This window comes from Macaca mulatta, chromosome 2, assembly GCF_049350105.2.
Source record: "Macaca mulatta isolate MMU2019108-1 chromosome 2, T2T-MMU8v2.0, whole genome shotgun sequence".
Lineage (NCBI taxonomy): Eukaryota > Metazoa > Chordata > Mammalia > Primates > Cercopithecidae > Macaca > Macaca mulatta.
The window spans coordinates 190961023-191249380 of record NC_133407.1 but is presented as its reverse complement, the minus strand read 5'-3'; the positions used below and the strand labels follow the sequence as shown (position 1 = coordinate 191249380).

The following is a 288358-nucleotide window of genomic DNA, read 5'->3' as shown; positions in this document are numbered from 1 at the left end:
AGGGAGCTGAGTGTCTTAAGGGTCAGTGTGTGGGTTGCAGCTGCCCAGCTGCCCAGTGGACCAGCAGACCTTGTCTTATGAGCAGTGGAGCAAAGTAAGAAGTGGTAGAGTTAAGGGGACACTTGGGATGTTCCTGAACTAAAGACAGTGTGTGTTAAGTGCTGCACATGCAGTTCTTAACCTCTGCACTGTAGGATGTCCTAGCAGGGATCCATAGCTAAGGCTGGATTTGCTAAGAAAGACTTGATGAAATAGTTTTGATTTGAAATCGACCTTGAAGAATGAGTAAGAACTCAGAGACATGTGCTTAGGTATGCTTATGTTTTATCCGTACATGTTAGTTTCAACACTCAATTCACTAAACACAGCCCATTCCAGGAGCAGCCTTGTCAAGTCACGTTCTCACATTCTGTGTTCTCAGGGTTGGCTGTGTGTGAATGAGGAAGGAGGAAAAGTTTCTTTCAAAGTTACCACAGCAAAGTAAGTTGATAGTGAATTAAATGAAGATATATGGAATATTCTACAGAAACTAATTTTTAGGAAATCTGAAAACCTGGATGAATCATGGTTTTAATATCTCCTTAGATGAGTTATGAGATTGAAGATAAATATTAGCAGGCAGCAAATTACTGTGCTTCAGCCTATGGTGAAGAGAACTCTGACCTTGTCCTTCATAGCTTTATGAGCAGTGCGGCAAAGTAAGAAGATCATCTGATTAGTTTCTTATGCATATGTATGTATCTGCAGGATTTTAACTGGGAGATTGATCATTGAACCATAGATCTGATAGCTTTTAGATGCTTTGTTTGACGAGAGAGAGGCTTTCACTTTAGAAAGACTGGTTACTACGTCTTTTTATGTTACTAATTAGCACTGTGACCTTGGGGAAAATACTTAATCTTAGTATTTCCTTATTTTGAGAGTTAGATTATGCCAGGGGTCCCTGATATTTCTCTGGGTAGAAGCTGTCCCTTCCCCTTTCCTCTTCTGAAACTCACAGTCAGATAAAAAATTCTAAATGTTATTTTGGTTCTGAAGAAGGATAATAAAAAACTGTTATTAATTTCATAACTTTATGTAACTTGTAGTATAAGATTGTAACCCTTCCAGCTATGTCAAAGTCTCTGGGGTTAGAAGAATTTGTGAATAATAAAACTGAGAAATTTGAGAGGGTGTTAAAGTGATTGTTATTAATAAAATTTCTGAGCTGTGTTAAGGAGGAAGCACCACTGACTCCTTCACAGGGAATCCTAGAAAATTACAAGAAATGGGCATTTGCTGTCAACAAAAACCTCATGGGCTCCTCACATTCACATTCCAATCAATGCTTACTTTTCAGGCCTAGAGACTGTTTATCCTGAAACAGGGACTTCAGCTGACTTTTTCTTAGAAAATTCTAGGATTGGCTTAAATCTGGAGATGAAATAGTTATAGTACCCAGTATCGTCACATCCTGCTTTTCTGAAAGTGAAACCTTTTTCATTTTAGGCTTTTTAAACAATCACTTGGGGAAAATTCCAGGTTAAAAATCTCAAGTCACCATAGACATGGCTTGTGCCGCCGATTTGTTCTGTTTCCTTGGCTAAATGCTCTGCAGATCCTTATTTACACAGTTCCGGGTTATAGGCTTGGAATAGTCAGGCTGTTGTCAGAATATTTTTCCTGCTCTCCCCTTTCCTGATGTAAGCTTCACCTATGGGCTTCTGCTGGTCTGTTAGTCAATGCTCAAGGTCTCTTCCAGAATTAAAGTATTAAGATTTTATATGAAGGTTTAGAAATATTTATACCTTTTTGTCTTTGTAAGTAATATCTAAATTTCTGAGCTAGAATGGGAACATAATAAGGGGAGATGTAATAAGGGGAGATATAATAAGGAGATACAATGAGAGATATAATAAGGGGGACAAAATGCAATTTCTCTCATAAGGAGAGTTGAAGCTTTCTTTGCTTAATGTGAAGCATCAATGTTTATACATGGGTTTTCCTATTGGCATAGATCTTTTTCTGAGTCCCAGCATTTGTGAATAGGAGCAGAGATTCTTATCCTGTCTCTAACTCATCCATTTTCTTCAGAGATATTGCAGGTGCCCTGATATAAAGTCCTGATTCATCTCTGGGAGTGATACTTGCTAACATAGTCAGTGTTTGCATTATGTGTAAAAAATTCGCCCAGCAAATTTTAAATGGTCTTGAGCAGCAAGGAAGTTCCGGGGTTTGACAAGAGGCAAGATTTTGGGATTTTTTGCTCTAGTTTCCATTCCAGAAACACTTCTCTGTCCACTAGTTAAAACATTTTGGTGTAGATAGAAATACAATCTAAAGTTTTTAATGAAAGTGACACTTGGTCACATTCTTATATTTTTCTACTCTAATTTAAAAAGTGTGCAGGATAGCTCTCAGAGAAGGGTGCAGAGAAATTACTACCTTTGACCCATCTGACCTCAAGCCTCTAAAATTATTGATTCCTCAGTATAGTGAGAATTCATAACCCTGATTATATTTGCAACAATTAAAGTCACATGGTCATTCCAGAATTATTACATATGTATAGAGTACAGATTACATGATATTTCTAGCCCTAATTTAATAGCAAACACACAGTTTCCATGCTACAAATGGCTATGAAAATCACGAGAACCATGGAAATTAGATTTATTTGGGCTTCTGTGGCTGCCTGAATTCCACAAGAGAAATGCCAGATTATTTTTTATTGCCAGACCCCGTACTTAGGAAAACCATGAAAAATTTGGAATTTTCTAGATAACTGTCACAAAGATACAGTTCAATTTAGACTAAAAATTCATTATTAGGCAATCCTTCCATCACACCCCAAACAATTCTCTGTCTTGTCTCTCCAACCCCTAGTACTTTTGCCATGCTACTGATATTTTATTGGTTTCATGTTTGACATAAAATTCTAAAAATATTATGACCATGGATTACTAGTTCAAAAGTCATAGCTAAATGTTATCATTTTGATGTCTTGTATTGGCTGGTCTAGATTCTTAGAGAGGAATCTTAAGCTAAGTCTGTAGGTAAGTATTTAGAAATCACCTGTTACGAGTTCAAAGCTGTCATTAGATTGGTGAGGGTACAACCAACTTTCAGGCGTTATTCTTATTTTCAAAGAACTTATAATAGCAGGTGTGACAAATAGTTTAGAGGAAAGAGTGAGATTAAAAAACAGCACTTAGGAAATTATTGTGGATATGTAAACTTTGGGTAATAATGCTTTCTATTAGTTTAGTATATTTAAAAGGGGAATATAGACCTGAGAATCAGAGATACATTGATGGCTACAGGTGAGTTGTGTTATGCATGAAAGTCAAAAGTGACATGAATGACTTTGGGATTGAGTTCACAGTATGTGCATAAGTTAATCTGAATAATGACCTCATGAGTAGATTTTACTATCCCTTTGAGCCCTGAGAAGTTTACATCACATCTAATAGAAATTATCTTTAAAAATATAAGATATATGTATGTGTATGTGCATGGATATGTAAAAATGTATATATTCATATCTATTTATCGATCACCTATCTCCTTATCACCTACTTGCATTTCTTTCTGTCTACAGATGTATGTACATATCTATTACTTATGTATCTACACTCACACATAGACAAACAGACATTATACAGACAGCCTATTAAATACCTCCAGTGACCTTAATCCCAAGCTTAAAAATACCCAGGGATATTTATAAAGAAATATATCCATTAATATTCCTTCATTTTTTAGGTCACTGCCCATGTGGGTGCAAGTGACTCCTTCTCCCTGAAGATTTCCATTCTTTATCCATGTTATTTATTTCTATGGAATGCACTATGCAAGTCAGCCTCATTTAGGTATTCCATACTTCATTAGTAAGAAATCATAGTCCATATTCACCATTTTTTCTGTAAGCTCTAAATTTCTGATTTATGTTTGGCACCATGGTATTTTTCAGGGTATTTTTTTTTTTTGGAAACTCTTAGATTTTAATCCATAAATGTGTGGTAGAATCAAGTCTCTGCCTTTCTCCTCATCGGTATAATATTTCCAAACAATGGAGCTTTAGGATACATAAACATTAATTTCTGGTTGACCACTTTCCCAAGGTCATATTATTTCACTTCAATTAATATTACATTTAAATATTTGCATATCCCATAGTGTCTTTGGATTAAATAGAGAACATATGATTAATTTCTTTGGTAGCCACATCACTGCTCTCGATACCTTATTAACATATAAATGATTCAGTTGAAAATGGAATGTATTCCCACTACATTTAGTCAGAATGTGGTCAAAGCCACCTCGTTAGGAACATTTCCCGTGTATCTCTCTCTCTTCATCTAACACCCCACCTCTCTTTTTTCTACTCTCGCAAGATCTTTACGGATACATGACAGCTTTCCCCCTTGCTCAAAATTATACCTTTTACCTTTTTCATTAAGTTTTATGATAAAATTGATAAAAAGTTTATATAAATATTAGCCTAGATTTTTCTTTAAGAAAATGGCCTAATCTTAAGTAAATTGTCATTAATGTGTCTTTTAGGACAGGTCTCAATTTTGACTGGTTGTGCTAGCTATGAAATGAAAAAACTGCATAGAAAGTCAAGGTAGTGATGTAGCTGTAATGCTGGTTATGCTACATGTGTTCTGGTCTTAACAGGGTGGGGAGGTGGGGGGTGTATCTGGATGATTTTTTAGAGAAATAACTTCTAGACTGAGATCTGAAGGACTAAAGTTAGTCGAAGAAGGTGGGAGGTAGGAGAGTTATAATAAAGGGGATAGAATGTAGAAAGAAATCAAGAAGAAAGGTTAAACCATGAGTACAAATATACAGTTAGATAGAAACAATAAGACTTATGATTCCATAGATCAGTTGTGTGATGATAGATAACATCAATCTACTGTACATTTCAAAATGGCTTGAAGAGAATAATTTAAATGTTCTCAGCATAAAGAAAAGATAAATACATAACATGATAGATATTCCAATTACCCCGAATTGGTTGTATGAATGTATTAAATTATTACATGTACCCCTGAAAATATGTACATTTATTATGGATATTATGGATGCACAATAAAAAAGAAATCAAGAGAATAAATATGACAGGTTGGTGTGGCTGAAAGTGATTCAATAAGGCTGGAACATACAGCTGGAAGTGAAGATGAAAGAGAAGCCCAGACAGGTAAGCAGAGATGAGCTTCAAAGGGCAATCTATCTATTGATTGATTGATTGATTGATTGATTTTTGGAGAAAGGATATCACTCACCCAGGCAGGAGTACAGTGGTGAGATCTCAACTCACTGCAACCTCTGCCTCCATGATTCAAGTGCCTCAGACTGCCAAGCAGCTGAGACTACAGGCGTGTACCACCACACCCAGCTAATTTTTGTATTTTTAGTGGAGACAAGATTTCGCCATGTTGCCCGGGCTGGTCTCAAACTCCTGGCCTCAGGTGATCCACTCACCTCAGCCTCCCAAAGTGCTGGGATTACAGGCATGAGCCACTGCACTCGGGTCAAAGGGCCTTTTAAATGAGCTAATGCAGTTGGATTTTATGACAAGAGTCACTGAAGTGAAATAAGACATCAAAATCTCTATGTGTCTAAATAAGAATGAGATTTTATGAGTGTAATGCTGTATTTTCTTTTTATAATGAACGATTCTGTATCTAACAACATTCAGAAAACTCAGTTAATAAATTAATCGATCAATATCAATCAATGAAATAGAACCTATTTCAAGCAAAAACTATCTTTCAGGAAATGATCTTATATTGGCATTTCTTAAAATCTTGAGCATGACTCTGGATTATTTTCCTGCTTTTAAATGACATCTAGTTTATTTCTGACAATGTGAATGGTGTATAGTGAATTCTTATTAATTGAAATGATATATCTGCCTAGTATCCACTAGTTAGTTTTCCTAGGCTTAATACCTGGGTGATGAAATAATCTGTACAACAAACCCCCATGTCACAAGTTTGCCTACGTAACAAATCTGCACAGCCTGCCTATGTACCCCTGAACTTAAAATAAAAGTTAAAAAAATAAAGAAATGATAATTCTGACTTATTCATGCCTTTTAAAATGTCTTTTAGGGACACTCTCTTCTAAAACAGGCAATATAATTAAGAAAGATTAAACTTTTAAGTATTTTTATGTTTTGATATGAAATGTCAGTATGCAGGACAGTGTCATGGAAACATGTATAAAAAATGAAAGAGGAAATTTAATTATCTAGGAAAAGAGTTGGGAAATACTTAAAAACCCGTGGAGGAAAGTACATTTATATTATCATAAAAGGTAAGAAATTAGTCACTGTAGACAGAGCCCCTCAGGTGTTTGGCATTCTCTACTGCCTTAATAAAAAAATAATAATAATTTGAAAATAAGGCCACCAAGTAAGAACATCAACAAAATTTGCCAAAAATGTTTCTAATGCAAAAATTACAGGAGAAAAAAATAACCAGCGTTTACGTTTATGATATTAGCTTTCAAAATCAGTTTTTGTCAGATAAAAGTAAAGACATACAAGAATGTTTTAAAAAATACAAAGGAAAATAAAGAAAGAAGCAATGTGGGTGGAAGAGGAAAAAAACTTAGAAAGGGAAATGGCAGCTGAAATTGAAAGCAATGAGAGCTACTGTAAACAATATAAATGAATGAAAAAGCTGCCCATATGTGAAAGAAGAAACACTCACCAGAACAATATTGAGCTCTTGGGATGTTTAGGAAAAAAGCAAAATCCTACTTACTTCAATAATTCTGAGCATGTAACCTTGCCACATTTGAATGCTATAGCAATATTTGATCAGTCTAGGGACAAATTTAAAACTTCTCTTAGTACATGAAAATGTCTAACATCTATAAATAATTCTAACTCATTAAGGAAAGATAAGTATGCTCTGTTTCTTTAAATAAAAGACTAATAAAGAGTGTAATATATTTTAGAAATGTTTTCATAAAAATGATTAAAATGAAAGTTCCAGAAGTTGAAGTATCAAGTCCCCACTTGTCTGAAACTTAATTTATCCAGCTAACCCTTTTCTAGGCTCTATTCACTCCACCACTATGTTTACCTTAATACCAGCTAATCAAAATTTGTTTGAATCTTCCAACCATTCTGTTGTTTCATTTCACCCATCTCCTCATCTTATAGGTATTGAAACAGGCTGATTTTGGTTCTTGTTACTAAATTACTCTTTTTTGTCTAACTGATTTAATAGAAGGTCGCTTAAAAAATTGTTTCAGGGACGGGTATAATCACTTGCTTTCTCAACCATTAAAAATTAGAAATCTGGGTTTCAATAATACATTATGTGTTCAACTGGAATCTAGAGCATTCAATGTTAATGAAAATTATAATAGTAATCCCCTGTGCGTTAAGATACTGCCTGAAGAATAAAATGAAACAAAATGCAAATGTTGAGACTTTTCTACAGTCAAAGGGTTTGGACATTTTCCATTGTTATCTGCTCAAACCACACTGCCAAGGGCTGCCTGAATTTCCTTATCTTTAGTTTCATACCTGAGTTGGAGGCAGCTAGTTGATTTTTTCCGTTTTAAATGTGTGATTCAATTTTGAGAACTTCTTAAAAATAGTCTAGGGATTGTAAAAATCGTTGGAGTGGGGCCAAGTTTTTCTGAATTAATATACACTCTTCTCTGCCCTCAGTTGCACATGACAGCCATTGACATTTCTCATGTACATTTTCATACCCGTTACTAATGTGCCACATGATGCCATTGTACTTTTACAAATACTTCTCAAAATTAGCTTTAAGCAAGTAGAATTCTCTTTCATTTAACATGTGATTATCTTAATAGGGAATGTGTGGTCAGAATCCAGCACAATAAACAGAAACTGTGCAGAATGAAATTTTAGAAGGTCAGCAGCTTCTTACTGCTACGTATATTTTTGTATTGTTATTGATTAAAATTTGCATGTGTGTTAGCAGGAATTTTGTCTTAGTTTTAATTCATCTGTTTATTAGCAATCAAGAAGAAAAATATGCTTTGGGGACTTAGTTGTATCTCCAGTGTTCTCTGACATCTCATACTGTTAATTTTAGAAAATATTTGGAATAGTTGTTTACTATAATGCACTATTTATGAAAAGATACTAAAATATGGTTGAAAGATAATCTCCATTTGTTTTGTTTGTCTATCTGTATGTGGGCAGGCTGTATAAATATTGCATGAATATTAATAAATGCCTATTCAAAATAATGTTTCATGGCCTGCATATGCAAACTTTTAAAATGCTTCTATTCTAAGATAAATGCCTAGAATATGAAAGATACCATTTATTCGGTTCCAAGTATCCAGGAAATATTACAAAGACTCACACAGATATAACAGCTGTATTAGGCCTTTTGTGGTTTTGCTGAGCAACCTTTATTTATTCTCATATATGGTGAGGTTAAAGAGACCAAATCTCAGACATAACAGATAGGATTCCCTACCCCAATAAAAAAGGAATTTATGATATGTTTTAAAAGTACATATTTTGAAGAAATATTCTTAGTATTTTCTAGGGATTTGGTGCCTCTTTCTAAGTATTAATTTGTATTTAACACTAGATACTAAAACACAGATTTCTAAGGATTCTTCTCTTTTTTGAGCTGCTTAGCAGTTCCCATGGAAGAACCACTGCACTCCTACAACAATGTAACTGCATGACACATCATTAAAGTCTTTGGCGTGGTTTTGCACAATTAATAGCATATAGAGAGGCTATACTTCCCACCATCAACACCCTCCAACCTTTGGCAGCCAATGACTGACACAGAGGTCTCAAAGCCTGACTCTCTTGGCTCAAAGAGACCCACCTCTGGTATCACTTACTGTTCCAGAACTCCCAATAGGGTTAGGCTGAGGCTAGACAGCAACGAATACTACACCTTTGCTTAATTTCTTCCTCTACCTGTCCTTTGCTTGCCATCCTGCAGGTTTCTCCTGAGAGCACTCCCTGAATGAATCCTTTGCCCAGAAATCCAGTTCTCAGGCTGTGCTTCTAGGCAATTGCACCTAAGACAGCAGTGGCTTCACACCCTCAATCTTAGAACCCTTATTTAACATATGTCTATTACAGACATTGTGCATTCACATTAAAAACTGAGTAAGAAGTAATTCCTCTTCAGGCACTCAAAGCCTGGTGAGAATACATGCCGATCATGACATGATGTGAGGTGTTATGATAGAAGAATGTGATGTGTTATGATAGAAGAAAGAACAAGAAGAAGTCTGGCAAGAGGTAGGGGCTGGAGGCTTCGAAAGGAGGTGACGATTGAGCTGCATATTGGTTACTAGAAACTTGTTAGTCAATAAGAATGGAAAGACAAAAGAAATTATTTTTTTTCCAAGACACAAAAGCATAATGATTTTGAGAAACTGTGGTGAGTGAGTGCAGTGTGTTTAGAAAGTGCATATGGAAGAGCTATGAAAGATGAGATTGATGTTCAACACTACAGTGACATGAGCTTATTTGAAATTTGAAAATATATTAAAAGCATTACTCCAGAGAAAGAGGAGGGGCAGTGAAATAAAGGATAAGAGGCGGTGAATAATCTGATGACACCAGGACTGGCAGAGATAATTCTTTGAGGATGTGGGAAATGAGAGATAGATTCAAGAGATTTATTTATTTTTCTTTATTCATCTAAAAAAAGGGATACATGTGCAGAGCATGCAGGTTTGTTACATAGGTATACGTGTGCCATGGTGATTTGTTGCACCTATTGACCTGTCCTCTAAGTTCTCGCCCCTCACCCCGCAACCCCCAACAGGCCCTGGTTTGTGTTGTTTCTCTCTCTGTGTCCATGAGTTCTCAATGTTCAACTCCCACTTATGAGTAAGAAGATGTGGTGTTTGGTTTTCTGTTCCTATGTTTGCTGAGGATCATGGCTTCCAGCTTCATCCATTTCCCTGCAAAGGACATGATCTCAATCCTTTTTATGGTTGCATAGTATTCCATGGTGTATATGTACCACATTTTCTTTATCCAGTCTATCATTGATGGGTCTTTGCGTTGGTTCCGTATCTTTGTTATTGTAAATACTGCTGCAATAAACATATGTGTGCTTGTGTCTTTATAGTAGAATGATTTATATTCTTTTGGATATATACCTAGTGATGGGATTTGCTAGGTCAAATGGTATTTCTGGTTCTAGATCCTTGAGGAATCACCACACTGTCTTCCACAAGGTTGAACTAATTTACACTCCCACCAACAGTATAAAAGCGTTCCTATTTCTCCACAGCCTCGCCAGCAACTTTGTTTCCTGACTTTTTCATTATCACCATTCTGACTGGTGTGAGATGGTATCTCATTGTGGTTTTGATTTGCATTTCTCTGATGGTCAGTGACGTTGAGCATTTTTTCATGTTTGTTGGCCACATCAATGTCTTCTTTTGAGAAGTGTCTGTTCACAGCCTTTGCCCACTTTTTGATGGGGTTGCTTGTTTTTTTTCCTGTAAATATGTTTAAGTTCCTTGTAAACTCTGGATATTAGACCTTTGTTGGATGGGTAGATTGCAAAAATTTTCTCCCATTCTGTAGGTTGCCTGTTCACTCTGATGATAGTTTCTTTTGCTGTGCAGAAGCTCTTTAGTTTAATTAGATCCCATTTGTCAATTTTGGCTTTTGTTGAAATTGCTTTTGGTGTTTTTGTCGTGAAGTCTTTGCCCATGTCTATGTCCTGAATGGTATTGCCTAGGTTTTCTTCTAGGGGTTTAATGGTTTTGGATTTTACATTTAAGTCACTAATCCATCTTGAGTTACCTTTTGTATAAGGTGTAAGGAAGTGGTGCAGTTTCATTTTTCTGCATATAAGGAGTGCAGTTTCATTTTTCTGCATATGACTAGCCAATTTTCCCAGCACCAATTACTGAATAAGAGATCCTTTCCCCATTTACTGAATAGAAGACCCTTTCCCCATTGCTTTTGTCAGATTTGTTGAAGATCAGATGGTTGTAGACGTGTGGTGTTATTTCTGAGGTCTCTGTTCTGCCCCATTGGTCTATAGGTCTGTTTTGGTACCAGTACCATGCTGTTTTGGTTACTCTAGCCTTGTAGTATAGTTTGAAATGAGGTAGCATGATACCTCCAGGTTTGTTCTTCTTGCTTAGGATTATCTTGGTTATATGGGGTTTTCTTTGATTCTATGTGAAATTTAAAATAGTTTTTTCTAATTCTGTGAAGAATGTCAATGATAGTTTGATGGGAATAGGATTGAATCTATAAATTACTTTGAGCAGTGTGACCATTTTCACAATATTGATTCTTCCTATCCATAAGGATGGAATGTTTTTCCATTTGTTTGTGTATCTTTTATTTCATTGAGCAGTGGTTTGTAGTTCTCCTTGAAGAGGTCCTTCACTTCCCTTGTTAGCTGTATTCCTAGGTATTTTACTGTCTTTATAGCGATTGTGAATGGGAGTTCATTCATGATTTGCTTGCCTATTGTTGGTATATGCGATTGTGAACGGCAGTTCATTCTCTCTGCTTGCCTGTTGTTGGTGTAAAGGAATGCTTGTGATTTTTGCACATTGATTTTGTATCCTGAGACTTTGCTGAACTTGCTTATCAGTGCAAGGAGTTTTTGGGCTGAGATGATAGGGTTTTGTAAACATAAAATCATGTCATCTGCAAACAGAGATAACTTGACTTTCTCCCTTCCTATACTCTTTATTTCTTTCTCTTGCCTGATTACCCTGGCCAGAACTTCCAATACTAAGTTGAATAGGAGTGTTGAGAGGAGGCATCCTTGTCTTGTACTGGTTTTCAAAAGGAATGCTTCCAGGTTTTGCCCATTTAGTATGATATTGGCTATGAGTCTGTCATAAATTGCTCTTATTATTTTGATACATGTTTTATCAATAGCTAGTTTATTGAGAGTTTTCAACATGAAAGAATGTTGAAATTTATCAAAGGCCTTTTCTGCATTTATTGAGACAATTACGTGGTTTTTGTCTTTGGTTCTGTTTATGGGATGGATTACATTTATTGATTTGAGTATGTTGAACCAGACTTGCATCCCAGGGATGAAGCCAACTTGATCGTGGTGGATACGTTTTTTGATGTGCTGCTGGATTTGGTTTGCCAGTATTTTACTGAGTATTTTCGCATCAGTGTTCATCAGGGATATTGGCCTGAAGTTTTGTTGTTGTTGTTGTTGTGTCTCTCCCGGTTTTGGTATCAGGATGATGCTGGCTTCATAAAATGAGTTGAGGAGTCCCCCCTTTTCATTTGTTTGGAATATTTTTGGAAGGAATGGTACCAACTCCTCTTTTTATTTTTTCACATCTGAATCCTACCTGAGATTCAAGGAATTTAAAATTTGATAATTTACTAAATAGACAGAATGAGAGACAGAAAGAGTCCAGGATGAATTCTAAGGATCTAAGTTGTTGAAGATGGCTTCAGCAACTGGGTATCTGATGGTTCTAGGAATAATACAGGGGGATGTCTCTTGATTCTATCACCAAATACTTTTTATTCATATTGTCTTACAAACTTGCAATGCTTCTTTAGTAGGCACATTCACTGGTAGTTTGCAGATCCAGGAGGAAAGATCTGTTGATTTTTACCTTTGGAAAATCTTTACTAATATTTTCTTTCAAGTTGGCAAATTTGATCCCTCCTCCCTTAGTCCCGTTATTCAACTCAACCTCTCTCTCTGTCAGTCGAAAATTTTATAAACCCAATTCTCTGGAAAACCTTGTCCCTCTGTTTATTTTTAAATGGATTAGGCAGTTCTTAAACACTACAAATTGTGTTTTTGTTTCCTTTGCCAATATTGCTCTGTTTGGAAGCCTATTTGTAAAAAAAAAAAAAATTCTTTCATAGCTTTCAACTTACTGTTTGTTCAAATGGTTTTAATTGAAGATGCTAAAGCAGTGGTTTCAACTAGAATTTTCCCAGGGTCTCTTCAAGTACATGTAATAGAAGATTGATGTGCAACAATCTTCCATTCTCTGTGAATAGAAGAATCTTCTAAATTCTATGAAGTTTATATGGTACTTATACTCTTGAGAGCAATTGAATCGAAGCTCCCACAAAAATCCCAACTGACTGCCCATAGTAGAAGCCTGTGTTGAGATATCATAGACACAGAAAGCAAGCAGAACTTCATGTGAGAAACCTTAGAACAGATGCCTTAAATTGAAGGTATTTCTTTGAAAGTGAACTGCTTCTTAAATGGGCAACTTCATGTAGCCAAGATGATTTAACACAAACACCTGAGATTCTCTTTTTTTATTTTGAGACAAGGTCTTGCTCTGTTCACCCAAGCTGGAGTGCAGTGGCATAATCATAGCTTACTGCAGCCTCCCTCCTGGGCTCAAGGGAACCTTTCACCTCAGTCTCCTAATTCACTGAGACTATAGGCACTCACTGCCACATCTGGCTATTTAAAAATTTTTTTTGTAGAGACAGGGTCTCGCATTGTTGCCACAGCTGGTCTTGAACTCCTGGGCTCTAATGATCCTCCCGCCTTGGCCTCCCAAAGCACTGGGATTACAGGTGAGAGCCCGGCCTCCTGCGATTCTTTATTTAATGGTGGCTAATCATTCTCCCAAGGAACACTAGAGAGAGTTTTTAGTGTTTAAACAAAATGTGAAGCTAAACTGAAAGCGAAATAAGAATATGATCACTTTTGTCAGAATATATGATGGAGACTTTTGACCATTTCCAGATTATTTTTGAGGAGGGCAGTTTATTTTTAGAACACATCTTTTATTGTTAACTATGAATTTCAATTAAGCCCAGAAAAAGTCCCAAATGGTCAAATGATTATGGGCCAAAATAATTTACTTAACTTATAATATTTTTATTTCCAATATGTTCTGAATTTATAACATAGCCATTTAACATAGATGATAAGATGCATTTTCTGTTCATATTCCTGAACTAAATAGAAATATTAGAAATATTTCTGAAAATAAATATGAACCTGAGTTTTATTCCTTACTTTATTTTCTCTTAGCATGTTATAAACAATAAGTCTATGAATAAATAGTTATTAAGTATGTCCCAGGTTTAAGATACTGTGTAATAATTACATCCTTGGAGGTAAAGTGCAATTTCCTGAGATGTAATATAAAACTTTTAAAAAACATGACATTCTGGTACTTGAATTATTAAGCTTTCTATGTGTACAAGTTAGTGTGTACTCATACAAACCTAATAGATTTTAATATTTTATAATTAGTAGAACGAAATAATTCTCTCTGGAAATAATTCCATCTCAGTATTGCTTGGTGACAAAACTCAACCTCAGGTCTACAAAGATATTTAGAATATGTGATTCAGAAACTACAATAAGTCAATGATTATTGACTTGGAAATGAACTACAATGCAGACAACAATAAAAGCGTTCAAATATTGTTTGACTTGGTGAATTTAGTTACTATGTGAAATTGGTATTTAGTGAGGAACTGGTTTACCATAGGAAATTATTTTTAAGCCAAAACACAAAGTAAATCTATATTTTTGCTTCTATGGTATTTTACAAAGGGCATTTCTACTTCACCACAATCAATTTTGCCAACCTTCTAATGCCTTTGACCCCAATCCAAGAATCTTTTACTTGAACTTGGTGTCCCAAATAAGATAAATATGGTCATAAATGTGGTTTGTGGAGGGTAGAAGGACAGCCAGCCTGGGCTTAACCAACCAGTGCTAAGTGTAATATTATGGTGTAGAAGAGGAAAGAGGAAACATGCCAACTCAGAGATGAAAGAATTTCCTGTGCTTCACTCCTCAAAGCATTAGAAATTATTGAGTTGGCTCCTGATATACAGGAAAATATTCTAAACTGGAAAGTAATTTGTTTGAAAGTATTTCCCCCCATGGTGAAAACCCATGAAAATAACCCCTATGTATTATAATATATAAGGTGAAAGTTGATATCCTATATCTCTAGTAATATTTTCCTTACATGAGGAAAATCTCTGGAGTCTTGATAATTAAAACTACTCCATAATACTGACAAAGTGGATGTAGGTTGAGATTTTCCACCACATAAGTACTGGCTAAGTTTTATTGCCTTAAAAAAAAAAAGTACTTTTTTTTTTTCATAAGTGAGTTTTTCTACATTTACTCTGTGCCAGTTCCAACATTTATTTTTATTTTTTACAAGTTTTGATTTTTTCTCATATAATTAAATTCAGATTTTTTATTAGTTGGAGTTGATTGCTTGGAAATTTTTCTCTTCAAAATGATTCCTGCAAATAACCTCTGACTGCTCTTGTTTCTGCATTGAAGAGAAGGTAGGGTTTAGATGGAGATGAAAGATAAGAAGGAAGTGTTGCTGACAAACAAAATCACTTCCATCATGGTGTTCCCACACTTAAAAACTAAGTATATCCTAAAACTTATCTCAAAAAGTACTAACTCAATTATTTGCCATGGCAATTTTTTCATCAACGAACAACTTCATTTCTTTATTTATCTCTTGCCTTTTGTAATCTATTTCCCTACCAGTACTTATCTATGCTTATTTTTTTTTTCCCCTCTGAAACTTTTCACATGATTTTCCTCCTGCCTAAAAAGCCTTTTCTTCTGCTTTCTTCCTGTTCAAATCTTACATGTTCTTCCAGGCCTTGCTGAAGCCTAGATAAAGCTTTCACAGACAAATCCTGGCCAAGAAAGCTCTTTGTTTGTCTTCATTATTTTAAATGCCTTTATTTATGTATATGTGATCATATATCTTCTATCTATCTATATCATCTTTTTTCTTTTCTTTTTTTTTTTCGGGATCTTTATTTTTTTTATTTTATTTTATTTTATTTAAATTTATTTATTATTATTATACTTTAAGTTGTAGGGTACATGTGCATAATGTGCAGGTTTGTTACATATGTATACTTGTGCCATGTTGGTGTGCTGCACCCATCAACTCGTCATTTACATCAGGTATAACTCCCAATGCAATCCCTCCCCCCTCCCCCCTCCCCATGATAGGCCCCAGTGTGTGATGTTCCCCTTCCTGAGTCCAAGTGATCTCATTGTTCAGTTCCCACCTATGAGTGAGAACATGCGGTGTTTGGTTTTCTGTTCTTGTGATAGTTTGCTAAGAATGATGGTTTCCAGCTGCATCCATGTCCCTACAAAGGACACAAACTCATACTTTTTTATGGCTGCATAGTATTCCATGGTGTATATGTGCCACATTTTCTTAATCCAATCTGTCACTGATGGACATTTGGGTTGATTCCAAGTCTTTGCTATTGTGAATAGTGCTGCAATAAACATACGTGTGCATGTGTCTTTATAGCAGCATAATTTATAATCCTTTGGGTATATACCCAGTAATGGGATGGCTGGGTCATATGGTACATCTAGTTCTAGATCCTTGAGGAATCGCCATACTGTTTTCCATAATGGTTGAACTAGGTTACAATCCCACCAACAGTGTAAAAGTGTTCCTATTTCTCCACTTCCTCTCCAGCACCTGTTGTTTCCTGACTTTTTAATGATCGCCATTCTAACTGGTGTGAGATGGTATCTCATTGTGGTTTTGATTTGCATTTCTCTGATGGCCAGTGATGATGAGCATTTTTTCATGTGTCTGTTGGCTGTATGAATGTCTTCTTTTGAGAAATGTCTGTTCATACCGTTTGCCCACTTTTTGATGGGGTTGTTTGTTTTTTTCTTGTAAATTTGTTTGAGTTCTTTGTAGGTTCTGGATATTAGCCCTTTGTCAGATGAGTAGATTGCAAAAATTTTCTCCCATTCTGTAGGTTGCCTGTTCACTCTGATGGTAGTTTCTTTTGCTGTGCAGAAGCTCTTTAGTTTAATGAGATCCCATTTGTCAATTTTGGCTTTTGCTGCCATTGCTTTTGGTGTTTTAGACATGAAGTCTTTGCCCATGCCTATGTCCTGAATGGTACTACCTAGGTTTTCCTCTAGGATTTTTATGGTATTAGGTCTAACATTTAAGTCTCTAATCCATCTTGAATTAATTTTCGTATAAGGAGTAAGGAAAGGATCCAGTTTCAGCTTTCTACTTATGGCTAGCCAATTTTCCCAGCACCATTTATTAAATAGGGAATCCTTTCCCCATTTCTTGTTTCTCTCAGGTTTGTCAAAGATCAGATGGCTGTAGATGTGTGGTATTATTTCTGAGGACTCTGTTCTGTTCCATTGGTCTATATCTCTGTTTTGGTACCAGTACCATGCTGTTTTGGTTACTGTAGCCTTGTAGTATAGTTTGAAGTCAGGTAGCGTGATGCCTCCAGCTTTGTTCTTTTGACTTAGGATTGTCTTGGAGATGCGGGCTCTTTTTTGGTTCCATATGAACTTTAAAGCAGTTTTTTCCAATTCTGTGAAGAAACTCATTGGTAGCTTGATGGGGATGGCATTGAATCTATAAATTACCTTGGGCAGTATGGCCATTTTCCCGATATTGATTCTTCCTATCCATGAGCATGGTATGTTCTTCCATTTGTTTGTGTCCTCTTTGATTTCACTGAGCAGTGGTTTGTAGTTCTCCTTGAAGAGGTCCTTTACATCCCTTGTAAGTTGGATTCCTAGGTATTTTATTCTCTTTGAAGCAATTGTGAATGGAAGTTCATTCCTGATTTGGCTCTCTGTTTGTCTGTTACTGGTGTATAAGGCCGGGCACGGTGGCTCAAGCCTGTAATCCCAGCACTTTGGGAGGCCGAGACGGGCGGATCACGAGGTCAGGAGTTCGAGACCATCCTGCCTAACACGGTGAAACCCCGTCTCTACTAAAAAATACAAAAAAACTACCCGGGCGCGGTGGCGGGCGCCTGTAGTCCCAGCTACTCGGGAGGCTGAGGCAGGAGAATGGTGTAAACCCGGGAGGCGGAGCTTGCAGTGAGCTGAGATCCGGCCACTGCACTCCAGCCTGGGCGACAGAACGAGACTCCGTCTCAAAAAAAAAAAAAAAAAAAAAAGAATGCTTGTGATTTTTGCACATTAATTTTGTATCCTGAGACTTTGCTGAAGTTGCTTATCAGCTTAAGGAGATTTTGGGCTGAGACAATGGGGTTTTCTAAATATACAATCATGTCATCTGCAAACAGGGACAGTTTGACTTCTTCTTTTCCTAACTGAATACCCTTGATTTCTTTCTCTTGCCTAATTGCCCTAGCCAGAACTTCCAACACTATGTTGAATAGGAGTGGTGAGAGAGGGCATCCCTGTCTTGTGCTAGTTTTCAAAGGGAATTTTTCCAGTTTTTGCCCATTCAGTATGATATTGGCTGTGGGTTTGTCATAAATAGCTCTTATTATTTTGAGGTACGTTCCATCAATACCGAATTTATTGAGCATTTTTAGCATGAAGGGCTGTTGAATTTTGTCAAAAGCCTTTTCTGCATCTATTGAGATAATCATGTGGTTCTTGTCTTTGGTTCTGTTTATATGCTGGATTATGTTTATTGATTTGCGAATGTTGAACCAGCCTTGCATCCCAGGGATGAAACCCACTTGATCATGGTGGATAAGCTTTTTGATGTGTTGCTGAATCCGGTTTGCCAGTATTTTATTGAGGATTTTTGCATCGATGTTCATCAGGGATATTGGTCTAAAATTCTCTTTTTTTGTTGTGTCTCTGCCAGGCTTTTGTATCAGGATGATGTTGGCCTCATAAAATGAGTTAGGGAGGATTCCCTCTTTTTCTATTGATTGGAATAGTTTCAGAAGGAATGGTACCAACTCCTCCTTGTACCTCTGGTAGAATTCAGCTGTGAATCCATCTGGTCCTGGACTTTTTTTGGTTGGTAGGCTATTAATTATTGCCTCAATTTCAGAGCCTGCTATTGGTCTATTCAGGGATTCAACTTCTTCCTGGTTTAGTCTTGGAAGAGTGTAAGTGTCCAGGAAATTATCCATTTCTTCTAGATTTTCCAGTTTATTTGCGTAGAGGTGTTTATAGTATTCTCTGATGGAAGTTTGTATTTCTGTGGGGTCGGTGGTGATATCCCCTTTATCATTTTTAATTGCGTCGATTTGATTCTTCTCTCTTTTCTTCTTTATTAGTCTTGCTAGTGGTCTGTCAATTTTGTTGATCTTTTCAAAAAACCAACTCCTGGATTCATTGATTTTTTGGAGAGTTTTTTGTGTCTCTATCTCCTTCAGTTCTGCTCTGATCTTAGTTATTTCTTGCCTTCTGCTAGCTTTCGAATGTGTTTGCTCTTGCTTCTCTAGTTCTTTTAATTGCGATGTTAGAGTGTCAATTTTAGATCTTTCCTGCTTTCTCTTGTGGGCATTTAGTGCTATAAATTTCCCTCTACACACTGCTTTAAATGTGTCCCAGAGATTCTGGTATGTTGTATCTTTGTTCTCATTGGTTTCAAAGAACATCTTTATTTCTGCCTTCATTTCGTTATGTACCCAGTAGTCATTCAGGAGCAGGTTGTTCAGTTTCCATGTAGTTGAGCGGTTTTGATTGAGTTTCTTAGTCCTGAGTTCTAGTTTGATTGCACTGTGGTCTGAGAGACAGTTTGTTATAATTTCTGTTCTTGTACATTTGCTGAGGAGTGCTTTACTTCCAATTACGTGGTCGATTTCGGAGTAAGTACGATGTGGTGCTGAGAAGAATGTATATTCTGTTGATTTGGGGTGGAGAGTTCTATAGATGTCTATTAGGTCTGCTTGCTGCAGAGATGAGTTCAATTCCTGGATATCCTTGTTAACTTTCTGTCTCGTTGATCTGTCTAATGTTGACAGTGGAGTGTTGAAGTCTCCCATTATTATTGTATGGGAGTCTAAGTCTCTTTGTAAGTCTCTAAGGACTTGCTTTATGAATCTGGGTGCTCCTGTATTGGGTGCATATATATTTAGGATAGTTAGCTCTTCCTGTTGAATTGATCCCTTTACCATTATGTAATGGCCTTCTTTGTCTCTTTTGATCTTTGATTGTTTAAAGTCTGTTTTATCAGAGACTAGTATTGCAACCCCTGCTTTTTTTTGTTCTCCATTTGCTTGGTAAATCTTCCTCCATCCCTTTATTTTGAGCCTATGTATGTCTCTGCATGTGAGATGGGTCTCCTGAATACAGCAGACTGATGGGTCTTGACTCTTTATCCAGTTTGCCAGTCTGTGTCTTTTAATTGGAGCATTTAGTCCATTTACATTTAAGGTTAAGATTGTTATGTGTGAACTTGATCCTGCCATTATGATATTAACTGGTTATTTTGCTCGTTAGTTGATGCAGTTTCTTCCTAGCCTCGATGGTCTTTACATTTTGGCATGTTTTTGCAATGGCTGGTACCGGTTGTTCCTTTCCATGTTTAGTGCTTCCTTCAGGGTCTCTTGTAAGGCAGGCCTAGTGGTGACAAAATCTCTAAGCATTTGCTTATCTGTAAAGGATTTTATTTCTCCTTCACTTATGAAACTTAGTTTGGCTGGATATGAAATTCTGGGTTTAAAATTCTTTTCTTTAAGAACGTTGAATATTGGCCCCCACTCTCTTCTGGCTTGGAGAGTTTCTGCCGAGAGATCTGCTGTTAGTCTGATGGGCTTCCCTTTGTGGGTAACCTGACCTTTCTCTCTGGCTGCCCTTAAGATCTTTTCCTTCATTTCAACTTTGGTGAATCTGGCAATTATGTGTCTTGGAGTTGCTCTTCTCGAGGAGTATCTTTGTGGTGTTCTCTGTATTTCCTGGATTTGAATGTGGGCCTGCCCTACTAGGTTGGGGAAGTTCTCCTGGATGATATCCTGAAGAGTGTTTTCCAACTTGGTTCCATTTTCCCCCTCACTTTCAGGCACCCCAATCAGACGTAGATTTGGTCTTTTTACATAATCCCATACTTCTTGCAGGCTTTGTTCATTTCTTTTTCTTCTTTTTTCTTTTGGTTTCTCTTCTCGCTTCATTTCATTCATTTGATCCTCAATTGCAGATACTCTTTCTTCCAGTTGATCGAGTCAGTTACTGAAGCTTGTGCATTTGTCATGTATTTCTCGTGTCATGGTTTTCATCTCTTTCATTTCGTTTATGACCTTCTCTGCATTAATTACTCTAGCCATCAATTCTTCCACTTTTTTTTCAAGATTTTTAGTTTCTTTGCACTGGGTACGTAATTCCTCCTTTAGCTCTGAGAAATTTGATGGACTGAAGCCTTCTTCTCTCATCTCGTCAAAGTCATTCTCCGTCCAGCTTTGATCCGTTGCTGGCGATGAGCTGCGCTCCTTTGCCGGGGGAGATGCGCTCTTATTTTTTGAATTTCCAGCTTTTCTGCCCTGCTTTTTCCCCATCTTTGTGGTTTTATCTGCCTCTGGTCTTTGATGATGGTGATGTACTGATGGGGTTTTGGTGTAGGTGTCCTTCCTGTTTGATAGTTTTCCTTCTAACAGTCAGGATCCTCAGCTGTAGGTCTGTTGGAGATTGCTTGAGGTCCACTGCAGACCCTGTTCGCCTGGGTATCAGCAGCAGAGGCTGCAGAAGATAGAATATTTCTGAACAGCGAGTGTACCTGTCTGATTCTTGCTTTGGAAGCTTCCTCTCAGGGGTGTACTCCACCCTGTGAGGTGTGGGGTGTCAGACTGCCCCTAGTGGGGGATGTCTCCCAGTTAGGCTACTCAGGGGTCAGGGACCCACTTCAGCAGGGAGTCTGCCCCTTCTCAGATCTCAACCTCTGTGTTGGGAGATCCACTGCTCTCTTCAAAGCTATCAGACAGAGTCGTTTGCGTCTGCAGAGGTTTCGGCTGTGTTTGTTATTGCCCTGTCCCCAGAGGTGGAGTCTACAGAGACAGGCAGGTTTCCTTGAGCTGCTGTGAGCTCCACCCAGTTCGAGCTTCCCAGCAGCTTTGTTTACCTACTTAAGCCTCAGCAATGGCGGGCGCCCCACCCCCAGCCTCGCTGCTGCCTTGCAGGTAGATCACAGACTGCTGTGCTAGCAATGAGGGAGGCTCCGTGGGTTGTGACCCTCCCGGCCAGGTGTGGGATATGATCTCCTGGTGTGCCTGTTTGCTTAAAGCGCAGTATTGGGGTGGGAGTTACCCGATTTTCCAGGTGTTGTGTGTCTCAGTTCCCTGGCTAGGAAAAGGGATTCCCTTCCCCCTTGCGCTTCCCAGGTGAGGCAATGCCTCGCCCTGCTTCAGCTCTAGCTGGTCAGGCTGCAGCAGCTGACCAGCACCGATCGTCCGGCACTCCCCAGTGAGATGAACCCAGTACCTCAGTTGAAAATGCAGAAATCACCGGTCTTCTGTGTCGCTCGCGCTGGGAGTTGGAGACTGGAGCTGTTCCTATTCGGCCATCTTCAGGTTTTCCATCTTTTTTCTTGTCTTTCTTTTTTTTTAGACAAGTTTCGCTCTTGTCATCCTGGCTGGAGTGCGAAGGCTAGATCTCGGCTCACTGCAACCTCCACCTCCCGCGTTCAAGCAATTCTCCTGCCCCAGCTGGGATTACAGGCATCCACCACCATGCCCAGATAATTTTATATTTTTAATAGAGATGGGGTTTCACCATGTTAGCCAGGCTAGTCTCGAACTCCTGACCTCAGGTGATCCTCCGACCTCTGCCTTCCAAAGTGCTGGGATTACAGGCATGAGCCACGGTGCTCAGCGTATCATCCGTCTATCTATATATATTTCGCTTAGGGATAAATACCTAGACTTTGGAGTCTCACTGCCGGGATCACAGTCTCACAATTTTGTCTCTTCAGATGTGTAAGTCTAGGCTGCAATAGCAATTAGTAGTAGAAGGAAAAGTTATACATATGTTCATGTTGGTGGAGATGGATTATTTTATTTCTTAGATTACTCCCACACTTTTAATTCAATATTTTTCTTGGGAAAGTTTTCATAGAAATAATGTTTGAGCTAGCTGAGCTTTGAAGTTCAGTTGGATACCTGAAGAAAAGAAACAGTGTTTTAAGTCGGAGAATAGCATGAGAAATGTTACAGAAGCAAGAAAGAACGAGGTGTGTTTGCACAAACAGTAGCAGATTAATTGAACATAATCTACAAAATAGAGATCCATTTAGGCTGCTGGTACCTAATAGCTCTGCTATTTAAAGTGTGCTCTTTTTCTTAAATGGTTTGGTTATATGAAATAATAAAAGATAGCTGAGAAAATATGCATAGCACAATACGTTTTACCATAACTATTTAGAGAAATGTGAACAAATGTATCATTTTGGCTCAAAGAACCTAGGTTCATGAGTCTTCTTGTTCAGTATATTAAATTCCTTCTCTATTTAACAACTATTTGCTGTGTATCGAGTTTTGTGTTTAATTGATTATTTATATGTATTTTAAGCCTACCATAAGAATCATTATGTGTTCAACAGAAGCAAAAATAATCTTGTTTTTCTAACATTTGTCATAAATGCTGGACAGAGATCATAAATTAACCTACCATCAATGTTCTAAAAAGTTTTACTCTATATAGATGATGAGGCAACTATCAAAACATGTGATTGACAGGAGGAATTCTACCATGCAACTTAACACTCTTTTGTTTCAGGTGAATATCTTGCATCTAACTTGAGTCCGGAACTGATATGAGATTATTGATATAGTATTGATCAAAGATAGTCCTCATTATTTATCATTCTTTCACTTAACAAATCCTTATTGAGTACCCACTATGTATGACAGGCATTGATATAAACACCTGTGATCCGCTGGTGTACGAAACAGATAAGTAAACTTAACATTCTTGTGGTTATGTATATAACCATGCATATAACAAAGAATATATTTTAATGATTGTAAGCTTGAACTCAAAAATGGAATAGAATTGGGGTCAAAGTTCAGCTCTAGCTTTAATTAGCTTGGTTTTTCTCCCTATGCTTCAGTTTCCCTATCTGTAAGTTAGGAATAATGATAGTATCAGCATCTTAGGTCTGTTGTGGGAATTAAGTGATTGTGGGGATTAAGTGAGCTAATGCTTTTGAAGAGAATAATATGAATAATACTCTAGAACTTATTAAATGCAGTTTATGTCACTTAAAGTATTAGATAATTATTTATGTTATCTCCTTAAAAGTAGCATTTTATTAAAATAAGAATACACTGGAAGCTTCATTGGTTGTGTCAACCATACAGGTACATTTGGCACTATTAACATTTTACAAAGGATAATCCTTTTTTTCTAGTGAATCTGCAAAACTGGAAATGTAGCTTGTTGCTGACTGTAGTTCTGAAAGCTATTGTTACTTCCCAGAGCCTTAGCTGCTCTCTGATTATAAAAGAGTAAACGTTACATGACTTTTTACATATACAGGGTATTACTCAGTAAATGACTAGTTCAATGTACCAAATGGTATTGTACTGGTCTGAAAGACCTTTTCAAAGTATCTAATATGTACTTAGAGAAGTTAGTTGTCGGACTAATCTTGAAAAAAATGGAACTCTGTCACTCACTCTTCTTATGTTCTTACGTTTTATTTCTATTTTCAATTAGGTAGCTTGTAAATCAAAGGGTAACACTTATGTAAACAGCTCTTCATCTGAATTTATGGCAGTTAATGGCCTTGGTTCATTTATTTATTCACTTATGCTTTCTTCTTCTTCTTCTTCTTCTTTTTTTTTTTTTTTTGAGTTAGTGTTTGCTCTGTTGCCCAGGCTGGAGTGTGTGACACAATCATGGCTCACTGCAGCCTTGAACCCCCTGGCTCAAGCAATCCTGCTGCCTCAGCCTCCTGAATAGCTGGGACTACAGGCTAGTGCCACCACACGCTGCTAAGTTTCCTTTTTTAAAAATTTTATAGAGAATCGGTCTTTCTACATTGCCCAGGCTGGTCTTGAATTCCTTGCCTTAAGCAATCCTCCTGCTTGGGCCTCCCAAACTGCTGGGATTATGGGCATGAGCCATCTCATCCAGCCTCATGTATTCTTTTACTCATTAATTTGCCCATTTATTCATTATATTTTAAAAATAATACTGTATTAAAATAAATAAAAGTAGTAGAAGATTGGCTGAGGAATTGATTTGGGGAGAGATGTCATGAACAGAGCACCTGGAAAATAAAGCTGCAATATCGGCACAATGCAACAAAAGCAAATGATTTATGGCGGTCAGGGAAGTCTTCTTGGAGTCAAGTTGAAAGAAATAAAAGCTATGCATTGGCTAGGAACCAGTCAGGTATTAAAGGTAAGATGCATATTTAATCTTTTATGCTGGGATCTTTTATAGGAAGGCTATTTTCTATTCTTTTTGAACAACACTCTCATCTTTTAGGTAAGGAGAATTGAAGTGCAAATAGCCAAAATAAAGCTTGCTCTTAAAGCACTCTCTCTTATGTTTTGAAGACAATGGCAAATTTTATTTGTGCATTTAAATTTGCTTGACTTTTTCCCCCCTTACCAATGGGAAAATATGTCAAGACTAAAACACATTCACTATAGACGAAAAACCACTTTAGCAGGGATGCACAATTTTCCCCCAACCCATGTGGCCTTGAAAATGAGCCTGTAAGGGAAGAAACTGGGCTGTATAAAAGTGTCTCTGATTCTTGGGTGGCTTGTGGTTAGTGTTATTGTTTTTAAGAACTGATTTTGGCTTCTGTGGTACATTGACCTGTGCATGGAATCTCCAAGCAAACGTTTCCACTCAGTGGGACACTGGGTCAAAGACAAAGGCTTCGCTCCTTTTCCAGTAAAATTTTTTTTTCTTTGTACTCACATGATGATTGAAAGCCCTCCTCTTTTTTTAGGGCAAACCGTCTTTCTTCAAACAAGCATTCCGTAATTTGGGAGGCTTACTTTTAAGGCTAAAGTTTGTCCCAAAGCAGGGTGAGACAACCTTCTATGTGGTTAATTTTAAGGATGTAAAAGGCTTGCTTTCCACTTACAGTTCAATTTCCTACAAGGAGCTGCTATTTCCAGAATTAGCCCTTAACATGTTGGTTAAGCCATGTTTCTCCAGAGGGCCACTTCTAACATCCTCTGATTTAAACCATTAGCAGTTTGAACATAGATTAGTTTGTTGGATTATCTAGAACGGCTGTAGAGGGATGAACACTGATGCATGTATTTTTATAGGGGACAGGGAAAAGAGAAATGAGTGTGGTGCATCATCCAGTTGGATGTCAGAAAATAGCAGGGCACTATTTATTGGAGGCAGCTGAATGGACACCTTACAAAGGGGTAGATGACTGCAAATGAGAAAAAGAGGATGGTGAGAGATGAGAACCCCCACAACAAACTGTTCGTATAACAAACATGTCTGAGGCTTTCTGTGATTAGAGTAAGACCCTCACTGGGGTTTCTGTGCTTAGAGTGAGTCTCCAATCTGACTCTAATGTCTGATTCATCCAGACACTCGGCCTATGACAGGGCTACATCAGGGATTCTGAGAATTAAGATGTGGCATTAGGATACATTGTGCAAAGCTGGAGTAATGGAAATTGTTCAAGACCTTAATATTCTCACAAGCAAAAATATGGAACACCTTTGAGAATTTCAGAAAGGTTGGCTGTTCTTTAAAGCATGAGTGCTTCAGGTGCAGCCCGGGCCTATGGAGCACTAAGACACATGTCAGGGCTCCATCACAGTGCTCTTCTGAATGGAATATGCTAGACCCATGTGACAGTCCAGAACTTGTGGTCTCATATGCCCTTTGCCTTGTATGTCCAGTTTTCCCCTGTTCAGTCACATCCCATGTATGCCTCCACTGATGTCCCCCACCTCTCCTCAACCCTGTCCCCATTTCTCACTCCCCCTGAGTGTAATTTCTGGGCAAAGAGAATTGTAGCCACTTCAGTTTCTTGTCTTGCCTTTGGGGTTTCAAATTAAGCCTTATTCTTGGGCTGGCATGACTACCTTAATTCATCACTCTGAAGGCTCCTTTGTCTCCCTGACTAGATGCAGATTTTTCTTTCTTACCAGGTTTCACTATGATGTACCCAGTTGCTCAAGCGACGTATGTATGATGCTTTCTCTATCAGTGATTTCATTCTCTATCAGTGATTTCTGCTAATTTTGTGATATGGTTTGGCTGTGACCCACCCAAATCTCATCTTGAATTGTAATCCCATAATCCCAGGCGTCATGGGGGGACCCAGTGGGAAGTGATTGGATCATGGGGGTGGGTTCCCTCATCCTATTCTCATGACAGTCAGTGAGTTTGCACGGTATCTCATGGTTTTACAAGCATCTGGCATTTCCCCTGCTCATGCTCACTCTCTCCTGCTTCCTTGTGAAGGAGGTGCCTGCTTCTGCTTCGCCTTCCACCATGATTGTAAGTTTCCTGAGGCCTCCCCAGCCATGCAGAACTGTGAGTCAATCAACCCTCTTCTTTAGAATTTACCCTGTCTCTGGTGTGTGTGTGTGTGTGTGTGTGTGTGTGTGCTTTATAGCAGAATGGACTAATACACTTTGCATCTAGAGTCATTCTTTCTTCTCTGTCTTTACTGTTACCACCAAAGACAAGACCACTGCCATGTTTTACCAAGACTATAGAATACAGTCTTCATAGGTCTACCCACTTATGCTCTTGTTGTTCCACAATCTCTTTCTCACTTCGTCCCATGACTGACCTTCCCAAATGTAGATTGGACTCATATCGTTCCCCAAATTAAAGACTTTCAATGTCTTCCTGTTGAACTTAAAATAAAATCAGCCTTTTAGTAAAGTTGACAAGGCCTGATGTGACCTTGCTCTGCTCCTGTTTCTACACCTTCATTTTATATTGTTCTTTCTCTTGTTCACTATTCACTATACTTCAGCATAATGAACTTCTTTCGGCCCCTTGGTCACATGAAGCTCTTCTGTATTTTAGAACATCTGACTGAAATCACATTTGTTCTGTTTCTTCCATGACTAGATCTTTCAGTTTGTCAGTCTTTTAACTTTGGTGTTATTTCAACCTTCTGGTTTTTGTTTGTTGCAGGTACTCCAACATTTAATTAACTTAATTATTTTTCTGTTTAGACATTTGGTTTGTCTGTTGTATCTCTGTGTGCTTTTTGAGGTCATAGTCTCATCACTATGAGTGAGAGTGACAGTCTTTCATACTCTCAGGTATTAAGATTGTAACATACTCTGACACATAGTAACTGCTTAATTAACATTCAATATGCAAATAGTCATGGGTAAGGCTTGTTTCCGATACTTCCGATGAAGACCACGTCCCTGCTTGTTAGGACTGCTCCTCCACACATGCCCTGATTCTACGTGACTATCCAATCACAGGTTAAATTGGCACACAAATGAATTAGGTTCACATCTCTGAGGAACTTTGAATTTCTAGCCATTTCCCTCTAATTCACTGCTAAACAGTTTTTTTTTCCCCCTGAATCTAAAGAATTATTGTTCCAACATCTTAGGTATTGAAATATATTAGTTAGCAAACACAAAATTATGAACACAACTGGCTTTAGAGTTTCCTAAGCAAGTCATGCATGCCTTGAGAACTTTTGAGGTTTTACTAAAAGATGGCTTTTCCTAGCCATGTGCATCATTCTGATTTCCCACCTCACATCTCCATCTAGAAGAGCTAATTGCAAAAAGTTCACAGGTGTAATTGCATGGAAACATCAGAATAAGCTACTTATTTGAAGAAAAACTAAATATCTGACTACAGTTATTAGCTCCAAAGTATATCTGACTCAATGGCATTCAATAACCTGTATCTCACCACTGTCTTGTATAAAGGCTTGACTCCAATTCAGGAGTTTCAACTTTGCTCGCTGTACATTTGCTTTTCAGTAATGTTAATTAGCTAATTTGTGAGACAGGAGCTATAATTAGCATGGTGCTTTGATATTTTATTTCTAACAACAGGAAGATGATTACCTTCAAAAATAATAAAAGATTTAAATCTAAGTAAGGATCTAAATTACAGTCGTTGAGTTGTGGAGAAAAGTGAATTCAGTTAATCCCCATTTGCATGTGCCAATTAGTTAAGTATTAATCAATTTCCTATATAAATGGAAATGAGAATAACAGCATTTTTTGGTAAGATAATGTTTCTCATTAACACAAACACAACCTCCTGGCATTTTATTTAAAAAACTTCCACTTTTCATTTTTCTTCTTCAGAATATCTATTGATTTATTTTCCATTGTGATAGAATCTGTGCATCTTAACACATTTGTAGAGGTCTTTTCAGAATTTCTCTTAGAATTTAAGAATAAAAAATAGCAAAATTGAGCAGAACTTAGAGTATGCATTAATTATTTTTCTTTATTTAAAAAAGTTTTAAATGTCAAAACTCAATTGTTATATAGAAAACTAAAGTAAGGAGCAACTGAAAAATTTCAGATGAGTATGCTTCAGTGTATCTATGCGTCTGTGATAGAGACAGGAGACAGCCAAGAGTCCCCGGTGAAACCCCGCCTTAAAGCCTAAAATAGCCTGAAGGCTGAAAAACCGGACTGCAGGTCCGGGTTTGACGCTGGCTCTTTTCGGACTGATTCTCTCTGAATAATGCCCACCTGCGCACTGGGAGGACGGGGTGGAGCCTCGAGAAGTTCGGGGCGTTTGCAGTGGGGAGCAGCCTGGCCTCTTCAGTTCCTGGGTGGTGACCTGGGAATCAATCTGTGAGGCGGGAGTCCTGCAGCGGGGCGCTGTCTCCCTTTGCTGATAGTCCCTCTTTCCTTGTTTCCTTTCACCCAGTAAGCCCTGCGCTACCCACCCTACAATGTGTCCACGTGCCTACATTTTCCTGGTCGTGTGACAAGAATCTGGTTTTTTCTACATCTGTCTATTTATCTAGCATGTTTCCTCTCTATGTCCAACCAAATGTGTAGTATGCACGTGTATATATGTTTAAAATACAGTACATGTATTTAAAACAAATATTGCCATTGATTGATACATCAGTTAAGTGGGCCATATTTTTGGCATTTGAAAAATCAAAGGCACAGAACTTTCAATGTCATTAGGAAATAAATGAACAATTTTTAAAAAGTACTTTTAACGAACTTTTAGCTTTGTTGCTTAATTTTGTGCAATTTAGGGCTGACATAGACATGGAATTCACAGAAGCATGAACATGTCAACGTTCTCTGTCTTTTCGAGTTGGTCTTCTGGGGTATATTTGCTCCACGGCAACCTGGCACTTCATCATCATATTGACATACCCCCAAAATTCAATGACAAATTATTACTGCAAGAAGTGAGAAACTAAAATAAAACCAGGTTGGATCTTTGAAATGTAGTTAATGTGGGAAATATGGTAATATGATGAATAGACTAGGGCTTTGTTTCTCTATTACCTTATTAAAAAGTTTTATTTTAGGTGTTGGCTAACTATCAGTTGGCCAGTAGAATCCCAAATTACACCTTCTTGATTATTAGATTTTTTTCTCTGCCACTTATACAAGGCAATATCAATTAGTGTGTTTATTTCCAAAGTTTTAATCGAGTCACAAACTTATGAAGATAATGTAAATTATATTAGTCTTAAAAAGTTTTCCCTGTTTTTATTTGTTTAATAAAATAAACAAACCAAAACCACCTACAACTTAAGACTTAAAAATAATTAAAGTAATAAAAGTGAAAAGCTTCTCTGCCCACTCCTATTCTTAAAATCTCAATCCCCAGAGGTAACTATAATTAATATTTTGTGCCTATATTTGAAATTTTTTAAAATTTTAATCAAAAGTATCCACATATATACAAATATAACACACTTTTCAAAACTGGAATTGTGTTGATAATATGGTTATACCGTAATTTATTCAACCATTTCCTTATTTGTATATAATTAGTTTTTGTTTTCTTTTCCATTACAAAGGATACTTTAGTAACATCCTAAGACAAACATTTGTCTCCTAGTGGGCTTCTTTCTGTTTGTTTGCTTTTTTGTTGATATCACCAAACAGAATGATTCCATTAATTTCAGTTCAAGAATGTCTGTGAGAGGACCTATTTCCTTGCACCTTTATCACCCCTAAGTTTTGGCATTCTCTTACGTTTTGTCAATCTTACAGTAACGTTATTTTACGTGTATTTAAATACCAATAAGGCAGAATATCTTTCAAATGTTTGCATATTGTCCATTTGCATTTCCTTTTCCTTCAGTCTCCTGTTTATTTCAGTGTTACGAACCTACACAGGACTGCAATATCAGTAACTCTGTGGTCAATATAAAGCCCCGAAATTCAGAATAAGGTTTGAATTCAGATGGATTTCCTAATCTTGTTATAAAATAATCAAGTTCTCTTAATACTTCTTTTATTTTCCTCTGGTTTCAAGATCTGAACTCTTCCTTTATTTGGCTAGAATGTGGAACCAATGGAAACTAAAAAAGAAAATAGTTGAAATAACTTTGCATCTGAATTGATAAGAGGGTATACTTTGTGATGGTGCTAATGACCTAAATGCCTCTCTTCAGGTTTATTCAGATGATGCTTAAGGGCTCACTCAAAGCTCAAAAGCTAGGACTATTTAATGTTTGACCAAGAAGGTAATCACACAAATTGTAATTTACTCCTGAAAATGTTCTGATTGTGGCTGTCTAGTTGGAGGCCAGTCTACACACACACACACACAGACTACACACACACACACATACATATGTGTCTGTATACGTATGTGTTGTGCATGTGTCTGTATTTATATCTATATCTACTTAAATTTTTTTCTAAAATATATATCTGTGATTTCAGAAGACCAGTTTAGATTGGCATTATTTTAAGAATCTATAAACTTTTTGATAGTATTTTAGAAAGTTGTCAGTAAAAAATTCTGCCTTGGAAATAACTTAGACTTCTTAGTTACCAATGTTCTTTTTAAAATGATTTTAAAAAACTATTTCTAGTAGTTGATACTTTTTTCTAAAACATGATTAATAATGAAAAATTACAAATTCATAAACAAATTGTTTTAATTCACAGGGCATTTTATTTATGAAGCTGTTATAATTTTAAAATATTGGCAGAATTAATTCTATAATAGCTCTTTGAGAATAACAAAGGTTAGTAGGGATATATGGGTAGTCAGCAATGGCTATATACTCTATGTGCCACAGTTGAAAGGTGGCTTTGATTGTATTGCAATATTGTATCAACTTGCACTGCTTTCTTTATATCATATACAGTCAAGTCACTGCTCTCGTCATTTAGGTATTTACTGAGGTTTCAATATTTAGACTTTTAAAATCTTTCATTGCCATAAGCCACTTTAATTAATTCCTTCATCTCAGGAATGGTGGTTCTACCACCTTCCTGACATCACAGTGGCATGATTAATTCGTTAATGTTTGTAAAGTGCTTTGAGAATGTAAAGCGCTAAATAAGTGTTAAGCACTTTTGAGTATCACAATCAATCAACGTAATGTTTTATAGTTCAAAATCTCTTGCTACTTCAAATATAGTAATTTAGTTAATGTGAGAGTTCTTAAGAAATTGAAACTTTCTCACAAAATTAACAGAAATTTTATAAATTACAAATATGTAGCAGGGATCAGAGTTATACTGATTTATCTATTTAGTGTTTTAGTTTGTATCCAGTATTAATTTTCATCTTTAACCAAAAACAAGAAACATTTCTTATTTTAACTTTCTACTTTAATTTTATGTATTGTGAATGCTCATACAATAATCTATCATGGAGTCTCCATAGTTGTCCTGAATTGTGAATACGGCATCTAATTTCCAAAAGTATTGCTGCTGGCTTTCAAAGGACGTCTGAGGGCTGGAGTTACAATTAATTTATCCTTGTATCTTTACAAAATCTAGTAAATGGCTTTGCATTAATAGAAATAAGTGGCAAGAATTTTGTAGTATAGATTTTAGGTACTATGAGATGATTTTTGTATCTAGTCGATGTAATCTAAGAACAACTGAAAGAGACTTGATATGATCCAGGTATATTGACTCTAAGCCCAGTTGTACTGATAATGAAGGTAAGAAACACAAATTCTTTTTCATTTCTTTAAATTCCAGAGGACGTTCATATCTTTGTGCAGAAGTGACACATTAAATCAAGTTTATTCATCTATATTTAATGTAGAAATGAGGGAATGATAACTAGAAAATAATTACTTGTTATTAAAATAGCAAATAAAGTATTCTTTAAAAATACCACAAACAGATAATGCAAACACATAAAAATACATTGCAGTCTTTGTGATAGCATATAAGTTCACTTTCTTGGGGGAATGTTTAAAGCATATAATGGACAGAATGAAAGAGTAAACAGTTTGTGTAGCCTAGACAGCTTTCTCTTGCTTTTGTAGATCTAAAGACATTTTTTCTCTGTGTTGACGTCAATTTTTTCATGAGAATAATCTGAGAATGGCAAAGGATTTAATTAGGTAACTGACTTTGCAAAAACAAACCACATTTTTTAAAAAGCACAGATTCCAGAATTCCCACCCATTCTGGGAATTTACTTTTCAGGGTTCCTGAAGATTGTGTAGAGTAATCTTATAGATGAGAACAGTGAGTTTCAACACTTTCCTGTAATTTTGCTGGGGCACAAGACTAAGCTGGTGGGCTGCTCATTCAAGTGGACTGGTCATCTCACCACTCTCTTTGTGGGTGAGGAATTGAGCATAAGTTTGGGAATTAGGCAGACTTGGCCTGGGGCCAACTTCTGTCTTTGCCACATTCTATTTGTGTGACTTTGTGCACATCAGTTATCTGCATTTCGGTTTTAGTTTCTTGTAAAATGGAGAAGTAAAGCCCGCTTTTCTGGGTTGCTGTAAAGATTACAGATCATGTACCATAAATACACAGTGCAGAGGCTGATATGCAGTCTGGAGGTCAATAATTGAGGGCTAAATAATATAATTAGCTGGCAGTCCTTTTACATATATGTATCTCAATTAGAAAATGGTGATTATTACCGTACTGTATTATATTAATTATATTAGTATAGTAGCTTACACTAAACAACTCTCTACATTTATTCATTTAATTTCACTACAATGCTAGGCTGGCGTTTTATTTCTATTTTACAATTGGGAAAACTGATACAGAGAGAGATTGATGGACGTGTGTAACACAATCAAGACTCATGAAAATTAAGTATCCAACCCAAGGCCACAAAGCTTGTGCCTAGAGACCTGGACCTCTGTCAAGTTGGCTTGTCTTCCCTTTTGCATGTTATGCTACAGCTGTCTGCCGAGATGACTTATTAATTTTACCCTTTAGCAGTGATCCTAAGTATAAGCAAGATAAATCCCTCCAAAAGGGAAAGGTATTAAAAAAAAAAAAAAAAAAAAAAGAGGGCAGACCAAGAAGAAAGAAATGTATAAGAATAGAAAAGTTCAAAATGTGGTATATAGGGGTCCTAAATAACCAACACCATTGACACATTCTTTTACATTAATTTCAGGATTTAAAAAAAACACACACACTCTTTCATTACTGTGGAGTAAAATTAATTCCAAAAGAAGGATTTTTTTTTTCTTAGTGTGCTATCAGTTAGCCAAGATCAGTTTACACCATATCTTCTCTTTGCCACCAACTTTCCTGACTAAAATAAACTCAATACAGTATCTATAACTGACATAGCACTCATTTGTCACTGGTGAATGCACATAATGTCATCCACTGTGGCAGAGACTTTATCCATGGTTCCTTGGGGAACCAGAGTATACCACTTTCAGTGCTTGGTGAGCTCATAAAGCTGTTTATAATGTGTAACACAACCATTAATAGGTTAAATATTTATAACCATATTTAATAGCTGTGTATCATTGGTATAACAAAAAATATATAGAAAAAAATGGTTTCTCTTTCAAAGGCAAAACTGATTTCTTGGTCTTTAAATGTACCTTAGAGGAAAATTAGAATAACATTTACACAAAATTCAGGAGAGGTGTCCTACCATTGTTGTAGCATATTCTTAATAGCATTATTACTTAGGTGAACACTACATATTTTTTTGGAGTTCTATTTTTCTTACCATCTTGTGCCTCTCTGTGGTTAGTTCATGTGGCATTAGTTTATCTGATACATGTCTCAAAGTTAACCTATATAAAACTGAACACCTGACCCCGCCCTTCCACAATGGCTCCACCTGAAATCATCCCTTCCTAGCTGATGGCACATTCCATTCTTTTTGTTGCTCAGGCTACTAACCTTGGAGTCATTCATCCTTCACTTCTGTCTTTCCCTTCTCTCTCTCTTTGGATGTTATTAGAAACATGTTCATTAACATAAGATATCTTACAGTTTCAGGAAGTTCACAGATACCTTGAAGCCTAGAAATTTTATGTAATTTAGCCTAAGAACCTCTATCAAATGCCTCTTCCAAGTTTATAATCGCAATGTGTTTCAAGTTTTTACTGTAAAATGATATAAAATAAAATATAATTATTTTCTAATAAATAAATGATACATTAATAGTTGGTTCTTTTAATCAATAGAAATATTACCTTAATTGACACTTCTCATTTTCTTTCCAAGTATTGGTAATAAGAAAGCCTTGTGTGGAGAATTAGTCATGACGGTACTTAAGAGTCAGTCAAGGGACTACGGATCTACCTTAACCAATTCTAGAAAACTTGGGTATTCATGATATGACCAAAGGATAGGGCTTCTGTAGCTCACCAGGTTTTAAAGCTAGTTTACAACTGCAATATGAAGAGTGTCACTACCATGTATGCAAGAAAAAGATGTGAGAAATTAAAAAAAAAAATCGCACTGGGAATCGTACTTTAGGAGGTAAATCAACAGCAACCAAGAACATTTTTATTATACAATTTGAAATTGCACTATTATCGTATAAACTTTGTTGAGTCTGTAAAACACTTGCTTGTGATTCTTAGTTCTTGACTTTAGAACTATGACAGTCTATTTGTTGCTTAATAATTATGCTTATCCTTTTAAGTTTTAAGCAATAATAAGGGATATGGATTTTCTTGGTTATGTCTCCTTTCCATTTCTTTTGTAATATTATTTCTTAAGGAATTATGTTTTTATTTTAAGACTTTAATATTTACCATTTATAAGTGAGTGATTCAGCTTTTAAATCAATGCCCCCAAATTTAAAACAATTAACAATTATAGCATTTCAATTGAAATATTGACTATCAACACTCTGAGAAAGCAGAGGTAAAACTTACTTGCTATGACTAGAACAAATTGAATCTGGACTCTTCTAGATGTATCTATGTGTTCTTATAGCAAAGTTGGGAAGTTCTAAAGAAATTTTAGTAATAATTAGCATACTTTTGGATTATAACTTTCATACTTGTAATTCTAAATTTTGGAATGGTTTATGATTTAAGAGATCAAATATTTTATTTACTTATTTATTTTTGAGACAAAGTCTTGCTCTGTTGCCCAGGCTGAAATGCATTGCACAATCATGGCTCACTGCAGCCTCAACTTCCTGAGTTCAAGCCCTCCCAAGACCCCAGCCTCTCAAGTAACTGGGACCATAGGCACGTACTAATAGATTTTTAAAAGTTTTATTGAGTTAGGAATATCAAAGAAACTAAAAAACATATGTGTTTGTGGAATTATTTTAAAAGTAAGTAGCAAAGTCAGAATTTAAGAAGTTATTAAGCAAATACAATAATATCATTTTATTGCTAAAATGAAAGAAATGTTTTTCTTTACCGAAACTAACATTGGTACATGTTTCTATTATACTATAGTAAACTTTTAGAGTTAGAGGTGATTTTAGAGTTTGCTTCATTATAAATTAAGTTCAATAAATATTTAGGAGTACTCAATATTGGGATAAAAAAATCCAAAAATATTTTTCGTCATTAACTGTGTTAGGAACTATGAAGTATAAGATAAGTATATGATGCTATTTTATTGTGGTCATTATCATACAACATACAGCAAGAAGAATAAACCTTTTGCTACTGCTCTCTTTTTCCACACCGCTGGCCTGGCAGTCATTACTAACTGAAAACTACATACATATGCTAAAATCTGGGAGTGGTTTCATAATGCTTTGAATACATTCCTTAAAATTGTCACTTTCACTTGATCTGAGTTGGCTAATAGGTGAAACTTACCATTCTGTATCCATAGTACAACACATCTATCATAGCTTATGATCTTGTCTGGCTAAGAATTATATCCTTTTTTGTTGGAAAGATTTGAACAGTGTATCGTACAACTTTTTCTCTGGGACTGTCCAATGCGCTGCTGCTAAACATTTCAACTTTCTCCTTAAACTGGCCCATGTCTCTTGAATAAATACATTAATACATCTTTCATATTTATAGAGAGTACATGGTATAACATACCTAACAACTTTCAGGAAGCCTAATAAATTATCACCAATTATAAAATTCTGAGTATAAGAAGTAATTAATTTAGAAAAGAACACCAAATAATGTTATTTTAAAAAATTAAGGTGCTAAGGGCATATTTAGATATACTTTTGGTACCCAATATAGCAGCCTATGTTAATAAATATATATTTTTTTCCTTACTATTACTGATGTAATGTAAAAGTCTCCTCTAAAGATCAATATGACATTTGAAAAAAAGAATGCAAGCATAAAAGCATGCATATATTTAGTGTAATATTTGCTTTCCTTAACATGGAGCATAAAAGCCTTTTAGTAACTGATGTAAAATTCTTAAAATAGACTGCATTATCTTCAACCATATTATCTGTTCCCATATGTCATACAATGACAAAATTTCCACCAGAATACCAGGAAATATACAAAAGGAGTCAGTACGTGGTATTGTTTTCTTCATGTCTTTTGGGAGAGATGCTAAATTTGATTCTGATTTTTAATGTAACATAATAAAAAAGATAAACATATATTTCAGTTTTTAAAAACATTGTAAGTTAGGGTACACTATGTTTTCTCTGATTTCAAACACCATTTAAAAATGTGAAGGCTCAGATGTTACATTCCTACTAATATTCATTCATTATTAAACCGTTATTTTCTAGATCCTAATTGTTCTAGATTACAGCAATGTAAGTAAAAGCAAAACACATTTCTTGCTGTGGTAGGCAGCCTCTAAAATGGTCCCCAGTGATCTCTGCCTTTTGGTACTCACATCCTTGTATAATACCCTCCCCTAAGTGTTTGCTGAACCTAATGATCCATTTCGAATGAATATAATACAGGAAAAGTAATGTGATGCGATTCCAAGATTAGATTATGAAAAGACTGCCTTTTCAAGCTTTCTCCTGCTCTCTTTCTCTCCAGGAGTCCTCACTCTGAAGAAAACTCTGCCATGTTGTGAGCGGCCTATGGAGAGGCCATGTGTCAAGCAACTGACATCTCCGATCAGCACCCAGTGGGAACCTGGTGCGTGCATGCCAATGGCCATCTAAGGGAACTTGGAAGCGTATCTTCTGAGACTTCCCAACTAGATGTATGAGTGAGTTTGGAAGTAGATTCTTCCCCAGTTGAGCCTTGGGTTGACTACGGCCTCTGCTAATACCTCGATTGCAAGATACTTTGAGTCAATGGCACCCAGCTAAGCTGAAACCAGACCTGACCCAGAGAAACTGAGATAATAAATGTTTATTGTTTTAAGCTGCCACATTTTGAGGGTAATTTGATACACAGCCATAAATAATGAATACAGTTGCCCTCATTGTTTCTATTCAGATGTTTACACCAGACCTAAGGAGACATTTTGGCGTACAGGGGATACAAGAAGAAATGTGAACAGTATGGCAGTTCCTCACAAAATTAAACATAGAATTAACATATGATATAAGAATTTCACTTCTGGGTATCTATATCTAAAATAATAAAAAAAAATCAGGGACTCAGAGGCCAAGCGGCGAGGCCCAGCTCCTTGTAAGAACAGTAACCTACCCCTGTGGGTCATCCTCATGCCCTCCAACCTGGCCAAGAAGAAGGCAGCCGAAAAGAAGGAGGCTGCCAAAGCTCGACAGCGGCCCAGAAAAGGACATGAAGAAAATGGAGATGCTGTCACAGAACCACAGGTGGCAGAAATAAGGCCAATGGCAGAGACACCACAGAAGTGGATTTGCTGACCAAGGAGCTAGAGGACTTTGAAATGAAGAAAGCTGCTGCTCCAGCTGTCACTGGCATCCTGGCCTCTCATCCCAGCAGTACTGACGTTCACATTATCAACCTCTCACTCACCTTTCACAGTCAAAAGCTGCCCAGTGACACCAAGCTGGAATTGAATTCAGGCCGTTGTTATGGCCTCATTGGCTTAAATGGAATTGGAAAGTTCATGCTGTTCTCTGCTATTGGGAGACGTGAAGTGCCCATCCCTGAGCACATCGACATCTACCATCTGACTTGAGAGATGCTCCCTAATGACAAGACACCCTTGCAGTGTGTGATGGAAGTTGACACAGAGCGGGCCATGCTGGAGAGAGAGGCAGAGCATCTGGTTCTTGAAGATGCGGAGTGTGAGAAGCTCATGGAACTCTACGGGTACCTGGAGAAGCTGGATGCTGATAAGGCAGAGATGAGGGCCTCGCAAATCTTGCACAGACTGGATTTCGCACCTGCCATGCAGCGCAGAAAGCTGAAAGACTTCAGTGGGGGCTGGAGGATGAAGGCTGCCCTTGCCAGAACCCTCTTTATTTGGCCCTTCATGCTGCTCCTGGATGAACCCATCAGCCAGCTGGACCTAGATGCTTAAATGTGGTTAGAAGAAGAACTAAAAACTTCTAAGAATATCTTGGTCCTTGTCTCCCATTCCCAGGATTTTCTGAATGGTGTCTGTACCAACATCATTCACACGCACAAGAAACTGAAGTATTATATGGGTAATTATGATCATTATGTGAAGATGCAGCTAGAACTGGAGAAGAACCAGATGAAGAGGTTTCACTGGGAGCAAGATCAGATTGCGCACACGAAGAACTACATTGTGAGGTTTCACCATGGCAGTGGCAAGCTGGCCTGGCAGGCCCAGAGCAAGAAGAAGATGCTAGAGAAAATGATGGCATCAGGACTGACAGAGAGGATCATGAGCGACAAGACACTGTCATTTTATTTCCCACCATATGGCAAGATCCCTCCACCCGTCATTATGGTGCAAAATGTGAGCTTCAAGTATAAAAAAGATGGGCCTTGCATCTACAATAATCTAGAATTTGGAATTGACCTTGACACATGAGTGGCTCTGGTAGGGCCCAACAGAGCACGGAGATCAACTCTTCTGAAGCTGCTAACTGGAGAGCTACTACCCACAGATGGCATGATCTGAAAACACTCTTGTGTCAAGACAGGGCATTACCATCAGCATTTACAAGAGCAGCTGGACTTAGATATCTTGCCTTTGGAGTACATGAAGTGCTACCCAGAAATCAGGAAGAAATGACGAAGATCATTGGGTCATATGGTCTCACTGGGAACCAACAGGTGAGCCTAATCTGGAACTGGTCAGATGAGCAGAAGTGCCAAGTGTGTCTGGTCTGGCTGGCCTGGCCGAACCACCACATGCTCTTCCTGGACAAGTCCACCAATCACCTGGATATTGAGACCATTGACACCCTGGCAGATGCCATCAATGAGTTTGAGGGTGGTATGCTGCTGGTCAGCCATGGCTTCAGACCCATTCAGCAGTTTGCACGGGAAATTTGGGTATGTGAGAGGCAGACAATCACCAAGTGGCCTGGAGACATCCTGGCTTACCAGGAGCACCTCAATCCAAGCAGGTGGATGAGGAGCCCCAGCTCACCAAGAGGACCCACAGCATGTGAGGCCTCTACCTGGGCTTGGGTCAGGATCTCCATCTGGGAACTAACATCTGCTACCCTGACCAGCTGCTCAGGACAGGACCCTGGGGCTACACTCCTGCATTGCTGCAATTTCGCTTCCCCAGCCTCTCCCCTGCCCCTCAACCTCCCTTAACTGCACTCTCTTATCTACAGCTGTACAGTACTTGTCCACTTTTTGTCCTCCTTTCAGTTACATCTGTCCATGTCTGGAATTGGTTAGCCATTCGCTCCAGCCTCTTGCTGGTTACCTTACTCTGAACGTGATGCAGTCAGATGTACCCGTGGATTAGCCCAAGGGCCCAAGCCCCGGATTTGACTTGTGAAGTAGCTTAGGATCCTCATTTTCTGGGTTTTGGTGATGTTGGAGGAGTACCCCCCAATCCACTACCCCCATTCCTTTTTGCTTCTGGTTTGGAGCTCTGGACTAGGACCTTCGTCCTGGTCAGTTTTTCAATAGTTATTTAACAGCGTAACTTTTAGACCTGCATGACATCTACAAAGTGCCCAATAAAGAAAGAGAAAACCACGGTCCCCCCACCCCCCAAAAATAAATAAATAAATCTGGGACTCAAACAGATATATGTATCTGTATATGTTTATCACAGTAAAAAAACAAAATATGTATATACAGGAAAAGAAAGAACTAATGTAAAGGAACACCCTCACTATACTCCCACACTTTCCCTAAGCTCAGACAATTGAGGGTAGCTGAGTAAATGTCAAAGTTTGGTGAATCAGAATCACAAGAGTAGTCAAGGTGAGGGGTCGATGCTCTTGGTGAAGGGAGTTACTGGTGATGCTTCTCCACCCCACAGAGAATCAAGAAGGGTCAGAGTTGCTTAAATGCACAAAGTAATAAAATCACATTCAGCAGAAAGAGACATAGAAAGCAAAGGTAACAGAGCTTCCAAGCCAGTGTGGACGTTATAGATAGTCAGGCGAGACAAGGTAATAGAGAACTACAGAGTGTTGTCTGGGAAATGTGGCATAGCCTTGATTGGTCACTGATGTGGTGGCAATGTGTAAGCCCAGAGGTTATTTAGAAATTGCCCTGGTCCACATAATTGGCGGAGCTTATGTGAGTGGGGTGTTTAGGGTTAGGCTGTTCATGGCACTTCACACAAAGCTGAATCTATTCTATCATCCAGCTAGTCAAGAGACAGAATGAGAGGTGAGGATTTGGGGCTGGACTGAGAAAATACATTCAGGCAGAGAACACGTGGATACATTCTTCTGAGTAAATGTATAAGACCTTTGTTTTTACACCTACAGGTAAGATTTAGAGGACAAAGGTAACCAAAAGTGTATCAGGCTGTCAGATGAAACCTCCCTGCTGAGTCCTCCTGCATGGGGAAGTAGAATATGAATCTGCCTCGTTGGATCACACAGGAGGCTCGGGGATACCATATCACTCTCTAAGTCTAGGGATGAAAGTCTGTAAGTCCTAGTGTCACTTTTTCAGACTCTAGGTTTTTTGATTTCTTCAACATCTGAATAAAGTGTGAAGAGGACTTAATACAATTGAAAGGTTATATTATGACTTATTTCTCAGGGTTTTTGGTTCCGAAAGTTGCCTTACTCAGTGGTGGTGAATGCAGAGTGAGGTGATGACAGAGTCTAGGAAGAGGCTTCTAACACCGTGCTCACCAGTGGCTCAGTGAAGGCTCAGGGTCACATCAAAACACAGGATTACACTGTTCTGAAGGGTAACAAAGAAGAAAAAAATCTAAGTGGGAGATCACAGTGGCTATGGGACCAAAGGCAGGAGAAGCGTTGTGCCCTCTCTATCAATGACCTGCTTCCTTTTATCATTTACACTTCACAGTTGAATGTTATTTATATCTTTGACTACTGACATTTCAATTATTAATAAATATTTGGTTTAGATCATATCAGCTTAATTGTGAAGTGAGGTGGTTCATAAACTTGCTATCTTCATTCTTTTAATATTATTGGGTTATAGAGGACACTGCAGTTGATCACAAGGATACACAGATGATTAATTGTAAACTCTTTTTGTTCCCTTCAGCGGTCTGAAATTAAGTGGCAGGAAATAAACATTTGTCTTGCAACATGATCTCTAGGATAACAGAGTTCTGGCAAGGGTGCAGAGGAGAGGGAGTGCTTGCGAGGGCTAGAAGCCTTCCTAGGAAAGGTAGATGTCTTGAATAGTTCTACTCTGTGGAGATGCAGGAAAATGTGGGAGGGTCTGAAGCAGTCAGGCAGATGTTTTAAAACTGCTACAGCCCTGCATATGGATAGGAGAGGGAGGTACAGCTTGACCCTGCTGGGTTCTGGAATTTGGGCCGTGATTCCCTATAGACGACGGGGCACTAGTGATAGAAATGAGATGATCAAATTTATGTATTTTTTGGAGTTGAAAATCGTAAAAAGGAATTGTTTAAGGAAAGTCATAAATGATATTAATTTCATGAATTATGTGAACCTGCTTCCTTCACTTTCTCTCTCTCCCCCAACATTTTGTGAGGTCAACAGTTCTCTCCCAGATGGAGAGAATTCTCTCCCACCTCACTCCCTATTCACCCCAACCCTAACCTGGAGAGATAATAGAAGATCATAGTGGAATTAGAATTAAAGAGTTTAAACAAAACAATCAGTTTATTTGCAAAAATTTATTTACTGTCACTGTAACATTATTTTAAAATTATTTTTGGTGATCTTTTTATCTGAGAGACAAAATTGATCATTGTGGTTCTTATATTTCCAAATCAGAAGAAAGTAAAAAAAATGCATCCTTCTTTCTTCAGAATTTGAAATTCCCTCTCTTTTTTTGTAGTATCTTCTTCCTTCCTCCTAAATATTATATATGCTATTACTTTTACTTTTAATTACTTTTGAAATGTTATCAAATTAATGGTGATATGCTCAAAGTTTTATTTATGAAAAGGATAACCAGAAAATAATTATAAAAATAATATTTCATTCATTATTTCAAATAATTTTTCATAATGAAAAACAAAGTTTTGCCTGCTTGGATTCCTTTCTTGAGTATATGCATATATATGTATCTATGCATATGCACCAGTTTGGTTCCATTAAATGTGTACTATCCATTGAATTATTTTAAAAAATACTTGTATTATGAAATGGAACATGAGACAAGAATTGCCATACTATGAGAATTCTGCACTGTAAAAGCAAAAGTAATATAATCACCAAGGTAAAAATAGCTTGAAATTTTATAATGTAAGGATTGTTTCATGATGAGCGTGACAAACATTAGTTACACCTACATATTTTGAATGATTTGATAGGGTGTTCTGTTCTTCTTACTTTGGAATTAGAGCCTGAGAATATTGGGTATGGAAGTTTGAGGAGAATATTTGAAAAGTCCTCCCTAAGGTCCAGTGAAGAAATATTTTGCAGTATCAACAGGGAGCCGTAGCAATAGCAAAGCAACAAAAGAAAATAAAACCAAAAATAAGAACAAACTAAAATACTAGGCATATCAGAATTACTTTAAGGCTGAGGTCTAAATTATTATTTTTTTCTGTAAGGTAATGTATTTTTCTTGCTGGAAATTATGAGTTATGTAGGACTACTGCTTTCTGTTCCTTTCCATTATGCATTCATTAGACAATGGGTTTTGGAGTGAGTACCATGTACATGTCACTATACGTAGGCGCCCTTGTAGAGCCGATAGTTGAATAGAGGACACAGACCAGGAAACAGTCAATTAGAAATGAGATAAGAACTGAAGAGCTTACACTGGATATAGCAATGAGGAAGCTGCTGTGGTAGGAGCTGCTTCTTTAAAGTATTAGTTATTGTGATGACCTGAAGAAAGAGAGGTGGATTTTGGAGACAGCCTACAGACATTTTCATTCAGTTCTGCTGTGAAGGTTGAAGGTGAATGGAATGTGATCTGGTTTGCTTCTGTATCTCTGTCCAAATCTCATCTTGAATTGTAATCCCCACATGTCGAGAGGGAACCTGGTGGGAGGTGATCGGAACATGGGGACCGTTTCACCCATGCTGTTCTCAGGATAGCAAGTGAGTTCTCACGGGAGCTGATGGCTTTAGAAGTGTTTGGCAGTTCCCCCTTCACTCTCTCTCTCTCTCGCCGCCTTGTGAAGAAGGTGCCTGCTTCTGCTTCGCCTCTACTATGATTGTAAGTTTTCTGAGGCCTCTCCAGTCATGTGGAACTTTGAGTCCAATAAACCTCTTTTGTTCATAAATTTCACAGTGTCAGGTGGTATCATTAGAGCAGTGTCAAAATGGACTAATACAGGGCTCACGGGTGAAGGGAAGACTTGTACTTCGAGTTCACATGCTAAACAGGAAATCAGGGTAAAGAGAGGGGTTGAAGATACAGGAGGAATAGTCACAATATACAGTAATATACTTAGGTGTGGAAATGGGTGAAACCCATGGACTTGTAAAGATAGGAATTATATACAATTTGAACTTCAAGTAAAGAATGGATTGAGCATCCTTTGAAGTTCCATTTGAGGTAAGACTAGTTGAGGCAGAAGGCAGGCTTTTCTCACCATGTTATTTGCTTCTCTACCCAGTTTTCTGTAATGTGGAATTTGGGAAAGCAAAAATAGCTAAGTCAGGGGCCATTTTGATCACAGACTTTAATAAAAGGTATCACAGCTGGTTCTAGAATAATTACTTAAAAAGCAGAAACAATATATTGGGATAAGAACAGTAAAGAGTTCTTAAGAGGCTTCATATACTTCCAATGATTTCGGTGAAATTTAAAAAAGGTGCAATGATACCTTTGTGGATTAATAAACTTTTACAATGTTAATCTGAATATGTTTTTCTATGTTGTGTTTTCCTTTTTCTTTTGTCTGTTTAGGAGGCATTTTTCCACTGTAGACACCAAACCAGGTATGGACAGAATGCAAAGGAGACTCCAAGTCTGTCTGGATTTTGTTTTCTGAAAGCTGAAGGCTAGAAGAATTTGAAGAAATGATGGAAGAATTAAAAAAAAAAAAAAAGGAAAAAAAAAAGGGTGATTCAAGCCCATACACAAAATGTCTTGAACACATTGTAGGGAGAAGAGTGTTTCCCTTCCACACTGGAAACATTTCCCCACGCTTTAGAAGTTTGGGGAAGGAGCTGAGGAAGAAATTTCAAGGTACTGAGATTTGCAACAATTTACTCTCTGTGTCAATTAGCATTGCTGGAGAGTTTGCAAGATCCAAGGGTAGAATGACTTGTAGGCTGCCTTGGCAGGAAGGATCAAGAACAGTGTCGGCCGGCTCGGTGGCTCACGCCTGTAATCCCAGCACTTTGGGAGGCCGAGGGGTGCGGAGCACGAGGTCAGGAGATCGAGACCATCCTGGCTAACATGGTGAAACCGCATCTCTACTAAAAATACAAAAATTAACCGGGCATGGTGGCGGGCGCCTGTAGTCCCAGCTACTCGGGAGGCTGAGGCAGGAGAATGGCGGGAACCCGGGAGGCGGAGCTTGCAGTGAGCGGAGATCCGGCCACTGCACTCCAGCCTGGGCGACAGAGCGAGACTCCGTCTCAAAAAAAAAAAAAAAAAAAAAAAAAGCAGCATTAACAAAGTTAATGGCCCCTAAACATGGCTTAGAAGCAGCAGAACTATCAGATCTGGCTGGGCCATGCAGCAGAAACGAGGGCTAGCTCAACAGAAATCTGTGACCAGATGCCCATACCTCCTTAAATGACTTGGTACCAATTTGTTTCAAAGTCACTAGCTGAGTTTTGCTCAGTGCGATCTTATAGTTTCAGAATGGAGATTTATTTTCACTTCGGTGAGTTTTGAAGGAAGAGGAGGGCAAGCGCCACGGAGAGACATACACATAAAGAAGTGGAGAATCAAAACCGTATGGAGGTCGCTCTCCCAAAAACTTTGTAAATCTTTAACCAGTACATTTATACTGACAGTTTTTACTTTGGACTCACTTTAGTATTGATTTATGATTCACTAGCACAGAAAGTAACCCATACTTAAGATACATGACCAACTTTCTAGGTACTGGCTGCTAAACAGATAGTCCATGCAGCTTCCTTATAAAGAATTTAAAAACTGAAAGAAAAAAAAAAAAAAAACCCAAAAAACCCTGAGAATGTCTGTATATAGTAAGCTGCAATAAAAAAGGGATCAGTATTAAGTTATTGTTTATTTCAGTGTTAAGGTAAAAGAACCCAGTTATAATAAATGTTTTCATATGTTTCTTCATCATTCTCACAACAAATATATGAGAAGAATGATGCTTAAAAGGTATGGAACTTTCTGAGGTAAGGCAACTAGTAATCGTAGAGTTGGTTTTTGAATGCAGATTTCTGTCTTTCTTTCTCCATTCTTTCTCCCCCTTGTTTCCACTAGTGATTCTACCTTCTTTCTACAGCAGCAATATTTATTTTAACAAATGTACATAATTTATAGACCATGCTAATTTTTTTGTCTTTGAAGTAGTAACTTTTGTGAATATTCCAATAATATTACTTTTTACAAAACAAATTTAGAGCACCGTTCAGTATTTGCCTTCAAAGGCAGGTTATGAGGCCTGGAAGAAGAGTTTTATTTCATGTTTTCTCACATCGTACGTGTCTAAAATCGACAATGAATTGGTTACTGACAATAAGCATGAAGTTTAGTATTGGATAACTAATAGATAATTTAAAAACATTCTCAATGGATAAAAGATATCACATCTCCATTGACTTTAGGGAAAAAAGTATGTTAAGAGCTCTTAAGACTATTTAAGAAAAAGACTCGAAGTGTGATATCATAGCATTCCAGAACTGAAACAGATCTTTGTCCGTCTTCCTTTTTCAGCCCAAAGATACTTTCAAGTGGTTTAAAGATAACATACAGATTATCACATTAGAAACACAAAGTTATTCAAGAAAATGTTCACCAAAAATATTTTTTTCTGTCTTTAAACATTCATTAGACATTTAATTCCAAGAAGGAGATTTAATATCTACCACTAGAGCGAATGAAACAGTGAAGACGGATTTCTGCTTAATCCCCCTGAAATAAAGAAAGCTAATTTTTAAGGCTTAATATAACAATGAAGATTAAGAGTTTCACAAAATCCAGGTGGATAAACAATATCGATATTATATCCTTAAAAGTATTCACTTTCCCTAAATGTGTTTTAATTTTATTTAAAAATATAGATAAGGATTTAAATACTCTGGATTTTAATCATTGTTCTTTACTATTATTTTTATGATGGAGAAATATTGCCTGTGTTATACTGTCCTATAACTGAGTTAAGCGCCTGTTCGTAATGTCTGTCCAACAACTTTATAATAAATAGTTTAAAAATTTTGACATTTGTTCATAGTAAAACTTCAATTTTCTTTTAACTAAAGACATTTTACTGGATCAGTAAAACTAAAGATTATTTTTTGCCACATGTAAAAATCTATGTTGTGGGAATAGTATTATTGATTTGCTGGGTAAAATATATTATAACCAAAAATTGCTTTGAACAATAAATGTAAATCTTTTTCTCTTTTAAAAATGTATATTAAACAAATGTTTGAGTCATGAAAACCTGTTATTATTTTATCCCAAGAGATAAACTGTTTTCAAATATGTTCACAACATTTATTATGTATTGCCTAGAATTAAATATATATTTAAAAAGTTAATTATAAAAAATATATTGCTAAATGATTTATTTAATTAGCCTAATGAAGAAAATATTCTTCAGTAAAAGACTCTTCCTTTAAATAGCCCTTTAAGATCGAGACCATGCTGGCTAACACGGTGGAACCCCGTCTCTACTAAAAATACAAAAAATTAGCTGGGCGTGGTGGCGGGCGCCTGTAGTCCCAGCTACTCGGGAGATTGAGGCAGGAGAATGACGTGAACCCCGGAGATGGAGCTTGCAGTGAGCCAAAATCGCGCCACTGCACTCCAGCCTGGGCGACTGAGTGAGACTCCGTATCAAAAAAAAAAAAAAAAAAAGTATAAATGGCCCTTTAAATGACACATGGGTTTTTAGTTTTTAATACCCTTTTCCCCAAATGTGCAAATTTTCTGAAGCAACACTATTTTATAAGTATGTTGATTATTATATTATTTGAATAGATTGTAGCTTTCTGGGGCCAGAAGGTACATCTCATTCATCCTAGTATTTCTAGCTCTTAGCAGAATTCTTAGAACTTGGCTTATTTAACCAATCTGTTGAATAAATTGATGAATGATATGTTTTTCCATGTAAAGCATCTTTAGAACAGCTACAGCTTTTAAAATTATTGTGTTTTTATTGCTCAAATAGAAACAGCTTTGAGTTTCCTAATGCAAGTCCAATCATTTTAAAATATATTAGCTGTTAAAAATAAATCAAGAAGTTATTTATTGGCTACTCATATAAAAGTCAAATACAAGTTACAATAGCTAAAAATTTTGTCTACTTGAGGAGATATTGAATAATGACAATGATTAGTAAAGATAAACTCGTTTAAATTTCTTAAACCCTTGAAACAAGGCATGAAATTTAGGTTTCATGAGGTAAGCAATAAAATCTATTTTAAATTATTATTATTATTATTATTATTATTTTTTGCTACTGGGTCTTGTTCTATTACCGAGACTGGAGGTCAGTGGCATAATCATAGTTCACAGCAGTCTTTAGCTCCTGTGCTCAAGTGATTCCCCGTTCACCCTCCTGAGTAGCTGGGACTAACAGTGTTTTTGTTTTTGTTTTACAGGGTCTCACTATGTTGCCCAGGATGTTCTCAAACTCTTGGCCTCAAGCCATCCTCTGCCTCAGTCTCCTAAAGTGTTGAGACTCCAAGCATGAGTCATCATACTTGGCAATTTTAAGTCTTAATCAAGAGTTTAAGTATGATAAACTCGGGATTTAGAATAAATGGATCTCACTCCATTATAAGAAACCACTGAACGATAAAGTTAAAGACAGGGGGGGATCAGCTGAGAGGCTGTTGCTGTAATTCAGTGTGAGCTGGAGAGCTGTATGGTTGAAATGTGAATATAGAGAGATGTAAATAGAAGATATTTAGCAGAAAGTATTGATGAGACTAAGTATAGGCAAAGGAGACGTTGAATTCAAAATTTTAACCTGATCTGACTGACAAAATGGTGGCATAATCTTGAACAATTAAAGCATGAGGGAGAGGAACTTGGAAAATTTGATGACTTGTTTTAATCTCATTAAATTTGAAATGACAGTAAAGAATCAAAACATGCAATGAAAATATTTTTCAAAAATCAGCAGGCCATTTAGAAGTGTGAATGATAATGCAGAGCTAAATATATATTTTTGAACATAACAATGTAGCAGTAATTGAATTTATGCCAGGGTAGCTTGCTGGCGGATTATGTTAAGGTGGAAGAACAGTCACACTGAACTCTACAAATTGAAAATGAGAGTAGGAAAATAAGCTGCCTGAGAATAAATAAAGGAAATTCAAAGAAGGAAGAAGAAACCAGGTTAAAGTAGGAGATGCAGAGAGTAGAGAGAGTTTCAAGAAAGAGATACAACTATGGCTATGATGTGCAAGAACCCATACTTATTATCAGCTCAGGAAAGCAGATTCTTAAGTTTTCAGGAATTTTATGCATCAATTTTTTAAGCACAGCAATTAAATAAATTAAATTATATAAGTTTCCAAGTAAATAAAATATTTTAATAACTAAGTTAATAAATACTCAAAAGCTCATCAATTTCTCATTATTTTACTACCTTTTCTGATTATCCATACTCCTTAGGTTATTTCTACATGTTATTTATGATGTGGAAATACTAGATAATGGTGTTTTATTTCCCGTCTCTTTCTAATTTCACATACGACGATGTTACATTGCTAACTTAAACTTAGTAATGGTGAGAATATTTGCACCATGAAAATGGCACGTGCTAAAAATCAGCCCCGATTTGTGGTTGTGTTAATTATCTAAGTAAAGAGGTGACAAATTGTAGCCCTTGGGCAAAATCCAGCTCATTTCTTGCTTTTGTACATAAAGTTTTGTTGGAAGACAGATACACCCATTTGTTTACATTGTACGTAGATACTTTTAGATTACAAAGGCAGAAAGAAGTAGTTGTAACAGAGACTACCTATCCCATAAAGCCTCAATATTTACTATCTGACTGTAGAAAAATTTCTCTACTCTTGACCTCACAAAAGAAAGTGGTGGAAAACATATTAATAATGCAGATTAAATTTTCAAGTGTGCTCTGTGTTCAGGTGTTACATTATGAAGACCATAACATTTGAGGAATTTTTTTTTTTAGTATTTGAAAGCTATTACCTGATTCAGCAAATGTTGCTCACACCATTGACAGATATGTATAAAGTTCTGACTTCTGACATATCTCTGTTTTGTTATTTTTGTTGTATTCAGTAACATAAGTAAAAATGTCAACTGATACCTACCTTAGAAATGAACTCATTTGTCAGTTTCAAATATAGATTGACTATGGATGCAAGAGTTTAGAAAGAATCCACAAAAATATTCTGTGAGAACTAACTGGCTACATGAAATTTTCAGTAAAGAATATGATATATTTTATTACTAATTGTAAATTGTATAACACATATCATTCATGTCAGTAAATTCATAATAAATTTAGTTACATATATACATACATTTCTTTGTATTTAGAGAGCAGGTTGTTAACCAGCACATTATTACACAACAGTTTCACAACTAATGAAGTTTTGAAAAGAGATAAAAATGGAAAAGGTTGTTACATTTAATAAGTACTAGAATGCTTGTCATTTGGAAAACTGTCAATCAGTTAAAAAATTCTCAGAGCAATTAACTCACATTTTTAACCTATTTTTTCTTTCATTCATTTAATAGATGTTTAATCAATTACTTGCTATATTAGTCTATTCTCACATTGCTATAAAGAAATACCCAGACTGAGTAATTTATAAAGAAAAGTGGTTGGGCTTATGGTTCTGTAGGCTGTAAAGGAAATACAATGGCTCCTGCCTCTGGGGATACCTCAGGAGGCTTCCAATCATGGTGGAAGGCAAATGGGGAGTGACATCTCTTACATGGAGCGATAAGAAACAAGAGTGAGGGTGGAGGTGACACATATTTTAAACTGCCAGTTCTTGTGAGAACTCACTCACTATCATGAGGATAGCACCAAGTGGATGGTGCTCCACCATTCATGAGAAACGCCTTCACGATCCAATCACCTCCAACTAGGCTCCACCTCCAACACTGGGGAGGACAATTTGAGATGAGAATTTGGGCAGGGGACACAGATCCAAACCATGTTACTTACTATCTACTAAGCATGATGCTAAGTGATGGATACACTTTGAAGAATTCAGTAGAGACACAGCTTGTATTTTAGAGTTTATAATTTGACACAGAATGCCAATGATACAGGAGTAAATACATAAACAAACATACAGTTACAAAATTATATGAACAGACTATAGAATCAGTGGATAATAGAGCTGAGGTGGAATTGACCTTTTTGGTCAGTGTATCTGGGAAGGCCTGAATAAGCACTGTTTCAGCTGCGGCAGAGACTCGGGCTGGGGGTATTGTGCCTGGCCAAAGGAAAAGTCTGTACAAATATCCTGAGGATCTAATTTTTTAAAAATTATTATTTTGCAATAAAAAGGTAACCACTTTCAACTGCTTCATTAATTGCAAAAGAAACTACATTTTATGTATTATTTGGGATATAGGCAGTTACTTTCCTCTAAAAACCTCAAAGTTCATCATGTGTGGAAGTTAATTTCCCAAGTTTCCTTGTAAAACTAGTGTGGCATTCTCTGTATGTTTACATATGACCTTCATTAGGGTTAAGAATTTCTTCATTTAGATTTTGGCTTTATAGAACACTAATATTGGGTTTCCCAGTACTTTATGTCAAAGGAGGATAATTCTTTTTCTTTCTGCACTTATGTGTGCCTGAATCTCTAAGTGATACTTAGGCTCAGCAGGCATTTACACTCTTATCCTATCTGAATTTCTTTCCCTTAATTCATCAGACCTTAAGAGCCAGTATATGGCTTGTTCTTTAGTGTCTTAAAAGCACCAGATAAATTTAGTATTATTGTGGAAATCCACCTTGTGAGAAAAGATTAACTGAGTTTTTTTCATCTTCATTTATTCTTGTTACTTTTTTTTAACAGAAAGCTAACTGAGGCATAAGAAGTTGTTCAAGTGATAAAGATTAGATGTAAAAATTGTGAATATTTTGAAGTGTCAACTGAAATCTCACTGTCACTTCCCCCTTTTCTTGCCTGCTTTTATTCCCCTACATTTAAACTTCTTTCATCTTCTTTTCCTGGGCCTTGAAACCCTTCTTTCCAATGCAGGCATCTAGAAATTAGTCATGGGATGTGTGAAAGGAAAATATCTTGGGCCCCCAAATCACTAAGCTAAAGGGAAAGTCAAGCTGGGAACTGCTTAGGGCAAACCTGCCTCTCATTCTATTCAAAGTCACCCCTCTGTTCCCAGAGATGAATGCATATCTGGCTGCCTCCTTTGGAGAGGCTCATCAGAAACTCTAAAGAATGTAACCATTTGTCCCTTCTCTGCTTAGGACCTGGAAGCCCCCTTCCTACTTGGAGTCTTCCCAACCTTTGCTTCCAGTTGTCCTGCCTTTCTAGTCCAAATCAGTGTTCATCTTGCATATGTTGATTGATGTCTCATGTCTCCCTAGAATGTATAAAATTAAACTGTGCCCTGACCACCTTGGGCACATGTTGTCATGACCTTCTGAGTCTTGTGTCACAGGTGTGCGTCCTCGACTTTGGCAAAATAAACTTTCTAAATTAACTGAGACTTGTCTCAGATTTTCAAGGTTCACAGATGTATACAAAAAATTGGGGGAAAAAAAAGACCAAGGAAAGAAGTGTCAAATCCTTGGCTTTTAAACTCAAAATCTTCAATTCTTATGCAAGACAGAAATATTTACAAAGAATATTTGTTATCCAGTTCTGAACTCTCCACTCCACCAAGAGCGCCTCTGAACTGCAGAGGGGAATAGAAGAAGAGAGAAGGCAAAATGGTTAAACCATTAGGGGTTTTCCTCTGTTCTGTACCCAGGGTTATTTCAAAGCAGATAAAGGGGGTATTGATAAAAAAAAAAATCCCAAGAGAAGCTGGGATATCCAAAAGCAAAGGAAACCAGTTTCTGGAATTTCTCAGACTCTACTCTTGTAGGTATTTCCTATGTTGACAAGAGTGTGAGTCCTGATGGCATTTTGTGATGTCCAAGATAATAAAGTCCTGATAAAGATTTCAGGTTTGGCTGGGCGTGGTGGCTTAAGTCTGTACTTTTAGTGCTTTGGAAGGCCAAGGGAAGAGGATCACTTGAGGTCAGGAGTTGGAAATCAGCCTGCACGACATAACAAGACCCTCATTTCTAAAAAAATCTGAAAGAATTTTGCTGGATGTGGTGATGTACAATAATAGTCCTAGCTACTCAGAGGGCTGAGGTGGGAGGATAGCTTGAGCCCAAGAGTCTGTGATTATACTCAGGATTGTACCACTGTAATCCAGCATGGGTGACAGAGTGAGGTCCTGTCTTTAAGAACAACAAAAAAAAAAGAGTTAGGGGGTTTTGGACTCCAGAGAAACATAGAAACATGGCTAAAACTTTCCACTGCTTTCAAAGAGGGGACACAATTGGAAAGAACCAGTAGACTAAACTGATTTCTCAGTTTTGGTTGTTTGATGCTATTGCAGATCATGGAGTAATAATACACATGTCAGAGACTGGCGGTAGGAATAGATGCAAGGACAGAGGCCAGGAAAGGAAGAGGCCATCTCAACAAATGACCATGTATTTCAGAGGGAAGTCACAGACAGACATCCTCTCCTGGCCTCCTTCCTCTGCATATAAGCCCCTGAAAAAATTAGGTACCAGGTTGAGAGAAAGAAAAAGGGACATTTTGAAGGAAAAAACATTTAAACTTGAAATGAACAAGAATAGCATGGAATGACAAAAATTCTTTTTTTCTGTGATCAGATAGGATGGGGCTTACCATTCCTTTGTTCAATGTACTTACTGACCAATTGCTATGAGCCAGCCACTGTTCTAGATACCTGAGACATACTGAGGACAGAAGGCTATGAGCTCATGAATCTTGTATTCTGGCAGGGCGACACAGGAAAGGGAGTGGGAAAGTTGCAGTATTACATTTGAGGGTCAAAATAGCCACATTTTGGAGGTAAGATTAAGCAGACTTTTGAGAAAGGTGAGATGGTTAGCTAACCTGGGATTTGGAGAAACAGCATTCCAGGTGAGAGGGAACAGGTGGAGTCAAAGTCCTAGGGCAAGAGCACACTAGGCACATTTAAGGGAAAGCAGACTAGGGGATTAGTAGTAGTACAAGAGGGCACAGAGGTAATGGGGACACATCTTTGGGGTTTAGAGCTCATTTGACAGAATTTGGCTTTTATTTTGGGTAGAAGATAACTCCATTTGAGTGTTAATAAAAGGAGAATGATCTGATTTGCCTTTGTAAAGGATCATTCTGCCTGCTGCCATGAATATAATAGACCAAGGGGACAAAATGGTTACAATGTGATCAGTTAGGAGGTTATTGTGATATTCCTTGCAAGGGATGATACTAGCCACAAGTGTAAGTGAGCACAGTGGTCAGATTTTGGGTTTATTTTAAAAGTGGAGACAACACATTTTCCTACTGGACCGGATGAAGGGTATGAGGGAAAGGAGGAGTCAAGAGAACTTTAAAGTTTTCTGTCTGAAGTTACTGAAAGAATGTAGCTGAGGCCTCCTGAGATGAGGAAGGTTGGCTGTGGGGCAGGTTGGGGTTGGAGAAGAGATCAGGGGATTAATCTTGAGCATGTTAACTTTGGAACATTCAATTTGAAATTAAGAAGTTTTCAGCATAGAGATTTTAAAGTCATGGGGCTGAACTGAGGGCTGGTTTTCCATTAATATCTTTGAGTAATCTAACCCACCATCTTACAAATAACAACCATAAGTTCTAAATAAAATACCAAAAGAATGACTCAAAGGCTATGGGAGTTTACAAGCCAGGCCGATTATGGAGGAAAATTAAAATGTGTAAAAAGCACTGGGCGAGATTCTCAGTTTGTAGAATTTATCCTGAATGTCATCTTCAATAGTTTCTGCAAAGAGTGTCTAAACTCTAGTGAAAAACCTCAAAGTTTTTTGGCCTGAAGAATTAGAAGACAGAATCTGGGGCAACCACAGATAGTAGAAAGTGAATGGGAAACAGAGAGCCAGAAGAGGGAGGCCTAATCTCTGTGAATGAACTCTTTCAAGTCTCTGGCTGACACTTGAACCATTCATATGTGGGAAAGACTTCGGCTAAGAACAACAAAAGTGAATGACATTTGAGCTACCTCTAGAGAGGAAGATTTTGCAGTTTGAGTCCAATTAAATTAGCTAGTAAAACAAAAATTCCATTCTTTGGAGGAATAAAATAGAATATAGAGTCTCTACAACATAACATTTGCAATGTTCTGAATATAATCTTAACATATAAAAAAATCAGGAAAATGTGACCATTCTCAAGAGAAATAAGAAGCAGTGGAGGCCAATCCTGAGATGACTCATTGTTGGAATTAGTGGGCAAGGAGTTTAAAGTTGCTGTTTTAACTGTGCTTGTATTAGTCTGTTCTCATGCTGCTAATAAAGACATACCTGGGACTGGGTAACTTATAAAGGAAAGAGGTTTAATTCACACACAGTTCCAGATGGCTGAGGAGGCCTCACAATCATGGTAGAAGGCAAATGAGGAGCAAAGTCTTGTCTTACATGGGGCAGGCAAGAAAGGTGTGCAGGAGAACTCCCCTTATTAAAACCATTCAATCTTGTGAGATTTATTCACTATTACTAGAACAATATGGGAAAAACTTGCCCCCATGATTCAATTACCTCCCACTGGGTCCCTCCCATGACACACGGGAATTATTACAACTCAAGGTGAGATTTGGGTGGGGACACAGAACCAAATCAGATCATACCACTCTTGGCCCCTCCCAATCGCCTGTCCTCACATTTGAAAACCAATCATGCCTTCCAGTAGTTCCCCAAAATTTTAACTCATTCCAGCATTAACCCAAAAGTCCATGTCCAAAGTCTCATCTGAGACAAGGCAAGTTTCTTCTGCCTGTGAACCTGTAAAATCAAAAGCAAGTTAGTTACTTCCTGGATACAATGGGGGTATAGGCATTGAGTAAATACAGCTGTTCCAAATGGGAGAAATTAGCAAAAATGAAGGGGCTACTGGTCCCATGCAAGTCTTAAATCCAGCAGGACAGTCAAATCTTAAAGTTCCAAAATGATCTCCTTTGATTCCATGTCTCATATCTAGGTCATGCTGATGTGACAGGTGGGCTTCCATGGCTGGGTCAGCTCTGCCACTGTGGCTTTGCAGGGTACAGCCTCCGTCCTTCTTGCTTTCTTGGACTGGCATTGAGTGTCTGTGGCTTTTCCAGGCCCATGGTGCAAGCTGTTGGTGGATCTACCATTCTGGGGTCTGGAGGATGGTGGCACTCTTCTCATACCACCACTGGGCTGTGCCCCAGTGGGGACTTCATGTGGGTGTTCCAACATCATATTTCCCTTCTGCACTACACTAGCAGAGGTTCTCCATGAGGGCTCTGTCCTTGCAGCACACCTCTGCCTGGACATCCAGGCATTTCCATACATCCTCTGAAATCTAGGTGGAGGTTCCCAAACCTCAATTCTTGACTTCTGTGCACCTGCAGGCTCAACACCATGTGGAAACTGTCAAGATTTGGGGTTTGCACCCTCTGAAGCCATGATCTGAGCTGTACCATGGCCATTTTTAGCCATTACTTGAGCAGCTGGGACACAGGGCACCAAGTCCCTAGGCTGCATACAGTGGGGCAGTCAGTAGGTGGGGCCTTGGACCTGGCCTCAGGAAATTATTTTTCCCTCCTAGGCCTTCAGGCCTGTGATGGGAAGGGCTGCTGTGAAGATCTCTGAAATGCCCTGGTGACATTTCCCCCATTGTCTTGGTGATTAACATTGGACTCCTCATTACTTACACGAATTTCTGCAGCCAGCTTGAATTTCTCCCCAGAAAAAGCTTTTTTTTTTTTTTTTCTATCATATCATCAGGCTGCAATTTTTCCAAACTTCTATGCTCTGCTTCCTCTTGAACGTTTGCTGATTAGAAATTTCTTCTGCCAGATACCCCAAATCATCTCTCTCAAGTTCAAAGTTCCATATGTCTCTAGGGCAGGGGCAAAATGCCACCAGTCTCTTTGCTAAAGCACAGCAAGAGTCACCTTTGTTCCAGTTCCCAACAAGTCCATATCACTATCAACATTTTTGTCAAAGTCATTCAACAAATCTCCAGGAAGTTTCAAACTTTCCCACATTTTTCTGTCTTCTTCTGAGCCCTCCAAACTGTTCCGGCTTCTGCCTGTTACCCAATTCTAAAGTTGCTTCCACAAAGCAAAGTCATGTCTTGCGTGGCAGTAGGCAAGAAAGCATGTGCAGGGAAACTCTCCTTCATAAAACTGTCCGATCTCATGAGACTTATTTACTATTACAAGAACAGCATGGGAAAAACATGCCTTCATGATTCAGTTACCTCCCTTGGGTCCTTCCCACAACATGTGGGGATTATTACAATTCAAGGTAAGATTTGGAGCTAAACCATATTAGTGCTCAATGAGGAAAACTAAAGATGCTTATAACGGATGAATATACAGAAATTCTCAACAGAAAAACAGAAAACATAAAAAAGAACCAAATGAAAATTCTACAACTAAGAAACACAGCATCTGAATTAAAGAATTCACTGGGCAGGCTTAACAGTAGCATGGAGATAAATAGGAAAGAGTCAGTGTCCGTTAAGTAAGATCAAGACATTATCCAATCTGGGAAAGCCAGAAAATAAAGATTCAGAAATTTGAACAGAAATTTAAGAATCTAATATCAAAAGGTCTAACACAACTGTAATTGGAGTCCAGAAGAGAGGAAAGAGAATAAGCCAGAAAAATTAGTTGAAATAAAAATGGCTGAACATTTCTCTGATTTGGTGAAAGACTCAATATTACAGATTCAAAGACCTAAGCAAACGCAGATCAAGGTAAGCATAACCCAAACTCTGCCTGATCTCATTATTGTCAAAGTTTTGAAAGCCAAAGGTCAAGAGAAAATCTTGAAAGCAGGAAGAGAAAAGTGACTCATTACCTACAGGGAAACAATGATACACAAAGCCACTGACTTCTAATCGGAAACCATAGGCACCCGAAGATGTTTGAATAATGTCTTTAAAGTGCTAACATAAGTCATGGAATGAGGTAAGATCACTAAGGGAGGAGATAGAGAAGAACCGAGCAATTAGACGTGATCAGACATACAAGAGAGACCAAGAATGGGAGGTGTCCTGAAAAATGTATCTAGAAGGAGACAACGATCAGATGTGTCAAATACTGCTACTGGATCAAGGGCAGAAAACTGACCATGGAATTGAGCAATGCAGAAGTAAATAATAATCGTGGCAGGAACAGTTTTGGTGGAATGGCTTAAAGCTTGGTTGCAGTGAGTTTAGGAGTAAATGAGAAGAAAATTTTTGGAAATATTAAGTAAAGGCAACTCAAAGAGTTTTACTTTGCATAGGGAGAAATGAAATGGAGTGCTAGTCAATGTAGAGAGTAGGATCAAGAGAAGATTTTGTTTTGTTAGCATGCTAATTAGCATAATCCCCAAGACAAAAGTGAAAATACAGGATAAAAAGGGAGAACTACCCAGTTTATCAGGTCTGTAGAAGAAAAGATAAAACAGCCAGTTGAACTAGAATAAAAAAAATTGTACACAAAAATACGTAATTTGAATGCATATTTCCCCTCTATACTGTGCAAAGCCCTTTACTTCCTAGCCTTTACTATTTACAATTTGGTCATTTTTCTTTTATTTATTTATTTATTTATTTTTTGAGACGGAGTCTCGCTCTGTCACCCAGACTGGAGTGCAGTGGAGCGATCTCGGCTCACTGCAAGCTCTGCCTCTCGGGTTCATGCCATTCTCCTGCCTCAGCCTCCCGAGTAGCTGGGACTACAGGCGCCTGCCACCACGCCCACCCAGCTAATCTTTTTTTTTTTTTGCATTTTTAGCAGAGACGGGCTTTCACCATTTTAGTCAGAATGGTCTCGATCTCCTGACCTCGTGATCCGTCCATCTCGGCCTCCCAAACTGCTGGGATTACAGGCGTGAGCCCCCGTGCCCGGCCTACAATTTGTTCATTTTTAAATGTAATATTTGAAAAGTGTGCCTATTAAAAATCATGTAAAATTTTATGATTTTAGAGAGTAGTAACCGATTTGTTCCTTTGTGATTTTATTTTGTGAACATTCTTTAAACAGTGAACAGGACGTATTTCAAAAAGTGTTTTTTAAGTTTTTAAAAACTTAGAATGCATTTTTCTAATAATATGTATATTATATGAAGCAGTTTATTCTGGTTAGTTCATAAAATTGTATAAAGTAGCTGAATTGTATTACTGATTATCTGGGAAGTTTCAGGTCTTCAGACTTTTATTTCTATGGTGAAACTTATTCTAATTTCCAGCCCAAGATTCTGGAACACATCTCCCATTATGAAGTGGGCCTCAGGGTGGGAGTGGAAACAGAACCTCTTGTTCACACTCCACACCCTCATTTTCCAGCAGTGAAGGTAGACTATTAAGGCTCTCATGTCATCAAGGATGGAGGCAATGGGATAATGGAGATTCTAGACATTTGTTTCGTCACCAGTGAAAATTAAATGAAGACTCAGGAATCACTACAGCTACAGGGATGAGAAGGACATTTCAGCAGCTACAGTGTGGTGGTGAGTTCCTGGCTACATGGCTGCTTCTGTACAAGAGAGTACTAAAGTCCTTTTGTATTGTATACGCTTATGTGTGCATATGTATGAGTGTGCAAATTGGTGGGCTATTTTTTTCAGTATACGCAGAAGGAAGTCTTGTTAACCTGTAAACCCAACATCTAAAAAATGTCAGTGAATACACTTTTGTTCAGGTCTCTGCTATTATGAGTAAGAGATAGGTGGCCATTAAATAAACTAAACGCAGATTTATTCCCACTTATGTTTTTTTAAATTTTTTAATTTAATTTTTAAAATTTATTATTATGGGTACATAATAGTTGTATGTGTGTATGCGGTACATGGGATGTTTAGATACAGGCTTACAATGTGTGATGTTCAAACCAGGGTAATTGGGGTGTCCATCATCTCAAACCATTATTATTATTTTAGAACATTCTAATTCCACTCTTTCAATTATTTTAAAATATACATTAAATTAGTGGTAACTATAGTCATTCTATTGTGCTATAGAACACTAGATCTTATTTCTTCTATTGACTGTAGTTTTGTACCCATTAAGCATCCTCACTTAATCCCCCAGTTCCCATTACCCTTCTCAGTCTCTGGTAACCATCATTCCACTCTGTCTTCATGAGTTCAATTTTTTTTTGTTAGCTCTCATATATGTGTGATAATATCTTTCTGTGCCTGACTAATTTCACTTAACATAATGTCCTCCAGTTCTATCCATGTCGCAAATGACATGATTTCATTCATTTTTATGGCTGAATAACATTCCATTGTGTATATGTGTCACATTTTCTGGATCCATTTGTCCACTGATGAACACTTAGGATGTTTCCATCCCTTGGCTATTGTGAGTAGTGCTGCAATAAACATGGGAGTGCAGATACCTCTTTGATATGTTGATTTCTTTTCTTTAAGCTTTATACCCAGCACTCACATATATTTTAAGGTATGTACAGGAAAAGCCCATTTCTGATGCATTCTCTACCTATAAGATTGTTCGGTGATAACTGGTGTATGTATGATGGTAATGATGATACTTGGGACAGGAAAAAATTCTGAAGAAAATTCCGAATCATTCAAAGTTAAATTACTTTCAGCATAGATTTAATAAGTGCTCTTTGGCGAACTGTATAATTTTTCTGTGAAAGAATGTTAACCAGAGCAGCAATCATGGCGGCGAGAACTTATGGTGTGTGTTTAAGTGGAGAGACACTGTTTTAAGACCTATTGAAGCAGTTTTTGTTTTCTTTTCTTTGTTGTTCTTCTGGGCCATTATTATAACTGTCTCCATTCACAATTTTCTACCTATCTAAAATTATAAAGCTAATGTTTTTAGATATGCATTGGACTTTAAGAATTGGATGTATAGTTGCCCATTTGCAAGGACACGGAATGACTTTAAACTTCCTGGATAAAGTAATTTCTATATGTACCAAGAAAGAGTTTGGGTTTAAAAGGTTCAGAGTCATTGTGATTATGACTCATTGAGAGTATGATTATAGCTAAGTAATTTTCTTTCCTTTTTTCAAAACAAATGGGTACATAGATGTATATTCTGAGTCTTACAGAGTCTTCATTGCCTGCCATGAGATAGTGTTTAGGAGCATGGTTAAATTGGTGAAGACACATCTAGAGAAAGGAAACCTCCAAGAGGGAATGTACTTGTTAACATTGCTTCTGTGATTGAATTTAGGATTTATAGCACTTGAAATTTTTTTAAAGTTGCATGTAGTTTATGTATCCAGTGTTAGAGATGAACTGAATTCTTCATGATGATATATTTTATGCTAATTCACTGGCAAGTTTCTCAAATAATAGTTATTTCAAATTCCTCACTTTTCAGAAACTGCATATTCTTCAGTACCAAGATCTCTCCCCTGTCATTGTGTTCTTCTAAGATATCACTTGTGCTGTGAGGGGGAGCTATTTGTTCAATCATGACCTGTGGGGCTTTCTTAACCTCTTATAAACTTAAGTGCCAATCACTAGGCTGGATATAATTACACTTTGGTGATTTCTTTGAGCTTTAAGGGCTAATGAATAGCCTCAAGTATTTAAATAACTGCTTGAACTTTCTTAATTGATACAAACTGTCTGTAATAATTCTACTTAGTCTGGTATGCCACCTGAACAGCTTTATCTTGGGTTTACATACTTAATTGATAGTGTTCTATGGTATATGATATTTATAAGAGCCTTTGTCTTACTGAACTGCATGGGAGATAACCATTCCAAGTCATATTTTAAAGCTGTATTCCAACTTCATAAATAAATACGTTAGAATCAATGTTTGTGTTCCAGACTTGAACAAATATTATTTTATGTCAAATTTTGTTAGTCTTTTGTAAACATACTAAAACATATGCATCCAAATTATGGTTCATATTTTTTCTACATTTCAAATTTAGGCAAGTGCATATTTACTTTTCAATTCAAATTCAAGTTTTTATGTGAAATAATATGAAAATGTTACAAAAATTTAATTAATAAGTATTTGAAGGCTTTTATTTTCATTTTAGGATTTTATTGATATTCTATATAAAAAAAATCAAGGTATGTCTGGAGGAATAATTGTGGTCAGAGGTTGTTTTCTTTCAAACACCAAAATCATAAAATGTACAATATTGACCTGAATCATTATTAATATATGCATTTTTATAATATAAATTATAAAAGTAAAAATAATTATAAACAAGAAATGAATTTTAAAATGTCTCATTGAGAATTAACCTTAGCATCCTAGATTTAGACTAGCTAGATATTTCTGTGTATGGATTCTTGTTCTAAAACGTGCCTGACATGTAACTTTAGGTAAGTTATAAGACTTCTGTGAGCAGCTGTTTCCTGTGTTCCTTACAGGAAAATAGCGATGAGGACAAGAATAATTATGTTAAACAGTAAACATTTCTTGGTATTTCAAGGATAGTCAATAAATGCTACCTCATTATTATTCCCACAGGAAAAAACAAAGTCTTACTGCTTTTAGTTTCACTTTGATCGTATCCAGAATTATGACCCAGATTTGGCTTTAGATGACCTTGGACTATTTTCAGACACAAAATTATGCTCCTGAAGTATTAATATCTGATAACATTAATGCTATTTAAAATAAACTTTTGGAGAATCTGAAGGGAATTCATTTTTCTGAAAAGCAACTAGTTGAGAAAGTCAAAATATATTTGAATATATACATTTTGGTATGTTTGAAAACAATGGTGAAGTTCTATAATCACTCATATATTGATGTGTTTTTACTTAGTGTATTGTCTCTTGATAAGCAGAGGATTATAGAAAATTAAATGTCAATAGGTATTATTAAATCTAAGTCATGAAACGGATCATTCCCAGATTGCTGACATACGTACTAGCATAAATATTTTTTAAGTGTTTTTGGTTGATAGTTTTTATTTGTATGTGCGTATGCCTTTTTTTAGTGTTAGCAAGCAGTCTGGTACAGTAAATAATATTCAAAACATATCTTCGCTACAATATTATATAGGTATATGCCTTCAGAGTTCTGTACGACTATTAAGAAATGCTTTAGAATTCAGGGGCTTACATATACTGTTAAATCACAGTTAGCCTAAAGCTGCTTTCTTCTATAGTAAGTCAGGCCTAAAAGCTTTTCTGTACATCATGAATTATCACAAGTCGAGGTGTAAACCTATCATAGCCCACACCTGTGCCAATCACTGAGTTTTGGCCAATCACATGTAGCCAGCTGTTTGAACCGTGTTCAAATAAGGCAATTGCCGAACTGTAAACAATCCAGCTGTTTCTGTGCCTCACTTCCATTTTCTGTAGGTCACTTTCCTTTTGCTGTCCATAAATTGTCTTCCACCATGTGACTGTGCTGGAGTCTCTCTTGAATCTGCTGTGATTCTGAGGTCTGCCTGATTCACTAATCATTCATTGGTCAATTAAACTCCTTTACATGTAATTCAGCTGAAGTTTTCTTTTAGCAATACTCAGAACTTTTTTGTCAAAAAGGAAGCAAGAGATTTGCACATGTCTATATTGTCAGAAAAAAAGAAAAGGATCTGAGCATGGTTAAAAAAACCCAAAATGCAAAACTGTACATACATGACTCTACCACCTCCATTAGTTCTTGGAAACAAATTAATGCTTTTGTAGGTTGATAATTTTTCTGATATTTTCTGTTTCCAGAAAATAATACACATAGCATAGTTACTTATGTAGAATTTTCTCTTTTCTTGGTAGCCAATAGCCACATGGAGCTATAAGCACTTGCAATTCGGCTTTATTACTGAGAAACTGAATTTTAAATATTTACTATTAATTTCTTTATTTTTACACTTAAATAGCCACATAAGGGTAGGAGACATAATCCAGGACAGCATACTTCTAGATTCATGAGCAATTTCCATATATGGTTACATTTATGCCATGGGTTGCTTCTGACGATGCCCAGAACACAGGTGCCTGGGAGTGCATATCCCTTAACCAACCCCCTCATTGTACAGAAATTGCCCAAGCAGAGGAGTGCAAATCAATGTAATGGCAGGGATGATGTTCAGATCTTCAGATATTGTGTCCCTGTCTCAGAGTCCCCAACAGAACTTAATTTTTCATTTCCTTTTGACAAGTTATGAGCTTGGTAAGGTGGTGATGATGGCATTCAACAACCATAATAATTAAACACTACGTCCCTTTTTGTGGTACAGTGATAAGAACTGAGAAAAAGGAGATAGAACCAAGGGAGGATTCTTATGACTAGTCTCTCCTCTTTATCCCTCCAGTAAGCCTGTTGATAGAAATGGCCATATTCTTATTCAGCATTATTATTGGGCTTGGTTATGAGTCATTAGTTTAGCTTGTTATGTGAAAGTCAGTAATTTGAGTAATACAATGCCATTTGATAAAGAATGACATTGGTATAGGAACCAAATAGGGATACTTTCAGAATTATTTTCTGATGATAAAATATAAATTATTTAATAGTAGTAAACTTATTATAAATGAAGTACATAAGGTTAGTGATTTGGGGATCAAAGGGCCATTGCACATAAATAATTAAACAAAAGTCACTGGGAGACTGACGCAAGAATCTGTATGTCTTTCATTCATTTAAATTTAGATTGTTTTCTCTTATTAGAAGAAAATATCAAACAGTTAATATATAAGCAAATTAGTGCAATGTGCTCTTCAAAGTTAACTTAATTATGGTATAACACAACAAAATGCCACATAGCTGCTTTTATTTTTCAGTCTAGATTTCACAATCTTCTCGGTTATTCAAATAGTTTATCCTACTATTAAGATTTATTTATAGGATGGCACATAATGAGAAATTCTGACACCTATCATTTAAGTAATATTTCCACAATGTTTTTGCAAGAACAAACTTTCAAATATTTTAGTGCTAGAAACTTTGTGGTAGAATTTTAGTAGCTGCTGATAATATTTCTGCCAGAAATTGCAACCAGGCTCCCATTCTACTTCAAGATATTCTTGAAATTAACAAAGTAGCAAGCTGTTAACTATCCTATCTGTAGAGGCTCACCTTCCTTTTACAAACTGTTAACACTACTCTGGTGAGACATATGTGGCCATTTCCATTACCAACAAAATTTTCTTTGTAGAAAAAATGAATGCTTTGAGCGTTAAATGTTTATATTTTTTGAAACTTGCAATGAAGGCATGAGTTTTTTATTTCCTTCATATATTGTTTTAAAATTTTCTATTTATATTGTCTCTGAACTTTAGTAATAACTACAGACTCATATTGAGCAGCTCATCAAATATTTTGGGAGAAAACAACAGAAATAATAGCAAGAGTTACTGACTTGAGAAGAACTGCGCCCCAAATTAGTTCAAAGTTAATTGCTCTTATTTTGAGTTTTCTTGATAGAAATTGGATAACTATATGGATTTGATGTACCAATTTCTTCTTGATATGCAACTTTAAAAAGTCTATGTAGTTAACCTATTAACATGAAGCTAACACTCATTTAAATTTGCTGTCTCCCTTTCCTTTGGAAAGATCTCTGTTTAGAACTACAGGAAATAAGGGCAAATGTAAATATTTCTTGTAATAAATTAATAACAAAGGGACAGATATCACCACCACATTGTAAATTATGCAGTAAGTCTTAGGTAATTTATTTCATACCTTAAACACCTAGGAAATTTCACTAGTTGACAGCAACTGAAAATGCAAATGAATTGCATACTCCATCCCACATCTGAAATAAAAGAAAAATGCCAGAAATAGACTAATTCTGGTTTCCTTTTGAATATCATATTTTAATTTCTTTTATGTTTCTTTAATCTTTTCAGCAGTGCTTAAGGATTTGGAAGATGTTGATTAAAGCATTTCCTCTGATTAATTATATTTTAGCTTTCAACTGTTTTATTTTATTTTAAAATCAAGTGCACACACATTGTCTGGATTATATGAGCATCTGCTCTTCCCAGTCTCTGCAAATATTTATATAAATCTAACTGTCACCCCTGATCCCTCCAAGTTCTCACTGCTTAGCTAATCCTGATTGCATCCCCTCATTAAGCCATCTTCAGGATATGGAAACATAAATAAAGCAGATGAACAACCTACATTTCAGGGATATTTGTGTACATGGCTTGCCACTTAACTCATGTTATTAAATTCTCAGAATTCATTCTAAAATCACAGAGTTTCCTTTACCTCTGCTTTCTTTAATTACACATTTGATTATTATTAACCTTAAAACTACGGGCATACCTCATTTATCGCGCTTTGCTTTACTGAGCTTTACAGATATTACATTTTTATAAATGGAAGGTTTGTGGCAGCCCAGCACTGAGCAAGTCTATCAATGCCATGTTTTCATCAGCACATGCTCACTTCATACCTCTGTGTAGCATTTTGGTAATTCTCACAATATTTCAAACTTTTCCATTATTATTATATGTCCTGGTGATCTGTGATTAGTCATCTTTGATGTTACTATATTAATTGTTTTGAGATGCCACGAACTGCACTCACATAAGACCGTGAACTAGGTAACTGTCGTATGTGTTCTTGACTTCTCCATCAACTGGCCATCCCCCCTATCTCTCTCCTTTTCTTTAGGTCTCCCTATTCCATAAGACACAATATTGCTGAAATAAGGTCATTTAGTAACCCTACAATGACCTCTACAGTGTTCAAATGAAAAGAAGAGCTGCACATCTCTCCCTTTAAATAAAAAGCTAGAAATAATTAAGTTTAGAAAGAAAGGTGTACTGAAAGCTGAGGCAGGTTGAAAGCTAGGCCTCTTGCAGCAAACAGCCAACTGGAGAATGCAAACAACAGGTTCTTGAAGGAAATTAAAAGTGATACTCCAGCGAATACACAAATAATAAAGTGAAACAGCCTTATTGGTGATATGGAGAAAAATTTGGAGGTCTGCATAGAAGATCAAATCAGTCACAACATTTCCCTTAAGCCAAAGCCAAATCCAGAGCAAGGCCTAACTCTCTTCAATTCTACGAAGATGGAAGGGATGAGGAAGCTGCAGAAGAAAAGTTTAAAGCTAGAAGAGATTGGTTATAAGGTTAAAGGAAAGAAGCCATCTCCATGACATGAAAGTGCAAGGCTAAGCAGCAAGTGTCAATGGAGAAGCTGCTGCAAGTTTTCTAGATCGGGCTAAGATCATTGATGAATGTGGTTACACTAAACAATAGATTTTCAGTGTAAATGAAACAGCTTCACAGTGGGAAAAGAATCCATCTAAGGCTTTCATATTTACAAAAGAGAAGTCAATGCCTGGCTTCAAAGCTTCAAAGGACAGGCTGACTCTTGTTAGAGGTGAATGTAGCTGGTGACCTTCGGTTGAAGCCAGGGCTCCTTCACCATTTCAAAAATTGTAGAGCCCCTAATAATTATGCTAAATTTACTCTTCCTGTGCACTAGAAATGGAATAACAAAGACCTGGATGACAGCAATCTGTTTACAGTGTGATTTACTGAATATTTTAATCCCAATGTTGAGAACTACAGCTCAGAAAGAAAATTTCAATATTTTTCACAATATTTTCAAAATGTTTGAAAATATTACCATTTGCTAACAATGCATCTGGTCACTCAGGAGCTCCGATGGAATTGTAAAGGAGATTAATGTTGTTATGCCTGCTTACATAACATCCATTCTGCAGCACATTGATTAAAGAGTAATTTAGACTTCTAAGTTTTATTTTTTAAGGAATACATTTTGTGAGGCTATCGCTGCCGTAGATAGTGATTCCTCTGATGGGTCTAGGAAAATTAAATTAAAAACCTTTTTGAAAGGATTCATCATTCTAGATGTCATTGAGAACATTCATGATTTATGGAAGGAGGTCAGATATCACTATTAACAGGAATTTGGAAGGAGTTGATTCCAACCCTCATGGATGACATTGAGAAATTCAAGACTCTAGTGGAGGAAATAACTGCAGATGCAGTGGAAATAGCAAGAAACTAGAATAGAAGTGGAGCCTGAAGATATGACTGAATTGCTGCAATTTCATTATAAAATTTGAATGGATGAGGAGTTGCTTCTTATGGATGAACAAAGAAAGTGATTTCTTGTCTAGTCCTGGTGAAGATGCTAAGAATATTGCTGAAAGGACAATGAAGGATTTAGAATATTACATTAACTTAGTTGATAAAGCAGTAGCAGAGTTTGAGAGGATTCATTTTAATTTTGGAAGACGTTCTAATGTGGGTAAAATGCCATCAAACAACATTTCACGCTACAGAGAAATCTTTTGTGAAATCAATGCAACAAACTTCACTGTATGCCTTATTTAAGGAATTGCCAGTCATCCCAACCTTCAGCAACCATTACCCTGATCAGTTAGCAGCCATTCACATTGAGGCAAAAGCCTCCATCAGCAAAAAGATTCTCATTCATGGAAGGCTCAGGTGATTGTTAGCATTTTTTAGCAATAAAGTGTTTTAGATGAAAGTGTGTACACTTTTCCAGACATAATGCTATTGCGCAATTAATAGACTACAGTGTAGTGTAAACATAATTTTTGTATGTACTGAGAAACCAAAACATTATTTTGACTCACTTTATTGTAATATTTGCTTGCAGTGGCCAGGAACAAAACAGGCAGTGTCTCCAAGGTATACCTGTGTTTTGGATATAAACACCTAATCAAGATGATTTACTGTTTTGTATATCCTCTACACGTTTAACATGACTGAAAATTTAGAATTTATTAGGCAGTTGAAAGGTAACACATACATGCTGAGTATCTCCTGCGTTTGTTTTCCCTTTATTCTTGGTATTTGTTCCTCTTTTATCTCTCTATGGGCTAAGAGAATATAAAGAAATAGTACCTCTCCACAAAGACGGAATGCTAATACTTTCCATAAAGACTGTCTTTTACCTGGGTTTCCTTAACTGATTACAGGTTTTATATGGGGACACTACTTTAATCTGGGGCCTTTGCTTTATTTTGTTACAGACTGAGAGACATCTATTTGACTTCATTTTACAAATTGTCCTTTGACCATGTAGTTTCTGTAGACAGAATGATTTTTTTTTTTTGATTGGAAATATCTAAGACTGAGAATTTCTGTTCTTGCAGCTTTATGTAATTATGTTCAAAGGGGTTTGAATTAAAATGGAACAGATGTGTCCATCTTTAATTATGGTGTAACAAATTGTGTTACTCTAAGGCTTTATTAAGTGAAACGCTCATCTTTATGTAATAATGGGTCAGACAGTTTCAAAACGATATCAGTGAACACAGTGTATTGCCTATTCTACTTAGACTTCAAAAGGGCTGTTAAAACTCAGAGGAAGTACCTGTAAATCCAGAAGACACTATAGAAAATATACATATTTGTTTTTATTCCAAGTTAAGTGAAACATGATAAATCTAAATATCACCTAAGTAAGACAGAAAAGCTAACATTTGACTTAGCAGATATATCTAAAGAGTAGTGAGAACATTCAGCTCTGTGTATTGGAAAATATCATTTTAGGGTTTCCTGAAAATCCTTTTGTAATACTTTGTGTAAACCCTCCCTTAATAACTGAGTGATCAGAAAAGCCCTTTTTTGGCCACCACATTCAAGTCAGTACAACAAAGTCCTTTTTACTAGCTGTCAGCTACCTAGAGAACCCAAAAATAGTAAGAAGAATATGGACAAGTACAAATCCTGTGAAATGAGCCCCATCTCAATGTTTCTATTTCTGTCACTTGTACCACAGTCCTTTTATGCTTCTGGATATATCCAACTCTTTTATGTTTTTTTCTTTCTGCCCTTTCCAAATATGTCACCATTTATTATTTTTATTCCTGAATTTGTTTTATTGAGATCCTCTTTTTGCTCCATTATCATTACCACCCTAATCCAGGCTCTGTTTCCTCACACCCCGATTACTACATCGATTTTCCAAGTTTCCTTGATGTTTCTCTCCCCCTTTCCATTCTTTTTACAGTTCATTGCCAATCTAATACAAATAATAATTTTATTTTTTACTTTTTTATTTCAATAACTTTGGGGGTGTAGGTGGTTTTTGGTTACGTGGATCAGTTCTTTAGTGGTATGTTCTGAGATTTTAGTGCACCCTTCACCCGAGAAGTGTACACTGTACTCAATATGTTGTCTTTTATCCTTCACCTCACTTCCAACTTCCCCTCCTGAGTCTCCACAGTCCATTATATTGCTCTTTATGTCTTTGCGTCTTCAAAGCTTAGCTCCCACTTATAAGTGAGAACATAGGGTATTTGGTTTTCCATTCCTAATTTACTTCGCTTAGAATAATGGCTTCCAGTTTCAGCAAAAGACATTATTCCATTCTTTTTTATGGCTGAGTAATATTCCATGGTATATATATAAACTGGATTTTCTTTATCCATTCATTGGTTGATGGGCATTTAGGTTGGTTTCATATTCTTGCGATTGCAAATTGAGCTGCTCTATACAGGAGTGTGCATGTATCTTTTTCATATAATGACTTCTTTTTTGGGAGGTAGATGCCCGGCATTGGGATTGCTGAATTGAACAGTAAATTTACTCTTCGTCTTTAAGGAGTCTTCATACTGTTTTCCATACTGGTTTACTAATCTACACTCCTACCAGCAGTGTCAAAATGTTCCCTTTCACCACATCCATGCCAACATCTATTTTTGTGTGTGTGTGTTTTAAATTGTAGCCATTCTTGCAGGAGTAAAGTGGTGTCTCATTGTGGTTTTAATTTGCATTTCCCTGATGATTAGTGATGTTGAGCAGAAAATGGTAATTTGATGCATCACTTCTTATAATACTTTGGTAGTTCAAGTTTATTATACAAGGCCACATTTTTATTTCTGGTCTTCAGGATCATCCGTAATCCCTATGTACCTTCTTGTCACCACTGCTCAATAAAATGAATAATATGATTTTCCTTTCATCAAGTGCCTTCATTTTCAGTATCTAAACACAGTCTTTTCTAGTCAGAATTGTTCACTCCAACCCAATACTTGCACCTTTACCCTCTCCCCATGCTCTTTCTCCAGCTGAGGACATTCTGGTAACTATCCCTTTCTCATGAAACTCTTTTCCTTTCTTGAAAGGCCAGATTCTCCATGGTGCTTTCTTCTTTTTCATTTTTCCCTTTCTCTGAGTTACCAATTCAGTTTTAGTTTATACCTTAATTGTTTCCTGAACTGGTTTTAATGCCTCATGAAGACTTAATCTCCTTGTGAAGGAAAGTTTTCTTGTAGAGTGGCTCAACTCTAAGTATAATCTGGTTGATTAATTGGCATGCCTTCATTGAGGAATTCATTGCCAGGACTGTCTTCTTGTGTATGGGGATGGGAAGGGGGTGAAAGGATGAGAGGAGCAAAAGAGAAAACTTGGAAAATGAGTAGTTTCTTTTATTGCAATGTCTGTGCAATTTTTGGTCTTAAGAGAACAAATACACTAAATTCAAAGATGATGGGAAAAAAAATCAGCTTCACAGAGCTATAGTAAACACCAGATGTTGAAAGAGAAGTTTATCAGACTATCTTTCAGCTTTCTTCTTTAGGGACAAATTACAACAAATAACCAAAACAAACATAAAGAAACCATAGAGGACACTGAGTAAAAAGGTAAAGCTACAGATTTCAACACAGAAGACATATCTAGACAGCCCTTGTCAGTATAGTTCTTTACTATCAGTGGCTGCTGCTGCTAGAGGTCTCTAGGCTCCCATATGATCTGTTGGTTACCGTACTTCACTTTCCCAACTCTTACCCCCCAGTAGACATGCACACTCACAGTTTTAGGATCCAAAGAAGAGAGCTAAGCTTGATTTTCTGTCAGGCAGAACAGCAAGATAGACAATGTAATTTGATACTTCTTCCTGCTAATCCTCAACACAGAATTCTGGAATCTCACCCGAGGACTAAGGACACCCTTAATTCTGATAAATTAGAAACAAGGCAAAGACTAAAACTGAGTTAATTATCTAATATTAGAAAATGAAGAAATACTCATCACTGGATTCACTTTCCTCACTAAATGTATTTTATTACTTGAACATACAATAAATACAGAATTTTTCTTATCCTTTAATAACAAATTCAAAGAGAGAAAACTTCACTCATATTAAAAAGTTTAGACTAGAGATGGAAATTAAAAATAGCATACCAGAGAGGACTGCTACAAATGAATGACATCTTGTTAGATAAATACATCTGTTTTTGTAGATCAAATAATGAGGTACGAAGTAGACATCGCTTCAAAGACGATTTTCTTTTTTTTCTAAATTCAAAATTATTATAATATATATTATAGAAAATTTAGACAGAGGCAAAAGCCCAAAACAAAAATGTTATCCTTGATCCCATCCCACTATTTAGCGATAACCATAGTCAATATATTGGTGAACATCTTATCAAGATGTAACTTTGTGTAGCTAATTGTATACTGTCTATTAAAAAATTTCACTTAACTATATGTAGTAATTTCCCATGTCAAATATTATGATCTATTAAACCTTTTAGGTCCAATACAAAGTAACACTAAATGTAAGATAATTCCTCATTTTCCTATGAGAAAGCCAATTTATTTAGCTACAAAGATGCAGTTAATACCACATATTTTCATATCTATTAAATTTATGTTGAAACTTTAATATTAAAAAATTCCATATTCCATGAAACATTGGTTTTTCATCAAAGGAAAGATTCTTTTAAGTCATCAGGTTTTCGGAGTTCATCATTTATAATTTTGTATCTACTTCTGATGCTGTTACAGGAAATTTTGTCCCAAGCCGTAAGTACCCATTTACATAGCATTAAAACTTTTATTATTTTTGTTAATCTCCACAATACAATCATTTATCATACTGCTTTTAAAGGAATCTTGTTTACCACAGTACCCAGCAGTTGAATATGGTGTGGTCAGACTCCAGGAATCACTATTAAATATATGCTAATTTTTGTAATTCAATTTTTTACTGTTTTAGTCATGCAAACTAAAATGATAAAAACGTTTTAGTTTTTACTAAATGTTTCAGTGTTAGTGAGTTCATGTTAACTCTCTCTCTCTCATCTATCTATCTATCTGAATACATGCAGACATAAAACTCACATTGGTGAAGGCAATTTTGGGCTAATGTGTTCATTCAATCCCTGAAATGCTATCCAAGACAAAGGAATTGAGAATGCACCCTTTGAAAAAATTGATTTTAAACTAACTCATTTTTTTGAGGTGTCATTTTGGGGAAAAGAAATTTATCTTATATTTGGTCATATAAATTATAGTAAGGCAAATGGCAAGATCATGTGAAAAATGTATTTGAGGTTTTTGTATAATGCTCAATACAAGCATTTTATACTTCACAATTAGACACTGAGAAGATTAAAAAAGAGAGATTGAATCCGAAAATAGTTTTATAGATTTCTTACTTACTTACTTGATTTATTATTGAGATAGGATCTTGCTCCATCACCCAGGATGGAGTGCAGTGGCATGATCACAGCTCACTGCAGCCTCAAACTCCCAGGCTCAAATGATCCTCTTGCCTCAGCTTCCTGAGCAGCTGGGACCACAGGCTTGTGATGTCACACCCAGCTTAATTATTGCATTTAAAAAATGAAGAAATAGTGAGACTAACAGGGCAAACAACCCTCTCAAGTTTCACAGGCATTTACAGGGTGAGTTCAAATTAGGCAGGTTTCTTGACAGTTTATTAGTCTATTCAATATGATATTGAGGTATAAAAAAATTCATCCTAAACTTCCTTCAGAAATTGAGAGACACCTGCAAAGGACCAATTCTAATAAATTCTACCAGCTTAGCAAACCCAAACTCAGGATAAATTCCCCTCAAGCTTCTCTTAAGAAATCTTACAATATTTGTCATTTTAAAAAATAAGGGCAAAGTCTCTTGAGAAATACTTCCCTTTGTTATCTGGATAGATACTGCTTTCTGTATCATACTTCTTTATTTAGGGAAAGTTACTCAGATGATTTAGGCTTCAACTCCCCCCACTTCCTCTAGTCTTTCAGCCCCACATCTCTCTGAATTCTGGAAAGGCATTCACTCATTTATTCATTCAACAAACTTGTACTTATTGAGTCAACTGCTACTTTGCACTAAAACTGCAAGGCACAGAGGAAACAAATATAAAAAAACAAAATTTGTGATACTCATTAGAGCTATTCACAATATTCTCATTTTCTGTTTATAAGTGGATGGTATTATTAAATTGGATTTGTCCACCTCCTTACCATTAGATATGAATTTGTTACTTGCTTGTTAAAATTTAATTGCTTGTGCCTGGCTCTGCAGGCCTTTCGCATCCCTGCCATGGAAGCATATGTCAAGAGAGAGCCTGAGTCTCTGAGCAACTGCAATAAACACAGCTATTCTCCTGGCCAATGCTGGAAAAAGTAGGATGAGAGTATTAAACTACTGAGATTTTAGGGGTATTATTGGAGCTTAACTTAGCTTATCTCGACAGAAAATCCTTGCTTTCAAGATCCCCTTAATTAAGTGAAGCAGAGATAATAGTGAAGTATTTCAATTACACTCTAATCATATCTATTATAAAAATATGTTTTATGTGATGGAAGGACTAAGGAAAGAATTTTGAGAAATTGATGAGATCAGGCTTAGGAGTCAGATAGTCTTGAGTTGAAATCTTGACTTTTGTATTTTTAGCTGTATGTAAGTCATTAAACTTTGTAAGCCTGTGATACAGTTTGGATATTCATCCCCTCCAAATCTCATGTTAAAATTTGATCCCCAGTGTGGGAGATGTTTGGGTCATGGGGGTGGGTACCTCATCACAGGTTGTTGCAGTCCTTGCAGAAATGAGTGAGCCCTTGCTCTATCAGTTACCATGAAATCTGATTGTTAAAGAGGCCTGGCACCTCCCTCTCTCTCTCGCTCCATCTCTCATCATGTGACATGCCTGCTCTCGTTCTTTCATGATGACTGGAAACTTCCTCAGGCCCTCACCAGAAGCAGTTGCTGGTGCTACCCTTCTTGCATATCTGGCAGAACTGTGAACTAAATAAACTTCTTTTCTTTATAAATTACTCAGCCTTAGGTATTCCTTTAAAGCAATACAAAATAGACTAATACAATCCACTTTCAATAGTGTAGAATATGGGTAAGAGTGCTATTATCTATCTCATAGGGTGGTTGTAGTAATTAGGTGAGCTGCATGATAAGCACTCAGTAAATGGTAGTTGCCATTACTATTAATATTTTTAAAATCTGTATGTGGTATAGAATGGGTAATACTCATACAACAAAATTTAAGGCATGCTGAACAGAAATGTAAAGGTTGAGGAACTGTGCGGTTAGTAAACTGTGAAACAGGCATTGTAGACAGAAGGATGGGTGAATATTTTAGGTGAGAGACGTTATGATAGTACACAGATGAGTGAAGACAAATGAAGCTGGAAAAGTAGGCAAGAACTGAAGGAAAATGCAACTGTCCAGCATGGCTAGGATGTAGTAATTACCCTGATGGTAGTGGAGAAGTATTAAATGTTTTGATACCAATTGAACATTTTAGAAAGATCATGAAAGCTGCAGCATGGAAAAGAGATTAGAAAAAAACAAAAAACAAAAAACAAAAAAAACCCGTGAGATTGGAAACAGAAATAGCTCTAAAGATATGACTAAAGTCTTCCAAGTAAGAAATGCGTGCATATACTATACTAATCATAATCAAAACTGTGGATGTGTGTAACTTTACAAAGACAGATCTCTTGATGTCAAGGCTAGGAGTGGAAGCCTAGGTACTGATAACATTCAAAGGGCTACTACATAAAGCAAAGTGTTCTTGGGGAGAATAAAAAGGGCAGAGAAGAAAAGAAAGATAGGAACCAAGAACCTTGGGTATCATGGACACCAAGGTAGGGGAGAATGTGAGCAGGGGATGATCAACCTTGTGAAACATGCCAACAATGAAAAGTAAGATACTCTCTTAAGAGTGTTTATGTCATTAGAGAATCAGGAAGCTATTGCTGATTTGCATGGAATAACTTAAGATTGGTGGAGGTTAAATGCAAGAAATAAATAAGAAAGGGCGATGGTGGTGAAGAAGCAGAGTAGACTGAGTTTAGACTATAATTTCAGAAAATTTGAACAAGCTGGGCGCGGTGGCTCATGCCTGTAATCCCAGCACTTTGGGAGGCCGAGACGGGCGGATCAGAAGGTCAGGGGATCGAGACCATCTTGGCTAACACGGTGAAACCCCGTCTCTACTGAAAAATACAAAAAATTAGCCGGGCGTGGTGGCGGGCGCCTGTAGTCCCAGCTACTCGGGAGGCTGAGGCAGGAGAATGGCGTAAACCCGGGAGGCGGAGCTTGCAGTGAGCCGAGATCGCGCCACTGCGCTCCAGCCTGGGCGACAGAGCGAGACTCCGTCTCAAAAAAAAAAAAAAAAAAAAAAAAAAAAAAAGAAAATTTGTACAAATAATAGAGGATAATTGGGTACACAGAGGGAAGAAAGTTGTTTTTTTTTTTTTAAATGGGAGAGACTTATCATATGTATATTCTGAGTGTTCTCTTACACCTATGCAAATGGAGCTCCTGCCCAGAGTCTGCACTATAAAAGGATCTCCTCTGGTCTTTTGGCCACATCTGTATCCAAATCAAAAAAAATCTGCATTCTGAGGGGACATACCCTACTGAAAGACTTGAGAATTCTGCGTCTAAATGTCTTTGGTCACACCTCTAGAACCTGCACAAACTTTTGTACATTTTCCTATTAATATTACTTTCTGATATTTAGTTTCAAAATTGTTTTTATTCAGTTTAAATACTTTCTAATTTATCTTTCTATTTAACCTATTAGTTATTAAGAGGTATGCTATTATTATTTAAATATTTGAGAATTTTCCAGGGCTCTTTCTCATAGATTTTTAATTTAATTCCACTAAATTAAAGATATGACTAAAGTCTTCCAAGTAAGACATGTGTGCATGTACTATGGTTAGATAACATACTTTTTATGACTAGAATGCCTTTGAATTAAGGAAGACTTGTTTTAGGCCCTAGTGTGGGCAAATGATCTGTTTGCTCTTGAAAAATATGTGATTTCCGATGTTGCGGGAGTGTTTCAGAAGGAATCTTTTTCGTATCTATATATTATGTTGCTTGAAATTTTCCCATAGTTAACTGATGCTCTTTAATTTTTTTAGTTTTTAATTTTTTATGGATATATTGTAGTTGTACGTATTTGTGGGGCACATGTGATATTTTGATGCAAGTTTACAATGTATAACGATCAAATCAGGGTTATTGGGAAATCCATCACCTAAACATTTATCATTTCTTTATGTTAGCAATGTTCCAAACCACTCCTTTAGTTACTATGAAATATACAATAAATTACTGTTTACTGTAGTCTCCCTATCATGCTACTGAACACTAGAACTTATTTCTTCTATCTAACTGTGTTTTTGTACCCATTAGTTAATCCTTTTTTAACCCCTGCCTGCCCATTACCCTTTCCTGCCTTTGGCATCCACCATCATTCTATTCTCTATTTTAATGGATTCAATTTTTTTTTATTTTTAGCTCCCACATATGAGTGAGAACATGTGATATTTGTTTTTCTCTGCCTGGCTTATTTCACTTAGCATAATGACCTCCAGTTCCATCCATGTTGTTGCAAATGACAGTATTTCATTCCTTTTTATGGCTGAATAATATTCCATGGTGTATTTGTATCACATTTTCTTTATCTATTCTTCTGTTAGTGAACAATTAGGAACAATTAGGTTGATTCCATATCTTGACTATTGTAAATAATACTGTAATAAAAATGCAAGGGTACATACCTCAATATACTGGCTTCCTTTATTTTGGATATATACGTAGCAGTGAGATTTCTGGATCATATGAGAGTTCTATTTTTACTTTTTTGAGGAGCCTCCATACTGTTTTCTCTAGTGGTTATACTAATTTACATTCACATCAACATTGTAGGAGTGTTCTTCTTTTTTTAAATCTTCACCAACATTGGTTATTTTTTGTCTTTTTGATAAAGGCCATTTTAACTGGGCTGACATAATATTTCATTGTGCTTTTGATGTGAATTTCTCTGATGACTAATGGTATTTTTTTCTTATATCTGTTGGTCTTTTCTATGTCTTCTTTTGAGAAATGTCTATTCAGATATTTTATCCATTTTTCAGCTAGATGATGATGATGATGATGCTGATAATTACTTTTCTAGTGTTTGAGTTTCTTTTATATTTTGGTTATTAATCCTTTATCAGTTGAATAGTTTGCAAATATTTTCTCCTGTTTTGTGGGTTGTCTCTTCACTTTGTTAATTGTTTCCTTTGTTGTGCAAAAATATTTTTAGCTTTATGTGATCTCATTATCTATTTTTTCTTTAGTTTGCTTGTGTTTTTGAGGTTTTAGGAGAAATCTTTGCCCAGTCCAATGCCCTAGAGTGTTTCTCCAATGCTTTCTTCTAGGAGTTTCATAGTTTTTGATTTTAAATTTAAGAATTTAATCCATTTTAATTTTTTAAACGATGTGAGATAGGGGTTTAATTTCATTCTCTTGCATATGGATATCCAATTTTCTTAGCAGTGTATGTTCTTGGAAATTTTGCTGAAAATAAGTTGACTTTAAATGCATTATTTTAATCATGGATTCTGTTCCATTAGTGCTCCATTTTGTGTCTGCTTTTGTGCCAGTATCATGCTGTTATGCTTACTATAGCTTTGTAGTATTATTTGAAGTCAGATGGTATGATCTCCAACTTTGTTCCTTTTGTTCAAGATTGCTTCAACTATTCTGGGTCTTTTGTGGTTCCATATAAATTTTAGGATTATTGTTTTTTGATTTATGTGAAGAACATCATTGTTATTTTGGTAAGGATTGCATTGAATCTGTAGATTTCTTTGGGTAGTATGGACAATTTAACAATACTGATTATTCCAATTAATGAACATAAAATATCTTTTATGTTTTGTGTCCTATTCAATTTCTTTCATCAATGGTTTTCTTTTTGAGATGGGGTCTGGCTCTGTCACCCAGGCTGGAGTGCAGTGGCATGATCTTGGCTCACTGCAACTTCTGCCTCCCAGGATTAAGTTGATCCTCCCCACTCAGCCTCCCAAGTAACTAATATTTTTGTATTTTTGGTAGAGATGGGGTTTCACCATGTTGCCCAGGCTAGATTCAAATTCCTGAGCTCAAGTGTTCTGCCCACCTCTGCCTCCCAAAGTGCTTGAGCCACTGCACCCAGTCCATCAATGTTTTATAGTTTTCATTGTAGAGATTTTTCAGTTCTTTGGTTAAGTTTATTCCAGGTATTTTACTTTAATTATAGCTATTGTAAATGGGATTACTTTCTTGGTTTGCTTTTCAGAGTGTTTGCTATTGGCATATAGATATGCTACTGATTTTTGTATGCTGATTTTGTATCTTCGAACTTTACTGAATTCATTTAAAAGCTCTAATAGTTTTTTGGTGGAGTCCTGAGGATTTTCAAAATATATAATCATATTGTCTGCAAACAAAGATAATTTGACTTTTTCTTTTCCAATTTGGATGCCCTTTATTTCTTTCTCTTATCTAATTACTTAGGCTAAGACTTCCAATACTATAGTGAATGAAAGTAATGAAAGTAAGCATCCTTGACTTGTTCCAAGTCTTAAACTAAAGGCTTTCAGTTGTTGGACATTCAGTATGATAGATGGACTTGTGATACATGCCCCTTATTGTTTTGAGGTGTGTTCCTTCTATACTCTGTTTGTTGTATTTTTTTTTTTTTATCATGAAAGGATATTGAATTGTGTTGAATGTTTTTTGTGACATTTGTTGAAATTATCAGATGGTTTTTATCTTTTATTCTGTTGATGTGATGCCTTATGTTTATTGATTTGTGCATGCTGAACCATCCTTGCATCTCTATGATGTATCCCACTTGATGATAATGAATCTTTTTAATGTGTTGTTGAATTTGGCTTGCTAGGATTTTGTTGAAAATTTCTCATGTACGTTCATCAGAAATACTGGCCAGCAGTTTTTGTTATTGCTGTGCCTTTGTCTGGTTTTGGTGTCAGGGTAATTCTAGCTTTGTAGAATGAGTTTGAAAGTATTTCCTCCTCCTTGATTTTTTGGAATAGCTTGAATGGGATTGGTATTGGTTCCACTTTAAACATTGGTAGAATTCAGCAGTGAGGTTATCAGCTCCTGGCTTTTTTTTCTGGGAGACTTTTTTTGTCTTAAAATCAATTTTATCTTATGTAAATGTAGTTACTTATGCTCCTTTTCTTTGTAAGCATAGTTACTTATGCTTCTTTCTTTTCTGTCTCATTACTTTTTATTAGTCTTTTCAGATTTGTACTTTTCAATATCTAGAAGTTCATTCATTTCTTCCAGGTTTTCTAGTTTATTGGCATATAGTTGCTCACAACAGTTTCTATTGCTCCTTTTAATTTCTGTGGCATAAGTTGTAATCTCTTTTTTCACCTTCAGTTTTCTTTATTTGGTTCTTTTTTCTTCTTAGTCTAGCTAAAGGTTGTTGATTTTGTTTATCTTTTCATTTTGTTTATCTTTTGCATTTTTTTTTTTTTGGTTTTGATTTATGTCTGCTCTGATCTGTTATTATTTTTTTTCTTCTACTAATTTTGGGTTTGGTAGACTCTTGCATTTCTAGTTCTTAAAGATGTATCATTTGTTTTTTCTTTTCCGAAGTCTTTTTATTTTTAATGTAGGCATTTATTGCTATAAACTTTCCTGTTAGTATTGCTTTTGCTGTACTCACTAGAGTTTGGTATGTTGTATTTCCATTTTCATTTGTTTCAGTCAATTTTAAGCTTTCTTCTTAATTTATTTATTGACACAATGGTCATTCAGAAGCATACTGTTTAATTTCCAAGTGTTTGTATAGTTTCCAAAGTTCTTGTTATTAGCTTCTAGTTTTGTTCCATTGTGGCCATAGAAGATACTTGGCATGACTTCAATTTTTATAATTTTTTGAGATTTTTTTGTGGCCTATCCTATGGTGTGTCCTTGAGAAAGTTCCTTGTGCTGAGAAGAATAATGTGTATTCTGCAACTGTTGGATGAAATATTCTGTAAATACCTATTAGATCCATTTGGTCTATAGTGCAGATTAAGTCTGTTTCTTTGTTGATTTTCTGTCTAGATGATCTGTCCAGTGCTGAAAATTGGGTGAAGTCCCCAACTATTACTGTGTAGGGGTCTATCTCTCTATTTATCTCCAATATAATTTGCATTATACATCTGTGTGCTTCAGTGTTGGCTGTATATATATTTATAAATGCTATGTCCTTTTGAATTGACCCCTTTGCAATGATACAATGACTTTGTCTCTTTTTAGAATTTTTGTCTTAAAATCCATTTAATCTCATGTAAGTATAGTTACTTATGCTCTTTTTTTGGTTTTCATTGCATAGAACATCTTTCTCCAGCTTTTAATTTTCAGTTTATGCATGTGTTTAGAGGGCAAATGAGTTACTTGTATGGAGCATGTAGTTGGGTTTTGTTTTCTTATCCATTCAGGCCCTCTGTGTCTTTTGATTGGATAATTTAGTTCATTTATATTCAATGTTATTAATAATAGACAAGAACTTACTACTTCCATTTTGCTATTTGCTTTCTGGTTGTTTTGTACATCTCACCTTCTTCCTTTCTTCATGTCTTTTATTGCGCATAAGTGGATTTCTCTGGTAGTATGTTTTAATTTTTTTTTAATTTTTAATGCTCTCACTATAGATTTTGGCTTTGTAGTTACCATGAGAATTACAAATAACACTTATAACCAATAATTTTAAACTGATGACAACTTAGATCTTATCACAATAAACAAAAAATAAAAACAAAGAAAAAACTAAAACTCTCTACAGTTTATATCCATTCCCTTTCCACTTTTTGATATTTTGTGTTTATCTTTTTATATTTTCTGTCTCTTAAAATATAATCATTGTAGTTATTATTTTTGATAGGTTTGTCTTTTAGTTTTCAAACTAAATTTGTGAGTGGTTTAGACTTGGGAATTACAGTGATAGAGTATTCTGTATTTCTCTGTGTATTTACTTTTTCCAGTGAGTGTGTTATACCTTCAATGATTTCTTTTTGCTCGTTAGTGTTCTCTTCTTTCAGAATGAAGAACTCCTTGTAGCATTTCTTGTAAGATAGGCCTGGTTTTGGTGAAACTCCTCAGCTTTTTTTTGTCTGGGAAAGTCTTTATTTTTTCTTCCTATTTGAAAAATAACTTTGCCAGATATAATATTCTGGGTTGGAAGTTTTTATCCCCTTCAGCACTTTGAATATGTCATCCCACTTCTGGCCTGTAGGTTTTCCACTGAGAAGCCCACTGCTAAACATATTGACATATTGAAACTATTTTATGTGTTATTTGCTTCCTTTGTCTTGCTGCTTTTAAAATATTTTCCTTGTCCTTGCCCTTTGAGAGTTTATTACATGCCTTTAGGTAGTCTTATTTGGGTCAAATTTGCTTGGTGTTCTTTAACCTTCTTTGTACCTTGATATTTATATTTTTCTCTAGGTTTGGAAAGATCTTTGTCAATATTTCTTTAAATACATTTTCTACTCTGATCTTTTTCTTTGCCTCCTCTTTTAGGCCAGTAAGTTTTACTTTGCCCTTCTTCTAAACCTTGTAATTATATTTCATTTTTCTTTTTATTTTTTTCCCTCTGTTTATTTTCTTATAGCCTGTCTTTGAAGCTCACAAATTCTTTCTTCTGCTTGATGTGTTCTGTTGTTCAGAGTCTCTGATGCATTTCTCAATTAAAATTTTCAGTTCAAGAATTTTTAAATTTTATTCCAATCTCTGTTTTAACTTTTTCTGATAGAGTTCTGAATTCCTTTTCTATGTTATTTTGAAGTCTGTTGAGCTTCCTCAAGACAGCTGACAACTATTTTAAATTTCTTATCTGAGAAGTCATATATCTCTGTCACTGAAGGCTTGATCACAGGTGACAAATATAGTCTGTTTGGAGAGGTCATGTTTTTTCTGGATGTTCTTGGTGCTGCACATTCATTGATATCTGGTCATTGAAGAGTTAGGTATTTATTCCAATCTTCACAGTCTGGGCTTGTTTTTACTTGTCCTTCTTAAGAGAGCTTTCCAAGAATTTAATAAAGATTGAGGGTTATTACCTAAACCCTTGCTCACTGCAGCTTTTTCTTCACTAGGGAGTGCTCTAAACTCAGCAATGCTGTGATGCTTGCAGACTTCTAGATAGAAAGCCTTGGTGGATTTGGGGAAGATAAGGGAGAATTCCTTGAGTTTCCAGGTGAAGTCCTGTTCTTTCTTCCCCCTCTCACTCTTCTCCAAAGAAAAGGAGTCTTTCCCTGCACTGAGTAGTCTGGAGTTGAGGGAGGGGTGATATAGATACTCCTGTAGCCACCACAGCTGACACCACACTGATACATGACACCCATGAACTCTTAGACCAGCACAGTACTGGGGCTTGCCCAAGGCCCATGGCTGTTACTGCCTAGCTGCCTGATGTTTATTCAAAGCCAAAGGTCACATTAGTCAGCAGATGGTAAATCTCACTGGGGCTGGGTCTACCATGCTAAGGTGGCAGATTCCCTTTCAGTTTAGGTGGATCTAGAAATGATGTTCGGGAGCAAAGGCCTGGAATAAAGAGCTTCAGGAATCTGCCTCGTGCTTTGTTTTAACATGGCTGATCTGGTACCACAGTTGCAAGACAAAGTCCTTTGTACTCTTCCCTCTCTTTTCTCTAAGACTCCTCTCTGCATTGCACTACCTGGAGTTGGGGAGAAGTGATACCCACACTCTTGTGGCCGCTGTAGCTAAGGTTTTTCCCTCTGGCCCAAGGCTGATCTAAATGCTCCCTCTTTGGGTACCAGTGGAATTCTGTCCGGAGTCACGGTCCATCGTGACAGAGTGGCAATGAGTTCCAAAGCAAAGTCCCACAACACTTTTACTCTCCTTCCCTCAAGCACAAAAATTTTCTCTCCGTGCTACACTGCCTGCAGAGAGGGGAGGGGCAGTGTAGGCAATACAAGACTGTCCTCCTTACCCTCTTCAAGGCTTCTTTTCTTGTTGTGTGTTAAACCAGAATATTTAGATGCTCTTTAATTTTTCATATTTTTTCTCTGTGTGTTTCATTTTTAATATTTCCTATACTTACGTTCTTAAGTTTACTAATCTTTTCTTCCGTGATGTCTAATTTACCATTAATCCTATTCAGTGTATTTCCCCTCAGTCTTAAAGTTCTCATCTCTGGGAGCTAGATTTGGACCTTTAGAAAGTATCTTTCATGTCTCTACTTAATTTTAATTGAATACAGTTAGTATAACCATTTTATTACTTTCTGCTACTTCTAATAATTGTGTAATTTGGGGGGTCGATTTCATTTTACTGATTTTTCTCTTCTTGCTTGGTATCTTTACTTTCATGCTCGATAATCATTGATTTGCATGTTTCATAAACTTTGATGGCATGTCATGCATTGTTAGTTTTACCTCTCTGGGTGCTAGATACGTTTTGTATTTATAAATATTCTTGAATGTCATTCCAGGACACAGTTAAGTTACTTGGAAACAGTTTTATCCTTTCTGGTTTTCCTTTTATGATGTGTTCACTGGGTTTCAGTTTAGTGCACTGAGTTAAGTTTTCCTCACCATTGATGCAAGACTTTCTGAGTAGTCCACCAAATCACATGTACATAATAAACGTTCTTAGTCTGGCTGGTAGGAAAAGGCATGCTTTCCAACCCTATGTTAGTGCTAGGGCATTGTTCCTGAGGTTTTCTTCCCCTGGCTTTGGATAGTTACCTCACATTGATCATCTCTCTGCACAATACTTAAGGAGATCTTTGTGGATTTCCCAGGTCCTGCTTCTGTGCAATTCTCTCTTCTCTGATAGTCTGTCTTTTGCAGTCTAGAAGTCTATCTTCCCTGCACTCCCAACTTTGTCTCCTGAACTCAGAGAGTTCACTGGGATCCTCCTGAATTCTCCCTCATCATACCATGGTCTGAGAATTCTCTCAGGTAGTAAATGAAATCAAGTGTAAATTTCACTTCAAATGTCTCCCATCTCTCAGGGATCTTTGTTACTTGTTGACTTGTGTCCAGTGTTTTGACACACATCATTTTATATCTTTTGACCTTTTTTTTTTTTTTGGAGAGCGTATTGCTTCAGGTGGGATGGTAAATCTAGTTATTGTTACTTCGTTTTGGGTGAAATCAGGAGATTATAAAATATAACTTTTAAATATTTAAAAATATTGTATGGGGGCTTCCATTTGTATTATTGCCCTGGATTCAGCAAAATGTTAGGGCAGACATAAAAGAATGTGAGACAGGAGTATAAAAATATAAGGAAAAAGAGAGATAATTTAAGTAATGATAAAGAATTATTATCTTTTAAAATTTTCATAGAAAGGAGATAATATAGGACATTGGAAGAGTGGGTTAAAAGTTGGTAATACATGTCATTATTTAGAGATATTGTTGATTGATGACTTGTAAAAGGCTTACTGAACCTTAGTCATAGAATGGTTGCTACTTTAAGGTCTGAAATTAGTGATTGTATTAATTCCCAGAGTTATATAATTTTTCCACCAGTTTCCAGCAGACTTGTTGTGGAGCAGAGAAGTTAGTTGGCTAAATTTATCTATGTGGAAAAAAAAATAATGAAGCACAGATTTTAGGCTGGATATGGAAGAAATCATAAGAAAATTAACAAATTTAGGAATAAAGGAGTGAAAAATAGCTAACATTTATTTAGCAACTACAATGTGCCACACCTACACTCTGCTAACTGTTCCAGATTATCTCATTTTATCTCTGTAACACATTTAGTATGCAGTTACGAGTATCTGCTAGATTAAATATAATTCCAAGTTCTTTAGATAAGGAAATTGAGGCCTTGCCCAAGTTTACACAGCTAGGCAGTGACTGATCCAGGGTGTGGATCCAAGAAGCCTGATTTAGGAGCCCACACACTTAATCACTGACTATTTTGCCAATGAGTTTAAAATATAAATAGATCAAAATATAGAAGACAGCTGGAAGAATTAGAGGTTATGGTCAGAAAGCAGAACATTATTGTTAACAATACCAGGGAAAGAGCAGCTTTGAGTAATTTTAAATATAAGGGAAGTAGAATTGAAGTGAATGTAATTAGAACTGAGGTAAATTAATAACTTTTAGGCAGGTTTTTTGATCATTCATATTTATGAACATTCAGATCACCCATGATATTGGCTGAATTGGAGGTGGAGCGTTAAGACTATGGGAATTTTTTTGTCCTTTGTCATATTGAATGAGTTTCTTTGGGCTTTAAGAATAAGAAATATTTAAGAAGTTGAGGGACACCCCATTTTATGGCTAAGGAAACATTCCCAAGTCCTCAGCCTGCCAGCAGAAAATCTAATAAATTGATATATTTGCTTTCCTGGAGCTCATTACTTGTCATCACTCCTAAAGTAATCTGGATCTCAGTCATGTATCCCTTCCCAAGGAAAGGTCTGGATGTCATTGGTTAGAACTTAATCTTTATGCAGTGACTATTTTGGCTTCTTTGACAAGTTCCTTCACCAGTGATGGAGAGGAACTCCAACACCTTCTAGGCATAGGGCCACCTGAAGCTTCTTCTTGTAACAGAGGAATGTACAAGAATGAGTCTATATCAAAGGGCCAATGCCTGTGGAATCTCCAAGTTTCTTGGCTGTTGATTTAATATTTATGTGATAATCTCATGGAAGATCAGCTCTATAATATCATCTTAACTCAGGCAAACATATCATTACTATCATCTTAATAATGTACTCGTTTAAGGCGCTTATTATTTACTTTAATTTTCTGATGAGGATTGAATGAAAAGGTGGTGCCAATTTCAGACTAAGAAAGGAGATCATCATCAATTGTATACTGTACCCAATGGGATTATAATGTGAAAATCAGTCCAAATGTTACTGCCTTTTGGCAATATTCTCTTTCATCTAATTTTGTTTAGTGTGGCTTTCCTGCTCTGTAGCATTTGGTCCTTGGTGGAGGATTTTAAACTCCAGCACTTTGAGGTCCCACAGACCTACAGACTTGTGCCAGGTCATAGATTTTCATTTGTGGCCAGTTTCATGGTTAAAATGCTTCCGGGCACAGGAGTGACAAGGCAAAACTGGCATTCCAGTTTAGGCAGTTTGTATAATGGCTAAGCCTCAGTTGTATGTGGATATCATGTTGTCATCATGTTCTGGAGTGAGTCAACTGAAAACCAGATGAAGCTGGGAAGGCTTAAAATCAACCTATATAGCAAATTAGGAGAGAAAAATTTATTCTTCTAAAAGAGATTTGAAATTTTCTTTTTTTTTTTTTTTTTTTTTTTTTTTTTGAGACAGAGTCTTGCTCTGTAGCCCGGGCTGGAGTGCAGTGGCCGGATCTCAGCTCACTGCAAGCTCCGCCTCCCGGGTTTAGGCCATTCTCCTGCCTCAGCCTCCAGAGTAGCTGGGACTACAGGCGCCCGCCACCTCGCCCGGCTAGTTTTTTGTATTTTTAGTAGAGACGGGGTTTCACGGTGTTAGCCAGGATGGTCTCGATCTCCTGACCTCGTGATCCGCCCGTCTCGGCCTCCCAAAGTGCTGGGATTACAGGCTTGAGCCACCGCGCCCGGCGAGATTTGAAATTTTCATGTCAGCAAGTACTAAAGTTTGATTTGGAAACGATTCTTGAAGTTAAAACAGAATACTTTATATCCTCAAACTATAATTCTGGGTCCCTTGCCAAGTTTATATTTTAGCAGAGAATGGATACATATAATTATTATAAATACATATAATACATATAATGGATAATTTTAATTGGAGTGTTAAAGTTACCACCAATTTCTAGGACTAAGAAAGAGAAACAGGTAGTGGTTATATTGAAGGAGGGGGAAGGCAAGGCAAAGTAAGGGTGAAATGTGTAATTGGAGTCAATGCAAAGGACAAGGAAATCTTTCTTAAATAGGGGCATATATTAGTCTGTTTTCACGCTGCTGAAAAAGACACAACTGAGACTTGGTAATTTATAAAGAAAAAGAGGTATAATGAACTCACAGTTCCACGTGACTGGAGAGGCCTCACAATCATGGCCAAAGGCAAAAGGCACTTCTTACATGGCGGCAGCAAGACAGAATGAGAGCCATCAGATCGCTTGAGACTTATTCACTACCATGAGAAAAGTATGGCGGACACCACCATCATGATTCAATTGTTTTCCACAGGATCCCTCCCACAACATATGGGAATTATTGGAGCTACAGTTTAAGATGAGATTTGGGTGGGGACAGAGCCAAACCATATCAGGGCATAATCAAAATTGTAAGTTGAAATTTTATTTTCAGAAACATAACTTGTACTTGAGCCTGCTCCCTCATTGTTATCAAAAGGAACTTCCTGATATACAGAAATAGAAAAGTATATAAAGGTGAAAAAGAAGAGTCAAATAGTTTCAGGGGAAGCCAAAGCTTCATCTGTGAAAGTCATTCTCACAGCAATCCTTAATCATGTATGAAGGCACTGGTTATTTAAGGCTGAGGTACAGAAAGTGTCGTAGGGACAGAGACAAGGGAATTGGGGAAAGAAATCAGTAGAGATAATGCTTGAGATTATGAGAATGGCTTAACACATGATGTTTTATTTTTCATGCATTATTGTCCTACAGTATTGGTAATTAAGATAAAAAAAGATTTTGGAGATAAGAACAACAACAAAAAAGAAGTTCTAAGGGATCTCCACATTGCACATATACATTTCTTTAACACTCAGAAATCTGTGTTTTCAAAACTGGCCTTTAACTTTGTTGAAGAAAATACTTTGGAAAACAGATTCTGAAGTCTGAATGGGTTAATGCAAACCATTCACAGCAACAAAATGCACATCAGGAATAATCTATCTGATACTGCTGAATGGAAATCCTGGGTTATCTAAATAATTTGTTCTTTGGGTATATGAACTATTGCTAATTTGCAAAGGCTGGTTGAACAAAACCTCATTTGGAATGCATTTATTAAAAATACAAGTCTTTTGAGTAGCAGTTAAGGGGATAGCATTTGGTTTATTTTTCAAGAAAAAAGATTTGTTATCAGAAATTTGACCTTTAATCCTAGTTTTAAAGTAGCAGTGAGCGTTCTGTTGTGAAAATGAATATACAAATATTTTGGAGAGTATAAATTTCCGAAGAATTATGGGAATCAAAAAGCTACGAGCTAAACAATATGGACTTCAGACAATGTCATTAACATTTTCTCTTATAAGTAAACTAGTTTTATAATGTAAGTGTGAAGGCATTCTATTCTAATAGGGAATGAGTTTCATTGTTAAAGCTGTTTGCAGCCAAATTGAGCTGTTTTTCAATTTTTCAGTTAATAATCATCTATTGAGGGCCTACTAGTTACCAGGTCCTCTTCTAGGCACTGAGGATACAGTAGTAACGAGACAGAGCGTTTGCCTTCAAGCAGGTGACATTTTTGCTGGAGAAGATGGACAAAACAAAGGAAAAATTGAAGTTATATAATATCACATAATGAGAAGTTCAAAATAGAAAAGTTGGCTAGAGAGTGATCAAGAAACTATTTTAGTTAGGCTGGTTGGAAAAGGACTATCTGAAGAGGTATTTGAATTGAGGTTTCAATGCCATAGAGACAGACAAATTAAGATTTGGAGAAAGAGACCTTAAGAAGTAGTAGTAATAATTGAAGATATCTTAAATCAGAAACAAGTCTGGCCCTTCTGTGGTGGAAAGAATGCCAGTATGATTTCCTCCACAAGAAAGAAACAAAAAATTCCTATAGGTTTAAGTAATTGGAATATTTTTTCACTCACATAACTAGAACTGCAAAGGTCAGGTTGTTTTCAAGATTGTTTGATCCCATCTTTTGGAATCCAGAGTTTATTTCTTCTTTTATTTTCTTTCTCAATGTGTTTGCATTGACCTTTGATCTGTACCCCTTGAAGGGCAGTTCACTTTGTGATTGTAGGGTGGATGCCAGTAGCTAACAGATCTTGCTCATTCAAGTTTAGAGGGCAAGACAGTTGATTCCAAAAAGTCTCTTAGAAGAGTGGGGAGGAACTTTCTCACAAGCTCTGTAAACCTCTCCTCGCACGTTCCCAAAATCTTCCACGTGATCAGTCCTGAAATAATCACTGGTGGGGGAGAAGATCTACCCTTAGGTAAATCAGGCCCACATCTGACTGGGAAGAGAAACCCTATACCCCCCACAATCCTGAGACATATAACCTTCTTGGCAAAAAGAACAACATGAAATAATTTTTTTGGATGGCAAGGATTGGAGAAATTACTGGTTAGGCAACCTGTTGATTATCAGATACAGTTACTATGGCTATAGCATAGTGAACAAAAAGGAGAGTGAAAAGAAATGAGACAAGCTGTTTAGGTGGAGGTTAGAGAATGCACAGCCTTGTAAGATACTGACTTTGTATTCCACTGTAATTGAAGGAAAAATAAATTTTTGGATTTTCAAGTACGTGTGTGTGTGTGTGTGTTGTGTGACAAATTCAGACTGTTTTTCTTGCAGGAAACAATTACAGAAATTGGAAAATAATTAAAAACAGAAATTTGAAGGCACTGGAAAATAACCAAAGGAAGACAAAAACTTCAGAAGTGTTTATTACTGAAATACTGCTACTGCATCAGGTAGAAAGTGTAACCTTGTGGCTTGTTTTTGCAAAACCTCAGCTTACATGACTCAGTTTCAGAGCGGAAGAATTGCTGAATACCTAAGGGAACATTCTAGAAGCAGGAGCCCCACCAAAGAGCTGAAATCCAGAAATCTGAGCAAAAATTTTGCCAAATCTCTGGATGGACCCAGGGAGTTTGTTGACAAAGCAGGGAGAGAGTAGAGGTGAGCCTGTTCCTGAAAGACAGAACCGCTTCTGGTGAGACACTGGTTTGTCCTGTCTTTGATTGAGTACATTCGCTGGCCACACGCAGCTTGGGTGGCAGAAAACAGAGCCTTATTAGATTGATTTGTCGCAAGGTAGAATTCTGGCATAAGAAGAGCAACTTCCAGTGAATATGCATATAGTTTACCGGGGGTACCTAGAGGCAAGAAACCACCAAAAGGGTGAGCCTTTAAATCTGAGCACAAACTCAACTGTAGTCCTTGGCAGACTCCTAAGCAAAATAGGCATGGAGGAGGCCACCAGGGGCCTAGGCTAAAAAAACAGCAATTGGAATCCAAGAACACTTGGCAACAATATCAGCTTCTTCACACCACGGGGGAGACAAATTTCAGTTTGATTCCAAGGCAAGTTAGTGGCTTATGGAACCAAAACTTAGCAATCCTATGAAGAAGAAAGGAGATTTCAGAGCCGCTGTAACACACCAGCTGTGCCATCTTAAATAACAGAGAGGAGGCACTATGAAAGAAAATAATATTTATTTGGAATGAGCATTGCAATGAGATACAGGTGCCATAGTAAACTATATTCAGGGAGATAGGGAAAAGACCGAAGTTTTAAAAGGAAAAATGAGAAACATTACATGATTATTTTGAGATAATCATCTTTGAATACAAGGATCAATAACAAAAGTGACATCAGTCAAAGGCTGGACCAGCAGTGACTAGACAGATATATTCACAGAAATAATTTTTGTGTAAGATCGTGATGACTTTTGTGCAAAGTTGTGTTTTTTGTAGTCTTTCGTGATAATTTTTGTTATTCAGCATTCATACATGAGAACCTTCCCTTCCATGAAGGGAAGCTTCACAGCCTTCCCTGGCTCCATTTTTCATTTCTTTTCTTTTCTCTCTCTCTCTCTCTTTCTGAAAAACCTGAAGTAAATCCATTTTGATTCTGCAACTTTCACATCTGTTATGGATTGAATATTCATGTTCCCCAACATTTATATGTTGAAGCCCTAAACCCCAATGTGGCTGCATTTAAAGATGGAACCAATTAGTTCCAAGGAACGAATTAAATTTAAATGAGGTTGCAAGAGTGGAACTCTGATTTGATAATATTTTCTTCCTTATAAGAAGAGACACTGGAGATCTCTTGCTCTCTTTCTCCTTGCCCACACATAAAGAAAAGGCCAGGTAAGAACATAATGAGAAAGTAGCCCTCTGCAAGCCAGGAAGAGACACTAGATACTGAATCAACCAGCACCTTCCTCTTTGACTTTTAGCTTTCGGAACTGAGAAAATAAATTTATGTTTAAACCAACCACTCTACAGTATTTGGTTATGGCAGCCTGAGTCAATGGTTATGACAAGTTTGCAACAAAAAATTACTAGCCATAGAAATAAGAAATAAAATGGAAAGTGTGATGCACATGCAGGAAGAAACCGATTCATCGGTGCAAACTGATTGCAAGTGGTTCAGAATGTCAAATGAGCATAGACTTCAAAGCAGCCATTACAAGTTTTCAATAAAGAAAAATACTTTCAAAGATAGAAGGGAAATGAGTTATTGCAGAGTAAACAGGGAACCTAATAGAGAAATGAAAACTAAAGTTAAAATATAACCAAATGGAAATTCTAAAATTGAAGATTACAATAACTGAAAATAAAAATACCTTAGATGGGTTCAAAAGTAGATTGGAGATGGCAGAGAATGAGTTGGTTAACATGAACATAGTTCAATATCCAATCCAAAGGGCAGAAATAAAAATAAAGAAAAATGAACAAAGCTTCCTCAGAGGCTTGTGAAAAAGTATCATCTGGTTCAACATATATGTAATTGGAGTTAAGAAGGAACAAAAGAAAGAGAAAGGTACAGAAAAATATTTCCAGAGATGATAGCTGAAAATTTCTGATATTCAAAGGCAAACATGAATTTACACCTTCAGGAGGCTCAATGTGTCCCAAATGGCAAAATAATGAAAACCACATCTACACATATTATAGTTAAAATGTTGAGAATCAAGCATTATATGGAATACACTGAAAGCAGCAAAGGGAAAATAAGTCAGTTACATACAGGGGACTCTGATAAGTATAAGCTAGCTTCTTATCAGAAATAATAGAGGTCAGGAGGCATTAGAATGACATATTCAAAGTGCTTATAGAACAACAATGACAAAAAAAGGTTAACTAAGATTTCTATACCCAGCCAAGCTGTCTCTCAAAATGACTTTCCAATAAACAAAAGTTGAGATAGTTTATTGCACTAGTAAAAAAAAACCTTCAGGCTGAAAAGCAATCAGTCATAAAGGAAAGAATAAAAAAGGCCGGATATTGCACATTTTTGCCAGTATATAACTAGATATTTATAGCTATCTTTTCATTTTAAAATTTTTAAAAGATCTATGGCTATGTAAACTCAAATTTATACACTATACAGTTAAGTTTATAACATATAGTCATGTATTATGTTGGTGCAAAAGTAATTACAGTTTTTGCCACTACTTTTAATGTAAAAGTTTTGGCAATTACTTTTAATGGCAAAAACAGCAATTACTTTTGCATCAATCTAATATTATATATGAAAATGATAACACAAAGGACAAGGGTGTTAAATGAAACTATATTGTTACAAGCTTCCTATATATCACTAAAAATGTCAATATTTAAAAATATTGAAATAATTTAAAGATTAGTGTTTATATCCTAGAGCAACCATTAAAACATGTAAAGAAATTTAGCTATGACAAAAGAAAAGTTAAATTATATGACAAAAAATTTGTTTAACCCAAAGAAGGGAGGAAGTAGGGAAAAAAATACAAGTGAGGCAAGCAAAAGATGAATAGCAAAATGGCAGAAATAAGTCCAGGCCTATTGATTAATTACCTTAAATGTAAACAAACTTCAATCAGTAGAGATTGTCACAATAGATAAAAAAGCAAGACCCACGTGTATGTTGCCTACAAGAGATGTATTTTGTTTATTTTTTTATATTGCATTTTAAATGTAAGCATGTTGAAAGTAAAAAAATAGAAAAAGCATAATGTGCAAATGGTAAGCATATGAAAGCTGAAGTGGCTATACTAACATCACATTAAATAGATTTAACATGAGGATTATTACTAGAGACAGAAGTGGGTATTTCCTAATAAAAGTTTTGATACAACAGGAAGATATAACAATTATAAATGTGAATTCATCTACTAAGAGACCTCCAAAATACTTGAAGAAAAACTTGGATAGAACTACAAGAAATAATAGACAAATTAACAATTACAGCTGTAAATTATATTACTCTTCAGTAATTGATAGAACAAGTTTACAGAAATTCAGTAAAGATATAGAAAAATTAAACAGTACTCTCAGATGATTTGACCTAATTGTTATTTATAAAATACTCTAGCCAGCAACAGTAGAATATATTTCTCTTCAGAAGAACATGGGACATTTAGCAAATTAGACTATATTCTGGGCAATAAAACACTGTATCAATACATTCAAAAGGACTAAAGTCACCAAAAGTATATTTTCTGACCACAGTGGAACTAGATTACAAAAATTAATAATAAAGAAATATGGAAATCACATGTATTTGAAAATCAACTGATAAACTTCAAATATAATTCATAGATTAAAGAAGAAATAAAAATTTCAAGACATTTTGAAGGGAATGAAATTGAAATCACAACATTTAAAATATCAAATTTTGTGGGATATAGTAAAGTGGTGTTTAGCGGAAAATTTCTAACAATAAATGCTTCCCCTACAAAAGAAGACAGATTGAAAGTCAAAGCTTCCACTTTCATGGGCTAGAAAAAGAATAGCAAATTAAATGTAATGGAGGGGAAAAAAAAAAAAGAAATAATGAAGGTGGTGAGAGCAGAAACTACTGAAATAGAAATTTTAAATTTTTAGAAATGAATACAATGGAGAAATGCAATAAAGTCAAAAGTTAATTATTTTCAAAAATAAAAACCTAATAAATATCTAATTGAACTGAGCAAGCAAAAATAAGAAAACACAGATTACCAATATAAAAAAAAAGATGAGATATCAGTATAAACATATTCGAAAGATCAGATACTCTTATGAACAGCTTTATGCTAATACATTACAAAACTTAAGAAGAAAAAATTCTTGAAAGACAAAAATGATTTGAGATAAAAGAGATAACCTAATAGTTCTGTATTAATAAATAGTGAATTATTGAAATTTACAATTTAAATCCATTTTACCAAGGAACTGTAGGTATATATGGCTTCTCTGGTAAATTCTATCAAATATTTAAGGAATAAACAATACCAATTCTATACAGATTCTTTTAGAAAAGGATCACTTAGCTGTTGGATGGAGAATAGATTACACAGAAGGAAGTGCTAAAGCAGGAAGGCTGGTTAAGATCCTGCTAAAATAGTGCACATTAAGTTGATGGTGAATTAAATTAAGGTTGTAGTAGGGAAATTTGTCATTGTGGTTTAACTAAGGACATATTATGGAGGAAGAGCTATATATTTGGGTGTGAGCCAGTAATGAAGAATTCTAGTTTGTATGTGTTGAATTCGAGATGCTTCTGAGATAACCAAGTGGAGTTGCCAGCTGGGCAATTGATGGAATGATATTGTCTTCAGAGGAGAGTTCCAGGCTGAAGATAATGGATTTGGGAGTCATCAACATACAAACAAATTTTACCAAGGAACTGGATGAGATCATCTAGGCAATAGGTGTAGATGGAAGAGTAAAGACTGATATGGACACCTTGTTAAAATCTACCAGTATTTTTTCCCAATATATCAATTTTATTGTTTTTCTCTCTACATACATTTATTTGCTAATGAAAATTGTAAAAACCGATCAAAATGTACTTTTATTGCAATTCAAATTTTTGAAACCCAGAAAATGTAATTAATTATGGTACAGCCAAACTACCCAATATTCTCTTTACATTCTTTCCTCAAAAGTTACTTTGCTTCAAACTCTTGATGTTAGACTGCATCTCACTGACTTCAGTCTTCTAAAACACATGGGAATACTTGGGACCCATTGGGGCTTCTTTGAGTCAAATAAAAAGTAGAGCTAAAGTATATGGAAGCTATTCAAATATATTCACACTGTACAGATTCCCAGTGGATGACTGGTATCAAGGTAGGAAGAAAAAGATACAAGAAGAAAAAGACATCACAGAACTCATCATAGGTTATCACAATTATTGGTGTAGAGTCTATACTGTCATACAGTAGCTTCCACAACCTCATGCATAAAATTACCAGAAATAAAGAAAAATAAAGGAATAAGGTTTAAGGCTAAGTTGCCTCACTGTCATAATTCTCTATTCTAGTATTCTCAGAAGGATCCCATTTGTGATACACAAACGGCAGCCACATTTGAATGGTTCACTTCTTGCTCTATTCTGAATGACTTTCTGTGAGCCCAGTGTCTGTTATTTCTCTTTCAAACTGAGAAAGTCTGTTCAGTAAAAAGTATCTCAGTTTTACCATCCTTTTTTGAATAGATAACATGTCCTTACTACCCTCCTCTCGTAAGGCAAGCCATCTCTGATCTCCTGGAAGATTTGTTCTCTTCAATGCTGTTGTTGGGGGGTGAACCTTATGGTAGAAGGGAAGGGAATTTCGTACCAGGGTTAAGTGTCAGATTATGAAGCTATATTAATATTTTAGAGGAGTAGTTATGAGAGGACTCTTGTTGTGAGCACTTGTGAAGACTCTGGGATCAATGTTGGGTTAAGATTTGTGATGGGTCTATCGGTGACATAGTCACAGCTCTAAGCATATCCCTGGATCTTTGGATCCCAGAGGGAAGTGTTGATACCCCCTCAAATTTATGTAAAATAACCTGGAAAGAACTCTATAGCCCAGAAAGGGCCTAAAAACCCAAACTACAGCAAACAGTGGTGAAAGGGAGCCTACTAGTGTTTTAGAAGCATACATGGACAAGAGAAGGAAGCAAATTATATTACTCTATATTCAATATTCTTTATTTCTCAGTAAGTCTTCCAAAATTATTTTCACAAAAACTCAAAACTTCACTCCTGACCCACATATTCACTCAAGACACCATGCTCTCTTCTTCAGTTGGACTGAAGAAGTGGCCACTCTGTCCCATTCCTATCAACCCCATTTTGTGTCATCCCCATTAGTTGTTACTTCCTCTTTCTGGAGAGTTCCTTCCACTGATATCCTTACAGTGTGCTCAATCCCATTCAGATTTCAGCTTGTATTATCCAAACCCAGAGAGGTGGCCGTTCTCTCCCTGGCTGACCAAAATCTATTCTTTTCTTCTTACTCTGTCCTATTGTATGATTTAATTTTCTCCAAAGCCATTTCGTTATTTAAAATTATTTTTATCATTCATTGCCACATGATTTCCTCTTTTCCCCACTTTTCTATATTTCTAAATATTGTTGTGCTCTGTGATTTGACCTCAGTTTTCTTCTATTTTTTCGTTGTATTCCTCTCCCACTCTAAAATATGTTAATTATTCAAATCAATTTCCTACCTTTCCTATTTATTTCTGTAGAGCCAGCTCTAGAATAGTGTACATCTGGCACATTGTAGGCACTCAGCAAATATATATATATTTTTGAGTAAGGTGAATGAATACTGAGGCCTTTTGATCTTAGTTCATTAAAATGGCTAATTTCAGTCTTTAACTTGCTACAGATCTTCACCTATCTTCATCATTCTTTTCTTCTAAGAGAAAAATTCCCCTCCCACACCAACGCTGAGGTCTTCTGTTATTTCCTCTATCTATTCTCATTTTATTAGCTTCGAGATCTAGCTCATTGAATTATATTCTGTCTTAGTTTCAGTTAATGTTTACGTTCACTATTTTTTTTAGCCTACAAATATATTCAAATAAAAAACAAACAAGACCTTTCCCTTGTTCCTGCCATTTTCTCACGCTAACATAGTTTCCCTCATTCTTTTTGTGGCTACACTTATTGAAAGAGTATTAACATTTGACCTGTATGTCAAGCTCGAGCACTGATTCTGGCATTTACCAAACTTTTTATTCTCAGATTACCAGTATTTCCTAGTTATTAAACCCAATGACTTTTTTCAGTTCTTACCCTCTTTAACCACTCTGCAGCAGTCAATGCTCTTGTTTGTCTTTTCTTTTTTGCAACTCTTTTGTAAGTTCGTTTCTATGATACAGTGTTCCTATTTTCCATTCACATCTCTGAATTCTCTAAATCTCAATCATTGTCTCAGTTTCCTCATTTTACCTACAAAAAGAAGGTGTTCCTTAAGAATCCCTTTCTCCACCCTCCTTCCAATGGCAAACTCATTTGATATCATGGTTTTAACAATCAACAATAGGTTAGTGATTCATAAATCTGCAGTTTGACTTTTTGCAGAGATCCAGACCCTTACTTCCACTGCTGAAGTTTTTTTTTTTTTTTTTTTTTTTTGAGACGGAGTCTCGCTCTGTCGCCCAGGCTGGAGTGCAGTGGCCGGATCTCGGCTCACTGCAAGCTCCGCCTCCCGGGTTCCCGCCATTCTCCTGCCTCAGCCTCCCGAGTAGCTGGGACTACAGGCGCCGCCACCTCGCCCGGCTAGTTTTTTTTTTTTGTATTTTTTTTTGTATTTTTTTAGTAGAGACGAGGTTTCACCGTGTTAGCCAGGATGGTCTCTATCTCCTGACCTCGTGATCCGCCCGTCTTGGCCTCCCAAAGTGCTGAAGTTTATAACCTAAAGTCCTTGCCATAACCTCAAAGTCAATATTTCTGAAATGAAACCCATCATCATTTTCCCCAGACTTTCTCACTATATACTGGTGCCCCTCTACCTAGAGTTGCGAACTTTGGTATTTTCTTTTATCTCTATCTTTTCGTCATTTCCATATTAAATTATTTGTTAAACCCTGTTTATTCTAGCTCTGTTACATCTATAACACTTGTCTGTGTCTCTACATTTCTATCGCTACTGCTGTGTTCAGACCGCGGTACTGTTTGACCTATGAATGATTGAATCTGTATTACAACTGCTTTTTTTTTCAATCTGTATTAAAACTGCATTTTTTTTATATTGTAATGTCTCCTTTCAACCACGTTGCATTCTGTTGATGGCTTAACTTTCTTAAAGCACAGCGTTGATCATATTGTAAATATTAATAGTAATAATAGTGAAAAATTACTGTTGACTGCATGCTAAGCACCATTTTAAGTGCTTTATAATTAGCCCCCATACAAATCTTATAACACAGTCACTCTTAATGTCTTCATTTTGTGGAAGAGAAAACTGAAGAATAAAAAAGGTATGTAAGTAATATTCTCAAGATCGCACAGTTGGGCAGTGTTACATGTGGTATTTGATGATTTTAACAACACACAGAACTGCATTCTTCGTAAAATCTGAAAAGACTCTTTACGTCTACATAGTGACCATCTGTGACTTTTACTTAATTCACTTTCATAATTGAAAAAAATTCAGCCTTGTTTAAGCAATATCAGTGATATAACAGATTTTATGTGCTAATGAGATATGATTTTCCATTTTTCACATACCCCCCAAAAATATATATAGCCATCAAACCAAAAAATATCAGTGTATGACCTAAAATCATATTGCACACCATATTTCAAGACATGCTTGTCTGCAAAACAGTTATAATTGTTATGCTGCTATGCATTTTTTGTCATTCAGATTTATTAATGATGCAATTTTAACTTAAATATGTAACTTTCCACCACTTTTACCCTTTATTGTCTCATCAGTAAAAGTAAATAAGTGAATAAATTACAGATGAGTAAATGCAGTTCCTCTTTCCTCTATATACTTCACTCCTTCTGGACTTTTTCCTGTTTTGTTTACGCTACCTCCTTTTGAATAGCATGACCTGAACTTCTGAATACATCAAAATTCTGTCTTTTCCACTCATGAAGACTCAACGAGGTTGTATATTGCTATGACTTGATGGAGTTCTGTATTAGAAACCAGTGTTTTCCAGTAAGACCCTTCACAATGAAGAAAGTGAACTGTTCAATACTGTAACTGGTGGCCACATGTGGTTACTGAGCACTTGAAATCTGGCTAGTGAAACTAAAGAATTAAACTTTTAGTGTGATTTAATTTCAATTAATTAAAATTTAAATTTAAAAAGACACATATGGCTAATGGCTTCTGTACTGAATAATATAGCTCTAAATTATCAATGAATACATTGGTATTGCTGAATGATCAATGATTCTTAAAATTTATATTATGGTAGCATATACCTATCTTTTCTTTGTTACTGTTTATAATATTCTGAAGGAAAGAATTGGCATTTTATAATTTTTCTATGTGTCTTAGTGCATCTTGCACATTTATCTTTGTTTAAAAGTACACAATAAATATTTGTTATGTAACTGAATGAATGGATGACCATCTGTTAACTTTGTTTAACTGTGTTAGTATTAGTGGTATCAAAAGCTGCTCCATAATTTTTTTCAAGATAATAACAAACATAAAATAAATGCTTATAATAAAAACTTGGCCTCACCTTTGCCAATATGATACCTTAAGGTAAAATGCTTTCATTTCATTAATTCATTCACGTTTTGCTTGGCATTGCTAGATATGAAAATCATCCTTTTTGTTGTTGTTGTTAATGATCTCAGCTCCAAAGTCAATCTGACCACAGGGCTCCAGTTTAACTAGACCTCAGTCAACAAATCCTGAACATGTTAGCCTAGATTCACCACAGTTTTAATCGGCATTTTGCACATGGAAAGCTTCCCGGGTGGCACAGACCCTTGGGACACTTGTTTCTTTCTAATGGAACTGCCTGTTTCTCCTTCTGCTGGTTTCAGAATAAACGCCTTGTCAAAAAAAAAAAAAAAAAAAAAAAAGAATTAGATTTTGACAGCTTATTTCTATGGTTAATTGAGGTGGTAGATATACTTGACACTTATCTAAGTGCAGAGTGGAAGATGAAGACATATTTTCTACAGGCATTCTCTGTTTTAGAGCAGGTCACTTTCTGGGGTCCTTTCAATATGCCTGTGCAATTAACAGTAGTGATAATTCTGCTTCATATAATAATGTCTTTAAAGTTCTTTCAAGTTGACAGATAAAGTTTTATTTTTGTAGGGTCTGAATTATTTGAATCTTCTTCAATTCCACCCTCTGGGATTTCCCTCCTTAGTCCTGTGAATTAATATTGACTGAAAAATACAAAAGATAATGTACAAACCCACTCAGTTTAAAGAAAATAAGGGAAAAAGTCATATCGGAGATTACCTTAATTGTTGCCCCTAAATTTGTTAGGGCAGGTCCTGGCATTGTTAGGCCAATCGTAACAACATTTGATTTTTTGTGTGTATTAAAAGTTCTTTAGCATTTTGTTTCACGTGTCATCATTGCTTTGTAATGCAGGCTGTTGTTTTTTATTTTTCAGAAAGATCTTATTTTTTAACATGCCAAGGCTATCTCATGCAGATATCAAATAACTTCCTCAGAAGTGATTCTCATAATCTAATTTAATGTTAGATACCATTTATTATAGCCACTATATTAAACGTTATATTATATTGTATATATTATATTGTAAGATTCCATTTCAATCTATAAAACATTTAAGTAAAACTAAAAATGTTGTAAATGTATAGAATATCAATTTGTGAAAAGGTTGACAAAAGCATACATGCTTTAAAAACTGTTAATGCAATTCTCCATTGTTATAAATGTGAGAGGTATGAATTTTTATTGGGAGAAGAATTAATAGAAATAAATTAGAAGGCTAAATAGCTATTTTAAAAAAAGCAAAAATAATTTTTACCTAGAAAAGGTAAATCTCTTCATTTAGGCCAAACCACAAATACAGATAATAGTTCAGGATAACTAAAGTAACAATGCTGAAAGAAATAAGGTGTTTGCAATTTAAGAGCCAAAAGAACTAGCCAAAGAGAATATTAGATTATATCAATAAATATTAGTGGTTCACAAAAAGGATCTTACTGCAAGGGCACAAATTATGTTTTAATGTTTAATTTTCTTAAATATTATCTTTGATTATATTTAATATTTCTTAAATGTTTTATTTGATTATCTTAGAATATAATTTATTAAGATCACTAGATCAGTAGCACTTTTAGGAAATATTTATTTAAATGACACTGAAATCTATTTATAAAACTGTTATAGAAAAAACCAGCTATTTCTAGATAGCACTATTTAGACGTTAAGGCTACAGAATTATACTTTTGTTGACTGGGATTGCCCCATGTAAAACAGAGTAAGGTAGATTACTGACCTAAAATATGAGTCAGAATTAAGACAAGAAAGGAACATAATAACTATAAGAAATAGAAAAAAAATTATAGGTACAAATATTGTGTCAGAAAAAGAGAGTGAAAGGTATAGACCAATTATCTAATGATAAAGTTTTTAGGAGGCAAATGATTCATAGGTTTATTTTTGTTTCTTTCACATGTTGACCTATCAAAACTAGTATCTTCCGACTAAGTGTTTAGTTTATTCCTGCCAAGGAGCCCAGATATTAGAGGGTTTGGGATGATGTATATTCTTTATACATGTGTAAACAGAGTGCCAGTCAAATTGGAGATTAAATAGGTTCCCCATGAAAGAGGTTATTGAAAATGCCAGGCTCTTGCTTATGGTTAGTGGAGACGAAAGCCCCTGAAGCAGGGGAAAACCTCAGTGACCTGCACTTATGCCATGTTAGGGCTGGGATCTGGTCCCCGTCCTGAGATTAGGGTGTGGTAGAAGGTTTGTTCATGAAGGTTACCACTCTTAAATGTTCCTAGCCAAAAAATGTGTTTCCTGAGAGAAAAATAACATCTGTTTGTAAATAAAGACCTGAGGTCTTCTCAAGGGGCAGAGGACAATCGATAACTTGGATATTCCTCCTCGAAACTGCAATTTGGAAAATCAAGCAGAATGATTCTGAATGGTATTGGCCAAAGCCCATAGACAGGGAGGGGCAATGAGACTCCTGAAATAAAATTTCCTGTAGGAAAGGAATAGTATGGGCTGGCTCTTTAGATTGAATATAAGGTACAAACTATTACTGTTATTGTTGGAGGTAGGTGGTGGTGAGGTCTTACTGGTTATAACAAAGCATGAGGCTATGGTGGGAAGGCCTTCATGGCCTAACCTTGGTGCTGTTATGTGGGAAACAGCTGCTGGAATAAGTAAGTGGTCCTCAAGAGGGTGTATCTTCAGACTCCAAGCATGGAGACCCACTGTGACTATCTTGGCAGATAAAATGAACATTTACAAGATTGGGAAAAGTAATTTCAGCAGTGACACAATTGGACAGTGAGAGATAATGACAGTAAAGGAAGACCAGGTGTGAGATTCCTATAAGATTGGTTTCAGAATAGAGCAAGAGGAGCTGTTTAGAAGTGATAGATATGTTTATGGTATTAATTGTCATGATGGTTTCATGGGTGTATGCTGATCTAAAAATGTATCAAATTATATACATTAAATATCTACACCTTTTCATGTGTCAATCATACCTCAATACACTGGTTTTTTAAAAAAGAACTTAGAAGATAACTTGTTCTAGCCAGGAGATCAACTATGAGTGTCTGTTCTACTCGTTCCAAGAAAAGTGACCACAGGCAACCACTTTTACTGTAGGCATATTCTTTGTTCTCTCCCAAGCTGCTTCTTCACCCAATTTTCCTGCAGCATGAAGACTTTCTCTGTATCCTTTTCGATCTAACTTGTTCAGTTAGTCACTACTTGGTGTAGGATATTTCTTCTGAATATGATTCTTAGACTAAGCCATCTCGGAGTAGGATATTTCTTCTGAATATGATTCTTAGACTAAGTCATCTAGGAGTTGTCTTTTTACAAATAATGGCTACCTTTGAGATAGAAACTGATCCTTGGTACAATCCTCTGTAGTCAGGACATCAGTATTGAGGAAATGAAGGGCAGATGGTCCCAATAAATTTGTGGCATGAGTTTGTGATGGAGTCAGAAGAGTGACACTGCCTCTGCCCTAACAGAATGTGGAGGGCTAGGCAGAAGCTGCCAATAGATGGGGCTTAATTAAGACCTGTGGAGACCTCAAGCACTGAGAATGTTATGGTACTTCTGAATGAGCAATCTAAATATATCAATCTGCAAAATATATATACAAAAGTCCAAACAAGTTCTGATTTTTCCTATATAGAATTTTTGTTTTCTTATTTTTTGCTGTTGTGGTTTCTATCTTGCAGGGCCCCTTAGCAGCTTCTTTGTTTGTCCATCAAGAAAATATTTTTGGACAAAAACAAACCTGTAGTTCATTGGAAGCAAGGCATTGGGCCCAGTGATAAAGATCTGAATAAGGAAGATGCAGAAGACGTTAATCATAGGCTTATCAATGCCCTTAGGAGATCTGTCCCCCTGATTGAAGCAACTCTGACCTTTGGAAGTTCATATCCAAGAAGTATGATATCAATCTTATTTTTAAATAAATTAAAAATTTGGTTGCTGACTTGGTTCACTTGTGCACAATGCAAATCTAACCTTTTTGGGTACATTATTATTTAGCTCTGAGTTTCAATTTTCTATCAGAGTGAATTGCTTGAATGAAAGTACTAGATAAGGTCTGGAAGCCAGTTTCTAATCTCACATTTCCTATTGATTAACTCTGTAGCATTGCACAACAGTTTACATTGTAGGCCAACAAACTAATCTCAGGTTTCTTCTCCTTCTCCTTTCCTTCCTCCTTGCCTCTCTTCCCTCTACTTATTATTTTTTTTTTGTCTTCGTCTTCATCTTCTTCTTTTTTGGAGGTCCTGTAGAAGATTAAAAATAGGGCTCCCAAAGGCCTTTTCTGGGCCTACCCCTTAACTCTCAAATCCAATGGGCACTAACAAATTTCTTAAAATAAAAAATATGAGATTATGTAGTATTGTAGAAACACTATGGACATTGGAGTTGGGCAGACGTAATCTCTAATCTAAAATCCATCGTTCACTGCTTGTGAAATCGTAGGCAATTTTATATCTATCTTTCTGGGGTCAGAATATTTATTTATAAAATGATGATGACAATGCACAGTTGTGAGTATTAATAGAGGTAATGTATATAAAACACCCACCACAATGTTTGATGCACAGTCAAGTCTTCATTATTTTTAGCTCTCTTTCCAGATGGATACCCAGGGAGCCACTTTACTGTGTACTCATCAGCATATGGCCTAAGTGGCGTTCTTGTGCTTCGTTAGTCATAGGCTAGATCCTGGGAATTATTCATCATTTTGAATAGACTGTGGACACCTGTTTCTTCTTATTCTTTAGTTCTGCCTTTGACCCTGCAGATTGGTACAGAATATAGAATATAATAACTTTTTCTAATTAGTCTTTATGTAGTAGTGCATTCATTAATTAATTTTGCACAGCAACATTTTCCAGAGTGGCTACCTTGTGTAGGATCTTTGGACTGGGAATATTGTGGTAAATAAGATAGATAAGTCCCTGCCCCCATGAAAATTACTTTGCACAGCAAACCAGGAAACAAATACATAAAACAAGATAAACATTGTGGAAAATGCTAAGAAAGAAAGAGTAGATGCATCTAGAATAACTGAAAGTAGAAAAGGTCAGGGACCGACTGACTTTGTCTCTCTCTCTCTCTCCTTTTTTTATTTTTCTGAAACCTGAAATTAAAAAACAAACCCAAAAACAAACAAACAAACAAAAACACTGGCCATGTGAAGAGCCAGGGAAAGAGACTTGCAAGCCATGGGAATGCACGTAAAAGGGTCTGAGGCTGGAAAGAACATGGCAAGAGTGAGGAGAAAGAAGGAAGCCGGTGTGGCTGCTGTGTAGTAACATGCAACAGAAGGGAAGAGTGGTATATTATGGGATAAAAAGATCCTGGCAGGAGCCATTTTTTCCCCCAAAAGCAATAGGGACTCCTGAAATCATTTCATACAAAGAAGTGATATTACTCAACTTATGTGTTAAAAGTGAACAATTTTTGTGGCTATAGAAAATGGCCTAGAGTGAGAGAAGAATGGAAGGAGGGAGTCAAGACAAAGACTTGCTGCTTTTCAGGTGGGAGATGCTGATAGCTTAACTAAACTGGAGGCAATAGAAACAAGAGAAGTGGGCAGATGGATAATATATTTGGGGGTAGAATTGAAACGGCAGCACAATAGACTGGTTGAAGGCAGTGAGGGAAATGAAGGGAATGAGAAAACAGTTTGTCAGTTTCTCAGATGTCAAAAATTGGGGAGAAATGAGAAGAGGGATCAAAAATTCTTTCTGAGATGACATATGTGGGAGGAAACTAACCTAAGCCATCCAAGTTGGAGATATAAAGTGGGCAGTTAGATATAGGGGTTTAGAACTGGGGAAAGGTGTCAGATGGAGATTTGGAAATAGCACAAAGATATTCCATACCATCAAATCACCTCAAGAGAGAGTTTAAGAGAAAGAGAAAAGGTGACTCAAGGCAGAATCCTGACACAATCCAATAATTTCACATTGGTCGCAGGAGGAATAGTTAGCAAAGGAGACTGAAAATGAAAGAGCGGCGAGGCGGGAGGAAAACTGAAGTCTGTAGTGATATGGAAGGTGAGAGAGGAGAGGGTTTAAGAAGGAGGTGTGGTGAACTAATGCTGCTGAGTCATTGTGTAAGAATAAAACAGAGAGATTCAATTGAATTTTTCAAATGTTTAGGTCTTTGGTGACCTGAAAATGAGGAATATAAGTTATGCTGGGCAGGTGGAAACCAGATTAGAAGAAGCAGAAGAGTAATTGGAGTAAGTGAAACTGGGGATGACAGTAGTAAACAACTATTAAAGAACTTTTTTCATTTTTCTTCTTTTCAAAATGGTTTGAAATGAGACGGTACCTGGAAGAGAATGTGGGTTCGAAAACGTCTATTTTTAAGATAGATACCACTAGAACATATTTATTGGTTTATTGGGAATTGTTGTTGACAGAGAGACAACAAAATAATTGAGGCCATTTTCAAGGAGTGACTATAATGAACAAACTTGTGTTCTAAACTGGGAGAGCAGAGTGTAAATATAGAAAGTGGGGAGGAACAGAGTAACAGAATTGAGGCAAATCGGTAGGGTTAATCATACGGAGGTTGGATGTTATTGGGGGGGTACAATTGATAGTAGAATGGAAGAAAAAAATGTGGTGGCCAATGAATGAAACACTAAATGGAGAGTTTTAATGTGGTATAGTTGTTGGTAATGACAGAGACCAGAGTTTGACAATGTAAGTAGGTAGCTGATATGGGGAAGAAGAAAAAGATGGTCATAAGTGAGGAAGTCAAGGAACTGAGAGATCAGTTGTTAGATGGGCAGTTCACATGAATAAAGATGTCACCACTAATAAAGCCAGGCATTGAGATGGATGGGAGATCTGGGTTGGAAATGCAGTGAAACAGAAGTGAAAATCTTCCACCAATAAACAGTGGATGAGAAGTCACATGGAGATACAAGTCAACAGGATACATGAAGATGAAAGTGAATAGGAAACATGGACTCTATTCTCAATCTAGACATTTTATACTTTTGTTGTTAATTTCAGCATTGCAACAACCACTATCCTTTAAATATACCTGACTGCAAACACATGCCGTTTTTTTTTTTCTTTCTTTTTGAGATGGAGTCTCACTCTGTCACCAGGCTGTAGTGCAGTGGCATGATCTCGGCTCACTGCAGCCTCTGCCTCCTGGGTTCAAGCGATTCTACTGCCTCAGCCTCCCTAGTAGCTGGGATTACAGGCATGTGCCACCACACCCAGCTAATTTTTGTATTTTTAGTAGAGATGGAGTTTCACCATGTTGGCCTGGATGGTCTCAATGTCCTGACCTCGTGATCCACCTGCCTCGGCCTCCCAAACTGCTGGCATTACAAGTGTGAGCCAATGCGCCCAGTCAAACACGTTTGTACTAATCTATCTTCCTTACAGTTATGTGCTTGCATGATTGGTATTAACTTTTAAACCATTTTTTTATGGTAGTGCATTACAATTTTGTGTGTAGCTCATCATTACCCTAATAATCTATGGGATGGTACTGGTATGTAAATGTTATTTCTTTTCCTTTTCTTCCACCTGGAACTGCCTTTAAAAATATTTTAAGTATATTTCTAACATATAGTAAAAATAATATGTTTCCAGATAAACTGTAAACATACTATTATTATTTAGAGATAGAATCTTGCTGTATTGCCCAGGCTAGAGTGCAGTGGCAGGATCATAGCTCATTGCAGCCTTGAACTCCTGGGCCCAAGGGATCCTCCTGTCTCAGCCTCCTGATAATTAGGCCTATAGGCACATGCCACCACACCCAACTAATTTTTAAAATTTGTTTGTAGAGACGTGGTCATGCTGTGTTGCCCAGGCTAATTTTTAATTATTGGCCTCAAACGGTCCTCCTGCCTCAGCCTCCAGAAGTGTTGGGAAATAAACATGATTATAATCCTCCTTTCCCATCGTGTTTCCCCCAATTCGACTGCTTAATTAGCTCTTTCCTGCTTCTTTGTGCACAGAACTCTTTATTTTCCCTTCCTGATGGCAGTACTATTACTTGACTTTCACCGTTATAATTTCTATTTTAGTTTCTAACAATTCCATGACTTCCTTGCTGATTACTATATTTCTTATAAATTTCTGATTAAATCATACACAGAAAACACTCACATACTATTATCGTCTTACATGAAGCAGTGGTCTTTTTAATATCTGTATTTAAAAAAATAACTCTTCTAGTCATTTTTGGTGCTAGGCCAATTATGTTAATTAGAATATATTGAGCAAAGTACATATTTCCAGTCTCTGAACATATATTATTCAATTTGATCAAGCTTCAATATATAAAAGCTTTTTGTAAAATGTAGTGTCAAAATGTTACAGTCTTTGGTCAGAATCTTGGCAGATTAAGTCAATTAAAAAGGTCAAAATGAGGGTTTTTTATTTTACAGGAAGTGCAAATGTACAGAATCTATTATCTAATTAAATGAAAGTCTGTAATACAGTGTTAGGATAGAGAATATAAATGCATCCAAGTCAGGAAGTGAAAGAGTTGGTTTATTAACAGGAATCAGATATCCGATCGGCTGTCCAGTTCTTTGCCATCTTATTTATTTCCTTTGGTTTATTAACAGGAATCAGATATCCGATCGGCTGTCCAGTTCTTTGCCATCTTATTTATTTCCTTTTGCTGTTCTGGAAAACCTTCATATCCCTGTACAGATACAAACATTTTCTAGTTAGTCAAGCTGTCTGCTTCAATTTTCGGTTATTTGAACATCTGTCGAATTAAGGCTGTCTGTTTAGCCACAGTGAGGTCTTCCACGGAAGTTATAGCTACTGTCTGTATTAGATTATTTCCACCTCCTGCTTCGCTTAATACCAAATAATAGCATCAATTGACTCACTCATTTAACAAATATTCAGTAATTATCTATTGTCTCCTTTTTGCTGGTTTAGAAAATGAGGATATAACAATGAACCAAATAGACCAAAAACCTCCACAAAAACCACAAACACCAAACCACCCAAAAGCCCTGTCCTTATTTGCTTGTATTTTACTGGGAGGAGATACACCATGAAATAAACAAGTTATATAACTATATAAGATGATCATTAGTGTCCCATAGAACAATAAGAGAGCACCAAATAGGAAAATTAGGAGTAATTGGGTAAAGCTACAATTTAAAATAGGGGGTTCAGGAAGGAACTCACTGAGACAGTAACATTTAATTAAAAAAAAAAAACTATGCCAATTTGAGAAAATGAGTATGTTAGTCATTGGCTTAATGTGGTATTACAATGCTTCATCGGGAGGAATATTGTCCCTGGAAGAGGGAATAGCAAGTGTAAAAGCCCTAAGGCTGTACCTTGTCTGGCTGTGCTTGAGGAACCGCTAGAGAGCCGATGTGGCAGGAGAGCAGTGAGGCAGGATGAGAGCAGAGGAGAATGAGGACGGAGACTTCAGGGGTGCCAGTTCACGGAGGGACTTACAGGCCGTCGTAAGGACGTTGGCTTTTCTCCTTGTCGATATAGGAAATGAGTGAGCAGAGGAATAAGAATAGTTTTAAAAGAGTCACTCTGCTGAGAATAGACTGCATGGAGGTTCAGGGTAGAAGCAAGGAGTACAGTTAGCATAGACAAAATAATTCAGGTTGGAACTTCTCGTGGCTTTCACTAGTGTATTGGGGGCAAAGATGGTAAGGAGAGGTTGGATTCTGAATGTAGTTTAAGGACAGAGCCAACAGTGGCAATCTATTACAAAAATACACGTTGGAGTGCATAGTGGTGGAAGTAAAGAGACTAAAAACCCTGTACTTTTTTTTTTTTTAATTGGGGAGGCATTTTTTTTTTTCTTTTTTCTCCTAAGCAGCACAAGTGTTCTATAAAAGTAATGGCTGGGTTCTGTTCATTGGAAAGAAACCATGTTAGTATACTTCCTTTCTTCCAAGAAAATCACCAGAATAGCTTGTGTAAAACAAGTACCCTTACAATGGTCTGGGGAACAGAATGTAAAAACAGCTTGCCAGAATCAGAGAACAGGCTTAGCTCTGAAGGTGGACGGGACTTTAGAGTCCCTTCATCTATGCTATGGACATAAGAAGCATGAAAATCTTCTTGGGGAGGAGGGTGGTTTGTGCCTGTGGAGGATGGTGTGATAAATTTGGATAAGGATAAGTTCAAAATTGTTTCAATAGACCTGATACACTTGATTGGATTCAAATGAGGCTGGCAAACAGACCAAAAGTCACCCTTACAGAAACCTTACATGTAGCATTTTTGGGTTAAGCATTAAGCATTTTGGTAAAGGTTAAACATCAGGTCATGAGATTTTAAAGATAAAAGCTCTATCCAACCCAGGATAAAGTTACTGCTGGAACATTCTCTGGCATAGTGACACTGACCTGGAACTGTTGAGAAAATGATGGCATGTATATGATACAAAAGAGTTAGTCATGAAGTTTTGTCATAACTTATTAAGCCGATAATGTAACATCCAATGAGACGTCTTCTCTGAAGGATGTATCGGTCACAAATATTTGATAAGAAAAAACATAGCAAAAGAATAAATAACTAAACCGACTGGACATTTCTTAATTTCACTCTAATTCTCTGGTTAAAAGTTATTTGCTTTGCAGGTACATTAATTCTATTATATGTGAAGGTTTCACTTATTTCATGAAGTATTAACTAAGGAGTTCTTGAGCAGTCTGAAATAATTAGTGCAGCAATATAAGTATCCGAATGTTTTTGCCATGGATTATTTTAAGGTCTTGGAACATTTAGGTTTCTGCATCACGTATTTTGCTTTTGATAGTGTTGCATATGTAGTATACTGAAGAAATCTGATGAATATATTTATAATAGTATTAATACAATTATTTTATTTTATAGATCCACCTAAAATGTAAAAATTAAAAAAAATAGTGCTTATTTAAAAGGAAATCTTCCCATATGATGAAGAATTTGCGTTCTAGAATCAAACTTCCCTGTGTTCAGCTTCAGCTATTTTCCAGCAGTGTGACTGGGGCAGATGACTTAATCTTTGTATAGTCAGTTTCTGCTTAGGCAAAATGAGGACAATAATACTTAATAGGGAGCTGCAAAGACCCAGTGAAAAGCCTATGTTTATCTCTCTTTCTGTGATGCGTACATATGTACATATATAGAGAATTTTAGATACCCTGATATTAATCCCTAATTCATGATAAGAACTAAAAATGTTAGCCTTTGCCATTCTTGAGGATAATTTTTCAAACTATTATTATTTTTTTTTGCACTGTTGAATCATACTGTTTACTCATTTATTCCTGCAACAAATATTAACAACCTACTCTGTGCTACACACCGTGCTGGGTATTAGGCATATAGCTGCAACCCAAATGGACATGACACCTTTACTCACAGGTATTACAATAGAGAGCATAAAAGTAGTTAAAATATTTCAAAAGCAAATGCAAACCTGCAAAGTGAAATTAGTTTCTAAACATCTATATACCAAGGCAAACCTAAGCTGCAGTAGTTATTTTGTTGTTGTTCTTAAAGTTATATTTAAGATATGACTTCATGATTATGTGGGTCATAGCCAGATGAAGAGTGAAAAATAAAACATACTCTAGGCTGAAGGTGCAGCAGGGACCAAGAACCAGAGGCAAGAAAGATAATAATTTGTTTGAGAAACTAATAAACTCATCATGTTTGGAGTGGAAGCAGTAAAAGGGAACTGCATTTGATGTAGAGGTAGAAAGTCATGAGACTGTGTACAACTTGGTAAGCCTCGTTGGAGATCATAGCTTGGGAAGTCATTGTGAAAATTTATGGCAAGAGTAACATGATCATGTATGCATTTTAAGACAGATGACTCTGAAATTAGATAATGAGGTGGAGGAAGGCAGCTGACTGGTTGCAGAGCAGAGGGATTAGTGAGGAAGTGATTGCAGCACTTTGTTAAAGAAATGATGGAGGCCGGGCGCGGTGGCTCACACCTGTAATCCCAGCACTTTGGGAAGCCGAGACGGGCGGATCAGGAGGTCAGGAGATGGAGACCATCCAGGCTAACACGGTGAAACCCCGTCTCCACTAAAAATACAAAAAATTAGCCGGGCGTGGTGGCGGCGCCTGTAGTCCCAGCTACTCGGGAGGCTGAGGCAGGAGAATGGCGTAAACCTGGGAGGCGGAGCTTGCTGTGAGCTGAGATCCGGCCACTGCACTCCAGCCTGGGCGACAGAGCGAGACTCCGTCTCAATAAAAAAAAAAAAAAAAAAAAAAAAAAGAAGAAGAAATGGTGGTGTACTGATGAGCGCTTTAATGGAAGAAAATAGGTAGAACCAATAACTTTAGGATGTAGAATCAAAAGAATTTGTCGTACGTTGGATGTGAGAAGGAGTGACAACTAGGGAATAGCTAGGAACATGCCCCCAATTTCTGGATGGATCATCAGAGATTGGGGTGCCATTTCAACAAATAGAAAACACAGAAAAGGAATAGGTAGTACAGGGCAAACTAAAGCAATAGAAGATAATACATATTGTTTCAAACTGGAATTTGTGAAAGTGTTAGTGTCAAGTAGGCAGTTGGATATGTGGTTCAGAATTCAGGAGAGAATTCAGGAGATATATGTGGTCTGGACATAGGCAAATTGTTACGCACCCCAAAATAGCTATTAGAGCCCAATGAAATGAATTAGGTATCTATAGGGATAGAGAATAGGGTGAGAAAAGAAGGAGATGTAGGAGAAATGTTGAGAAATTCATTGATGGAAAAGAAAGAACAAGCAAAGAAAGTGAAGAAGGAATAGCCAGAGAAAAAATGAGAAAGCTAACAGAATATCTGACATGAAAATTCAGTAAAAAGAGAGTTCCAAAAAAGGAGGAAGCAGTCAGCAGTTGAAATTCTTTCAAAAATTAAAGTAAGGTACAATAAATACATTGTAATTTAATTTCGGAGAGGGTAGGACATTAGTGACTTTGATAAAAGCAGTTTCCCTGTATTTATGTAAGTTGAAACCAGATTGGAATAAACCGGAAATAAAAAATTGTGATGAATTGGAAAAAAGAGCAATCAACACATTACAAAAGTTTGGGTGGAGAGAAGAGAAATAGGATAATTAGCTGCGCTACTGGGTCGAGGAAAGATGCTTTTGTTTTATTTAATTTTATTAAGATAGGGCAATATGAACACACTTAAAAGCAGATGGGATGGAGGTTAAAAATGCAGTTGTGTTAGTTGAGAGATAGATAATTAACAGCACAAAGTTCAGGGAAGGGTGAAACAACTGGAATCTATCTGTAGAATAAAGGGGAGGATTGGCCTTGAAAAGGGATAAAAGGGATTTTGCTCTTTGTATCAGGAGGAAAGGAGAAAGAATGGGTATAGCTCTATGTGACATGTTATCTTCTGTAGTGACAATCGAAGGGAGTTTCGCATATATCTGCAGATACTGTGAGGTAAGATAAAGGATTTAAGGTTAAGCAGATTACAGAAGGTTTGATATAGTCATGTGGTAGAATGTGGAAGAAAGCATTTCAGGTAAACTTAGAGTCCTGAGAAATTTTAAAAGTCCAACTGAAGGCTATTACATTTTTTTATGTCAACTTGTGTAATAGTTAGATATTTCTCAATCTAGACTATAAGCATGGAGAAAGTGCTTAGTGTATTCACCCAGAGTTAGGGATTTGACATGTATGCATGGGAAAAGGAATTTTAGGAGTGGATAGAGAGTAGTAGATAAGATAATTTGTTGAATCAAAGTAGACGGGAGAATATAAACAAAGGTGAAGTTGATATAAATAAATAATATAGACAGGGTGGATCGATATAAATAATACACAAATAGATGGATGTGTACATACACATACATATATATGTACTTAGGGTAATGGTGTCATAGATTCAACAATATTTTAAAGACACAGTGTAAATGCAACAGCAGAGTAACATATACAGAATTTTAGGAGATTGTGGCCAAACTGAAATTTCTGAAGCAAGTTTTATGTGATTGCTTGTTATATTTTATGGTTAGACAAGTGTGTGGTTAAAATAAAATGGTGGAGAATGTCACTGGAGATGTAGAATTTGAGATGTAAAATTTAAAATGTAGAATTTAAAGCTGATAATGCAGTTTGAACAGAAAGGAGCAATGTGATCTGGGTACCAAGGTTATTAATGAATAAGAAAAATGACCAAGAGACGGGCGGATCACGAGGTCAGGAGATCGAGACCATTCTGGCTAACACGGTGAAACCCCGTCTCTACTAAAAATACAAAAAACTAGCCGGGCGAGGTGGCGGGCGCCTGTAGTCCCAGCTACTCCGGAGGCTGAGGCAAGAGAATGGCCTAAACCCGGGAGGCGGAGCTTGCAGTGAGCTGAGATCCGGCCACTGCCCTCCAGCCCGGGCTACAGAGCAAGACTCCGTCTCAAAAAAAAAAAAAAAAAAGAAAAATGACCAAGAGACTGGTAGACAGTACAGAGGATGAGGAGGGTTGAAGAGCTGAAATGACAGGCCACAGATGAGCAAGGGTAATGGTCTGAAAGCAGCACTAGGGGACAATGATGACAAAGACCCAATTCTACATAATTTCATGTGGTGTGAGGGGCAATGTGTGGCCTTTGCGTGAGAGAAATGTGAGGGATATGGTGTTCTCAGTAGATAAGTAGTTTACATTTAAAGTTGGAAGGTGTAGAGAGCATTCAGTAAAAATTTAACAACATAAACTGTGTATAAAAACAAGTGCAGACACTTGTCTTATTTCTCTGGGATACTGGGTACATATAATGATATGTGTACATTCACCTTTGTAGCAAACTGCCAAGCTATTTTCCAAGGTGAATGTACCATATTCCATTACTAAATAAATTTATGAAAGTTTAATTTTATCCATATCATCCCCAATATTTGATGTTTTTAAGTTTTAGCCATATTAATGGATGGTGGTGTCTCAGTTTTAATTTGCATTTCTTTTTAAAAAATTTTTTGTTTTTCGAGAAGGAGTTTCTCTCTTGTTGCCCAGGCTGGAGTGCAATGGCATGATCTCAGTTCACTGCAACCTCCGCCTCCTGGGTTCAAGTGACTATGCCTCACTCTGCCTCAGCCTCCAGAGTAGCTGGGATTACAGGCATCCACCACCACGGCCAGCTAATTTTTGTATTTTTTAGTAGAGACGAGGCTTCACCACGTTGGCCAGGCTGGTCTCAAACTCCCGACCTTAGGTGATCCACCAGCTTTGGCCTCCCAAAGTGCTGGGATTACAGGTCTGAGTCACCACACACAGCCTTAATTTGCATTTCTAAGAAGGCTAATGATATTGTGCACTGCTTCACACATTTATTGACTATATATTTGCCTTTCGTGAAAACTTTAAGTCCTTTGTCCAGAGTTTTGATTGGATTGTTTTCTTATTGAGTTGTAATTGTTGTTTATATATTCTGGATACAAGTCTTTTGTTCTAAAAGGAAACAACAGACACTGGGGTCTACTTGAGAGAGGAGAGGGTGGGAGGAGAGAGAGGAGCAGAAAAGACTACTATTGAGTACTGGGCTTAATATCTGGGTGATAAACTATAAACTACAAACCCCCGTGACACATGTTTACCTGTGTAATAAACCTTCAAACGTACCCTCAAACCTAAAATAAAAGTTAGAAAAGTCCTTTATTCTGTTTACACGTATGTGTTCATTTGTGTGCTCATATGTTTAAATATACACACTCATATGCACACATGTATACACATACACACATATGTAAAATTTTCTCCTAGTTTCATTTTGTTAATGGTGTAATTTGAATAATAGAAGTTTTAGATCTTTATGAATTCCAATTATCGATTTTTATGGTGTTTCCTAAGACATCTTTGTTTATCCAATAATCATGAAAAATTTCTTTTTTTCTAAAAGTTTATAGTGTTAGCATTACACTTAATTCTATGATCCATTTCAAGTAATTTTTGAGAATGATATGAAATAAGGGTCAAATTTCATGTTTTTTGTAATGATTTCCAGTTATTCCAACACCATTTGGTGAAAACATTTTTATTTTGTTTAATGACCTTACTACATTTGTGAACATAAATTAATCTTACCTGTATATCTAATTTAGAACTTTCCTTTCTCTGCCAGTGTTCCATATTCACTTTCAGATAATATAAATTTGCTAACTTTTTCTTTTTCAAAATTGTTTCAGCTATTTAAAATCTTTTGCATTTTTATATTAATGATAAAATCAGCTTGTCCATTTCTACAAAGAAAAGCTTGTTGGAATTTTAATTGAGATTGAACTGAATCTGCAGATAAATTTAGGAAGAATCAACATCTTAACAATACTGAGTCCACCAACTTATTTATTTCTTTTTGTCTCATATATTTTCTTTGAGCTTTCAATATGCAGGTCTTTCACATGTTTTGCTAAGTGTATTTCTGTTTCACATTTTTATGTTATTTAAGATAACAGTATTGTTTATAATTTTTATTTTATAATCATTTCTTATAATTGATTACTTTAATTGGCGGTTATATTAAACCAATTTTTTTTGAGTGTCTGCTATATGCAGTCGCTTGCTTTATCCTGGAATTACCATGATTAGTAAAATCAGAGGCCTTCTCTGCCTGTAAGTTTACGATCTAGGGGAAGAAACAGACATTGATGAAAGAGTCACACATTAAGTGCAATGAAAGAGGACTACCTACTTCTTTAAGGGATATAATCAAGTAACTTAACCTTAGGAGGAGAGTACAGAAAGTTTTCCTGTGAAAATGCAAGGTGTTCAAGTCTGAAGGATGAACAAGAATTGACTAGGTTAGCGAGGAGTGAAGCACATTCTAACCACAAGAAGGAACATGAGAAATGACCCGTGGTGGGAGGAAGCACAGTGAAGCTATGGTTCTGAGAGATGATCATGGTAGTTAGGAGGGAGCGAGGAGAAGCACAATGTTAGATTTTGCTGGATAGATACCTTAGTGGCTAGATAATGATCTTGAAGCCAAGTCTGTATTCTAAATGGCTTTATGCAGGAGCATAAGATTATAATAGTTACATTTTAAAAAGATCAATATGGCTGCCATGTGGCGAGTGGATTGGAGTAAAGCCGTAGTAGAATTAGGGAGGACAGTTAAGACTAAGCAATAGTCCAAGGTGGCAGCTCGAACTGGCATGAGTTGGAAATGGAGAGAAGTGGATATATTCAGGAGGTAATTTAGAGAAAAAGTACTAACAGAGTTAGTGATAGCTTGAATATGGCAGATAAGGAAAAGGGAGGAGTTGAGGATGGCATCGATGTGCCAAATGTATGACAGTGATATTTTTAAGAAAAACAAGAGGGCATGTGAAATAGATAGATGATAAGTGTGCTTGGTGCTCAGTAAATAGGTCTGAGTTGAAGACAAACATTTACTGCCCAGTAGGGAATAGCTGTCCGGTGAAATCTTAGGTGAAGATACAATGATTTTAGTAAGAATTACAGAAAGGGAGAAAGGGCCACTCTCAATTCTTGTTCTTCCTCTTTCTACTTCAAATATATTTCAGCTAGAAGTATGTCAAGACTATCCTGTGCATCTTGTCTTTTCCCCTGAAGTTTCGAATTTTGTCAATTTTCTACTTTGATTTCTTATGTTTGTGCTACCTTTACAATAGTATACTTTGAATGCTGTACTTGTGACATTATTCATCTTTTATTAGTTTTGTCAAGTTCTATAAAGTTACTATTATTAACAAGAATAATGATGGAGAATAATTTGTCACAATGCTGATAATCCCTCATGTAACACTACAAAATTGACAAATAGAGATTTATTGAACAAGCATCTGAGCCGTCATATTTACTTTTTAGTGTATCACTAGAAAGATATAAAATATGAAAGAGTTTGCCTTAATTTAATAGACTAAGGAAGAAAAATTGAAAATGAAATAAGGGTGATGTGTTATAGTATTTATATTCATAAAATACTAGAATTGTTTAGTGTATATAATATTATTTTGGAAAACCAGCCTTTAAATTATTTATGGTTATTACTAGGATATCTCCTATCTCTCTTTTTTTTCCCCAAAATAACATCACAGTTTGAGGCATTTTAAGTCCAGATAGTAAGTATTTCATTTTACTAAAAGTGAAAAGTAAGAAGTGTCCTGATAATACATAAATTGTTCATTCCCCTCTTAGATGCCATCTACTATTTTATTTATTCATAAAGCAATCCTTAATCTGGGAGCTGAGCCAGTAAATTGATTTCATTTTCATTACTTATAGCAGCTTTTTGGATAAGAACCATTGTTCTAACTAAGTAAAATTGGGTAACTGTTTCCTGACAACCTACAGGAAAAAATATGATTTCCTATAATAAAACACTGAACTACATCCAACTCAGAGAAATATGCTGAATTCATAAACAGAAAATTAAATGCTTTAATGTAGAATGAATATAGATATTATGGCCACTGGAATTGTTCTTAAACTTGAGCTGCTATTACTTATGCAAAATGTCTATGGAAGATGAATGGCCCATTGTTGAACCCATTGAACAAAAAGCTTTGATTTCTAGCAGTGATTTTAATCAAGACTCATTATATGACTTAGAATAAGATACTTAAAAATTCCATGCTTCTGTTTTATCATGTGAACAAGAAAGAAAAATATACTTTCTCTCTGTCCTTGAACTCTTAAAGTTATAGAGAATATTAATGCTGAAGGACCCACTAATATGAATGCAAAAACTTTATGATTAACAAAAATTATTTAAATCCATACACCAGTTAGATAAATTAATCCTAAAATAAATTGGGTGCGTATATACTTAAAAATTCTTAAATGCTGTATATACCAAAGTATATGTTTCATCTTAACTAATGAAACTCTTTCCACCCTGCGGGGCTTATTGTTGGAAATAGAGAAAGGTCCCGTCTTGACAGAGAAGAGAAAGCGTAGACGTCAGATATGAAAGTCAGGAGGCTTTCCTTAACAATTACAAGCTGAAAGCTAGTCTGGCCATGAAGTCTTGAGATGCTATAAAAGACATCTTGATTTATCTTCAACTAGGAGCCTTATATAGGGAGACAGATAATTCATTATTTGTGGTTGTTCTTCATTCTTACACTTTGATGGCAGGGAATATTTATGTCTCTCTCAGTGCTAAAATTTGTGTAGCTTTCAGTCTCTTGAACATATTAATGCTCAATAGATAACTGAGGAAGAAACAATATCAAACCAGATATCCACTCACTTATCCATAAATGATTTGTTACAGAAATAGTAACTATCTTAGGTGTAAGGGTACAAAGATGTATCAGATGCACATAAGGAGGTCTGTCAGAGAAGAAAGACAAATAAAAATATATAATTTTAACAAAAGATTAACTTAAAAGGACATGAACATTGATATAGGTGGTGTTTTTTTAATGAGGCCATTTTTGAGGGATGCATTCCTCAAAAGCATAAAGACTGAAAGCATTTTGGAATTTGTTTGGAAATATTATGTTATTGTGAATTCTGTTACAAAAGATTTTATTATTTTCATTCATAGAGCAAAATGGTTGTCTGAGGCTTTATTGTTAACATTTTGAATACAATTTATTGACTTAAACATTTGAAAAAAATATCATCTACATTCTAAAAATACATATGTCACTAATATGAGGAATATTTAGAAATGTTTATCCAGGAGCAGTTGAAAAGAACTAGGGTAGCCAAAGTCCTCACTCACTCTGCTCCTGCATCCAAAGGTCGGACACAAAAATACAGACCAATAAGAGTTTAACTTTTATGTCAATCTTTCATTCATCCTTACATTTATTCATTTGATAAATGTTTATTAAGTGTTTACTATATGCTGGTAAGGTGCTGGGCATTGGGCAGGAAATGATAAATGAAACTGATTCTTCCTGGCAGAAATATGGCAGGCACACAGGCCTGAGACTGGAGTACGGCTTCCTACTTCCTCCTTCACAAATCAAAGACAGCAAGCTCCAGGGTGCTAATCCAACTGAGCTGCCACTCCAACTACAATTAGCGAAGCTGGACAAGAAAGGAGAGATGGAAAACCTGCCCCTAAATGAGGTATCCTCACCTCCTGTGCTTTCCAGTGAAGTGAATTACGAAGGCGAGTTCAGAAAGAAAAATGAACTGGGGAATCTGAATCTTGCCTTGAGGCATAGAACTGACCAAGATTAGCAAAATACCTCCCAGAAATTACACAGAATGCACAACAGAATGAATACTTGAGGAATCAAAAAGCAAAAAGTATAAAATATTATTATATAATGAATATCATAAAATAGAAGCGTCATAAAATGAAGCATATAATGAATATAATATTTGAGAGTAGAAAAGTAACATCTGTCCTTGTTTCAAACAATGGTAAATTACATACTAGTGGCAAGGTAAATAAATACTAGAGAAGTCTTGGCTCAGAAATCTATTCAAGGTAGCATAATTAAGACTTCAGAGGAATGTTATTTTCTGAGCCAGGCAGAGAAGGGCAAGTTATTTCATTCAATATTTAACAAATACTTGCCAAGAATCGACTCCCTGGCAGTGATGAGACTGGTGGCCTTACTTCTAAAATGGAAGGTTGAGCTGAATGATCCTTGTTAGTGTGAGCCACTCACTACGTAATCTAATGCTGCGGGAAATTTTGGTAGGTGGTAGCAATAGGAGCAAGGTGTGGTAGGCAGAATCATCTGCAAAGGTATCTGTGTGCTAATCTCTCAAACCCACGAGTATATTATCATAGATGGCAAAAGGAACTTCGCAGATGTGATTACATTAAGAACCTTGAGATAAGATTATCCTGGATTATCATAGTGGACCTAATCTAATTGTATAGGTCTTTAAAATTGGAGATCTTTTTCTAGTGTGGTAAGAAGCAGGGAGATACGACTACAGAAGAATGGTCGGCAAGATGTAACCTTGAAGGCTTTGACGATGGCAGAATGGAACCACAAACTAGGCATTAGAGGTGGCCCCTAGAAGCTGAAAAAAGAGCATAGCTCTAAATACACCTCTATTTTCGCCCAGTGAAACCCGTGTTAGACTTCTAGCCTACAAAAATGGAAGATAATAAATTTGTGTTATTCTAAGACACTAAATTTGTGACTAGTTGTTAAATAAGCAACAAGAAACAAATGTAAAAGTGTTCATATAAAGATAGTATGGTTCATGATGCAGAGGGAGAAAAGCATGGAATAATCTGATGAATAGAAGTTAAGGAATCAGTAAGAAAATTTGACTGAGGTGTAGGATATATGTAGAAGAATAACAGAAGATGAATTAGTATAAATAGGTTGAGTTAGGTTATTTTGGTTAAGGCCTTGAAATACGTGCAATCTTTTTTTATAATGAAAAATAATATTAAGTATCATTTGTTATTGAGCAGTATATCATTTGTATTCAAATATTAGTCAAAGTATTTAATACTATTGCTCTTTGTTTTTTGAGAAGTCATTAAAACATAATTCACAAAAGTCAAATATAAGGCCTTATGAAATGAATAATAATATAGACTGCTTACTTAAAGAATTAATTCTGATGATTTCACAAGAGCTTATGTCTTCTTTATAATTTTCAAAATAAGATTAACTCTGGGGAACTATCATTATTTAAATAAAATTATGACCATATGCATACACAACCTATATGATTATTTGAATTGCAACAATGACAATGAAACGGAGGCCTATTAGTTAATAGTCTTCAGTTCTTGTAGCAAGTGTATGGTATCTTATAGAAATTTTCATTAAATTATAAAACAAAAACTTATCTCCTAGGGACTAACCTTAGAAGCTAAGATACCCTTTGCAGAAAATTTAATTCAGAACAGGTTGTGCTGCTACTACCATGGAAATATGAATGAGGAGATAAAGTAAGTCTTTTAGGAGAAAGATAGGTTTGTTAGGATTATCAGGCTCTAAATGGGGAGTTAATAAAATCCTCAAATCCTGCTGCTGTATTAATGAAAAAGACTCACTTGCAAAATCTCAGTGGGACGTTATAATCTTTGCCATGTCTTAAGTAGCTAACTAGTCCAACTTCGCAACTGAGTGTATTCAAATGGGCTTTTCTTAAGAAGAAGGAAAAAAGAAGAACACAGGGCAAAAAAAGATGTGAGGGGGAGGAGGAGAGAATGAAGAAGCAAACAGAAGGATTTCCAAGGAAGCTAATATTTATAAAAGTGTAAATTAGCTTAAAAATCTGATTTATTAAGTGAGCTCTTTTGACGATGAGAAAAATGGGATGGGGTAACTGTCTTTCCTTGCTTTTGAAAGAGGGGCAATCTACTATGTCTTTTTTTTTTTTTTTTGCCATTCTTTTGGCAACTTGTAGATATCATACATCATAACATTCCACATAGGTACAAAATGGGTGAAATGGAAATTTGTTAAGCTACATCACATTCGTAACCCAGTAACTGACTGCTTGGAAGACGTTTATTTGAAAATTTATTTTAACTTTGGCTTTTAAATAAAATCTAAACAATGTTATTTGATTTTATGTTCACCAAAACAATTAACATTTAGAAAATTCTGGCAGCACCACGTGCTTGTGCGAATATAGAATAAAGGGAACTCTTGTATGTTGGTAGTGGTTGTATAAATTGATGCAAATTTTGAGAGCAATTTGGCAATATCTAGTTAAGTTGACCAGGATCCAGCATTCTGATTCTAAGTGTTTCAGAATTTACTTCAGAAAAACTCTTGCATATGTGCACAAGAAAATATGCAGAACTGTTCAATGTAACGTTGTTTATGGTAAAAAAAAACTAGAGACAACCTAAATGTCTATTATTAAAATTGGATACGTTTATATACAGCAGTCACATGAATAATGAAAATCAATACAAAAATGTTGAGAGAAAAAAGCAATCTCTTAAGAATTTATACAATATGTTACCTGTTATTTCAAGTTTGGAAACGTAAAATAATATATGGTGTGTATAGACACACACATATATATATTTGTACATAAAGAGTATACTATATATTTGTACACAAAGAGTATAAAAACAAGGATGGGAAGTATGCACTTCAACTTCAGAACAGTGATTACATCCAGAATGTAAGGGGGATGATGGCATGGAATAGAATCAATTAGGTTGTTCAAAAAGGACTTTGATCAAACCTTCATTTTTTGATGTCTTCTCACAATTATCTAAAGAAAATGTATTAAAATGTTTATTAAATCTGAGTGGTGGGTACAAGGTGTTTGTGGCATTGCTTCTGTATATTTTCACATTCAAACCAATTTAAAATTAAAGGGCCATCTTTAATTATTTAACGCTATGTCCTAATGATCTCATGTATAATCTTTTTTTTTTTTTTTTTTTTGAGACGGAGTCTTGCTGTGTCACCCAGGCTGGAGTGCAATGGCCAGATCTCGGCTCACTGCAAGCTCCGCCTCCCGGGTTCACGCCATTCTCCTGCCTCAGCCTCCCGAGTAGCTGGGACTACAGGCACCCGCCACCTCGCCCGGCTAGTTTTTTTTTTTTGTATTTTTTATTAGAGACGGGGTTTCACCGTGTTAGCCAGGATGGTCTCGATCTCCTGACCTCGTGATCCGCCCGTCTCGGCCTCCCAAAGTCATGTATAATCTATAGCGGGTTTAATTTGTGTTTTTTTAATGTGGTTCTGTCAATCCTAGTTCAGTGTCAGAATCAAATTTTTCACTTCAGACAATTTACCTATATTCTTACCTAGACTGTATGCTCATAGCGCAGGAAGGCTTTCCATGACCATCATGCATTTTGGTGATCCATTTGCAAAACTATTTCTCAAGTATTTAAAAATATCTATAAAACTAGCCTCTGCAATATTTTTATTAGTTTTTTGTTCAAGATTAAATTAAATGCCCCAAAATATGATTCATTAAGTACAAATTCTAGAAAAATAAGGTCACCATTGAAAAAAGTAACTTTATTCTAGACTGGCCAATTTGACTTATGGAGATAAATGTATTCCATTTCTGAGAAAAAGATCAGCTTGTCATTAGAGAATATCTTACTCATTGACACCAAGGGATTGTAATGGGGCAGCTTTGTTCTTTTATTTTCATCCTTGGTAGAGTAGCCTTGACCCCTTAGCTTGCTTCATTACCGTCTTTCACAATAAATCATCAGCCCATCACAGACAGCCATTTAGAAAGCAATAATAATAATAGTTAACATTTAAAGAGCTTTTATTATTTGCAGCACTGTGATCAGCACTTTACATGCATTATCTCGTATGATTTTAGCTGTTATTTACTTTATCTAGATGAAGGAGCTCAGGCTTAGAGGGATCAATGAAATTTCAAAGAATATAAGAACTGTAGGCAAATGATAGCATAATTCTAAATTGTTTTAAACAAAATTATTTCATTTGGAGTTTTGTAAATGTGCTAGTGAAAGAAGTCAATGCTTTGGCAAAGAAATCTGGAAAGAAGTTAATACTTGATGGTGAAAAGGGAGGGCTGCTGGGTATGACACAAGGGCAGAGACACACATGAAGTCTTCTAGCAGATGGAGGTAGATTCAATTCCTTTCTGATAATAGTGGGAGACAAGTTCCACATACTTGGTATATTTCTTTTCTTTGGTTTGCATATAACTTGAGGGTCTCTTTGGAAGAAACGAAATTTTAAGTAACTGGAAACAAGAGAGAACAATATCGGAAAAAAAAAAAGTTGAAGGAGGGATGGTTTAGAATGTGCATGGCCTGTGTAACGGATAGTTTTGGGGAAGAGGCTCATAGACAATTGTCCAGGAAAGGTGTGGGGCTGCTAGTAGACAGAGTCAATGCAGAAATTCAGTGAAATGGTGAGAAAGTCAGATAACACCAATGGAAATTCTGCAAAAGTCTCCTGTTCCAGCCCTGCAAATTAAAAGGATTTCAGATTAAAAGTGAATATATTTCAGAGACTGCAGTAATAAGAAAATCCTCAATATTCACATGCAACTCATATGGTTAATGCAATATATATGTTACGTGTTAGATCAGTGCTGTCTAGGAAAACTCTTCCTCTAGCCCAGGCCCAATTGGAATAGGTTTACATGAAAATAGCATTTTTTAATCTAAACTTGAGTCTGTTTAACACTTCACTCCTTCAACCTTCCCTCTTTTTTTTTTTTTTTTTTTTTTGAGACGGAGTCTCGCTCTGTCGCCCAGGCTGGAGTGCAGTGGCCAGATCTCAGCTCACTGCAAGCTCCGCCTCCCGGGTTCTCGCCATTCTCCTGCCTCAGCCTCCCGAGTAGCTGGGACTACAGGCGCCCACCACCTCGCCCGGCTAGTTTTTTGTAGTTTTTAGTAGAGACGGGGTTTCACCGTGTTAGCCAGAATGGTCTCGGTCTCCTGACCTCGTGATCCGCCCGTCTCGGCCTCCCAAAGTGCTGGGATTACAGGCAACCTTCCCTCTTTAAGCTTCAGTCTTTCCTTTTCCTCTCCATTTACTCTTTTTTTCTTTCTAGAAACATGACTTTATAACCTATTATTATCCATACAAGTCTGTCATTCTGGGTTGTTCTTCCTCTTGTGCCGTGTTAATACTTTTTTGCCCCTAATTCTTAAGTTGATGTCTTCTTCTCTTTGAACTTTTATTCTATTTCTTCCTTTGTCCAAATATCACCCCTCTGCCTTCATGTACTTGTTTAGATGGAAAAACATCATTTGTGTGACTAAAGTTTAGTCAAGCTTCTGAACCTTCTACCAGCCTATCTGTTTACTTCTTTGTAAAATCCAGTTTTAGCAAGAAGCTTGCTAAGTCAGTTTAGTAAGAACCCCCTGTTCCTGATATTGGATCACCCTCAATATCTGATCAGGCTCTTCATCCTCCACCATTCTTTAGGTGACGCTTGATTGAGCTAGCCTGCTTTCAACAAGAGTCCTGCTAGGTTGGTTTAACTGGAATCCACCTTTACCTTGATGTTTCCTCTTTGTAATTTTCCATCCATGACCCCCACCTGGTTCTTTCACTAAAAATTCCACTTGCCCATGCTGTATTTGGAGTTGAGTCCAATCTCTTTCCCGCAATGCAAAATCTCCTTGCAGTGGTCTCTATACCTGTCACCATGTTCCCCCAACTCTTTGAATAAAGTCGGTCTTATCGTCTTTAATATGTCCTGAATAATTTTTTCTTTAACAGGATCCATCCTTTGCCCTTCACCCTGCTACTTATTCAGGGAGACTGACCTGTATATCAAGAGGTCCTTTTAACCTCCAATGAGCTTAGGCAGGATGCTTGCTACAAGAGATCAGAGGAAGAGGAGAAAGGTCATTGAGTCCATTCCCCTGCCTCCTTCCCTGTAGGATCACCTCAGGTTGACTCTGCATCTTGATCAAAAGTCAGAAAGTGTGTCAAAGTAGAATTCTATACAGAGCCCTCTCTTTGGCTTTCAGAAACCATATTACCTTCTTCGGGTTAGGCCCAGGAATAATAATAGCTTAGTGATTTCTAGCCCTGGACTCTAGAAATATCTCTTGTCATTTCTTTATACCCTGCCCATACCTTGATAAGTATTGATTAAACTCTCTTGCAATTATTTCAGTTTGAGCATGTCATATATTTCCTGTTAGAACCCTGACCAAAACAACCATTTTAAGGCACTTTTCCTTTATTTCAGTTTTCCCTGATTTGTCCTAAGCACCCACATGCCTATCATGTGATTAGCACTCTGTTTTATTCTTTATTCCATTAGGGGGCTTGTAGAACAAAAATATTTTAGGATGAAAAGTCTAAGCATTCTAGTATCAACTTTGCCATGTACTAGCCATGTGATTCTAAGTAAATCATTCATTTCCTCTGAACCCAGGATTTTTTTCATCTAAAAAAATGAATGAGTTATATTAGATAATCACTAAGATTATTTTCTGGTTTTAAGAGTCCATAAGTTCATAAAATAAAAAATACATAATCTTTTAATTAACCTCATTGATTGGTCAACTCTATCCTATGCTTTTATATTATATATAAAAAATTCAAATAGAAGAAAATAAACCTGAATGATTTCAAGATATAAAAAGGCTAATTTTATATTAAAAAAACAAAATAAATGGCTACCATGATTATGTTGCTTTGAAATTGAAATTTAAACAATAAAATTTTATCCAAAACTAGAAGCAAAATAAGAAAGTTAACGGCAGGTAGTTACTTTCTTAATGCATATTGGTTATATGTACTTTGAACCTTTGGAATTCAACGAATACAATTCAGTTATATTTTTAGGCATGGGCTATGGGAAATGCAGTTGCTTTAAATGTTATCTGTAAAAGCTTTAGCTGGCAGTTGAACTTTTTCATTTCGTTTTTCTCTTATCTCTCTAGAAGTGAGGAGATAGTTTTTTGAAATATATAACATTCTAAAAGGGGGGAAGAAACACTCAACATTCAATGAACAGATCTTAGGGAATGCTTTGTTCCTATTTCAGCTAAAGGGCATAACACTGATTGAATGATTTTAAGATGGGATTTTTGGCGACTGTTCCATTGGACTTCATATTACAATACCAAAAACATATGATAGTAGTGTTTCCAAATAAAATTGTGCATCTTTCTTTGGCTAGAAGGTGGTTTTTTTTTTTGTTTTTTTGTTTTTTTGTTTTTTTTTTTTTCAGTGAAATGAAACAAATGCACCTGTGTAGTTAAAATTCTTTATTTTTGTTGGGCCCAGAAAGAAAAAAAATGTATGTAGTATTCAATATTTAAATTCCATACTTGTGGCAGACCCATGTCGCCAAGCAATTGGCCACAGCATCCAGTTTCTGTCATGGAATTTGCCCTGTGGAGATCACGGTGTAGCTCCACTCTCAAGTGGCCAACACGGAGGTGAGGGGGAGTATTGCATTTGCTTTGCTTTGGCTCTGGCTTAGGAAAATTGCTCAGGCAATTGCTTTCTGTAGCATGTAATGCTGTTAGTTCCTATCCCACTGCTAACAGCCTCCCATCCTCAAGTAGACCACGAAGCGAATAAAAGAAAGAAAACTACTTCTTCTGCTAACCATATTGGTCCAGTATCAATAGAACACAGTAGCTTTTCAATCCTACCTTCTCAGACTCTGTGTGGATTTGAGGGCACCAGAGTGGAATCACTTACTCAATCGTGTGCCAGGTATTACCCAGCATTATACAAACATTCTTTTCCTAATATATGTTTTAGAAAGAAATAAAATCTTCAGAAAAGTTAAAAAAAAGGACGAGGAGGTTCTGAATGTATATTTATGCATTTCTTGACACATTTAGTATGTTAAATGTGTGAATATGTTTTTATGGACTGAATACAAAACAATATTATGCTAGTAGATTCAAGCCAGCAAAACAAGGAGTGGACATCAAAATGTGAGCTTCTTGGTGGCATATATAGTGCTGAAAATAACCTCTTTTCACTTTTGGAATCATAATCACTACACCTAATGGAGGTCAGTGCGTCATGCCTACCCTCCATACAAACGGTGACAGGTGGCCACACAGGCTGAGAACACACACATTTTACTGTTTTAAATGGCTTAGAGCTTCTTTCATAAGCAAAGCTTTCTTTACTGTAAAGATGATATTCTTTGGAAGAGATGAAGAAAATAGCATACAGTATATTTATCTATTTATTTAAGACAGAGTCTTGCTCAGCCACCCAGGCTGGAGTGCAGTGGCGCGATCTCGGCTCATTGCAACCTCCGCCTCCCAGGTTCAAATGATTCTCCCGTCTCAGCCTCCCGAATAGCGGGGATTACAGGCACCTGCCATCATGTCCGACTAACTTTTGTATTTTTAATAGAGACGAGGTTTCATCATGTTGGCCAGGCTGGTCTTGAACTCCTGAGCTCAGGTGATCCACTCACCTTGACCTCCCAAAGTGCTAGGATTACAGGCATGAGCCACTGTGCCTGGCTGCAATCAATTTATTTTTGTATGTAAGAAATTAATTTTAAAATATACAATAAAACAGTATATTCAGTTGAACAGAAATAAATTAATTCGCCAGTACTAAATTCATTTCTTAAGGGCAAATTGCCCAGAGAAAAGAAATAGAAATAAGACAGGAAGAAATACTCAGTGTTCAATGTCATGTCTACTTAGGCAGTTTTCATAAAGGCAACAAAGTAAAGGAGATGTAGGCAATAGAGGCAATAAATGAGGTTTATTTATTTTTATTGTTACCACAAGTCTGACAACCCTCATTTAGATTCTAATGATTTGTTTTCCTGAACTCAAAAATGAAGTTCAGTCTCCTTGTCTATTAGAGTAGTTGTTTTGTTGACAGACTTTTCATTATGGAGATAATATTTATCTCTCAATACTTTTTGGGATGGAACCAAAAAGGAGAGTAGCGATGTTTCTACTAAATCAGCTGATTAACCTTAGTATAATAAAAAAGAAAACTTGAACTAGGCTTGATAATTCGGAATAATACCAGTGCCTGACCAGACTCTCAAAACTGTTACTAACAGAAAGTAAAGCACTCCATTTACTTTATTAACATAAAGTGCTCTATTAACTGTCCCATATAGGGTGGAGCAGTATAAATTCCCATCTTTCTAAATGTGTATGTTCAAGATTGCCCAATGAAAGAGGGAGGGGTCACTGTGATCTGGAATCTGCTTCTATGCCATACTGAAAACCCCTATTCCATTATTAAATGGTACCACACTACTCATCTCAAGGATTTGAGTATCTAACAAATTAACTGGAGGATTCCCTTTTGTTCTCTTGTTTTTTTGGTGGTCTCATGATCCAAACCAGTTTTAGCAAATACATAAATTTATCATAACTTTAGACTCCTTGAAATTTAATCAAAATAAGTCAGCCACGACCACTACTGCCAACTGAGACCATTGAAAAGGGGCCCAGGAATAGTGTAATTAGTTGCCATTACGTGGCTGCAAGCCTGCAATTTTCCTACTGACTCTGACACACAGCATTGCTTAAGTAAGTATTTGCACGAAAACTAGTGATAATTGATCCCCTTCTGTGTCAAGTGTCTTCATAACTTTAAAAATTAAAGATGCAGAGTGTCTCAAGTGGTTTGTGTAGGCAATTTGATTCCAATTTTATTATCACAGTGGGTCCATAATATGCATGAAGTGTCCTTTCTGATTAGCCGTGCCTCAGCAGTTACTTCCTCTATTTCTGTTTTTGCTTCTCTTTCCCTACTTCTGTTCTGTCCTCTGTTCTGTCTCCTGTCCTAATCCAAGCTTCCTCACATTTTCTGAGAAAATGGAAGAGGTTGCTTGCAGAATTTAGCTAGCTATTCAAATTAGCTGCCCAGAATCAGGATGGGCTAAGACATGGTAGCATTCCATGCTAAACTAGCTGCCTCTGTTACATGCAAAAATGATTTCTTTCTTCAAAGTTTAGGAGGAAAATGTCTAGGTGATCAGGTACAGAAGAAAATTTTGCTGTAAACAGAATATTTTTTCTCAATTCTCTCAGTATCAAATTATAGCGAGTGAGGCAAATAGAAAGAAATTAGTTTATTTAACAGAATGTATAGGAATAAAAAATATTCTTAGGACAAATTATAGCACACATGCACAGTACTATTCATAAGTTGCATATGATTTAAGAAGCAAGTTATTTAGTCACAAGATCATTTTGTTTTATTTTGTTTTCTTCAGATTCTTTTCTATTTCTATTTTTACTGCATCTCCTGTAAAGTCGGTGATATTGTCTTTAATTTTCTATCAGGATATATATAATTTATTTTATTGACCACTTGTAAAATGAAACAATAAAAACTCAAATTATCCTTTACTACAGGAACAGTTATGAAAGCAATGATGGTATTTAACTTCCGTAACAAATGCATCAGGATGACATATTTTTAACTACCCTAAGGCCATTGTCTGTGCCTGAATTAGGATCATTGTGTGTTACAAGAGACCTTCCACCCAACAGTAGCTGAGAAATCCTAGCTGGACTAAGTCAATACGTCAGAAAACTCTGAAGTCTTCGATATAAATATTACAAATTTTGTTACAAAATGACTAAAAACATATGGGGGTTTCACTTTATTTCACAGGAAAATGTGGCTCACTGAGCTCAAAAAGAAGGCTCTGTGCATGAAATCATGAAAACTACATGGGGCGATAACTTTAATCAAATCCCAAAGCTTAGAATATCCTGAAGATGACCCATCTCCATGTATTTCCAAAATTGGGGGAGCTTTTTTTATGGAGTGATTTATTCCTATAGCTATTCATAGAAAGAGTCTGTTCCTCAAGGTACGTGACAACCTGCATTCATGCTTGAAATCATTGGGACTCAGATGTTTATAAAGATCTCTGAAACTTCTGAATTCTTTTTCTCATTTGTTGCCATGTGAACCAGTCATCCACTCCGGAAGCTCTCCTGCCACGGAAGTCTTTTAAAGCAACTTATCTTTTGTGGTCATCTGATTGACAATGGTTCAATAGATCTTCAAAATGATTGCTTATAAGATTATAGACTTTGGTAATTACCTGTAAAACTTGCCGTTTCAGGTTAAATATAAATAATTTCCTAAAGTTTAGTCATCTTTTTCTTATTCTAGTTTCTATTCTCATTATTGTAACATGAAATCCAAATATGAATTTAATGATTGTTAAATGGTGCCATTTGATTACTTCCTTGCTCTAATGACAAGAAATCAACTTCACAATGAGTTCTTATCACAGTGGTGGTTTATTGTATGAATTCTGGTGATAAAAACTTGAAGTTGGGAATCCAAAATTACTCTTTAAAGACTTGTGTTATATATATAGAGCAAAACAAACACCAGTTGAATAAAATGTTAATGTTGTCACCAAAATATAAAGTGATTTCTCATTGTAACTGCTGATTGAGTAAGACATATTTGGTGTTTAAAATTACAAATGCTTGTGTTGTAGGGTGTGAAAATTAGCTTTTTACCTTTAAATTAAGTATGCACTATAAATTTCCTTATACAGTTGAATTTTATATTTATTAGTCATTGTAAAGTGAATATGAAAATAACTTGATTAGAATAACATTTTCCTTTTTATTAACACTAATGAGAACATCAAAGAAGGTGATTAAATTAAAATGCATTTTCAAGGTATGGTTGTTTGTGGGGTACAGAACAAATCTGTTTTCTTCTAATTTTGAAGCAACAGAGGCCATCTTGTTTCTTCCTACTTGAGACATTCTACAATGTCTACACATGACATAAAATTTAGTTCTATCTATCTATCTATCTATCTATCTATCTATCTATCTATCCATCCATCTGTCTCTGCCTCATCTCCCTGCATAATGAATAAGTTCTTATAAGCTCGGATTATAAGTTTATGACATTAAATAGATAGTAGTATTTTAAAGATTCTCACCTAATTGAGTCTCTGCTCAGCCACTAAAATCAGCAACTACACGGATATGGATTTTGTAGGAAAAAGTTATTTAATTCATTTAAATTTAATTTTAAACCTGATAATTCAGTTTGTGAAAAAATTTTAAGTTTGTTTGAAACAGCTCGGGTATGGGTATCTACTTTTTCAGTGGTACGTTTATTAAATCTAAATATATGCTAAGTACTGCCGATGAAAATTTAGTGTCTGAATTGAGATTTTTTGTGAGAAATACATTACAGATTTCAAACGCTTATAAAAATATGAAACATCTAATTAGTATTTTATTTTATATTATTAAATATATTTAAACATACAACAAGAAAATATTTTAGAAAGGTAAGCTTGAATAAAAATGTCATTAAAATCAATTTAGCATGTTTCTCCTTACTTTTTAAAATGTGCTGACTAGAAAGTTTGAACTTACTTGTGTGGCTTGCATTGTATTTCTATTTGACAACACCATTAGAAGAATACCCCAAGAGAAAGGGTAATATAATATGCCCTATATATAAAAATAAATTTGAAATGAATTAGGAGAGTTTGGGTGTGAAAAATAAGTCATAAACAACTATGATAGGTACTTTATTTTTGAAAGGGTAATAGTTTTATCAGTACTAGGGAAAAGGAATAAATTGTAATATATTTATAGCTTTGACTATATAAAATTAATTGCTGACTTTGTGAGTTTCTATGTGTATATTTTGAGAATCCATCATGAGTAAAATTAAAAAGCAACAGCTCACAATGTGTCCACAGCAGTTCCTCTTGCCTTCCATGGATGGCAAAGGCCTTCTACTTAATTCTCTGCAGTGGATAGCATTGGGATCATTCTTCCTGACCTTTATTTCTTCCCTGGACAAGGAGAGGCTAGTCCCATTCTTGTGACTGTATCAAACCTGATCTTTCTCTCCTTGGGAGAGTACATTGCTTTTCTTCATTCCTGTTTTGTGATAAGTTTCAGTTATTGGGAGTGATTTATGTATGCTTGGGTACTCACATGTACTTTTTAAACTGCACATTTCTGCAATGTTTGTGGCTAGTGGGAATAGGAGCACAGTCTCGTGCCACTTGACAGTCATGTGACAGAGACACATTTTGAGAAATGTGTAGTTAGGTGCTTTCATTGTCATGAGCACATCGTAGAGTGTACTAACACACACCTAGATGGCATAGCCCATTACATACCTAGAGCATAAGATGTAGCCTATTACTCCTAGGCTACAAATCTGTACAGCATGTTACTGTTTTCAATAGTGTAAGGAGATAGTAACACACCAGTATTTCTGTATCTAAACGTAGAAAATGTGCAGCAAAAATAGAGAATTATAAGTTTTTGGAACCGCGGTTATATATGCAGTTCATTGTTGACTAAAATGTTATGCAGCACATAGCTGTACATGAATTGTCATTTTTCAGCCACACACATGATATGGTGCAAGGGTTAATGGTAAGTTTTAATGGATAGAAGTATATATCCCTATTTTGGCTTTCAGAAGCTAAATTTTTTATTGCAATTTTTTTTTTTCCTGGGGAGAGTTGAATTAGTATGCTAATGCCATTTGCCTCCTGTGACTTGAATTTAATGTTTAATTTAGTAGGCATAAACTCATGATATAATGCATTGGGAAATATGCCTACTCACCTACGTTGTGTTCTTGTCAGGTATGTTTGACCTGAATCTAATGTTGAAAAACACATCAGATATATCTGGAAAGCAGGATGGTGTGTAGGCTGATTCACCTGGACCCTTAGAGGAGTCAATATCAAGAAAGACATAGGAGAGGGTGTAACTCTTTTACACTAAGGGAAGTAAAGATTCAAATGCTATACATAATTGAATCTTAAAAAGACATTTTGAGGATGTTTGGGAAAACTTGTGTCTGAACTGTGTATTAAATAATACTATTATTGTTAATATTCTTAGGTATGTTAATGATGTTGTGGTTTCATTGGAAATAATATTTTCCTTCATGGGAGATGCATGTTGAAGTATTTAGGAGTGAAATATACTTTTAGAAGTATATTCATGCCTACTTTTGGAAGGTTTGACAAAAGGTGAGTATGTATGTGGGTATAAGTGTGTGTGTGTGCATGCTTACATATGTAGATAGGCAATAGGTATTGCAGAGCTGTTGACAAATCATATAGGTTTTTCTGTACTGCCCTTTCAGACTTTCAATGGATTTAATATTTTTTAAAATAAAAAAAAACACATGCATAGGTATTTTTGTGTATATGTGGCATGGGGATGAGAAATGTGATTAATTAATAATGTAAAACCCCAACATATCAATGATAAATATTTTCAACATACATGAAAAATGCTTAATCAAATCAGTTTGTTAGAAAATTTTAAGATCAATAAGAAAAAGATAATTTCCTTAATAGAAGAATAGCCAAATAACATGAGTAGGTTCTCAAGAAAGAATAAAGAAAAATTAAGTAAATAAAGATATTAAAATATTTAACACTGATAATCACAGGCAAGAACTTACATACAATTCCAAGGTAGAAATTTTGCTTCTTCTTTGGTAAAATATTTTACAATTATAAATAATATTACAAGATAGGGAAACAGACTATCTCTTAAACTATGGATAAAATTATAATATCTTACAAAAGTTATTTGTAAATTTGTAATTTATATATATGCAAATATATATAAATATGTATTGAGTAACATATCTTAAGAAAACCTGAAATATCAGCAAAAATGTACCAACAAAGTTTTTTTTTTTTTTTTTTTGAGACGGAGTCTCACTCTGTCGCCAGGCTGGAGTGCACAGTGGTGTGATCTCGGCTCACTGCAACCTCTGCCTCCTGGGTTCAAGTAATTCTCCTGCCTCAGCCTCCCGAGTAGCTGGGACTACACGCATGCCCCACCATGCCCAACAAATTTTTGTAATTTTAGTAGAGACAGAGTTTCACCATGTGGCCAGGATGTTCTCTTTCTCCTGACCTCGTGATCCACCTGTCTTGGCCTCCCAAAGTGCTGGGGTTACAGGTGTGAGCCACTGGGCCTCGCTCAACAAAGATTTTTTAACAGGATAGTTTTAAAAGGCAGAACATTATGGATTCCAGGGTATGTTTCCTCATATTTAGAGTATATAATTTTAAAAATGTCTACATCTTGGTGACGTTGCAGGTACTAAATAAAGACAGAATGACTGTAAAATTAATAGGATTAAATGAGATGATGAATGCATAGTAGACAGTACAGTGTGTTAATCAAATCAAAATGACTAACTAGACTCCAGTGGGGATTAGACTGTATGGTATGTTAGTCAAATAGGAATGACTAGCATAGACTCTAATGTGGATTAGGTAAATAAATTATATGCTATTCAACAGAAAACTATGAATTCATTAAAAGCTGTGTGCTCAAAGATTTCTAACTGGTATTTTAAAGTAAAATATCAGGTTACCAAAAACTTTAGTTATCACAGTAATTTTGTAAAACACACACACACACACACACACACACACAAATATTTAAATTTACATTTTTGTAAGAGCATAAAAAGCCACATAGCAAAACACCAATAGTAGTTCTTCAGAGGGTAGAATTATAAACAATGTTAATGTTCTTTTTTCTTTTTCTCCCTAAATTCCTTACAATTATTTCATTTATTGATTTAAAACCCCAAAACTCAAATAAAAAATAACCAAACTTTTGCAAGTAACAGCATTATTCTCTGAAAATAGAATATGATTTTTATCTCCCAATGCAGAGTATTAAGAGAAAATTTATAATAAAGATAAATTCAAGGCACTGATAAAGGAGGACTTTAGAATTATTTGAGGGTGTCTCCCTATTCGGAAGAAGCAATCTGCAGGGTTAAAACAATGAGGATGGTATCATACATTTTAGAAATAGATTGGTGTAGAGGAATCCGATAGGCTTGGGTCAAAACTGATTTTGATGTTCTTCATGGTGTGATTTAAGTTTTTAATCGTTTGAGATTCCCATTTTCCCACCCATTTGTATACTGAGAATAACAACACCTAAATAAGGGTAGTATGATTGTTAAATGAAACTTTAAGAGTGGGGAGGGGGCAGGAAAGAAAGAGAGAAGCCACTATGTGCTGTGCCAAACTTTAAATTATTTAGTTTACATACATGATCTCATTTAATCCTCACATACCAATGAGGTGTTCTGGGTATAATTCCTCATAAAGTCTATCCGACTTCAAGAACCACATTGGTGAACAGAGCCTCCTTCACAAGCCCTAAAGCCAGATTCTAGAGGCATAATGTTTTATTTGTCTACAACCCGAAGCGAATCATTTTGGCAGTGTGACCTCTGAGGGTGTAACATTTTTCCATTAGACCTTAAGTTCTATTGAGATGCCCTAAAGTGAATCTTTGCCAAAATTCAGAAACAAAGAAGCCAAGGTTAGCCTCTTTGTTCTCTAGAAGGCTTAAATGAAAAAGGGTGGGCCAGGCCCGGTGGCTCACGCCTGTAATCCCAGCACTTTGGGAGGCCGAGGCAGGAGGATGAGTTGAGGTTAGGAGATCGAGACCATCCTGGCCAACGTGGTGAAACCCCGTCTCTACTAAAAATACAAAAGTTAGCCAGGTGTGGTGGCACGCACCTGTAGTCCTAGCTACTCAGGAGGCTGAGGCAGGAGAATCGCTTGAACCCAGGAGGTGGAGAGGTTGCAGTGAGCCGAGATCGCCCACTGCACTCCAGCCTGGGCAACTGAGTGAGACTCCCTCTAAAAAAAAAAAAAAAAAGAAAAAGAAAAGAAAAAGGGTGATAGAAGTTTCAGTCAGCCAGGGGAATAGAAATCAAGGAGATTCACAGAAATGCCACTTGCATTTGCTTTTGTTTATAGCTTTTGCATCCTTCTACAGACTCAGGTTGTTCCCTATAGATTCATAGGCCTGAGTTTAACACATAGCTGAGATAAGGAGACCCAATAGCATTTTGAAACTTCAGATAAACGGATCAGATGACATTAAAATTAAGAGGCAGTGAGAGATCAGTAATGCATTGTTATAGCTTTGAGGCTGAATAGAAATTATTATACTTCTACAAAGTCTTTGCTCCTAAAACACTTGCTGTACCATACCACTGAATCATAGACATTTGTCATCCTTCACACATCCACTCATTGTCAGCAACGTCTGAGCACTGATGGAATGATGCTCTGTTCAAGACAACATATCTATAAAACCTACCCCATTAATTTACTTTCTTTTCAAGAAATATTCCTGAAATTCAAGCTGCTTGACCAAAGAGCTGAGATTTTATCATTTGAAATAAAAGCAGCTTTATGTCTATTTGTTTAGTTTTCAAATTAGATAGTATTTCTTTTTCTTTTAATTGCACATGCTAACAATTTTTAGTGGATGGGCTCATATGCAATATTATGGCATGAAAATAATTTACAGTGCTATGAGTGTCTCTCTGAATTATCCCCAGTTCATAGCATTATTAAATATTATAGATATTATTCAATCTATTTTTTATCAAATAAATGTTTTTCTTGCAAATGGGACCAAAACTACTTGTCATTATGTAAGATTACTAGACACTGATCAGATGACGTGAATTTTTTTTTTTTTTCAGTAAAATGTCCTGCTTTTAGTTTATCTACTGCATTGATAGACACACAGGGGAAAACGTGATGAGAGAAAAATGGGAAGGCAATTTAGTTTATTTACACAATATCCACATTTGTTAGTATTTAATGTTTATTATTTATTCATCCTTTTTTTTTTCCTGCCTCTGTGACTTGAGATAAAGATTGGAGCATGTGCTTTCTTCATGTTTATCTGTACCCAACAGAAGGTTGCCTGGGAGCTGGAAGGGCAGGCATTTTAAAACCCAAATATTTAATTACTTCTCCCGGTCTGGTTGAGGAGACATCCTGTACTTTACAGAGACAAGGGTGCTTGTGTTTGGACTGGTGGTTCACTGTGTCTGAGAAGGAATGTTTGACACTCCCTTCATGGATTGTGAAGCAGACTGAGAACTAATCAATTTTCTGTAACCTACTGTTTTGAAGCTTTATTATTTTCAAAGATGGTGAGTTCCCAGGTTGGGCCCACTAAGAACCAACTATGAGTGTGACAGGCAATCTAAACAAGGTGGCCCACATTTTTAGTAAGAGTTGATTGCTCATTTTGTTTTATATTGATTGCAAATTTGCCTCCATTTACTGTCAACTATAGGTCCTGCTTCTTCCTGAAGCAACAAAAACCAGCCCTTTCTTTTTTTCTACACTGTAGCTCCTGCCTATTTGATATTTTCTATGATCCATACAGGTTAATGTTAGACTATGTGATATTTTGACTTGAATTGCCTGTGACAATTATGTATGTACACATCTGTATTAGAATATAAAACATAAAATCATTTCTGGTAGAATAAGATCTAGCTATTTAACTGTACTTGGGACCTAAAAGAAATTTGCTTTGAAAAATATTTTAAGATGTATATTTAATCACAGCATCTTTATGATACTGTATATGATTGGAGTAATGGTAAAAACGTGATTATATATGAGCAATTATGAGAAATTGGGACTGCAGTAAATTTTATAGTTGTAGGTATAAGAAAATCCATTGAACACACTCAATAGTAAAAGGTGCCTTTAGGGTATTAGAGTCCTTATGAAATCACAATTTATTGGTAATTTCATTGGAATGTTTGAGACGGTATATGTCACTGAGGTGGGGAGAGGTATTTTGATGAAAGCCAGTGGAATACTCCTAAAAATTTTATTTTTTTTTTAAAAAAGAAAAAGATCGTGGTGGAGTTAACATATTGCATGCCTGTTGGCATCTTATTCTAAAGCACTCTCCACACAAGAGTAATTTTAATAATTAGGACTGTCATTATGCTACTGCTGACAATTTCCAAATGTCTACAGGGAACTAAATGTCTGTGTGTGTGTGTGTCTGTGTGTGTGTGGGGGGGAGTGTGTTCTCTCTTGTGGGTGTGACTTTCTCCTCTATTCTTCAGCAGCATTTAGCCTGGCATAAAACCATATTTTACTACTTAAAATTAGCCTTAGCCATTGACAGGAGGTAAGGGGAAAGAAAAGTAAAACTTTTTAAAAAATTTTTTATTTTTATTTATACACTTAGTTTTCTCTTTCCAACTTTTATTTTTAGTTGAGAAGGTGCATGTGCAGGTTTGTCATATAGATAAATTGCATGTTGTACGTTTTGGTGTATAGATTATTTCATCACCCAGTTAATGAGCATAGAACCTGATAGGTCAAGGGTCCCCAATCCCTAGGCCACTGTCTGGTACCCGTCTGTGACCTGTTAGCAACTGGGCCACACAGCAGGAGGTGAGCCACAGGCAAGAGAGCCATCTGTATTTACAGTTATTCCCATCATGGCTCACGTTACCACCTGAGCTCCACCTGCTGTCAGATCAGCAGTGGCTTTAGATTCTACTAGGAGTGCCAACACTATTGTGAACTGTGCATGTGAGGGATCTAGGTTGCGCAGTTCTTTATGAGAACCTAATGCCTGAGGATCTATCACTGTCTCCTATCACACCCAGATGGGACTGTCTAGTTTCAGGAAAACAAGCTCAGGGCTCCCATGAGTCTACAATATGGTGAGTTGTATAATTACTTCATTATATATTGCAATGTAATAATAATAGAAATAAAGTGCACAATAAATGTAATGTGCTTGAATCATCCTGAAACTATTCTCCCACCCCCCGGTCTGTGGAAAAATTGTCTTCCACAAAACTTGTCCCCGGCACCAAAAGGGTTGGGGACCACTGTGATAGGTACTTTTTCAACCCTCACCCTCCTCCCACCCTTCACCATCAAGTAGGCCCTGGTGTCTATTGTTCCCTTTTTTGTGTCCACGTGTACTCAACGTTTAGCACCCACTAGTAAGTGAGAACGTGCAGTATTTGATTTTCTGTTCCTGCATTAATTTACTCAGGAGTATGGCCTCTAGCTCTGTTCATGCTGCTGCAAAGAATATGATTTCATTATTTTTTATGGATGTGTAGTATTCCATGTTATATATGTATTTTCTCTATCCAGTTCACCATTGATGGGCATCTAGGTTAATTCCGTGTCTTTGCTATTGTGAATCATGCCATGATGAACATACATGGCATGTTTCTTTATGGCAGAATGGTTTGTATTTCTTTGGGTATATACTCAGTTATTGGATTGCTGGGTTGAATGGTAGTTCGGTTTCAAGTTCTTTGAGAAAGGGAAGTAAAATTTTAAGAGTAATGTTATTTGGGATTAGGTATTTGGTTCATTATTATTGTCACTCTCTGCTTTAAAATTTGTTCCCTTGAATATGAACATTTAATGGCAAAGAGAATCCCAATTATAAATTTATAAATCCCAATTATACAACAAACATTATAAAAAATGATTTGCTTTAAGTGTCAAGCCAGTCCTTCGAAAGTCTTGTTTGATATTTCCTTTACAGAAGGATATTCTTAGATGCAGAAGGCTCTAAAGGAGTTATGAAGAATCAGCACAGAGGAAAAAATACAATATATTCATGCTCCCATTCCCACCCCATCAGCATCACCTGGAAAGATACTGCAAAAATCTGACAATGCCCAGGCCTCTACCAGAAAAATGATGATTTTATTAGTCTGAGACAGGGCTTGGATATTGGTATTTTTCAATATCTCTCCAGGTGACTCCAATGTGTAGCTAGGGATTGGAATAGCTGGTCTACTCTAGAACAGCATAAATGTAAAACTTACACTTGGCAGGCTTAGCACTGAATTAGGAACTATCATAGAGGTAAGTCTCACTGTTTCTAATTAGTTGTGGTGCGCTGTAAGTTCCGAGAAAAATATTATTGTTGGTTCCTAAATGGTTGACTTAATACTATACCCATTTATCTTGCATCTGGCTGGTACTTGCCAATAAGACTGAATGGCAAATCTGTCTTCCCTATGTTAGTACTTCGTTGTCATGTGAAATGAGATCAATATCCCACCTCTGCACAAAAGTTAAAGCATGGGAGATTTCTTGAGAAAGACTTTTTAAATGAGATTTATAAAATCTTATGTGTTTTCTGATTATAATGTGTATAATAAGCTATATTTTTATTGTTTATTATAAAATAAATTAAAGCTAACATTTATATCATTCTACAACATAAAAATGTTTAATCGGCAGTAGATTCATTCATGAGGAAGACAATATAATTTAGAAGGTGAATAAAGTGTAAATTCTGGAAAAGCAAGATCAATCAATATTTAAATTATATTCAGGGCTCAGACTAAGGGTTATATCTTTGGGAATGTATGTTATTTGGCTTCTGACATATAAGTATATGACAGCTAGGAAAAAGAGAGTTAAGAAGAATGCAATATGACTTTGTAGAGGCCAATGAATCATGTTTGTTTGGTCTAATCAGAAATGATATTGGCTTCATTTACATAGGATGTAACTCATGTAATGGGAGTTGGGGAAACTATAACAGTCTGAGATATAGATTGAAATATTTAATAAAATTAGTATTTAAATTTCCAAATTTAAACACTAAGAGATATATTTACAGAGAACACATGCAGGGGGAATTTGTGCAGGATACATTTAGAACATATCTCATTATCATGTCCTTTCTTCCTCCTCTCATTTCGGAAGAGAGATGTCTTAGCTTCTTGTTTTCACTTTCTTTTTTAGCATTAGATCCACCAGGTTTGAATAACATTCTTTAAAAAACACCTTTCAAAGTTTAGTTCTCTATAACTTATATTGATAGTCATTGAGAGAAAGCACTTTTATGATTTATGATTATTATTTATTATGTCCATGTCCTGACTTCTTCGTATATTGAAGATGCATATGTATGTAAGAGGTGACCTCTCTACGAAGGCCATCTAGTTCCACCATAACTCCATAAGGCAGCACTGCCTTCTATAGGCAGCAACCGTTATCTTGCTACAATTAAGGTTTCCTATTTGTATGGTTTTCTCTTATATTTATAGTAATTTATTTATTTGAGATGGAGTCTCACTCTGTTGCCCAGGCTAGAGGGCAGTGACATGGTCTCGGCTCACTGCAACCTCCACCTTCTAAGTTCAAGCAATTCTCCTGCCTCAGCCTCCCAAGTAGTTCGGATTACAGGTGCATGTCACCACGTCCAGTTAACTTTTTGTATATTTAGTGGAGATGGGGTTTCCCTATGTTGGCCAGTCTGGTCTCGAACTCCTGACCTCAGGTGATCCACCCACCTTGGCCTCTCAAAGTGCTGGGATTACAGGCATGAGACACTGTGCCTGGCCTCATAGTATTTTAAAATTATTTTTATTTTACATAAGGACAGCATTTCCCTCCTTTTATCAAGAAACTGAACTCCACCAACACAGCACGGCTCCCAAAAGCCATCTGGATTTGCTCTTAGCAGTGTTGTAAGCTTACCTGTAAGGATAACTTTTAGCAGAAACTATTCTAGAAACAATTTTCTTCAAAGGGTCTACACGCCTTTGGAATAAATGTTCATATTATTTCCACAGTATTTTGAATATAGATTTAATAACACAGCTACACTATGAATCTATGTGCTATTTAACTTGTCAAATTAGTAAAATATTGTCCATCTTTTGCTACATCTGACAGTACATGTGTTTTTGTGGATCTCTCTGTTTCATTCTGATCTATGTTCCTTTTAAAATGCAAACATTGACAAAAAACTTTTATTAGACTTTTGTTGTAAGTGACTTTATGATGATGTGTATCCATTTATTCTAAAATAATAAAATAATGTGTTTAAAATCCCATCTATTCCTTAACCTCTGGGACAGAAATGTAATATATTTGATTTGGCTTTAAATATTAGAACTGTTTGATGAGTTTAAACAGCAAACTTCATGAGGATAGAGGGGATACCATCTGTCTGACTTACTGCTTATTATCTGGCGCCTACCATAGGGCCTGGTACATAGTGAATACTCAGTAAGTATTTGTTAGATATATTCACACATTTAAAAAGTGATTTTCTCTTTGAGCTTTAAGATAGCACCCACAGAAAAAATTTTAGAATTTGAGTAATAATCTCAAGTCTAACACTTGTGGTTCAAAACAATTATGAGTTGTATCTCAGTTTTCTATTGTAGGGTATTAATGCAGTTTACTTCAGAAATGATATTGAATAAGAGGAGGCACATGTAACTAAGTTTTCAGCCTTTCTGACAGCACAGTTTCATTGTCAATTTGAAAATTTCTCAAATAAGTAGGTTTCTTTTCACTCTCCTAATAGAAACACAAACTGAGTAAATTACTGGAAGCCGTAGTGAGCAGAGGTTCTCTGTTTTACCTCCTCATTTCCTTTTTATAGAATGAATCCTATTCCCTTTAAAAATATTTACTTTTTTTTATTATGTCTTCATTTTCTAATCTTATTTTCTCATTGTTTTCTCTAAAAACAGAAATGTGATTTCACATTACTGTGTACAGTTTTAGTCTATTTAGTTTTTTTTGTAATTGAGATTATTGCTTTCTGAAAAAATGAATTTTGAAGAAGACAACAGAATTTTTGAGATAACCTATTTATCTCAAAAAATAGGTTCTCATCTTCCTGATCCCTGAAAAAGCCTGGTGAGAATCTGTGATGCTGTCCAGCATGGAATACTTGCGAGGTGCTCAAGTTACTGTGTCACAGTGTTCAAGGTTTTCTTAGATGTTAGGTCCAGATTTCTATTTTTCTGACACCAGTTGAGCGATCCTAACAGAACTGCTGGTAATAAGTTGTGATAAGTTGATGAACATCTTCATTTATTTATTTTTTCATTCATTGTCCCTATGTAGCAGATAATGCAATATTCACAGGAAATGTAAACATAAAAACACGATTGATGTTTGTACAGGTAGAATAGAGAAAGTGATCCTCTATATTAAGGAGCAGAATAAAAGGAGACTACTGGGTACACTTTTTTTCTCCCTCCTGTTTTTCTAGTCTTTTACAAGTTGTGATAAAGGAAGTGTCAAGATTATAAGGACTTAGAAGTCTCCTCTATCTCATTGCATGGACTTTGGAAGCTATGGGACAGATCAGGGAGCTATTTCTGGGAGCAAGGAGTAGATGGACTCCAGCAGCAGAACAGGGCCTTGTAGCATGGAAAAAGCCCATTTCATAGATGAGGAATTTGAAGCACTAATATGTAAAGAAAACCTGATCAAGTTCCCATGCCTGGGGAGCTGAACACGAGTCTGGCCCTTCAGTCCCCACTCTTACCTTGTACTCTTTGTTTCCTCTCCCCGAAAGAAGATGATGTTTCAAGTGCCACTTTAAAAAAGGAGGCGGTTTATATAAAAGGTGGATTTTGTTTTTCCAGAATGTGGAAGAGTAGCATCACAATTAATTTCCTACTGGGATATTTCAAGTGAGTTTTAACCTGACCGGCATCTTGGTGAAGTAATCCCAGGAAAAGGGATTGCATACAATGTTTCCAGCAAAAAATGAGCAAACTTAAAAGTCACGTACTAGAAATCTCTAAAACCCTTTTGTCTACTTAATATAGGAGACATAAAAAGTTAGGCTACACAAACCTGGCTCCTGTCACCATCTTGATGGTTCTTCTCTCCGTATTTCAACTCTGATATACTTGCCCAACTCTTCCTTTAAATTATTTCTCATCTGATATTCAGGCAATGGCTTTGACCAAAATGCTGATAGTGATATGGACAATGAAGGACAATGACAGGGAATCTCAACTCTTGCTTGTCCCTACTTCTAAACTCAGTTCCAGGCCTAATTTTTCCTATGAGATAAACTTCATGCTTAGTTGAATAAATGTGTGTCTGCTAACTGAACTCATAATCTTTGTAGGAGAGTTGTGCTCTGAAAAAATATTTATTTTTCTGGTGTTAAATTGGCATAGCATTAGTTGGCTTATGTATTCATGTGATACATTCTATAGAAACAACTCTAGTTACCTTTTTGCATGTTATTGAGGAGCTTGAATCAAGATCTGCCACAGAAGGAAGGTAGTTTCAAGGTCCAGTGTAATGTGGCATTGTACAACAATATTTTATTCTTTATGAGTTGTCTGAGGGCAACTCAAAAGAGACATGGTATTTGGGAGAAACAGATAGTTTTAAATAAGTACTAAAAATTTATAATGATAAATGCTTTAAAAACACTAAAAAATTAATCGTTTCCTTAATACAATTACTGCAAAGTGTGACAGGCTCTGTCATCAGTTTTTACGTGGAAAGATTTCTAGGTCTGTAAGAAGTCAGCATCAAGTGTTGGTATCTATAATTCAGCTCTTGTTAGTGAAGGAAGGTAAATTTAGGAACAAATAATTTCAGAAGATGGCTTACAACATTTGGTGTGTGAAAAGTAATGTCTGCCAGTTTACCAGACATGCCTTTGTAAATTATTTCCAGTCGCAACCTTTAACAAACCTTTTTGTTCTTCTTTTGAATGTGAAAATCTTATGATATAAACCTGAGTAATTATGTAATATTTTAAGAAACAAGTTATTAATGGAGAATTGAATAATATTTACAGCCTAAGGAATGAATCTAAAGAGGTTGACATAACTGCAGATTTTGGTTTCAAACTCATGTTTGTTTAATTTCTTTTTGGAATAAATCTAGAAGTACAAACAGAAACTTGTGAAAATTTGTAAATATGAGTCACATCATTAACATATCATTTTAGAAATGTTACTCTAGTTTTTTCTAAAATTATTCTTCTAAATAATCTTAAATATTATGCAATTAATTCAGAAAAATTGTATACAATACAATCATCAGAAAAATCACATTTTCTAGAGCAGAGCAACAACTATATTACAATAGAAATAATATGGTTGACTTATATTTGAAAATATTTTGTAAATGTTTAAATAAATTGTAGTTAGCTCTCTGTGACATTTAGTATTCTGGATAATTCATGCTTCTCTTTCTTGCATCAGGATGCTTTAAAAACAAAGCAAATTGTATTCTACCTTTTCAAAAGTTAAGACTTTTGCAAACCTACATAAGAGTAACAAAAATAAATATCAGTTTTAGTTAACATGTTATACTTTAATCCTTTAAATTTTATTTTTAAATATTTATATCTCTACTATCACAGCTTAAATATAAATTGAGATGGACTTTATTTGGTGAATTCTGTTTTCTTGTCAATTGTATAACTAATATATAAACTTGACTGAGGAAAATATCTTTGCTCTGCAATAATTCTAACTGTGTTAAATAGTGTAAATGCCCAGACATAATGAACATTTCTTGCTATCTATAAAATGGTAGTAATATTACTAGTAGTGGGAGCAGTATTAGTGGTAGCAAGTAATAAGCATTGGTATAACTTTTAGTTATACAAAAATATTGACTTATGTTGACACATTCCTTATGTCATTTATGAAGAGCATGCTTTTCCACCAAGATTATTTGGTAGAACTCCAAACAAGTTTTCTGACCTTCGTATTTACATTTTTTGAATTATGCTAGATGTTGTTGGCAGTAGTAGGCAAGGTTTAATAGTCTTGATTTTACCCAATGAAGAAGCTGAAATCGTGGGAAGTCAAGTGAGGAATTCACTAAAAATTCATTTATTTTACATACATAATTTGTGGCAATTTGCTAGTTGCTGCAAAGGAACAAGAATATATCAACTACAGTTTCATGGTAAGCATTCTAAATATTTTCACACAACAAATGCCCATTTTAAGTAAAAATAGTTTTGCCACAAAAATTAAAAAACACAAAGGAATTTGTAAAACCTTATTTTTGATATTTATGCAAAATTATGAAAACCATGAATATTTAAAAACTTGTTTATGCTTTTTTGATATAAGGTTACTGGAGTATTTGTTAGACATTGTAATTTATTAAATATTGCCTTAATGCCAAGAGTTAAAAGTGACATTCTAATGGTCCATGGCAAGTGTCTGTTTAGATATAAGGAAGAATGAATATTCCATAGCCTTTGCAGTTAATAGGTGATCCAAGGACTAGCAATCAATAGCAAGTAGGTGCTAGATAAAAATGCAGACTTTCAGGTCCTTCTCCACCCTTACTGAATCAGAATCTATATTTTAACAAAGTAATTCCTATGCTTATAATGCACTAGCCCTATTATGGTTTGGCTCTGTGTTCATACCCAAATCTCACCTTGAAGTGTAGTTCCCATAATATCCACATGTTGTGGGAGGGACCTAGTGGGAGGTAATTTAATCATGGGGACAATTACCTTCATGTTGTTCTTGTGATAGTGAGGGAGTTCTCATGAGATCTGGTGTTTTTATAAGGTACTTTTCCCCCTTTTGCTCAGCAGCTCTCCTTCCTGCCATCACGTGAAGAAGGATGAGTTTGTTTTGCCTTCGCCATGATTGTAAGTGTCCTGAGGCCTCCCCAGTCCTATGGAACTGTGACTCAATTAAAGTTCTTTCCTTTATACATTACCCAATCTCAGGTATCTCTTTATTAGCAGTGTGAGAATAGACTAATGGAGTAAATTGGTACCACAGAGAGTGGGGCACTACTATATAGATACTGGAAAATATGGAAGCAACTTTGGAACTGGGTAGCAGGCAGAGATTGGAACAGTGTGGAGAGTTCAGAAGAAGATAGAAAAATGTGGGAACGTTTGGAAATTCCTAGAGACTTGGAGGGCTTAGAAGACAGAAAGATGTGGAAAAGTTTGGAACTTCTTAGAGACTTGTTGAATGGCTTTGACCAAAATGCAGATAGTGATATGGACAATGAAGTCCAGGCTGAGGTGGTCTCAGATGGAAATGAAGAACTTGTTGGAAACTGGAGCAAGGGTGACTCTGGTTATGCTTTAGCAAAGAGATTGCTCTTGCCCTAGAGATCTGTGGAAATTTGAACTCAAGAGAAATGATTTAGGATATCTGGCAGAAGCAATTTTTAAGCAGCAAGGCATTCAAGTGGAAGCAGAGTAAAAAGTCTGGAAAATTTGCAGCCTGACAATGCAATAGGAAAGAAAAATCCATTTTCTGAGGCGACATTCAAGCTGGCTGCAGAAATTTGCATAAGTAACAAGGAGCCAAATGTTAGTCACCAAGACAATACGGAAAATGTCTCTAGAGTATATCAGAGACTTTTATGGCAGCCCCTCCCATCACAGGCCTGGAGGCATAGGAGGTAAAAAAAAGATTTCATGGGCCAGGCCTAGGGCTCTGCTGCTTTGTGCAGTCTTGAGACTTGGTCCCCTGTGTCCCAGTGGTGACTAAAATGGGCCAATGTACAGCTCAGGCCATTGCTTCAGCAGGTTCAAGCCTCAAGCCTTGGTGCCTTCCACATGGCATTGGGCCTATGGGTGCATGGAAGTCAATAACTGAGGTTTGGGAACCTCCACCTAGATTTCAGAGGACATCTGGTATACATTTCTATGTCCAGGCAGAAGTTTGTTGCAGGAGTGGAGCCCTCATGGAGAACCTCTGCTAGGGCAATGCAGAAGAGAAATCTGGGGTCAGAGCCTCCACACAGAGTACCCACTTGGTCACTACCTAGTGGAGCTGTGAGAGGAGGGCCACCATCCTGCAGACCCCAGAATGGTATATCCACTGACAGCTTGCACCGTGTGCCTGGAAAAGCTGCAGACACTCACCGTCAGCCTGTAAAAGCAGCCAGAAGGAGGGCTGTGGTTGCAAAGCCACAGAGGTAGAGCTGCCCAAGGCCATGGGAACACATCTTTTGCTTCAGCATGCCCCGGATGTGAGATATGGAGTCAAAGGAGATCATTTCAGAGCTTTAAGATTTGGCTGCCTTGCTGGATTGTAAACTTGCATGGGTCCTGTAGCCCCTTTGTTTTAGCAATTTTGTCCCTTTTGGAATGACTGTATTTATCCAGTACCTTTACTTCCAATGAATCTAGGAAGCAATTAACTTGCTTTTGATTTTACAGGCTCATAGGTAGAAGGGACTTGCCTTGTCTCAGAAGAGACTTTGGACTTGGAGTTTTGGGTTAATGCTGGAATGAGTTAGGACTTTGGGGGACTGTTAAAAGGGCATGATTGTGTTTTAAAATGTGAGGACATGAGATTTGGGAGGGGCCAGGGGCAGAATGATATGGTTTGGCTCTGTGTCCCCACCCAGATCTTACCTTGAATTGTAGTTCCCATAATCCCCACATATCGTGGGAGGGACTCAGTTGGAGGTAATTTAATCATGAGGGCATTTGCCCTCATGCTGTTCTTGTGATAGTGAGTGAGTTCTCACGATATCTAGTTGTAGGCCATATAGGAAACGAGAGGAAAAAGTATGGATTTATTAGAAATAGCATGGTCTAAAACTATATTTGATGTTGAAAAAACAGTTTGAGGGCTGAATATGCATCTGTTTAGTAGCTGCATGTTCTTTCGTAAGGAAGATAACCAAATGAGACATAGCATCTTCGTTTGTAAGACATGAGAATTAGACTAGATGTTCCTAACTAGTTTCCATTCCTTACTTGCCTTATTTTTCTAAGTTAATTGGCATATAATAATTGACTAATGATATCTACAGAGATCTGTAATATTTATGTGCATTTAAGTGATTTAGGAAACTATTAACTTCTTTGAAATAAGTATGGTCCAGTTTATTTCCCTTTGGGTCAGAACATCTGTTAAAATTTTAGTAAATATTGGCCCTTGATATTAGACATGGGGTTTCATTGGTAACACAATTCTTTTAACAATCTCAGTAAGCTATTGATTTACTTGTATTCTTGGATATTATGGCCCAATGGCTATTAACCAATACCACAGTTCATGTCCAAACATGGTTCTCCAATCTAGTCTTTACCTAGAAGGTTTCCACCATTTCCAGCATGAGTCTTGGTACTTTGGTCATTGCATTTCCCTTCACTTCTTTTATCTTCTGCATGCTACGCAATGAGCTAGGAGATGAGACTGGGTTATTCGCCTCCAGGCTCTTTCCCAGAAATGGGTTTTCATATGGGTGTTATTTACTTTACTAGGCAGTCAGTGCCCCATAGCACATATTTAAGGTATCCAACAGGATACTGGGGAGGTACCTGGGAGAAGTTTCCCTTTTTACAATTTTGTTGCTCTTCTCTGTCCCAAATCTTATCTCAGGTTTTGCTTTTTAATCTCTCTAACTTGGTCTACACAGACTTTAATTTAGGGCAGAAAATTCATCCTTTGTAAACCGCAAAATTACTTGATATTCAGACTAGCTAAAGAGCTGGCTATCTGAATGAGGCTATGTTTTCTACACCTTTCATTATCAGATGGGCCTGGATTACAGATTTTCCAGGAAGTCTTTATTGACGATGTCAAGAAATATGTGAAACCCTTTAGATCTTGGTATTCTTCTAAATTGATCTCTAAACTCTTGCCTGAGTAGGTGCATTTTTTAAGACCTTTTAAAATAATAGGTAGCAGCTTGACATCTTTCTTAGCTATTGCTTTACATGCATGATGAATGTCTCAACCAAGGATGGAAGGACTCCTCACTATTCAGCATTGCACCTTCTAAATATTGTTAATTATTCTTGAAAGGAAGGTTTGATAGGATGTTGCCTCTATAGAACAAGAAAAGACTGCCATTTTCTTGTTCCACAGGTGGAATATCCTATCAAGTCTATATGTACATATGTGTATGATATAAATAGCCTTTTCTGCTGCTTATCTTATTGTATGAAATATAAATATATATGTGCATTTATACATTTTCATTATATATGTTATACATATAACAAGATAATGCTCCTAAAGTTAAAATGGAAGTTGCTGAAGAGTCATATTCAGTAGGAGGGCTGAAAAATCTACTACTCATCCATAGGATAAATTGATCAATTTGAGAATATTTACCAGCATTCTGATCAGACAAAGAAATGGAAAATGAGAAAATGTAAGCAATCTGGAGACCAGTTATAGAGTATCCAATATCAGGCTAGCAAAAATTTTAGAAGGAGAAAATAAAGCTAGAAGAGGAAAGTAAACATAAGATAAATTTTCAAATTTTTAGAAGAGTCAATCTAATGCAAAGGAACAACTAAAGAAATGAAGTAGTAGCAACAATGTTCAAAAACAACATGGAAAAAAAACCTTACACATATACACACCATCCTGCCTCCTTCCTCATCCACATACACCCCATTCACTGAAATGGTGACATTGCAGATCTTCAAGGATTAAGAGAAAATCCAAAAACTTCCAGAAAAAAAAAATGAGCTTTCTTCTAGATACAGGGATGACTTTATTTAAAGTCTGTTTAGACTTCACATTAGCAATACTAAATGGTACAAGATAATAAAGCTAAGACTTCAAAATTTTGGGAAGTTATTTTAAGATGCATCCTACCAAAACAACATAAAATTTGAGATAAACGAACAATTGAACTTCACAGTTAGTGGAAGAAATCCTGGAATATAACAAAATAAATTCCGGGATAACAGCAAATACAGAAGGTTGTAAGGAATTGGTTGAAGTTAGAATATTAAGTTTGGGGCTGGTCTGAAGGTAGTGAATTGTCTCAGTTAATTGTTCACAGTCAGTTACAGATTGAGCTCCCTCTTTCTTCTTTCCGTTCTCACTACTGCACTTGATAGTCTTTAAAAAAAGGATAAATGGAGACTATTACTCTAAGTGAGGTAACTCAGGAATGGAAAACCAAACATTGTATGTTCTCACTCATAGGTGGGAGCTAAGCTATGAGGATGCAAAGGCCTAAGAATGGCACAATGGACTTTGGGGATTCATGGGGAATAGGTTGGAAGCGGGTGAGGGATAAAAGACTACAAATAGTGTACAGCGTATACTACCCAGCTGATGGGTGCACCAAAATCTTGCAAATCACCACTAAGGAACTTACTCATGTAACCAAACATTATCTGTTCCCCAATAAGGAACTACGGAAATAAAATAAAGAAGACTAATTTATTAAAAAATATTAAGTTTGGGGTTTTAAAATAAAGTTAGGAACCATTACATAAATTACATAGATAAGAACCTAGAAATTATTGATGAGTTGTGGGCACAGGTCTTCTGCCAACAGCAACACAAAAGAAAACCAATTTGAACTCCTGGAAAAGATAAAGGTGTAAAAAATATTCCCAAACTAAAGTAAGTAAAAATGTGGCATACTTTTAGAAAAATTAAGTAACTATGTATTGATTATATGAATCAGGAAAAAGAAGAAGTCCAACTGATAGTCTAAATTTATGTGAAATGGTTTTTGATTTATAATAGATAAGGCTCAAGTCATTTTCCCATTATGTAATGTTGTTTTTTCCTGTAAAATGATGTTATTTTTATAAGATATTTTGATTGCATTAAAACATTTCTGTTTCAGTTTCTTTAAAATATCTATATTTTTATTCAAGTTGCTTTTTAGACACTTAAGGTGGCTTTTCATTTTTATGAGATTGCTTACTATGTTATTTTTGTAGAAAAATTGAACTATGCTCATTTATCAAATGAATAATTAAGAAGTACATACTAGTAACACCAATCAGTTAATATTTTCACAATTGTTTTAATGAAAGGAATTTTTAGGAAATAATTTTAATTATAAACAGTTATCTAAGTTTCAGTAATTATTTAATTCCATATATCAGTTGATATTGATTTCACTCAAAAAGAGTTATTACATATATAATACATGTAAGCAGAAATAAAAATTGGAAATCTATCATCTATCTGAAATCTATTGCATAAATAATCTAATGTACAACATGAAGACTATATTTAGTAATTTTGTATACCGGTAATTTGCCAAGAGAGTATATTTTAGGTACTTTTACCAACACAAAAAGGAGGAGCAACTATATATTAAGCAACTGTTAACTTGCTTAACTGTAGTAATCACTTCACTATGCATATATGTATGAAGATAAGTGTATCAAAACATGCTGCAAACTTTAAATATATACAACAAAATAGCGATAAAAACAATTGAATACATTTTTTCAAAATGCATACAAACTCGTTTAGGAATAAAAACAGTTAAAGTAAAAAATAAACTGTCTTGAAATCTTACCAATAATTTAAAAAATGGTATTATAATATTGTTATGTGGTACTATATTAATAGTATTATAATATACATCCTGTAAATGAGCTTGGATTCAGTGATTCCCTGGCCCATTACATATTTAGGTTGCTTCCAAAACTTTAATACTATTAAGAATAAGAGTTCTGGTTCACAGCTCATATATCTTTATTCTCATATTTTTGATTAATTCTAACACCTGGAAGCAGAATGAATCTGAGTACAAACAAATTTCAGGCTGTGTCTATTGTAAAATAGACAATATTTTAAAAATTGCATACTGAATTATACTATTATCCCAGATTATAAAGATTTGTTCTTTTCAGACCGACCTTCATAAGAATTGAATATTATTTTGAAAAGGTCAATTTGTTAAACTTAAAATGGTAAAAGATTGCTGTTTTCTTTCTTAAATTTAGTGGTCACTTTTTCATTTTATTACTTATTGATCCCTAGTTAATAAGTATTTTTAAAATTGCATTCTTTTAATTGCTATTCATGCCTTTGTTCTATTTTTTCTATTATTTAGTTGTATGGTTTTCTTTTAGATTTGTACATTCTATATATAGCAAAGATAATTTTTAGGTGACATTTAATTTCAATTGCTAAGTTGTTTTAAATATTATTTGCAATATTTTTAACCTGAGATAGTTTTGATTTTTAAATAACCATTTTTGTTACTTCTTATGTGTTTTGTACACATACGTTCTTTCTGTCCCAATATCTAGTTAATTTTGATGTGATTAGTTTTTCTGTTTTTATAATTTAACTCCATATGAAAGTCAAATTTAAATAGCACAACTTTAGCGTCTTATTCTTGATTGCAAGCAAGTAAAATACATCGATTCGAGCAGGAAATAAATTTATTGATTTCTGAAAAGGCAGCATAACTAGAATTGGAAAAGAATCAGGAATAAAGGAACCTTGGCTGCAGCTAGCATCACAGTGAAAATGTCACATAACTTCTCCCTTGGGGACGCTGTGCTTTCTGTTGCTAAAAACAGAGCAGACACATCCTGTACCACTGCCACTGCTAGGCTTGGATGCTGATCTTGATTACTTATAGATGTCGCCTCTGCCCACAGAAATTGTTGCTTCTGCTGCTGCTGTCTCCACTGGAAGGGGTACTCTCCAGTTCCTATGGATTAGTTTAGTACAAAATCTTAGTTTGTGATCAGGACTGGTCAATCAATCATGTCTGGAACTTATACATCATGCTGTTTAAAAATGTTTGTATTTTTGAGTCATTTTTGAGTCCAGATTTCTTGTTATTTCAAGCCAAAAATATCTCAACAGGAACAAAATGTAGGTCAAAAAACGAGATGTTCCAAATAACAGACCTAAAATGTAGACTTGGGAGCAAGGAGGAGATTAGGTGGTAAGGATCCTTTGTTTGCAATGTAGAAGTTGACGGCCATCACAAAGTGACAAGAACTATTTGAGTACATGGTTTCCTGCTGCATTTGGCTATACAAACTACCTGTCTACCGATACTGGAGCAGAAAACAAAAGTAGGGTATTATGGTGTATCAGCATCTTTCAGTCTTTAGTAGGTCTGGTAAAGAGATTAAGTGAGGTGGTCCATCTAAATGCAGAAAAAAGTAGAATATTTGTCCTGAGAGAGGATCTTTCTACCTGTTGTCTACATCTGAGCTAACTTTGTGTCCACCAGTCTGCCAAAATGGAGACAGCTGAATTCCATGCTAAAGTTAGGTCAGGCAAAGGCAGAGAAATAAGAAACTTAGCTAGAGAACAAAAACAAAACCAAAAGCAAACAACCCTAAATTCCTAGGCCTCGACCAAGCATCTTCTCTTAATCAGTCTCTTCCCAGAAAAAATCCGAACCAAAACAAAACAAAAATCAGGGTTGCTATGAAAACCAGTTGTAATGCAAAGCAGGTTGCATTTATGGTTTCCCCACCCAGTGCTACTTTAACAGTTATTTCAAAGTAGAGTCCGGACAGTCAGAAACAGAAGCCGCTCACAGAACTATCTGTCTGGTGGGGCATGGCCATTTTAAGATTCAAAGCTATGATAATTACTTTGATCATTGATACCAGCTCTTGGAATTAGGGGAAGACCAAAAGACTGATAAAGGTACTGATGGATTGCTGTATTGTCAAAAGAGATCCCAAGGCTGAGTGATGATAACTTAAAAAGTTCAATACCTAAGGCAAATTTTATCAGCATTTATCACCAAGCTTCCCTCTCCCCTGTCCCGCCAAAGGCTCTTAGAGCTCCTTAGTCTCATGTCAGATGTGGCCTAGGAGGACAAATCCAGGGTCTTTGAAGGGTGATGACAAGAGGGTTCACATGAGAAAGCAAAATACCAAGCAGGTTCTGTTCTTTGCCTACAAATACCATTCCATCCCATTTCCTAGTTTCTAAATGCAAATCGTCAAATATTCCCCATACTATTGAAGTATCCATTCCTGCCCCATGTTCCCAGATGCTTCTGGGGATACTCATTTTGTTCCCCTCTCCCTGGGTTGGAAGTTGAATATTTACTTGTTTTCATCATCTCAGCACTCTTCATAGAAACTCATTAAGGAATGGGCAAGTGAACTGATTCTGGCCAGGAAAATACGAGAAGAAGCTCACTGGTGGGCTTCTGAGAAAAATGTAATTATTCTTAAGAAAGAGGCCCAACAAGAAAATGGTCTCTTGATCGTCTCTGAATGTTTCCATGTGTGTCCATATGATAGTCTAAGAATTTCTACAGTTATCTATCTACCAAACTGAGGATAAAACCAAGGTGAAGAGGAACGCAGAGCCAATACACAGGTTTATGGAGAAGGGGATTCAGAGGTTATCTTCACTTAAACCACCATCTTCCTGGATTGAAAGCTATATGATGTATTTCCTCTTTTCTACTACTTGTAGCCTTTAAAAATATCCTAACTGAACATTCTCATGGCATATACAGTACAAAATGAACACAGCTCAAAGTTAAACAGAATCATTGTTACATGGTGAGGATTTGTAGTAACTTAATGTGAGTATTCTCTTAGCTAAATAGCTAAATAAGAAGATCTGGTTCTTACAGATTATAGATCTGAATCAGCGGAATATTTTTAAACTTGTGATTAATGAAAGACATTTTGAGATAAATTTTAATGTGCATTATATATGCATTATATATATAATGCACACTATGTATGCAATATATATATTTCAGGAAAAGAGTAAAGAGAAAGACAGGAAGAAAACAAATTGCAGAGAAGAGAAGGGAAGAGAAAGCAACAGAAAGGAGAAGAGACAGTCATTATGCAAGAGAAGGGAGAAAAGACAGTCATGTTTACTGTATGATGTTCTTTACCTGAATTACTTTATTCAAATTAACAAGGTGAAATACATAATATTTTAAACATTATAAACACCTCATATAATATGCATTACCGAATATTTTGTGAATTTTAAGTGGTAACACGTTTGAAAGAATGAAAGGTTAATCAATTTTTCTGCACTGTAATGCTGAATTAAATGAAATTTAAAAATCAAAGTCATTAAGGGAGATTTCAGAATAGAACAGGTTGATTGACATACTACCAAGATAGTTTTAGGATTCAGAGAAGCTGATATGTATTGAAAGGCAATATAAATTAATTTTTTTTGTAAGAAATGTCTTTTGATCCTATAAGGCACTTCTGGCCATATTCCTTAGTCAAACTGATGGTTGAGTTATATCATGCTAACAGGATGTCTTTTTCATTAAACATAATCTTTTCATGAAATTCAAACAAAATCTAAATTTAATTAAAATACAAAAGTGTACAGACTTTTAAAAGGAAAGAAATACTGCATAAGTTCATAATTAAAATAATTAAAACAGCACTGGACTGTTTGAAGCTGATGAGCTATAGCTCCAGCAAATGTTACCTGATTATTCAGGAAGAAGGAAAATCTTCACATGATCCTGATAGCATGTAAAATTTTGGTGGACATTGAGTTTGCTGGATAGTTACCAATTGCATTGCAGCCACAAGAACACAAACAAACTCGAGTTGATCATATTCATACTGTTGCTAAACTGAAAATCTTAATCAGCTTCCTGAAATGGCCAGTATTTAAAATTTGGGGTAAAACCTGTTTATAATTGTATATATGTGTATTTACTGAATTTTTAATATAAAAATGTGAGCAACATTGTCTTCTAGTCAAAATTCTTAGTGTTCATGACTAGGAAAAATTTATTCTGGGTTAAAATAAAGTCCAATATGCTTGAAATTCTAATAGGTGTTTTCTGAAATCTACTGCTTAAATCAACAAATGCACTATTAATTACAGAAAAAAAATTGTTGTCTTTTCATTATCAGGCCATAACTGCTGTCTCAAAATTTTAAGTCAATGCCAGTGTAGTTTTTCACACTTATGTACATTTTCATTATTACATTGGTGTCTGACTAACATAATACTAATGATGCTAGCATCTGCAGCCAACTATCTGTCTACCCCTTCCACAGTCTCAACCTACTTTGAAGGTACCTAAGAATTTATCTTACTGGAGGGCCATTAACAGAGTTAGACCAAATTCAAATCCCATTAATGGTCCTGCTTAATTTGTGGCAGATGTTTCAGAATTCATGGCATACTGCCCTCAGTTAAATGAAAGTGACTATATTTTAAGTTTGACTGAAGTTGAGCAGTAAGTAGAATATGGTACAATACCTTTATTATGATTATAGACCAAGAAGGGACTCTTCAGTCATATTATTGTAAAACTATTCTTAAACACTTTTAATCTGATCTCATGTTGTATGCCTACTATATATTTGTAAAATACAAATCAGCAACTTTTTTTCCAAGTCATAATTATTTCCTAAAATGAGAAATACTAATTAAAAAAATCTTGGCATGAAAGCAAATGAAATTTAATTACTGTCATTAAAGACTGATTGTTCATCTAGCTCAGTCCAGTGCTAAGAACAGGTGCTTCATTCAGGAGTCCTAGTTGGATAGGGTATCTCTGTAGTGTCTCACAATTTATCTCTGCTTTTCCAGTCCTACTCCCACCATCATTATTCATTTATTATTACCAATTTCAGTAACATTTAATGCTTACAGAGTAAAATATGTTAATTTTTACTTATCCTCATAACAATACTGAATTCTCTATTATCCTAGATTACAAAGGAGAAATCTGGAAAGGAATCTACAAAGGTTGAAAAAGTTGTTCAAAACATTCAATAAAGGGCAGAGACTGTATTTCAACCTCAAATCTTACTAATTCACAAATCCATTTTCTTGTTGATTCTACTCTACAGCTAGAGATTTGCAACAACTTTCTAAAATCATAATGTAAATGTACAGATTTCTATTTGATTATCACAATAATTTACTTTTAACTTCTCTGAAAAGTTTACTAGTTTCCTACTGGCTACTGGATTACATAAAATAATCATCCATGCATTCATATTCCTATTTGTTGGTGCTCAAAAAATAATACTTTAAAGTATGATGGTTTGGTATGCTGAAAACTTTGAACTGTAGGAGCCTGGAAGGGCCTCAGAAGCAAAGCCGCTTTTCTGACCTTTCTTTCTCCTGTTTACCTTTCTCTCCCAAGGTAGGCCATAGAAACTAGAATTTCTCTTCCCTGAAGTGGGTCACAGAAACCAGAAACCCTCTCCCACGGAGTCAGCCATAAAACCTAAGGATATGACTGTAACTTTCTCCCACCTTTCTGGGTAAGGGCTGCCCCTAAAAAAATCTGTGACCTACCTTGTCTGAAAGGAGATCATAAAACCCTCATTCCAGAAGGGGTTCTGCCTTATACTCGGGAGGAAGGAAGACCACACAGAGTGGCCAAGAATCCAGACAGACCTCGCCAGATCTCTCCACTAAGTCCATTACTATTAGAGCATTCCCTTTGGGTCCCATCACGTTTCTAGGCACTGTTCACTCTTTATCAAATCTAAGCATAAAACTAGACAGTGTTCCCTTCCGTCTTCATTCTGAAGGATCTTGCGTCACGTAAAACTCTGATTAAATAAATAGGTTATGTTTTTCCCTTGTTGAGTTGTCTTTTGTTATTAAGAGTGTTGGTAGTGAACCTTATGATGGGTGGGGAAAAATACCACATTTTGTCTGCCCCGACATCACCATATTATCCTTAACCTCATGTATCACTGCTCCTGAAGCCATCAAATTGTCTTGCAACCTGTCTCACCTACTTTGCATTGGCTGAGCATGCTTAGGCTTTTTACTCTAGCCTGATTGGCTCTCTAGCATTGTGGTTCCCGAAGTATGGCTGTCCTTAAAGTCTCCCAGATATGACACAAATCTTTTCTGATCCCTATCTATCCTCTACCTTTCAAATTTCCTCAATTTCCACAACTTAAATGCCTCACTTTTCCTTGACTTTCCAGCCATTGCCTTGTTACCAGTATTACTGCACATCTTTCATTTGAATAATGTGATGTCGTGTTAATAAGTTGAATATAAATGCCTCAGAATTGTCCCCCATGTTTTTCTGTGGTGCTTCGTTTCCTATAGAACTTATTTTGACTTCCATTATAAATAAATTTACAATCTAATAAAACAACAAAAACATTTAATTTATAATATGTATTCCTCTGTAATCATTTTTAGTTTTTTTTTATTTTTATTTTTTAAATTATACTTTAAGTTCTAGGGTACATATGCACAACGTGCAGGTTTGTTACATAGGTATACATGTGCCATGTTGGTGTGCTGCACCCATTAACTCGTCATTTACATTAGGTATATCTCCTAATGCTATCCCTCCCGCCTCCTCGCTCCCGACAATAGGACCCGGTGTGTGATGCTCCCCTTCCTGTGTCCAAGTGATCTCATTGTTCAATTCCCACCTATGAGTGAGAACATGTGGTATTTGGTTTTCTGTTCTTGCAATAGTTTGCTGAGAATGATGGTTTCCAGCTGCATCCATTTTTTTTTATAGATTGGTTTGGTTTCAGTTTGGTTATTTTTAAAGACCATGGAAGAGTTGGCCGTGCGCAGTGGCTCACGCCTGTAGTCCCAGCACTTTGGGAGGCCGAGGCGGGCAGATCAAGAGGTCAGGAGATGGAGACCACCCTGGCCAACATTGTGAAACCCCGTCTCTACTAAAAATACAAAAATTAGCTGGACGTGGTGGTGCTCAGGAGGCTGAGGCAGAGGCAGGAGAATTGCTTGAACCAGGGAGTCAGAGATTACCGTGAGCCGAGATCGCGCCACAGCGCTCCAGCCTAGTGACAGAGACTGGGTCTCAAAAAAAAAAAAAAAAAAAAAAAAAAAAGATAATCCAAGAGTTTTCTGTACCAGTAATTGCATAAGGACTAGGATTCAGTACTTTAAAAAATTTTGAGGAGACGAGGAGAAAAAGTTCTAAACTGGAAGCTGACCTCCAGTTTACACTTGAGTAGTCACATCAACTAGGGTGAGCTAATGCTTTATTTTCCAAACTGAGATAGCTTTGAGAGAGAACAAGCTCACTATAATTAAACCAGGACAATCCTGGGAGAACTTCATTCCATTAACTGGCTGTGTAATCTTAGGCAAGATGCTTCATTATCTGGGGACTCAGTTTCTCCATCCACAGATGGCAAGTTTAAACTAAATATTTGAGATTTCTTCTGGCTCTAGAATTTGTAAAATATCTTAAATATTTTATGCTATAAAATATACAATGGTATTGAAAATTTATAAAATTTTCTTATAAATATTTTACCACGTATTTTGCATTTTTAATTTAGGGATACAAATGCAGAGAATGTTAGTGGCAAAGAACTTTTCTAGAAAATGATAAAATGTAGAACTATTTTTTTGTAGTTAGGAAAGTTTTTTTTAGAATAATTTAAAAAGAGTTGAGTAATCATACAAACTGAGTAATTAGCAACATACAATATCTTATTATAGATTAATATATATATTGAATATAATCTTTAGGTTTCAAAGAGGAGTTATGTGGGAAAGGCTTTGGAAGTGTCTAGAACTCTGGCAGATAAAAAATGGGAACTGCTCCAAAGAATAAATATAGGAAAGTGGATATGAGAAAAGGATATGTGACCATTTCGGGAAAGGTAAATTGTCTTAAATGTTTTAAAACTTTTTGGAAAAGAAAAATATACTTTTTAGGTAATCAACTCTAAGAGTACTAGAAATAATATTTTCTTAAATGTATTTCATCCAAATTAAACATTGGTATTGTTTTTGTTTTCATGTAGAAATTAAAGTTGTTTTTTTTTTTTTTCCACCTTAAAGTGACTTTTGAGGTGTTTGGTCTGTTTGCATCCCTTGTATACTCCAGTGTCTAGAAGTTGCCTTCATTTCTGAAGTCATCGAGAGATTATCTCAGCATCTTTCTGTAGCATTTTAATACATTCATCCGGTTACCTCATCACAAATGCCAGGAAATAGTCTGACCAGATGCAGATAAAAATATTACACTCTGTTTTAATGCCATTATTAGAATTTCAAAAAAGAGGAAATGATCCTTAATTGTAGATTCAAATGTTATTTGCAGGTGCAAAAGGAAACTTTGGCTGCTTCCTTTAATAACCTGTTCAAAGAGTTCAGAAGTGAATTAAAAGGATAGTACAATTTAATAAGTGGCTAATTTAACTAGGTGTTGCCTGGAGAAGTTTATGAGTCCTTTAGGGAAGGAATAGTACTCTATATTAGCAAAAGTAACTCCTATTAACTAATCACTTCACATCAGAAAGGTGTAAACCTGTTTTTCCTTTCTAAGGTATATTTACTTGTTTTTTAACTGTTGCCAAGAAAATGATTAAAGTTTGTTGTTATTCAGGGTCTGGGTTTGGAAGAAAAGTGCATCTGAAACTTGACTACTCCACATTTCTACTCAAATAATATAGTTTTCCAGAGAAAAAAGTTTTATTACTGTGGGAAGAAAAATAAAGAAACATAGGGATTAAATTGAATATATTTCTCGGTTTCCTACATTAACTGATTTTAAGGTTATGTCTTCCTTCAGCTGTTGTACCAGGAAAAAAGAAGGCAATAAAAAAAGTTACACAGTACATTTCCATGATTGATTATATATGTTGCATTAAATACTTAAATGTAGACTAGTTTTCTTATCAGAGTCTTCAGTTTCAATAGCTTGGTATTTTATTGAATATTTTTATGCATTTTGAAAATATGATATAAATTAGAAGACAATCTTTTAGACAGAGAATACATTTTTTTCCTTCTGTAGTTAGGTAAAATTTTGTTAGACTTAGTGTGAAATTTTCATGCCATATCTACATATATTAGTTTTGATTTAGATGTAAAGTCTTCCTTTTTTATTCATCCTAAACTGACTGTTTATACATGCACCTTATATTTTTATCCAAATTCATTCTTTAAGAAACTAAGCACAATGAAATATGAGTGTCTATGTTTTACAGATTTTTTCTCCAGCTAGAGTTTAGCTTCTTGTAACTGTTTTTATAAAATACAACAGAGATCCCAGTGAAAAAGACTGTCTTACTTAAAAACAGAGGCGAAGTTTAGACAAACTTTAAAAAAAGTAATTTGGAAGGTTTTAAAAAATTTTACAGTTTTTGAGAAACTTTAAAAAATGAAGAGCTTTACATTAAAGGAATATCAGATTTAGAAGGCCAAAATCTATTTATCTCATGTATGTTTGTCATGCTAGCTTAGAATTCGTGTATGTGTATAATTTCAATATATAAGACACACATACACACAAACACTAATTAAGTACCATTAATTTCTATTTGGCCTATGATTTTTTTTTAAATTTTTTCTTTTTAGAGACAGGGTCTCACTGGGTTGTTCAGGCTGGTCTCCAACTCCTGGCCTCAAGTGATGCTCCTGCCTCAATTTCCCAAAACAGCTGGGATCACAAGCACAAACCACTGCACCTAGCTTGAAATACATCTCAATATTGTTTTCTCCTCACAATTACATAACAAAGGGATGCCAGTATAAGTTTTCATCGACAAGAAGATCCAAATGAAAATAGACTGAAAAGAGTTATGAAAGAGGAATCCACATAACTAGACTTGGTACCATATGAGGCAGTGGTAGTTGTTTTACAATAATAAGAGTAGTAATTTACTGATCATATATACATTATTGAACACTATACCAAACACTTTATTTACATTTTTACAACTATTTCTCAGAGCAAACTTGAGACACGTACTGTTGTTGTCCTTATTTTACAGATAAGGAAACTGAGCCTTTCAGAAGTTAAATCATCTTTCCAAGATCATAGAGCTAGAAAACAGCAGAGTTGAGCTTGTAATTTTGATCTAGCTAATCTAGATTGAAAACAAAATCAGAATATGACAATTCTTGGATCCCTGTTTTACAGTGCCTTTCCCGATCATAATGAGTTCTTATAAAATTTTGCTATGTTCCTTAATATAAAGAAGACTGGCTATAATAAAAAATTATTTATTATAATTAAATTAAAATTGAAATATTTTCATTGTAATTTTTCACAATATAAACTTTATATTTTAGTCTAATTGATTTAATAGTCATTAGAAAGTGTTAAAATTGAAATAAAAATATATGTTTGCTTCTAAAGAATAATGCTAAAATCCAAATTCCCTGCCTTAGGTACTCCGGTCTGAAAAAGTTATGAAAATAATATAGATGCATGAGTTTTCAAATTTAATGATTTTAATGATTTCTTCTTTCTTATGCACATTCAATACTCGGTCTAGCTATATGAGTTAAAAATATTCTAGCCAGTACAAGGGAGTTTGTAAACATATTGTTTGTATTAACTGTCTTGTGTTTGGCACTGCTTCTCATTATAAACATCTGGATTTTACCTCTAATACTTAAAATTGTTGACAGCATTTTTTGATAGTATTAGAAGTGAGAAAACAAAAACAATGAGCTTGATATGAAAACGAAGAAAGGTTTAGGAGCAGGAGTTAGGAAAAAGGAGTGCAAATCGAGAAAAGAGGTGCAGAGATCTGGGTCAAAGAGAGAAGGTCAGGCGGATGAAAAGTCTTGGAAGGTATGTAGAGGATGACTGGAAACAGATGCCAGCAACAGTCAGGAGAGAGCCGAGGAGAGGAGATGGTGGGTTTGAAGGTTATTTATCCTTTAAAGATACAGAAATAGAAATTAGATGGCCTTTTATGTCCAGAGGGAAAGACCAGAAAGGACCCTTCTTATCCACCTTTGAAGACAAGACACACTCAGTGCGTGTAGACTGCGGGGCCAGCTCATTGCACTTCACAAAGATGTTATTAGTGTTAATATCTACTGAAAAGGTTTGATGCAGAGTAGCAGAAGAATTAATGCACATAGCAAGGACTGAATAAATGTCGTCTGTCTTTATCATTATTATTTTGATGTTATTTCATTTGCCACTCCCCACTTTTCTCTGAGTAAAAGCATTTGGAAATCAGAGTAATAAAAAAATAATAAAAGTATAATGAAATCATCCTGATTTGAGATATTTGTGATACAAAGATCTAAGTAGATTTTAATTTTTTTCTTTATACTATCAATATAATTTTTAGAAACAATATATGGCAAAATTCTTTACAGTCACAGATAATATTTTTAAAAGAAAATATTGCCTGGCTGTTTTTCATAGAAAGCTTTTTCAATTTCTACATTTTAAAACAGACAAATGCTGAATAGATACAAAAGATAACCAAAACTTAATGTACCTCTGTTCACAATTAGTTTGCCTTTTCTTGGGATGATTTAAAGACATATCCCATAAAGAACAACACTGGAGCTTAAACAAAAAACTTTTAATTATAAAACAAAGGGTACAAAAATTTCATTTATCTTTAAAATTGAAGACCTCTTAAAAGATGACCTAACCTAGCGAAAATTTAGATGAAGATATTAACAGGAGTTTACGTCAAAAAGTTCTAAAGCTTATTTTCCGATAAGCAAAAAGTTATGTAATGCTTATACTCAGCAAATTGCAGAAAACTGAAATGCTTCCTGTCATTATGACAATCTTTTGGTTTGTTGTCATAACAAGAAAACTAATGTCCTGCATTTAGAAGTTTAATATTGCTAGCTATTAGCCAAATATGATATTTTAAGGTATTTTATTTCATTCTTATCCTAAAATAACTAGCATTTGGCTATTATCAAATACACCGTGATCCAGAAATGTTATGTATATGCGTTAACTAGTTTAATGCATTTGGAACAAAATCTGCATTACTGAAATCTAATCATTTTCATTTCAGTCAGCTGGGGGTGTTCTGTTAAGTGGAAAACATGAATCAAACAATATGAAGGCAATGTGTAACCTACCAAATTATCCATTGGAGGCTACGTTCTTGATTTTATATAAGCAAAATATCTTGAACTGGACATGCAGTTTAATCAACAGGTCCCTTAATATGCCATGGTTTTCTATAAGGTTCTTCCGTTTGTTTGCACAGCTGCTTTCTAGAGACCTGTGGATCGCATTTCACTTAAATTATTATCACTGCTGTTTTAAACCTAGTGACCATTTCCAGGAAGAAAGTTACTTTGTGTAAATGTTTGATCTTATGATAACTTGATACACTATTTCATTATCATTGATAGTTTCAATTTTCACATAGTTAAGATGTTTAGATTGTTCAGTATACTGTCAAATTGTGACTTCATTAATGAGTAAGAAATATTATATATTCAAATTTTAGGCCAGAGATAATATAATCTACAATATTCTAAAATGCAGTTTCTGCACTTTGGAAGGCTGAGGCAGGAGAATCACTTGAGGAGTTCAAGACCAGCCTGGTCAACATGGTGAAACCCTGTCTCTGAAAAAAAAAAAAAAAGAAAGAAAAAAAATTAGCCAGGCTTGGTGACATGCACCTGTAGTCCCAGCTACTTGGGAGACTGAGGCAGGAGAATTGCTTGAGCTCAGGAGGTATAGTGAGCCAAGATCACACCACTGTACTCCAGCCTGGGCAACAAAATGCAGCTCTGTATCAAAAAATATATAAAATAAAATAAAAGATAGTTTGTTTCAACCATTTTCTTAGAACTATTATGTCAAGGGGAAATGCATTTGCAGATTGATTTAATGGCTTTGAAAATATATCTCACTTTTTTTTCTTTTACAGACAGAGTTTTTCTCTGTCATGCAAGCTGGAGTGTATTGGGACAATGATAGCTCACTGCAGCCTTGAACTCCTGGGGTCAAATGATCCTTCTACCCCAGCATCCCGATTGGGATTACAAGTGCACGATGCCATGCCTGGCTACATGGTTTTGTTGTTTTGTAGGGATGGGGTCTTGCCTATCCTGGTCTCAAACTCCCAGTCTCAAATGATCATACTGCACAAGAATCTAATTAGCAAGACACTGTGTTACTTGGTTTCTACCTACGGTGTTTACAGTCTTATTCATTTTAATGATTTCTTTTTCTTTCTTTCTTTCTTTCTTTCTTTCTTTCTTTCTTTCTTTCTTTCTTTCTTTCTTTCTTTCTTTCTTTCTTTCTTTCTTTCTTTCCTTCTCTCTTTCTTTCTCTCTTTCTCTCTCTCTCTCCCCCCCAGCTTGCTTCCTTCCTTCCTTCCTTCCTTCCTTCCTTCCTTCCTTCCTTCCTTCCTTCCTTCCTTCCTTCCTTCCTTTCTCCCTCCCTCCCTCCCTTCCTCCCTTCCTTCCTTCCATCTTTCTGGTCCCACTCTGTCATCAGGCTGGAGTGCAATGGCATGATCTCAGCTCACTGCAACCTCTGCCTCCTGCCTCAGCCTTCCGAGTAGCTGGGATTACAGGCACGTGCCACCACACCCACTTAATTTTTTGTATCTTTAGTAGAGATGGGGTTTCACCATGTTGGCCAGGCTGGTATCAAACTCCTGACCTTGTGATCCACCTGCCTCAGCCTCCCAAAGTGCTGGGATTACAGGAATGAGCCACCATGCTTGGCGTGGTCTCACTTTCTAGTTGACTATTTTACCGGATCCTCAGTTACCCTCAGTGTAAACTCCACATTCTCCGTAACTGCATAGGAGACCATTCTTTGTTTCCAACTGAATTTTTTCCAATCATCAACACCTGCCCTTCCTCTTTTAGGGTCCAGAGTTAGCTACTGCTACAGTGAATCCTTTTCTTTCATGCTTTTTTTCTTTTTCATAGGATGACTTTTCCCTAATACTTAATGGTGAAATGATCCTTCAAAGCAATTCACTGGTCATTTCCTTTCTGAAACATTTCTGGACTTCTCAGTTGAGAGAGAAGGTCACACCACTTATGAGATGGTGAATATGAGAATGTGATGAATTCTTGATTTGACAATATACACACATTAGCATACATACACTTCTGCTATTTGAGAATAACATAGAAAAGAGACTCAAGCTTTTTAACTGAGCTTTTATGTTGAAAAGTTGATGGTCCTTATAATCAACGTAATCATTATTATAAGACACTGTTTTCTATTTACTTACAGGATTTGGCATCTTGTAGATTTCTCTATTAACTTTATTAGAATTCCTGTATATGTTCTCACACTCAGCACAAGTAAAAGCTCTTTAAAAATATAAATCTTGATAAAATTATCACATTGGATGAATCAGCCAATTTCTCAGGCGTGATGAATTATTTTGGTAAATGACCAAGGAAAAATACTTATAGTATATGTGACTAAAGCTCTAAATTATTATATATAAAGAGCACTTACACTCATTAACAAAGAGATAAATACTTCCATTGAAACATGGATAAATAAAAATGACCAAGGAGTTAACAACAGAGAAACATAAATGGCCAAAATTTAGCTGATATTCAAGTTATGAACATGAAAGCAAGAGGCCATGGGATAGAGGCGTGCCAAGAAATCAATGTTACAAATATTCTAGAGCAAGTGTTTGCAAGAGAGCTAAATGTCACTCATATGTTACTGATGGGAATGTCTGGTTGTTTTAATAATTTACTGAAGAGAAATTTAACAATATGTGTAAAACTCTTAAAAGTGTAATTTTAAAAAATAATTCTGATTGTAGAAACCAGTCCAAAGAAAGGAAAATGTACAAAAATATTGGTTATGATAATAATCTTCAGAGCCTTGCTTTTAAATAATGGAAAAATATGGACTATAGACATTGATAAAAATATTATTTGAGAAGAATATATTTAATAACCTGAAAATATCTATTATTTCATTCAATAAAGGAAAACTTAGTAGTACAATCTCATATTTGTATAAAAATGCAGATACATAGTAACATTGGAATGGTACATAGGCAGTAACTGAGTGATCTTTGCTTTCTCGATATGTTTTTATTTTCTGTGTCTTCCACTATGAATATTACACTTATCATCAGAATACTTAAATTGTGAATCACCCAGGTGGTTAGCTACTTCTATGTTTCATAGGACAAAAATATACAATTTTATTTTAAGAATTTATATTACCACACAAGTCCATTAGAAGAGGTATTTGGTATTTTCTTAATTAAGTAGATGGGCCAAAATAGTGCATAGCTAATTTGATTTCTAAAACATTAATTTCAAAAACATAGAAGAACTATATTTGAAATAATTTTCTTTATACCTAAAATATGGTCTAGGGTCAATTGTGTTTTCTGCATTTCCGGTACTTACCAGTGTCTCAATAAGGTGCCTGGTGGAGGACATTTACTGGAAGATTATTGGACTTGAACAGGAAGAATGTTAGTTGGGTAGGATGGAAGCAGTCTTTTTGAGCATCACAACATTTGAACCTTCTTTTGTATTTGGGATCCTGAGATCCTGGATCCTACACCTTGACAAATGTTTGATTCCTATGCAAAGAGGAACAAAGATGCTTTATTGGCAGAAAGTCTTACAACAGAAGGTCTATGTCAATGTCTGTTTTGGTCAATGTCTGTATCTATATCTTTATGTGTATTTGTGTATCTGTAACTATGTATTTATACTTTTGTCTCTATCTGTATCTAAACCAATTAACAATTTGTCCCAGGTAACCCCTAGATCCTAGTTTGCCTGTGGGTGCTCTATCAAGAGACAAGCCTGGAAAACCTATGTCCCATAGTTTCTTTTAAAGTATAGAGGGAATCCCTTCTGTCCATGGCAGATAGGCCATGTGTATTGCTATAGTCTGAAATTCCTGGATGGAGCTAAGGAGCAACTGCTATCTGGACCTAAATTTTTTGTGTAGCATTATTAAGGATTTCCCTCCTCCTGACTCTTTTCACACACAGACATACTAAACTCCAGCTTTTGCCACTTTGAGGTGTTAGTCTACTCACAGTGCACCTGCAGCCTATCTGTAAATTTAAAGTCATTGTGTCAAGTCTGGGGTTTTGCCTGGCAAATCAAATGACATGAAATAGTTTCTAATATACAATGTATTATTCATGACTTTATAGGTGAGTGAGAACTGAGCTGGATGTGTAACTATTATGATACTATTTATGATTTTGAGATGTATAAATTCTGTTTATGGTTGTTTCTGCAATAGTGGTCTTTCTCCTCCTTTGACTGTTAGGTAACGTTTAATCATTGACAAACTATATACTTCCTGAAAATGTCCTAAAAAACAGAATATTCTGTGGGGTTTGCCCTCTCTCTCCCTCTCTTCTTCTCTCCTTCCTCTTTCTTCCCTTCTCTCCCTCCCTGCCTCCCTTCTTTCCTTATTTTAAATATGCAGGATGTATTAGAAAAAAGATAAACTATTTTTGTTTATATTTGGTGAACTTCTTTTGTTTTAACTTCCTGAATTATTTTCATTTCAGTTCTTCAAAGCATGGACAAAACCAAACATTTTCCTTTTATTTACATATGTAGTAACAAGATCATTTCCTTGATTCACTAAGATGTATGCTAGTATGTACTTTTCTGTGAATGCTCATGATTTTAAATATGACAAGTGTCCAAAATACATGCTTTCAGATTATTAACATTCCTTCTCTCAGAAAATAACCTTGTCTACTAATTTACAAGATCAGTTGTTGTAAACAGTCTTAAATCTTTTTCACTTCAAAGTCCCTGTATCTTTTTTCCTATCCATTTTCTTTCTCTGCAGGTTTTAGGAAAAATGAAAAAAATTCTTTATTCTAATACTTGAACTTTTATCAGTGCTTTGTTTTCATATCTTCCACTTCATGTGTATGCTCAACTAATCCTCCTGTTATTTGGACCATGATGCATGCTATTTCCCCTGCAACTCCCCATGCCCTGTGTGGTTCTTTTCCATCAAGCAATCTACCCAAGTGTGTCTCTACTCGAATGAAATCAACCACACTTTCCTCAGTGATAACTTTTTTCCAAATATACCTTTTTTTCTCTTCATGATTGTGAATATTCATTCAATAAAGAAATTCATTTATTTCTTTCAATAAAGAAAAACTTAGTACAATCTCATATTTGTATAAAAATGCAGATACGTAGTAACATTGGAATGATACATAGGCAGCAACTGAGGGATTTTTGTTTTCTTAATGATACATTTTTATTTCCTATGTCTTCTACTATGAATGTTACACTTATCATCGGAATACTTAAATTATGAATCATGATTTCTCTTCACGATTGTGAGGAGATAAAAGGTATATTTGGAAAAAAGTTATATTTTTATATCTATGCACACACATATATGTGTATATATATGTATATATGTGTGTGTGTATATACATATATATATAGAGAGAGAGAGAGAGGGAGAGAGTCTTGCTCTGTTGTCCCGGCTGGAGTGCACAGGTAGGATTTCAGCTCACTGCAACCTCCACTTCCTGGGTTCAAGCAGTTCTCCTGTCTCAGCCTCCCAAGTAGCTGGGACTACAGGAATGCATGACCACACCTGGCTAACTGTTTTGTATTTTTAACAGAGACAGGGTTTCATCATGTTGGCCAGGCTGTTCTCGAACTCCTGACCTCAAGTGATCCTCCTGCCTCAGCCTCCCAAAGTGCTGGGATTATGGGTGTGATTCACCACAGCCAGCCTACTATTTTTTAAAGAATAAATTTTATTGTGCAGATTTAAGGTATACAACATGATGTTATGGGAAACATATAGATAATAAGAAAGTTACTATAGTGAGCAGATTAACATGACTGTAATCTCACATAGTTACCTTTTTTTTGGCAAGATCAACTAAAATCTAATCATCTGACATGAATCCTCCATACAGTACAATTTCGTTACTTATAATTCTCATGTTGTACGTTAGATTTGTAGACTTGCTAATCCTGTATACTTATATTTTCTGATATCCACCCTTCCTGCCTCCTCCTGGTGACCACTGTTTTGTTCTCCATCTCTGTATAGTTGACCTTTTTAAAAAAACATTCTACATATAAAGGAGATCATACAATAATTTTCTTTCTGTGTTTGGCTTATTTTGCTCAGCATAATGTCCTTCAGGCTCACCCCCATGGTGGAAAATAGCAAGATCTGGTTCTTTTTAAGGACTGACTAGCATTATGTTGTTTATATATAGAGGACGGTCTTTATTCATCCATCCCTCCATCAACACGTAGATCATTTTCATAGCTTTGCTACTGTAAATAACGCTGCAATGGACATAAGCGGGTAGATATCTTTATGAGATAGTGATTTCATTTCCTCTGGGTGTATATCCAGAAGAGGGATAGCTCAGTTGTATTGTAGCTCTATTTTTAATTTCTTTAGAAATCTCCATATTGTTTTTTATACTGACTGTATCAATCTACATTTCCAATAGTGTAAAAAAATTTCCTTTATTTCCCACCTTTACCAACGTTTGTTCAATCTTTTGACTTTTTGATAATATCCATCTTAACAGATATAAGGTGGTATATCAAAGAAGGTTTTTGAAAAATATTTATTATTTAATGAAGTTCATTTTAATTGACAAATAATTGTATATATTTATAGTGTGCAGTGTGATGTTTTGATGTATTCAGTCCTAAAAAAGGGGGGAAATTCTGTCATATTTGACATCATAGAGTGAACCTGGAGAACATTATGCTAAGTGAAATAAGCTAGGCCAAAAAGACAAATATTGCATGATCTCAGTTATATGTGAAATTACAGTGGTTTTAATTTGCATTTTTTTGATGATTAACGATGTTGATTACATTTTTATATATCTATTGACCATTTTTATGTCTTTTTTGGAGAAATGTCTATTAAGATTTTTGCCGATTTTAAAATCAGGGTTTTTATTTCTGCTATTGAGTTGTATGAGTTAATTATAAATTTTACATATGAACGATCCTCTTGAGTAAGTCAGCAAAGAACTCAATAACCTCAGTCATCATCCTTGAAATAATTATAATTTGATTCTATCTAAAGTTCCTTAAAAATATTCCCTACACATTTATAAATTTTTTTCACCTTTTTTTTGTTGTTCCTGTATTGTATCCTCCATTGGTTCTTCTTCCTCTTCTTCTCTTTTTCCTTCCAACTGTGAGTTAGAATTTTTTTATATATTACACTCTGTAATCTTTCTCTCCTTTTTTTTTTTTTTTGCCACTTTCTACTTCAATTACTGAATTTATATTTATTCTTAATTTCCAGAACACTTTCTTTCTTATTTCTCTTCTTGTGGTCTGTTGTTTTCTCTTTGCCTGTCTTTCATTCCCTTCCTTAAGTTTGGACTGCAAATGCCTTAATAATCTTTATAATTTTTACCTGTAATAATTGGCTTTACAATAATTTTTTGAATTGAATTTCCTATTCTTTCTTCTCCTGTGCCTTTAAGATTTTAGAAAACTATCTTTTGTGACCCCAAATTGCTTTTCTGGATGAACTGCTCTGGAATATTCTCTAAAAAGTGGTGACAATAGAGGGATACTGTGAGAGGAAAGAATAATTGCTAACAAGTTACCCTGTTTCATACCATGTCAGGCTTCCACCGCTTGCTCCTAATCTCCAATCTTTCTCATATTTTGAACTCAGGTTAGATTTTTTTGTTTCCTCTGCACCCTGTGCCCCTATCAAAAGGGAAGAGAGTAGATATGATGCTTTATCTACGGAAGGTTCATATTTTAAAGTTATTTCTGAGAAAATTTTCCTGAAATTAAAAGCAAAAAAAATATATACAGAAGCATGAAAATTAATAGATTTTTACAAAGCATAATATTCTGTAGTTTTGTTAAACAAATCCAATATGTGGAACATATTCAAAGCGTGGCCAAGCTAGGCTGACTCAGCACTCCACATGCTAAGCCCACAGTTATTGAGCTTGTCAAGGTGAGGGTAGAGAATATAGACATCTTTCGAATACAGCTGCAAGGTGATGCTGTCTGGTTTCTGGATGGATTCCTGCAGAGCTCATGGTTGGAGTTTCTTCAAGTTCACTACAGTAACATGTCTGTACATTTGGTCGACAACTCAATTACAGGTGAAAATGACAGAATTGCTCAAATCCCTTATTTGGAATAGAGAATTGTAGAGCTCGGTTCTGGAAATAGTAGCCTAGGAATTATGTTTATTTTTGTTTTTGTCTGCATTAGAACACCGTCCTCTCAGGATTACTTTTCTTCAGGGAATAAAAAAGGCATATAGCCTACAAGACTGCTTAGCATTAAATTTGCTCACATTTCTGTCTCTAACAATCACTGAAAGAGGCAGTGTTTTCGTTTTCATAAAACTTCTCTTGGTGAGAGGCTCTTTTATGATCAGGAATACGTATCAATTAGTTGGCAAGTTTGTGCCTGTATGATAGAGAAAAGGTTTGGAAAAGGTAGTCTTAAAGTATAAATCTGAGAGATATTCTTGTGGGTTTGTATTTGTATAAAAGCGAGAGCTGAATACCCGAGCCTGACAAGGCAGAAATGTCAGGTACTTATGTCAAGTACTCATGTCAAGCTACAAGATAAGCCTCAGATCAGAGGTTTCTTCTGAAGCCGTCTGTATAAGTGAACCAGAGAAGCTTATGTAGTTGGTTCCCAAAAGAGGATTATTCTCTTAGAATGATCAATCTCTGAACTTAGTGCACTAAGACATAAATCTAAAAAAATCTCTAAATTGAAATCTCTTGAGTTACAAAAAAAAAAAAAAAATTAATATAGGCCTAATGGTATTTTAGATGTTGAGAGTTTGGCAAGCAGAGGTTGATATGGTCACAGTTTAAAACAAACAATGCTAGGCTACTCTGGACTAAAATAAAAAGAAACAATTTTATATTGCATATTCTGAGGACTAAGTGAAGTAGAAGTGGCTAGAAAATTAAATCTATACATACAACAAGAATATTGAACATATATAAATACTAAATGCATCTTCACTGATATTTAAGGCATCTATATATTATTTGTATTTTTATTGTATGGGTTCCCTGAAGGACTATATATTAGATTTCTTTTGAACTTGGAAGGTCCACCTAAATTTTTGTTTTGATGGTTTATTGAGAAAACAAAGCGTTTGCCTCATTATACTCTGTACTGTGCAGAAAGTCTTACTTTGAAACATTAGCTGAGTTGGACTGGTGGGACTCTGTTTTATATCAGCTTTATTGTTATTGATTTGTAAGCATTTTGCTCCCAGACGCTTGACTGCAGATGGGATTCCTTAAATTCGTGGCAGGTATATTCCCTTACATGGAACTATTACAATTGGTTGATTCATTTGTCTACTGAGTAGATTATTTACCATTTTTGACTATTCAACAAAAGCTGCAATGAACTTATTTTGCAAGTCTTTATATGAGCATATGCTTTCATTTGGGCAAATACATGAAGTTGAATGACTAGATTATATGGTACATGTATATTTAACTTTTAAGGAAAGGATCAAGTATTTCCAAACTTCTAGAACTATTTTATACTCCCATCAGTGGTGTATGAGACTTTCAGTTCCTCCACATCTTTGTAACACTTAGTTTGGTCAACCTTTTACATTTGAGTTATTCAAGAAGTTATTTAGTGGTATCTCTTGTGATTTTAATTTGGATTCCTCTAAAGAATAATTATATTGATATCTTTTCATGTACTTATATCCCATTCCAAATCATCTTTGGAGAACTGTTCAAATATTTAGCTCATTTTTAAAATTTGATTGCTTGCTTTCCTATTGAATTTTGAGAGTTTTCTCTATATATTCTTGATACAAGTCTTTTATTAGATAATGCTTTGCAAATATTACTCTATTTTTATGTTTTTTTTTCATTTTCCTAACAGTGTCTTATGAAGAGCAGAAATTTTAAATTTTGATAGAGTTCCATTTATTCATTTGTTGTTTTATTGGTTGAGCTTTTGGTTTCAAATCTAAAATTCTATGCTCAATCCCAAATCACAAACTTTAAAAAAAATTTTGTTGCGGAACTTATATAGTTTTAGGTTTTACAGTAGATCCATGATCTCATTATGAATTGATTTTTGTATTTGAGGTATGAATCAAATTTCTTTTTTATACATGTATCTTTTTTCCAGTTTTGTTGATGTATAATTGATAAAGTCATATGTATTTAGGGTCTAGAATATAATGATATATGTATACATTGTGAAGTAATTACAGTAACAAAGCTCAAGCATATCTATCGACTCATAGTTACCATGATTTTGTGTGTGTGAGGTGAGAACACATGAGAACTACTTTCTTTCAAATTTCAACTATACAGTGCAATATTATTAACCTCTTATACCCTTTGACCAACATCTCCCATTTTCCCTTATCCCTTAGCCCTCTGTATCTGTCATTCTACTCTGATACTATGTGTTTGACCTTTTTTTAGGTTTCACTTATAAGTGAGATCATGCATATTTGTCTTTCAGAGTCTTTCTTATTTCACTTAATGCAATGTCTCCTGGCCTTATCCATGTTGTTGCAAATGGCAGGATTTCCTTCTTTTTTAAGGCTGAATAATATTCCATTGTTTGTACACACACACAGACATCACATTTTCTCTATACATTCATCTATTGACCGACTCAGGATTATTTTCATATCTTGGCTATTATAAATAATGCTGCAATCTCTTGGATACGCCAATTTAATTTCTTTGGATATATACCTAGAAGTGGAATTACTTGATCATATGGTATTTCTGTTTTTAAATTTTTTAGGAACCTCCATACTATTTTCTACAATGGCTGTGTCAATTTATATACACACCAGTAGGTTCTTTTTTCTCCACATCCTTGCCAACATTTATCTTTTGACTGTTTGATAAAAGCCATTCTAACAGGTGACAGGTGGTATCTCATTGTAGTTTTTGATTCTCATTTCCCTGATGATTAGTGATGTTGAACATCTTTTCACATACCTGCTGACTATATGTATATTTTCTCTTGAGAAATGTTTATTCAGGTCCTTGACCTATTTTTCAATTGGCTTTTTTTTCTATTGAGTTGTGTAAGTTTTTTATGTATTTTGAATATTAACTGTTTATCGAATACATGGGTTGCACACATTTTCTCTTATTCTGTGGGTTACCTCTTCATTTTGTTGATTGTTTCCTTTGCTATGCAATAAATTTTTAGTTTGCTGTAGTCCTACTTATTTAGTTTTGCTTTTGTCATCTGTGTCTTTGGCATCATATAAAAAAATCATTACTAAAACTAACATCATGGAGAGTTTTTTTCTATGCATTTTTCTAGGAGTTTTATGGTTTCAGGTACATTTAAGTCTTTAATCCATTATGAATTGATTTCCATGTAAGGTCTAAGAGAAGGGTCCAATTTAATGATTTTTTTTTTGGCATGTGAATATCCAGTTTTAAAAACATTATTTACTTAAGAGTCTATTATTTCCCCATTCTTAGCACCTTTGTTGAAAATTGGTTGACTGCATATGTATGGGTTTATTTCTGGGCTTTCCTATCTGTTCCATTGGCTTATGTGTCTAATTTTATACTGGTACCATATTGTTTGGATTACTATAGATTTGTAATAGTAATGAAATCACAAAGTGTGCTTACTCCAATTAATTCTGTTCAAGATTGCTTTAGCTATTCAGGATGTTTTATATTACTATGAATTTTGCAGTTTGCTTTTTCTATTTCTGAAAGAAATACTGTTGGAATTTTGATAGGGGTTCCATTGAATTTGTAGATTTTTTGGGTAGTTTGAACATTTTAATAATATTCTTTCTTTCAATCCATGAACATGAAATATTTTTCCACTTATTTGAGTTTTCACAAATTCTTTCATCAGTTGTTTTATACTTTTCAGTGAATAGATCTTTCATCTCCTTGGTTAATTATTTTCCTAAATATTTTGTTCTGTTTCATGCTATTGCAAATGCTGTTGTTTTTCTTGATTTCTTTCTTGGACAGTTTGTTGTTAATGTATAAAAATGCAACTGATTTTTGTATGTTCATTTTGCATCCTACAACTTTACTGAATTTGTTTGTTCTAATAGTTTTTGGGGTGGTCTTTAGGGTTTTCTATGTATGATTATGTTATCTGCAGAGACAATTTTACTTCTTCCTTTCCATTTTTTTTTTTTTTGCAGATGTACATCCAATTATTACAGCACAATTTGAAAATACTGATTTTTTTCTCCACTGAATTGCTTATATACTTTTGTCAAAAAATCTGCTGTTTTAATACATGTGTCTTTTTCCCAACTTTGTATTTTGTTCCGTTTACCTGTTTGTCTACCTTTATGCTAATACTAGACTGCTTTGGCTATTGCTGTTTTTTAATAAGATTTGACATCAGGTAATTGCTGATCTTTCAGCTTTTTCCCTTTACAAAGTGTTCTTGAATAGATATTCAAACTTTTTCGTATTCCAACACTTCACTCAGATTTTTCTTATATTAACATCTAAACATTTAACATACCAGGGTATGTTTATCAAAACAAACAAACAAAATAACATGGTACAATATCCTTAACAGACTTTAATAGCATTTTACCTTTTTTTTTTTTCTATGAAGGGCTTTTTACTGAGCCAGGATTCAATACAGTATACCATTTTGCATTTAGTCATTATGTTTAAATTTCTCCAATCTGTGAATATTCTATCTTTCCTTGATTTTTACTGACTTTGACACTTTTAAAGAGTGCTGTTAAAATATTTTGTCAAAGTTGGTCTTGTCTGGTGTTTTCCTATGAAAAGACTGGGTTCATGGACTTGGGGGAAGTGTATTTTACCTTTTACATATTGTTGGATTTGACTGGCTAAAATTTGGTTTACCTTTTTTATCTACATTTATAAGAAATATTGATGTATAGTTGCTTTTTGAAAAATCGGCTGGGTATGGTGACTCACCCCTGTAATCCCAGCATTTTGGAAGGCAGAGGTGGACGGATCACCTGAGGTCAGGCATTCGAGACCAGGCTGGCAAACATGGTGAAACGCTGTCTCTACTAAAAATACAAAAAACTAGCTGGGCGTGGTGGCAGTCTCCTGTAATCCCAGCTACTCAGGAAGCTGAGGCAGGAGAATCGCTTGAACTGGGAGGCGGAGGTTGCAGTGAGTCAAGATCGCGCTATTCCACTACAGCCTGGGTGAAAGAGTGAGACTCCGTCTCAAATATAAATCAATCAATCAATCAAATAAAAAATAAAATAAAATAAAATAAAATAAAAATCTAGTAGTTTTTATTTTGGTTTTGGTATTAGAATAATGCTTGATTCATAGATGGAGTTGAAAATAAATCCTCCATTTTAATTTTCTGAAATAGTTTGTGTAGAATTGGCATTCTTTCTTTCTTAAAGACTTGGTATGATCATCAATGAAGTCATCAGACTCTGAAATTTTTTTTATGGGAAGAGTTTAAACTCAAATTCAACCTATATAATAGAGATATGAGATTTTAGGTTTTCTATTTGTTCTTGAGTGAGCTTTGGAAATTTGTGTATTTCAAGAAATACCTCTCTTTCATCCGAGTTGTCTCATTTATTGGCATAATAGTCTTCATTTTTTTGGTTATCATTTTTAATATCAGTAGTGTGTAGTGTCTGCAGTAACATCACCTCTCTTAATCCTGATATTTGTAATTGTGTCTTTTCTTTTTTTGAGATGGAGTCTCTCTCTGTCACCCAGGCTTGAGTGCAGTGGCTTGATCTTGGCTCACTGCTTCCTCCACCTCTCGGGTTCAAGCGATTCTCGTGCCTCAAGCACCCGAGTAGCTGGGATTAATGGTGTGTGCCACTACGCCTGGCTAATTTTTTGTTTTTAGTAGAGATGGGGTTTTGCCATGTTGGCCAGACTGGTCTTGAACTCCTTATCTCAAGTGATCCTCTGGCCTGGGCCTTCCAAAATGTTGAGACTACAGGTGAAAGACACCATGCCCAGCTTTCTTTGAATTTAATCCTTTATCTGTATGACCAAATGTTTTCAATTTTATTTATTTTCTGAAAGAACCACCTATCAATATACTTGATTATCTAGTTTCTATCTCATTGGTTTCTCTAATCTCTACTATTCTCTTTCTTCTACTTAATTTTAGTTTAATGGGATCTTCTTCCTTTTTTTATTTCTTAAGGAGGAACCTAATGTCATTAATTTGAGAACTTCCTTCATTTTTGATACCATCATTTATTGCTACAGATGGCTCCCTTTCCTACGTTCAGTTCAGCTTTAGGAACATCCCACACATTCTCAGTATATTGTATAAAATGTATATGTAGTATAAACATGAAACATATTCACATATATTTCTGGTATTAATTTATAATTTAATGGCATTGCCAAATCTGAGAACATACTATGCATTATTTGAACTCAATTAAATTTATTGACACTTGTTGTATGGTTTATAATATTTTGGTGAATATTTCATGTCCACTTAAAAGAACAATTTGGCATTGAATATTCTATGAATATCACTTAGCTCAAGTTAGTTGATGGCATTTTTGAAATTTTATATACCCTTACTGATTTCCTGCTTGCTCCTATTTATTGATGAAAAAGAGTTATTGCAATTTCCAATGACAAGTTTTCTATTTATTAGGAATATATCTTGAAAAAGGAAGTAGGATGAAGTAGCAAGGAGCATCAGTGCATTAACAGAGAAGTAAAAAATACAAAAGAACTAGATATAGAAAACTGTGACCTTTCCTGGATTACTAGGCATTTATCCCCTCTCCACAAAACTTTCAAGTACTCTCTTATATTTGCAATAGGATGTCTGTGCTTTTATTGAATTTTTAGAGATAATTATATATGAAGTATCCATGATTATCATAAATCCTGTTAAATATCGGTATTGAAGAAAATTTGTGACCTATATGTATTTACTCAGCAAGCAATGACTTCATTTCCTGAATTTTAATATGTTATTCTCTTAAGTTTTCTGTATTCTAAATTGGGGTTTTAATAATATAATATGCATGTAGAGGGAATTTAATTTCTGCCTTTTCAAAGGTTATGTCTCATTTTTTTATTTTTGTTTTATTTTATTTTCTTCTTTAATACATTGGCCAGATTTTCCTAAACAATGTTAAATGTAGTAGTGATGGTAAATATGCTCATCTTTTATCAACTTGTAGTGGGACTAGCTCACATTTAACTACCATGTGAATAGTTTGCTTTTGCTTTCATATGTTTGATATCATTAAGTAACTAGTTTTTCTTAAGAGCTTACAGAGTTTTATGAGAAATGGAGGTTGGATTTTATCAAATGAGTGTTTAAAACATCTATTAAGATTTATTTCTGAATTATGAAAATGACAAAATATAGTGCTTCCTAATAATTTAACATAATTGCTTTGTTTAAATAAGATCAACTTGGGTCACAATAGACTATTTAATTATACTGTTAAATTTAGTGTTTTATTTTATTTGGGAATTTCTGCAAATGACTAAGTGAATTGCTCTATTCCTTTTAAACTTTGAACTATTTTTATCATGTTTTAATGTCTGAATGACATATAGCAGTTTCACAGAACAAATGGAGAATTTTTCTATATTTATGGTACTCTGAAAATGTTCATATAACATTATAAATATCTATTTATTCAAAGTTTGAAGGAACTTGATTATAAAAATAATTTGGACTATTTCAGTTAATTCTTTCATAGGGGTATTTATTTTCTCCCATATTTATAGCCTCATTGAAGTTTCTCCCATTTTTTAGTTATCTGTATGTAATATTTACATGCATCTAGCAAAACACTTTCTTTGAAATGAAAGTGTCATTTTGCTAAGTCTGAAACTGGGACACATTCAGAAATGTTATTTTTCTCTGGTTTCTGTCTCAAATAGACTCTTGTTAGTTTTATTTGTTTTGAATTTGATTATTCCTCTTTATATTATAGCAAGATTTAAACATTACATTCTTCACTACCAACCCCCACCTCACTCTCCAACTCTCTCGTTAAGTTTTCATCACATCTGAGTACCATATCTTGGTTTACTCCTTAATGTTTCACCTTTCAGTGCAATTTTGTTTCTGATGTGTCTTTTTAAATTAGCATCATTATAATTTTTTGCACTTTTTATTGAAGTAAAGGAACATACAAAAATACACATACTGTAAGTGTTAAAGCTCAATTATCACTAAGTGAATTCATCCATGCAATCTTCGTCCAGATCAAGAAACAGAACATTACCAGTATCCCAGAAGATCCTTCTGTGTGTTCTCTCCAACTCTCCACCTCCTCAAGTGTATTATTAGCCTGACTATAAAATTAGGAACTATTTTTGTGTGTATGATTCTTTTTATTCAACATTTTGAGGCTGAACACCATGGCTCACACCTGTAATCCCAGTACTTTGGGAGGCCAAAGCGGGTAGATTACCTGAAGTCAGCAGTTCAAGACCAGCCCCACCAACATGGTGAAACCCTGTCTATACTAAAAACACAAAAATTAGCCAGGCATGGTGGCGCATGCCTGTAATCCCAGCTACTTGTGAGGCTGAGGCAGGAGAATTGCTTGAACCCAGGTGGCGGAGGTTGCAGTGAGCCAAGATTGCACCATTGCACTCCAGTGTGGGCAAAAAGAGTGAAACTCCGTCTCAAAAAGGAGGAAAAAAAAAAGGAAACATTTTGTAGTGGTATAGTGCTATATATTCTGTTAATTTTCATTGTTGTTTGGTATTTACTGAAGAACTATATTATGATTTATTTATATATTCTATTGATTGACAGTTGATTACAGTTTGGAATGTAAACTTTTTATAATGTATAAAAAATACTAATTTAGATCGGGCATGGTGGCTCACGCCTGTAATCCCAGCAGTTTGGGAGGCCGAGGCGGGCAGATCATGAGGTCGGGAGATCAAGACCATCCTGGCTAACACGGTGAAACCCCTTCTCTACTAAAAATACAAAAAATTAGCGGGGCGTGGTATCGGGGCCTGTGGTCCCAGCTACTCGGGAGGCTGAGGCAGGAGAATGGCGGGAACCCGGGGGGCGGAGCTTGCAGTGAGCCAAGATGGCGCCACTCACTCCAGCCTGGGCGAAAGAGCAAGACTCTGCCTCGAAAATAAAATAAAATAAAAAATACTGATTTAATGATACAACCCCAAAGGGGTTGTATCAACATTGCCACCAGCAGTGTCTGAGCATTTTATTTAATCTGTATACTCACCAATTATTGCTTTTTTTAGTTTTATGTTAGTCACATTCTGATAATGTGTAGCAATATCTCCCTGTTTTTTAAATACGCACTTTACTGATTTTTTATTTTCATTTTTTGAGACAGTGTCTAATTCTGTCACCCAAGCTGGAGTGGTGACATTATCATGGCTCACTGCAGCCTGGATTCCCTGGGCTCAGAGTAGCTGAGAGTACACGTGTGAATTAATACGCCCAGCCAATTTTTTATTTTTATTTTTTTAATTTTTTTTTTTGGTAGAGACAGGATTTTGCCACATTGCCCAGGCTGGATTCCATTGATTTTAATGAAGCTGAGGGTTTTTTTCATATATGTGTTAGCCATTTGTATATCCTTGTTTGTGAAATGGTTGTTCATGTGTTTTGCCCATTATAATAGCATTGCCTTTTTTTCTTAGTAATATGCAGATTATCATGGTGATGAGTTTTTTTCATATATATATGTATTGTAAATTTTTTTACATTCTGTGATTTGCCTTTATTCTTTCCAATATGATGTCTTTTGGTTATTGGGAGTTCTTAAGTTTAACAACTCTTAATGGCTACAACTTTGTATGCTGTTTAAGAAATCTTTGCATGCTCCAAATCCATGAAGTTATTTCATTTTGCCATCTAGAAACTTGGTAGAATAGTCTGTAGTATATTGTAGTATGTGCATTTTCTCCCCTCACGCCAGATCCAACAAGCACGAGAAACCTCAGTGTTTGTTACTCACACAGGCATATGCAAAGCAAGGAAAATCTTTGAGTGAGCAGCAGTGGTGTCTCACCAGTGAGAGTTTGCTTTTATATGTCTCACAGGAAAGAAGGAGAAGAGAGAGAGTGAGGTCATGTTGGAAAGATATACAGAAGTTACTATAATTATACAGTCTAGATAAGATGTGCCTGTAATGGTGGCATTTTACAGAAAACAGTGAATTAAGATATGGAAGTGATCAAATCAAGAGGTCTTGGTGTCTAAATGGCTTGGGAGGGTGAAGTTGCCATGGATGATTTCAAAGAATCTGAATTAAATGACTAAGTGTTTGGAACTGAGACAGAAGATATAGAAAAATATTTCTCTGGAAAGAAAAATAACTGTATTAAATTTTTATTGCTTTGGGTTTGAATTGTTTTTGGAACTTTTGGATAAGGAAGCTTGATTATTTGGAAATACTATCTGGAACCTCAAGAGATAAGCCAGAACTAAAAACAAAAAATTAAGAAGTTAATGTATGTAACTAATGTTGTTGGTACTTGGAAAATTCCACAAAGAATGATGGAAGGCTTGAAAAACAAGTGAATTATGATACTAATAAGATATATTTGAAAAATAAATGCAAAGAAAATGTAACTATGTGAAAAGTCACCTTGACATAAAGAAAAAACTTCTAGCAACAATAGAGTTGATAGCAAATTAACTGGATAGGTTGGCACATATGAGAAATAAATTTGTCCATCAGAAATTGGGTTGGTAAGTCATGGAAACACAGAAAGAGTCATGGAACGTCTCATTCTTCAAGGGCCTCAGGCCAGGGACTTAATTGATTGATTTCAGAAACTGTTGTGATCACTTCAGTCTTAGTTTTTTTTTTGTTTTTTTTTTTTTTTTGTATCGTGTACCTTGATCAAAAACCTGAAGAACAAAGAAAGCTTGGACCCTGAAAAATAAAATTGTGTGGCATGACACCCTATGAATTGCCTTTAAGAAGTAGCATAAGTCTCCTTGTTGAGTGACAGATGCTTACATCACTTTTGGCCAGCTACAAGGTTCTCTCTTTTTAAGAAACTTCTATAGTTCATTTAAAAATCCTAAACATAACCGATGTGATTACTTAGGAATAAACTGAAAAGAGAAGAGACCTGGTAATATAACTCTTAGAATTATATTGGGATGAGAACAAAAGAAAAAAATTCAGTGGAGACCTGGAAAAAAATAAGAGGATAAGGGTAGAGAATCAGAGTGTGGAGAAATAATGGATAGCAATGAAACAGGAGTCTTAAAAGGGTATAGCCAAAAGTTTCAATGCTGCAGTGGTGACAAGAACTAAAAATATGCAATCGACTTTTGGAAGTAAACTAAAAGATGATAGTCATGGGTAACTGAATCTAAATTGAAAATAAACATTTGAAGCTTCCTTTTTATTTTTCTCTGAGTTTTTTTTTTTTTTACACAAAAAACTTATCACAGATTTCTATTTGCTTGTTTTATAAATGTAATAATTAAAAGAGCACCAGTGGTAACTACTGCATTTTATTGAGCACCTATAATATCTTGGCACTGTCAGAATATATATATATATGTTTATTTATTCTTTAGCCCAATAAGTTAAATATCATATTTGTCTATTTTACAGATGGTGAATTGGGGTTTTGAAAGTTTAATTCAAAAGATATGCATAGCGATACACTAAGTGGCTGCAATACACATTGTAGCTGGAATTTGACATAACACCTGTGCTCTAGTCACTACAAGAGAGTACTTAAGAAAATTAATATTTCTATCAGGACCTCTTCTGACCTCTCCTTACTATTTTGTTAACAGGCATTATTTACTCAGGAGAAAAAAGTATAGGAAACTAAAGAAAATACTGAAGATAATTTCAAATGGTGACAATCTTTTTCAATCTCGTCTGCACTTCAATTTTGGAATAGTCTATAATATTTGAGAATTAACAGAAATATTACAAGATATAAGCTAGCAACTGTTATGTAAAAGTATCCATTTTCCATGGATTCCAGCTAAAAGACTAACAGTTACTAAAACATCCCCACAAGCTAACTGCTTTTAAAAAGACCTCTACCACAACACAAGATGGTGCCATTAGCATATTATGGTCAACACTTTGTGCCATTAGACTATTTCTACCAACTGTCCTCAGCCAATTCATTAACACATCAACGTACAGGTGAAAAACTAAATCAATTCAATAACCAACCTGTAGCCAAAGTGCAATCCCATGGCAATCCCCTTGCAGAACTTCCACTGGGCTCCAAGAGGAAGGTCTGGAGATGCTCAGTATTACCATCTCCCAAATCTCAGAACAAAATTTCAAAGAGCTTCTGTGATAGGATTCTGAATTCACCATTGTCCCATGCCAAGCATCAGAACACACCTTCACTAGGCCTCCACTGGAGAAGTTCATTGTGGCCTGCTCAAAGAGCTCTGAACTCTCATTTGTTGCACTTCAAAGCTCAAACGACATCTTCATCTGACCTCAAAATGACGTCATCACAGGACCTCAATCAAACAACCCTGAGTTCACAATTGCCCTTCTCTAAACCTCAGACAACATCTCCAAGCCTAGATGTTTGCTGGCGATCACCTTCATTGAAGTCTTCTCATCAAAGGGTCTCAAGTTCATCATTATTTCACCTCCAAAATCAAGAAATACCTTCCATAAACATCATTTCGACATCATCTTCCTTAAGACCCAAACGAAAAGCCCTTAGCTCGACATTACTTCAATCCAAACCTCAGAAAACATCCTCATTGGACTGCCTTTGGACATCTTTATTGCAGCACAATCAAAGATCTTTGAGTTCACCATCACTCAACACAAAACTTCAAACAAGTGACTTATTTTGGACATCACCTTCTTTCAAACCCAATCAAATGGCTCTTACCTCTCCATCACTTGACTCTAGATTTCAGAAAATACCTATATTGAACTCTAACCCCAACGTTGCAAACTTACCATTGTCCCATTCAAAAGCAAGACAATCAGCATCATCATATTTTGTCCACCCATCTGAGATTTTACCATTGTTTCAGCTCAATTCTCAGCCAATGTTTATGCTTGATTGTAACTTCCAGACTCCCAGTTCACCCGTCTGTCACTCCAAGTTTCAGAATACCACTTCACCAAATGACAAACACAGAGTCACACATCTGCCATCACCCCATCCAAAAACAAATGTCTCAGGTCAATTATTATCAAGCTCCAAACACTGCACCAGGAACACAGCTGCTTTAACATTAGGTTTCAGACTCCAGAGTAAAAGCACCTTTGAGATTTCTCCAAAGACAGAATCAAATAAAGAAATTCCATGGACTTTAAAGTATAGTCAGCCCTGCATTGTTAAAGGTGGAACCGTCCCTGATGATGTTGTAAATAAAATCGTCAATTCTATCTCAAAGACCAGAATACAGAGGGATCTCTGTAGGCAGATTTTGTTTCGAAGGATGAGGGGAAGGCCAAATCCTCATCCTGGTCCTCGCCTGTCATCAAATTATGTGGTTTGCTTAGCTTGTGCTTCCTGCATAAAATCTCCATGTAACCATTTTAGAGGAAAGAAAAATCCTCGTTGTGCAACACTTTCTGTCATACCAACACCTGAGGCCAATTCTGAGGGCAAAATAGAAGTGAAATTAGTTCTTGTCCTTTCTCTACCAGAGACTTTCTCATCTTGTCTCCCATTCCCTGTGAAAGAAAACCAGCCTAATGAAGCCCCTGAAGACAACCTTGAAGGAGTAGAGAAGACACCACAGTTTTTCCAACCATCTGAACGGGATATCCAGGGACTTAATATGAAGCAAAAATGGTGGACGGTAGCCCCTGAAAACAAAGTTATAGGCCAACAGCCCCAGGCTATTGACTGGCTGTTTTATGTCAAAAAAAAAAATTCTCAGCCACAATCCCTGCTCCCACCCTCCTCCTCCTCCACTTCCTCTTCCTCCACCACCTCCTCCTCCTACTCTGTTGCCTCTGCCTCCTCTGCCTCCTCCTCTTCATCTTCTGCCTCCTCTTCCATCTCACCCTCTTCTCCCCCTCCTTCCAAAGAGTGTATCACCCTCACTCTCTCACGCCGTGCATTCCCTAAGGTACGTAGTTACCATCGGTTGCCTGCAGGGGTCTCCTGGCTTGAGTTTATATGTAGTAAAGATTACCAGCTGCATCCCAGAAAACCAAGTCGAAGCCAGTCATCATCTCTCAAAACAAAGCCTGTGAGGAACAACAATACAGTAAAATGGAGAAAGAGAGCAAATACACTGTTCAAATTTTTCCGGACGAAATGAGAAATTGTGATTAAATTAACTTTTAGTCTGTTTGAAGGCATTGATCTCTTAGTTCTTTGAGACTAGTGTTTGAGTTCCAGGGAACTATTATCCCAAGGTCTATTTTCTAGTTAAATAATAGACTATGATCTTCTAGAAGCCCAAAACTGAATCCCATGTTTTTGACTGAATGTCTGGCTTATAGTAGCCACTTTGTAATTATTGTTGAATTTAATATAGTTGGCCATAGACCAGAAATACTTCATCTGTCTTAAATGTATCTAGCTCATTAATATTCTCTTTCCTCAGAAGCCAATCTATGCTAATCTGTTTCCCTATGTTTAATGAAAAATCAGATCATGTTCAATGGGTAAGAAAATCTATAAAGAGAAATCCTTTCAATTATGTGTTTGTAGGGAAAATTCTTCTATGTCTATATCCTGCACTCTGAAGTCAATGATTTATTCAACTTTAGTTAATAAATATGAAGAAAGAATAACTACTGTTACAAATAATTCTACTCAATGCTGACTGTGTTGATATTTTAATTATGGGCTCTTAAGTCACCTGTTCATCATGGCTATCTATACAAACAAAACGAGTTAATAAAAAATGTTTTTGTTCCACTGGGTCTACTGGTAGTGGGAAGACAGGGAGTTGCCTTACTTACCTACCTTAAGTGTTAATTTCCACTTCCAATGGCTAGAATTTACATACTCTCTTAAATACACTAATGACTCACAATCCCACTTCTCCACTCTACATCTTTTCTGGTCACTGGACTACATATTGGACATTTCCAACTGGAGCATAGTACAGGCATCTCAAGCTCCACATGGCCAAGCCGGAATTCATCATTTTTACACTTAGAGTTTACATCTTTGAATCTATAATTCTCGGCTCCTGTATTCCCTATCATTTGTCACTATAATGTCATGGTGTGTTTCTCATCGCTTGTTCCTCTCTAACTTCGTTAATTCTACGGCATTATTACTTCTAGAATCCAGCTCTTTTTTTTTTTTTTTCCATCCTCATTGCCACCCTGCCAGTTGTGGTCATAGCCATTTATCACTTAGATATGAAAATAACTTGTGTGATGGTTAATATTAAATGTCAACTTGATTGGATTGAGGAGTGCAAAGTATTGTCCCTGGGTGTGTCTGTGAGGGAATCAGTGGACTGGGGGAGGCATACTCACCCTCAATGTGGGTGGACACCATCTAATCAGCTGCCAATGTGGCTGTAATAAAGCAGGCAGAAGAAGGTGGAAAGAGCAGACTCGCTGAGACTTCTTGTCTCCATCTTTCTCCCATGCTGGATGCTTCCTGCCCTCGAACATCGGACTCCAAGTTCTTCAGCTTTTGGAATCTTGGACTTGCATCAGTGATTTGCCGATCTTCGGCCGCAGACTGAAGGCTGCACTGTTGGCTTCCCTACTTTTGAGTTTGAGACTCCAACTGGCTTCCTGGCTCCTCAGCTTGCAGAAAGCCTATTGTGGGACTTAACCTTGTGATTGTGTGAGCCAATTCTCTTAATAAACTCCCTTCACATATTCATCTATCCTATTAGTTCTGTCCCTTAGAGAACTCTAATACAACTTGTAAACATACACGTTGACTTTTGAACATATTTCTGAGACATAAATTTGTCACCATGGTGGCATGTTTTTCCCATTGCTTATCCCTCTCTAACATCATGAATTCTATGGCCTTATTATTTTCTAAAATCCAGCCCGTTTTTTCCATCCCTACTGCCATCCTGCTAGTTGTGGTCATAGCACAACTGTGGTGTGGCTGTAGTTATAAGCAGCCACTGTACTGCTTATAATCCTTTAATCACTGCCCATTGTTTTCTGTGAAAAGTCTAAATTCCTTTCCTGATTGAACAAAGATAACCTCTCAAAATGGATTTCCTCTTCTATTCCAGCCTCCTACCAATGCTTCAGGCATGCTGGTTTCTTTATAATGCATAGAATGTGTCCAGCCTTCTCTTACATCCTACATTTTAAATAAACAATTTTGCTGTCTAGAAAGATCTTTCCATTTATCCATTTTTATCCTCTAGGGCTCTGCTTTGTGTTAACATCTTAAGGGAAGCCTTTTCTTGATTCACTTACAAAGGGGTTAGTTGGCCTTCGTCTTGCCAGGAAATTCTGTGTTTAATCGTTGTACTGCTCTTAACCACACTATCTTGCAACCATTTCTTATCTCTCTTCACTTAAGACTGAAAACTTTGTACAGTATGTTTTACTGTTTTTTCTTTTCTTTGCCTAGTCTTTGGGAACAGAGTAAATGTCCTAAAGTATGTGTTGATATTGATATTGAGTTAATGCTATTGAAGTTCTTCCTCCTTTTTTTAGAGTTATAGAAACTTTATTTCTTAAGAGTCTTACTGAGATATAATTGACATGCAGTAAACCATACATGTTTAAAATATACAATTTTATAAGTTTGGACAAATGTCAACAACCATGAAAACATCACCACAATCAAGATAATTATACATAAAGATAAGAAAAAACTGATGATGACATTCAAACATTTTCTCATACCACTTTGTAATCTCTCTCTTCTATCCTTCTTGCCCTCCAAACAACTGCTGGTCCGCATTTTGTCACTATATGTTAGTCTGTATAATCTAGAGTTTTACATAAATGGAATTGTGCAGTATGTATTCTTTTCTATCTGTCTTCTTATACATAGAATAATTATTTTGAACAAAAAAAGAATAATTATTTTGAGATTTATTCATGTTGTTTCTTCCATCAACAGTTCATTCTTTTTATCAGTAAGTTGTGTTTCCATTTTAATTCAGTTAAAATATTTTATAATTTCTTTCTTGATTTCTTCTTTGAACCATTAGTTATTAGAAATACATTATTTAATTTTCAAATATCTGGAGACCATAATTTCTTTTGATTGTATAGAGTAACTAAATCTCTTGTTTGCTGTTCATGTATTTTGCCACCAGCATTCTTTTAACCAACTTCACAGCGCCTTTGTTTTCAGGACCTTATGGCTGCTACTCCAACTTCACTGTTCATTATAACAGTTGGGCCCACCTTGCTTGTGGGGTTATGTGTCATCATCTGGCCTCTCTTATTTCAGGATCCTTTTAAAAAATGTGTGTGTATATGTATGTGTATGTATATATACATATATAATTTTACTTTAAGTTGCAAATCAAAACCACAATGAGATATCATCTTAATCAAGTAAGAATGGCGATTATTAAAAAGTCAGGAAACAATAGATACTGGTGAGGCTGTGGAGAAATAGGAACGCCTTTACACTTGTTGGTGGGAGTATAAATTAGTTCAATCATTGTGGAAGACAGTGTGGTGATTCTTCAAGGATCTAAAACCAGAAATACCATTTGACTCAGCAATCCCATTGCTGGGTATATACCCAAAGGAATATGAATCATTCTACTATAAAGACACATGGGCAGATATGTTTATTGCAGTATTACTTACAATAGCAAAGACTTGGAACCAACCCAAATGCCCATTAATGATACACTGGATAAAGAAAATGTGGCACGTATACACCATGGAATATTATACAGCCATAAAAAAGAATGTGATCATATCCATTCTAGGGACATGGATGAAGCTGAAAGCTATCATCCTCAGCAAACTAACACAAGAACAGAAAACCAAACACTACATGTTCTCACTTAAAGGTGGGACTTGAACAATAAGAGCACATGGACACAGGGAAGGGAACATCACACACTGGGGCCTTTTTGGGGGAGGGGGTCCAGGGGAAGGTGTCAAAGAGAGGGAAAGCATTAGGACAAATACCAAATGCATGTGGGGCTTAAAACTTAGATGATGGGTTGATAGGTGCAGCAAACAATCATGGTACAGGTATACCTATATAACAAACCTGCACACTGCACATGTATCCCAGATATTCCTCTTTTTTAATTCTTTGAAATAAGTAATTTTTTTATTGTTCTGCATCTTTCTCCTAAGATTAATATGGATAATTCTCTCCACCTGTTGTTTTGGTAAGAATTTACATAAAAATGTTACTGATGATGGCAATTGTCTTTGTCTTATTTCTTATGTCAAAAGTGTTTCTTTCTAGCATTTTAATATCAAATATGATGAGAAAGAACTGATGTATGCTATCAAGGCTTACTGCAACCTCTTTAGAAAACCATTTTGACACATGTTATATTCATCTTGAACTATGCTCTGATGAAGCTCATAACTTGTAATTGTTTTTTTTTTAATATCTACTAGACTAAATTTCATGAGTAGAGGTCCTGTGTATATTTTGTTCACCACTAACTCCTCAAGACCTGGTGGTACCTGGATCATACTAAATATAAATATTTGTTGAATTAGTTTAAACTGAGTAGTTCAACGGATTTTTATTTATTGATGCAACTTACTGTTTAATTTTTCACCTTTTAGCTTGTTTTCTAAACTTTGTGTTTCATTGTAGCATCTTTCTACTTCTTTCCTTTATTTTATGGACTATGATTTAGTTGTTCTGAACTTTTCTGTGCTATAGGAAGTTATTTATCTTTTTCTTAATTCCAACAGTATCTACCTTCAAGTTTTGTTCCCAGAGAATTCTTTAACCTATATTTTTCTGGTATTTTAATTTGTAAATAAAACTGGATGGAGTTTATAGGTAAAAATGTCTATACAAGCAACACATATTCAATTATCTCTCTTCCAGCTTCTACTGAGATACCAGGAAAATTCCAACATAGGGAACAACAGGTGTTAGTGCCAGAAAGGTCAGTAAACTTCTGTCAAATCTTTTGCAGATGAGAAAATATTTAAGGAAGGGTAGAAGGACTCACAACTTACTATATTTGAGGGAAAAATTATCTAAAATAGAATAGAAAAAAATTAATAGCACCTTAATAATGCTTTTTGCCTTAAATAGAAAAGGCTGGATATGAGAACATAGTACTTAACAGTCAAGAGACAGAAAGTAGGTCCTATGAGTTTTCACATTCAATCGTACTAGTTAAGGTAAAATGTTATGAAACATGTGGATAATAATTTGACAATAATATCAAGGCCTTTATAATATACACAACTGTTTTCCATATGGTCTTCCTCCTTGAAATTTATTTTAAAAAAATTATTGTGACAATGTAGACTTATAAGTAAGCATTGCTGTTTGCTTATAATTGTGAGAAATTGTTCATTTATAGAAAGGTATTTAAATAGACTATAATATGTTCAGGTGATATTTTCCTAGCAATAATATTTGTTATTATAAGTATTGCACCAATATTTATTTTAGAAGCAGAACTATCTATGTTTGGAAAATATTTCGTGAGAGCTCTTGGGCCTGGCTAGTGATCCTGAGCATGTGATGGAAGAGGAAAATGAAACAAAGAAGAGATAGCTAAACTACTGTATCTAAGTTTTGAACAGAAGCTTTAGATAAGAGAGAGCAGAGAAAAACAAGGAGGCTATATCATTTATGATTTAAGTAGAACATATCAAATTGTAAGATAGATCAAGTACAGTTTATATATGATCTTACTTTGTAAAACATTAAAATGATGTGTGTCTATGTGTGCACTTGTGTAATATCTGTTTCATATATATGAGAAAGATGAAATGACTGGAAGTAAAATACCAAAATGTTGAAAAAAGTGGTTACTACTGGGTGATATGGTTTGACTGTGTCCCCACCCAAATCTCATCTTGAATTATAGCCCTTATAATTCCCATGTGTTGTGGCAGGGACACAGTGGGAGATAATTGAATCATGGGAGTGGTTTCCCCCATACTGTTCTCATGGTAGTGAATAAGTCTCAAGCAATCTGATGGCTTTATGAGGGGTTTCCCCTTTCTCTTGGTTCTCATTCTCTCTCGTCTGCTGACATGTAAGATGTACCTTTCACCTTCCTCCATGAGTGTGAGGCTTCCCCAGCAATGTGAAACTGTGAGTCCATTAAACCTCTTTTTCTTCATAAATTATCCAGTCTTGGGTATGTCTTTATCAGCAGCATGAAGACTGACTAACACAGTAAACTAGTACTGGTAGAGTGGGGTGCTGCTGTAAAGATACCTGAAAATGCGGAAGCGACTTTGGAACTGGGTAACAGGCAGAGCTTGGAACAATTTGGAGGGCTCAGCAAAAGACAGGAAAGTATGGGAAAGTTTGGAACTTCTTACAGATTTGTGGAATGGCTTTGACTAAAACGCTGATAATGATACAGACAATGAAATCCAAGCCGAGGTGGTCTCAGAAGGAGACGAGGCACTTGCTGGGAACTGGAGGAAAGGTGACTCTTGTTATGTTTTAGCAAAAAGACTCGGGGGATTTTGCCCCTGCCCTAGAGATTTGTGGAACCTTGAACTTTAGAGAGATGCTTTAGGGTATCTGGAAGAAGAAATTTCTAAGCAGTGAAGGATTCAAGAGGTGACTTGGATGCTGTTAGAAGCATTAAGTTTTAAAAGGGAAACAGAGCAGAAAAGTTTGGAAAGTTTGCAGCCTGATGATGCAATAGAAAAGATAATCCCATTTTCTGAGGAGAAATTCAAGCTGGCTGCAGAAATTTGCATAAGGAAAGAGGGGCCAAATGTTAATCACCAAGACAATGGGGAGAATGTCTCCAGAGCACGTCAGAGACCTTCACAGTAGCCCCTCACTTCACAGGCTCCAAGGCCTAAGAAAAACATGCACACACAGGCTCAACACCATGTGGAAGCTGCCAAGGTTTGGGGCTTGCACCCTCTGAGGTTATGGCCTGAGCTGTATCTTGGCCCCTTTTAGCTATGGCTAGAATGGCTGGGACACAGGGTGCCAAGTCCCAAGGCTGCACACAGCAGTAGGGCCATGGACCTGGCCCATGAAGCCACCCATTTTTTCCTCCATTTTTTCTGCCTCTGGGTGGAGTTTCCCAAACCTCACTGGTTTCATTTACTTCGTGTGTTAAAGAAATAAAACATTATTGATACATATGCTAACTCCAGTGTGTATAAACATCCAGGATCCCAATATCTTTCACTCCTCAGAAATAACCATTGTTATGAACTTGCTGTGAATCATATTTGTCGAAGAAATTTAGTAAATATTTTTGAGTCCATAACAATCTATTCTTCTGCAAGTTTTTAACTTTGAATATATTTTATCTTAATGTACGTAACATTTTGAAATATGTGGTTTTTGATCTGGATTACGTTTTTGAGATTTATCCTGGCATGATATAGTTCATGTTCATTTTTTACTGGTCATGTATATGTATACACACACATACACACATATAAATATGTATTATATAACTATGTAGTGTGAACTTACTACAATTTATATATTCCCTTTTGGGTGAACAGTGTTCACATCTTTTTATTATGACAAATAGTGTTGCATTGACATTCGTTTTTATGTCCTATTTTGCATACATATGGAAAGTTCCCAAGAGTTATGCTGTACAACATTTGATACATGGATTAGGAGCATCAATATCATCAAGGACCTTATAAATACAGAATCTCACCCCACCTCAAATGTACTGAATTTTAATTTGAATTTTTATAAAATCTTTAGGTAAGTTTTATGTACATTAAGAGTTTGAGGAACACTGCTTTAGAGTATAAAACAGAGAGGAATGCTGGTTGCCACAGTGCTTCCCAATACAAATTTAACATGAATTATATGTAATTAAAAAATTTCTTATAGCTACATTAAAAAGTTAAAAAAGGTAAAATCCATTTTAGTAATAAATTTTACTTTACACCATATATCACACAGTTTTCCATTTCAATATGTAATTAAGAGTGGTTCTTAACCAAGGTTGATTTTGCTTTCAGCATTATCTAGTAATGTCTGGAGATATTTTTGATTGTTATAACTAGATAGATGTTCTACACATTCTAGGTCATGACTAGGTGAAGGCCAGGGATGTGGCTAAATATACCATGCACAGGATATCCCCTAACCAAATAATTATGCAGTCAAAAACATTAATACAGTCAAAGAAACCTTGTATCAGTATATAAATCTTAGCGTGATATTTATATACTTTTAGTTCTGTTTTCCAAATCTGTTGAATTTACAACTTTTAAATGTACAAATGATTATTAATTCATTTGATTAACTTTTATATCATTTTACCAATTTTTAGTTTAATACACATGAAGAAAAGGAATCACTAAGGTAAATGATTGACAGTTGGGTGCCTGGAGGATTAGTAAAGAACAAGGATGTACGCTTCATGAGAGTGGAAAAGAGTTTGGGAGAGGCTAGTGGACTAGATTCTTGGTCTCCCTCTCTTTCTTCTTCAGGCTCTCTACTAAAATTTTGCTTCTCTGCCAACTGGATTGACTTTCTTCATTCAAAACTATTTTTCAAGTTGTTGAGATTTATTGTAATGAAGTGATATTTGTCTCTTTTTTCTTTTGTTCTCATTCTGCTTCTCCTCTACTTCTTCCTCCTTATTTTCCTTCTGATCTGGAGTAATCTATATAAATTATTTGTCAAATAGATGCTTCAGAAAAAACCGCTCAGTTTAAACCTCTTTTATTGGCTTTTCCCTTTCTTTAGGAAAATTCGCAAATTCGTCTTTTATTATAGCTCAACGTCGAACTGCATTTAGTTTTCCAGTCCCTCCCCAACAACTTCAGGCCCTCTCTGCCACCACCCCACCCCCGCCCCCGCCCCCATAGAATGCGAGAATTGGTGAATTTCCTGTGTAAGACACTGAACCTGCTTTTCACACTTACAAGTTAGAGGATCCTGGGCAGTAACTTAGCCTTTTGAAAAATTGAGTTTATGTAGCTGTCAGGAAAAAGAGTTTAAGTTTACATTTTCTAGGATTGTTTCATGCTCTTTCGCAGAATGTCCTTAAATTCAAAAGGATAGCTAAATCTAACTATTCCCCACTTGATCACATAGTATGTAAGTTCTTTTCTTCCTGCTTTTGTTTACATCATTCCAAATCCTTGTAATAACTCTGCCTAGTTACTATTATGTCATGTTAATTGATCATGTGTTAATATAATAAGACCTATTTACATTTTTTTTGTTTTTTGTTTTGAGACGGAGTCTTGCTCTGTCCCCCAGGCTGGAGTGAATGGCGCGATCTCGGCTCACTGCAAGCTCCGCCTCCCGGGTTCCCGCCATTCTCCTGCCTCAGCCTCCCTAGTAGCTGGGACCACAGGCGCCGCCACCGCTCCCGGCTAGTTTTTTGTAATTTCAGTAGAGACGGGGTTTCACCGCATTAGCCAGGATGGTCTCGATCTCCTGACCTCGTGATCTGCCAGCCTCGGCCTCCCAAAGTGCTGAGATAACAGGCGTGAGCCACCGTGCCCGGCCCATTTACATGGTCTTAACCACCACTCACATTAAGGATTATTTACATTAATGAACTATATGAGGTGCTTAAGATTAAAAAAAAAGAAAAAAAAATGGAATGAAAATGCAATTAGGCTCATTTCTCAATTCTTTCAGTTACATAAAATACATTATTCATTTTATGCAAGTCACTTCCCAAAAAAACTCTGTAATCTCTGAAAATCATTTAAATTCTCTGTCCCTTAACGTCTTTCATAAAAAAGAAATGGATTTAATTATTGTCTTAGTCATTCGGGCTGCTATAACAAGACACCATAAAGCAGTGGCTTCTAGACAGCAGAAATTTATTTCTCACAATTCGGGAGACTGACTCCAAGATCAAAGTGCTGGCAGATTCAGTGTCTGGTCAGGATCCACTTCTTAGTTCTAGAGGAAGCTTCTCACTGTGTCCTCACATGGCTCCCCTCTCTTTATCTGCTTATAAGGGTACTAATCCATTCATGACTTAATCAACCCCCAAAACGCCACCTCCGAACTATCACATTGGAGAATAGGCTTTGACATACACATTTTGGAGGGACACAAACATTCACTCCATCGCGGTTATATTATCTCTCAGGTCTGCATATTCGTTCCTCTTCCAGGTTGAAAACATGAACGTTCACTTTAACATTAAGGGACAGCAATTACGCGCTTTGCACTCCTAGGCTCAGATACACTCAAACTCTGGTTCTGTCACTAACTGCGCAGCTTTGGAAAGTTATTTGATTACTGTGAAAATCCGTTTCCTCAACAAGGAGAGATAATAGATGGTGAGCATTTGGCACACAGTATTTCTGAAATAAATAGCATCATTCCTTACTTTATTAATATTTTGTTACATTTTCAAATATTTATTGATCCATGGGGCTTTAACAATTACAGTTTGGTAACACAATTTAACCATGTTTTGATGATTTAGAATAATAATGACCTGAGATCCATACTAATTACAAGCACTAATTACAAGATTCTTTGGCAGTCCCTCTTCTACCTGTAAATCTTTATATTCCACTTTGACCATCACTATCCAGGTCAAAGCTGCCTATCGTTAATTGAGCAAAGTCCAGACTGCTCAGCCTGCCACATAGGGTCCCCCACAATCTTGTCTATATCAAACTCTCACTCACAACTACTCTCTCAGTGTACTCCATCCATAGTATACCTCAAACTCCATTTAATTATTGCTTCTTGCAATTTCTCAAATATTCCCATTTTTTTTTTTTTTTGCCTCTCAGATCTTGTTCATGTTGCTTAGCCCAATTTAAAAGACCCAACTTCCATATCCAGCTACTTTAATATGTTATCCATTACTTGAGCTCCACTCTATTAACAGTATAGCAACATTCTTGTCTATCACTCTAGGCCAGAGATTCTTCTTGCTTTGCATTTCTTTGCACCTGGCCTGGGGATCCTTAATTATATTTACAAATAAATCCTTTTGATTTATTAATTTCCATGTCACCTATGAGATTGTAAAGGCCCTAAAAGCTAAGAAACTGTAGCATATCTTCTTTCCCTTCTTACTTCACATTGTAGAGTGTCTTACCCTCATCAAATGCCTTGCCAATAAGTATTTAAATGAGTATTTGGTTCTAGGTAGGAAGTATAAGGAGTTGGGCTAAGAGCAATTTCTGTTACTTAGAGAAAATGATTTTCCTAAAGCTTGTATTAATTCCTACAGTGAGGAAAATGATGTGTTAGAATCACATTCTGGGATTTGTGCCAGGATTACACTACCAAGTAAGAAGTGTTTGAAAAAGTAACACTGGAGAGTCAGACTCTTTCACTAAAGAAGTGTTAATTTCAGTACTTCAGACTATGAACTGTAGGATAACCACACACTTCTCATCAAAAAGGTGTAACATGTCAGAGATACATAATAAATGGAAAATGATTTAATTTTTAAAAGATCGAAACCATATCATATCATTTGTGATAAAAAGAAAGCTATTGAAATCTGTAACATGAAGTGTCATCATAGTATACGTACTTGGTATTCTTATTCATAACTAAACTCTAAATCAGCCCTCATCTCTTCACAGTTTGCAATTTCACTGAATTGTCTATTAGAGGAAACATTTCATTTATTATTTCTTTATTTTCAATAATAAAATACAAAAACCATTTGTTTGGGGGAGAAAAGTCTTCCCTTCACTGGAGATCATATTTTGCACTTTCCAATTCTATCCCATATAAAATACCTTGATACATTTACTATAAATCTATAATTCTGAATAGATCATATCACTGTCTTAGGTATGAAAAATTATTGAAAGAATTTTTATGAAATTGTTTAGAGAGTCAAAGAAAGAACATTTTATCATCTCCAATGTGCGAGCTTCCCTACAGTTGCATAATATTCTATGAAGTTGGAAGTATTTCATAATTCTGGTTTTACCAAAGAAGAAATTGAATTCCAGAAAAGGGCTTAGTCTAGTACTATATAGTCTACATGTAGGTGAAGTATTTTTTTAATGGCTAGAGCTGCACTTTCCAATACAATGACCATTAGTCAAATATGGCTATTGAATACTTGAAATGTGGTTAGTGCCACATTTTAAAATTAAAAACTGAAGCAGTGTAAACATTTTTCCGACAAACACCATTATTGTTTTGATAGGACTACATTTCCCTTAAATATTGCATCACTTTAAGATATTATTGTTTTATTGTAGTGTGCATTTCCAGTATTAGGCACAAGCAAATCATGGATCCAGTTGATATCAATGGATTCATACGTTTTAAATGTTTTTTCTTTGCACACTGATGTAAGATTATAATTATTTAATTATTTTATGCAGGAAACATCAGTTACAGTAACACTTATATAACTTGTAATTGGAAATTAAGATAAAATACATAATATAGTTCTGATTATAATATAATTGACATTTTTAGCTTACAAGTAAGTATGAACACATTTTAAAATTTAAGACAAAACCACACTACTGTGCAGAATGAAATGAAGATGCAAAAGCTTACAATATGATTCAAGATACAAAAAAGTGGAAAGTTTGTCAAAAATTTATGATAAATGGAAATTGCAATGTGCTGCATCAGAGAAACACAGAAAACTTATTTGGGCATTGTGTTAAAAGTTAAGTATACTGAGATCCGACCACTCACTCCAGCCTGGGCAACAGAGTGAGACTCTGTCTCAAAAAAAAAAAAAAAAAAAAAGTTAAGTATAATACAGTAGACAATATTCGGAAACATTTTCAGCAGCTATATAGTGATTTTGATTTCCATCAAAAAAATAAAAAAGAGTCAGCATATTAGTTGCCTGAAATCAAAATGGAATATCTAACAGACATTTAAATTTTTTTTTAGAAAAATTTGAATTTATAATATTGGCCGACTCTAAGATAGCTTAGATTCTAGCACAATAAAGAAAACCAGTTTTATATGGAGAGATAGTAAAAGTTATTTCAATTACAGAAAATTTGTTACAGAATTATGAGGAAACACTAAAAACTACATATTTTAAAGGTGAAATAATCTTCAATAAAGTCACCAATGACTTTAAATAAAAAACTTTTACTCAAAATAACAAATCAACTTATAAAAAATTAGAAAACGTTCAAATACTTTTCTTTAGCTTTAGATGAATCATGCATTATGCTACAGACAGTGTTCAATCAATATTTTGGGTACATAATTACATACTGAAATGATAATGGATCATGATTGGGTATATGGGGTTAAATAAACTATGCCACTAATGGTAATTTTACCAACTTTTTAAAATTTTACTCTTTTAGTATGGCTTCTAGAAAATTTTAAACTACAAATGTGGCTTACTTACATGTCTATGGGAAGTACTGATCTCTAGAATGCAAGTTCCCATAAGGCAGGGATGTCGACTGTCTTGAAAACTACTGTTTCTCCAGGCCTAAGAGAAATATACCTGGCACATGGCAGTTAAAAATATGGTAACTAAAATATATGCTTAAATGAAACATACCCACCGTGTTAGCTCTCTTCCTAGTAGAAATTGTATGGGATGTGTAAGCAGAAAAACATTTTCTCTCTCTTTATGTCCCTGCTTCTCTCTCTTCCACTCCCGTCCCCCTTAGTCTCTCTTTTTTTCCTCGTCAAAATGATTGTCATGAAACATTCAACAGTTGGAAAGTTTCGTAGCTGTCTGGTGATGTCATTCCTGAGCGAGAACTACTTACTGTTAATAACTTCTCATATCATTTCGAATTGGTCACAGCTTTCATTCCATTCCCAGCATTTTAAAAACCATAATTGGCATTATATAAAACACTTTAATGTTTTCTGCTCATATTATATTTTTATTAATTTTGCTGGTAGAAATAGTGCTCGTTTAAAAGAATTCTGACAATAACTTAATGTATCTTATAGAAATACAAAATTATTTCCCTCCTAGGAAGTAATATTTAGGTTTTATTATCTTTCCATACTTTGCCTTTGCAAATTCAAACATGTACTCGTTTTTTATTTTTATTTTTAAATGTGGGATCATGCTATACACATAAAGGTCCTGTCATTTGTGTCTATCTGCCTTGATACGTAGTATTAATCTCATTTGCTCTTTCAGTTAGCAGTGGAGAAAAGTTCTTGACTTTAGTCATCACCATTGGCCAGCACTCTCATCTATTTTTAGCCCTATATCTTAACTCCTACCCCAATACTGAAATTCTTCCTTTAAGCTTTATAGCATAACCAGCCTTTAGCAAAATTTCCTATACGACATGCTCAGCTCTTTTCTAATCATTTCCTTCTCAATAAGCTAATTGGTTGATAGCTATGCTTTTTTTGAGGAAACTGCAACCTTCAAGTTTTTCCTTCAAAGTGATACATACCAGTCTTTTTTTCATAAGGGGAAGTTTACTCCTTGATTCTTATGGCTGTTTCTCCCTCTCTAATCCCTTACTTCCTTCCCCGGGTTTATGTGTCATGTTATCAGGCTGTATTTTATCACCAACTATCTTGTTTATTTGTTTATTTATGTCATTTTTTGAACTTCATGACAGTCTCATTTGGATCCAGGCTTACTTTCATCCTCTTCAATTCTACTCGTATTAAAACTAAGATCCTTTTAATATCCTGAGTTCTCATTTTTATAATTTCTTTGTCCTACTTGCCCCTTTTCATTTTAAAACCATGATTACAATCCAGACCTTCTCACTATCAAATACTCTAAAATCTCAGTTCAAAGCATCTCACACATTTCCTTTAGTTCTCTTATTCTGACTATATGTTGACACAACCATGGACGACAATTCATTCACTTTACAAATATTTAAGTGTCCTTTGCCTCCTAGATGCTTCTTATAGTTGCTTAAATTCTTCCATTGTAAAAATTATATTGCATACACCCTCAAGGTTCTCGCCACATTCTCCCTCTGTTGAAATTCTCTGGCAAAACCACAATTCTAGTTAAATTCAGTTTCCACAGCGTGGCTTTCAATGCTGCTTACTGATGATTTCTGAACTTGAATGTCTAGTCCAGATATTGTAACTCCAAACTTTTTGCTTATTATCTACCAATGATATTTGTCATCTCAAACTCAATAGGTTACAAACCAAACTTCCTATCTCTCTTCTTATATCACTGCCCAATCTCTTAACTTTGCTCCTTCTAACGTCTTCCTAGTCTCAGCAGAGAGCAACTCTGTTTTCCTGGATTAAGCTGTGAAGAACTGGCAGAGTCGCAATTTTATTTAAAAATAAAAAAGCACAGGTTCTTTTAAAGATTATTTTCAGCATTATAATTCTTTTTGTCATTGTGAATGGTAATATTGACATTTAAAAAATTTAGCTCAATTATTATTATTATTGCTGACAGTTTAGAAGCACTTCTGTTGAACAAATTAAGTGACTCAGGTTTCTTAGAAAAGCTATTCAGTAGAAGGAACCCATCTCTCCTTTGTTTTTAAATATATCTTCAAAACATGAGAGAATTTAAATCATCTTATTCCTCTGTGCATTAAAGAGTATGCTAAACATTTTCTTTTCCTTAATTTTCTCAGTATTGGAACAATTAGAGGCCACCAGAAAACACTAAGGGACATATATTCAAACATTTCAAACTCAAATGGAGTCATAAAATAATTTTCAGGTCACCTGGGAATTTGGAAAAGCAGCTTGGAAATACATCTCTTGGAATCGTTAAGGATAGCAAAAAATAGTTTTGAGAATAAGAAAGGTCATTGCACCTTATGTTTAGATACCAAAAAAAATAAGAATGATATATTTATTAAGGTATTTATGTCCTAAATCAGGGTTTGTGAGCTAGTTGAGAGGGAATGCATTTGAATTACTTTGATTACTTTTTCAAAATACCTACACTGATCACAAGAGATGACATCAAGTAATTAGAAGTAAACATGTCTATTGTGAAAAAGTTCTCAATATAATTCTGAAAGTATTTTCATTAATTTTGAGAATACATAGAAAGTTAGAGAAAGCCACAGTCTTTGGCTTGAAATGGCTTTAAATATGTCAGCAATAGGAAAAGTGGAATTTACAATAGAGTTGGATGAAATTTAGAATTTGAATCAAGGGCAAAAAAGAAGATATTTCAGAGGCACAGAAATGCTATCAAAGTTATTAAAGTTAAAAAGAAGAAATCAACAATTTCAAATAAACGGTTTAAAACTTATGAGTCCAGGTATAAATTATTAAATTTATCTGGAAGTGTTGTTTTGTTCTAAAATACATGTTCAATAAATTTGATGACTTAAGGAGTAAATTCAAAGATGATAAGAGGAGAAAGAGGGTAAAGAATTAGAAACTAATATTTTTGAGATATATGTATCAGACAGCATTAAGGAGTTTATGCTCCTTATCTCATTTAGTCATTAAAAGTCTTTGAGGTAGGCGGTATTATTAACCACTTTTGACAATTTAGGGGACTGAAGCAGAGAAGTTACATAACTTGCCCAAGGTTTTAAAGCCAGTGAGTAGAGGATCAAAGTTCAAACTCAGTGTTTTTCACTATACGCTGCTAAAACTAAAAACAACAAAACAAACCCCCAAACTGGCAATACTGATATCTGTCTAGGAGGTGGAGCCCATAGAACTCTCCCACAATGCTGGAGGTAAAGGTAATAAACATTTAAATATACATCTACCCCATATCTAGCAATCCTACTCCTAGGTATCTGAAAATATGTTCACACATTCATCTGTATTTGAATATTTATAATAACATTATTCATGTCCTCCAAAAATTGGGAACGACTCTGGCACCATTCAATAGATGTATGGGTAAATACACTGTGGCTCAACTCCGTGGTGGAATGCCACTCAGCACTAACAAGGGAAAAACTACTGATTCACACAGCAACATGGATCTTCATGCACTTTCACAGACATCATAGACCTTGTAAACCATAATTTTATTTTTCTGACACAAAGAAAATGCAAGTATATAGAGATGGGAAACAGACAATAGGGTGCCGAGATCTCGGGGCCACGGCAGTGGTTTACCACAAAGGGATCATAGGAGCGAATTTTGGGGGTATTGAAATGTTTCTGTGTTAAATTGTGGTTTTGGATAGACAGTTGTATGCATTTGTCAAACTTCATGGAACTGCACAACATAAAGAATGAATTTTTAAAGAATGTAACCAGGATATGAGAATGGAAGACGGATTGAATATTGATTGTGACAAATGAATCTATGTTACAAATACATGATATAATGACACTAAAGGGGATGAGGGAAAAGGGAGTTGACGGAAGCAACTTTGAAATTTCTTTCAGTGGATACTGTAGGACTAGTGGACACTACATAACTAAGGAACTCTAGTTGATACATTTGTTTCTCTCTGGGACAAATGTTAGTAATTCTGAAGTCACCTTAATTGAACACTGGAATTAAACAAGTAGATAATGAGAGCCAGATTTTTCATGGTCTGAGAAATTACAAAGAGGCTAGAATAAAGTCTATGGTGCTGGATGGGAGTCAGAGAAATCAATATGCACTTAAAAATAATTATAAATACAGATAGATACAGAGATAGCTACAGATGTGTGTATGTGTGCATGAATGTGTATGCTCAGGGTTGGTCTACAGACATATACTTACTAAGAGGGTATAGAAGCAGTGACACCCAAGTGGCAATTAGCAAAGCCCATACCCAGAGCATGGTATCTAAATACTTTTCTCCAGTGAAAGTATGTAAGGCTCTTGCAGACCTAGCTAATTCAGATCTAAGATAAGGAATTATTGAATGAAACTGGATGAAAGTGCAGCATTTTCAGTGGACACTGGAGAATTTTGTAATTCCAGGAAACAAAGAAGTGCTTAAAAAGAAGAAAAAAGAGGCCGGGCGCGGTGGCTCACGCCCGTAATCCCAGCACTTTGGGAGGCCGAGGCGGGAGGATCACAAGGTCAGGAGATCGAGGCCGTCCTGGCTAACACGGTGAAACCCCGTCTTTACTAAAAATACAAAAAACTAGCCGGGCGTGGTGGCGGCGCCTGTAGTCCCAGCTACTCGGGAGGCTGAGGCAGGAGAATGGCGGGAACCCGGGAGGCGGAGCTTGCAGTGAGCCGAGATCGCGCCGCTCACTCCAGCCTGGGGGACAGAGCGAGACTCCGTCTCAAAAAAAAAAAAAAAAAAAAAAAAAGAAGAAGAAGAAAAAAAAGAAAAGAGTCAAGGAACCCATATGGAAGAGCTCTCAATGACCCAAACTGAAATAGCTGGAGCAACAGAAAAAATAACTATGATATTAGATTATAACTCAAAATTTAAAAAGTAAGAGTCAGTCTATACATACGTAAATAAATAACAGAGTAACTGGGGAGTAGAGGCAGCTCTTCCTCACAGAAGAATTTCAATTAATAAATTTAGATGAAAAAAACAAACTAAAAAAAATCACCATAGGAATAATTGTTGCAGGCAAGATCCACTGATAGACACTAAAATTAGGGGGTGAAAGTTTAAACAGAAACATGCTATTTACACAGACTTTTCCCAAATATTCCGTAATTACTAAGGGGAAAGCTAACTTTACAGTGGAGAATCCTGGCAGGCAGCACTGTGATTAAGATGCCATGTGATGAAGGCTAACATTACCAGCAATCCTTATGGACATCGTGTGTCCTGAAAGGATGCACAGAGGAGAATGTATCACCTCTGTGGTATTCTTCCCAACTACACATTGCTTCAACCTAAAAATGTGAAAACATCAGACAAGCACAATTTGAGAGACAGTCTACCAAGTAACTGACAAGCGTCCTTGTGAAAGACAAGGGAAAAGACTAAGGTACTGTTTGGAGGATACTAAAGAGATAGGACAATGCAATGTGGGATCTTGAATTGCATCCTGGAACAGAAAAAGAACACAGTGAAAAAAGGTGGATCTAAACAAATTTTGTTTAATGATAGTGCTTCAAAGTTAATTTCTCAATTGATGTTTGATTAAGGTTTTGCATGGTATTAAAGGATAGCTGATAATTGTTATATTATTTTTGAAACTATTATGTATATCTAAATTATCTCAAAATAAAAAATTTCAGTGATGTATGCTAGCAGTCAAGACGTTATTGTAAGAATAGGTTGTGGTCATCCCTCTCATTACTCTAAGGCCATTAAAGTGATAGGTAAAATATTACAAGTGAAATTGCAAACCATAACACTGGGCCTCCAAAATATAAAAACTGTCCGCCTGGATCAGAAATAGAAAAGAAAAGTGATTAAGAGATCTGAAGTCACAGACCTACCGAACTCTTAGTCTAGAAATAGGCCTACATGGCTGAAACAGGGTAATGGGAAATAATAACACGTGTATGAGATAAAAGAATAAATCCAGTCTTAGTGAAACAAGGAACCAGAGAGAACAGAGTCAGAGTGATCATAGGCTGGATCACTGAACAGTCACTAGAAACCAAACCTTTCCCCCTTAGCTTTTTTTTTAAAACTACAGATTATATTGAGAAAATACTTAATTTCTCAGCCTCCTTTAGAGCTACACTGTGACCTTTCTAGTCATTGAGATGATAATGTTAGTTTTGGGCGAGAGCTTCTCAGCTCATATACCCCTTGTAAGCAGAAAGTCCTGGGGACATTCCTATTACTTCTCCCTGAATGAGTAACATGATATGTGGAGGTACAGCTGTCATGTTTGAGATTACAAGGATAAAATCCCACATTAGGGATGACAGAGCATGAAGACAGACAGAACCAGCTTTCCTAATGTCATCTTTAAATTGTTCTAGCAGTCATGACTTCCTACTTTACATATTTTAAAAGACTGAGATAAAAAAGTAAACGGAATTATATGGATCACTAAAAAACTGCTAAATAATAAAATATAAATGAATATATACAAATTGGTGACCTTCCTACGTACAAATGAGAACCAACTCAAAAGTATAATGGAATAAATGGTCTTATAACGGCAAAAGAAAGTAATGAAAAGTAAAGATAAATGGAAGAAAAGTATAAAATAAAAATTTTTCAAATAATGTTAAGGGGAAAAGTTTTATGGAATAGTATACTTTGTTCTTGTATAACATGTTTTAAAATTACAATTTTAATTATATCTACATTAATCTACATTTAAATATATGCAAATAAAATATTAAGATTTTCTTGGACCTACCCAAATTACTTTTTTTTTTTTTTTGAGACGGAGTCTTGCTCTGTGCCCCAGGCTGGAGTGCAGTGGTGCGATCCCGGCTCACTGCAAGCTCCGCCTCCCGGGTTCACTCCATTCTCCTGCCTCAGCCTCCCAAGTAGCTGGGACTACAGGCGCCCGCCACCTCGCCCGGCTAATTTTTGGTATTTTTTAGTAGAGACGGGGTTTCACCGTGTTAGCCAGGATGGTCTCGATCTCCTGACCTCGTGATCCGCCCGTCTCGGCCTCCCAAAGTGCTGGGATTACAGGCTTGAGCCACCGCGCCCGGCCCCAAATTACTTTTTAAGCCCAAAATTGCAAATATAGTTGGAAAAGCTGTAAAACAATGTAAGGAGAGGTGACCAACTCCATGAGAAATTAAAAAAATATTTTATATCTGTCATAACCAAAGACATAGACAACATGTAAACAGAACAAAATATAGAATCCAGATATTGAAACTAAATTGTTTAATTCATAATGGAGATGAAGTTCCACATTGATTGGAAGAGAAGTATTATTTAATGAATAGAACTGGGATTACTGGCTAGCCATAGGGAAAAAAATTTATATTATAGTTTTGTTTCTTGCAGGTAAAAAAATATCAGATGACTCACAATTATTGGATAAAACATGAAACCATAAAAATAAATAATAGAAAGTATGGATACTTTTTATGATCTTGAAATGGGATAGCTTCTGTAAACACAAAAGTGAAAAACAGTCTTAAAAGAGAAATGTGCTAGATCTGATGTGCAAACATTAGAATTGTGGGTGTATAGAAAAAGACTAAAATGTAGTCAAAAGAGAACATGGGATATGTTATTTACCTAATGAGTGATCATAAATCAATAAACTCCTGATAAAATTATGTGCAAAGAACTATTCAGTAACAAAACATTACATTGATTTTTAAATGTGTAAAAATATGCTCAAATTCAATCATAATAATAAAAATAGCAATGAAAACAACACCATTTACCCACATTGTATTGATGAGAATCTTGGCGAATGAGGAACATTCATTGTCAGAAATTGTGTAGAGAATTTAAATTGGAACAATCTCTTGAGAGAGTAATTTGGCAAACTATATCAACATAAAAAATACATATAATTTGATTCAGCAGTTCTACTCTAGGAATTTATCCAACAGTTGTTCTTTTACATGTGAACTATATATATGCCAATGTATTTATTGCAGCATTATTTGCCTTAGCAAAATAATAGACACAAGATAGATGTCTATTATTAGGTAGTTAATAAAATAAACTGTAGTGTATTCCTACAATGAAATGCTACATAGTCAAGTAAAATTATTTTCTATGAGATTGAATGATATTTGAGATATATTATTGAGTCAAAGAAACAAAACAGAAAAACATCAGTCCTTAGTGTCTATTAGGTCCTGTTATAGACACCAGGGATTTCAATAGTGAATGAGATAGAGTCTCTTACCTTAAGTCACTTAAATTCTAATAGTAAAAGACAGGCAACAAAACTGTAAGCAAAATAATTATTGTAAAAGATAATCTAAAATAGAGTGAACTACTGTAGAGAAGATAAAACAATGTAAAGTGACCTAAAGTGGTTATGGGTACTGCTTTGGCTAGGGTCAGGGGAATAGTGGGGAATGATGGGTTTTGGAGTAAATTTGGTTTCATTAAATACAGCAAGATGCCGGTTTAACCATTCACAGAAATATGCAACCTTTTGCATTTGTTAAAAAGATTCTCTATCTCTTTCCATAGTGATTCATTTATATTTTCACAAATTGTCTCTGCAATAATAAATAATAAACTACTAAGAGTGGTTGCCTCTGGGAAAATGAAGGACTAAGATGTAAGAAACAGATTTTTCATGTATTCCCATTTGTATCATTTACAATTTTTGGAAACCACTTTGTGCATATTATCTACTGAAATAACTATAAATAAATACATACATAGAAGTCTTACATTCTTATATTTCCTCAGTTCTTACATGTTGGTGATGACTGGGCGTAGTTTTAAGATGGCTATAATTTTAACAAGGTAAATAAAAAAGAAATATGTTTCCAGGGACATGGATGATGCTGGAAACCATCATTCTCAGCAAACTAACACAAGAACAGAAAAACAAACACTGCGTGTTCTCACTCATAAGTGGGAGCTGATCAATGAGAACATGTGGACACAAGGAGGAGAACAGGAAGGGCCTGTATGGGGGGTTAGGGGCTATGGGAGGGAAAGCATTAGGAGAAATACCTAATGTAGATGATGGGTTGATGGGTGCAACAAACCACTATGGCACATGAATACATATGTAACAAACCTGCATGTTCTGCACATGTATCCCAGAACTTAAAGTATAATAAAATAAGTAAATAAACCATAAAAAAGAAGTATCTTTCATGAAATATTTTTCAGGTATAAATGAAAATGCCTTTTGAAAAATCAATTGACATAATTTCACATATGTATTTCTTTATACTAAATATTATCTTGGGAGGAATATTGTTTGGAAGTGGGAATGTATATTGGATATTGGAAAATTAAAATTATATCTAATTTTGGAAATCACTAGATACATTATCTTTATCCATTTTTTATTGTAATGAGCTTAATAAGACAGACAAATGAGCATAACAAGGATATAACAGAGGTTATGCCTCACATGCATCCCTCTATGTCTAAGGGTGATAATATAGAGTTTGGGAAAGACTTCTAAAACTTTATTGAAGATCCATTATTAGAAGATTGATAGACCAGTAAAAAAGAGTGATTTTATTTCCTCCAAAACTATTTCATACTTTAAAACATTTCGTTCATAATCTTTAAGCATATGAAATCATGTTATTGCTTATTATAACTCTGATAATGCACCCAGTAGGGTCTCAATGTAGAATCTATAATTTATTTTCTACATGAGTTTAAAATACAAATATATTAACTTAATTCTGCCAATAATTTAATGTGTAGGCTGCTTGTCTCTTCTGAACAAACGTTTCATACTTTTCTGGATCTTAGGTATAAAGATGTTCTAAGGAGCACATGGTAAAAATTTGTAGGTTTTTTTTAAACTAGTATTTTGAGGGAAAACAGAACATGAGATAAATTTATTCCATATACTATTTTTCTAGGATGAAATTTCAGCAGACTGGTGAAATATCTATTAGAAAATGTAGTGACAGCTAAACTATTTGCTATAGAAATCTTCTTGAAATCTTCTCAAATGCAGCATGAAATTCTGTTTCAATTTCAGATATTTCACTGTTAAAATATTCTCATAGAATAACTCTTATTTAGAAGTTGGAAGTCAAGTGACATACTAAAGTGAGTTGAATCACAAGGATAAACATATTTTATTAAAAATATTCTGACATAATTAGCAATAACTAGCAAGAGTTTGCAAATTAAGGCTATGAAAGTGCAGACTTAATCCTGTGCTATAACATGTGGCACTTATCTATCTGTCTTTAATTGTTATGTTTATTTATTTCATTTGAAGGTCTTCTTAAATTAATTGTACTTTATTTGGAAATTTCACCCATAGCATTACAAATAATAGAAATTTGCACCATTTAAAAATGCCTGTTACTTTGTCTCTGTCTGTCTCTGTTTCTGTCTCCCTCGCCACCCCATATATATTTAAATTATATGTATTTATAATTTCTACCGTGTCAGAAAGAAAATGCACTGGATTTCAATTTGGAAAATAAGTAAACTATGTCCTAGTTTATTCTTTCTCTTAATATGAAATGAAATCAACAAACCGAAAACATAGACCTTTTTAGATCCTATATTCCCTCCATTTACCAACTCATCTCTATACTCTCCTTCAGAGACAATTTTCTAGTACATTATATACTCAAATTGTCTTTATTTTCTTATCTTCTATTTGCTATTATTTGCTATAATCTACTACTTCTACAATCACTGTTGTCTTTACCTTAAGTTATATACTTCTAAGACATTTTTTGCTAAAGTCATCAATGGCCCCCTTTTGTTTAACCTATTTATGCCTGAGGTTGAAATTTTGTGTGTGTGTGTGTGAAAAATCAGACCTTGATGATGACCTAGAGCAGTAAGATATAAATAATTCCCACAAGCTTAGCGTTCCAATAATGGAACTCTAGGCATAAATGGGCTTATCCAGTAAGCACATTTCAGTCATTGTCTTACTTCCTCTCTAATAAAGTACCAGCATTTTTCTCACTTTAAAAATAGTATTTTTCACTGGCTTCTGGACACCTTATCTTCTTGGCTTTACATAATGATTTACTGCATTTAACAGAAAAGTATTGAAATAATGGCTAAAACAAAAAGTATATTTTGTTCTCATACAAAATAGTTCTGAAGTTAGGAAGTGCCGGGCAATCTGACATCTTCAGGGTATTACTGAGGATCCAGGATCCTACTTTTCAGTGCCACCCCTCAAGGTACCTTTGGTCCAATGTGGCTATCGGAGCTCCAGCTATTATGTCTGCATTGAAAATCAGAAGAAGGAGACAGATAGGAGGGCAAAAGAGATCTTCATTTCAAATGAGTAAGCTGACTTCTTACTACTCTACACTCTACTCTTGGGGAGAACAAAGTCATATTGTAAGGTCTAATACAAAGAAGGTTGGGAAAGAAAATATTTTAATTGTAACATCATCATCTGGAATAAAACTTGAATTATTTTAAAGAATAAAGAGAAGAGAGAGATTGATTGTGATTAGCCATCTTTGCTCCTGTATATCTACCTTCTTTCTCCTGTCTCTACAACCTCACTTTTTCTATTAACTTCTTTTCATCAATATTTACCGCCAGATTTCAAATCTCAGCTTTACCACTTACTAGCTTTGGGATCCTAGGAAGTGACTTAATCCCTGCATTCTCCAGTTTTCTCCCCCATATAGTAGTAATGATAGTAGGTACTGCGTCCCAGAGTTGTTGAGCGATCTAAATAAGTCTAGATAAGCTTACTATTTATAATATACTATGACAGCATTGCCTTGGCACATAGTATGTGTTGTATTATTGATACTAATGCTGCTGATAATGTTTGCATTCACCATTGACAGTCCAACCTACTCAGAATGTGAGTCTGAATTCTGGATCCTCTCACAGTGAGCATGCTAGCCGGAGAAATATGTGACCCTTGTGTTTACCATCACTTTTGCCAAAAGAGAAAACAACCATTTAATATCCACTCTCCTGAAATCAAATTTGCAGACTAAATTAATACATGTTTTCCCTCTCTGTTTTCAGCACAAACATGTAAGCCCTACATCATAAATTCTCCAAAAACATCCCCTAAATTCTTTGTTGTACTGATTCAGACCCCACCCTTAATCTGCTGCTTCACTATAGAAATCCTTTCACTGTGCCCACCAGAATCACAGTTTCATAAGTAGCAAAATCCCTTCAATTTGCAAACTTTTCTAAGAATGCTTTCTTAATGTCCTTATCTTAAGTGAAACCCCCTGTTTCATGTGAAAATTTATCGAGCATGATATTTCCAAGAAGTGCCTGTTTCTTTTTTCAAACTTCAAGGACATAAGGTGAGAATTATGTTATTCCTCCCCTCATTGTTAAATCCAGATCATTGTCATCCAGTGTTTCATAAAACTAAAAACCAAACATAGTTAAGACCTTCATATATGTCATTTAATCCCTCCTTGTTATTGTCATTTGATGGCTTCCAGATAATTCTCTCTAATCTTTCAAAGATTTCAACATGTATTTTACAGACTCTCCTTAAGAACAGAAGCATTGCTGTCTTCTTGGGTCATTTAAATGCTCAAGTGGTTTATTTAACCTCACATGTCGTTCTTGACCTTCTTATCTCCAGAGTCATCCACATTTATTCCCTTTCAACTTCCTGCTCCATTTTATCTGCCCTAATATCTTCAGAAGCCCCCTGTGTCCATAGGTTTCTCTCATATTTTGTTTAAGTACTCCCACTGTAATTTTTCACTGCAATCAAACTGTAGTCTATTGAAATTTTTTATCCTAATACATTGGCCATCTCCTTTTTTTTTTTTTCATTTTCTTGTTATTCGTCTCAGATTAATTGGGTCATATTTCCAAGAATTATCTTTCCAATATCACAGACTTTCAAGACTCTCTGTTTTTCAATTGTATCCATTTGACAAAATCCCTATCTTGAAAGAAACCTGTCGTACAATTTATTTGTACTAGAACCCAAGTAATCCAGCAATATAGCAAGGAGTTAGCTACTAGAGCCTCCTGGTTTCACTGAAAATGTGTGATTACTGATCTTAAATGAGACCCTCAACGTTGCTCAGAAGTATTCGTACATGGCTTTGAAAAACTGACCATAATTCCATTTAAACAATGCCCTCTTCAAACCTTCTCCACTCTACTGAAATTTTCAATCTTCTCATCGTCCTCAATCAGTTTCAGTAACTATTCACCTTTTGATTAACTGAAAAAAAGAATTTGCCAGAGGATAACTCTCTCAACGTGATGATACCAAATATACACACAGACTAACATCTGTCCACATCCTATATTTTCCTGCTACTAACAATGTCAAGGCAATGTCCGCCTTTCATCTAAGCGGGATGCTTCCATTGGTGTTTCGGATCTCAACTTCACTGCAGGAAATTTACATAAAAGTTTATACCTTCTTTCTCCTATATATTAAGCTCCCATTTTAATAAGTCTTGTGGTTTTTTTTTGTTGTTGTTTCCTTTAGGACTCTCCCATTAAAACAAGCAAGCAAACACGAAAACAGCCTCATTGGATACTTCACTTTCCCCATTCTTGTTAATCTCCTAAAATTTAAACTTCTGAAATAATTTGTCTCTACTGTCCGTCACCATTTCCTGACTTCCAAATCAGTCATTGACCTAATCGAACTGACATCTTTCTGCTGTTCTCTTCACTATATTAGCTTCCCCCGTCAGCTTTATTGAGGTATAATTGAATAAAAATTGTATGTTTATATTTAAGATGTACAACTCAATGTTTTGATACATATATGCATTGTGAAATGATCACCACAGTAAAGCTAATAAACATATTCATCACTTCAAGGAGTTACTATTTTTTTCTTCTGCTTTTTTTTCATGTGATGAATACACTTAAGATCCATCTTCCTTGCAAATTTTAAGTACACCATACAGTATTGATAACTATAGTCACCATGTTGCTCATTGGATCTTCAGAACTTAATCATCTTGCAAACTGAAACTTGGTAGCCCGTGACCAAAACTTCTCCATTTTTCCCTGTCCCCGGCCCTGACAACTACCATTCTACTTTCTGCTTGTATGAGTTTGACTATTTCACATTCCACACAAAAGTGATATCATGCAATATTTGTCTTTGTCTGGCTTATTTCACTTAGTATAATGTCCTCTAGGTTCATCCACGTTTTTGCAAATCAATCCAGGATATTATTTATTATTATTATTATTTATTATTATTATACTTTAAGTTCTAGGATACATGTGCACAACGTGCAGGTTTGTTACATATGTATACATGTGCCGTGTTTGTTTACTGCTCCCATTAACTCGTCATTTACATTAGGTATTACTCCTAATGCTATCCCTCCCCCATCCCCCCACGCCACGACAGGCCCCAGTGTGTGATGTTCCCCGCCCTGTGTCCAAGTGTTCTCATTGTTCAATTCATACCTATGAGTGAGAACATGCGGTGTTTGGTTTTCTGTCCTTGCAATAGTTTGCTCAGAATGATGGTTTCCAGCTTCATCCATGTCCCTGCAAAGGACATGAACTCATCCTTTTTTATGGCTGCATAGTATTCCATGGTGTTCACATGCCACATTTTCTGTATCCAGTCTGTCATTGATGGACATTTGGGTTGGTTTCAAGTCTTTGCTCTTGTGAATAGTGCCACAATAAACATATGTGTGCATGTGTCTTTATAGTAACATGATTTGTAATCCTTTGGGTATATACCCAGTAATGGGATCGCTGAGTCAAATGGTATTTCTAGTTCTAGATCCTTGAGGAATTGCCACACTGTCTTCCACAATGGTTGAACTAGTTTACACTCCCACCAACAGTGTAAAAGCATTCTTATTTCTCCACATCCTCTCCAGCATCTGTTGTTTCTTGACTTTTTAATGATCACCATTCTAACTGGCGTGAGATGGTATCTCATTGTGGTTTTGATTTGCATTTCTCTGATGGCCAGTGATGATGAGCATTTTTTTCCTGTGTCGGTTGGCTACATAAATGTCTTCTTTTGAGAAGTGTCTGTTCATATCTTTGTCCACTTTTTGATGGGCTTGTTCCATTTCTTCTTGTAGATTTGTTTAAGTTCTTTGTATATTCTGGATATTAGCCCTTTGTCAGATGGATAGATTGCAAAAAGTTTCTCCCATTCTGTAGGTTGCCTGTTCACTCATGGTAGTTTCTTTTACTGTGCAGAAGCTCTTTAGCTTAATTAGATTCCATTTGTCACTTTTGGCTTTTTTTTGCCATTGCTTTTGGTGTTTTAGTCATGAAGTCCTTGCCCATGCCTATGTCCTGAATGGTATTGTCTAGGTTTTCTTCTAGGCTTATTATGGTTTTAGGTCTAACATTTAAGTCTTTAATCCATCTTGAATTAATTTTTGTATAAGGTATAAGGAAGTGATCCAGTTCCAGCTTTCTACATATGGCTAACCAGTTTTCCCAGCACCATTTGTTAAATAGGGAATTCTTTCCTCATTTCTTGTTTTTGTCAGGTTTGTCAAAGATCAGATGGTTGTAGATGTGTGGTGTTATTTCTGAGGCCTCTGTTCTGTTCCATTGGTCTATATCTCTGTTTTGATACTGGTACCATGCTGTTTTTTAAGTCCCTGAAGATCTTCTATTTTGTGTATGTATGTATGTGTGTACGTAACATATATATGCTACATATAATATTTTTATATATGTTTGTGTGTGTGTGTATATATACTTTCTTCTTGAATGAATTTGACTATTTCACATTCCACATATAAGTGAGATCACACAATATTTGTCTTTCTGTGTCTGGCTTATTTCACTTAGCCTAATGTTCTCTAGATTCATGTCTCAATCATTCATTCATCAATGAACATGTAGATTGTTTCCATATCTTGGCTATGGTAAATAATACTGCAATGAACATACAAAGGCAGATATCACTTTGAGACACTGATTTCATTTTTCTTGGATATAAACACTAAAGTGGGATTGCTAGATTATATGTTAGTTCTATTAATTAATTAACTAATTTTTATTGTACTTTAATTTCTGGGATACACATGCAGAACATGAAGGTTTGCTACAGAAGTATGCACGTGCCATGGTGGTTTGCTGCATCCATCAGCTTGTCATCTACATTAGGTATTTCTCCTAATGCTGTCCCTTCCCTAGTCTCCCAGCCCCTGACAGGCCCCAGTGTGTGATGTTCCCCTCCCTTTGTCCTTGTGTTCTCAACGTTCAACTCCCACTTATGAGTGAGAACATGTGGTGTTTTGTTTTCTGTTCTTGTGTTAGTTGACTTTGAATGATGGTTTCCAACTTCATCCATGTCCCTGAAAAGGACATGAACTCATCCTTTTTTATGGCTGCATAGTATTCCATGCTGTACACATGCCACATTTTCTGTATCCAGTCTATCATTGATGGACATTTGGGTTGGTTCCAAGTCTTTGCTATTGTGAACAGTGCTGCAATAAACATATGTGTGCATGCATCCTTATAGGAGAATAATTTATAATCCTTTGGGTATAGATGCAGTAATGGGATTGCTGAGTCAAATGGTAGTTCTGGTTCTAGGTCTTTGAGGAATCGCTACACTGTCTTCCACAATGGTTGAACTAATTTACACTCCCACCAACAGTATAAAAGCATTCCTATTTCTCCACATCCTCTCCAGCATCTGTTGTTTCCTGACTTTTTAATGATCGCCATTCTAATTGGCATGAGATGGTGTCTTATTGTGGTTTTGACTTGCATTTCTGTAATGACTAGTGATGATGAGCTTTTTTTTCAAATGTTTGTTGACCGTATAAATGTCTTCATTTGAGACATATCATTCACTCACTTTTTGATTGTTTGTTTGCTTCTTTCTTGTAAATTTGTTCAAGTTATTTATAGATTCTGGATATTAGCCCTTTTTCAGATGGCTAGATTACAAAAATGTTCTCCCATTCTGTGGGTTGCCCGTTCACTGTGATGATAGTTTCTTTTACTATGCAGAAACTCTTTATTTTATTTAGATCCCATTTGTGTATTTTGGTTTTTGTTGCCATTGCTTTTGGTGTTTTAGACATGAAGTCTTTGCCCATGCCTATCTTCTGAATGGTATTGTCTAGGTTTTCTTCTAGGGTTTTTATCATTTTAGGTCTTACGTTTAAGTCTTTAATCCATCTTGAGTTACTTTTGTATAAGGTGTAAGGAAGAGGTCCAGTTTCTGTTTTCTGCATATGGCTAGCCAGTTTTCCTAACACCATTTATTAAATAGGGGATCCTTTCCCCATTTCTTGTTTTTGTCAGATTTGTCAAAGGTCAGATGTGTGGTGTCATTTCTGAGGCCTCTGTTCTGTTCTATTGGTCTATATATCTCTTTTGGTACCAGTACCATGCTGATTTGGTTACTGTAGCCTTGTAGTATAGTTTGAAGTCAGGTAGCATGATGCCTCCAGCTTTGCTCTTTTTGCTTAGGATTGTCTTGCTATACAGGCTCCTTTGTGGTTCCACATGAAATTTAAAGTACTTTTATTCTAATTCTGTGAACAAAGTCAATGGTAGCTTTATGGGAATAGCATCGAATCTATAAACTACTTTGGGCAGTATGGCCATTTTCCTGGTATTGATTCTTCCTATCCATGAGCATGGAATGCTTTTCCATTTGTTTGTGTCCTCGATCATTTCCTTGAGCAGTGGTTTGTAGTTCTCTTTGAAGAGGTCCTTCACATCCCTTGTAAGTTGTATTCCCTGAATAGGCCGATAACAAGTTCTGAAATTGAGGCAGGAATTAATAGCCTACCAACCAAAAAAAGCCCAGGACCAGACGGATTCACTTCCGAATTCTACTAGAGGGACAAAGAGGAGCTTGTACCATTTCTTCTGAAACTGTTCCAAACAACAGAAAAAGAGGTACTCATCCCTAACTCATTTTATGAGGCCAGCCATCATCCTGATACCAAAACCTGGAAGAGATACAACAAAAAAAGAAAATTTCAGGCCCATATCCCTGATGAACATTGAAGTGAAAATCCTCAGTAAAATACTGGCGAATCAAATCCAGTAGCACATCAAAACCTTCTCCACCATGATGAAGTCAGCTTCATCCCTGGTATGCAAGGCTGGTTCAACATATGCAAATCAATAAATGTAATCCATCACATAAACAGAACCAATGACAAACACTCTATGATTATCTCAATAGATATAGAAAAGGCCTTCAATAAAATTCAACAGCACTTCAGGCTAAAAACTCCCAATAAAATAGGTATCGACGGAACGTTATCGCAAAATAATAAGAGCTATTTATGACAAACCCACAGCCAATATCATACTGAATGGGCAAAAGCTGGAAGCATTCCATTTAAAAACAGGCGCAAGACAAGAATGCCCTCTCTCACAACTCCTTTTCAACACAGGACACAGAACTTCAAATGAAAATTCTGGCCAGGGCAATCAGGCAAGAGGAAGAAATGAAGGGTATTCAAATAGGAAGAGAGGAAATCAAATTGTCTCTGCAGATGACATGATTGTATATTTTGAAAACCCCATCGTCTCAGCCCCCAAATTCCTTAAGCTGATGAGCAACTTCAGCAAAGTCTCAGGATACAAAATCGATCTGCAAAAATCACAATCATTCCTATACACTAATAACAGACAAAGAGAGCCAAAGGGTGAGTGAACTCCCATTCGCAATTGCTACAAAGAAATTATGTTTTAATAGTATTTTGATGCCTGGTTAATCTGAGACTAAGAAGCACTTTATTTTCCAAACTGCAAGCCACATGTTGGAAATACTTTTTAAGGTTTTACTTGAATACTTGAATACTATTTTTTTTCCTTTTGTACGCTCAGGTACATGAAATCAGTTAGCGTTACCAACCTTCTATCTGGAAATCTCCTTATCTGTGTCTACAGGTATGTGTTTATGTGTAAGCCATTTCTCCTTATTTGAGGTAGTAATGTTATAAGTTTCTGGTGAACACTGAATTAGTGAATACTGAATCATTGGCCCAAGGGAAATACAGGGTTAGATTCCCATGATCCTCTATTCACAGTATTTTTGCCAATTGACTAATGCATGACCTTGTTTTATGTGCATTTCTGTATAAAGCAATTTTAGTTAATATGTACTTTTGATTTATTTAACATCAAACCTCACAGCCAATATTCCTATGTTCCCGCCTGAACAAAGCTTATCTAACATGTATTTTCTCCATAAGGCACATTATAGCCTTTTAGCACTTTAGAACACTAGATAGCATTTCGCCAATATGCTTTGGGGTCATTTTTAGACAGTGAAATCACCCATAAAAAGCACAAAAATGTAAAAATTGTGGCACTAAATAGATTGCAAGAAGAACATTCACATAGAGTAGGGGAGCTGAAACACAAGGAGAACTGCCCTGTTCGCCTCAGCTGGACCGTAGTGTTGGGTGACTCAGATTTCTCACTGCTATGCACATGTCTACAAATGACAGTGCCACAAGTATTGATTTGGGGATTACAAATATTTTACCAAACAGGCAAACTCACAAACACAGAATCCATGAATAATGAGGATCAACTACGTGTATAAATTTTCACAGTACTGCCAGCAACCCTGATGCCAAACTTTCCAGCACTTCATAGCACAAGTTGTCTTTTTCTGGCCTCCAAAACCAATTGTTTCTCTGTCTTTCTAATCTGTATTAACGTGTCTCTCGGAATCCTCTGGCTTCTGCTCACCTCTAGACCCCAAAGCCAATGCCACGTGTGTTAGTTTTGTATTTCAAGAGCAACTTCTAAGTAGCAGTTCTTTTTTAGCTATTGTTTACTCCATAACAATCTACTTCAACTCATAGAGGCTCAAAACAAAAATTATTTTCCGTGGTTTTTTTTTTTTTTTTTTTTTTTTTTTTTTTTTTTTTTTGAGACGGAGTCTCGCTCTGTCGCCGGGGCTGGAGCGCAGTGGCCGGATCTCAGCTCACTGCAAGCTCCGCCTCCCGGGTTCCCGCCATTCTCCTGCCTCAGCCTCCTGTGTAGCTGGGACTACAGGCACCCGCCACCTCGCCCGGCTAGTTTTTTGTATTTTTTTAGTAGAGACGGGGTTTCACCGTGTTCGCCAGGATGGTCTCGATCTCCTGACCTCGTGATCCGCCCGTCTCGGCCTCCCAAAGTGCGTTGGTCCCCTTGGCTCAGCTGGAGTTCATGTGCTGGTCTTGCCTAGGTTCTCTCCTGCAGCTGCACCCAGGTGGCAACAGTTGGGGGTTCAGCTGGGTTGCTGAGATAGCTGCTCCATGTGATCTCAAAGCTTCTGCTGGCCAGGTGCGGTGGCTCACGCCTGTAATCCCAGCACTTTGGGAGGCCAAGGTGAGCAGACCACCTGAGGTTAGGAGTTCAAGATAAGCCTGGCCAACATGGGAAACCTCGTCTCTACTAAAAATACAAAAGTTTTACCTATGTAACAAGCCTGTATACATACCCCTGAACTTAAAATAAATGTTAAAAAAGGAAAATAAAAATAAAAATAAAAATCCACAAATTAGCCAGGCATGCTGGTGAGTGCCTGTAATCCCAGCTACTTGAGAGGCTGAGACAGGAGAACTGCTGGAACCCAGGCGGCAGAGGTTGCAGTGAACTGAGATTGTACCACTGCACTCCAGCCTGGACAACAGAGCAAGACTCTATCTGAGGTCAGGAGTTCGAGACCAACCTCGCCAACATGGCGAAACCACGTCACTAATAAAAATACAAAAATTAGCTGGCTGCGGTGGCACATGCCTGTAATCCCAGCTACTTGGGAGGCTGAGGCAGGAGAATCATTTGAACCCAGGAGGCGGAGATTGCAGTGAGCTGAGACCGTGCCAATGCACTCCAGCCTGGGTGACAGTGGCAGACTCCGTCTCAAAAACAAAAAAAAGTTCCAAGTTTTTCCACTTGGTCTGTTTATGTGGTCTCTCTAGCAGACTGGTCATATTTCTTACATAGCAGAGCTCCTAGAAATCAAAAACTGTCTGGTCTTTTTAAAGACTGCTCTTGAAACTGCCACTACTTCAACCGATTAACAGTCACAGAGCAAGACTAAGAACAACAAAATAAGCTTTAGCTCTTAATGACAGAATGAAACAAAATTTGTGGCCATTTTATATCAAACAATATATCCTTGCCTCATTTTTCACTTCAGTAGAAATTTGCATATTTCAGCATTAAGCAGAATTTTTAAAAATTAGGAATGAAAGCGTTTTGTGGGCTTTTTAAAGTCAGGCTATGGGAAATTCTACTCTTTCTCCTCTTGTTATGAGTTGCTATCAGAAATGGATATTGCACACTTTACGAATGTCATTTAGTTTCTATTAAGATAATGCTGTGTTTTTCTCCTTTTGTATATGAATATGGTAAAGTTATAAATGAACGCTCCTGTACTGAACCATCCTTGAATTTCTAGAGTAAAATGTGGTCAATTGATAAACTTCTTTAGTGTATTGTGGATTTTTTGATTGTTTATCTATTTCTGCATCAGTAATTGAACATGAGGCCATTGTGTAGTTATATGCGGGTGTGTATTATACATGTCAAGTTTGGGTACCACTATAATTCTAGCTTTGTGCAAAATATTTTGGAAGAGTCCCTTTTTTGTCCTGTGGTCTGGAAGAGTGTAAATTCATTCTTAATATTCCATGGAATTGCAAAACAGATCATCTGTGAATCCATCTGGGATGGCCTATTATTTTTTACATGTTTAAACTCTCCAAAATTTTTTCTTGTTTTATTCTATAGTTATTGCTCTATTTGTTTTAATTTTTTTCACCTCTATTGATTTCCTCATTTTTATTTCCCAAGAAAATTACATATGTCCAAAAAAGTTTATAGAAAATTGAGCAAATATTCTTTAAATTTCTCTGTGCTTGAAAAACTTACCCATTTCAAATTATAATTTTGTATATGTTGGCTTTCTTCCACTTTTGATTACATTAGGAAGCAGTTTATCTACCATTCATTCATCATTCATAATTTCATGGAGTAAAAATCTGGAATAGGAAATCTACTGTGAAAAAATTGGGGGCAGTGTTTCACTTGAAGCCCAGCATACCATTTCTCAGTAAATCCAATGAAGTAAATTTTTCTTCCTGCATTGGAAGAGATTTGTGTTTCCTTGAGCCACCAGATGAAATATGCGTTTGAATGTAGAGACTATGTTGAGTGAAAAATAAGTGAGTTTAAATACCAGAGTCATAATCACATACAGTGGACCAAGGTGCTCATATTATAAAAGAGAGAAGGGAGGTGTGATCAAATTAACAGAAAGTCCTTCTACACCAACTCAGGTTCACTTCAGGCTATATTTATACAGAAGAATGGAGAAATGGTATATAGAAAATTTTCACGTCTATCACACATACAAAATAGAAATTAACCAAAGATCTTAATATCTAATTGATTCTAAATACTTTCTCTCATTTGGCCCCAATTGCAAGTATTTGACACATATTCATCCTCAGTTAAGGATCTAAGGTTATAGGTATTTCTTTCTCACTGAAAACCATAGTTTTCTCTCTGTTACTTTTGTTTTCTGTTGTTTCTTATGAGTTTTAGAAGAAAAAAAATTGAATTAAAATGCATTATTCCCTAATATTTAATCTAAAGCCAAATTCTTCATGTAGTTGTATTATTTCTATTTTAGGGATAGCTAACATTTTATTTTATCAGTAAATACATATTAATGAACCAAATATTTTGAATTAAAGTAACCAATTATTCTGATCATTATCTAATTATATTTTTTACATTTCACTTTTAAAGTTCGACTTACGTCAACTTAGAAATTTCTGCCATTTAGTAAAATGTTTACTTTTTAAATGCTGTTGTTATATTAGAATTCTGTCTCAAAGGGATAAACAAAGTAAATTTCAAATTTACTATTTTTTTCCAAAATTATTCACAGTATTCAAAGTATATAATTGAGTATTCACTGAAACGAGCATGATAATTTAACTACATTAATTAAATAAGAAAAATATGAGAAACCCAGAGTTCAACATGTACATCTGTTCTCCAGTCTATAATCATGCCAAAATCTATTGCTGATTTTATTTAAATCACTATGGTACAAACTCTTCCTTCTGTCATATGTATTCACCCTTGGTTTCCCAATCAATTTCTATAGTTACTCGTGTTTGTAGTGAGGAGAGGATTTGATTATAAAAGAAAAGGATTTTTAAAAATATTTCCTAAAATATATTCATTTTCATCTAACATTTTCCATTATTGTCTTAGGACACTTCTTATTTTATTTCTTCATTCATTTAGCTCTTTATGTGTAAACAAGAACTTAGGTTGTGCCAAAGTCTGTGCTAATTTGCTGGAAATACAATGTTAAGCAAGATGATTACAGTCTGTCCCTGTATGGAACTTAAAATATAGTGGGAAAGTTATAATAAAAGAGGCTTAAGATTACAGTATAGTTTGGAAAATGCCACAGTATAGAGAGTACAGTTTTTAAGATAACATACAGAAAGGGCTTCCAATCCAGAATTAGAGAGTCAGAAACACTAAAAACTAAAAAATAGTTTATGAATTGTTATCTTTGCATGGGAGCCATGTTAATTTTCTCTGTATAGTTCCAACTTTAATGCAATCTCTGGCCTGCCTGGGCAAAGTTTATGCATTATTGTTGAAGTCTGATAAATTGTGAATTTAGCACATGGAAAATTCTCTATTTTATTTGTACATTAAACAATTATTTCCCCATAAAATGAGTTTAATGTGAAGAGATAAAAAATTAGAATCAGCCAAAGTTGAATCAAGAAAACCATGACATTATTAAAGTGGTAAAATTGTTATTTCCCCAAATGGGATCCCAGCTTGCAAGTCCATGGATTTACTCACAGGACTCCCCTAGCTTTTTTTAAAGTAGTAAATTAAATATATGTATATATTTAATTTTTATATATAATTTAATATAATTTATTAATATATATTATAATATATTAATTATATAATCAATATATTAATATATAAAATTTAATATATGTTAATTATATAATTAATATATATTAATATATAATTTAATATATGTAATTAATATAATTATATATATATTTAATTTATAAATATATATATATTTAAATATATATATATTTTTTCCAGCAATATGGCTTTATAGACTAACTCCAACATCAAATTTCTGACTTTTGATTTATAGACCTTCATTTTCAAAGTACATTTTTGATGTTTTGATTAACAGAAAAGGAGAAAAATAATTCAAAATTTTTAAATGTAAGACTAGGTTATTTTGAAATGTAAGGTTCATGTGACAAAATAGCAAATGGAATCACAAATAATAAAACAATTCTTAACAATCTGCATTCTATTTCAGCGTAACAATCAGATTAACATTCTTAAAATTGCCTTGATTAGAAAAATAAGTAATTATAATGTCTGTGGACATAGTATAAATAAATATAACATCTTATTTTCTTTAAAGTACACATTCATTTTGGAAAAACAAGTGCTTTCTCCATTAGACTAAACAACTTAAAGTCAAGTTACTTATCTTGTGCATGTATGCTGGAATGATTTCATGGAGATTTGTGTCTTATACTTTTCCGAGATAATCTGTTTGTAGGTAAATAGCTCCTGCCATTGACGTAAAGATGTTATACTAAGCAAACAATTTTTATTCTGAATTGCAGAAATGCAATACAATAAAATATTTTCATTCACATGCTTGCAATATTTCACATTATCTCAAAATCCTATGATAGTAGTCTAAGACAAAAACACATTTTCTCTGAAAGATTTTAACATCTTACACTAGCCTCAACAGCACAAAACTCTACTTAGCCCAGATAACTGACTCAGTGACATTTGACCTAAACTTACTATTTAATCTGATGTACCCTCATAGTTCACAGGATTGTTGGGAAGATCAAATGGGAATACATATATGATAGTGTTTTTAAAAGTCAAAAGTACATGACAATGGTTATTGCAAAATTACAACTCAAAATAATTTATTAAAATCTTATTAGAGATTGATTTTTAACCATAATTGCTGAATATTTTTTCATACCATCACCTCTGGAATCATCCATAATATTTTGCATTCTTATAGTTATTAAAATTGCAATCCAGCTGGAAGTTTTAATTTCGATCTCAATTTCAGGTTTGCAGTAACCCATGGTTGCTTTGATATAGATGAAGTGATCATGCTATTACTCTGATTCACAGGAACACTCCTTCTTTAAGAACCTACTTCTCAGGGCTGCAGGATCATTTTTTTTTTTAACCTTCTGTATTGGTCATTACTGTATTGCTGCATCTACACTCACCTGTTCATCAGTACCTTCTGTGAATGACAAGCATCAAATAGCTGGTGGTTGTCTCACTTGTGAGTTTTCTGGAAAGCCCTGAAACCCACCTCAAATGGGATTCGACTTATACCTGACTAGTTATGCAAGATCCACCAGGTTCCCTTTACCCACTGACTGGTACTCTATTGTGAAGTATAGTTATGGGAGCTGATGTCTGGGTATCTTTTGTTGTGTCCTTGAATGAAAGGAAACTCATACATGCTGCTCACAGCACATGAAGAGAATGTGCACTGCTCCACTGCATGCCATTCTGTCACCCTTGCCACACGCCTAATTCCTTTCCTTCCTGCTCACATAGCACAGAGTCTGATCTGATAAGCCATTGCCTAAGCAAACATCCAAATGGGAAATGAATGCAACTCTACAGCTTTAAAGGCATCCCTATTCCCTGTACTATTCCTCTTGGAGTTTCCTTCTCATTTGGCAAAATGAGGATTCAAGCACATAGAAATACACATGGATCTGATCATTGAAACCATAAAAGTTCATCCTATCCTATCTCCCAAAGAGAGTTAATTGGTTCTTCACTCACCAAATACTCATCCAGTGTCAAGTGTGGACCAGTCAGAATACCAAGATCTGGAGATAAAATACGTAAAGTTAGACTTGATTACTTTCTTAAAATTCAACAGTCTTGGGATGAGTGAATGGCAAATATTGACTATACAATAAATCCAAATTATATCTTGCCATTTTGCTTCTTCTAATGATGGATCACTAAAAGCACTAAAATAACATCATATTCTTTCAGCAACAATATGAATATATCTATTCAGCATAATATTGAGGAAAAATAAAGTGAGATAGAAAGAATATGAACATTGAGAAAACTAATCTATGGTGTAAGAATCGAGATGGTGGTTTCCTTTGGGGAGAATGGTGGGTAGCGTAGCTTGAGAATTGGCTCAAAGGGATATCTGAGGAATTGGTAATGTTCTAATTTTTGGCAAGTTGTTAGTTATACGGATGTGTCCTCTTTATTATGTTATTATATTAGGGCACAAACCTTCAGCTTTGTGCATTGTTTAATATGCTACAGACTGAATCTCTCATCTCTCCAAATTCATTTGTTGAAGCCCTAATTCCCCAATATGACTGTAGTTGGATGCAGAGTCTATAAGGAAATAAAGTTAAATTAGATGGTAAAAGTGGGACCCTCATCTGATAGGGTAGGTGAGCTTGTAAGAAGAAGCACGAAAAGACATTTTCTCTTGCTGCATTTACACACAGAGGAAAGGCCATGTGAGCACATAGAGATGACGCCTGCCTATAAGCCAAAAGAAGTCTCGAAATGAACCTACCTTGTCAGCACCTTAATTTTGGACTATCCAGCCTCCAGAGCTGTGAGAAATAATTACTTTAAATATAAATGGACAAAACTCTCCAATCAAAGGCGTAAAGCAGCAGAAAGGATTAAGAAAACAAAACAAGACAATAACCAGTGATATGCTGTCTCAGAAGACTCACTATATATTTAAAAACACACATACACTGAAAGTGAAGGATGGAAAAAGATATCCCATGAAAATGGTAATCAAAAGAAAGCAAGAGTATCTACATTTATATCAGACAAAATAGAATTTAAGCAAAAACTTTACAGAGACAAATAAGGTCATAATATGATGATAAAAGGGTCAATTCAACAGGGAGATAAAATAATTATAATCATATTCACACCTAACATTAGAGAACCTAAATATATAAAGCAATATCCAAAGGGAAAAATCCACGGTAATACAACAATAGTGGGAGACTCAGTAATTTATTTTAAATAATGTATAGAACATCCAGACAGAAATCAATAAAGCACTAACTTGAACAAAACTATGGGCCAAATAAAACAAATAGACATATACAGAACTTTCCACCCAAAAGCATTAGAATACACATTCTTCTAACAACACAAAATACATTCTTCAGAATAGATTAATAGTTAGGTTACAGAACAAGTCTTAACAACATTTAAGATCAAAATCATTTCAAATATCTCTTACAACCACAATGGAATGAAACTAGAAATCAGTAACAATAAGTAAACAGGAAAATTCACAAATACGCGGAAACTAAACAATACATTTTTAAACAACCATTGAGTCAAAGAGAAATTAAAAATAATTTTTAAAAAATCTCAAGACTGACAGGCACAGTGGCACATCCCTGTCATCCCAGCACTTTGGGAGACCAACATGGATAGATTGCTTGAGAGTAGGAGTCCAAGACTAGCCTGGGAAACATGATGAAACCCTGTCTCCACACAAAAATATAAAAAATTAATCGGATATGATGGCGCACACCTATAGTCCCAGTTATCTGGGAGGCTGAGGTGGGAGGATAACCTGAGCTTGTGAAGTCAAGGCTGCAGTGAGGCATGTCCACATCACACTGCACTCCAGCCTGGGCAATTGAGTGAGACCCTGTCTCAAAAAAAAAAAAAAAAAATCTCAAGACAAATAAAAATGAACACAACATACCAAAACCTATTGGATGCAGCAAAAGCAGTCCTAAGAAGAAAGCGTATATTGATAAATGCCTACATAAAAAGGAGAAAGGTGTCAAATAAAAACCCTAACTTTATATCCCCCAAAGAACTAAAAATATGGAGACCAAACTAAGTACAAAATTAGTAGAAGGAAGAAAAAAAATAAGGATTAGAGAAGAAATAAATCAAAAAGAACCGAAAAACAACAGAAAATCGACAAAAGTAAGAGTTGTTTTTTAAATGCTAAGACAAATTCAACAAAACTTTAGCTAGCCTAACTAAGAAGATAAGAGAAAGACTCAAATACATAAATCAGAAATGAAAAGGATCATAAGAAACTATTATCAACAATTATATACCAACCAACTGGATATCCCAGAAGAAATGAACAAACTCCTAAAATATACAACCTACCAAACTAACTCATAAAGAGCCTGAAAAAAAGTAGCAAATAAATAAAAAGATTGAATCAGTGACCAAAAACATTCCAACAAATAAAAACCCAGTACCAGAAGCTTCACAGGCAAATTCTACCAAACCTTCAAAGAATTAATATCAATCATTCTTAAAGTATTACAAAAAATAAACAGACAGAAGAGTAAACACTTCCAAACTCATTTGACATCATCATCACTCTGATACCAAATTCAGATAAAGAACCACAAGAAACAAAACCTATAGTCTAGGTTGGTACAAAAATTATCGCAATTTTGGCCATTATTTTCAACAGCAATAACCACAATTACTTTTGCACCAACATAATAATATCCTTAAAAAACATGGAGACAAAAATCCTCAATAAATACTAGCAAACCAACTTTAAGAGCACATTAAAAAGATTGCACACCATGATCAAGTGGAACTTATCCCTGTTATGCAGGAAACGTTTGTCACATGCACATGCAAATCAATCAATGTGACACACCACGTTATAAAAAAGAAAAATAAAACCCACACGATTCCCTCAATAGATGCAGAAAAGGCATTTCACAATAAAAGCTCACGACAAAATTAGCACAGAAGAACCTTACCTCAACACAGTAAGGGCAATAAAATTAATGCCATAGCTAATATAATCAATGGGGAAAAGCTGAAAGCCTTTCTTCTCTAAGATCGGGTAGAGATCAGGATGCTCACACTTTGTACCTCCATTCAACAGAGTATAAGAAGTTCTTGCCAGAACAATTAGATAAGAAAAAGAAATTTAAAAGTATCTAAATTGGAAAAAAATATAAAACAATCTCTGTCTGCAGATGACATAATCATATATGTAGAAAACCCTAAAGACTCACAAACGAAAAGTTGTTAGAATTAAAAAACAAATTCAGTAAAGTTGAAGGATGCAAAATCAACATACGAAGATCAATGGCAACTCTAAATACAAACCACAAACTATCTCAAAAGGCAATTAAGAAAGCAATGCCATTTACAAAGCAGAAAAAATAGTAAAATACTTAGGAATCCATTTAAACAAATAGGTGAAAAACGTGTACCCTAAAAATTATAAAACACTGACAAAAGAAATTAAAGAACACACAGTGGAATGGCATCCGTGTTCATGGATTGCAAGAATCGCACTTCCTGATTTCAAACTATATCACAAAGTTGCAGTAATCAAAACAGCAATGTACTGGCAGAAAAAATAGGCACACAGCCAATGGAACAGAATAGGATCCAGAAGTAAATCCACATACGTAACAACTGATGTTTAACAAAGGTGCCAAGAACACACAATGTGGAAAGAATGATCTCTTCAACAAATAGTATAGGGAAAATGGGATATCCACATGCAAGAGAATGATATTGGATACATATCTCACACTATGTACAATAATAAACTCAAAATGGATTTAAGACTTAAATGTGAGACACAAAACAGCGAACTACTAGAAGATAGCATAGGGAAAAAGCTTATTAACCATGGTCTGGGCAATGATGTTTTTAGCTATACCACTAAAATCATGGGCAATGAAAGTAAAAGTAGATAAGTAGAACTACCTCAAACAAAAAGCTTCTGCACAGCAAAATAAGCAATTAGCAGAGTAAAAAAGGAACCTTTGGAATGGGAGAAAATATGTGCAAGCCTTGTATCTGGTGAGAGATTAATTTCCAAACCATATAAGGAACTCCAAACAATAGCAAAAAGTCAACCCAATTAAAAAATGGGCAAAGAACCTGAATACACATTTTTCAAACTAAAAAATCTGGAAATAAGTCAACAGATATATAAAATAGTATTGAATTTCTCTAGGGAAGGCAAATCAAGGCCATAATGAGATATCACCTCATACCAGTTAGAATGACTACTATCTAAAAAACAACAACAAAAAAATGAGTGTTGGTGAGGATGTAGACAAAAGAAAACATTTTACACACTAATCATGGGAATATAAATTATTACAGACATTATGGAAAACAATACAGAGTTTCCTCAAAATTTTTAAAATGGAACTACCATGGGAGTGTAAATTAGTTCAACCATTGTGGAAGACAGTGTGGCAATTCCTCGGGGATCTACAACCAGAAATACCAGTTGACCCAGCAGTCCCATTGGTATATACCCAAAGGATATACTATGAAGACACATGCACATGTATGTTTATTACAGCACTATTCAAAATAGCAAAGACTTGGAACCAACCCAAATGCCCACCAATGATAGACTGGAACCAACCCAAATGCCCATCAATGGACACACCATGGAATACTATGCTGCTATAAAAAGGGATGAGCTCATGTCCTTTGCAGGGACATGGATGAAGCTGGACACCATCATTCTCAGAAAACTAACACAGGAACAGAAAACCAAAAACCACATGTCCTCACTCATCAGTGGGACTTGAACAACAAAAGTACGTGGACCCAGGAAAGGAACATCACACGGTGAGGCCTGTCGGGGGTGGGGGGCTAGGGGAGGGATAGCATTAGGAGAAATACCTAAGGTAGATGACAGGTTGATGGGTGCAGCAAACCACCACTGTACATATATACCTATGTAACAAACCTGCACGTTCTGCACATGTATCCCAGAACTTAAAGTATAATAATAATAAAAAAATAGTTTCAAGAAAAGATCAAATTTATGGCACTGGAAAGAAAAAACTGTGAATTCAGATATGGAGCTTGCAGATATAAGACTCTGTTAGTACTTCAGAATAATTTAAGATGCCACTTATCAGCATGTGTCTGCTAGACAACAGGGCTTCTAAGAATACTAATGGTGTGATTCTACAGTACTTCGACTCTCAGTTCAATGTAGAGCGGGGCCTAAATGAAAAAGCTACATAGGTGTGACTTTTGTTTGCTTGCGTAGATTATACCTGATGCATAAGAAAGCTGCATCCTGGATACATGAAGGTAAAAATGTACCTCTTAATTCTAAGGATTATAGTTCAAGAGTAACTCCTTCTCAGGAGCCTGAGCCACATTCATATCTCATTTTCATAATTTCTTGAAGTCAGAACATCTGATAAAATTGTTCGGGATCCTAGAGGCAGGTCAGTGTACTTTACATGGGACAGCAGTATAAATAATTGTAGGCAAAAGACTGACTAATAGGTTTAAAGATGACAGCATGTTCTTCTGCCTTGAGTGGTCAAATTTATTTTACCGTCCCTCAAATCTGGGTGACCCAGTGACTATTTACCTAATAGAAGGTGATAGAAGTAATTCTTAGCCAGTGGCAGGCTTAAGTCTTCAGAGGATCTAGGCTACTTTTACTTTTGCACTTTGGAGAGCTTTGAGCCACCACGTAAGAAGTATAACATCACTGCAGAAGGGAATATGCTGTGAGAACATGGCCAGTGGAAAGGACTTACGAATACATGGATACAAGGGAAACCCATTGCTATACTATCCCCCATCAGGTCTCCAGACAACTCCAGCTCCATCTACAATGTGAGGGCAACTGCATGAGCAACCTTAGGTAAGACAAGCAGAACTTCCCATCAAGCTAAGAAAACCCACACAACGATGAGAGAAAACCAATGATGGCATTTTATACACTCTTTTCAGGTGGTTTATTATATAGCAATGAATAATTGGAGTATTCCCTATCCCTGTCACTAGTTAACATTGTTTTAAAAATTCTTGCCAATGTCAATTGTCAAAAGAAAGATACAATAAATATCAAAATTGGGAGAAAAATATAAAATTATTATTCTTAGTGCATATAATATGATTGCATGACTGGAAAATTTATGAGGTATTATAAATATTTGGTAAGTTAGTTCTCAAAATTAATACATAAAAACTATCTTTCTTATTATACAACAACCATTTAGAAATACAATGGAACAATGCTATTTATAAAAATAATTGAAAGATAAAATATCTAGAAATAAACCTAACAGGAACTTTACAATATTTAGGTGAAGAAATTTTTACAACTGTTTCAGGATATAAAAGAAGATGACGTTTAATGCATATCTTTTCCTTGTTTGAAAATATTCAGTATTTTTTGTTTACATTATTTGTGTAGTAATCGATAAATAAATGTGCTCCACATAAAATGTGATCCACATACTAACACAGTTATTCTCAATGTGATACAATTATGCTATATTCATCAGGAAAAACAGTCATGAGAAAAATATAAGGAAAACTATACAAAATAATATTTATGAGAGAGAACTAGAACGACCACATTTAGATACACAACATAAAGTTATAGTATTAAGTTTGTGTTGAGAGAAGGACAATAAATGAGAGACTAAAATCTAGAGAAAGATGTAATAGATAGAAAATATGGGAAAATGCTGTTTATTTAGTCCTAGCTGGGGCAACTGGCTACCCCAATAAAGCTATATCTCAACTTCTTTCTTTATACTAAAATAAATTCCATATGGCTCAGAGATTTAAATATAAAAAAGAAACCATAAATGCGCCAAAGAAATAGAAACTTTTTTTCACAATTTTCAAATTAAAAGATCTTTTCCATGTGATATAAAACTTATGGAATAATTTGGTAAAATTTACCAAAATTAGAATTTATATAATTTTTAACTCAGCAATTCAAAGTTTAGGCATTTATTCTACAGTTATATTTATTTAAGTAAGCAAAGTACAGTTATGTTTTATACATTTATAAAAATATTATAAAGTGTTCTTCATAGCATTGTTTTGAAAATGAACAAATTTAAAATAATGTAAATGTCCACCATTAGGGGAATTATTAAGTACATTTCAATTAGCCTGTGTAGTGGAATACAATACAGTTCCTTAGAAAATGGCAAAATTCTCTATGTTCAGATAGAGAAAGCTATCTATATAGCATGTTTAAAAAAAAACAAGGCTCAAAATTATATAGAATATGATCCTTTTTACACTAAAAGTACATATAATGTACAGATAGATGAAAAATATATTTCTAGAAGGTTTAATGAGAAATAGTTTAACTTGGACAAGCTATTAATCCATGCATTATCTCTGTTGTGTTTTCATTTTGTTTTACTTTTGGTTTCTTTTATTTCCTTCTCCCCAATCTCATTATCTTCCCCTCCATTTCCAACTCTTGCTTATTTAATTTATATAGGTGCTAAATATTCTCTCGTTTCTTCTTTACTATGTTTTACAAATTCTTCCAGAACAGTAGATACTGTTCATTTTAAATTGTCTTTTATAATTTCACTATTTGAAACTACCACATTTATCTAGCCACTTCACTGAGTTGACAGTGACGTTTCCAACTCTTTGTTACTAAAATAATGCAGCAAAGATTATCATCCCCATGGCTACTTATTCAACGCTGAGAGAAATCTCTAAAAGTATAATGTGGGGGTGGAATTGCAGGACTGTACTGTTTATTCATAGCCAATGCATGCCTCCAAACTATGACAAAATGCCTGACCAGTTTCCATGCCATCATTGGCAGTGCCTAAGGGGCTATTCTTGTCATTACATCCTCACCAGCTTCTGGTAATAATTCACTATTAAATTTTGCCAATTATACAGTAAAAATGAACATGTTTTAGAATTTTTACTTTTTTTGTGCTTAAAATGATGCTGATAATCTCTTTGTATTTGTATTGTCTTTTAAAATTTTGTTTTTTTATGTGTAGATTTCCTACTCATTTTATTTTTCTATTGTGTTTCTCCTTTTTATTGTTGACTTTCAAAATATTTGTATTGGAATTCCCATATATATTTTTATGTATATACACAGAGAGAAAGAGTTAAATTTGTGTTTATAGTTATTTCCTTTTTTTGTCTAACTTTTATTTTAAGCTCAGGGGTACATGTGCAGGTGTGTTACACGGGTAAATTGTGTGTTGTGGGGGTTTCCTCACCTGTGTAATAAGCATTTTGAATTCTTACACTTCTCCTGCCCTCCACCCTGAAGCAGGACCCAGTAACTATTGTTTCCTTCTTTGTTTCCATGTATTTTCATCATTTAGCTCCCACTTATAAATGAGAACATGTGATATTTGGTTTTTGGCTTCTGCATTAATTCACTTAGGATAATGGTCTCCAGCTCCATCCATGTTGCTCCGAAGGACATGATCTTTTTCTTTTTTATGGCCATATAGTATTCTATGGTGTCTATGTACCACATTTTCTTTATTCAGTACACTATTGATGGGCATCTAGGTTGACTCCATGTCTCTGATCTTGTGAATAGTGCTGCAATGAACATATACATGCATAAATCTTTGTGGTAGAATGATTTATCTTCTTTGGGGTTTATATCCAGTAATGGGATTGCTGGGTTGAATGGTAGTTCAACTCTTAGTTCTTTGAGAAATCTCCAGACTACTTTCCATGGTAGCTGAACTAATTTACATTACCACCAGTAGTGTATAGTCAGTCTGTTTTCTCCACAACTTCACCAGCATGTTCACTGGTGTTAGAGGTACATCTCATTGTGGTTTTGATTTGCATTTCTTTAATGACTAGTGAAGTTGAACAGTTTTCATATGCTTGTTGGCCATGTGTATGTCGTCTTTTGAGAAGTGGCTGTTCAGGTACTTTGACCATTTTTACTGAAGTTGTTTTTTTGCTTGTTAGTTTGATTAAGTTCCTTATAGATTCTGGATTCTAGACCTTTATTGGATGCATACTTTGCAAATATTTTTCCCATACTGTAGGTTGTCTATTTACTCTGTTGATAGTTTCTTTTGCTCTGCAGAAGCTCTTTAGTTTTATTAAGTTCCATTTTTCAAGTTTTGCTTTTGCTGCAATTGCTTTTGGTGTCTTTGTCACGAAATCTTTGCCAGGGCCAATGTCTAGAATGGTATTTCCTAGGTTTCCTTCTAGAGTTTTTATAGTCTTAGGTTTTAACTCTAAGTTCTTAATCCACCTTGAGTTGCTTTTGTATATGGTGAAAGGAAGGGTTGAGTTTCAATCTTCTGCATGTGGCTTACCAGTTATCCCTGCAGCAGTTATTGAATAAGGATTTCTTTCCCCATTGGTTGTTATTGTCTACTTCATCAAAGATCATATGTTACAGGTGTGTGGCTCTACTTCTGGATTCTCTAACCCATTCCATTGGTCTATGTGTCTGTTTTGGTACCAGTACCATGATGTTTTAGCTACTGTAGCCTTGTGGTTGGAAGTTGGGTAGTGTGATGTCTCTGTCTTTGTTCTTTTTTCTTAGGATTGCTTTGGCTATTCAGGCTCTTTTTTGGTTTCAATTCTAAGTCTGTGAAAAATGTTTTTGGTGGCTTGATAGAGACAACATTGAATCTTTGGGTAGTATGGCCATTTTAACAATATTGATTTTTTTCTATCCATGAACAAGGAATATTTATTTACTTATTTGTGTTTCTTTGAGCCATGTTTTATAATTCTCATTGTAGAGATTTTTCACCTCACTGGTTAGCTGTATTCCAAGGTATTTTATTCTTTTTGTGGCTATTGTGAATGGGACTGTGTTCTTGATTTATCTCTCACCTTTGATGTTGTTGGTTTTCCAGAAAAGCTACAGAATTCTGAAACTCTGAAGTTTTTTGTATCAGATCTAGGAGCCTTTGGGCAGGAGCTATGGTGTTTTTTAGGTATGAAATAATATTCTGTGAAAAGAGATAATATAACTTCTTCTATTCCTATTTACGTGTCTTTTATTTCTTTCTCTTGCTGGATTGCTGTAGCTAAGACTTCTGGTACTATACTGAATAGGAGGCATAATGGACATCCTTGTTTTATTCTAGTTCTCAAGGGAATGCTTCCAGTTTTTCCTCATTTAGTATGACATTAGCTGTGGGTTTATCATAGAGGGTTCCTAATATTTTGAGGTATTTTTCTTTGATGCCTAGTTTGTTGAGGGTTTAACACAAAGAGATATTGAATTTTATTGAAAGCCATTTCTGCATATATTGAGATAATCATGTGTTTTTTGTTTTTAGTGCTGTTTATATGATGTGTCTGTTCTCATGCTGCTATAGAGAAATACCCAAGACCGCGCAATTTATAAAGAACGGACACTTAATTTACTGACAGATCTGTGTACCTGCGGAGGCCTCAGGAAACTTACAATCATGGCAGAAGGCACCTCTTCACAGGGCAGCAGGAGAGAGGGTGAGTGCCAAGTGAAGGGGATGCATTTTTTTTTGTTTTGTTTTGTTTTTTAGATGGAGTTTCACTCTTGTTGCCCAGGCTGAAGTGCAATGGCGTGATCTCTGCTCACCACAACCTCCGGCTCCTGGGTCCAAGTGATTCTCCTCCCTCAGCTTCCCCAGTAGCTGTGATTACAGGCATGCATCACCACGCCTGACTAATTTTGTATTTTTAGTTAGCTTTTTGATGTGCTGTTGGATTTCGTTTGGTAGTATTTTGTTGACGATTTTTGTATCTATGTTCATCAGGGATGGTGGCCTGAAGTTTTCTGTTTTTGTTGTGTCTCTGCCAGGTTTGGGTATCAGAATAATGCTGGCCTCATTAAATGAGTTAGGGGAAAGTCTATCCTCCTTAATTTTTTTGAATAATTTCAGTAGGATTGGTACTAGCTCTTTTTTTTATATTTGGTAGAATTTGGTTGTGAATTTGTTTAGTCCTGGATTTTCTGGTTAGTAGGCTTTTTCTGGTTTTATTACTGATTCAATTTTGGAACTTGTTTTTGGTCTGTTCAGAGTTTTGATTTCTTCCTTGTTCAATCTTGGAAGGTCATATGCTTCCAGGAATTTATTAGTTTCTTTTAGGTTTTCTAGTTTGTGTGCATATAGGTATTCATAATTGTCCCTGCAGATTTTATGCATTCCTATGGGGTCAGTGGTAATGTTCCCTTTGCCATTTCTGATTGCTTTCTATGTATCTTCTCCCTTTTTTTCTTTATTGGTCTCCTAGTGGCCTATCAATATTATTTATTTTTCCACAAAAAATCCTCAGCTTTTGGTTTCATTGATTTTTTTTTTGTTGGTTTTTCACCTCTCTATTGCATTCAGTTCATCTCCGATTTTGGTTATTTCTCTTCCTCTGCTAACTTTGTGGTTGGTTTGTCCTTATTTTTTAGTTGCTCTAAGTGTGATATTAGGTTGTTAATTTGAGGTTTTTTAACATTTTTAAAAAATTTCAATCGGTTTATTGGGATCAGATGGTATTTGGTTACATGAATAAGTTATTTAGTAGTGATTCCTGAGATTTTGGTGCACTCCCAGCAGTGTACACTGTGCCTAATGTGTAGTATTTTATCCCTCACTCCCCTCCCGCCCTTTCCCCCACGTCCCCAAAGTCCATTGTATCATTCTTACGCCTTTGCGTCCTCATAGCTTAGCTCCCACATATGAGTGAGAACATACCGAGTTTGGATTTCCATTCTTGAGCTACTTCACTTAGAATAATGGTCTCCAATTCTCCAATTCCATTAAGCTTGCTAAAAATGCCATTATTTCATTCCTTTTTATGCCTGAGTAGTATTTCATGGTGTTTGTGTAATATACATATGGGTTCTCTATTCTGTGCCATTGGTCTACATGCCTACTTTTATATCAGAACCATTCTGTGTTGATGACTATGGCCTTATAGTATAGTTTGAAGTCAGATAATGTGATGCCTCCAGATTTGTTCTTTTTGTGTAGTCTTGCTTTGGGTATGTGGGCTCTTTTTGGGTTCCATGTGAATTTTAGGACTGTTTTTTCAAGTTCTTTGAAGAATGATGGTAGTTTGATGGGAATTGCATTGTATTTGTATATTGCTTTTGGCCGCATGGTAATTTTCACAGTATTGATTCTGCTCATTCATGAGCATGGGATGTGTTTCCATTTTGTTTGTGTTGTCTGATTTTTTTCAGCAGTGTTTTGTAGTTTTCCTTGTAGAGATCTTTCATATCCTTGGTTAGGTAAATTCCTAAGTGTTTTTGTTTCAACTATTGGGGTTGAGTTCTTGATTTAATTCTCAGCTTGGTTGCTGTTGGTGTATAACAGAGCTACTGATTTGTTTACATTAATTTTGCATCCTAAAACTTTGCTGGATTTATTTACCAGTTCTAAGAGTTTTTTAGACGAGTCTTTAGGGTTTTCTAGGTTATGATTGTATTATCAGCAAACAGAAACAGTTTGAATTCATTCCGATTTGGATTACTTTTATTTCTTTCTCTTTTCTGATTGGTTTGGCCAAGACTTCCAGTATTATGTTGAATAGAAGTGATGAAACTGAGCATCCTTGTTTTGTTCCAGTTTTCAGATGAAATGCTTTCAACTTTTCCCCATTCAGTACAATGTTGGCTGTGGGGTTTTCATAGATGGCTTTTATTACCTTAAGGTATGTCCCTTCTATGCTGATTTTGCTGAGGGTTTTAATCATAAAGGGAGGCTAGATTTTGTCAAACTCTTGTTCTGCATCTATTGACATGATCATGTGATTTTTGTTTCTAATTCTGTTTATGTGGTGTATCACATTTATTGGCTTACATCTGTTAAACCATCTGTGTGTCCTGGGTATGAAACCCACTTGATCATGGTGGCTTATCTTTTTGATATGCTGTTGGAATCATTTTGCTAGTATTTTGTTGAGAATTTTTACATCTATGTTCATCAGGAATATTGACCTGTAGTTTTCTTTTTTTGTTATGTCCTTTTCTGCTTTTGATATTAGGGTTATACTGGCTTCATAAAATTATTTAGAGAGAATTCCTCCTTTCTCTATCTTTTGGAATAGCGTCAATAGTATTGGTACCAACTCTTTGGATGTCTGATTGAATTCAGCCATGAATCCATCTGGTCTTGGACATTTTTGGGGGGCAATTTTTAAATTTACCATTTTAATCTTTCTGCTTGTTATTGGTCTGTTCAGAGATCCTATATCTTTTTGGTTTAATCTAGCAAGGTTGTATATTTCTAAAAATGTATTAATCTCTCCTAGGTTTTCTAGTTTATGTGCATAAAGGAGTTCATAGTAGCCTTGAATAATCTTTTGTATTTCTGTGGTTTCAGTTGTAATTTTCCCCATTTTGTTTCTAATTGAGCTTATTTGGATCTTCTGTCTTCTTTTCTTGGTTAATCTCAGTAATGGTCTGTTTCAAAGAATCAGATTTTTGTTTCCTTTTTCTTTTACATTATTATTTTTTTTCATTTCAATTTCATTTAGTTCTGCTCTGACATTCGTTATTTCTCTTCTTCTGCTGGGTTTGGGTTTGGATTGTTCTTACTTCTACAGTTCCATGAAGTGTGACCTTAGATTGTCTATTTGTGCTCTTTCATACGTTTTGAGGTAGCCATTTAATGCCATGAACTCTTCTCTTAGCTCTGCCTTTGCTGTATCCCAGAAAATTTGATATGTTGTGACACTATTATTGTTCAGTTCAAAGAATTTTTAAATTTCCATCTTGGTTTTAGTTTTGACCCAGTGAGCATTCAGGAGCAGGTTATTTAATTTCTATGTATTTGCATGATTTTAAAGGTACCTTTTGGAGTTGATTTCCAATTTTATTTCACTGTGGTCCAAAAGAGTACTTGATATAATTTCAGTTTTCCTAAACTTGTCAAGACTTGTTTTGTGGCCTCTCATATGGTCCATCTTGGAGAATGTTCTATGTGCTGATGAATAGAATATATTTTCTGCATTTGTTGGGTAGAATGTTGTGTAAATATAATATCTGTTCAGTCTATTCATTGTAGGGTATAGATTAAGTTATTTTTTTGTTGTCGTTGTTGACTTTCTGTCTTTCTGTCTAGTTCTGTCAGTGGAGTATTGAAGTTCCCCATCATTATTGTGTTGCTATGTATCTCATTTCTTAGGAGCAGTCATTGTTTTATAAATTTGGGAACTCCAGGGGTAGGTGCATATATATTTAGGTTTGTGATATTTTTCTGTTGGACTAGTCCTTTTATCATTATATAATGTCCCTCTTTGTCTTTTTTAGTTGCTGTTGCTTTAAAGTTTTTTTTATTCGCATAAGAATAGCTACTCCTCTACTTTTGGTGTCCATATGCAAGGATTATCTTTTTCCATCCCTTTACCTTAAGTTTATGTGAGTCCTTATGTGTCAGGTGAGTCTCTTCAAGACAGATTGGTTGGTGAATTCTTCTCCATTCTGCCATTCTATATCTTTTATATGGGGGCATTGAGGCATTTACATTCAACATTAGTATTGAGATATGAAGCACTATTCTATTCATTGTGTTATTTGTTGCCTGAATAACTTGTTTTTTTTCATTGTGTTTTCATTCTATAGGTCCTGTTACATTTATACTGTAAGAACATTGTATTTTGGTGTATTCTGAGGATTTGTTTCAAGATTTAGAGCTCATTTTGGCAGTTCTTGTAGTGCTGGCTTGGTAGTGGCGAATTCTCTCAGAATTTGTTTTTCTGAAAAAGACTGTATTTTTTTCTTCATTTTTAAAGCTTAGTTTTGATGGATACAAAATTCTTGACTGACAGTTGTTTTGTTTAAGGAGGTTAAAGATAGGACCTCAGTCTCTTCTGGGATTATATGGTTTCTGCTGAGAAACCTACTGCTAATCTGATAGGTTTCCTTTACAGGTTATCTGATGCTTTTGTCTCACAGTTATTTTTTTTAATGTATAAAGCTTAAATTATAACTGATATTTAGACATTGAATTACATATAAATAATATATTATCTCCAAAAAATGAAATAATCAACTAGAAAAACAACAAGCTGCTTGACAAAAGTAACCCAAAGGTGACTGACTCTCTGATTCCATCTTTCCAGGAACAGTGAAATAAGTGAGAGAACTTAAGAAAGATAGTGTAAAACAATTAGGGGCCAAGAGACCACTCGGGAATCTTGAGACAGTTCCTGGAAGAAGGAAGTTGGGGGAGCTGCGGTCAGAGGAGATGCCTCTGGGAAGGTATAGAGAAGGGAGCCATGAAGAAGACGCAGTGTCAGAAGAGAGGGAGAGAAATAAACTGGTCAGGGAAAGGTGGAGAAGTTCGGAGGCCCAAAAAGAAGAGGTTTTTAGGAAAGCAGGTGACTCTCTGGGCTCCCCCTTCTCACAGTTCTTTTTTTTTTTTTTTTTTTTTAATTTATTTATTATTATTATACTTTAAGTTGTAGGGTACATGTGCATAACGTGCAGGTTTGTTACATATGTATACTTGTGCCTTATTGGTGTGCTGCACCCATCAACTCGTCATTTACATCAGGTATAACTCCCAATGCAATCCCTCCCCACTCCCCCCTCCCCCCTCCCCATGATAGGCCCCGGTGTGTGATGTTCCCCTTCCTGAGTCCGAGTGATCTCATTGTTCAGTTCCCACCTATGAGTGAGAACATGCGGTGTTTGGTTTTCTGTTCTTGTGATAGTTTGCTAAGAATGATAGTTTCCAGCTGCATCCATGTCCCTACAAAGGACACAAACTCATCCTTTTTGATGGCTGCATAGTATTCCATGGTGTATATGTGCCACATTTTCTTAATCCAATCTGTCACTGATGGACATTTGGGTTGATTCCAAGTCTTTGCTATTGTGAATAGTGCCGCAATAAACATACGTGTGCATGTGTCTTTATAGCAGCATAATTTATAATCCTTTGGGTATATACCCAGTAATGGGATGGCTGGGTCATATGGTACATCTAGTTCTAGATCCTTGAGGAATCGCCATACTGTTTTCCATAATGGTTGAACTAGTTTACAATCCCACCAACAGTGTAAAAGTGTTCCTATTTCTCCACATCCTCTCCAGCACCTGTTGTTTCCTGACTTATTAATGATTGCCATTCTAACTGGTGTGAGATGGTATCTCATTGTGGTTTTGATTTGCATTTCTCTGATGGCCAGTGATGATGAGCATTTTTTCATGTGTCTGTTGGCTGTATGAATGTCTTCTTTTGAGAAATGTCTGTTCATATCCTTTGCCCACTTTTTGATGGGGTTGTTTGTTTTTTTCTTGAAAATTTGTTTGAGTTCTTTGTAGGTTCTGGATATTAGCCCTTTGTCAGATGAGTAGATTGCAAAAATTTTCTCCCATTCTGTAGGTTGCCTGTTCACTCTGATGGTAGTTTCTTTTGCTGTGCAGAAGCTCTTTAGTTTAATGAGATCCCATTTGTCAATTTTGGCTTTTGCTGCTGTTGCTTTTGGTGTTTTAGACATGAAGTCTTTGCCCATGCCTATGTCCTGAATGGTACTACCTAGGTTTTCCTCTAGGATTTTTATGGTATTAGGTCTAACATTTAAGTCTCTAATCCATCTTGAATTAATTTTCGTATAAGGAGTAAGGAAAGGATCCAGTTTCAGCTTTCTACTTACGGCAAGCCAATTTTCCCAGCACCATTTATTAAATAGGGAATCCTTTCCCCATTTCTTGTTCCTCTCAGGTTTGTCAAAGATCAGATGGCTGTAGATGTGTGGTATTATTTCTGAGGACTCTGTTCTGTTCCATTGGTCTATATCTCTGTTTTGGTACCAGTACCATGCTGTTTTGGTTACTGTAGCCTTGTAGTATAGTTTGAAGTCAGGTAGGGTGATGCCTCCAGCTTTGTTCTTTTGACTTAGGATTGTCTTGGAGATGCGGGCTCTTTTTTGGTTCCATATGAACTTTAAAGCAGTTTTTTCCAATTCTGTGAAGAAACTCGTTGGTAGCTTGATGGGGATGGCATTGAATCTATAAATGACCTTGGGCAGTATGGCCATTTTCACGATATTGATTCTTCCTAGCAGAACTGAAGGAGATAGAAACACAAAAAACCCTCCAAAAAATCAATGAATCCAGGAGTTGGTTTTTTGAAAAGATCAACAAAATTGACAGACCACTAGCAAGACTAATAAAGAAGAAAAGAGAGAAGAATCAAATCGACGCAATTAAAAATGATAAAGGGGATATCACCACCGACCCCACAGAAATACAAACTACCATCAGAGAATACTATAAACACCTATACGCAAATAAACTGGAAAATCTAGAAGAAATGGATAATTTCCTGGACACTTACACTCTTCCAAGACTAAACCAGGAAGAAGTTGAATCCCTGAATAGACCAATAGCAGGCTCTGAAATTGAGGCAATAATTAATAGCCTACCAACCAAAAAAAGTCCAAGACCAGATGGATTCACAGCTGAATTCTACCAGAGGTACAAGGATGAGTTGGTACCATTCCTTCTGAAACTATTCCAATCAATAGAAAAAGAGGGAATCCTCCCTAACTCATTTTATGAGGCCAACATCATCCTGATACCAAAGCCTGGCAGAGACACAACAAAAAAAGAGAATTTTAGACCAATATCCCTGATGAACATCGATGCAAAAATCCTCAATAAAATACTGTCAAACCGGATTCAGCAACACATCAAAAAGCTTATCCACCATGATCAAGTGGGCTTCATCCCTGGGATGCAAGGCTGGTTCAACATTCGCAAATCAATAAACATAATCCAGCATATAAACAGAACCAAAGACAAGAACCACATGATTATCTCAATAGATGCAGAAAAGGCTTTTGACAAAATTCAACAGCCCTTCATGCTAAAAACGTTCAATAAATTCGGTATTGATGGAACGTACCTCAAAATAATAAGAGCTATCTATGACAAACCCACAGCCAATATCATACTGAATGGGCAAAAACTGGAAAAATTCCCTTTGAAAACTGGCACAAGACAGGGATGCCCTCTCTCACCACTCCTATTCAACATAGTGTTGGAAGTTCTGGCTAGGGCAATTAGGCAAGAGAAAGAAATCAAGGGTATTCAGTTAGGAAAAGAAGAAGTCAAATTGTCCCTGTTTGCAGATGACATGATTGTATATTTAGAAAACCCCATTGTCTCAGCCCAAAATCTCCTTAAGCTGATAAGCAACTTCAGCAAAGTCTCAGGATACAAAATTAATGTGCAAAAATCACAAGCATTCTTATACACCAGTAACAGACAAACAGAGAGCCAAATCAGGAATGAACTTCCATTCACAATTGCTTCAAAGAGAATAAAATACCTAGGAATCCAACTTACAAGGGATGTAAAGGACCTCTTCAAGGAGAACTACAAACCACTGCTCAGTGAAATAAAAGAGGACACAAACAAATGGAAGAACATACCATGCTCATGGATAGGAAGAATCACAGTTCTTAAGATTCGTTCTTTTGTCTTGACTTTAGATAACCTGATAACTATGTGCAGATGTGATGATCCTTTTGTTGTGAATTTCCCAGGTGTTCTTTGAACTTCTTGTATTGAATTTCTAGACCTTTAGCAAGACCAGGGAAGTTTTCCTTGATTATTCTCTCAAATATGTAGATAAATCTAAACTTTTAGATTTATGTTCTTCCTCGGGAACACCAATTTTTCTTAGGTTTAGTCATTTAACACGATCTCAAACTTCTTGGAGGCTGTGTTCATTTAAAAAATATTTTTTATCTTTGTCTTTGTCAGATTGGGTTAATTTAAAAGTCTTGTCTTTGAACTCTGAAATTCTTTCTTCTACTTGCTTAATTCTATTGCTGAGACTTTCCAGTGCATTTAGCATTTCTCTAAGTGTGTCCTTCATTTCCAGAAGTTGTGATTGTTTTTTAATTTATGACTTCTATTTCACTGAAGATTTCCTCATTCATACCCTGTATCCATTTTTCTTATTTCTTTAATTTGGACTTCACCTTTTCCTGGTACCTCCTTGATTGACTTAGTAGTTGACTTTATGAATTCTTTTTCTGGCAATTCAGAGTTTTGTCTTGGTTTGGGTGCATGGTTGGTGAGCTAGTGTGATCTTTTTGGAGTGTTAAAAAAAATCTTGTTTTGTCACGTTACCAGAACTGTTTTTTCTGATTCCTTCTCATTTGGGTAGACTATATCAGAGAGGAGATCTGGAACTCAAGAACTGCTATTCAGATTATTTGATCCCACAGGGTGCTCCCTTGATGTGGTGCTCTCTCTTTTTCCCTGGTTATGGAGCTTCTTGAGAGCCTGACTGCGGTGACTGTTATTTCTCCTCTGGATCTAGCCACCTAATAGAGCTACCAGGCTCTGGTCTTGGGGAGTGTCTGCAGGGTCCTGTCATGTGATCTGTCTTCATGTCTTTCGGCTGTGGACACCAGCATCTGAACCAAAGGAGGTAGCAGAGGAGTGAAGTGGACTCTGTCAAGGTCCTTGGTTTTATGTTTGTTAAGTGTGCTAGTTTTGTATTTGTTGGCCTCCAGCCAGGAGGTGGCGCTTTCAAGAGCACATCAGCTGCAGTAGTATAGGGATGATCAGATGGTGAATGGGGCCATAGAGCTCCCAAAAGGTTATGTCATTTGTCTTTGGAGTTCCTTGGTTGTCCTACAGAGCCTGAAGTGGCAATCAACCTCCTTTAAAGAGTCATGGATTCTCTCAGCTTTCCTAGTATCTTCTTCTGGTAGTTCTTGGAGCAAAAATTCATAATATGTGTCTCCACACATTGCTCTGTCTGTCCAAGTAGGAGCTGCAAGTTAGTCCTCCCTGCTACCTGTCATCTTTCTCCTTTTTAACTTTTTGATGTGGGTATTCAGCATGAGAACTTGCCTTTTAACACTACTTTAGCTATGTCCCAGAAATTCTGATATGTTGTAGCATTGTTTTCATTAGATTTAAATAACTTATTCATTTCTGCCCTAATTTTATTGTTTACCTAAAAGTCATTCTGGAGCAAATTATTTAATTTCCATGTAATTATATGGTTTTGAGATAATTTTTAGTATTGATTTCTAGTTTTATTGCACTGTGATTGAAGAATATGGTTGGTATGAGTTTGGTTTTCTTGAATTTGTTGAGAATTGTTTCATGGCTGAGCATGTGGTCAACTTTAGGGTATGTTCCATATGCAGATGTGAAAGAGGTACAATTCTGTGTCATTGGGTCAAATTTCTTAGATATGTATAAGATCCATTTGGTCAAGTGTCAGGTTTAGGTCTTGAATATCTTTGTTAGGTTTCTGCCTTAATGACTTAAGGACTTAATAGTGTCAGTGGTGTATCGAATTCTCCCACTATAATTGTGTGGTTATCTAATTCTCTTCATTGGTCTCTAAGAACTTGTTTTATGAATGTAGGTGCTTCAGCGTTGGGTACATATATATTTAAGATGGTTAAGTCTTCTTGTTGAATTGAGCCCATAATAATTAGGTAATGCCATTCTTTGTCTTTTTTGATCATTGTTTGTTTAAAGTCTTGTTTGTCTTAAATTACAGTAGCAACTGCTGCTCTTTTCTGTTTTCTATTTCCTTGGTAGACTTTTCTCTGTTCTCTTACTTTGAGTCTATGGGTGTCCTTGAATGTGAGATGGGTCTCTTGAAGACAACATACAGTTGGATCTTGTTACTTTAACCAACTTGCCACTCTGTACCTTTGAAGTGGAGCATTTAAACTGTTTATGTTGAAGGTTAATTTTGATATGTGCATGCATGATTCTGTCATCATGTTGTTAGCTGGTTGTTATGCAGACTTGATTGTGAGTCTGCTTTATAGTGTCAATTGTCTACGTACTTAAATGTGGTTTGTTTTGTTTTGTTTTTGGTGCCCATAATGATCTTTTGTTTCCATGTTTAGCACTCCTTTAAAGACCTCTTGACCGCAGGTCTGGTGGTGATAGATTCTGTTAGCATTTGCTTGTCTGAAAAGGAGTTTATTTCTCCTTAACTTATGAAATTTGGTTTGGCTGGATATGAAGTTCTTTGTTGGACTTTCTTTTCTTTAAGGATGCTAAATATAGGCCCCCAATCTCTTCTGGGTTATAGAGTTTCTACTGAAAGTTCTGCTTTTAGCCTAATAGGGTTCCCTTTGTAGGTGACCTGCCCTTTTCTGTAGCATGCCAAAAACATGATGACATAATCAAGTGCACAAATATCAATATTAATCTTCAATATTTTTGCTTTCATGTTGATCTTGATCTTGGAGAATCTAATGACTCTGTGTCCTGAGGATGGTCTTCTTGTGTAGTATCTCACAGGGGTTCTCTGAATTTCCTGAAATTGAATGTTGACCAATCTTGCAAAGTTGGGGAAATTTGCATGAACAGTATCCTCAGATATGTTTTCCAAATTACTTGCTCTCTCTCTCTCTTTCAGGAATGACAATGAGTTGTAGGTTTGGTTTTCTTACATGATTCCATATTTCTCAGAGGTTTTGTTTATCCTTTTTTGTTCTTTTATATTTTTGTCTGACTCAGTTGATTTGAAGAACTGGTCTTTGAGCTCTGAGATTCTTTCTTCATCTTGGCCTATTCTGCTGTTAATACTTCTGATTGTATTGTATTATGAAATTCTTACGGTATGTTTTTCAGTTTTATCAGATAAGTTTGATTCTTTCCTAAAATGGCTATTTTGTCTTTCAACATCTGTATCACTTTATCACATTCTTTAGATTGCTTGGTACTTCAACTTTCTTTTGAATCTTAATGATCTCCGTTGCTATCCGGATTCTGAGTTCTATGTCTGTAATTTCAATAATTTCAGCTGGGTGAAGAATTATTGCTGAAGAGCTAGCAAGGTCATTTGGAGGTAAGAAGACACCTTGGCTTTTGAGTTACCAAGGTACTTTCACTTGTTCTTTCTCATCTGTGTGAGCTGATTATAATTTAATCTTTGAAGTTGCTGTCCTTTGAATGAGGCTTTTTGCTTTTGTATTATTTGATCTCCCTGAGGATTTGACTGTGCTATAAATTGGGTTCAGTTGACTGGCTTCATTTCTGCATAATTTCAGGGGGCCAAGTCTCAGTACAGCACTCCTGGACTGTGTGCTCTTACTCTGGGTAAGGGAGGAGGTACTGGATCCATGTCCATGGCTTTGTTCTCTGGCTCCTTGAGGTTCAGCACCTACTCAAGGGGCCAAGGTGACACTAGCCTGCTGGCAACAATCTGTGATGGTTGGTGGTAACAAAAGTGCTTTGTCAGGACAGTGGCAGTGTGGTCTGTGCTTACACACATGAGCCGGTGGTGGTGAGACGGTGGCATTGCAGGGTCCATACACACATACGCCATGGCACAACTGTGTGGTGTGGTGCCTGTGTGTGTGCATGCATGCTAGTGGCATCAGGGCATTCGAGGTGGTGGGTGGTGTGTGCACCACTGATGGTGTGGCATGGCAGGGTATGTACACACACATGTACTGGCAGGTGCAGGCAAGTTCTATGTGCATCTGCCTTGTTGGCAGTGAGGTTGCAAGGTCTACATGCACATACTAGCAAGGCAGCCGGGGGAGGGAGGAGGTGAGTTCATGATAACAAAGAGGTAGAGGGTGGGTCATAGGTGGGTGGGTGGGTGTGTGTCAGCAGGGATCCAGCTGCTGGAGCTCTCTGATAGGCATGGTTTGCTGTTGAAGCTCTGGTGGCAGCTGCTTAGGAGAGCCCCAGTTGGGCATGCAAGGCTGCATGGCAAGTGAGTGCAGCAAGGCGGTGACCCTAGGAGAGGCCAGCAGACAGGAGGGTACTCTGATCTAACTGGTCCCATCCCACAGGCAAGACAGACTTGCTCTGTCAAGGTTCAATAGTCAATCAAAGCCAAAGCCACCTAGAAGAGCATGGTGAGACTTGGAGGATGTGTATCCCTGGCCATGTTCCATTGCAGCTGTTCCTGTGCCAAGCCCTCTGGGCTCCATATAGACTGGACTCCTTTTCTTACCCCTGTCCAAGTAGCTCTTGCTGTCAACTCAAATGTCCATGGCAGTTGTGAGGTCTTAACTGCAGCTAGGATTCCAGAGACCCACGGTGAGGGTAGACCATTCCTTACCTATTAACTCACCCCTTTCACAGGAGCTGCTTGGGGCCAGGAATGAGTCCTGGTGCTTGGCAACCCTGTGCAGGGCTCTGAGCTTTTTCCTCTTTTAGCTCAGGGTCCCACCCTTCATCCATTCTGAATGCCTTCCCTCCAAAGAACTGCTAGAGTATGCTAGCCTTCCTGGTGGTCTGTTCTCTCAGTGGGGGATGCTCTTCCTGGCTACATCTATTCAGCTATCTTGGCTCTTCTCTGGGACATTGCTGTATTTCTTTATGTAAGTTTGTTTTAACTAAATTTGGAAATCAACTAAATTAGTTTTTTCCAAATCCTACAGTAAAATTGATATTCCAAGAAGATGGATCATGGATATTCTGTTCTTGTGCATCTTTTCTGCACAGAATTGAGACTATGCCTACTCCAGTTTCAGAAGCGTGCAATAGTGTATTACCTAAAGTTAATCTGGAAAATAGACAGCTTCCTATATAGGCTCTCAAGAAGCCCGAGAACAGCCAGAAACATATATATATATAAAACACTTTGTGTAGTTTATTTGAAGAGGAAACCTTTCATATTGGTGTAGTGAAATAAATTGATGTGTTTTCATATGTGGTTTGAGATTTTTTTGTTTCTCTTCTCCTCTTTTCCCCTTCCTGTCACTCCCTTCTCTTCCCTTCTTTCTGTTTCTCTTCTCCTTCCATCTTTTCTGTTTCTTTTTTAAGAACTATCTTTCTATTCCAGTGCCTAGAATATTTTTCCCATATGTTTTCCCTATACTTATGTATATTATATACTATTTTCCCATTGTATTATTTTATCCCAGATTTTATTGTCTATTTCAATAGTCAATCTGTTCTTGTGTCTATATCTACTGCAATAATTTTTAATTTTTCATATTGATAAGGTAACACACTGAAAATCTTTTTGTGATTTTAAAATTATCTTAACTATCAAAAGATTTTCTTATATAGTATAGAGTTTTTCATCGAAATCTCCAAAACTAATGCTGGATTTTTTATTAGAATACATGCAATTTATAAGTTAGTACAAAAATTATATATTAATCACCTGAAATTTTAAATCAATTGATAGACTGAACATGTTATTTATGCACATCATTTTTGTGCCATATAAAGACATTTTGAAATTATCTACATAAGCTTTTAGGCATGTGTAGCCATAAATACCTATGTGCATTTTATTTTTTTTTTATGATTACAAATTTTATCCAATGGTAATTTCGTGTCTATTATATTCCCTAATTGACTATTCTATTACAGGAAAACTATTGCTTGCCCTTGTTCATCCACATATCTAGTTTTCTTTCTGAACTTCGCGTTAATTTAAATACTGTTTCTATGAGTGTTACCTATTTTTTTGTGTGTAATTTTCTTAGACAGACCTTTAGTTCAAAGTTGAAGAGTAGCACATATAGTGGATATCTGTTTTAGTCCTTATCTTAAAGAAATGCTTCTAACATTTAGACGTACATTAAGTGTATATTTGCTGCAAGTTTTTTCTGAAATAATTTTTATAGGCTAAGAGATTTCTTGCCTCATTCTAATATTTTAAGATACTTTATTACACATGGTGTAGACAGTCATAAAACCTCCTGTTGCCTCTACATTTAATTTCTAGACACAACTTTTCTTCATTTGCCAAAATAAGAGAAATTTCATTAATTTAATTTTATAAAGTTATGCCATCCTTATACTTCTGCAATACACTCTATTTGACAGGATTAATTATATTTTAATACATTTAAGATTTGGTTGGCTAAGGTATTTAGAATTTTTCCAGTCTTGCTTGTAAGTAAAATTAATTTTTATTTGTTGAACTGCTATCAACAAACTTTGGTACACTAATTTCATAAATGAGCTCTATTCTCTGCAGCTGGTATCTATTCCTAATTTGTTGCATTAATATTTTTTCTCATCAAGGTGTTAAAGGTTGTAAGTACCGCTATTTTTGCCTTAAGTACCATATATAATTGTTGTAAGTACCAATATCATCATGCTTTCATCTCCTTGATCTTGATATTTATTTTCTGATATTTGCTGTATTTTCCTGAAATTTCTTGCATTTAGTCCAAGGGAGGAAGCCATTAACCTGAATGTAGTACTTCATCTAGTGAAGAAGACGAAAGAATGAAGCTAATCAAAAATATAATTTGAATCATTAAGTGAAACTGTAACTATTTTTTATTGTAAATACATTTTTACTTTACTTAACTATATATATGTTATGCTTCATGGAAAAGGTACATTCCATGTAAGATGCTTTAAAATGATTTGGACATAGTCTCTTATTTTCTAATAAGTTTTTCATATGCTTCAAGGTGTATTTTCAGGGAAAAAGGTGTGACTTAAAAGTTATAGCATTAATTTAAATGGGCATTGTTCCTTCATCCCTAGGCAGCTGATGCATATTTAGCTTCCTCTACATTTGTGTAAAATAAATTAATCAAGTGAATCGTATGACCGCGAATATTCAATTCAAACCATACATAAGTCAAAATGTAATACTTTGTTAATTTCCATATTGTTATTTAGTTCTCATTGGCTTTGTAAGACACAAACTGAGTAATTCACATGGGGAATATTTAATTAGACAGAGTTCAGGCACTAAAAGCAATGATAATTTTGATGACAGAAATATTAGTTCTTAAAAGATTCTTTGCAAGTCTTTGTAATAAAACCTTTTAATCCATTCTTGATAAACTTAAACAATACAATTACAAACATAGTTTTCAAGATAAAAAAATATATATGTACTAATTTATCTGGAAAAAAAAAAAAAACCCTGGGCTTACTATTGATAGAAAAGATGACAGGTATTCAAGCTATCCAGATGTGTTAATCTAATCACTGCTTTAAATAATTACATGGAAAAATATAATTATATGCTAAGTAATAAAGTCAAAGAAAACCTTAGCTAAAACAGTATGTACAATACTACGAGTCAGATATGCAAAAACTTACATATGCACTTAGAAGTCAGTTTAAAATCTCCACTGGATTGAGCAATAAAATATAAAAATTACTGTTTAAATTGGAAATTCACTATGGCTATTAATATTGTTATTTGCAACACAATGAGCTTTAACATACCTTTCACAGGCAGTGGTGAATTTTCCTTGGCTTAAAAAAGACTGAGGAAATTTTCATTTATCCAAATTATTTTTATTTTCAGATGCTCTGTCTTTGAATATTTATTAAGGTACTATTGACTAATTGACAAAAGAATGAAAAATGAAATATTAGACATCAGCAGAAGAAAAAAAGATTTCTCAAGCACAGTTTTCCTCTTTTTGAATATAACTGAGACTGCTAAATTAATAAGTATATGTCTGTAATTTTTTAGTATCCACTGCACTCTAGACCACAAAATATTTATGCAATGAAAATCTGAATTGTCAGTTTGACTTATACCATGTTAAGAATATTTCTATAAATATTTTAACATGAAACACTAAATAGATCCAAAAGGAAACTCAGTTTTAATTAAATGGGAAATCTAATTTTTAATGTAAAAAATTAAAAGGAAAGCTTAGTATTGTATTAAAAGGAAACAACTCTTCTTTAAAAGAATATTCTTTGAAAACTTAAGCCTTATATCAATAAACTGTCAAAGACTTTATGTGATGCTTATGAATCTATCATATGCTATAAAATTGCTCACAGCAAGGAAACAATAACATGAGGCAAACACATGAAAAAACATATTAGAAAAATATTTGAGTGATTTACCTTCTTAGAGTCTTTTCAGGTAAATACATCCATGGAAAAGTAGCAATCAGTAATAGCAGTTCCAATTTTTAAAAATTTGTGGAAACTACTATTAATAATGATGTATTACATTCTGGTAGACAAGTTAAATAACGCTCTTAGAGTGCTTTTAAAGATCCCCTTTTCACTAGCCTGCTTTAAAAACATACTCATTTAATATCCTTTCTCTGCTGAATGGTTTAAAAAGAACTCATGTGTTTTTTTTTTCTATCCAAAAAGTTAACTGAATCAGCCAAAAACTTATGCATAATAATCTTTCAGAAATCCCAATTATCTCTAAAATTAAAAAGAGTAATGCTACTTGTCAATAATATTGCTATTCTAAATAATACAAGTACTTTTACACATTGTATACTATATCCAAAAGTAATTGGATACAAACTCACTCTTGCCAGCACATCTCTAACTTCTGAAAATTAGAAACAAGTACTCCACCAGATCTAAGTCTCTAAACAGAAGAGTAACAATTTTATTCAAGTGACACAGTCTAAAGTTAGCACAGCTAATGATTATCATACAGCATAACTGTATGAGAGATATTTGTAAGCATGATTAGCTTTAAAACGAAACAGGCAGTGATGGTAATGCTAACATCTCTGAAACTCACATTAAAATCGATTTGGTTTGTACAAATCCTCATTTCACACCACCTGGCAAATTTTTCTTGTTATGAACTGGGTGAGGAAGACAGATTGTGACTTTTGATATAATTAAATATGTAGATATAATTTGGAACAACTGCTCCCTGATAGTCTTGCAAAGTAAATATTAATAGAAATAATAAATTCATAAATTGATGTCATTTTGCATCTTTTATAACCACTAAGCACATACTCTGAAAAATCACAACCAGCTAAATAAATGGACAAATTTTTATATTTCTTTAAGTTTACTAGGGGAGGTCCTGATTAACTGTTTCTGGATGCTTACAATTTTCTATGTTGAATGTTTTTCTTCATATTGCTTTTTTAAAAAAAGAGATGAATTTCATATAAAGGAGAATGTGTGAATTTCTATTAGAGTGTAACTGTTGGTTGACATAGAATTTACTAAGATAATCATGTGATGGTTAAATTTAATGTCAACTTAGCTGGGCCATGGTGCCCAGATATGTGGTCCAACATTACTCTGGATGTTTCTCTGAGGGTGTTTCTGGATAAGATTAACTTTAAAATCTGTAGACTTTGAGTAAAGCAGATTGCTTTTCATAATGTGGGTGGACCTCATCTAACCAGTCAAATGCCTAAATGGAACAAAGATGGGCAAGAGGGCCTTCTGCCATCACTGACCTTTGGACATGAATTGTAACATCAACTCTTCCTGAGTCTCTAGCCTGTAGGCCCACCCTGCAAAGTTTGGACTTGTCATCTCTAATCATGCAAGCCAATTCCTTGAAATAAATATCTTTCTATATATACACATATCCTATTGGTTCTCTTTCTCTGGAGAACCCTGATTAATACCTTTCTGGAGAACCCTGACTGGTGTGAGCTGCTTAATGGTCACTCACCATCTTTAGCACTGCAAGGCCATTTTGATGCTGGGAGTTCTACAAGCATTAGGCTCTATAAGAATTTCTAGAACACTTTTCTGGAGCCTTCCTTAAAGACTAGGTGTAATCTTAGATCAAAGTTGATTTGTTGATCACATTTTTGCTGTGATGATGATTTAAGATACAATTCAATGCTTATGAGTTCAGAAAACTAGATATTTTCTTTTCTTTTCTTTTCTTTTGCCTTTCTGACACTTCTTGCCTTCATTCATTAGTGTCCAGCCAGATGACATTCTTTTTAGCTATGTCCTTCCTTTGCCCAGGAAGCTTTGTAGACAAATTCAAATGCCTCTGGGAATCAGGTAGCCAATGCAAATGAGTGAAGGTGCTTCATTACACATGTATAGAACAAATAATTATGCCTACATTATTTTTCTTGGATCACATGACCCTCTATTGCTATCATTTATTTCCTTGTTTAGGATAAAGACATAGGTATAGCTAAAATTTTTCTATTTTAAGAGAAACAATAACATATACATGATAACGAAGGGCAAATTTGGGGGTGGTGGGTCCTATGGGGGGATGGAAATATCACGCCATTTGAAAACTTCATCTAGTTAACTGTACTGAAGTGTTATTGCTAAATTTACAAAAAAGTAAATTATATAAAAATTTACTCTTTCATAAACCATTCACAAACTTTCATACTTTATATTTTTAACAAATGACTTACCTCAGACTGCAAGATTAACAGTAATAAATCATGTTGTTACAATACTTTGATTAATACCACTATGTCAGGTGGGATTTAAGAACCTTAATTATCCATTGGATTTTTCAGCAAACTGAAGCAGATCCAGATTATTTTTTTTCTAAGCCATCTCCTGCAGAGGTGACGTGGTATTTTCTTCTTTTATGAGGAGGTTTCTTGCCTGTCTCTAGCATTTTTTTTTTTTCATCTAGCATGCTGCCTTTAAAAAAATTTGAAATCTTCTCTTAACCTACAAATAGTTTCAGAAACATTTTAAAGAGTTTGTAATCCCAAACTTAATAAAAGTGTGATTCTAATAATAGTTTCCATTAATAAATGTCTAAAGACTTTTCAGTATATACAATATTATGTGTTTTTAAAAACTGCCTATTATGACATACTATTCTAGCCACTTACATAATTTCATATGGGATTTCATTTTAACATCTCTCTGCATAAAAAGGGATCTTAAGAACTAAGCTTATCCAAATGTTTTATTGGACTGATGATAAATTCAGAGATGTTATTACAGATATTTATAAACGCTTATTGGAGAATGATCTAAAGAGCTTATGAAAAACTATTTTGGTCTCCTTCTCCCTCCTTCCCTCCCTTACTCTTTCCACCTCTCTGCTTTCCTCTCTTCTACTTCTCTCCTCTTCTTACTTTTCAATTATTTTTCCTGTAGCAATTCATTTGTTTTTATCCTCTGGGCTCTGTGAATCATATATTTCTCCCTCGCACTGGTAGCTGGCAAAGCTCAAAGCCAAATTTGTGTTCTCCCATATGGAATGTATTTTTAGAAGGAGGTTTTATAGAAATTTTCCTACTCTTCTTGTTAGTTTTCCTTAATTTTATTATTTTTTCATTGCAGAATATATAGATACATATCTATCTTTTTATGATGTTCTTAATTTTGGGGGAACGGCAACTCAGGCCTACAGAAGACAGAAACATTAATGCATAAACACTAGCAGTATAAGAAAATGAGAAGAGGAAGGCCCCATGGGAACAAAAAGATACTTCCCTATTGATATGGTTTGGCTGTATCCCCATGCAAATCTCGTCTCAAATTGCAGTTCCCATAATCCTCATGTGTCGTGGGAGGGACCAGGTGGAGAAAATTGAACCATGGGAACAGCTTCCCCCATCCTATTCTCATGATAGTGAGTGAGTTGTCACAAGATCTGATGGTTTTGTAAGAGGCTTCCCCCTTTGCTGGGCACTCATTCTGTTTCCTGCCACCCTGTGAAGAGATGCCTTCTGCCTTAACTGTAAGTTTCCTGCGGCCTCCCCAGCCATGTGGAACTGTGTCAATCAAACCTCTTTTCTTTATAAATTACCCAGTCTTGGATATCTCCTTATAGCAGCGTGAGAACAAGCTAATACACCTATCCAAAGACATTCAAATTGAAATTATTTTATAATAGCATTTTAGAACTCCAAACCAACCAACAGACGATATCCTTGAGACAAAGTCAAACTGTGGAAGCGTAAGATACTTTATTCACTGTTTGTGACAAGTAAGCAAACAACCATAATAAATAATTACATAAAGGATAGATGAACAAATAGAGAATTCTATAATAACTTCAAATTTATGTTTCTTTCATCTAATTTTTGTCTTTCCATTGCATCTTTTACTGCACTATTGAGGATGGACTAATTGCTCCCACTATCTCTAGTCTCTAGCTTACCTAATCCTTTTTACACACCGATGTTATCTTAATTTCAGTTCTTTCTATTCCTAGCATCACATAGCCCCCCAACAAAGCACTTCTTCAAATTTTTTTCACAAATCCTGTCTTCTGTGATATCATCCCGTATGCGTTTTTTGACACTCCCCTTTGTTTTAAACTCCATATTCAATCTCGCCAAATCTTTTTTGCTATTTCTTTGAAATATATCCAGGACCAGCTCTACTCTCTGTTGCCTGAATCTTTGCAATACCACCTTAACTGATGTCTTTGCTGCCTACTTTGTTCTCTTATAATTTGTTTTCTAGTAGCAGCTAGTAGAAGTCAGAGTAGTCAGTATCCAAAAATATTATTTTGTAATGGTAAAATATTTACCATTTCAAATGCAGAAAATGGAAAGGTGACATATAGTGAAAACTTGATCTCTCATTTGCCTAGTTCCTACTCCCTTCCCCATAAGTATCCTTCTTCTTAGATCTTATGTATTCTTTAACATTTGTTTTTTGAATTTGTTGGCAAATGTAAAAGTAGCTTTTTGGGCATATTTTATATTTTGGGGGCATATTTTATATATATAATTTTTGCATAATATCACCCTAGTTTAAGCAATAAACCTGAACTTTAGATAATTTTTCTATTACTACATACGGTATACCTTCCTTCTTTTTTACAGTTACCTTATATTGAGTTGCATGTTTGCAATGAAATTGGCGTATCTTATTCCTCTTTGATGTATATTTAGTATGTTACCACATCCACTCTTACAAATAATGCTGCAATCTTTCAATATCTCTTATGTAAAAAAGGGGTAAATCTGTTTCAAAGGGTATTTTCATCTAAAATTTTCACAGATATGGTCAAGTTGGCCTTTGTGGAAGTTATACCAACTTATACTCAGTAATGGATGAGAATGCATGGTTCCCTACACATTCATCAATTCCAATGTGTTATCAAATTTTAGGATTATTGACGTGTGATGCCTCACTGAGTGTTTTGTAGTTAGTAGGTGCTCAATAGTGCTTTTGAGTTGGAATAAATTGATACATATATCTGTTAAGATTTGTTTCAGATAGGACAGGCTACTTCTGGGTTATTAACACTAAGGTTCCTCTATATATTTCAAATGTAGAAACACAGGCAGTGGAGATAAAACCCAAAATATGTGGATTAATGGAGAAGGCCAGTTATTTCAATTTCAGAAGGTATTGATAATGGGATTACCCTCATTAGACTCAGGTTTGTTTTTCATTATCTGAATTTAGAAAAAGAAAAATGAGATATATCTTTAATTGGTTTTATTCGAACCGATAGCAGCAACAAAAACTATGGATGTAGGGACAGAAAGACCCGGCTTTGTGTCTGAGCAAACTAATTTACCAAACCACAATTAATGTTTATAAATGCATATCATGTTTCAGGGACTGAGATAAGTTCTTTACAATTATCATCTTATAGTATTTTTATAAATAGGTAGATAACATTATTAAATCCATTTTACAGATGTAGAAACTGACTTTTAGAACGACTAAGTCATATAGCTTGCCACAAATACTAAAACTATATGTGTATATATTTCCTTCCTATTTCAGGAAAGCTAAAACATTCAAACTTTCATAATTCATTATTTTCCTATTACAGTTGTTGCATTATGTTTTTCTTCCTATGACACATGATATTTTATAAGATTTTGATTGAATGTCAACCTGATTTGATAGCATATATGCTCCAGTGGCCTATTTTCCATTTGGTAAACCTAAAGAGGAGTGGAGTTATCGGACTAAACCCACCCTCATTTACATTACTTCAACAGGTAGAATAAATTGTGTGTTTTAAATTTCCTGTTTCATAAAAACGAAAAATGATCTGGCAGGTGATGTGGATTTGTTTTTTTTTTTTTTTTGTGAATGTGTGTGTTCACTGGGAGATAATTATATTTTCATCTGATCCTTTTCAATATAACTGTTCTTATCCTATATTATGCTTTGCCTTTTTATTATTTATTTTGTGGTAATTTAATATAAATTGTTACTATATTTTATTCTGGGAAAGATTCCCAAAGCAAAAGATTTTATATCTAGAATAGGCACTGGTTTAATATGTATACTCAGTTTTTTTTTCTTTTAGTTTTTTCTATTCAAAAGGTACAATATTTGTCCAAACAGGAATGGTAAGAATTCAAAACTTCTGTTGCACTTTTAGAAATATTATGGATCTGGTTTTTTTTGAAAAATATGTCCTTTCATAGTAATTTGCTAACTATGTAAAAAGCATATAATAACAAGTACATTTATTTTTTGCTCTATGGATTGTTTTGTGATCTCTTGGTATTTTTTTTAAATTTAATTTTTCTAGAGACAGGGTCTCACTCCATCGCTTTGGCTAGAGTGCAGTGGGGCAGTCATAACTCACTGCAGCCTCAAACTTCTGGGATGGGTATCATTAATTTACAGATTTAATATATAAAAATAATAATCTTAGGTAGTTTTAAAAATCTACCTGAATATTGTAAATAATAGAAAACCAAAGTAAAATAGAACATAACTGGACAGCACAAAGAAAAATACATTAAACATAGGAGTTTGGTTTAAAATAGTAACTTTCATTAATGCGCCTCTCAATCTTTCAAGATTGTTCTACCCACATGGGTTTGGGAGTGTGGGATACAATCCACATTTTTAAAAGAATGGGAAGATTGTTATTTGTATGACACTAAAACAACTTCTGAGAAGGTATAGATTCCAGTGTAGATTACACGTTCCTCCTTTACGCTTACTACCCTTATACTAGTAGAATTCGTTTTATCTATTTGTTTTTTAATCAGGTACAGTCTTGAAGGAAAAAGAAGAAAGGAATTGTTTTCCTAAATCCAGCCTACAGCCCAAGAGGTCAGTGTAAAAGACTGGAGGAATCAGTATTCTGGGATGTCCCATCTTCTGCAATGCAGAGAAACCCTCCTCCAGGTTCATCTGCGGTCTCCAAAGACTGGCTGCTTTGGCAGTTCAACTTAACATCATGTGGCCATTTGTTAATGATGAGAAGCCACTGATTTGATAGCAAGCCCATGAGAAACTGTTATGAATATTTATTAAGAAAATGAGACCAAACTTTTAACAAATGTATATGCTAGATTTTAAAATCATCTTATAAAATTAATGTAGTGCCTGATATTCCATAAGACATTTGGACTACAATTTAGAATAGTAAGATTGATTTTTCATGCTATTCATAAACTCATTTGTGCTAAATTAATCTGTTTTATGGACATAGTTAAGTGACATTTTTTTCCAACAGAAGGCAAAGCATCCTTATGTTCTCATCATACCTTCACATGTGCTTCCATGAATACTGATATTGTTAACATTCTGGATTTCCAGAGAAATCCTCTATCTCTTTCTTCATAGAACAGAAAAAATCTTCATATAAATTCAGGATACCTGATTATCCTTTACATGTTGACTTTTTCTTTTTTTAATTTAGCATATGTAGGAACAGTTCTATTACGTTGTAAAAAAAGGGGCCAAATGAATTTAAAAAATAAATGCTGATATGGTAGAAGTAATGCAAAAAAAGTTAACATATACAAGGAAAACTACATTATAAGTTTTACAGAAGGGACTGTATATGCTTCTCAGAGATTCTTAAAATCTGTTAAACATAATTACATTGGGAAATTTCTAATTGAATATTTATTTCTTTTCCCTCCACTTTGTTTTTAAAATAAGAACATACCTTCAGGTTAGATTCAGTTTTGTGGGGCCTAGACGGACACAGTCTTGCAAGATGGGCATTTACAAGAATAGATTTTATTACTTAGAGCAGTTTTAGGTTCACAGTAAACTTAGGAGGAAGCTACAGACATTTTCCTTATGGTCCCTGCTTCCACTCACGTGTAGCCTTTCCCATTATCAATATCCTCTGCCAGATGTGTACAAGTTTTACAATTGAGAAACCTACATTGACACTTAATTTATTGGAGTAGGCATTTTTCATGGGTAAAAACAAAAATCCCCTCACTTTTGCAAATTTTTGAAAAACATATGGACCATGTGAACACATTGCTAGGACCCTCCCAGTCTTGGCGGAGGCTCAGGATGGTGCAGGGCTATCAGGTGTCAGCGTCATTAGCTTCTCGGTCAATCTGCTTCTGCATGCCATTAGAAAAACATCCTATACCATTAAAACAAAAAAGTAGCTTTTCTAATTGGCCTTCAGATTACACGAATTTACATACCCACTGGCAGAAAGCATCAGAACATATTTCCATGTATTTGCCAACTTGTTTATAATCACAACTTTAAATCTGGAACAATATGGAAATTGAAAAGAAATATCTCATTGCTTTTTAAAATATCACCACTGAGATAGATTTTTTTTCTATATGCGTATTGACCATTTTTTTTCCTATATGGATTGCATGTTCATGTTTTTTCCTTTGTTTTTGATTAGAATATTTATCTTTTTCTTTTCTTCAAGATTTCTTACTTTAGTATTATGCAAAAAAGCATTTTTGCTCTTCTTGAAATTAGGTAAACTTACAATCTTTACTGTTTAGTATATGAATTTAATCAATGTACTTGCCTTGAATTCAGAGGAACATAAAGATGTGACTGATTTTGTGTTTTTAACTTTACTGCATTGTGATTTGTGTGTAATTGGTTCATTTTTAATTTGGATAATTTATTGTGTTTGTATTTGGGAATGGAAAATTCTTGGGTTACTATTTCATGAGTGTCTTACAAGGGTATATAATTCCTGTGTGTTGTTTAATGTTCAATATATAAATAATTAAAAACCTACTGATTAACTGAATTATTCTAAGTTCTTGATTATTCTATTTACATTTGGTAAATTTTTAGAATCAGAATGTTATATTTCCCAGTAAAACTGAGTTTATATCAATTTTTGTTGTTTCTACCAACTTTCTTTTTGTGTAACTTAATGCAAGGTATTTGGTGTATAATGATTTTTCAATACATATTTTTATTATTTATTTATTTATTTATTTATTTATTTATTTTGAGATAGAGTTTTTTGCTCTGTTGCCCAAGGCTGGAGTGCAGTGGCACAATCTCAGCTCACTGCAACCTCAACATCTCGTGTTCAAGCAATTCTCCTGACTCAGCCTCCAGAGTAGCTGGAATTATGGGTGTGCACCAGCACACCTGGCTAATTTTTGTATTTTTAGTAGAGAGGGGGTTTCACCATATTGCCCAGGCCAGTCTTGAACTCCTCACCTTAAGTGATCCACCCCCTTGGCCTCCCAAAGTGCTGGGGTTACAGGCGTGAGCCACCATGCCTGGCCTAAATACACATTTTTTTGGAATTTTGTTTTTATTCTAAAATACTCTTTTAAACCAACGTAATATTTTTGTCTTTGAAAAATCATTTGTGTGAATATAACATATTCATTTATTTGAATATACAGCTCCTGTACAAAGAGTGTGTAATTAGTTTTTCCACACTCAGGCAAAACATTCCCAGGTAGTGAAGTATGTGGTGAAACTAGATAATTACATGGACAGGAGTGCATTGCTGAATTTTCTTTTATGTAAAATGAATTTCTTGATCAGAAAAAATGTGACATGCAATGCCATGAGAATGAACTATGCTTCTGAAATCCACAAATGGTGGTGATTGCAAAGACAGAAAAGGCAGAAAAGGCAATACAAATATAGAATATGGGTGTCTATTCCAGTAAGGGTGAATCTACACTCTGCCTGTGATGGAAGAGGTCTCTATAATCGAACTGCTGGCAGGTGTATGGCTCGTACACTTGCGAAATGGCGCCTGATCTACTAGCTTTGACATACTTTAAAATGGTATTAAGTAACAGTGTGTACATACAAGTATAGAGATTAAGATGGGAACAAAAAGAAAAGAATTGAGAATCCCTAGAGCAGGCGAGATCCAAGAACGAAGAAGAGGGAGCCCAGAAGGCTTAATGTTGGAGAAAGAAGCAGAGAAGGCAGAGATTGTTGGCTGTAGACTAAGAATAGAGAGTAAGAGGATCATTAAAAACAAAACCAAAAATGTGTGTTGTGTTAGTAAATTCCTTTTAGGTCTCTTATAGTATATTAGGCAAAATTTCTATGGATTGCTGCTGGTTCTTGTGATGTGGAGCTTTGTGTGTGTGTGTGTATTGGGGTGGCGATGGGAGTGTGGGGGCATGGTTAAGAACATGAAGAGACAAAGAGGCTTTTAGATTTTATAGAGAGAAAGTCAATTGCTTCTAAGTCTCACACAGAAATGGGAAAACATATACAATTCATTTGTTTGCAGAAGCCCTAACATTATCAGCTTGCTTGGAAGTGCTCTGGCCTTTGTTTAATCTGTACCCTGCCCTGGAACTGAGGTGGTCCCAGATGGAAATACAGAACTGGTTGGGAACTGGGACCCTGTGGGAAGTGAAAAAGATGAAAAAAGAAACAAAAAGTGGAAGAGTCTAGGACAAGAAGAGGGGAGGAGGAGAGAGAAAAGAATGAATGAGATCAATGGTCCAACATTTATGTTGGAAAGAAGTATTAAAAAAAGAGTAAAATCCAAAGTAATTAATTTTTTTATACTGTCAGTATGAAACATTTATTTTAAAATGTGGATTAGCCTTTTAAGCCAGGTGTCACTCCCAATATATATCCAAGGTGTGCGTCCCCATTATTAGGAGGATACGGTCCTGATAATTTGCAAAAGGTGACTGTGAAGGTTATGTCTTTGACTGGCAGTTGCAGATTGGTTTGTCTACAGTAATACCTTCTCTGAGTAAATGATGCCTGGCCGCCGCACCTACTCAATCTGCCTGTTCTCTAGTGGCACTGCCTTTCCCAGGGTTTTGTCTCCTCTTACCTTCTGTGTTTACGGATACAATTTTATTTATACTATTCCTTTTTTAGGATGAAATGGTCATTACTTTTTTTTTAGTTGCTCTGTCCTAGTGTCTCTTCCCTCTGATATTTCTCGGAAAACTTTGATAATTAAATCAGTAGTGAGCAACACAGAGATATATTACTGTATTTGATTAAATCAATATCAAGAGCATCTTGAATAGTCCCCTAGAAAGAAAACATCAGTGTAATCCCCCATATATGATTTTTCATTAAACTGAAAACTTAGTTACTTATAAGCATTTTGTTAATTTGAAGTAATATCCCTATCTTCAAAATTATTATGGTTTTTATCTTATATAATTATCAGCAAATAATTGTTATCTTTTTAAGAAGAATAAATTAAATAATTATTGGTCATTGAGCTATGTATTATTTAACTAGTATAAATAAAAAATATCTGCTTATTTAAATTGTGCAAAATAAAAAATGTTAAATGATAGGCTGGGTGTGGTGTCTTATGCCTGTAATCCCAGCATTGGGAGGCCAAGGCAAGAGAATCATTTGAACTCAGGAGTTCGAGACCAGCTTGGGCAACATAGGGAGACCCTGTTCCTAAAAATAAAAATTTAGTTGGGCATAGTGGTTGATATGATTTGGCTGCGTTCCCACCGAAATATAATCTTGAATTCCCACATGTTGTGGGAGGGACCCAGTGGGAGATGATTGAATCACAGGACATGTCTTTCTAGTGCTATTCTCATGATAGTGAATAAGTCTCATGAGATCTGATGGTTTTAAAAATGGGAGTTTCCCTGCACATGCTCTCTCTCTTTCCCTGCTGACATCCATGTAAGATGTGACTTGCTCCTCCTTGCCTTCTGCCTCCCCAGCCATGAGGAACTGTGTATCCATTAAATCTCTTTCTTTTGTAAATTGCCCAGTATTGAGTATGCCTTTATCGGCAGCATGAAAATGGACTAATACAGTAAATTGGTACCAGTAGAGTTGGGTGTTGCTGAAAATATACACAAAAATGTGGAAGTGACTTTGGAACTGGCTAACAGGCAGTGGTTGGAACAGTTTGGAGGGCTCAGAAGACAGGAAATGTGGGAAAGTTTGGACTTTCTAGAGACCTGCTGAATGGCTTTGCCCAAAATGCTGATAGCAATGTAGACAATAAAGTCTAGGCTGAGGTGGTCTCAAATGGAAATGAGGAACTTGTTGGGAACTGGAGCAAGGTGATTCTTGTTATGTTTTAGCAAAAAGACTGATGGCATTTTGCCCCTGCCCTAGAGATTTGTGGAACTTTGAACTTGAGAGAGATAATTTGGGGTATCTGGCAGAAGAAATTTCTAAGCAAGAAAGCATTCAAGAGGTGATTTTGGTGCTGTTTAAGGCACCAAAGGGGAAGGGAAATGGAGCATAAAAGTTTGGAAAATTTGCAGCCTGACAATGCAATAGAAAAGAAAAATCTCTTTTTCTGACCAGAAATTCAAGCGGGCTGCAAAAATTTGCATAAGTAATGAGAAGTCAAATGTCAGTCACCAAGACAATGGGGAAAACGTGTCCAGGACATGTCAGAAACCTTTGCAGCAGCCCCTACTATCACAGGCCCAGAGGCCTAGGAGGTAAAAATAGTTTTGTGGGTAGGGCCGAGGGCCTTCCTGCTGTGTGCAGCCTAGAGGCTTGGTGCCCTGTGTTCCAGCCTGTCTAGCTTTGGCTAAAAGGGGACAAGGTACAGCTTGGGCAGTGGCTTCACAGGGTGCAAGCCCCAAGCTTTGGCAGCTTCCATATGCTGTTGAGCCTGTGAGTGCACAGAAGTTAAGAACTGGAGTTAGGGAACCTCTGCCTAGATTTCAGAAGATGTATGGAAATGGCTGGATGCCCAGGCAGAAGTTTGCTGCAGGGATGATGCCCTCGTGGAGAACCTCTGCTAGGGCAGTGTGGAAGGGAAGGTGGGATCAGAGCCCCCACACAGATTCCCTAGTGGGGCACTGCCTAGTGGAACTATGAGAAGAGGGACACCATCCTGCAGACCCCAAAATAGTAGATCCACCAACAACTTGCACCGTGAACCTGGAAAAGCTGCAGGCACTCAACACCAGACTGTGAAGGCAACAAAGAAGAAGGTCATAGCCTGCAAAGCCACAGGGGTAGAGCTGCCCAAGACAGTGGGAACCCACCTCTTGCATCAGCATGACCCTTATGTGAGACATGGAGTCAAAGGAGATCATTTTGGAAACTTAAGATTTGACTGCCTCACTGGATTTCAGACTTGCATAGGTCCTGTAGCCCCTTTGTTTTGGCCAATTTCTCCCATTTGGAATGGCTGTATTTACCCCATGCCTGTATCCCAATTGTATCTGAGCAGTAACTAGACTGCTTTTGATTCTACAGGATCATAAGTGGAAGATACTTGCCTTGTCTCAGATGAGTCTTTGGACTTTGGACTTTAGAGTTCATGTTGAAATGAGTTAAGACTTTGGAGGATTTTGCGGAAGGCATGATAAGTTTTGAAATGTGAGGACGTGAGATTTGGGAGGGGCCAGTGGTGGAATGATATGGTTTGGTTGTGTCACCACTCAAATCTCATCTTGAATTCCCATGTGCTGTGGGAGGTGCCAAGTGGGAGGTAATTGAATCATGGGGGCAGGTCATTCCTGTGCTGTTCTCGTGATAGTGAATAAGTGTCATGATATCTGATGGTTTTAAACATGGGAAGTCCCTGCACGTGCTCTCTCACTTTGCCTGTTGCATTCCATCTAAGACATTACTTGCTCTTCCTTGCCTTCCACCATGATTGTGAGGCTTCTCCAGCCATGTGGAACTGTAAGTCCATTAAACCTCTTTCTTTTGTAAATTGCCCAGTCTTGGGTATGTCTTTATTAGCAGTGTTAAAACGGACTAATACAGTGGTGCACAACTGTGATTCTAGCTAATGGGAAAGCTTAGGTAGGAGGATCACTTGAGCAAGGAAGGTTGACATTGCAGCAAGCCGTAATTATGCCACTGCACTGCAGCCTGGATGACAGAGCAAGATCCTGTCTCAAAACAAAAATCGTATGTTCCATATATTTTATAGAAATTTCCAATTTTTAGGGGGAATTCTATCTTTTTCATTTTTTTTTATCATTCTCAGGTGATTTTTATTTTGGGGAAACAACATGACAAACACTTTTTTTTTTTTTTTGAGACAGTCTTGCTCTGTCACCCAGGCTGGAGTGCAGTGGCACGATCTTGGCTCACTGCCACCTCTGCCTCCTGGGTTCAAGTGATTCTCCTCCCTCAGCCTCCTGAGTAGCTGGGATTATAGGCATGCATCATCATGCCTGGCTAATTTTTGTGTTTTTAGTATAGACAGGGTTTCACCGTGTTGGTCAGGCTGGTCTCCAACTCCTGACCTCGTGATCCACCCACCTTAGTCTCCCAAAGTGCTGGGATAATGTGATAACAGGCATGAGCCACTGAGCCCGGCCAACAAATGCCTTTTTTTAAATTTTTGAGACGGAATCTTGCTGTGTCACCCAGTCTGGAGTTCAATGGCGTGACCTCGGCTCACTGCAGCCTCTGCCTCCCGGGTTCAATTGATTCTCCTGCCTCAGCCTCCCAAGTAGCTGGGACTACAGATGCACGTCACCACACCTGGCTAATTTTGTGTATTGTTAGTAGAGATGAGGTTTCACCGTGTTAGCCAGGAAGGTCTCAATCTTCTGACCTCATGATCCGCCCACCTTGGCATCCCAAAGTGCTGGGATTACAGGCATGAGCCACCGTGCCCAGATGACAAACACTTATTTAAAGACTAACTTGAATGCTATAGATATGAATGCTGGGGTTGCCCAGAATTTACAATTGAAATTACTCTACTCGTTTTGGTCTTTGCAGCTTTACCTGCAAACTAGTGATAATAGCAGATGTCTCATAGGATTAATAATAAAATTCAGTAAGAACAAATAAAACTCTACACAGAATACTAGGCATATATTAGGTGATAAATATATAACGTTATATATGACTATCCTGGATCAATTTAGCAAATGATATGAGAAACCTTAGCATAGTGTAATTTGTAACCCTGTAATGAAAATCTAGAAATATTCTAATCACTGGAATGTTAGAATTAATGGATTTTGTGGCATAAGTTATGCAGTTAGTCTACATTTTAGTTTACCCACTGGGAAAGTAAGGATAAAAATGGCAACAACATTATAGGGTTACTGTAAAAAAGAATAAAGTTAATAAGCACGGAATATGTGGAGAAAGGACTCACTTATGCATTATATAGTTATTTAAGGATTATATAAGAATTTGTTAAATAAAATAGTTAATTGAATAGGGTATACATTTCACTGCTGAATAAATAAATGGCATAATGAAATTGTTCATCAAAATAAATTTTTACATTATATATTTCTAGATTAAGAACTACTTTGCAGTGACTTATCTCATTTAAACATAATTATGATCTTTTGGTCAGACAGATATTGTTTATCTGGAGCAGGTACAAATTTCTATGCTCCTTACTATAGCCTTTCTACTTAAAATAGGATCCCAGACTAAAAGTAGCAGCATTATGCAAAATATCAGCACGCACCCAGCACAACTTAATTAGAATCTATGTTGCAACAATTTCTCCAGGTGTTTTGAATGTATTACTTTAAAGTATATGTCCCTAATATACCATTTTTATAAAAAATAAAAAGGAATACATGATCGAAAAAACTTACAATAGAGTGTCATACATCTTTATTTGTTAGAATATTTATGTTTAAACAGCAGATAAATATTATTTAATTAAAATCTTATAGTAATTTATTCCAACTACAACTGTATTTTTCTAATTTCTCCTTTTTTTCTCTGATTATTATAACAAAGTCAATATGATTTATTATTACTGGTAATCTTTGGGGGACTGTTTTATGTTCTATATGGTTTTTAATGAAGAAGTATAGGCAAAACATCTTCAGGACAGATGTACTTACTTTTATATTTCTGAGGCAGTGTCTAATAGTTGTAGGAACTGGAAGATGGAAAATCACTGTGAGAAACAGGGCTGTTCAAAGGTAAATGAGTGTGCTTTACAACATAGCTTCTTGCAATGAAAACAACAACAACAAAAAACCAAACCAAAAAGCCCCTATGGCAATATGTTAATAGGCTTGAAAGCACACTTGCCAATTTTAACCCAGTGGTCACTGGTTCTATGAGTGATGAAGTCTACTTGCTTGAGAGTTGAATGGAGAAAGCATTCATATTAATCGTCTGTGGGTTAAATCACATAATCCACTAGAATGCTTAGATTCCAGTGTGTCTTTCTTTAGATATGTGAAGTCAGTCTGGGACTTGATTATTCATAAACATGTGGCAAAATATTATGACAGGTATCACCCACATGCACACATATAACATACACTTTCCTTAGCAGCTATGATAATGTGTTTGACCTACATTATGGTAGATCATGGTAGGTAATCCCTGTGCAATTTTGTGTTTTGCTGCTGAGAATTTGATGAAGATTTGTAAAATTTTGTGTTGTGTTACTGAGGATTCAATGAAGATTTATAAAATTCCTATTGATAACCTGACAGTTCCCTTAGGTTTGAAGATACCTCAGACACTTTATGAGGTTGATTTTCTATTTAAAAAATTATTTTAGGGAAAATTTATATTTTTCAGAAAAAATTCTGCTATAGTGCACTTTGGATATTAAAAACAGCCCAGGTATATGCATTTAAGGCTGTGAATTTTCCTCTTAGCAATAACTCTGCTGTGTCCCAGAGGTTTTCATTTCATAGGTTGTGTTACTATTATCATTCAGTTAAAATAGTGGTTTTTTTTGGTTGTTTGTTTGTTTTTGTTTTTTTTTTGACAGGGTCTCACTCTGTTGCCAGGCTGGAGTGCAGTGGCATGAGCTTGGCTCACTGCAACTTCTGCCACCCCAGTTCAAGTGGTTCTCCTGCCTCAGCCTCCTGACTAGCTGAGGCTAAAGGTATGCACCTCCATGCCCAGCTAATTTTTTTGTGTGTTTTTAGAAGAGACGGGGTTTCCCCATGTTGGCCAGGATGGTCTTCATCTCTTGACCTTGCAACAAAATCAAAGATAAATAAGTGGGACTTAATTAAACTTAATTAAAGAGTTTTTGCATGGCAAAAGGAACACTCAACCAAGTAAACAGACAACGGACAGAGTCGTAAAACATCTTCATTATCTATATATCCAACAAACGACTAATATTCAGAATCTATAAGGAACTCAAACAAATTAGCAAGAAAAACAAACAATCCTATCAAAAAGTAGGCTAAGGCCAAAAATAGACAATTCTCAAGAGTAGGTATACAAATGGCCAATAAAGATGTTAAAAATGCTCAACATTGCTAATGATCAGGGAAATGCAAACCAAACCAACAATGCAATACCACCTTACTCCTGCTAGAATGGCTATAATGAAAAAATTAAAAAAAGATAGATGTTGGCATGGATGTGGTGAAAGGAAGCATTTCTCCACTGCTGGTGGGAATGTAAACTAGTACAACCACTATGGAAAACAGTTTGGAGATTGCCTAAAGAACTAAAAGTAGAACTACCATTTGATCCAGCGATCCCACAACTGGGTATCTATCCAGAGGAAAATAAGTAATTATATGAAAAAGATACTTGTACACGCATGTTTATAGCATCACAATTCTCAATTGCAAAAATACAGAACCAACTCAAATGCCCATCAATCAATGAGTGGATAAATAAATTGTTATATATATATAGAAATGGAATACTACTGAGCCATAAAAACGAATGAATTAATGGCATTCACAGCAACTTGGATAAGATTAGAGACTATTATTCTAGGTGAAGTAACTCAGGAATGGAAAGCCAAACATTATACATTCTCACTTATAAGTGAGAGCTAAACTATGAGGATGCAAATGCATAAGAATGATATAATGAACTTTGGGGATTTGGGGGAAAGAGTTGGAAGGGGGAGGGGGTAAAATACTACAAGTTGGGTTTACTGTATAGTGCTTGGGTGATGGGTGCACTAAAATCTCACAAATCACCACTAAAGAACTTACTCATGTAACCTAATATCACCTGTTCCCTAAAAACCTATGGAAAGAAAACTTAATACAGCCCAGACACCCTTAAAAAGGTCAGTTCTTGACTCTAGATATATAACATTAGAACAATTCAAGGGAAGAAGACTTCAGGTATTAACTTGAACTCCTACGTAATATAATTAGGCTAAAGAGACGGAGGTAAAGTTTAGGAATGAGTCACTCTGTGGCATTCTATATACTCTCTTTTTTCCTGAAATGTTAGCACCTATCTTTTGATATCCTCTCCCTTTCCTGTCTCACTTGCTGCAAATAAACACACCTGGCCAAAGAGAGAGATGTATGCACACCCATCCACTCACCGACCTCAAAGTACTTAAGACAATCAGTGGGGAAGGAACAGACAGACTCAGTGCTCCCTACATTTGCTAGTGATGTTATAAAAATACTGTATGTTTAATGCTATATGTATTTATATACGTTATATGTAAGTATGATATATAGCATGTCATAATTTTCTAATGTAGAAAAAATAAGCAAAGATATTAGATTTACATAGGCCTGAGTTAGAATCCTAAGTAGCCCCTGTGTAATGTGATTGAACTCGACTTACAGTTTTCTAAGATTCAATTTCATTATCTGTAAAGTAGTAATTACACTGGACCTACTTAATGAGTGTGTTGTAATGATAAAACTGGATAATCCATATTTAAATGAGACAAGATAGAGATATATTTGTTATGTTCGCTTTGGTGATACTCTTCCCTAAAGCACTCTCCAACCCCTTCAAGAACAGATCAAACATTTCTTTCTTTGTCATGATGTATTTGGTGGCTCAGAAGAACTTCATTCTTGTAAGGAAACAAAAATAATAGTCACTCATAGAGTTGACTAAGATATACGTGTACATGTTTGAAGGAATGGTGTGGTGCTAAGAAGTTTGCAAAAAATAAGTTTTAGTGTGATATGGAACACCTCAAACCTCATAGTCTCAAGAATTAATTATCTCATGAGCTGGACTCAGCTAGAACGCCAGGAGGTCAGGAGGATATAGAAGTTCCAGCTGTAGTTAAAAGGCTCACTTTTGGAGCTGGTGTGACCCATCCTTGTGTCACCGTGTGTCATCTGATTTGACAGAAATTTCCCAGGTCCAAGACATCTTACCTAGGAAACTACTTTTTTAACTTGTGTCACTTGAGGGTTGAGTGTATTACACTGGCAAATCTGTAGCTTGAATTTTACTCCTGGTTGTAGATTCCCAAGTTTGTAGAATCTCTGCTCAGCAAAACCTTTGTTCAATAGAGATGGTAATGAATTTTTCCAAGTCAGGAGAATTTATAAGCATAACAAAGACACTCCCTGGAAATAGCCAGAATATCTGTGCAAACAAATACAACATTTTTCATGGGTCTGGAGTTCCTGCATAGAAGGAAATTTTGACTCGAGATTTAATGGTTACTATGGCATTAATGGCATAGACACAAGCTATTAGGAATTGAGGACATTTTAATTTCTTCTATATTGCACCAAACTTAATGCCTGGCATAGCCGATATTCAGTAAACTTGTTAATCCTCCAACATATCTATACTTTTTATTTCTGATATAATGAACAGTAAAAACTTTCCTTAATTAAATAGTAATAACTTAGTACTAGAATTTGACATCTACTGGATTACTAGAATTAATTATGGGTGTAATGTGAAAGTCACAAACCGCCCAAATAATAGCTTTTTCTTCATGCTTTATAGTTGATAAATACTACCTGATTTAATATTCTCAGCAACCTTAAGACAGTTAAGTATTGCTGTCTACATTTTGTACATGAGATTCAAAATCATAGATAGGAAAATTTTAAAAATCTAAAAACAGTTAAATAGTACATTAATATTAATAGTCACATAGTGGTAAACATATATATTCTTATATTTTCAAAATAAGAGAAGATAGCATTAGACATCAAATTAATATAAATTTATCTGCTTTTAAGTTTATTGTTGTTAATATTTTGTTTCCAAAATAATTATGTGGTGTATAGCATTATGATTTAAGAGTTTTTTCCACTGCTTTACTGGTACTTCAAATTAATTACGCAGAAGATGCCAAATGGATAAATAATTAACTGATTTGTAATGATAGACAGATAAATACTTGTAATTATCTAGCAAAATTTCATTGGGATCAAAGTTAAGTCTGATTTGTTTTTAACATCTCCACAAGTTAGGAAGCAAATATAATCTTTAAAAGTTACTCAACTGGAAGATGGTACTAAATCTAGTTAAGTTCTAAAGAAAGGGGAACTTACTTTAAGGAAACAGTAAAGTAAAATTCCACTAGAGCTCATAAGCATTAGTGAATTTGAAAAATAAAATGAAATGAAGCCCATACAAATATATAGTGGAGTAGCCTATACAAGTTGTCAAATGTAAATCCACATAAATATGTATTTGTAGTTCTTGTTAGAAAAAAAAAGAGCTAGTATAACAGTTTTCCTGCAAACAGAACTCTTTTTGGGATAAGCACATCCTTCATGTGGGTAAATAAACACCAGTAATTTTGATGGGTTCATCATATTTTCATTTTGAGAATAAATCTGACAACATCTAATTCTAATGCAAAGTTGGGGAGGAAGAGAGGAATGACTCAAAGAGGAATAACTAAAACAATTTACTTACATAAAGAATTGACCCAGGATATTTGATTTCTTCTTAAATAAGTCAATATGCATTAAGCTAACCACACACTAATTTAGGTAGAGTAGAAAATAGCAATACTTGCTTTTGAAACAACTGTATTAACAAGGGTGATAATCATAATGTTGAATAATAAACCAAGTGACAAATTTTAATTATCATTGTGGTGGCTTGATTTTGATTGATGTTACATTATATAACTCTACTTTTTAAATACATAATTTAAGTATTTTGAAAATGTTATTCCAACAAAATCTATTAATAGTCAATAATCCAATGATTGCATAAAGTACAATTTACTATTCAGCTATTGATGACTTTTCCTAATGAAAACTCTCCACTCATGATTCACTTTGCTGTCTCTAGTTATTTAAGTTGATGGATGCCCACTGGTAAAATACTTTTACAACATTTATGTTTATTTTCCAGCTAAAGCAGGAATCAACAAACTTTTTTTTTGACACTACATGATAAGTATTTGAGGCTTTGCACATCACAGAGTTTCTGTTGCAACTACTCAGCTTTATCTAGGGCAAAAGCATCCATAACAATATGTAAACAAATGAGCATGGACTTTTTCAAAAAAAAACTTTATTTACAGCTGAATTTGACTTATGTACCACAATTTGACAGTTCCTGACCTAGACAATTGGCATTTCTTATATTGTAATGGCAAAAAATAAACAAACAAACAAAAAAACTTTAAGAAAACAGATCTCAAATAGTGTTAGACGAAAGATATAAGTTGCAGTATGTTTATATCCACAGTGTAACAATAAGGTATTGATCAGAATTGTGCTTTTAAAACATTGACTAGTTATAGCTTTTTTGTGCTGGCTTATAAGAGAGACCCAACTGGAAGAGGACAGTCAAACTTAAAGTAATATAAATTAAATATCTACTTAATTTTTATCTTCATTATGCTTTTGTGTTGTGTCAGTATTGAAAGTAAACATAAAACAAAGGGGTTGCAGGCCCCATGCAAGTGCAAAACCCAGTGAGGCACTCATTAAGTAATCTCCAAAATGGCTCCAAAATAATCTCCTTTGACTTCATGTCTCATATACAGTGCATGCTGATGCAAGAGGTGGGCTCCCAAGGCCTTGGGCAGCTCTGCCCCTGTGGCTCTACAGGGTAATAGCCTGCTTTCACAGGCTAGCAATGAGTGCCTGCAGCTCTTCCAGGTGCATGGTGCAACGTGTAGGGGGAACTACCACTTAGGGGGCTGGAGGATGATGGCTCCCTTCTCATAGCTCCACTAAGCAGTGCACTAGTGGGAACTCTGTGTGGGGACTCCAACCCCATATTTCCCTCCTGTATTGCCCTAGTAGAGGTTCTCCATGAGAGCTCCACCACTGCAGCAGACTTCTGCCTGTACATCCAGGGGTTTCCATACATCCTCTGAAATCTAGGTGGAGGTCCCCAAACCTCAACTCTTGTCTTCTGTGAACACCAAATGGAAGTCACCAGGGTTTAAGGCTTGCACCCTCTGAAGCTGCCCAAGCTGTACCTTGACCTCTTTTAGCCATGGCTGGATCTGGAGCAGCTGGGACACAGGGTGCCATGTCTTAAGGCTGCATAGAGCAGCAGGGCCCTGGGTCTGGTCCATGAAACCATTTTTCCCTCCTATGCCTCTTGGCCTGTAATTGGAGGGCCTGCCCTGAAGATCTCTGAATCTTCAAAATGTCCTGGAGACATTTTGCCCACTGTCTTGGCTATTAACATTCTGCTTCTTTTTACTTATGCAAATTTCTGTGCTAAAAAACTCTGCACCATATTTTTCTCATTATTTTGCATACTTTTATCTTTCAAATGACCAAAGAATTAGCATTAAGAAATCTGTAGACATTCTGGTTTTTAACATACATAGAGCAGACAAGATAAATTACCCCTTTTATACAACTGAATAAATACATTGCAAGCTCTGTGCTTACCTCCAATAAATATATGAGATTGGCAAGATGTATAACTTTAGATTCAGGAATGCATCAAAAAGTTATGAAGGCAGAAAAAAATGAAGAAAATAGTGAGAACACTCATTCAAATGCTGTCAATTCTATAAACCAATATCTAATTCTATCTTTCCAAGGAAATATTTATTAACATTCTCATATTTCTTGAACTGAATTGGAACAGAATTGAATCAGAAAGTAACCTTCCATATATTTCCTTGAAAACAAAACTACTAAAACAAATTATTATTTTTCCAGTATATGATTACTAGATTAGAAAAAGGTACAGAGAAGAGCAAACACCTGGGTTCTGGTTGTTATTTTCTCAATTGGCTATATAACTTTCTCATTTTTCATTTTAATATTAAGATATACCTCTACTCAAAGAAACAATACAGTCATAAAATATACAAAGTGCATTGGAAGAAGTAAAAGAATCAACATTCTTGCTATTTGTTCTCTGTCTTTAACCTCCTTTAATTCAAGTAGCACCATAAAGGCCGTCAATTATGCTCAAGGTGGGAATCAGAAGAAAGAGCACAGAAATAATCTAGTTAACCATGTCTGTTGCCAGGATAGAATGTAAGCTAAAATAATAAAAGAAGTATTTGGCATTTGTCCTTTTTACGAGGCAAGCAGATTACCTTAATATTTGGAGAAAATACTTAGGCAAATAATAAATATTATGCATATGGGAAGTAGCTTTTATAATGTCTTCTCACAGAATCTCTGATGGTAGCAGGCTGATCAAAGATTTTCTTCTTGGAAACTAGAAAACACAGATAACTAAAAAGGAAAAAAGTAAACTCGCTTTAAATACCATGGATAAAGAAAGTGATAGTTACTATTTTGATAGGCATTCTAATATGTACATACGTAAATAAATGTAGTTTTACAAGAAGTGAACAAACTAATAATGAGCTTAACTCAGTTTTTTCTTCACAAACTATCATAAATATTTTCTCAGTTTTAAAGACATGTAGTTATATGGCAACTTTTAAAAAAGATTGCTTATTATTAAACAATTTGGATAATCCATTATCTAAGGAATCCCCTATTCTTGACCATTTATATTGTGTCTATTTTTTCAATTAGGTAAGCAATCCTTCTATTAACAACACTGTTTTCATAATACCTGTTATTTACTTTAACACACTTTCTTATTGTGTTAGTTTCCTATTGCTACTCTCACAAATTATCACAACTTTAGCAACTTAAAACAATAGAAATTTATCAACCTAAATTTCTGTAGGTTAGAAATTCAATACAGGTCTCAATGCGCTAAAAATCAAGATGTTGACAGGGTTGCTTTCTCTTTTGGAGGCTCCAAGGGAGAATCCATTTTCTTGCCTTTTTCAATTTTTAGAGATGACCAGCGTTCCTTGGCTTCTTTTAAAAACATCATTTACTTTTGCAATAATTTCTTTGATCATCAAAAGAAAAATATGATAAATTAGATTTCATCAAATTGACAACATCTGCCCCTCAAAAGATACTGACAAACTTTGTAGGCTAGTGATAATGGTAGCCCAGAAGAAAATAATATACACACAAATGTGCGTGCACACACACTCACACACACACATACACACACACAAAGACTTGTTTTCTTAATACGCAGAGTAGATAAAGAACCCAATACAAGTGGGCACAAGACTTAATACACACTTCATTAAAAAAAGATATATAGGCTGGGCGCGGTGGCTTATACCTGTAATCCCAGCACTTTGGGAGCCCAAGGCAAGAGGATCACAAGGTCAGGAGATCAAGACCATCCTGGATAACATGGTGAAACCCTGTCTCTACTAAAAATACAAAAAAAATTATCCGGGCTTGGTGATGGGTGCCTGTAGTCCCAGCTACTTGGGAGGCTGAGGCAGGAGAATGGCGTGAACCTGGGAGGCAGAGCTTGCAGTGAGCCAAGATAGTGCCACTGCATTCCAACCTGGGTGATAGAGCGAGACTCTGTCTCAAAAAAAAAAAAAAACTATATAATGTTCAACAAGCACATCATTGTACTCAGAAAAAATGCATGTTGAAATCACAATAAGCTACCATTTCACAATCACTAGGATGGCTGAAACCATAAAGACTAAACATATGAAGTGTTGAGAATGTGGAGCAGCTGCAAGCTCATATATCACTGATGGAAATACAAAAGTGTTAAAATTGCTTAGGAGAACTGTTTGATCATTTTTGAAAAAGCTAATCATGCATCTACACAATGACAAAACAATTCCATTTCCAGAAAAATGAAAACATATTCCCATGAAAAGACCTACAAAAAATGTTTATAACAGTCTTATTTGTAATAAAAAACCCATTGTTTACTAAAGGGGAATGAATACTATAGAAATTCTACTATATTCTTACAGTGGATTACTACTTATTAATAAAATCCCAAAATTTTCCGAGTCTTGCAACAACATGAATTAGTCTCAAAAACATGATGTTGAGTGAAAAAGTACAAAAAGAAGCAAGCATATATTTGATGATTCATGTATGTAAAATGCAAGGAAAGGCATACAATCTATGCTGATAGAAATAAGAGGTTTTATCTGGTTAGGTGAGAGGAACTTACGAGGAAAGAACATTATTGAACTTTCAGAGGTTATGGCAATATTCCATATGTTGGTTAGCATGATATTAACATGGATGTGTATAATTACCCAACCTTACTGAACATAACACTTATGATTTGTACATTATATTACATGTAAGTTACATACCACATGTGTATATTCATTTATGAAAATGGGCAAAGATATTGAACAGACACTTCTTCAAAGAAGATATACAAATGACCAATATGCACATGAAAATATGAGAATTAGTCATTAGGAAAATGCAAGTCAAAATGATAATGAGACCCTATTTCACATCCATTAGGATGACCACGATTAAAATGACAGATAACAAAACATTCAGGGAGAATGTGGAGAAATTTTAAACCTAATGTTCTTCTGGTGAGAAGGTAAAATGGTATAATTGCTTTGGAAAACAATCTGGCAATTCCCTAAAATATTAAATATAAAGTTTCTATACGAGTTAGCAATTCGGCTTCTTAACAGTTGCATAGGATGACTGAAAACCCATGTCTACACAAAATTCATAATAGCCACAAAATGGAAACTCTGAAAATGTTCTTCAATTGTGAATGAATAAATGAAACAGGATATATCCATATAATGGAATATTATTCAGCAATAAAAAAGAATGAAGCACAACACGAATGGACCTTGAAAACATTATTGTAAGTGAAAGAAGCCACACACAAAATAATAATGTATTACTTTATTTGTATGAATTGTTTAGAATAGACACATACAGACAGAAGTTAGATTAGTGATTGTCAGTGGCTGGGAGCAGGGAAGTTAGGAGTGATTCCTAAAAGGTATGCATTTTTTTGGGGGATATTATATTTTCAAACTAAATTGTTGTGATGACTGTACAATGCTAAATGTACTAAAAAACCCAAGACATTGTAAACTTTAAATGGGTGTGCAGTACTCTACATAAATTATATTTCAATAAAGCTGTTTAAAAAACATACAGATCTAAACAAAATGAACAGCCTTTTAATCAGTCTACTACTGCTATAATAAGGACAGACTCCTCAGCTTGACCTTGGAGTCTGCTAGTCTGGAGCCCAAGCAAATTGGACAGCCTGCCGCTTCTACGTTGCCAGCACATACACAGAGACAGAAACTGGTCTGTTAAAAATTCTTCCAGTTAGACAGCAAGGAAGGAGAGAAGGAAGAGAAGACCTCTAAACAACCAGAATAAGTCCTTATTAATAAGTAAGTACTTACTTATTAACAATAACATTAAATGTAAATGGACTAAGCTCTCTAATCAAAAGGCATAGACTGGATGAATGAATAAACAAGGCAGAACAATGTGTTACCTATAAGAAAAACACTTCATCTATGAAGACACACAGACTGAAAATAAAGGAATGGAAAAAGTTACTCTAGGCAAATGGAAACCAAAAAAAAGCAAGAATAGCTATACTTATATAAGGTAAAATAGATTTCAGGACAAAAACTATACAAAAACAGACAAAGAATGTCATTATATAATGCAAAAAAGATCAATTCAGCAAGAGGATGTAACAGTTGTAAATACACCTGAATCCAACACTGGATCACCCAGTTCTATGAAGAAAATATCATTAGAACCGAACAGTGAGATAGACTCCAATATAATAATAGCTGGAGACTTTAAAACCCCACTTTGAAGATTGGACAGATCATCCAGACAGAGAAGCACAAAAGAAACATTGGATTTAACCTGCACTATAGAGCAAATGGAACTACAGATATTTCAAGAACATTTCATCCAGCAGCTACAGAATACACATTCTTCTCTTTAGCACATGGGTCATTCTCAAGGATATACCATATGTTATGCCACAAAAGTTTTGAAGGTCTTAAAAACTTCAAAAGAATTGAAATTATATCAAGTATCTTCTAACTATAATAGACTAAATCTAGAAATCAATAATGAGAGAAACTTTGGAAACTATACGAAGAAATGGAAATAAAACAATATGCACGTGAATGGTCAGTGGGTCAATGAAGAAATTAAGATGGAAATTTTAAACAAATGAAGCAAATAAAAATGGAAATACTACATACTAAAAAAAGTGAAAGCACTACTAAGAGGAAAGTTTATAGCAATAGCACTTATATCAAAAAAGTAAACAAACAAACAAACAAAAACCAAAAAAAAAGTTCAAATAAACCACTTAATAATGCAACTTTAAGAACTAGAAAAGCAAGAGCAAACCAAACCCAAAATCAGTAGAATAAAAGAAATAATCAGAGTATAAATAAATAAAACTGAAATAAAAAATACAAAAGATCCATAAAATGAAAAGTTGGATTTTTGAAATGATAAATAAATGACAATCCTTTAGCTAGACTAACTGAGATAAAAAGAGAGAAGACTCAAATAAACAAAATCAGAGATGAGAAGGGAAACATTACTGATAAGAGAGAAATTGAAAGGATCATTAAAGGCTACTATAAGCAACTATATGCCAATAAATTGGAAAACCTAGAAGAAATAGATATATTCTTAGGCACATACAACCTACCGAGATTGAGCCATGAACAAATAAAAAAACCTGAGCAGACCAATAACAAGTAAAGAGATTGAAGCTATAACAACAGTCTCCCAGTAAAGATAAGCCCAGACTCCAGTGGTTTCACTGCTGAATTTTACCAAATATTTAAAGAAGAACTATAGTAATCCCAACCTTACTCAAACCATTCCAAAAAATAGAGGAGGAGGGAATACTTCCAAACTGATTCTATGAGACTAGTGTTATCCTGATCTCCAAACCAGACAAAGACACATAAAAAAAGAAAAAAAAAAAAAAAAAAAAAAAAAAGAAAAGAAAAAAGAAAACTACAGGCCAACATCCATAAGGAACATTGATGCAAAATCATTAACAAAATACTAGAAAGCCAAATTCAACAACACATTAAAAATATCATTCTTCATGACCAAGTGGGATTTATCCCAGGGATACAAGGATGGTTCAACATATGGAAATCAATCAATGTGATACATCTTATCAATAGAATTAAGGATAAAAGCCATATGGTCATTTCAATTGATGCTGAAAATCATTTGATAAAACTCAACGTTTCTTCATGATAAAAGCCTCAAAAAACTAGGTATAGAAGGAACATACCTCAACACAATAAAAGCCATATATGACAGATCCAAAGCTAATATCATACTGAATGGGGAAAAACTGAAAACCTTTCCTCTAAATCTGGAACACGACAATGATGCCCACTTTCACCAGAGTACTAGAAGTTCTAGCTACTGCAATCAGACAAGAGAAAGAAATAAAAGGCATCCAAGTTGTAAAGGAAGAAGTCAAATTATCCTTGTTTGCAGATGATATAATCTTATATTTGGAATAACAAAGATGTCTCCAGAAAACTGTTAGAACTGGTAAACAATTCACTAAAGTTGCAGCATATGAAATCAATATAGAAAAATCTAGCATTTCTATATGCCAACAGCAAACAATCTGAAAAAGAAATCAACAAAATAATCCCATTTATAATAGCTACAAATAAAATTAAATACTTAGGAATAAACTTAACCAAAGAAGTGAAAGTTCTCTACAATAAAAACTATTAAACATTGATGTAATACATTGAAGATGATACAAAAAAAGAGAAAATATTCCATGTTCATGGATTTGAAAAATCAATATTGTTAAAATGACCATACTACCCAAAGCAATCTACAGGTTCAATGCAATCTCTGTTAAAATATTGATTATATTCTTCACAGAAATAAAAAAAATCCTAAAATTTATATGAAACCACAAAAGACCCAGAATATCCAAAGCTATGCTGAGCAAAAAGAACAAAACTGGAGGAATCAAATTACCTGACTTCAAATTATACTATGGAGCTATAGTAAACAAAACAGTATGGTTCTGGTATACAAAAAGACACACAAAACAATGGAATAGAATAAAGAACCCAGAAACAAATTCATACATCTACAGTGAACTCATTTTTCACAAAAGTGCCAAGAATAAGAATATACACTGGGGAAAGGACAGTCTCTTCAATAAATGGTGCTGGGAAAACTGGATATTCATATGCAGAATAATGAGACTCCCTATTTCTCACCGTATACAAAAATCAAATCAAAATGGATTAAAAACTTAAATCTAAAACCCCAAACTAAGAAATCTGGGCAAATATTTCTTGAGTAATACCCCATAAGCCCAGGCAACCAAAGCATAAATGGATGAATGGGATCACATTAATTCAAAAAGCTCCTACACAGAAAGGAAACAGTCAATAAAGCTAAGAGATGGACTACAAAATGAGTAAAATATTTTTAAACTATCCATCTGACAAGGGATTAATAACTAGGACATGCAAGGAACTCAAAACTCAATAGGAAAAAATCTAATAATTTTATTAAAAATGGGCAAAAATCTGAATAGACATTTCTCAACAAAAACATACAAATTGCAAGCAGACATGTGAAAAGGTGTTCAACATCAATGATCATCAGAGAAGTACAAATCCAAACTACAATGAGATATCATTTCATCCCAGTTAAAAGAGCTTTTATTCAAAAGACAACTAATGACAAATACTGGTGAAGATGTGGAGAAAAGAGAATCCTTGTACGCTGTTGGTGGGAATATAAATTAGTGCAATTACTATGGGGAGTGGTGCTGAGGTTCCTCAAAAAACTAAAAAAAATAAAGCTACCATATGATCTAGCAATCTGACTACCAGGTATAGACCCAAAATAAAGGAAATGAGTATAGAAAGAGATATCTGCACTCCCATGTTTATTGCAGCACTATTCACAATAGCCTAGGTAGGAAGCAACCTAGGTGTCAATCAACAGACAAATGCATAAAGAAAATGTGATTCATATAACAATGGAGCACTATTCAGCCACAAAAAGAATGAGATTCTGTCATTTGCAACATGACTGGAACTGGAGGACTTTTTGTTAAATAAGTTGAGCCAGGCACAGAAAGACAAACTTCGCATGTTCTCACTTATCTGAGAGAGCTAAAAACTAAAACAAGTGAACCCTCGGAGATAGAGAAGAATTATGAGGGTAGGTGGAGGGGTAGGAGGGGAAATGGGAAATGAAGATGGTTAATGGGTTCAATATAATTAGATAGAATGAATAAGATATAGTATTTGATAGCACAAAAGGGTTGGTCCCATCAACAATGATTTATTGTGCATTTAAAAGTAACTAAAAGACAGCCAGGTGACTCATGCCTGTAATCTCAGCACTTTGGGAGGCCAAGGTGAATGGATCACTTGAGACCAGTAGTTTGAGACCAGCCTGGCCAACATGGTGAAACCCCATCACTACTAAAAAAAATACAGAAATTAGACGGGCTCGATGGCAAGTGCTTGTAATCCCAGATACTTGGGAGGCTGAGGCAGGAGAATCACTTGAACCCTGGAGGCGGAGGTTGCAGTGAGCCAAGACTGTACCACTGCACTTCAGCCTGGGCGACAGAGTGAGACTCCATCTCAAAAACTATATAAAAATAAAAAAAATAAAAAACAAAAATAACTAGAGTATAATTGAATTGTTTGTGTGCACAAAGTAAAGGATAAATGCTTGAGGCAATGGATACTCCATTTACCCTGTATGCCTGTATCAAAATATGTCACCCCATAAATATATACACCTGCTATGTATCCACAAACATTTAAAAAATTCTTTCAATTATTAGACAATTTAGTGAATAATTTTGTACTCATGAATGCCTGGTCAAATGTATTTTCCTGTGAGGAATATTCTTCAGGAATATTTGACTAATATTAATTATAGATTTAATGATTTAATATTAAATTAATATTTAATATTAGCGTTAAATGTTCCTGAGGAATATTTCTAATTATGATTGTAAAGAATTAAAAGTGCCCCATACATTTGCTTTCTTTTAGGCTGGGAATTATGCAAGACTTCCATTTGTAGAGCACAACCTTGCAGCAGTATGACAAATGCTGCGGATGCCTGTGTGTGAAGGTGCATGTTTTATGCATGCCACCAGGCCAGATCAAGTCTTGGCATGTCATTACCAACGAGCTGTGAAGCTGAAGGAATCTTTTCTAAACTATTGATTCTAAAGAACAAGTTTTGATCAACTCTGCTAGAGGAATGTCTGAACAAGTTTTCTATTCTCTGTGGAAACAGACCTTACAAAAATCACTGTCATGGGGAGGCTAAGCAAGGACTATGTAATCCAAGAGTGTAGAAAAAAGTATTAGGAAATTAACTGTTCAGAATATTATGCTATTTTGATTTTAATTTTATTTGTAGTATCCATCAGTTTTACATTTAATAATTTACAGTAAATTACTTTTCTCATTCTAATTACATATTTATGTGTGAACTTAATTAAATGAATAAAAGTTAGATTCTAAATCTAATTTCTAAATTGGGCTTGTTGCATATGGCTCCTTGCTTTCCTTTTCTTTGTTAATTCACTTTTTACAAGAGCATTTTAAAGTTTTTCTCTCCTTTCTTCAGTTGTAATTGTGACAGCTTTGACTTAAAATTAATTCATTGCTTAAAACAAATGCCCTCGTCTTCTGTTTTATTTTTTAACTTATAGTGTTCAAATGCATTTATCAAACACATCCATGGTTTGCCCACTGTTTCCTGTAACATTTGACATTCCATCAGCTTTAGCATCTTCCATAGACTTTTCTGTGACCTCTTGATAGAAAACCATATAATTTTTCTTCTTAATCAGACACAAAGCAACCTTATATTATCGTCACATAATAGGAACTCCATTTTGAAATTATGACATTGAACACTGTTAGTATTTTCTGTTGGTAAATTATGACTGATCCTATAACACGGAGTTACTTGCATTCAATCTACTGACCTTAACAATCAGTTCATTCACGTCAGACAATATGGCTTGGTAACATTTTGCAAAATATAATCTTCCTGTAGATCAGAGATGTCAAAAGGGACAGATTTTAAAAAGCACTTGCATTGTAATTGGTTTTGGGAAGTTGTGTTTGAAATGCAGGTGTGGTTTATCTCTATCCAGCTATAGCTTGTGTGTGGAAAAAAAAAAAAAAAAAGAAGAAGATAGGGAAAGTCAAATTTCTATGTTTTCCCGCTCCTTAATCTGTCACAGGCCAGTGATCGGGTTAATAGACTGGAGAAAAAGCTATCTTGTCAAGATAAACTGAACTTTTATGACAACTAGGTCCTACCATCAATGAGTTGTCATAAAACAGAAAAGAAGAGAAAAAATCTCTAACGATCTTTCGTTTTATCTGTAGAGCACCTGCTGTCCCAAATGATGCCAAACTGACTGACAGCAGGTAGTTTTTAAGAAAAACCAGCTACTTTTCTCCCTCGGGCTTCTGTGCCTTTACTGAGCCCTTGGCGTGGGATTGTACAGCGGGAAAAGTCAATAGCGCCTGCTGTCAACACAATGTGTCCCTGTGCATTTTTTAAGTCTCTGCCTTCTTGAAGTTCAGTTGTCAGGAACCTCGCTTTTAAATAGATTTCAGTGTCAATATGTGCTGCTTCCCACTAATGCTAAGAAATGGCCACAAAGAGCAGGATCAGATGCTTTGTCAGGATGTTGGCAGCGCTGATACTTATTGGCTGCCCACCCATCAGGAAACATCTTTAGAAACCTGGAAGGCCTGGATGAAAAGAACAGCCTCACAGCTTTTTTCATGAAGTTTTATTATCACCAGGCTAACTATAATGTGTGATGTGTGTGTATACATACAGTCGAAATGTATTCTTGTCTTAGATATTGAATGTCTATTTTTGAACAAATGTAATGGCAAACTAAGGACTACATGTAATAGCTTCAACATTTTCTAATACACACGAATTACTGTAGCTACAGAAACATCTGGCTGTCAATTTCTGCAGATTACATAGGTTTTTAAAATTTTGCTGTTTAGAGTAGTGCTCATTCAGTCTATAAACATACTTTCCCCAAATTCATATATAGATAGATATTTTTGGAGGGAAGAGACAATTTTGCTGATTTTTTTTAATTCTACATAAGCTGATCAACTAAATTGACTTCATGGTTTTAAAAGGTAGATCAAATTAATTAAATAGAATAGCATCAGTCTTTCTAAGCCTCAATATTACTGTGGACATTTACTAAAAGCATTGAATCAGATTAATTTATTCTCTTTTCTACTACAAAATATTGCAAGTAGTTTAAACATGTAATGCATTGTGTTGCATACCTCACGGTATTGAGAGAGAAATTAATTTCTTTACTAATCAAGAGTTTAAATTCTAGTATCTGACTGGGCACAGCCAGAAACAAAACTAAAGTAAGAATTATAACAGAAATGCAGCAGTGGCGATAGAGGGGAAAATTATAATTAATTCATTATTACTAGAAATATAGCTTTGGGAAGAAAATACCTTTCAATCTGAACTTTGAAAGATGATCAGGATGCCTACCATTGGAGCTGAGGTGGGGAATGGTAGGAAAAATATTCCATACTGAGAAATTGGTAGGAACACTGAGGTTATAAACATCTGTTAAGTTAAAAAATTAGAAACTATTTATGGTTTTATGTGTGTATAGAGTAGGGAGGGAAGTGAGCCATGCGGTGAAATTGGTAAATAAAAGATAACCATTAACTTATCCTGAGAGGTTCTCATAAAACATGGTATATACAATTAAGATTTTTTTCAGTTCATTCATTTATTTATCCATTTATTCACTTATTTATTTCTTTTAATAACAAACATCTGTTGAGGTCCTACTATTAGCCAGTATGTATTTTAGGCACTGGAAACACAGAACTATAAAAAATAATTTTTTGCTTTTCATGAAATTAATATTTTAGTATAGGGAGACAGAAAATGAATGAGCAAACAGAAAGGTACATAAATATCAAGTGGAATGAACTTCAAAGAGACAAAAAGGCAGGACAATAAGATAGAAAGAGAGATGGGATGAATAG

General features: G+C 35.5%; 1 protein-coding gene, 1 long non-coding RNA gene and 1 pseudogene across 5 annotated transcripts; all 3 read left to right on the top strand.

The window, feature by feature from the left end:
* The first annotated feature begins 38157 nt into the window (after nt 1–38157).
* LOC694054 (ATP-binding cassette sub-family F member 2 pseudogene) lies at nt 38158–40628 on the top strand (annotated as a pseudogene).
* Nucleotides 40629–41804: 1176 nt separating this feature from the next.
* LOC114676460 (uncharacterized) lies at nt 41805–45469 on the top strand. Its single transcript, XR_003727529.2, has 2 exons — nt 41805–41969; nt 45361–45469. It is a non-coding gene; the product is annotated as an uncharacterized LOC114676460 (long non-coding RNA).
* A 14650-nt stretch (nt 45470–60119) lies between these two features.
* On the top strand, nt 60120–188700 carry CSNK2A2IP (casein kinase 2 subunit alpha' interacting protein). Of its 4 annotated transcripts, none has more exons than XM_028844711.2 (3): nt 60120–60307; nt 120963–121130; nt 186194–188700. In XM_028844711.2, exon 3 carries the CDS (start codon nt 186464–186466, stop codon nt 188666–188668), a length of 2205 nt encoding a protein of 734 aa, XP_028700544.2. In that variant the 5' UTR covers nt 60120–60307; nt 120963–121130; nt 186194–186463; the 3' UTR covers nt 188669–188700. The 4 variants fall into 4 exon arrangements, with proteins under 4 accessions (XP_028700544.2, XP_077850213.1, XP_077850214.1 ...); XM_077994087.1 differs by having other exon boundaries at nt 120963–121173; XM_077994088.1 differs by lacking the exon at nt 120963–121130 and adding an exon at nt 64801–64934.
* The last annotated feature ends 99658 nt before the right edge of the window (nt 188701–288358 follow it).

Excerpts from the sequence above, each read along its gene's own strand:
- CSNK2A2IP (XM_028844712.2), top strand. The coding sequence starts at position 186,464 with ATGGTGCCATTAGCATATTATGGTCAACACTTTGTGCCATTAGACTAT.